Below are 288358 nucleotides of genomic sequence, written 5' to 3'. Positions count from 1 at the left end.
AGGCAGCAGATTATTTTTTCCTGTTTGTTAATTTGTTCCCTCTCCAAAGCTGGGAGAATGGTTCAGGGCACGCAGTGGATCCTACTTCCGGCCCAGGGAGTGCAGCAATCTCTGAAGCTGGACCAGGACCCAGAGAAGAGCAGCAAGGGAGCAGGTAAATGGGAGAGAGGTATCTCCCAAAAGAAGGATTTTTTTTTTTCACTGTAGGTTAGACGCTCATACTTATCTTTCACTCATCAAATGCTATTTCTCACTGGTTCTGGAGGTTTGAGCTGACTCTCTGCCACTTAGTCTCTCTCAATATGGAAAACGTGTCCCAAGTGTCACTGCTTGCCTCACTGCTCATGCCAGCTGATCCAGGCTGCAGGGTGCTGGTACCAGTCAGGTCAGGACTGGCAACTCCTCACTGCTTCTGAACCATCTCTCCCTCCCCCTGCTGTTCAGTCCAATTCTTCAACTTTGTCTTTGATGTTCAGGGCTCCTAGTCTGTCATATATAATTGATCCACTTGTTTTTTCAGGTCTTTGTTGTAAGATGGACCACAGAAAGCTCCTGACTTCTCCGTCATCTTGGCCCCACCTCCCAAGTGTACACCTTTTCTGCATGTATATTATGATCAAATAAAAAGGTTATTATTTGGTAAAGAACATGTAGACACCCCCCCAAAAAAAGGAGAAAAAAAAGAAGAAATGGTACAAAATACTTTACCTTTTTGAAGTATATGTCTGATTAGTATTGAGCCCTCTGTGTTCACCCCTCTAAAAATTGAGAGTTCCAAATCTGCTCAAATATGTGAAAATCACTATGGCTGGGGAAAGAAAAGCAGGTGGTAAAAATATTTTTAACCACAGAAAAATATGACATGGCTAGGGAACTTCTTTTAACAATTCCATGTTCTCTAAATCCCACATCGCCACTTAACCCAAATAAACATAACACCTCTGAAGTAAAAATTGTATGATGATAAGAGAAAGTTTGCTTGCTTTTCTCCTAAATTATTAAATTTTTAGTTGTCTTTAAAAATACAGCAAACCAGGAGGCGGAGCCAACATGGCACTATAGACAGAAGCACCACGTCATCCCTCCATAGCAGAGACCTGGAAAACTAAGAAAAAGAGAGACAAACATCAATCCTGGAACCCTAAGCATCAAATGAAAAGATAAAGGACTCAGCCAAATGGAATAAGAAACTGGCAGAGAACACAGAGCAAGGGGAGATGTGCATGGAGGTCCCCATCAGCTAACGCAGCACAGATTTGCCATTTTGAACTGTCAGAGATAGGTGGACAGGGAGTACAGGAAAGCAGCTTCACAGAGCTCCCAGCAGGAGACAGAGCATCTGCTCCCTCAGCATTTTTTGTTTGTTTCTTTGTTTTGGCTCCTGTTTCTCTCTCCTCTCTTTTCTTTCCCATATCCATCTTAGTTCCACACATCACTATCTCCCCCCTCCCTCCTTCCTACGTACACCATGTGCTGAACATCACATCCTCAAGTAGCACAGGCACGGCCTACTGGAACCTGCCTTACACTGGCCTCCAGCCCACACTGTTGGCCCCTGTATGTGCCACAAACAACCCATGCCAGCCCCTCCCCTCTGGCTGAACTTGCCCTGCTACACCATAGCTGAGTGACTGGCTCTGCACATTGGACGAGGAGGTGAAAATTATCATGCCTATAGACGAGCAAACAACAAAGAACACACAGTGTGCCTGCTCAGACATACCCAAAAAACAAAAACAAAAACAAAAATGTAGGGTGAAACAAACAAATCTACAATCAATAAATGAAGAAAATAACTACTGAATGTCCCAAAGACAGCAGACAATATCAAAACATAAAAAAACAACAACAAAAAAAAAAAACAGGACAGGATTGTTCCAGTAGGTATCCAAAATAAAACACCAGATGACTTTCCAGAAGGAGAAAAGACACTAAAATAGGAAATTTAAATGTTTAATATTTGGAGCCATCTAAGAGTTGAAGCAAAAAGCAGACAAAAATGAAGAAAAAAAAGACAAATTCATGGGAAATACAGAAAAATTCAAGTAAAATACAGACAAAAAAATATGAGAACTCAGGAACAAAATGCCAAAATAAATTCATGGCTAGAAATCATACAAAAACAACAATTAGAAATCCAAAAGATAAACAAGATTTCAGAAATGGACAGTATCATAGAAGGTCTGAGGAGCAGGTTTGAAACAATAGAACACAGGCATAGCAAAATTGAAGACAAAAACTTGGATACCACTTTGTTTGAGGAAAAATCAGAAAAAAGAACAAGGAAAAATGAAGAAACCCTGAGAATTATGTGAGATACAATCAAAAGCAAAAATTTGCTAGCAATCAGAGCTCCAGAACTGGGGTGGGGGGGGGAATGAAAAATATAGAGAGGATCATTGAAGACTTTCTAATAGAAAACTTCCCTAGTATCATGAAAGATGAAAAGCTGCTCAGACCATCCAGGAAGCTCAACAAACCCCGTATAGGATAGATCCCAAAAGAAAATCACAAACACATATCATAATCACACTCACTAAAATCAAAGACAAAGAAAGAATCCTGAGAGCAGCTCAAATTGGTAATGAAGAAGTAAAACTGTCCCCATTTGTGGATGATATGATGCTATACATAGAAAACCCAAAAGACCCCATGAGAAAACTACCAAAACTAATAGAAAGATTCAGCAGGGTTGCAGGATACAAGATAAACATTAAAAAATCAGTTGGATTCCTATACACCAGTAAAGAGAACATTGAAAAGGAAATCAGGGAAACAGTACCACTTATAATAGCCACTAAAAACAAAAAAAACTTAGGAATAAATACAACCAGGGACGTAAAAGATCTATGCAAAGAAATCTACAAAATACTACTGCAAGAAACCAAAATGGATCTACATAAATGGAAAAACATTCCATGCTCTTGGATAGGTAAACTTTACACTTGACATTGTGAAAATGACAATCCTACACAAAGCATGTCAATCTGCGAAAAAGTGAAAAAGACCCACACCTCACACCATACACAAAACTAATTCAAAACGGATCAAAGACCTATACATAAACCCAAAAACTATGAAGATCATAAAAGAAAAATAGGGTCAACTCTAGGAAGCCTAATACACAGCATAACAGGATAGGAAGCATAACGAACAACACACAAACTCCAGAAGAGAAGCTAGATAACTGGAATCGTCTAAAAATTAAACACATAGGCTTATCAAAAGAGTACCTACAGACTGGAAAAAAAAATTGGCTAATACAAATCCAACAAAGGTCTAATCTCTAAAATCCACAGGAAAATTCAACACCTGTACAACAAAAAAAACAAAAAAATCCAATTAAAAAATGGGCAAAGGAAATGAACAGACACTTCACCAAAGAAGACATTCAAGCGGCTAATAGACATGTCAGGAAATGCTTGTGATCACTAGCCATTAGAGAAATGCAAATCAAAACCACATTGAGATACCATCTCACCCCGGCATTAATGGCATAAATCAAAAACACAGAAAATAACAAATGTTGAACAGGCTGCAGGGAGATTGGAACTCTTCTTTTAAATTGTACTTTAGATGAAGGTTTACAGAACGAACTAGCTTCTCATTAAACAGTTAGTACACATATTGTTTTATCACATTGGTTAACAACCCCACTACTTGTCAACACTCTCCGTTCTTAACCTTGGCTTCCCTATTACCAGCTTTCCTGTCCCCTCCTGTCTGAGATTGGAACTCTTGTGCACTGCTGGTGGGAATGCAAAATGATACAACCATTTTGGAAAATGATATGGTGCTTCTTTAGAAAGCTAGAAATAAAATTACCGTATGTTCTAGCAATCCCACTCCTAAGAATGTATCCTAGAGAAATAAGACATATGCATACCTCTGTTCATTGAAGCATTGTTCACAAAAGCAAAAAAATGGAAATAATCCAGATGCCCATCAACAGAGGAATGGATAACCAAACTATGGTACATACACACAATGGAGTACTATGCAATAATAAAGAACAATGATGAATCTGTAAAGTATTTCATAACGTGGATGAGTGAAATAAGTCAATCACAAAAAGGCAAATATTGTATGAGACCACTACTGTAAAAACTCATGAAAAGGTTTACACACACAAAGAAACAATCTTTGAAGGTTATGAGGAGGGGAGGAATGGGGATGGAAAAACACTAAATAGACAATAGATAAGTGGTAACATTGGTGAAGGGTAAGACAGTACACAACACTGGGGAAGCCAGCACAATCTGTACAAGGCAAGGCCATGGAAGCTCCATGTTGTTGTTGTTAGGTGCCGTCGAGTCGGTTCTGACTCATAGCAACCCTACGCACAACAGAACGAAATGCTGCCTGGTCCTTCGCCATCCTTAAAATCGTTGTTATGCTTGAGCTCATTGTTGCAGCCACTGTGTCAATCCACCTCGTTGAGGGTCTTCGTCTTTTCCGCTGACGCTGTACTTTGCCAAGCATGATGTCCTTCTCCAGGGACTCATCCCTCCTGACAACATGTCCAAAGGACGTAAGACGCAGTCTCACCATCCTTGCTTCTAAGGAGCATTCTGGTTGTACTTCTTCTAAGACAGATTTGTTCGTTCTTTTGGCAGTCCATAGTATAGTCAGTATTCTTCACCAACACCACAATTCAAAGGCATCAATTTTTCTTCAGTCTTCCTTATTCATTGCCCAGCTTTTACATGCATATGATGCAATTGAAAATACCATGGCTTGGGTCAGGCGCACCTTAGTCTTCAAGGTGACATCTTTTCTCTTCAACACTTTAAAGAGGTCCATTACAGCAGATTTACCCAATGCAGTGCATCTTTTGATTTCTTGACTCCTGCTTCCATGGCTGTTGATCATGGATCCAAGTAAAATGAAATCCTTGACAACTTCAATGTTTTCTCTGTTTATCATGATGTTGCTCATTGGTCCAGTTGTGAGGATTTTTGTTTCCTTTATGTTGAGGTGCAATCCATACTGAAGGCTGTGGTCTTTGATCTTCATTAGTAAGTGCTTCAAGTCCTCTTCACTTTCAGCAAGCAAGGTTGTGTCATCTGCATAATGCAGATTGTTAATGAGTCTTCTTCCAATCCTGATGCCCCATTCTTCTTCATATAGTCCAGCTTCTCATATTATTTGCTCAGCATACAGGCTGAATAGGTATGGTGAAAGAATACAACCCTGACGCACACCTTTCCTGACTTTAAACCAATCAGTATTCCCTTGTTCTGTCCAAACAGCTGCCTCTTGATATATGTAAAGGTTCCTCGTGAGCACAATTAAATGTTCTGGAATCCCCATTCTTCTCAGTGTTATCCATAATTTGTTATGATCCACACAGTCAAATGCCTTTTCATAGTCAGTAAAACACAGGTAAACATCCTCTGGTATACTCTGCTTTCAGGAAGCTCCATAGACACATCCAAACTCCCTGAGGGACCAAATTGCTGTGTGGGGACCACGGTCTTGGGGAACATCTATCTCAATTGGTATAACATAGTTTATAAAGAAAATGTTCCACATTCTACTTTGGTGAGTAGCGTCTGGGGTCTTAAAAGCCTGTGATCATCTAAAGATACTCCACTGGTCTCACCCCTTCAGGAGCAAGTGAGAATGAAGAAAACTAAAGATACAAGGAAAAGATTAGTCCAAAGAACTAATGGACCACAACTACCACGACATTCACCACTGACTGCTCTTACAGGGATCACAAGAGGGTCCCAGACAGAACTCACGAAAAATGTAGAACAAAATTCTAAATCAAAAAGAAAAACCAGACTTGCTGGCCTGACAGAAAGTGGAGAAACCCTGAGAGTACAGCCCCTGAACACTGTTTCAGCTCAATAACGAAGTCACTCCTGAGGTTCACACTTCAGCCAAAGATTAGACAGACCCATGAAATAAAATGAGACTAAAGGGGCACACCAGTTCAGGGGCAAGAACTAGAAGGCAGGAGGGGTCAGGAAAGCTGGTAACAGGGAACCCAAGGTTGAGAAGGGAGAGCACTGACATGCCATGGGGTTGTTAACTAATGTGTACTGTTCAACGAAAAGCTAGTTTGTCTGTAAAGCTTCATCTAAAGTACAATGAAAAAAAAAAAAAATACAGTAAACCAAAGCCTTGTCTTCAGCACCTCAGTTACAGGGTGCTTTTCCTACCTTCTGTGGTTGAGAAGTTCCAGGTGCCCAATAATAACAATGGTCTCAACTACCATTATATGTTGGCATTTTGGCGACCCCTAGCGTGAAATATTGTTTCAACACCTGTGCATATTGAAAAAGTCCTGTTAATATTTTAATACTTGCTTAGAGACAAAAATGGTATCTAAAATAATTTTCACCAAAGGAAATGTAACTTTAGTTCCTTTCAATTTTTTAGCTCATGTTCTTCCGTAATAATAATAAGATTTGAGTATAATTTTTGGATGCACAGACATTTGAAAATCATTAAGAATCATGATTAGAAACGGAGCCCTGGTTGTGCAGTGGTTAAGCGCTCTGCTACTTAACCAAAATGTTGGCATTTCTAACCCCACCAAACACTCCATGGGAGAAAGATGTGGCAGTCTGCTTTCCTAAAGATTACTGCCTTGGAAACCTTATGATGAAGTTCTCTGTACCATAGGGTCACTTTGAGTTGGAATCCACTCATCAACAGTTTTTTGTTTTTTTTTTTTAATGATTAGAAACTTGTAAGTTCATTAAGGGTGCTTCTAACAGTTGTTTTGTTGTTGTAAATAATTAATGCTTTAATCACACTTCTAGGAATTTACCCTACAAATATACTTATATATGCACAAAATTACCTACATACAAGACGAGTCATTGCAGCAAGGTTATGCATTGCAATATTGGAAAGAACATGAATGTCTGTCAATAAAAGGGTGGTTATTTAGAGTATCATACATACATCCATACAATAAAATACTATGCAAGTGTAAAACAAGGCAAAAAAGAAACACACACACACAGAAGGAAACTCTTTATGTACTTACACGGGATAACCTCCATGATCTAGCAAAGAAAATAAAACAAAAAACCAAGGTGGGACACTAAGGTGAGCGTTTTGCTACCATCTGAATTTTAAAAAGGGGTAAAATATCATATTTGCTTATAATCCATAAAAATGATCTCTGGAAGGATACACAAGAAACTAATACAACAATGGTTATTTATTGAAGATGGGGCTGAGAAATGGGCAAATATGGGATACTGCATTCCTTTGTATACTTTTATTTTTTAAGTAATGGCTTGCATATTCAAAAATATTAAATTACTTAAAAAAATGTTTTTAAGTCAGCAGTACAAGACCAAGAAGGACATTTCTGGATTTAAAAAATAAATTAGACAAAATATAATTTATATTCTAAGATTTTTTTTTCTTTTTCTTATGTATTTTAAATTCTGTACCATTTCCCAATGGCAGTTTGAATCCACCAGGCGCTCCTTGGAAACTCTATGGGGCAGTTCTACTCTGTCCTACAGGGTTGCTATGAGTCGGAATCGACTCCACGGCACTGGCTACCATTTCCCAATGGAGTCTTTTCTGGTGTATCTTTACTTACTCAAACACCAAATTATAAGACAGCATTTGATAGACAGATGAAAGCACCCTAACAGGCTGGATTGACTTGAAGTAATCTCACCGGGCAAGAAATGCTAATAGCTCTCCTGGCATACCTTGCCAACAAGGTCACTGATACCAGATCAAAATTTATTGGCAATGAGTGTTAAAAATTGTGCTATTCCCTCCTAGGTTTCTATTTAAGACTCATAAGGAACATTTTTAAGTGCACATAGCAGATACTCAGGAATAAATCTAGCAGATGTGAAAGCCCCTTATGAAGAAAAGTACACAGGTTTTATTTAAAGTAAAAATGAAAAAGACTTAATGGTAATTTATATACCATGTGTATAGATGAGAAAGCTCAACATAGTTAAGATGACTATTTTCCCCCAAATTAATCTACAAATTCGATGTAATTACAATAAAAATCCTGACAGTGTTTTCATGTTATTTGCAAGCTGGCCTTGTAAAATGTGAGGACTTTTTTTGCTGCCTCGAGGGTCATTTGGGAGAACGCAGAAAGCACCATTCAGAGAGTTATTTAGGTTGTACAGGTTAGTGCTCAATTTGTTAAAGTTTTAAATTGAAAACTGCCTTTTCCTTTAAGCTTTGAAGTTTAGTGAAAAATCCTAAGTCTAGAAAATTTTAGCAATCATGTCTAAGGAACCTTTGAATAAAATTTGGTTCCATTCCACATTTTAACTATTTTAAACTTAAAAAAAAAATTTTAATGACATTTATTAATGTAGTATATTTTATTTTTTGCAAGTATTGAAATTGACATAACAAATAAAATTCTTTTGAGTACCTAAATTCTTTTCAGAAATCTAATAAATTTACAAGTATAGAGAAACAAGTTCTCTTAAATATTCCGTATCACTGTGTATGTTTTGGAAAGATTTTCATGTAAATTTCTGGGTGTAAGCCAATTCTCCCATCATTTAAATAAGAACCACAAATTGACCTGCTACTGTGTTATGCCAGTTATCTTAAATATCACTTCATAATATATCAAATATGGTGTTATGACTCAACACAAAAACAGTAGTACTATAGCTTTGAATTCCTTAGTATATAATTCTGAATCTTCATGGAGTTAATATTTGCTTATCCACTGGGGAAACTATTGCATCAGGTTACATAGTGTTTGAGGTTACCTCTCCATGCAATTTTTTTGGTTGCCTCTGCAGCCAAGCAGAAATTTTGGCTGGGACAGGGAATGAATTCTTGTTGGCAATCCTGCTAAAACTCGATGAAGCCTGTTTGTGCTTGTTCTGTCTATGATTCCCTAACTTCAGGCAAAGAGTGGTTGTGTGGTGATGTCTTTTCAAATTTCCATTTCCAGAGTTTTGTAATGCCCAAATAATTCAGTTAGATTTATATTTCCATGACTCATAATTAATATATTTAAATGTTTTTTTTTCCATCTAGCTCTGAAGGCTTCTGAATTTGAGTTCTCCCATATTCTTAGATCACTCTTAATGATACAGAAATAATACAAGATTAATTTTCATGGCTTTGACTACTTGAACACAAATTCCAAGAGGATTCTACTGACCTTTCTAGATTTAGGCAGAAGAGTAAAAAGATCAAGAAAATGCAAGATATTTATGAAAGAAGAAAATGATGGGGGCTTTCGCCCTATCCGATGTTGAAACTTATTATAAATTTACAGTAATTAAGACCCTGTTTTACTGGTACAAGCGTAGACAAAGGGACTGATGGAACAAATAGCCCAGAAACAGATCTATGCTTATACAACAGGGGCCCTGGTGGTGCAGTGGTTAAGAGTTCGGCTGCTAACCAAAAGGTCAGCAGTTTGAATCCACCAGCAGCTTCTTGGAAATCCTACGGGGCAGCTCTATTCTGTCCTATAGGGTTGCTATAGTTCATAGTGGAATCAACTCAACAGCAGTGGGTAATGGGTAGGGAAAGGATGAATTATTTAATGAATTATTGGCTATCACTGGTAACTGGTTAGCCATATGGGAAAATATTAAAAATTAGATCCCTGAAACAAAAATTTCCAGATGGAGTAAACTCCAAAACGGGAAAAACCAAAATTTTAAAACTTTTAAAAGAAAATGAAAGGGACTATTTTTATGACCCCAGGGTAGGAAAGGATTTTCCTTCTAAACCAAATGAGAAACACTAAACACTTATTTATCTATAATTATGCTGAATGTAAATGGACTAAATGCACCAATAAAGAGACAGAGAGTCTCGGACTGGATAAAGAAACACGATCCGTCAATATGCTGCCTACAAGAGACACACCTTAGACTTAGAGACACAAACAAACTAAAACTCAAAGGATGGAAAAAAATATATCAAGCAAACAAGCAAAAAAGAAGAGGAGTAGCAATATTAATTTCTGACAAAATAGACTTTAGACTTAAATCCACCACAAAGGATAAAGAAGGACACTACATAATGATAAAAGGGACAATTGATCAGGAAGACATAACCATATTAAATATTTATGCACCCAATGACAGGGCTGCAAGATACATAAATCAATTTTAACAGAATTGAAAAGTCAGATAGATACCTCCACAATTATAGTAGGAGACTTCAACACACCACTTTCGGAGAAGGACAGGACATCCAGTAAGAAGCTCAACAGAGACACAGAAGACCTAATTACAACAATCAACCAACTTGACCTCATTGACTTATACAGAACTCTCCACCCAACTGCTGCAAAGTATACTTTTTTTTCTAGCGCACATGGAACATTCTCTAGGATAGACCACATATTAGGTCATAAAACAAACCTTTGCAGAGTCCAAAACATCGAAATATTACAAAGCATCTTCTCAGACCACAAGGCAATAAAACTAGAAATCAATAACAGAAAAACTAGGGAAAAGAAATCAAATAGTTGGAAACTGAACAATACCCTCCTGAAAAAAGACTGGGTTATAGAAGACATCAAGGAGGGAATAAGGAAATTCATAGAATGCAACGAGAATGAAAATACTTCCTATCAAAACCTCTGGGACACAGCAAAAGCAGTGTTCAGAGGCCAATTTATATCGATAAATGCACACATACAAAAAGAAGAAAGAGCCAAAAGCAGAGAACTGTCCCTACAACTTGAACAAATAGAAAGTGAGCAACAAAAGAAGCCATCAGGCACCAGAAGAAAACAAATAATAAACCAAATGAGAAAAGCATAAACCATAAAGAAAGACTCATAAATTGACTACTTTAAAATTTAAAAACTTCTGTACAACAAAAGATACCACAACAAAAGAGTAAAGATAAGTCACAGAGTGGGAGAAGATCCTTTCATTGCATATAACTGGCAAGACTAGTATCTTAATAAATAAAGATCTCCTAAAAATTAGTAAGAAAAAGACAAACATCCCAATAAGAAAATGAGCAAAGGATATGAATATGTAGTTCACAGAAGCAGAAACCCAATAGGCCAAAGAACAAGTTGGAAGATGTTCGACTGAGACAGATAGGGTTAACTGTGCTGGCAGAACAAAAGAGCTGTTAAAAGATTACCATCTACAAGTTGGGTAAACAGGAACCACACACTGTCAACATAAGGTTGAAACAACCTGTGAATTACTATCTCCTTCTTAGTGTTTTTCTAGTCCCTTCCTTTTTTTCCCCCCCTTTACAGGCTCCCGCATGCACATAACGAAGTGTGACCGCGATTTAACCTTTCTTAGCTCTCCAAACATGGTGATGTAGTGCCAAAGATCAGTGCACTTGTGCTATATGCCATAATGAGTGATGCCAAGGGCTGCCAAGAGGACTCCATCTTGAATATCAGTGGGTTCCATCTTGGATTCCAGATGCGCGCACTGAGAAGTACCGTGAAAGAAGCCCACTAAATATTCATTACTTTATTGCCTCCACCAAACCCATATAAGCCCTAGCCTTGCTTCCCTTTTCAAGTCAGCCTTGTGGAGGCTTAGTCCCCCAATGACTTCTTTTACTGGACTCAAGCAAAACAAAGCTTGCCGAAGATAAAGTTGGTCTTTCGCGTGTATTTTTACTCGGGAAAAGACAAGGACCCATTGTGTCAGATTGGCGATTGGTAACACAACTTTCCTAGTAATTAAAAAAAAAAAATTTAGGGATATGCAAATTAAAGCCACAGTGAAATGACAACCCACCATTCAGGTATACAAAATTTTTAAATGTCTGACAACACCAACTGTCTTAGTCATCTAGTGCTGCCATTACAAAAATACCACAAGTGGATGGCTTTAACAAAGAGAAATTTATTTTCTCACAGTCTAGTAGGTTACAAGTTCAAATGCAGGGCGTCGGCTCCAGGGGGAGGCTTTCTCTTTCTGTCAGCCTTCTCATCAATGTTCCCCTGGATGAGGAGCTTATTTACACAGGGACCCCTGGTCTAAAGGACACATTCTGCTCCTGGTGCTGCTTTCTTGGTGGTATGAGGTCCCCAACTCTCTGCTTGCTTCGCTTTCCTTTTATCTTTTGAGAGATAAATGGTGGTGCAGGCCACACCCCAGGGAAACTCCCTTCACCTTGGATCAGGGAGGTGACCTGAGTGAGGGGGATGTTACAATCCCACCCTAATGCTCTCAACATAAAATTACAATCATAAAATGGAGGACAACCACAATACTGGGAATCATGGCCTAACCAAGTTGATGCACACTTTTTGGGGGGAACATAATTCAATCCATGACACCAAGTATTGAAAAGAACGTGGAGCAAGAGGAATTCTCATTCTGCTGGTGGAGAGTCAATTGGTATAATTACTTTGGAGAGCATTTTGGCAGTGTCAAGCAAAGCTTGAAGACACTCATTTGTATGTCCTAGCGACTTTATTCCTGTGTATATGCCCTAAAGAAACTCCTTCAGCTGTTTAAGAATATACGTACAAGAATATTCATTGCAGTATTGTTTCTAATGGCAGTAATCTGGAAATAAACTAAGTCCATTAGTGAAAGAGTGGACATATTGTAGTATGTCCATTCAGTGGCAAACTACACAGCAGTAAACTTGAACTAAATTTAAATATATCAACATGGATACTGAAGTGTGAAAAAAGAAGCAACTTTTATAACAATACGCACACGCAAAAAGCTGTTGCTGTGGACTTGATTCCAACTCATGGCAACTGCATGTGTGTCAGAGTAGAACTGCGCTCCGTAGGGTTTTCAACTGCTGATTTTTTAGAAGTAGATCACCAGGGCCTTCTTCCAAGGTGCCTCTGGGAGGGCTGGAAATGCCAAACTCTGGGTTAGCAGCAAAGCATATTAACCGTTTGCACCAGCCAGAGGCTCCATAACAATACATACTCAGTTTCATTTAGGTAAAGCTTTTGTTTTCAGACCTCTAGGTTTCATTTGGCATGACACTGAGGCACGAGTTGGGCAAAAGTGAAGGAAGAAAATCTTTACCTGCTTGGCCAAGTGAAGGATCTCACCCTGGGTCTCCAAGACGCCTCTCTGATCTCCAGGCACAGGGGTTTATATATGGGGAGGAAACAAGAGGGGTGGGTTCTTCTTCAGGGCATGTTCATGGCAATGTTCAGGGGCGTGGTCCATCGGGATTGGTGGACAGCCCCTGTAATGATGTTGATATTATCCGTCAGTGCAGTGGTCAGTGCAGTGGTCAGTGCAGCGGCACTAGGGCCATGAAGAAGTGGAAATGCCAGCATAGCTTCTCCCAGCCACCATCCAGAGGTTTTCCCCCTTACTTTACAACATGTGTTACACTAACACCTATACAAAAACATTCAGCAATAGAAAAACAGGCTCAGGAATGATTAAATTCAGAATAGTGTTGAGTCCCTAGGAAATGCAAACAGTTAACATGCTTGGCTGCTAACCTGAAGTTTGGCGGGTGGGCCCAGAGGCGCCTGGGAAGAGAAGCCTGGATATCTACTTCAGAAAGATCACAGCCGTTGAAAACCCTACGGAATGCAGTTCTACTTTGACACACTTGGGGTCGCCATGAATCAACTAGAGGACAGCTGGTTTGGTTTTTGTCCTGACGTGTACAGATTAAGAACTCAGAAACTTGAAGTTTATTTGTATCGTTTTCTTTAAAACAAACAAAGGCAAAATAATAACAAAAATGGCAATGTTTGAAAATTCTGCTTGGTGAACTCAAAGGTATGCTTTATAATATTGTCTAAACATTATTGTCTACACTTTAGAAATGATATGTGATGACAAAGTTTAAACAGCAGAACAAAAATATTTTCGTTATCTCTCCCAATAAAGAGTTCCTTCTATTTTTTTTTTTCTATTTAGTTATACAGTTGTTTACCCTTTCATCAAATGTTTTTTTGAGACTACAATCTCTCCCAACTATTCTGCTAGGCTATGGGAATATCATAAAAGAACCATAGGATTCTTTTCTCAAGGAATTTCTATTCTCACGAGGAAACATTATTAAACCAAAAATCAAAGTATAAAGCGATAATAAAGAAGAGGTGTACGAGATATAAAAAGGAAGGAGTTTACATCTGTCTGGAGTAGCCAGAGCAGGCTTCAAAGAGATGCTTTTGAGCTGACTGAAAGGGAGAAGTGTTTGCCAAGAGAACAAAGGCATTCCAAATAGAACAGCTTGTACAAAGAACTGGAGACGCGAGCAGCACGTAACATTAAGTATAGGCTGGGGCCGTGTAGGATGGGGTGAGGAGTTGGAGGGAGGATCTCAAAATAAGAAGCTAGGGTGGAAGGAGGAGCTTGTGTGTGGAAGCCGGAACGTGTCAGAACTGGCACTGTACTTTGGTCATCAAGCAGGAAACGGCGGCCTGAAAATTGAAATAATTCCCTCAATCCGTACAATTTATTAAGAGGCAGAGTTGGGACCAGAATTCGCATCTCCTGACTTTAGGGTGATCGACCTCTGGCTGCAAAGGGGCTACCGTACCGCCACATGAACTCCGAAAGCATAATTATATCGAGTCCATTGTAGTGCTATCCAGTTTGCGTTCCCCATTTCCTCCAGCCCCAAGCCGCCCGTGGCCTCTTATAACCAAGAAGGGATCCCAAAAACCTGCATGCACGAACCCAGGGGGACTACAGTTCCAGCAAACAACGACCCCAGGTGAAACGGCGCGGCCAAAAGCCACTAAATGGACCATCATGCAACGCTCTACGAAGGGGGCGTGACTGTCCCTATAGGGGCGGGGCACTTGTTCTGTCGCCTAGGCAACCCCAATTAGGTAGCAGAATACGCTTCCGCTTCCCCGTCTGAGCACTACGGCCAAGAGTCAACGCGGCTTCGTCGCTCTGACGCCATCATCTTGCGACTGCGCGGGTCCGGAGATTTCCGTCTATCAGGCCTGACACCCCAGAGCAGCTACTTCTGTTTTGTGGCCTCCGACCCGGGATCAAAAGGGAACACGGCGAGATGACGGACCGCTACACCATCCACAGCCAGCTGGAGCATCTGCAGTCCAAGTACATTGGCACCGGCCACGCCGACACCACCAAGTGGGAGTGGTTGGTGAACCAGCACCGGGACTCGTACTGCTCCTACATGGGCCACTTCGACCTTCTCAACTACTTCGCCATTGCGGAGAATGAGAGCAAGGCACGAGTCCGCTTCAACTTGATGGAGAAGATGCTGCAGCCTTGCGGGCCGCCAGCGGACAAGCCCGAGGAGAACTGAGACGCCGCATTAACACCGCTGTGCGGGAACATCTCCCAGCGTTCCTCGTTTTTCCCGTCGTTCCAGCGCATTCCTGCCCCAAGAAGACCGATTTTCCATGACTCCGGCTGCTCGCGCTTTCCTCGAACAAACATGGTTACCCAGGGTCGTCCTGCCTGACCTGCCTTCCTGCTTACCCTTCGGAACACAGCGGTGGGAGACAATCAGGACTTCTGAGAACTGGGATCGTGGAAAGATCCTAGAGCCGGCAAGCGTTAGGGGAGGCGGTACTGGAGCGAGACGGGATTTGAAGGCTCGTTTTTTGGCTACTTGATTGCCGTTTTCGTTTTATCTATAAAGTTTAGAAATTGTTCACTCTCTTGGTGTGGACTACATGTGTTCGAGTGTGGAGGGACCCAGGGAGGGCTTTGGGGACTAAGGTTTCCTGGGAGGCCGAGCAGGAGATGACGGGCATTTCAAGGCCAGCATTTAGTGCCAGGCGCTTAAATCCGCCTTGCGCATATTTTATGATGTTCCCTCATCCCGAATTTTCTCAACGATTTTTTTCTACCGCCATAATACTGTCAGTATTGAGGTTTGTGATCAGTGTATCCCACCCTTTTCTCCCATTTTTGAAGTCTTAGCTGTCATTGTCTTTCTCTCTCTCTGTGTAAATTGCATCATCTTTTGGGACTTTTCGCTTTGTCGTCAGGACTGACAAGCTAGCAAATGAGCTCTTTCGTTCATTCAACATTCGGCAAATATTTGTTGAGCTCTTCGTGTCAGGCATTTTTCCAGGCTTTTGTGGTTTACATTATACAGGGAGCGGGGAAGAGCGGTAGGGAGGAGGCCAAACAAACCCAAAGCCTACCAAACAGAAAAAAACCGAACCATCATTCCTACTCCCAGCGACCGTATAGGACAAAGTAGAACTGCCCGGTAGAGTTTCCAAGGAGCGGCTGGTGGATTCTAACTCCCGACTTTTGGTTAGCATTCAAGCTTTTAACCGCTGCGCCTAGACAAACTATTTTAAAAAAAGGAAAAAAAAAGTTGCCGTCCAGTCAATTCCGATTCATGGCATAAGTAAATGTTAGAAGGCTTTCTGGGGGGAAAAGGAGGAAATTAAGGTGGAGAGGATAGGAATAGTGGCAGGGTTGTGCTTTTTGTAGGATGCTTGTGTTAGATTATTGAGATGGTGACATTTGAGCAAAAACTTTAAGGAAATAAGGGAAATAGCCAAGTAGAAAACTGGGGAACTGCTTTCCAGGTAGAGGAAACTGTCGGTCCCAGGATCCTATCGTTGGGAGTGTGTCTGGCTTATTGGAGGGAGTGCTCAAGGGGGAAAGTAGAGGGACAGGTAGGGGAGGGCAGATATGAGGTCAGACAGGCAATGGAGAGGAAGCTGATAAAATAGAGCCTTGTGGCTTGCCTTTTACCTTACGTTTTACCCACAGGGAGATGGGGAGCTGCTGGAAGGATTTAAACAGAAATGATATGACTGATATATTTTAGATCAGTGATTCTCAAACATTTTGGCCTTGAGATAGCATTCCACTCTTAAAAATTACTGAAGGTCTTTGTTTCTTGTGGGTTATGGTTATTGATATGCACCACATTAGAAATTAAAGCAGAAATTTTAAAATATTTAGTAATTCACTTAAAAATAATAGTACAAAAACATTTTCTATGAAAAATAACTATTTTCCAAAACAAGTAATTTAGTTAGAAGAATGGCGTTATTTTACAATTTTGCAGATGTCGTCAATGTCTGGCTTAATAGGAGACACCTGGATTCTAGAAGACAGAAGACCTGGCTTTTGCATTCATACTCTTGCACTATAAAGTTTTGATTGAAGTATGAAAAAAATCTAGCTTCAGATAGTTTCGTTGTAAAGGAGGAATATTTTAATAGCATTTTCAAATAACTGTTGATATTCTTTGATACCCTAACAAAACACAACCAGTAGTGGTTTCTTACAGGTTAGGTACAACGTGGAGTCTGAAACTGAGTTTTTCATTCTGTTACATTAAAATCCGTTCATCGGTCTTGCACTCTGAATGAATCTTTTACCTATACATGATTTTTAACATCATGAATTAGTTATTTGGAAGGTACTGGCTCACTGAGTTATGTAGATCTTCCAAATGTTAACAAATTTCATTACAAAGTTAAACCTGTGAGAGCCGGAACTCAATAGCACTACCTTGTTTTTCCAGGTCTTCCAAGTTTTCTGCCTTTGACAGGATGCGGGCTTATCATTTTTCGTTTTTCTCTGTTAGTAGAAAAATATTTGAGTTTTCTGTCTCTGACAGGTATCCGCTTTCCATAGTTACTGGCTTTTGCAGATTTTCCCTGTATGTATCACAAAATTTCATTAATATCACCACTGAGCTCATCAAAAAATTTTATTAAAGTATCAGGAGCTGAAGAGCTCACAGTGATGGATATACTTTCCAAGATTTTAAGTTTTTGTTTGATAGCTTGAATTTAATCATCGGTAGCACATACTGTCAGTTGTTTTCCTTGGAGTGATAGGCACACTTGGTTCAATTTTCAAGGAAATGTCTGTCAAATATCCAAGTCTAGATAAATATAATTTGTCTTCTTTCAAGTAGTAATGGTGTTTTTTGGAAAAAAAAAAAAAAAAGTTCAGTTTGCAACTTACATCATCACACATGCAAGTGTGTTTCCTTGAGAAAATCATCACACTTTGGTAGGCAGCTTTATGCATTACCACTATTGTCACCCAGAATATTAAGAAGATGTGTCTTCAAGAGTTAAGATTGAATAAAAGCAGTAATTTTTTTTTTTTTTTGTACTTTAGGGGAAGGTTTACAGAGCAAACCAGCTTCTCATTGAACGATTAATACACATATTGTTCTGTGATATTGGTTGCTAACCCCACGACATGTTAACATTTTTCCCTTCTCGACCTTAGGTTCCCCACTACCAGCTTTTCTGTCCCCTCCTGCCTTCCATCCTTGCCCCTGGACTAATGTGCCCATTTAGTCTTATTTTGTTTTATGGGCCTGTCTAATCTTTGGCTGAAGGGTGAACCTCAGAAGTGACTTCATTACTGAGCTACAAGGGTGTTCGAGAGCCATATTCTCCGTGTTTCTCCAGTCTGCTAGACCTGTAAGTCTAGTCTTTTTTTTTTTTTAGTTAGAATTTTGTTCTCTGTTTTTCTCCAACTCCATCCGGGACCCTCTGTTATGATCCCTGTCAGAGCAGTTGGTGGTGGTAGCCAGGCACCATTTCGTTGTGTCTGACTCGGTCTGGTGGAGGCTGTGGTAGTTGTGGTCCATTAGTCCTTTGGACTAATCTTTCACTTGTGTCTTTTCCTTGCTCCAGGAGGGGTGACACCAGTGGAGTATCTTAGGTGGCTGCTCACAAACTTTTAAGATACCAGATGCTACTCACCAAAGTAGAATGCAGAACACTTTCTTTGTAAACTGTTATGTCAATTGAGCTAGATGTTCCCCGAGACCATGGTCCCCACAGCCCTCAACCCAGTAATTTGGTCCCTCAGGGAGTTTGGATGTGTCTATGGGAGCTTCCACGACCTTGCCTTCATCAAGTTGTGCTGGCCTCCCCAGTATTGTGTACTGTGTTACCCTTCACCAGAGTTACCACTTAACTATTACCTATTTAGTGTTTTTCCCTTCCCACCCCCCCGCCATAATATTCAAAGTAAAATCGTTAACTTTATTTAAAATAATTTTTATTGTGCTTTAAGTGAAAGTTTAACAAATCAAGTCAGTCTCACACAAAAACCCATATACACCTTGCTACACACTCCCAATTACTCTCCCCTTAATGAGACAGCCTGCTCTCTCCCTCCACTCTCTCTTTTCGTGTCCTTTTCACTAGCTTCTAACCCCCTCCACCCTCTCATCTCCCCTCCAGGCAGGAGATGCCAACATAGTCTCAAGTGTCCACCTGACCCAAGAAGCTCACTCCTCACCAGCATCCCCCTCCAACTCATTGTCCAGTCCGATCCATGTCTGAAGAGTTGGCTTTGGGAATGGTTCCTGTCCTGGGGCAACAGAAGGTCTGGGGGCCATGACCACCAGGGTCCTTCCAGTCTCAGTCAGACCATTAAGTCTGGTCTTATGAGAATCTGGGGTCTGCATCCCACTGCTTTCCTGCTCCCTCAGGGGTTCTCTGTTGTGTTCCCTGTCTGGGCAGTCATTGGTTGTAGCCGAGCACCATCTAGTTCTTCTGGTCTCAGGATAATGTAGTCGCTGGTTCACGTGGCCCTTTCTGTCTCTTGGGCTCGTAATCACCTTGTGTCCTTGGTGTTCTTCATTCTCCTTTGATCCAGGTGGGTTGAGACCAATTGATGCATCTTTAAAATCGTTAACTTTCCCTGCTTCATCAAGGACATTTCTTAAGTGCAACTAAGTTTGGTTGTCTTGTTTTTGCTTTTCAGTTTTTTAAATTGAGAGTGTATGGCAGTGAAGAATACAGTGACAACTGGCAGTTTGGTGCCAGTGCCTTGATTCATACTAATGTCAGTAGTTTACTCACCAGTGTACCACCCATTCACTGTCAATGCGGTGAAAACAGGCAAATTCAGCATTGTGAAAATAGTTTTGACCTCATAGAATCCCTGAAATCCTGTCCGACCGTTATTTTTATTTTAAAGAATAACTGACCATAATAGATTAAACTGTAATTATTTAGACTTGGTGTCTTACTCATATAGTGCTGCTATAACAGAAATACCACAAGTGGATGGGTTTAACAAAGAGAAATTTATTTCCTCACAGTAAAAAGTAGGCTAAAAGTCCAAATTCAGGGCATCAGCTCCAGGGGGAGGCTCTCTGTCGGCTCTGGAGGAAGGTCCTTGTCCTCAATCATCCCCTTGTCGAGGAGCTTCTCAGGCACATGAATCACTGGTCCAAAAAACATGCTCTGCTCCTGGTTCTGCTTTCTTGCTGGTATGAGGTCCCCAACTCTCTGCTTGCTTCGCTTTCCTTTTATCTCCTGAGAGATAAAAGGTGGTGCAGGCCACACCCCAGGGAAACTCCCTTTACCATGGATTAGGGAGGTGACCTGAGAAAGGGTGGTGTTAGAATTCCATCCTAATCCTCTCAACATAAAATTACAATCACAAAATGGAGGACAGCCACACAATACTGGGAATCATGGCCTAACCAAACTGATACACATATTTTTGGGGGGGGATATAATTCAATCCATGACATTTGGGACTTTGGCAGACATTTTCTCAAAAATGAATGGCGTAAGCGGTCACTTCAAGGGAAGCAACTGCTGTTTCAGAGACTCTCTCTTGCTGCTGTGTTGAAAACGGACTGAGGTAATGTAAAAGAGAAAGGCAGTTGCTATTGAGTTGATTCTGATTGATGCCAATTTTATGTGTGATAGAGCAGAACTGCACAACATAGGGTTTTCAATGGCTGATTTTGGGGAAGTAGATCACCAGGCCTTTCTTCCAAGGCATTGCTAGGTGGTCTCAAACCTCCAGCTTTTCGGTTAGTAGCCAAGGGTGTTAACCAATTGTTTGCACCACCCAGGAACTCCACTGTAAAAGAGAATAGACTGTACTTGGCAGCACTTAAATAAAGGTATCTACACAAATGCTTTCCCCCCCTTACTTTAAAGAGCAGGAGAGTCAAGCTGTGACTCACCATCATTATAAAATGATAAAAGTATACAAAGTGGCATGAGTGAGCCCTTGTCCCTAGTTAGAGGCTGTAAAAATAGACCAAGAAAGAGATGACCACCTGCAATGCAGATGGAGATGGAGGTGAAGGGACTGGATATCTAGTATGGGGTAGCACAGGTATCAGATGAGTAATGTGGACTATAAGAACTGCAGGAATTTATGAGGAAGTTAGTAATTTAGGGAAGGACCTCCATGAATGGCTGGAATCTTTATTCTTAGACTTCTCAAGGGCAAAGATTTTGGTTTATTCATTGACCACTGATGCATTCGCTGATATGTCTCAAGTGTCTAGAACAGTGCTTGGCACCTCACTGGTGTTCAATAAATGTTGAGTGTTGAATATTGAAGATAGGACTTAATACAGACAACATGCTGGACCCATCCATGCTGATTCATTTTCTTAGGCAATCTTCAACTTCGCCAAGATAGGTAACACCAAAGAAAGCGCAATTTGAAAACATGCTTCTTATAATAATGATAGCTGACACATTGAGAGCTTTTAGGGTACCCTAAGTGTTTCTTATCTTATGGGTCTTTGGAAGATATTATCTCACTTTACAGGAGAAAAAGGTCCAAAAGAATAATTATGCCCAAGGTCACAAAGTAGTAAGTAGCTAAACCGGGATTTGAACCAGGTCTTTTCAAATCCAAAGTACAAAGTCTTTAATTAAGTCCTTAGACTTGCAGTTGCCCAAGCGAGTCTAGCATGTAAAAGCATATTAGGATGACATGAAATCAGTTACTGTCTCAGATTTTAAAAATTGTAAATATTGATAGCATGGTAGGTATACTGAATGTATATCAGACCAATATGAAAGTTCTCGTCTAAAATGCAAAGTAAAAATCTAAATATACTAAGGATAATTTTAGTAGGAAGAATAATCATTGCTGTGTGGGAAAAAATTCCTTTCAAGTATCTGAAAGTAAAGTGAAATCCAAATATATTTAATTGAGCCAGTTGTTCTTTTTTTGTGTTCCTGTATAAAACAATTGTATCAAACACAGCAGGGCAGCAGATAGTATTCTGACAGAAATTACTTTTGGGAAGAGCTTTAGACACGGAGAATCCTGTTAATTTAAGAGAAAAGTCAACTTTCTACGTGTATTCACAGAGTCATGTTGTAATTAGGAAACCACTTGGTGAACTATAAAGTGATGGACACGTTTGTCGTTTGCCAAATCTGCAGTGAATACTTCGGATCACTGTTATTATGCATCCAAAGATGGGACAAGAGGTGGACCCTGCCCTTGACGCTAGTTGGAGAAATAAATCTGTAGTAGAATGTGGTAAGTGCTAAACAAAGGTCTAGAGAAAGAGGCTGTAGGAGCTTACAGGAAGAAATTACGGCAAACTGCCAGTGAGGGGTGGGTGAAGACATTGTGAAGAAAGAGACTTGACCAGGACCTTGAATGATGAATAGGATTTCTAAGTGTTAAAACAAGGGAAAGGCATAATGAACCTCTGGGGTATTAGCAGCTGCCTGAGCAAGGGCAGGAGAATTCAAATCACCCTTTTCTGCTTAAAACCTTTCCATTCCAATTTGTTCTTATTATGATTTACAAGGTCTTCCACACTTTAACACCTGCTTTCTTCATGCGGCTGGAGAAACAAGGTTCAAATCCTAGAATGATAACAATGACCTAACTACTATTTACTAAGTGTTCACTATGTGCCAAAAATTTATATAAATTATCTCAGTCTTTACAACAAACCTGGAAAGGTTATAATCTATCCCATTTTACCACTGTGCAAAAAGACATGGGAAAAATTAAGTTGTTTGACTCATGTCCCTCAGCTAGTAAGTGATACAGCAGGGACTCAAACTTAGGTCTGATTCCAGCATCTAAGCTCTTCGTAGGGGAGGCCAGGATTATCCATACTATGTTCCACAGGATTCTAATTCTTGGAAAAGTTATAGGTTTGTTTGTTTGTTTTTAGGGATAAAGAGAAGGGCGGGAATATTCTGGTTAAATAAGTTTCAGAAATAGCCACACTCCTTGGAGATTCATGCTTCAGGTTATTATAGTTCTGCTGTGAGAAATTTTGTTGAACCCATCACTTCCTAAATGTGTTTGTTCTTAGAATTCCTTTATTCAAGAAATATTTACAAATTCTGAGAAACACCTGGGGTTATTGCTTTTGGTACTGAGCCACTGAAGAATTTTTGAGTAGAGAAATGATATCTTCATTCCTGGGCTTGAGGAAGGTGAATTTGGTGGCAGTTCGTAGGTTAGAACTCACAACCATTGATAACTTTTGTCTTCTCCTTAGATTGAAGATGAGTACCTTTGTGAGTGGAGAGCTGTTTGTTCTCATCGATGATTCTTTATGCCTCTTTGAGACTAGCAACTTAAAAATATTAGAAAGATAGAAGATGTTAATAATACTGCACAAATCAGTTACAAAGTGATCTCAGGTTCATTGTTTTCCAGAACAAAGGCAAGAAGAAACCAATGTTACCAAGGAATCTAGACATTTTTGTTCATTAATTGTGTTAGTGTCTAGAAGATATGTACTGACAAGACATCAGTGTGAATGAGCTGGCAGCCAACGGTCAGTCAACTTCTGAGAGATGACTGTTCTTAATTTAACTGTTTTGTTTGTGTTTTTAATCTCATATCCCTCCTTTCTTCCAGGCTTCCCATATCCTTTGTTTTCCTCACATGCAGTACAAACATACGTCCCATCGTGTCATATATATCTGTCCACTCAGTCACTTCACACCGAAATAGTGAAAACTGTAGAGGGGTGAAGAGTGCTGACAGGAAATCAAGACATAGAAGACTCCCATCTCATCTTTTACAGGACACAAATGGCTGCTACAAATGGTCCTTTGAAGCTCTATCTCTTTGATCTGTGTTACTTCAGAATCCTTCCTTTCCCCCACTTCCCTCATTTCCTATCTGCTGTTCTCAGCTGTTATCTTGTCCCTCAGCCTTCCCTCTTATCACTCTATCCTCCTGCTTCAATGACTTTATCCTTACTTCCTCCATGTCTCCTCACAAAAGTAGTAGCCTTCAAAACAGAAATGTCTTCATAACATCAGAAATGGGGGAAAAATAAAATAGGTTGTTTTAGGGGTTGTGGTACAGCATCAAAGAGTTCAGGGTGTTCACCTCCTCGGCCTCCTTTCTCCTCATCCCCGAGCCCTCAGCTAGCAGGTCAGAGCCCCAGTGTCTTGTCCGGCTCCACCACTTTTTCAGAATTGTGCTCTTAAAATCAGGATAGTATCACTGGTTCTATCACCTTTATCTATTCTGACTTGCTGATCGAATGACATTTACTTTTTAGAAAAATTTTTCTTTTTAAATTAAAAGGATACAGAAGTGTACAAAGAATAATTTAACATGGATATTCTTTCTACACAAAATTAACAACTTTATATTTTGTCAAATTTGCTTCCTTTTTTCTTAAATAATTTACAAATACTGTATGTGCAAATTATGAAAAATAAAAGGAAGCTTACAGATAAAACTGAAGTCTCCTTTGACCACTCCTAGCCCAGTTTTTCCTCTCTTCTCACCTCCATCCCCACCCCCATGACCAAGGTAATCACTTCTATGAGTGTATTCTTCCAGTACACCCATTATACTTTTACAAATATATCTGTATCCAGGAACAATATACAGAACTGTTTTTTTTGTCTTTTAAAAAATATGTAAATGATGTTATATTGTACATACAATTTTATGCTTTTTCACATATCATGTTTTTGAGATCTATCCAAGTCTGGAGCCCTGGTGGCACAGTGGTTAAGAGCTTGGCTGCTAACCAAAAAGGTCAGCAGTTCAAATCCACCAGCTGCTCTTTGGAAACCCTATGGGGCAGTTCTACACTGTACTATAGGGTTGCTATGAGTCGGAATCTACTCAATGACAATGCATTCTTGTTGTTATCCAAGTCTAGGAATTAGATACATACATAGTCATTCCTTTTTAATGCTACATCATGGGAATATACCACGATTTATATATCCATTCCCTAGATTAAGACACTTAGAATGTTCCCAGTGTTTTACAGTCAAAAGCAGTGTTCCAATGAACATCCTCATACCTACGTCCTTAGGTGCATGCATAGGTGTCCTTCTAAGGACACAGGTGTGTATATATATTCCGAAGGATTGAAAGCATTTTAAAATGTATGATCCTTATTTTCATAGTCTTTGCCATTCATTTACCAAGTGTTTATTGAACCTGCATGAGGCAAACATGGTCATGGCCTTTGTGGAACTTACAGTCTTGTGGGGAAGAAGACAAGTAAGTACTTGATTATAATAAGAGGTGTCAGACTCTGGAACACTTCAGTCTCTACAAGGCAGCTCCTTCCACTCTTTATTTTTCCATTGGACCCACCTCAACTTTTCACTCCTCCTTTCCTCCACTTGCCCCCTTCTCTTTCGGTTTCCATTTGTTATCCAAACACCCAGCCAGCCTTATAATCATCCCAATCTCTTTTTCAAGAGCTCCTTATCCTTACTTCCTCTGTGTTACCTTATGAAAAAGTATAAGCCTTAGAAGAGATTTGTCTAAACATGAGGTTAAAAGAAACAATAAGATGTATCTTTTTTCATGAAATTTAGAACTGTGAGCATCTCTTATTGTGTTTTCCTGCATGGTTAACTTGAACTTTAGATGATAAAGTGTTACTAAAGAACACTGATTTTAGTTTTTGTTGTTAGGTGCCGTTGAGTTGGCTCTGACTCACAGCAACCCTATATACAACAGAATCGAAAACTGCCCAATCCTGCGCCAGCCTCACAATCGTTGTTCTGGTTGAGCTCATTGTTGCAGCCAGCCACTGTGTCAACCCATCTCCTTGAGGGTCTTCCTGTTTTTCTCTGGCCCTCTACTTTACCAAGCATGATGTCCTTCTCCAGGGACTGATTCTTCCTGATAACATGTCCAAAGCATGTGAGACATAGTCTCACCATCCTTGCTTCTGAGGAGCATTCTGGCTGTACTTCTTCCAAGACAGATTTGTTCGTTGTTTTGACAGTCCATAGTATACTCAATATTCTTCACCAACACCATAATTCAAATGTGTCAATTATTCTTTGGTCTTCTTTATTCATTGCCCAGCTTTCACATGCATATGATGCGATTGAAAACGTCATGGCTTGGGTCAGGCGCACCTTAGTCTTGAAGGTGACATCTTTGCTTTTTAACACTTTAAAGAGGCTTTTTGCAGCAGATTTGCCCAATGTAATGTGTCATTTGATTGTTCGACTACTGCTTCCACAGGCATTGATTGTGGATCTAAGTAAAATGAAATCCTTGACAACTTCAGTCTTTTCTCCATTTATCATGATGTTGCTTATTGGTACAGTGAGAATTTTCGCTTTCCTTATGTTGAGGTGTAATCCATACTAAAGGCTGTGGTCTTTGATCTTCATCAGTAATTGCTTCAAATCCTCTTCACTTTCAGCAAGCAAGATTGTGTCATCTGCATAACACAGATTGTTAAGTCTTCCTCCAATCCTGATGCCCCATTCTTCTTCACATAGTCCAACTTCTCAGATTCTTTGCTCAACATATAGATTGAATAAGTATGGTGAAAGGATACAACCATGACACATGCCTTTCCTGACTTTAAACCATGCAGTATCCTCTTGTTCTGTTCGAACAACTGCCTCTTGTTCTATGTACAGGTTCCTCATAAGCACAATTAAGTGTTCTGGAATTCCCATTCTTCACAATGTGATCCATAATTTGTTATGATCCACACAGTTGAATGCCTTTGCATAGTCAATAAAACACAGATAAACATCTTTCTGATATTTTCTGCTTTCAGTCAGGATATCTGACATCAGAAATGATAACCCTGGTTCTGTGACCTCTTCTGAATCCGGCTTGAATTTCTGGCAGTTTCCTGTTGTTGATGTATCGCAGCAACAGCTTTTGAATGATCTTCAGCAAAATTTTACTTGCATGTGATATTAATGATATTGTTTGATAATTTCTGCATTTGGTTGGATCACCTTTCTTGGGAATAGGTGTAAATATGGATCTCTTCCAGTTTGTTGAAATTGGCTATAATGTAGCTTAGCACTGTTGTTGTTAGGTGCCGTCGAGTTGGTTCTGACTCATACCAGCCTTAGCATTAAACACTACAAAAAAGAAACCAAACCTGTTGCCGTCGAATGGATTCTGACTCATAATGACCCTATTAAACACTAGCAGTGCTTTAAAAATATTGTTGACCAAAAACAATAGTTGGTTTTATCATTAAAAAAAAAAAAATTTTTTTTTTTTTTATCATTAGGCCATGCAAAACACATTTGGAGGCACTAAGGAGATACAAAGATGATGAAGACAAGGTCCTGCACTCATATTTAATGAGGAAAACATAGTACCTCGTGGTATCTCCAGATCCTAGAAGAGGGCATGGCACAGGGTGGACCAACACTCAATAAGTTTTAGTTGAATGATGAATGAGTAAATGAGATAAAGAACAAATATATAAGAAACGCTAGGGAGTGGGTAAAACTGAGATGGGGCATAGAAAATGCTCAGCATAGATTGACTATGGATCTTTACACTCTTTAGGTTCAAAATGAAACTATGATGTTTTGCGACGTGTCAAAAACCTCGCCTGAGTGATTTTAGTCTTACCAAGTCTGACAAGCACCATTATTTTTTGTCGGTTTTTGGGTTTTTACCTCAACATCTTTGAAATGAACGCACACTTGTTCCTATCAATTGGAAAATGAATAAGCAATGCAAAAAATATCAAATGCCCAAATAATTTCACTGCAACTAATTTGACAATTTCACACAAAACCGAAAGCCTCAAGCTAAGTAAATCTCAAGATACAGTTTTATTGAATAAGCAATGCCACAATATCCTTTCCTATAGGATCATATAGGAGCTCTTGTTCTTAGTCTCAAGAAGAAAGAAATTTGTTAAATAATGAAGTATCTTCCGTACATAGAAGAAAACAGTCTTGAATTGTAGGAAATGAAAAGTGAGATAAATACATCTGAGCAAGGACCAGCTTTACGGGATGACGAAGATAATGTGGTTTCACAGGACTAAATATGCACCTCGTTTTCCAGTTAATTTAAATAGATGGGTAATTTTCAGAGTGAGAATTGTGGAAAGTCAGTACGCTTATACTCATTGAGATTAAAAATTGATTTGACATTCATTTCTTTCTCTATTTCTGTTCAATGTTCTTTGTGACTTTTGGCCTATTTCCCTCTCCATTTGTTTCCTCTTGGTTCTGGCTGTTCTGTGATAAGAAATTCAACAGGTCATTAGTATAGCAAAGTCACCGCATTGGTGACCATTCTCTCTCAGCCCTAGAACTTCTTTAGAATTCATACATTAAGACTTGTAGTGCTAACTACATTTTTCATGCTCTAAAGATTTGAGTCATAGAGATATAAATTCTTAAGGTGGTAAATAAGGCGTATTTGCCTGAAGAATTTCATAGTTCGATAGCAGAACTTTATTTTGATACGATAAGCATCATTTATGGAAAATAGAATACTAAATAATATTTACACACTTTTATGGTGGGGTATGATAAAAGATAAGGAGTCCTGGTGGTGCAGTGGTTAAGTGCCAGGCTGCTAACCCGGGATTCAAACCACCAGCCGCTGGGCAGGAGAAACACGTGGCAGTCGACTGCCATAAAGAATAAAAAAAAGAAAAAAAAAAGTTGCCATCGACTGGATTCTGACTCATACCTTATGGACAGTTCTACTCGGTCCTACAGGGTCGATATCAGTCGAAATCGATCCGAGGCAATGGATTTTTTGTTGGTTTGTTTGTTTTTTATGATAAAAGATTGTTGTTGTTATATGCTGTCCAGTCAGCTCCAATCCATAGCGACCCTATGTGTGCAGAGTAGAACTGCTCCGTAGGGTTTTCAAGGCTGTGCCCTGTTGGAAGCAGATCGCAAGGCTTTTCTTTCAAGGAGTCTCTGAGTGGGTGTGAACCAGCAACTTTTAGGCTAATAGTCAAGCACTTAACTGTTTATGCCACCAAACCAAAAAAAAAAAAAACTTTGCCGTTGAGTTAATTCTGACTTATAACGACCCTATAGGACAGAGTAGAAGTGCCCCGAAGGGTTTCCAAGGAGCGCCTGGTGGATTCCAGCTGCCGACATTTTGGTTAGCAGCCTTATCACTTAACCATTGGGCCAACGGGGTTTCCATTTATGCCATCAGGGATGTATTCATTTGTATCAGTAGCACCTGGGTATGCTTAATGTACTGATTATATTTGAGCTAGTTGTCCATGCGTCTTCTGTATCTACTCTCTGGGAAAAAATTTTAAGGGTAGTGAATTTATTTGATGAAAGTATTTTTTAGATGAGATCATGTTGTTGTTAGGTGCCATCGAATCTGTTCCGACTTTAAGCGACTCACGTGCAAAGAATAAAACACTGCCAGGTCCTGCTCCATTCTCAAAATTGTTGCTGTGCTGGAGCCCATTGTTGCAGTCACTGGGTCAGTCCGTCTCACTGAGGGCCTTCCTCTTTTCCATTGACCCTCTACCAAGCATGATGTCCTTCTTCAGTGACTGACCCCTCCAATAAAATTTCTAAAGTGTGTGAGACTAGTCTCCCCATCCTTGCTTCTAAGGAGCATTCCAGTTGTACTTCTTCCAAGACAGATTTGTTCCTTCTTTTGGCAGTCCCTGGTATTCAATATTCTTCACCAATACCACAATTCAAAAGTGTCAATTCTTCCTCGGTCTTCTTTATTCATTGCCCAGCTTTCATATACATATGAGCAATTTAAAGCACCAGGGCTTGGGGCAGGTGCACCTTAGTCCTCAAAGTGACATCTTTGCTTTTGAATATTTTAAAGAGCACCTTAGTCCTCAAAGTGACATCTTTGCTTTTGAATATTTTAAAGAGCACCTTAGTCCTTAAAGTGACATCTTTGCTTTTGAGTATTTTGAAGAGATCTCTTGCAGCCCATTTGCCCACTGCAATGCATCTTTTGATTTCTTGACTCCTGCTTCCATGGGTGTTGGTTATGGATCCAAGTAAAAGGAAATCCTTGACAAACTCAAATATCTTCTCCATTTGTCATGACGTTTTTTCCAGTGCCTTCAGTGCAGCTTGGACTTCTTCCTTCAGTACCATCGGTTCCTGATCATATGCTACCTCTTGAAATGGTTAAGCACCGACCAATTCTTTTTGATGTAGTGACACTGTGTATTCCTTCCATCTTCTTTTCATGCTTCCTATGTTGTTTAATATTTTCCCCATAGAATCCTTCAGCATTGCAACTTGAGGTTTGAAATTTTTCTTTGGTTCTTTCAGCTTGGGAAATGCCGAGTGTGTTCTTCCTTTTTGGTTTTCTATCTCCAGGTCTTTGCACATGTCATCACTTTACTTTGTCTTCTCAAGCTGTCCTTTGAAATCTTCTGTTCAGTTCTTTTACTTCATTATTTTTTTTTTCTTTTGCTTTAGCTCCTCAACATTCAAGAGCAATCTTCAGAGTCTCTTCTAACATCCATTTTGGTCTTTTCTTTCTCTCCTGTCTTTTTAATGACCTCTTGCTTTCTTCATGTATGATGTCCTTGATGTCATTCCACAACTCGTCAGGTCCTTGGTCATTAATGTTCACCATGTCGAATCTATTCTTGAGATGGTCTCTAAATTCAGGTGGGATATACTCAAGGTTGTACTTTGGCTGTGGTGGATTTGTTCTAATCTTCTTCAGTTTCAACTTGAACTTTCATATGAGTAATTGATGATCTGATCCACGGTTGGCCCCTGGCCTTCTTCTGACTGATGATATTGAGCTTTTCCTTCGTCTCTTTCCACAGATGTAATCAGCTTGATTCCTGTGTATTCTGTCTGGTGAGGTCCGTATGTACAGTCGTCGTTCATGTTGGTGAAAAAAGACATCTGCAATGAAGAACTCGTTGATCTTGCAAAATTCAATCATGCCATCTCCAGCATCGTTTTTATCACCAAGGCCATATTTTCCAACTACCAATCCTTCTTCTTTGTTTCCAACTTTCGCATTCCAATCACCGGTAATTATCAGTGCATCCTGATTGCACTTTCGAAAATCAATTTCAGACTGCAGAAGTTGGTAAAAATCTTCAATTTCTTCCACCATGGGGTAACTGTGTTGGTATTTGAATACTGGTGGCATAACTTCCAGCACCACTGCAATACATAAGCCCCTACAACATGACAAACTGACAGATATGTAGGGGAGATGGGATCATAGTCATGGGTTAATTCATTTTTAAACCACTTACCTTTGTTCACTACAAATTCTGTAATGAGGTATAAATTACAACCCTACTCAGGCCAAACCAAAAAAATCCAAATCCGTTGCCATTGAGTCAATTCTGACTCATAGCAACCCCCTAAGACAGAGTAGAACTGCCCCATAGGGTTTCCAAGAAGCAGTTGGTGGATTCCAACTGCTGACCTTTTGGTTGCCAGCCAAGCTCTTAACTACTGCACCACCAGGGCTCCAACTGTAGGTATAAAAAAAACAAAACCAAACCCTTGCCCTTCAGTCCTACCCACAGTGAACCAGAGACTCTGTAGGACTCTATAGGGTTTCCAAGGAGCGGTTGGTAGATTCTACCTGCCAACCTTTTGGTTACCAACTCGTAGCTCTTAACCGTTGCACCACCAGGACTCCCTACTCAGGCCAGGACTCTTGGAAATGTTTCTAGTGAAAGGCAGATGAAACTGCCTGGATGCTGTTCCCAGACAGCAAATCACAGAATATGTTTTTCTGATAGCTTAGGTACTCCTAATATTTTACTCTTTATTGAGTCAAAGTTTTGGGGATGATTGTTATTGTTTTTGTATTTCAGGAAGAATTATTTCAATTGTTAAAAAAAAAAAAAACCATAATATATACATAGGTATCATCCCACAGAAAGTTTCCTTGATATTCAAAGCTTGTAGGATTGCCTCATATTTGTTCTTTGTCAGATTAGGGCTGCCTCGTGTGTTCATGAAAATTATATTTGGATATATTCAATTTACCCTTTCCTTATAAACGAAGAGTTTGCCCTACACCTAGATGATTTTAGAAATCTATAGGGCTCCTTTCAATTCTAATGTATCACTTCTAATTTATACAAAAGTCTGCATTTGCCTCATACACAATATCTTAAGCAATTACCAGAGCAAAAACTGGCTCTCAATGTACGTGTACATTCATTTTCAAATTTCAAATAATAATCTAATACATGTATAGATTTCTACTGAAATTGTATGTTCCCACTTAATATTTGAATTTTTTATTGTGGTAAAAATATATGTAACAAAAAATTGCTATTTCAACATTTTTCATGTGTATAGCTCAGTGACACTAATTACATTCATCATGTTGTGCAACCATCACCACTCTTCATTTCCAAATTTTTTCATCACGCTTAACAGAAACACAGTGCCTCTTAAGCAATAACTCCCCATTTCCCCCTTCCACTCACCCCTGATAACCACTAATAAACTTAAATCTCTGTACATTTGCCTTTTCTAAATATTTCATATACCTGTAAGTGGAGTCATGCAATATTTATTATCCATAAGGTTTTTATTGGCTGATTTTTGGAAGGAGATTGCCAAGAGGCAGTCATTCAAACAGAGCAAGGGGATACTATGTAGTTCAAAATTGGAAAAGATGTGAAGCAGGGTTGTATCCTTTCACTTTACTTTCTCAATCTGTATGATGAACAAGTAATCTGAGAAGTTGAACTGTATGAAGAATGGGGCATCAAGATTGGAGGAAACTCATTAACAACCTGCTATGTGCAGATGACACAACCTTGATTGCTGAAAATGAAGAGGACTTGAACCAGTTAGAGATGAAGGTCAAAGGCTACAGCCTTCAGTATGGATTACACCTGAACATGAAGAAAACAAAAATCCTTACAGCTGGGCCAATAAACAACGTTGTGATAAATGGAGAAAAAATTTACTTTGTCAATGATTTCATTCTACTTGGATCAACGATCAATGTCCATGCAAGCAGCACATTAGGAAATGAAACAATATATTGCACTGGGCAAATCTGTGGCAAAAGACCTTTTTAAATTCTTAAAAAGTAAAGATGTCATTTTAAACTAAGGTGCACCTGACCCAAGCCATGGTGTTTTCAATCGCCTCATATGCATGCAAAAGCTGGACAATGAAAAAGGAAGACAGAAGAATTGATGCATTCGAGTGGTGGTGTTGGGGAAGAACATTGAATATACCGTGGATTGCCAAAAGAATGATCAAATCGATCTTAGAAGAGATACAACCAGAAAGCTCTTAGAATCAAGGATGGAGAGACTTCAGCTCGCTTACTTTGGACATGTGAAGAAAATGGAAACTTCACGCATTGTTGGTGGAATTGTAAAATGGTATAGCCACTGTGGAAAACAGTGGCAGTTTCTCAAAAAGTTAAACATAGAATTACCATATGATCCAGCAATTCCACTCCTAGGTATATACCTAAAAGATTTGAAAGCAGGAACAAAAACAGATACTTGTACATCTATGTTCATTGTAGCATTACTCATAATAACCAAAAGGTGGAAACCCAAATGTTCATCAATGGATGAATAGATAAACAAAATGTGGTATATACATAAAATGGAATATTACTCAGCCATAGAGAAATGAAGTTCTAATACATGCTATGTGTCATGGATTGAATTGTGTCCCCCACAAAAATGTGTCAACTTGGTTAGGCCATGATTCCCAGTACTGTGTGTGGTTGTCCTCCATTTTGTGATTGATGTAATTTTCCTGTGTGTTGTAAATCCTAATCTCTGCCTGTGGTTAACGAGGCAAGATTAGATTATGCTAAAGAGGATTAGGGTGGGATGTAACATCCCTACTCAGGTTACATCCCTGATCCAATGTAAAGGGAGTTTCCCTGGGTGTGGCCTTTGTCACCTTTTACCTTACAAGAGGTAAAAGGAAAGCAAGCAGAGAGCTGGGACCTCATACCCCCAAGAAAGCAGTGCTGGGAGCATAGGGAGTCCTTTGGACCTGGGGGTCCTTCGTGGAGAAGCTCCTAGACCAAGGGAAGATCCATGACAAGAACCTTCCTCCAGATCTGACAGAGAGAAAAAGTCTTCCTCTGGAGCTGGCACCCTCTTTACTTTGTTGATAAAGTCCTTTTCTGAACAAATGTTTTAAATTTTAGTAAAGTCCAGTTTATCTACTTTGTCTTTGGTCACTCAAGTTTTTGGTGTCATATCTAAGGATCCATTGTAAAAAACTGGGTCTCAAAGCCTTATCCCTATGTTTTGTTCTAAGAGTTTTATGTTTTAGTTCTTACACTTAGATTGTTGATTCATTTTGAGTTAATTTTAATACTTGATTTAAAAAATTCAATTAGTATTAATAATTATCTCTTATTTTTAAAGACTATGGGAATTATGAAATGCACATCATTAATCAATATCAGTTGGCTTATCTCTGCTGTGCTATGCATGGAAGCGACTATGGCATTTATTTGTACGGGAAGTGCTTATACCCCAGAATAGCACATCTTTTCTTTATTCTTCACTCTAATCTGCTGAATATTTTCTGTTCCAGATTTCCACCAAGGAACTGAATCTTGAATATCATGGCACATAACCCTAAAAAGAATTTAATTCAAACTGTTCTCTACTTTCTGTGTAGATATCTTTTGTGACAGCTTTGAAAAGCACTATTGGTTTTAAGAAACAATATTAAATCTATATTCTAAATTGATGTCATGTGTTAATGTTTTATGGTGAATTATCGTTTTGAAAAAGATAGTTTATCACAAATATGTGGTTAATAAAAGTCCAAATTTTATCTGTTCATATTATACTTATGGAAATTCTTCCTGACTAAGCTACTTAGGTGAAATTAGTATTTATTCTGTTCCGGAGGTACGAGAGAGTACATGGTAAAATGCCAGACTAACCTGCTCAAGGCTGGTAGACAATTCCCCATTCCTACCTAGGAGGAGCTTGAACAGAGAGATGCTTTTATTCATTTCTACAGCCCAGGCTTTAGCGCAGTGCAGGTACGTAGTAGGCAATCCAATAAATATTTGCTGAATCTGTCTCTATGCCTAGGGATTTCTCCTCTTTATTCTGATTCAGGATTATTTCAGTTGCAAAAGAAGGACATTGAGATCCATACTGACTGAAGCAAAAAAGGGAGCATAGGGGCTCGTGTCACTGACAAGTCCAAGGGTGGTTCCTGGTGCTTCACGATCCAGGCTTGAATATGTTACTAGAACTTCCTCTTTCTCTCTCTTAATTTCTTATTTCTGACTCAGTGCAGCCTCCGCTTCCAGCAGTTCAGTGGTTCTCTATATATAAACTCTAGGGGTTATGTACTTCCAGGTTCAAATCCATTGACAAAGTTCCCAGACTATCCCTGAACCAATAATTCTGATCAAGCTCACCAATAAACCGATTAATTTAGCCTTGGGCATGTGCTCTACCCCTAGATCACAGAAGTACCAGAGCCCAGTGTAGGCAAGGTGGTTGTGCGAAAAAACTCATTTGGTCTTTGTCTCCATTCCTGAAAGACAGCTCTTGGAGTTTCACAAGTGATCAAGGTATCTTTGTTCACTTGAGAATTTGTGCAAATGGATGGGTGCTACACAGTCCACACCTGGTGAGCTAACCTGAGGAAGGTAAGAGGGAAATGATTTCAATCATGTGTATTCAATGATTCAATCAAATGTGACTATGCAGTGAGGCCCCAATCATGACAATGCAATAAAGCCAATGAAAGGCCCTGAACAGAGAAGTAGCTTGGGCTTCCTGGATTGGGGAGAACATCTACTCTTGGGAGGTTGGTACGTCTGACACCCTCCCTGGGAACAACAGAAGCTCTGTGCTGGGACCCCTCCCAGACCTCAACCTATGTCTCTTCATTTGTATCCTTTTTGGTTATAATAAATTGGTAGCTTTAAGTATATGAACCCACAAGGGCAGCGAGAGTCAAGTAGACGCTGGCGTCATCCTATTTGGCAATCTGAAGGATTGTGTCCTTTTAACTTGTGTGTTCTGACCTAGCTTGGGGTTGCTAGGGCCAGAGAAAGGGCCAGCTTGTCTGAAGTGGAAGAAATCATACGGATTTCAGAGCTTATGGCCAATGCTCTCTGACCTGGCCCCAGGTCACTAGGGATGAGAGAGAGGGCCAGCTGATCCTAAGTAGAGGGAGTCATGTGGACTCCCAAACTTGCAGTGACCTAACCCCGGGTGTCTAGGGGTGAGAGAGTACAGCTTTGAGTGGCTGGTGATGAGGATGGAGAAGTGGGAAGTTGAGGACTGGATCCACTTCCAGGTAGGAACTGGATTCATGCTGATCTTTACCATGCAGTTAGTAATGAAGGTGGGATTTGCCCACTGTGCCCCTTGCTGAGTGTAGGTATCAACTTAGGAACAGAAAAAGAGGGAGAGTTATCAGGAGAAGACTGAATGGATGCTGGACAAAAATTGACCACAGTTGACCCCTACAGACATTTATACTAAGTCTGTTAAACATTCAATCAATTAGCTATATGCTACACACTTCTTTTAAGTCATATTTTTTTTTTCACATTTTATTATCTCTGAAATAGGATGCATCACGCAATGACTATTAACCAGTGGCAGTTGTGACAAGGTGCCATTGTTAGTGCATACCTAGATGTCAAAATCTCCAACATCAAGACCTGTCAGAATGGGTGTTAGCAGCTTGAAAAAAAAATCCTACAAATATTAAGGCACTTTCTTAGCCCTTAAAAAAAAGAACAAAAAACCAGTTGCCTGTAGCTGATTCCGACTCATAGTGACCCTATAGAACAGAGTAGAGCTGCCTCATAGGATTTCCAAGGAGCACCTGGTGGATTTGAACTGCTGACCTTTGGTTAGTAGCTGAATTCTTAACCACCACACCACCAGGGTTTCCCTCTTAGACCCAGAGCTGTAAAAATGATGTGACAGCAGCATCTGACCTCTTCTAACTTCACGAGGGGGAAGGAGAATCAAAAGCAACAGTCCAAGGCTGATCTTATGAGGCAGAGTTCAAACATGCCTCCTTTCTCCCCCATCTTTACTGGTTCTGACACCAACCATCCCTCCCATGGCACTCTACTTCTCTGCTGGGTTCAATAATTCATTGCAATGGCCACACAGAACTCACAGACAATACTCACAACTATGGAGTTTATTAGGGAAGTAACAGGTTACAGTTCAGGTTCAGGAACACTCAGAATACACTTCTTGAATCAGGACAGCCTCTTCTCAGCCATGGCAGGCCTCTCTCTGGCCGTCTGCCCTACTTGGGCAAGTATTACCAAGCTCTTTAGCTCTGCAGATAAGTGCTCAGAGGCATCCCACTCCTAGCACGCATCAGCCCAAAAGCACTTAGCTATAGCTCTGTGGGCATACAAACCTAGCTCCACCAAATGCCTGGAGGCAACCTACTTCAACAGCAAGGCTCCTGCCTGAAGGCATTCAGCTTTCTTGCTCCATGGGCCGGGAAGCCGAATGCGCTGTCTCCTGCTGGTCTCTTTAGAGTCTCCTGCCTCTGCTGCTGCCCTTTCTCTGCTACCACTTCTTGCCATCTTTGTTATTACAGCTCTTGTTCTTGGTCTCCTGGTTCCAGGAGCTTCTCAGCACAGCGGTCCCAGGTCCAAAGGACATGTACCACTCCTGGCTCTTCTTTCCTGGTGGTGGTGAGATCCTCCCTTTTTGCCTCTGGAATGGTTCATTTTAAGCCTAGCGGAATGGGAAAACTGATCAATCCCCTCATTAGGGGTCCATATACCTTATTTGTGTGGTCCCATCCTCACAAGGGTGCTGAGCACCTTGTTTACGTGATTAGCAAGCTATCCAATTCCCTTGGTGGGCCACAAGCACCTCATTTGCACAGCCCCACCCAGTCATTAGGTGGGAGTTACGAGACTATGGCTAGAAGGGCCATAGTAAGTAATTCACTGCAGTGCAGGAGCCAGTTGGTTATGGGAAAAGGGATGGGAGAAAGTGGTGACTCTGATGTGTTTAACACCATTTCTGAATCAGGAGTCAAAAACAAGTTATTATTGTGCTGGAAGTCTCAGCCAGAGCAATTAGGCTAGATAAGGAAATAAAGGGCATCCAGATTGGCAAGGAAGAAGTAAAAGTATCTCTGTTTGCAGATGACATGATCTTATACACAGAAAACCCTACAGAATCCTCCAGAAAACTACTGAAACTAATAGAAGAGTTTAGCAGAGTATCGGGATACAAGATAAACATGCAAAAATCAGTTGGATTCCTCTACACCAACAAAAAGAACATCGAAGAGGAAATCACCAAATCAATGCCATTTATAGTAGCCCCCAAGAAGATAAAATACTTAGGATTAAATCTTCCCAGAGATGTAAAAGACTTATACAAAGAAAACTACAGTACACTTCTGCAAGAAACCAAAAGAGACTTACATAAGTGGAAGAACATACCTTGCTCATGGATAGGAAGACTTAACATTATAAAAAATGTCTATTCTACCAGAAGCGATCTATACATTTAACGCAATTCTAATCCAGATCCCAAAGACACTCTTTAATGAGATGGAGAAACAAATCACCAATTTCATATGGAAGGGAAAAAGGCCCCGGATAAATAAGGCATTACTGAAAAAGAAGAACAAAGTGGGAGGCCTTACTTTACCTGATTTTAGAATCTATTATATCACCACAGTAGTAGCCTGGTACTGGTACAACAACAGATACATGGACCAATGGAACAGAATTGAGAATCCAGACATAAATCCATCCATATATGAGCAGTTGATATTTGACAAAGGCCCCAAAACAGTTAAATGGGGAAAAGACAGTCTTTTTAAACAAATGGTACTGGCATAACTGGATATCCACCTTTAAAAAAATGGAACAAGACCCATACCTCACTCCATGCACAAAAAATAACTCAAAATGGATCAAAGACCTAAATATAAAAACTAAAACGACAAAGATCATGGAAGAAAAAATAGGGACGACGTTAGGAGCCCTAATACATGGCATAAACACTATGCAAAACATTATAAAGAATGTAGAAGAAAAACTAGATAACTGGGAGCTCCTAAAAATCAAACACCTACGCTCATCCAAAGACTTCACCAAAAGAGTAAAAAGACTACTGACAGACTAGGAAAAACTTTTTAGCTATGACATTTCTGATCAGTGCCTGATCTCTAAAATCTATATGATACTGCAAAAACTCAACTGCAAAAAGACAAATAACCCAATTGAAAAATGGGCAAAAGATATGAATAGCCATTTCACTAAAGAAGATACTTAGGTAGCTAACAGATATGTGAGGAAATGTTCATGATCATTAGCCATTAGAGAAATGCTGATCAAAACTACAATGAGATTTCATCTCACTCCAACGAGGCTGGCATTAATCCAAAAAACACAAAAGAATAAATGTTGGAGAGGCTGTGGAGAGATTGGAACACTTATACACTGCTGGTGGGAATGTCAAATGGTACAACCACTTTGGAAATTGATTTGGCGCTTCCTTAAAAAGCTAGAAATAGAGCTTCCATACGATCCAGCAATCCCACTCCTTGGAATATATCCTAGAGAATTAAGAGCCTTTACACGAACAGATATATGTACACCCATGTTCACTGCAGCACTGTCTACAATAGCAAAAAGATGGAAGCAACCAAGGTGCCCATCAACAGATGAATGGATAAATAAATTATGGTATATTCCACTACCGTAAAACCCACTGCTGTCGAGTCGATTCTGACTGATAGCGACCCTATAGGACAGAGTAGAACTGCCCGACAGAGTTTCCAAGGAGCGCCTGGTGGATTCGAACTGCCTGCCGACCTCTTGGTTAGCAGCTATAGCACTTAACCACTACGCCACCAGGGTTTTCCAATGGAATACTATGCATCAATAAAGAACAATCAGGAATCTGTGAGACATTTCATAACATGGAGGAACCTGGAAGGCATTATGCTGAGTAAAATCAGTCAGTTGCAAAAGGACAAATATTGTATAAGACCACTGTTATAAGAACTTGAGAAATAGTTTAAACTGAGAAGAAAACATTCTTTCATGGTTACGAGGGGGGGGAGGGAGGGAGGGTGGGAGAGGCGTATTCACCAATTAGATAGTAGAGAAGAACTAATTTAGGTGAAGGGAAAGACAGCACACAATACAGGGGAGGTCAGCACAATTGGACTAAACCAAAGGCAAAGAAGTTTCCTGAATAAACTGAATGGTTCGAAGGCCAGCGTAGCAGGGGCAGGGGTCTGGGGACCATGATTTCAGGGAACATCTAAGTCAATTGGCATAATAAAATCTATTAAGAAAACATTCTGCATCCCACTTTGAAGAGTGGCGTCTGGGGTCTTAAACGCTAGCAAGCAGCCATCTAAGATGCATCAATTGGGCTCAACCCACCTGGATCAAAGGAGAATGAAGAACACCAAGGACACAAGGTGATTATGAGCCCAAGAGACAGAAAGGGCCACATGAACCAGCGACTACATCATCCTGAGACCAGAGGAACTAGATGGTGCCTGGCTACAACCAATGAGTGTCCTAACAGGGAACGCAACAGAGAACCCCTGAGGGAGCAGGAGAGCAGTGGAATAAAAAAAAAATAAAAGATTTAATGGTCTAACTGAGACTGGAAGGACCCTGGTGGTCATGGCCCCCAGACCATCTGTTGCCCCAGGACAGGAACCATTCCCGAAGCCAACTCTTCAGACATGGATTGGACTGGACAATGGGTTGGAGAGGGATGCTGGTGAGGAGTGAGCTTCTTGGATCAGGTGGACACTTGAGACTATGTTGGCATCTCCTGCCTGGAGGGGAGATGAGAGGGTAGAGGGGGTTAGAAGCTGGCAAAATGGACACGAAAAGAGAGAGTGGGAGGAGAGAGTGAGCTGTCTCATTAGGGGGAGAGTAATTGGGAATATGTAGCAAGGTGCATATGGGTTTTTATGTGAGAGACTGACTTGATTTGTAAACTTTCACTTAAAGCTCAATAAAAATTATTAAAAAAAAATAAAAACAAGTTATTGCTGTATACTGGCAAAGCCAGCTGAAGAGCTCAGCACCAATAGACTTTAGTTATTTGATGGCGTTTTTAAAGAACTACTACATCATCAATATTCTTTTTTAATTGTACTTTAGATGACGGTTTACAGAGCAAATTAGTTTCTCATTAAACAATTAATACACAGATTGTTTTGTGACATTGGTTGCCACCCCCACAACATGTCAACACTCTTCCCTTCTCAACTTTGGGTTCCCCATTACCAGCTTTCCTGTCTTCTCCTGCCTTCTCATCCTTGCCCCTGGGCTGGTGCGCCTATTTAGTCTCATTTTGTATTATAAGTGTGTCTAATCTTTGGCTGAAAGGTGAAACTCAGGAGTTACCTCAGTACTGAGTTAAATGGAAGTCTGAGGCTATACTCTCAGGGTTTCTACAGTCTCTGTTAAGACTAGTAATTCTGGTCTTTTTTTTCCTGTAAGTTAGAATTTTGTTCTACATTTTTCTCCAGCTCTGTTTGAGACACTCTGTTATGATCCCTGTCAGAGCAGTTGGTGGTGGTAGCTGGGTATCATCTAGTTGTGCTGGACTCAGCCTGGTGGAGGCTGTGATACTTGTGCATTACCAGTATTTTGATGACACAAAGAATAATATAAGAACACATGTGCCCTACATTAACAAAAACCCAGTGCCGTCGAGTCAATTCTGACTCATAGCGGCCCTATATTAAAAGGTAGCATTTTTCTTTTCTTACCAAAAACTGAACCTGTTGCCATAGAGTTGATTCCGACTCGTGGCAATCCCACATGTTACAGAGAAGAACTGCTATATGGGATTTTCTTGCATGTACTCTTTATGGAAGAAGGTTGCCAGGCCTTTCTTTCATAGCACCACTGGGTGAATTTGAACTGCTAACCTTTAGATTAGTAGTCCCATGCAAACCATTTGTGCTGCCATTGTGGTTCATCCTACATCTGGTAATATCTTAGGTTTGATGAAATATATTATCCGTTCTGCAACAGGATACAAAATGTGTCAGGAATACAAACAAAAAAAAAATGTGTAAGACATGACCCTTGCTCTTAAGGAGTTAATTCTTTAACTGGTAAGTGAAGGCATCTATTTTTTGTATTTATGTATATGTTAACAGTATAAGACAGTAGATGGCACAGGCCAAGTGAATGGTTTAGGATTTCCGAAGAGGCAGTGATAATGTGGGCTCACATAGAAATGAATCAGGGGCCCTCCTCTGAAAGAAAGGGGTCTTGAACTTGACATTTAAATAAAAGCGTGATACAGGTAAACAAAAAGAAGAAGGGAGAAACAATTCTAAAATGAATTGATTAGGTAGTAATGAAAAAAATGGAGATAGCAATATATATAATTTAAGGGAAAATCCAGTCAAGATTGAGGATGTGTGTGTGTGTGTGTGTGTGAAGGTACAATGAAGGTACAAACAGCAAAATATACCTCAATACAACAATTTCTACATATACTATTAAGTGATATTGGTTATATTCTTCACATTGTACTACCTTTCTTGATATCCTTTTGAATTATTTCATTATCATCAACACAAACTCACTGCCTCCTGAGCTTCACATCTAATCTTTTCAGTTACTGCGGTTAATTTGATCTTATATATGTAGTTCCTTAAAAGAACACAATGCTCAAGGCAGACATTCTTTTCTAATTAAGCTAAACTATTTTAAAGATGGTTAAAACATGGTTTAAAGATGACTTTAGGTGATAGTTTTGGTTTCAGTTTAAGGTTTAAAGATTTTCTCAGGGTAGTAGTTTCCAGGGAAGTTGGTCATCAAGTCTCAATGGTTCCAGAAAGTCTGGCTTCCATTAGAATTGAAAGTTCTGTTTCCACATTTTTCCTCCTTTTGATCAGGATTCTTCTATAAAATCCTTGATAAAATTGTTCAGTAATGGTAGCCAGGCACCATCCAGTTCTTCTGGTCTCATGCCAAAGGGGGCAGTTGTTCATGGATGTAGTTGGATACATATTCCAGTTTCTCCTCCAATTCCTGACCCTCTATCTTCCTCTGCTGCTCTAGGCAAATAGAGACAAATTGTTGTACCTCGGATGATCACTCGCAAGTTTTTAAGACCCTAGGCAATAAAGTCATATTAGGCCAATTGATTGGAATGTCTCACAAAACAATCTAGATTGTTGTTGTTGTTAGGTGCCCTTGAGTTAGTTCTGACTTATAGCAACCCTATGTACCACAGAAAGAAACACTGCCCGGTCCTACGCCATGCTCACAATCATTGTTATGCTTGAGCCCATTGTTGCGGCCGCTGTGTCAGTCCATCTTGCTGAAAGTCTTTTTCTTTTTTGCTGACCCTGTACTTTACCAAGCATGATGTCCTTCTCCATGGACTAATCCCTCCTGAAAGCATGTTCAAAGTATGTAAGACACAGTCTTGCCATCCTTTCTTCTAAGGAGGATTCTGGTTGTATTTCTTCCAAGGTAGATTTGTTTGTTCCTTTGACAGTCCATGTATATTCAATATTCTTGACCAACACCTCAATTCAAAGGCGTCAATTCTTCTTCAGCCTTCATTATTCATTGTCCAGCTTTCACATGCCTATGATGTGATTGAAAATACCATGGCTTGGGTCAGGTGCACTTAGTCATTAAGGTGACATCTTTGCTTTTCAACACTTTAAAGAGGTCCTTTGCAACAAATTTGCTCAATGCAATTGTCTTTTGATTTCTTGACTGCTACTTCCATGGATGTTGATTGTGGATCCAAGTAAAATGAAACCCTTGACAGTCTGTCAATTTGTCATACTGTGGGGACTTGCATGTTGCTGTGATGCTAGAAAATATGCCACTGGTATTCAGATACCAGCACGGTCAACCATGGTGGACAGATTTAAACTGAGCTTCCAGACTAAGACAGACAAGGAAAAAGGACTCGGCAGTCTACTTCTGAAAAGAATTAGCCAGTGAAAATCTTATGAATAGCAGCAGAACATCGTCTGCTATAGTGCCAGAAGATGAGCCTCCAGGTTGGAAGGCACTCAAACGATGATTGAGGAAGAGCTGCCTCCTCAAAGTAGAGTTGACCTTAATGAGAAGGATGGAGTCAAGTTTTCAGAACCTTCAGTTGCTAATGTGGCATGACTCAAAAAGAGAAGAAACAGCTGCAAACAGCCATTAATAATTGGAACCTGGAATGCACAAAGTATGAATCTAGGGAAATTGGAAATCATCAAAAATGAAACAGAAAACATAAACATGGATATCCTAAGCACTAGTAAGCTGAAATGTACTGGTATTGGCCATTTTGAATTGGAAAATCGTATGGTCTACTACTCCAGGAATGACAACTTGAAGAGGAACAGTGTTGCATTCATTATAAAACAGAACATTTCAAGATCTATCCTGAAGTACAACGTTGTCAATGATAGGATAATATCCATATGCGTACAAGGAAGACCAGCTAATAGAACTATCATTCAAATTTACCCACCAACCACTAAGGCCAAAGATAAAGAAATTGAAGATTTTTACCAGCTTTTGCAGTCTGAAATTGATCAAACATGCAATCAGGATGCACTGATAATTACAGGTGATTGGAATGCGAAAGTTGGAAACAAAGAAGAAGGATCGGTAGTTGGAAACTATGGCCAAAGTATGTAAGTTGCAGTCTCTCCATCCTTGTTTCCAAGGAGCATTCTGATTGTACTTCATCTAAAACAGATTTGCTTGTTCGGCAGTCCATGGGATAGTCAATATTCTTCGCCAACGCTGCAATCCAAAGGCATCACTTCTTCGGTCTTCGTTATTCATTGTCCAGCTTTCACATGCATATGATGCGCTTGAAAATACCATGGCTTGGGTCAGGTGCACCTTAGTCTCCAAGGTGACATCTTTGCTTTTCAACACTTTAAAGAGGTCCTTTGCAGCAGATTTGCCCAATGCAACGAGTCTTTTGATTTCTTGATTGGTGCTTCCATAGGTGCTGATTGTAGAGGCAAGTAAAATGAAATCCATGACAACTTCAATCTTTTCCCTGTTTATCATGATGTTGCTTATTGGTCCAGTTGTGAGGATTTTTGTTTTCTCTATGTTGAGGTGTAATTCATACTGAAGGCTGTGGTCTTTGATGTTCATCAGTAAGCGCTTCGAGTTCTCTTCACTTTCTACAAGCAAGGTTGTGTCATCTGCATATCAGAGGTTGTTAATGGGTCTTCCACCAATCCTGATGCCCCATTCTTCTTCATATAGTTCAGTTTCCTTCTTGTATTATTTGCTCAGCATACAGATTGAATAGGTATGGTAAAATGATACAACCCTGACGCACACCTTCCTGAATTTAAGACACGAAGTATCTCCTTGTTCTGTCCCAACAACTGCCTCTTGATGTATGTACAGGTTCCTCACGAGCAAAATTAAGTGCTCTGGAATTCCCATTCTTCCCAATGCTATCCATGATTTGTTATGACCCACACAGTCGAAGCCTTTGCATAGTCAATAAAACACAGATAGACATTTTTTTCTGGTATTCTCTGCTTGCAGCCAGGATCGATCTGACATCAGCAATAATATCCCTGGTTCCACGTCCTCTTCTGAATCTGGCCTGAATTTCTGGCAGTTCCCTGTTGATATACTGTTGGAGCCACTTTCAAATGATCTTCAGCAAAATTTTACTTGAGTGTGGTATTAATGATATTGTTCAATAATTTCCACATTTGGTTGGATCACCTTTCCTGGGAATAGGCATAAATATGGATCTCTTCCAGTCAGTTGGGCAGGAAGCTGTCTTCCGTATATTTACTTGTTGAAAATCATGCTATTAGAATTTAATCTGAAATCTGAAATCAACGTGCAGAAAGGATTGGATAAGAGAGGAACGGGCGAAGGAGGTGGAGGGGCAGTATCCAGAGTGGAGAAGGACAAGTCCTTTTATTGGATGAACAGGGCATGGATGAAAACAGCCAAGAAATCTGGCAAATAAATAGAAATAAAAATAATAGAAGGAAACAAAAAAGAAAAATGTTAGTTTGAACGGAAAATAACCGTAACAGTGTTTTTTGGTGGTATAGCATGGTTTCAGAATATTCTTCTGGGCACATAGAGGGATTTTTGCAACAACAACAAAAATACCCAACCAAATCAATTGTAACTTTACGGCAATGTCTTCTTAATCTGGTAAGTCTTTCCTTCCAGCAGTCTTTAAAGATCTAAAGTGAGCTATTCAGCATGAAGAATAAAAACACATGTATGATCAGCAACTTTTCACCTAAGTCATTTCCCTCAGATCTGGTCTTCACAATGCAAACGCTGCTCTCCTCAGCATTCTTGGAAGGCGTGGTGGATCTAGGCAATGTGGCCTTGTGCAGATTTGGCTTGGATTCCTCCAGGAGTACCTACATTCACTTCATTCTCGACCTTCTATTTCTGTAAATGAACATTGACTAGTTCTATCGGAAGACTCTTTGAAGTCTCTCAGTGGCAGGGAATTTCCATTGCTCTTCAGCAGCATTCTTAGGTTCATCCTACACCACTTTTTTTCGGTGGGGATTCCCTGAAGCCCCTCTGTAACTGGAGAAGTCCCCTGTAACCACGTTGTACAGGCTAAGAACTGATGAGTTGCTCCAACCTCGCTCCCTGCTTAAAAGTCAGTTGCTGTGGTGTCAATTAGAATCCCTGGTAGCACAGTGGTTAAGAACTCAGCTGCCAACCAAAATATCAATGGTTCAAATCCACCAGCTGTTCCTTGGAAACTCTATGGGGCAGTTCTACCCTGTCCTACAGGGTCACTCTGAGTCAGAATGGCAACAGGGTTTTTTTTTTAAAGGGCGGTGTTGATTTTGAGTCATGGTGGCTCCATGTGTATCAGAGTAGAACTGTATTTATGTGTGTGTTTTCAACAGCTGATTTTTCAGAATTAGATTGCCAGGCCGTTCTTCCACAGCGTCTTTGGGTGGGCTTGAATCTCTAAACTTGCAGGTAGCAATTGAGTTTGCTAACTCTTTATATCACCCAGGGACTCCCCTACCATGCTTATTGTTGTTGTTAGATGCCCTCAAGTCAGTTCTGACTCATAGCGAGTCTATGTACAACAGAACAGAATACTGTACTGTCCTGCACCCTCCTCACAGTCGTTGTTATGCTTGAGCCCACTCTTGTAGCCACTGAGTCAATCTATCTCATTGAGGGTCTTCCTCTTTTTCACTGACCCTCTACTTTACCAAGCATGATGTCCTCCTTCTCCAGGGATTGATCCCTCCTGATAATATGTCCCAAGTATGTGAGACATAGTATTCCCATTTTGCTTCCAAGGAGCATTCTGGGTGTACTTCTTCCAAGACAGATTTATTTGTTCTTTTGGCAGTCCATGGTATATTCCATATTCTTCGCCAACGCCACAATTCAAAGGCATCAATTCTTCTTCCGTCTTCTTTATTCTTCGTCCAGCTTTCACACGCATATGAGGTGATTGAAAATACCATGGCTTGGATCAGACGCACCTTAGTCTTCAAGGTGACATCTTTGCTTTTGAACATTTTAAAGAGGTCTTTTGCAGCAGATCTGCCCAATGAAATATGTCGTTTGATTTCTTGACTGCTGCTTCCATGGGTGTTAATTGTGGATTCAAGTAAAATGAAATCCTTGACAACATCAATGTTTTCTCCATTTATGATGGTGTTGCTTATTGGTCCAGTTGAGAGGATTTTTGTTTTCTTTATGTTGAGGTATAATCCATACTAAAGCTGTGATCTTTGATCTTTATCAGTAAGTGCTTCAAATCCTCTTCACTTTCAGCAAGCAAGGTTGTGTCATGTGCATAATGCATGTTGTTAATGAGTCTTCCTCCAATCTTGATGCCCCATTCTTCATATAGCCTGGCTTCTGGAATTATTTCCTGAGTATGCAGATTGAATAAGTACGGTAAAAGGTACAACCCTGGCACACACTTTTCCCCTTGTTCTCTTGGAATGACTGCCTCTTGATCTATGTACAGGTTCCTCATGAGCATAAGCAAGTGTTCTGGAATTTCCATTCTTTGCAATGGTATCCATAATTTGTCATGATCCACATGGTCAAATAGTTTTGCATAGTCGATAAAACACAGGTAAACATCTTTCTGGTATTCTCTGCTTTTAGCCAGACATTAGCTAAGATATCCCTGGTTCCACATCCTCTTCTGAATCCACCTTCAATTTCTGGCAGTTCCCTGTCGATATACAGCTGCAACTGCTTTTGAATGATCTTCAGCAAAATTTTCCTTATATGTGATATTAATGATATTGTTCTATAATTTCTGTATTTGGTTGGATCACTTGGGAATAGGCATAAATATGGATCTCTTCCCATCGGTTGGTCAGGTAGCTTTCTTCCAAATTTCTTGGCATAGATGAGTGAGCACTTCTAGTGCTGCACCCATTTGTTGTAACATTTCCATTGGTATTGCATCAATTCCTGGAGCCTTGTTTTTCACCAATGTCTTCATTGCAGCTTGGACCGCTTCCTTCAGTACATTTGGTTCCTGATCATATGCTACCTCCTGAAATGGTTGAATGCTGCCCTGCTTAAATCACTTTAACATGGGTTTCTCATAGTGTGGAGGTGAAGGGCTAAGGCTCAGGGGGCTAAGCTGCCTAAATTCAAACCTTGGTTCTACCACTCACTGGCTGTGAGAAAGACCTTGGGAAAACAGTTTAATGGGCTTGTGCACCTTTTTCCTTGTCCATTAAGTGGAACTAATTTTAGAAACTATTTCGTAGGGTTGTTATGAAGTCTAAATGGTTAGTTACACATAAAGAGTGTAAACTAATACCTGGCATGTTGTAAATACCCTATAAACGAAGGTATTTATAATACTTGTGCCATTCCTTTATGAAATTTCCGTAACACTGAAAAATTACCATCAAGTCTATAGAAAATATGTAGGAACTATATCCTTATGAAAAAGTTATATTAGTTATAACCATAATATCTGTATATACTTGGGAAGTTCAGTGCACCTCACTGAGCCCTGGTTTTTAACCTATAAAATACAAGATCCCCACAACCAAAAAACTGGTTGCTGTGAAGTCAGCTCCAACTCATGGTGACCCACGTATGTCAGAATAGAGCTGTGCTCCGTAGAGTTTTCAGTGACTAATTTTTCAGAAGTAAATTGCCAGGCTCTCTTCTGAGGTGCCTCTGGGTGGACTCTAACTACCAACCTTTTGGTTGGCAGCTGAGCATGTTAACCTTTGCACCACCCAGTGACTCCATATACACTACTAAGTATAGCATGTCTGCAAAGACATAAGCTAAATTCCTCCCGTTGTTTAAAAATAACTGCTTCTATGCATCTAAAAATGTCAAAACCCAGCCCTCATAATCAAGAGAGATAATTAATGCATGGGGATATTCTACTTCTTTTCAAATGAATACATTTTTAAGAAGAGAATGCTCTTAGAGTAGAATATACTGAATCAAAGAACATAGCTATATAAAACAGTGCTAATCCTTTACTGAATTTCTTCTGAAATAATTTTCTTTTATTTAACTCGTGATTATATGTTTTCAGATCCTATGATATATCACCAATCTACTTTTAGGGAAGCCACTAAAACATGACTAAATCACAACTGGTACCTATTGAAAGATCCAGAATCAACTGAGAAGAATGCGGAAAAAAGGGCATTGTTGAAATACATGTATTTTTATGACTGATCCATAAAGGTAAGAGGAGGAAAAATATGTGAAATGTAGAAAACAAAATGAGAGGCATAAGTTTACAGGAAATATGGGGACAGAAAACAAGTGGGGTAAACTGTACCACAAGGAAGGAAGTGAACAAACAAATGCAGCACATAGCACATTGGACATTATGGACCCAGTTTCTTCCACAAGTCAATGGCATGGATATTAAAGAGACTTAGGAGACATGACAGCCAAATGCAGTGGATAGAACTTGTGTGGCTTCTGATTAAAAAAAAAAACCAACAGGCAAACAGAAAAAAAACAATTGCAAAAACACATTTTTAGAAAACTGAGAAAGTTTGAATATGGGCTGGGTGCTACGTAATACCAAGTAGTTATTGTTCAGTTTGTTAGTGTGATAATGGCATTGATGTCGTGTAAGAGATATGTACTGAAGTAAGTAGCAGTAAATTAAGCTGTCTGAGGTTTGCTTGAAATATTTTAGTAAAGAAAACAAAAAAAGATACATGATACACATGTGATAAAGTCTTGACAATTATTCAACTTGAGGGATAATTGTATGGGGGTTCATTATACTATATTCTCTTTGTATGTTTATATTTTTCATAATAAAATTTAGTAGCTTTTTAAAAGCCATACATGTAATTTTAAAATGTTACTAGTTTCTTCTAGAAGGCAAAAAATATTATAGCTGCATGTAATTTTAGCTTGTTGAATTAAAAGCTCAGCTTGTTAAAATTAGAGGGTGAGCTTTGCGTCTTGCTCTTGCCATAATAACTACTACAGAATTAATAATAATGTCATTGATATTAATCTAAGTATCTAAATACTAGCATCTAAATTTCTTTTTACGTATTTTACGTACTTTCCTTAAAAACTGTCACATACTATGATTCAAGATAGTTATCGTAAGAATATATATGCCAAGCTTATTCTAAGTACGATTTAGATAGAATTTGGGAGATAGACACAGGGAGAAAAGGGACAGAGAAGAAGCACAGATGGCAGGAAGTTTTCCAATCCGAATGTCCAGGAGAATGACGGTGCGGTTAGAATTATGAAGACTAACATATGAAACTGGCTGTAGGCGTAAGTGCTGATTTTAGTTTTGGAATAGAGAATTCAAGGGGCTGGTGGGAAGCTCAGGGGAAGCTGTTCAGCAGTGAAAAAGAGGTGTTTGTGGCTCAGGATCTTTCAGGGCTAGGGACTTGGACTTCATATGCCTAAAAGTGATATATGATAAGCTTCCACGTGAGTGGAAGGGAGAATGGCAGAAGAGAGGAAAAGGTCTGAGACAGAACATTGGAGGACCACCTACCCTTAGGAAAGGGGAAGAGGAAAGCATAGAGATAAAAACATGTTTTAAGTATTCAGAAAACCAGGAAATATAAAGTGGCAGGAGTTAAGGGAGGAAGTGTTTTCTGCCAGGGCTGCCATTATTCCCTCAATTCAGATAATAGCTTTGAAAGGACAGATAATTTTACATAGGATTTCCTTCAGTTTCTTCATAATTGCCTTGCCCCTGCTAAGAGGTGTGAGATATTTCCTTGGGGCTATTTATAACCCACCAAATGTGTGATAGCAATACTGAGAGACTGTATTGGATTATTGCTGCATGATGTGGGATGCCCCGGAGTCTGGCTGTGGTTGGTTTTGAAGTATTTAGATTCCTGCCATTTCAAAGGTACCAAGACCTGTAAGTAAGGGTAATATCAGGTTGATGTCCCATGGCCCGTAAAATACAATTCCCTAAATTTCCTTCAAAAAAGAAAAAGCCATTGGAGAGAGAGTGGGAAGAAGAGGATCGGTTAGCCTATCCTCCTGAAGTAAAATGGTTCAGAAAAGTCGAGGATACTGAAGACTCAGCCCACCATGTTGGCAATTAGAATCATTGCTCATTGCTAAGAGAAGAGGTAGAGTGGTTGGCAAACTTAGATTCTAAGGTAGATTCCAAGGGGTTCTACAGTGAGTTGTGTTGTGTGCTGTCAAGTAGATTCCTACTCATAGTGACCCTGTAGTAAGAGTAGATCTGACCCATAGGGTTTCCTAGGCTGTAATCTTTACAGGAGCAGAATGCCAGGTCTTTTCTCCCATGAAGTCACTGGTAGGTTCCAACTGCCGACCTTTTGGTTAGCAGCCGAAGATTTAACAATTGCACACCAGGGCTCCTCCTCTGTAGCGAGTAAGGGTCAGAACCTGAAGCAAGAGAGTAGACACTCATCGGCAAAGTTTGGTGGTAAAGGAACACTGAATAACAAGGCAGAAGTTCAAAGTGATAGCAGGGCTGTTAGAAATTTTTATACTGATAGTAATAATTATTATTTAAAGAATAATGGAGACCTAAGCTCAGAGGCAGAGGCCCAAGAGCCAACAAAATGGGAGGCTTTGAAAACGCAAGTAAAAGGAGATAATTGATACCGTCCAGTCTTGGAAGAAGTGGAGGTTTTGAGTTTAAGGCACAAGGATTAGTTTTTGCAGGGAAGAATAGTTCCTCAGAAGAAAAAGGAAAGATAAATAACAGGAAGATGTAGAATTATTTGTGGAAGCTCAAGTGGGAAGCCCCCTGGCTTCTCTTGAAAAAAAAAAAAAAAAGGCAATTCCATCTGTTGAGAGTGAAGAGAGTGAAAGTGGAGTCTTGGATGATTTAGAACTGGAAGAGAGAGAATGCAACAGAGAGACGATGAAAAGGATGCTACAAAGCAGTGAAAAGCAGTAAGTGCTCTTCTGAGATTATACCAATTCACAGTGGATCCAATCAGCACGTTCCTCTGCCATTCCAGTAACATGCCACAAATTGAGAAAGTAATAAAGTGGATGAGGGAGATTACGGGCCAGAAACGGAGGGAGGTCAAAGGAATGAATGAAGAATCCATTGGTAGTAAGGAAAACAGGGGCATTAAAAACAAAACTGACCTACAGTAGGTAGGGAGATAAGAGAAGTAAGAATGGAGGTAATGGACTAAGAAAATAAGAAGGGGTTCCAGGAACTGAAGGTCACAAACAAAAAATGGGAAGCAAGGCAGGAGGTGGGGACAGGACTGGAGCCTGTGTGTGGTATGAGAAGGGAATTCCATACGCTTGGGGTAATTCATTCACTACAGCAGTCCCTTACATTGGTACCTAATAAGAAAAGTTCCTGAAAATGTGTTCAAAAGGCAAATGTATAAGGAAAAAAAAAAGACGTTATAAATAGTTCTCATTACTAGAAAACAGAAATGGCTACAAAATTCCTCATTATGATTGGGCAGCCAGGGGGTGTTATAGCCTCCCCAGGAAACCCGAGCAGAAAGATGGCTGCTGGGGTCAGGACACCTGTGTTCCAGGCACCTGGGGAGATTAAACCTGGCTTCCAGGGCCATGCCAGGCTGGGTAGTTGGAACAGGGGCCTGGGAAAGGATCTTTATTTTCTGCCCCTACAGAGGATCCAACTGTGCTATTTTACTACTAAGGGGTTGAGACTGGCTGCCAGAACTATCAAGAACCTTCACCCCCTCAGGTCCCCCAACAGGTGGAGTACGTTTTAGGCCCTGGGAGATGACCTCCACATCTCTGTTGTAAGTGCCATGTGTGGGGAGGCAGAGGTTGAAGAATGCATCCTTCAGTATGGAGTGTTAGGCATTGGGGTCCTCAAGCCCCACACAGCTTCCAGGTCCCTTAGCAGGAGCCTGACCTTGGTGAGCAGCTGACAGCACCGCCCGTCAGTCAGTAGCCTGTGCCATCTCTCAGCAGATGATGACCTAGAATGGAATTTGGCATATGAAAGGTAGCTGGAAGGGGTATGAATGCAGAGTGTATAGCCGTGCAGACTGTACACTACTAAAGATACTGTATTTGAAAGCTGGGGACTGCTGGATATGCCAGTGAAATTTGCAAATCAGAGTGCTCCTGATTAGGTATGGAAGAAAGGAAATGTGCACGCTCAATCTGGGATCCGGGAATGAGTTCCTTTTTAAGCTTCATGCTCAAGAGCCTCACATTCTCTGCAGATCATTTAAGAAGGCATCAGTGTTATGTTTCCCCCTCATGTGCTATTTTGCAGCCTGTCATATCTCGATCAGAGAGATGGTTTAACCTACTCTACTGCAAAGTGCTTAACAGCACGGACTAAAGAGTGTGGACTCTGGAGTCACCTCGCCTGGATAAACACTAAAGTGTTAGCTGTTACTCCTTTTATTACATCCACAATCTCACCCCCTCCTCTGAACTTCTGAAAAATCACCTATTCCTTGAAAGGTCTAGGCATTCCCCCCTCTCTCACTTCCTTTATTGAATTTGTTTTTGAAAGTCTTTGAAAGCTCACTTCCTGCATGAATGCTTCCCTGCTCAAGGGAGAGGTAGTGAACTTGCCTTCCTTATCTAAACATGCAACCTCCCATCCCCCACCCATCCCAAAGACATAGCAGGATGAAAATGTTGGGGGGCAGGGGGACACAGATGGCTGGGAAGCAGGTTTTATTTTCTATCTTAACAAAAAGATGCTGTGTTTATATTAACACGATTTTTAAAAAGTGTGGCTTAAGTTGCACAATTAGAGGATTTCATGCACCTTTGAAGTTTTTTCATGTTTCTGAGAGACAGATCTTTTCCCTCTTCATTACCCACCATGCCGTCCTTCTCAGTTCTTTCCTCCTTCATTCTCCTTTGGCTCCCTCTTAAAATTTGATTTGTCCGTTCTATTGGCCAGCAGCGACTCAAGAGCAGGATACAGGGAGAAAAATAGGAGAAAAAAAGCTCTTTGCTGTACTGTCATTTCACACGATTCATGTCTACTGCAAGGTTGTGTCTTAAGTAGCTACTGCCACCACCAAATACTATTCCACTAATTCTTTTATGAATTCTTTCATTCAACAAATATCCTATTATGTGCTTGGTACTGTACTAAGCATTCTCCCCCCCTCATCCTGGAAAACTAGGCTGTGGGTTTAAGCTTTATGTTTCGTTCTCCTGTTATAGAAACTTAAGAAAATAACCACTGGAATTCGGTATCTTCTTTCATCCATTTTGCAAGACATAAATGCCTTCATGTATTTTTAGCAGTTTCTTCTCTTTTCCCCAAGGTGAAAAGAGAGAGCGGAAGCCATGCTTTAGGATTCAGGCAAAACTGTGTTCAAATCCTAGCTATCTGTGCGACCTTGGAGAAGAATGTATTTTCCAGCTTTCATCAGTAGGGTAATAATTACTACAGCAAAGAAATGTGGAAATTCGGTGGGAAAAAGTATGCGAAGTGCCTTTGCGCAAGTGAGTTCCTTTCATTCTATTACTGTTTGTCTTCATTTATAAGCCCTTTGGGGATAGATGATAAAACCATTAATCTGAATTGCAGTAGTTTTAATAATCAATAGAAAAAGTAAACACATAGTGCTAACAGAGCCAGCGAGGGTTTAACCTGATCACATTCAAGAAAAGTCATTTATTGATTTTGCAAGCGGGTATTTCACATGCAGGGAGTGTGGTTTCAAGGGTAATCCATCATTTGCTATTCAACAGAACTGGGGAAATTCTTAGGTGGAAATTCAGAAATAAGCATTTCTGAGACACTTTGTTCTCTCATGGGGAATTTCTTCTTTTCTCTTCTTGCCCAAGCAACAAGTTATAGTAACATATTTACATATTCATATTTTTTTGTGAGATGGAATTGTGGAAAAATCCAGCACTCAGTCTGGCAGAACTGAGCCTTAATTGTTTTTAACCTGTAAAAGGGGCATAATACTTATGCACAAGTTTGTGTATGAATTAAATGCATTATGAATAAAAAACACCTGGCACATAATCGACAATGTTATTTCCGTCTCTCCAAAGTCCACCTGACCGGTTACAGGCAAATCACCAAAAACACCTGCTGAATGAGCCAGGCACTGTTCTAGGCGCTTTCCACCGTTCCCTTCTTTAACTCTCGCAACAATCTTTTGATTGTTCTACGGTGAAGCCAATCAGCTTAAGCTTCAGGCCCTCTCCCTTGTAAAGGTCCCTTCCAAAGCACTGATCTAATTTTGTATCTTCACCCTCACCCCCGAATGTTTAACTTTCAGCCCCCACAAATCTGGATTTGCCCTGGATAGGTACTATTATTTTTCCTCATTTTACAGACAGAAGGAAAGTAAGTACCTCACACTACTAATGAGTAGTGGAGCACCATTTGAACCTCATTAGCTTGACCCCTGAGCCCAAAGTCTTCACGGCTGCAGGTGATGACAATAGTTTCGCTCAGAGCAAGAACAAAGCGCACACGCCGGGGAGGGCAATAATAGCGCAGAAATCCCCCGCGCGGCTAACGTGCGCAGGCTGGAGTCGGAGGGAGATCTCGCGCCCAGGCTCCCCGCCCCTTCCTCCCCTTCTCCTTTTCCGCGCCGCCGACTCGGAGCCGCGCAGCACGCCCGGCGGCGGCCCACACGGGCTCGCTTCCTCGAGCTGTGGGCGCCGGACCGCCGGCGCGTCGGGTCCGGGCTCGGCAACTTTCCAAGTGGGAGAAACTTGGCAGCAAGGCGCAAGGGCGAGAAGGTGAGGCGCAGTGGGCTGGGATGCTGCGGGGGGCGGGGACGCGCGGGCCCGGGGCGCCGGAGCGGGCGCGGCGCTCAGGTGGGGCCGGCGGGCCGAGCCCCCGCCCAGTCCTCGCGCCGGGCGCCCGCGGGGCCGCAGGTGCGCGGGGCCGGGGGCGCGGCCGTCCGCTGCAGCCCGGGGCGGGGGGCGCGCCGGCGCTTTTTCCCCCGGCCTCGCGCGGCGCCCGGGGGCGGCGGGGCGGCGCACGGGACGCGGCGGCCGCCTTTGTGCGCTCGGGCGCGCTTCCCTCTCCGAGTCCCCGCTGCACGTTTGTGCGCCGCGCGGAGGCGGGGGCGGCGGCGGTTGAGGTAGGAAGCGGTCTCTCGGGCAAGGGGCGTGTTTGCCTTCTCCAAAGTTCTCTGTTCACGGGGCCGGGGGGCGGGGGATGTCTACCCTGACCGCAGGGTAATAATTTCTGAACTGCCCGAAACGTGAGAATATCAAGTTCCAGCGCAGCCCGTCCGGTGGTAGACTGACTGGATGGGAAGAGAATGACCTAGTGGCGGCGGGGAAGTCCCGACAGACTTCAGGAGAAAAGGCGGGAGGCCGGGTCGTCGCGTCTCCAGGACTGCAGGCGATGCACAGGGACGAATTAGGAAGAGGGGGTGCCCTTGTTCGGTGGCGAGTCGCATGCGCTGCGCGGTGGTGGTCGTGATGGCCTGGGCGGGTGCCCCACGGAATTGTTTTTATACCGGTGCAGAGGCGGGGGAAGCGCCGCCGAGGGAAAACGATCCCCTGGGTGCTAGTTTCGTCTACTGGGTGTGAAGAGGTCTAGTACTCATGAGCCGTGCGTTCCATTGAGAAAGAGAAGTGTAGTGAGAACTCTGGCAGTTAACTCCAGTGTCGTGGTATTTAGCGTCTGTTCGGCCACTTTTAGTCAAAGAAGGAAGAAATACAACGTGTAGAGGGAGTAAATGACAGGATAGTTTGTGTTGCCTGGTGTGGGGCTGACCAGAGGCGCCTCCCAGAAGCACCAGAAGAGCTTTTCAAAGTACACAGCTTGGGCCCACCCCAGACGTCTGGAATGAGGAGTTGGGGGCAGGGGCAGAGAGTGAAGCCCTGTCCCCTGCACTTTTTAAACCTTCTCCAAGGGATTTGCTGGGTACATCTATTAGGAATCAGGGAGTAAGTAAACTGGATTCTACAGTAGTGTGATATTGAACAAACTGTAAGCACAACATTTCCTCATCTGTAAAGTGGCACCTCAGAACTTGTTATAAAAGTAAAATAGTATATGATTGCAAAGAATGAGAATTCCAGAACACTTAATTATGCTCACATGGACTCTGTAAGTAGACCAAGAGATTGTTCTAACAGAACAAGGAGATACTGCATGGCTTCAAATCAGGAAAGGGGTGTGTCAAGGTTGTATCCTTTCACCATACTTAGTCTGTATGCTAAGCAAATAATCTGAGAAGCTGGACTATGTGAAGAAGATTGTGGCATCAGGATTGCAAGACTCATTAAGTACTTGCAGTATGCAGAAGACACAGCCTTGCTTGCTGAAAAGTGAAGAGGACTTAAAGCACTTACTGATGATGAGCAAAGACCACAGCTTTCAGTATGGATTACACCTCAACATAAAACAAAAATCCTCACAACTGGATCAGTAAGCAACATCATGATAAACAGAGAAAAGATTAAAGTTGTCAAGGATTTCATTTTACTTGGATCCACAATCAACACCCATGGAAGCAACAGTCAAGAAATCAAATGATGCATTGTATTGGGCCAGTCTGCTGCAAAAGACCTCTTGAAACTGTTAAAAAGCAAAGATGTCACCTTGAAGACTAAGATACACCTGACTCGAGCCATGGTGTTTTCAGTCACCTCACAAGCATGTGAAAGCTGGACAATGAATAAGGAAGACCCGAGAAGTGATGCCTTTGAATTTTAGTGTTGGCAAAGAATATTGAATATACCATGGACTGCCAGAAGAATGAACAAATCTGTTTTGGAAGGAGTATAGCCAGAATGCTCCTTAGGAGTAAGGCTGGCAAGACTTTGTTTCAATACTTCGGCTATGTTGTCAGGAGGGACCAGTCCCTGGAGAAGGACATCATGCTTGTTAAAGTAGAGGGTCAGCAAGGAAGAGAAGACCCTCAACGAGATGGATTGACACAGTGGCCGCCACAGTAGGCTTAAGCATAGCAACAATTGTGAGGATGCATACAATTGGGCAGTGTTTTGTTCTTTTGCACACAGGGTTGCTATGAGTCGGAACAAACTCAGTGGCTCCTGACAACAACAACAGTATATAATGTGTGGAAGTGTTGTGAGAAGGGAGAGATGGGCATGATGATACCAGATTGTAGTGCATTGGGAACAAAAGGATGCGTACATCACCTCTGTAAGTGATGTCTGGACCAAGTGAGAGGAGTGGAAGGATAACCTTTCCTAAGACAGGAGGGTTGGTTGTCGGAGGGTTAAATTACTGACAGTGTTGGTGTAAACTATTAACTTGGATGAGAAGTAAGCAAGCGCCAGCCTTCCGCCTCTCGGGAAGGTGGTTTGAAAAAATGCACCATTGTCTGTTTCCTTTTCTCAAGAACCAAATGCTTTAGATTATTTTCATTTAGGCAAATCAAGGGCCAGTAATCACCAAGATGTCCTTGTCCTGCTCTGTGGTAACCCTAAGTCCATCTGAAAGCTGCGTATTCTAAATGTGAATTTTTGCTCCATCATTCAACAAGCGTTCATTGAACATCTTTATGTACCAGGCATTCTTGAAATACAAAGAAGAATGGAATGCTGTTTTTTGCCCTACCCCTTTCTGTCCAGTGGGGGAGACTGAGGTCAAACAGGCCACAATATAACCTGGTTTTAAGGGTAATGAAGGTATTGGGTGAGCAAAGTACTGTGTGGCCCAGAGGAGAAGCAGCAGCTCAGTTGGTGTGGAGGAGGGAGGGGTGGAGTGTGCTTCACATAGGAGGTGACACCGGAACTGAGTAAGTAGCCGCCTCCTGTCAAAGCTCTGAGAATTGAGGATTCTACATGTACTCACGTCTATATTCCCCCCCCCTTTTTTTTTAAACGTCTGGTCGAATTCTAGTGTAATCACATGCTGAGTCTAGAATGGAAATGAATTTTGGTCTCATGATAGCTTTTTAAATAGGCATTCTGTCACTTCGTAAAATTCTCTCAGCTATGTCTAAAGTTAATTCAGGAAAAATTGTGAAAAAAAGCACGCTCAAGGAAAAATTCAAAATGTGTGCTGCATTCTTACTAAAATATTTAGTTCCATTGAGAAATAATATTCAAGTAGATGTTGTTAGGTGTTGTCGAGTCAGTTCCGACTCATAGTGACACTGTGTACTACAGAATGAAACATTGCCTGGTCCTGCACCATGCTTACAATCCCTGTTATGCTTGAGCCTATTCTTGTAGCCACTGTGTCAGTCCATCTCATTGAGGGTCTTCCTCTTTTCTGCTGACCCTGTACTTTACCAAGCATGATGTCCTTCTCTAGGGACTGATCCCTCCTGACAGCATGTCCAAAGTATGGGAGATACAGTCTCACTGTCTTTGCTTCTAAGGAGCATTCTAGTTGTACTTCTTCCAAGACAGATTTGTTTGTTCTTTTGGCAGTCCTCAGTGTACTCCATATTCTTCACCAACACCACAATTCAAAGGCGCCAGTTCCTCGGTTTCCTCATTCGCTGTCCAGCTTTTGCATGTACATGATGTGATTGAAAATACTGTGGCTTGGGTCAGGCGCACCTTAGTCTTCAAGGTGACACCTTTACTTTTCAACACTTGAAAGAGGTCCTTTGCAGCAGATTTGCCCAATGCAGTGCGTCATTTAAAAAAAAAAAATTTTTTTTTCATTTAGATAGTCTTAATTATGTGCACTTCCAAAAGTTGTGCTTTTATTTATTAATAGTTCTTGTCATGTTAATTATGAAAGCTTAAAATGGCAACAGAGAGGGTTCATGAGGAAAGCAGTGAAAGGAATTAAAAGGGAATAACTGGAAGAGGGAGAGCAGAAGGAGAAAGCGGTTTGATAAAATTGATGGTGGTCAGGGATGTCAGGCAGGGGGAAGAAGTAAACACTGGAAAGGCAGGGTGGAAAGGAAATGGATTAATCAACCTTCGCTCCCAGCTTCTTCCCCGTGGATTTACTGTCTTACACATTTTCATTAAACACTTGTTGGGTGTTGTAAAGCCAACACATAGTTACCCTACAGGACAGAGTAGAACTGCCTCATAGGGTTTCCTAGGCTGTCATCTTTATGGGAACCAATTGCCAGGTCTTTCTTCCTACAGAGCGGCTGGTGGGTTTGAACTGCTGACATTTTGGTTAGCAGCCAAGCGCTTAAACCATTGTACCAGCCAGGGTTCCTAAACATCTGTGTAGTCTTAGATTTCAAATATTTCAGAATGTAGAGGGAAGCAGTAAACTGTGGTGGATTAAAGCTTGGGCAAGGCCCTTAACTAGTCAAGCCTGCTCACCTGTAAAATGGGGCTATGTATACCATCTGCACAGGAGGATCCATAGCCAGTGCTGCTTAAGGCACCCGGCCATGGAATGGGCTCAGTTGGGAGTGCTGCTACTGCTGTCACCGTCTTATCTGATCCTGGTGGGGACGGGGTGGGCTGGGCGGATGGATGGGTCCTCCTTTCATGGTTGAAGAAATTGGAGTTAGGAGAGGTTGACTTGCTAAAGTCCTGTGCTAATGGTGAAAGAACTCCTATGAGAGGCTCTTTTCTTTTAGAATTTAGTGGTGTGTTGCTCCAGCACCACACTGTTGTTGATTCTGCTCTGGCTGTTAGCCTCCCTTGGAGTTTAAAGAAGCAAAGGCTGTCATCTTGGGTGTCAGTAATAACTCTTCACTCCCACCATCACCCAATGACTCTCACTTCTCATTGTTTTTTGAAAATTGCTTTTCTTTCTGAGGCCCATGGGTGCAGGGCAATTCGGCTTGGGGGAGGGAGTGGGAAAAGTATAAGGAAGTTATATATGGAAGTGCTTAAAAAGGGGGAACCCCTCTCCAACTTCCAGTAATGTGTTGTAACATTACTAGAAAAATAGCTTTATTGCTTAGCGACTTAACTGCTGTTTATCCGTAGCTGGGGGTTCTGGTGTCAGAAATCGTGTTTCCTTGTGTATCCCCTTTCACGTATGTCTGGTCTTTGGGGAGGAGGGATAGGGGATCTTGGGCCTATACAGAGAGCACATGGATGTGGGTCAGATTTTGATGAGAACGTTAATTGGTAATTTTGAGTGAAAAAAGTATGACCAAGAATCTCTGCATTGGAAAACACGGACACAGAAAATGGTAACGGAGTAATGTTTTTGAGAGAATTCCTAGTATTGGTTCGGTTTTCCTGAGGAGGGAGCATCTTTAATCTTCATCAACCACTTTTCTATTTTTAGATGCAGAGTGCTTCCAATTTCCTGTCTCTCAGGTCAGCATTTTTAACAAGCAGTCAAAATAGCTGTTGTAATACATATCAGGTGCCCAAGATTGTGTTGTGCTCTGTAGGTGATACCTGAAGATAGAAAGACAACACTTCACCCAGGGAGCAATGAAGAAACAAATTGGGTGAAATAAATATAAAGGCTACCTGGTGTGGCACAGTCTCCAGAACGAAAGGGACCAAAGGGCTTTCATAGGCTTTAAGACAGCTTTGTGGAGGAGGAGACGGGACACACTACAGGGTAAAAGTGGCCTTTCAAACCCTTGGTCACCTGGGGATGAGGGGACAGCAGGTGGTGTTAGAGTCATGCCAGTCTCCTAGAACCACCCCATGTACCCCAAAAGACTAAAGCAGGCTTACTGGCTGGGCAGCCTCAGGGATGGGAGGATGTTAGGTGCAAGGCAAAGCTTACCAAAAGCAATTGGCATTGAGTCGACTGTGACTCATGGTAACCCATGTGTGTCAGGATGGGACTATGTGCCATAGGGTTTTCAATGGTTGATTTTTCAGAAGTAGATTGCCAGACCTTTCTTCTGAGGTGCCTCTGGGTGCAACCAAGCATGTTAACTGTTAGCCCAAGGCAGAGACTCCAGACAAAGCTTACTCTGCCAGAACAAGTTTCTCACAAATTCACAAAGGGTGATAAATAGAAGAGTTGGTGAGTTGGTGGTAGTCATTTGTTGAATGTTGTTATTGTGTGCTGTCAAGTTGATTGTGATTTACAGTTACCCCTTGTGACAAGAGTTGAACTGTCCCATAGGGTTTTCTTGGCTGCAGTCTTTACAGAAGCAGATCACCAGGTCTTTTCTCCTGCTGAGCCTCTGAATGTGGTTGAACAGGCAAACTTTCAGTTAGCACCTGAATGCTTAACCGTCGTGCCACCAGGGCTCCTTAATTTGTTGAATGCATTTGCTAAATATATTGAAAATATTTGGGAAAGTTAGCACTTTTGGTGTGAATAGTACTAAAGTTTAAATGACTCTTTGCTTTTATTGAGAAAGGGGATTAGAGAACAGGAAGCCACGGGGTCTTCAGGAAAGGGAACTGGAGGGGAGGGGTCTAGAGAGGATTTCTATTGGGACCTCAAAGGCCCTTGAGTTCTATGCAGATGCCAGGCACACCTTACCAGGACCTGTGGGTCTGATTCACACTGAACAAACTGATTAGAAGTGAACACATCCCATTTTCAGATTAATTTATGTCCGAAAGACTAAAGAGCATAGCTGGCCCATATACATTCGATAGTGGCTTTAAGCATTTTCTTCATGGCTCTTCATGGTTCTAGAGACCAAATAAAGGCTGAGGGCTGCTTGCTGAGTAAAGAGAGCAAAGAGAGGTAACTGATCTTCAGTGATGGTGTCCTGAAGCTGAGGAAGCTGATGTGGCCTTTGTCTGTCTGTGATCAGGGACATTTTTGTTGGCACATGTGTTAGCCTGTCCTTGCATAGCGTTGGAGACGCAGTGACTGATTGAATGCTCACCTTCAGCTCAAGAAATAGCTTAAACAGAGAAGATAATTTCTGATGGTTACAAGGGGAGGGAGGGAGGGAGAGGGGTATTCACTAGATAGTACACAACTGTTTTAGGTGAAGGGAAAGACAACACAGAATACAGGAGAGGTCAGCACAACTGGACTAAACCAAAAGCAAAGAAGTTTCCTGAATAAACTGAACACTTCAAAGGCCAGTGTAGCCGGGCAGGGGTCTGGGGACCACGGTTTCAAGGGATATCTAGGTCGATTGGCATAATAAAATCTATTAAGAAAACACTCTGCATCACACTTTGGTGAGTGGCATCTGGGGTCTTAAATGCTAGCAAGTGGCCACCTGAGATGCATCAATTGGCCTCAACCCACCTGCAGCAAAGGAGAATGAAGAACACTAAAGACACAAGGTAATTATGAGCCCAAGAGACAGAAAGGGCTACATAAATCAGAGACTACATCAGCTTGAGACCAGAAGAACTAGATAGTGTCTGGATATAGCCGATGACTGCCCTGACAGAGAACACAACAGAGAATCCCTGAAGGACCAGGTGAACAGTGGGATGCGGGCCTCAAATTCTTGTAAAAAGACCAGACTTAATGGTCTGGCCGAGACTAGAAGGACCCCGGAGGTCATGGTCCCCAGACCTTCTGTTAGCCCAAGACAGGAACCATTCCCAAAGCCAACTCTTCAGACAGGGGTTGGACTGGACTATAAGATAGAAAATGATACTGGTGAGGAGTGAGCTTCTTGGCTCAATTAGACACATGAGAGGCTATGTGGGCAGCTCCTGTCTGGAGGGGAGATGAGAAAGTACAGGGGACAGAAGCTGGCTGAATGGACACAGGGAATACAGGGTGGACAGAAGGAGTGTGCCATCTCATTATAGGGAGAGCAACTAGGAGTACATAGCAAGGGGTATATAAATTTTTGTATGAGAGACTGACTTGATCTGTGAACTTCCATTTAAAGCACAATTAAAAAAAAAAAAAAACAACTCATCTTCAGTCTCCATTTCCCAGACTCCCAGATCACCACCAGCCTTCTGTCAACCACATGTCAGATTTTCATGATTTTTCTTTATTAAATTATGATAATCTCTCCCAAGTTGGAGGCCATTTCTCTTGGGAGAAATTCTAGTGCATGCAGATTCACTTAAGGGGACTGTCGTGACCGAGTCCCTGGGTGGTGCAAATGCTTAAGTGTTGGCCTACTAACTGAAAGGTTGGCTGTTCAAACCCACCCAGAAGTGCCTCGGAAGATAGCCCTGGCGATCTTCTTCTGAAAGGGCACAACCTTGAAAACCCTATGGAGCCATCCTACCCTGTACACTTGGGGATGCCATGAATCAGAATCAACTTGAAGAAACCAACAACAACAATAATTTCGGCAGCTATGAGACTTTTAGCTTACATACAGGTGTGTGAATTTGGAGTCACTCTGATAGAAGATCATAGGGCATTGGCTCAGCCTAAACCTGGATTCTGATTTGGCTAAAGGTACAACTACAATAATAATGGTAGGCTCCTTTGGGCATTTGTTTGCATGAGGACTTGTGGGCTGATGGGACAGAAGCAGCATCTAGAGAAAAGAGAAATGGAGGGGTGGTGTGGAGGAGACGGGATGGAATGACTATTGGTACCTCCTTTATCCCTTTTGGCCCCACCCATTTGCATAGCCTGGGCTACAGGCACCAAGCCACTTTTTGTGCATTTTGTGAGGGGAATCAAAGGGAATATAGTGTGTTCGAACACCTTGAGGGTTTGGAGTCTTAGGGGTGTACTGGGAGGTGGCACCCAGGGCTGGGAAGGGTCCATTCCCTGGAGGACCATGGGTAGTATTCCCAAGTGGCTCTGCTGCTGCCCCAGACGGAAGAGCCGTTGGTGGGGATGCAGGTGGCATGTCTCTGTGACCAAAAAAGAATGATTTTTAATATACATGTTATCTAATCCAGAGTAAGGTGTTTATAAATAACTTGTCAATGTTTGGGAGAAGTAAGAGCACAAAGATGTTATCACTCAGGAGATGAAAGAACCCTACCCATTATCAGTTTGCAGTGTGTAAAATGTCATTCACCCTGTCTTTATATCAGTCTGTTATTGTTTAATGGAAACCAGTGTGTCAGAATACAGAAGGAGTGGTTCTTGGACTGGTTCTCTGGAGCTTTAGGGTTTTTCAGAGGTGTTCAGAGGTGGCTGTGGGTTGTTGTTAGCTGCTGTCCAGTTGGCCCCTGACTCATGCACAAGGGAATGAAACGCTTCCGGGTCCTGTGGTGTTCCCATAATTGGTTATGGATCAGACTGTAGTGATCCATGAAGTTTTCACTGAATGACTTTCAGAAGTAGATTGCCAGGCCTTTCTTCCTGGTCTGTCTAGAATCTTCACTAAAACCTGTTCAGCATCATAGCATAACATAAACCTTCACTGATGGATGGGTTATGGCTACACATGAGGTGGAATTGAACCCAGGTTTCCTGCATGGATAGTGAGAATTCTACCACTGAGCCACCACTGCCCCCCCGGGTGTGGGCTAGGGGGAGGGGTAAGGTAGGTGTGAGAGGAAAATTAAATAACCTTTTTTTAAATTAATATACTCTTCTCAAAGCAGTGTTAGGTTTATAGAAAAATTGTATGGAAAGTACAGAAAGATCCCATATACCTTCTTCTCACTTCTGCATACAGTTTTTCCTCTTATTAACATCTTACATCAGTGTGGTATGTTTGTTATAATTGATGAGCTGGAGATGATATATTATTAGTTACTAAAGTCCATAGTTGGCACTAGGGTTCGCTCTTTGGACTGTACAGTTCTACGGATTTTGACAAATAGGTAATGTCACGTATCCACTATTACAGTATCAGTAAAAATTTCTCTGCTCTTAACGTGTGTGTGTCACTTATATATCTTCCTCCCTCCCCATTCCCCTGAACCCCTGGCAGCCACTGGTCTTTTTACTGTCTCTGTAGTTTTGCCTTTCCCAGAATGTCACAGAGTTGGGATTATATAGTATATAGCTTTTTCCAACGGACTTCCTTCATCTAGAGTGAATAATTCACTTAAAATGAATAGTCTTTTACTATGTTTTTTCTTCAGCTCGTCTGTTGTACTCTTACCTTTTTTATGTGTTGGGTTTCTGATACCATTACGTGTAGCTGCTTTCAAAAATAAGAGCGCCACTGTTGTATGAGCATTCGAAGGTTAAATTTTAGCTGAAACTCTAGGGTTGCCATGTATTTTGGACATGAATCTTCTGTATGGAATGTAGTACACAAATGGAGATATTGGCTGTGCAGTCATTTGTGGAGATCAGATTCTGTCTCCAGACCCTGTTATCACTACTTTCGTAAACGTACCTTCCACTTTCTTGAATGCATCTGTAGTTAGGGTTTCTCTCTCTGACAGCTGCGGCTACAGCTGCACGTTTCCCTTTATTGAACCTCAGGACTTTGCTGGGTGTCTATGTGGAGGCAGAGTGATCAATGAGCAGAGTGGGGAGGGACCAGCATGTGGGTCACCTACAAAAGGGCCTGGAGGGTGGAGAAAGGATCGCAGGCTCCAGGGTAGCTGGTTATCCTGGGATAGAAGCATCCAGGGTGCTCAGGAGTTAGATTTGGGGACCATTTAAGCAGTTTAGCATAGATGAAAACTTAGACTCAAACCATATAAAACCTTTGATCTGTGTAAACATTCCTAATGCTGAAGAATGCCAGGAGGCCGTGTGGTTTTACACAGCAAGCACAGCAAGAAATGGTGGTTGTGGTTCTGGGGCCGACTATGTTCTTGGCTCTGTGACCTTTTGAGTCTGTTTCCTTATATGTAAAATGAAAGTGTCAAACAGTGTTCAGTTGCACTTTCTTTTCTCTTGGACCCCATATGTTTCTGGGTAAGTATGTTTTCCAAGAATATCTATTGGATACATCGTTCTCAGTGCTGGTTGGATGTTTCTTATTCAATATACTTGGTACCACTAGATGCAAAGGATGTTTTTCAATGGAAAGTTCAGTTTTTTGAGCTTTAAAAAGTGATGGGGTAATGCATTTTTCTCCTGTTTCAGTTTGTAGATGACCAAACACTGACCTGTACTAGGAAAAATTGGCATTATGTTTTTCATTATCTTTCAGCTATTATTTAAACACTGCATTTAGTTAATAAAATTCGCTAGAAATAGTTTCATTAAGAAAGTTCCAATATAGCCCCCACATGAAGACACACACACATACATTTTTTTCCTTGTGTAAAGAAGCTTGGAAGGGCATACGCTGAAATTAACGATGGCTGTCTCTTTGGAAACTATGGTGACATAGTGGTTAAGAGCTATGGCTGCTAACCAAAAGATCGGCAGTTTAAATCCACCAGGCACTCCTTGGAAACCCTGTGGGGCAGTTCTGTCTGTCCTTTAGGGTTGTTGTGAGTCGAAATTGACTCAGCGGTGATGGGTTTTTTTTTTTTTTTTTAAATATCTGGGGAATGGATTATTAGAAGGGCTGATAAATTTCCAATTTTTACTTTATGTACTTTTGTATTTTTTTTTTTAACAGCGAGCATATATTTTACAATTTCATGCTCTTGAATAGTAACAGCAGGGGCCTTTAATGATTACAAAATACCTTACTTTATTGGATTAGATAAAATTACCATTTGACATGTGTTACTTTAAAGTCTAGAGTTGAATACTAGCATTTTGTTAGACCACATAGAAGAACGAAAACCCATCTTTGAGTAATTTTGCAGTTGAAGGTATTCTTTCTGGCATGTACTTGGTAGGTTTCGTATGATAATTAATGTAAACAAAGACTTCTCTCCAGCCACATTGACAAACATGGGCCCAGAGATGACAAATATATTTCTTCATATTTGCCATTGGACATGTTGAGGATTCTGAGGTCATATCTGTGTTCAGTGGGCAAAAATACCATGATCATGACCTTGCTTGACAGAGGTATTAGGGGATGAGGAGAATGGCTGACCGTTTTGCCATCCAGAAACCAAAAATTTTAGGTAACAATTTTTTTTTTAAATTGTGTTCTGGTGAAGGTTTACAGTTTAAGTTAGTTTTTCATTTAGAAATTTAAACACATACCGTTTGCGACATTAGTTGCAATCCCCAAAATGTGACAGCACACTCTTCCTTTCCACCTCAGGTTCCCTGTGTCTGTGCACACGGTTCTGTCCCTTCCTGCCTTCTCATCCTGCGATCGGACAGGATCAGCTCATTTGTTCTCGTGTATCTGCTTGAACTAAAAGCACACTCCTCATGTGTATTACTTTTTGTTTATAGTCCTGTCTGATCTTTGCCTGAAGAGTGGTCTTTGGAAATAGTTTCAGTTCTGGGTTAACAAAGTGTCTGGGGGCAGTAGTTTCTGGGGTTCCTCCAATCTCTGTCAGACCATTAAGCCTGGTCATTTTATGTGAATTTGAGTTCTGCTCCACACTTTTCTCTGGATCTGTCGGGGACTCTGTGTTGTGTTTCTTATCAGGGCAGTTATTGGTGGTAGCCAGGCACCGTCTAGTTCTTCTGGTCTCAGGCTGGGCGGATTCTCTAGTTTATGTGGTCCTTTAGTGTCTTGGGCTAAGGTTTTCTTTGTGTCTTTAGTTTTCTTCGTTCTCCTTGGCTGCAACTGAGATGGGACCAATTGATGCATCTTAGTTGGCCGCTTGCTAGCTTTTAAGATCTCAGATGCCACTCACCAAAGTGGGATGTAGATCATTTTTTTAATAAACTTTGTTATACCAATTGACCCCGATGTCCCCTGAAACCATGGTCCCCAGACCCCCGCGCCTGCTACTCTGTCCCTCGAAGTGTTTGGTTATATTCAGAAAACTTGTTAGTTTTTGATTTAATTCAGTTGTGCTGACTTCCCCTGTGTTGTGTGTTGTCCTTTTTTCCTTAAAATAATTCTTGTCTACTACCTAGTGAATGTCCCTCTCCCTCCCCCCACTTTGTAACCATCAAAGAATGTTTTCTTTTGTGTTTAAACCTTTTCTTGAGTTCTTATAATAGTGGTTTCATACAATATTTGTCCTTTTATGATTGACCAATTTTACTCAGCATGATGCCTTCCGGATTCCTCCATGTTATGCGATGTTTTGTGGATTCATCGTTATTCTCTGTCATGTAGTATTCCGTTGTGTGAATATACCATAATTTTTTTATCCATTTATCCGTGGTTGGGCACGTTCGTTGTTTCCATCTTTTTGCTATTGTGGACAGTGCTGCAGTGAACATGGGTGTGCATATGTCTATTCGTGTGATGGCTTTTATTCTCTAGGATATATTCCAGGGAATGGGATTGCTGGATCATATGGTAGCTTTTTAAAAAAAGGAAGCGCCAAATCGATTTTCACAGTGGTTGTCTATTTTACATTCCCACCAGCAGTGTATAAGTGTTCCGGTCTCTCCACAGCTTCTCAAACATTTATTATTTTGTGTTTTTTGGATTAATGTTTGTCTTGTTGGGGTGAGATGGTATCTCATTGTAGTTTTGATTTGCATTTCTCTAATGGCTAATGATCATGGGCATTTCCTCACGTATCTGTTAGCTGCCTGAACGTCTTCTTGGTGAAGTGCCTGTTCATATCCTTTGCCCATTTTTCAATTGGGTTGTTTGTCTTTTTGTTGTTGAGGTTTTGCAGTATCTTGTAGATTTTAGAGATTAGACCCTGATTGGTTATGTCACAGCCAAAAAATTTTTTCGCAGTCTGTAGTTCATCTTTTTACTCTTTTGGTGAGCATAAGTGTTTGATTTTTAGGAGCTCCCAGTTGTCTAGTTTCTCTCCTGGTGTTCTTGCATTATTAGTAATGTTTTGTATACTGTTTATGCCATGTGTTTGGGCTTCTGTCATTGTCCCTGTTTTTTCTTCCATGATCTTTATCCTTTTAGATTTTATATTTAGGTCTTTGATCCATTTTGAGTTAGTTTTTGTGCATGTTGTGAGGTATAGGTCTTGATTCATTTTTTTGCAGATTGATATCCAGTTATGCCAGCACCATTTGTGAAAAAGATAGTCTTTTCCCCAGTTAAAGGACTTTGGGCCTTTGTGAAACATCAGCTGCTCATAGGTGGATGATTTTACATCTGGACTCTCAATTCTGTTCCCTTGGTCTGTGTGTCTGTTGTTGTACCAGTACAAGACTGTTTTGACTACTGTGGCGGTATAATAGGTTCTAACAAAGATGTCACCCTGAAGACTAAGGTGCGCCTGACCGAAGCCATGGTATTTTCAATCACATCATATGCATGTGAAAGCTGGACAATGAATAAGGAAGACTGAAGAAGAGCTGACGTCTTTGAATTGTGGTGTTGGCGAAGAATATTGAATATACCGTGGGCTGCCAAAAGAACGAACAAATCTGTCTTAGAAGTACAGCCAGAATCCTCCTTAGAGGCAAGGATGGTGAGACTGCGTCTTACATACTTTGGACATGTTGCCAGGAGGAATCAGTCCCTGAAGAAGAGGACATCATGTTTGGCAGAGTACAGGGTCAGTGGAAAAGAGGAAGACCCTCAACGAGGTGGATTGACACAGTGGCTGCAACAATGAGCTCAAGCCTAACAACGGTTGTAAGGATGGCTCGGTGTGTCATTCTGTAGTGCATAGGGTCGCTATGAGTTGGAACCGACTTGACGGCACCTAACAACAACAACAACAACAGCAACATCAGCTAGTGTGAGGCCTCCCACTTTGTTGTTCGTCTTCAATAATGCTTTACTTATCTGGAGCCTCTTCCCTTTCCATATGAAGTTGGTGATTTGTTTCTCCATCTCATTAAAAAATGCCGTCGGAATGTGGATAGGGATTGCATTGTATCTACAGATTGCTTTGGGTAGAATAGCCATTTTTACAATGTTGAGTCTTCCTATCCATGAACAAGGTATGTTTTTCCACTTATGTAGGTCTCCTTTGGTTTCTTCCAGTAGTGTCTTGTAGTTTTCTTTGTATAGGTCTTTTATGTCTCTGGTTAGATTTACTTCCTAAGTATTTTATCTTCCTGGGGGCTATTGTAAATGATATTGATTTGGTGATTTTTCTCTTCCACGTTCTATTTGTTGGTATAGTGGAATCCAACTGATTTTTGTATGTTTATCTTGTATCCTGGTACTTTCTGAAATGTTCTATTAGTTCTAGTAGTTTTTCTTGTAGATTCTTTAGGGTTTTCTGTGTATGAGATATCATCTGCAAATAGAGATGTTTTTATTTTTCTCTTTACCAATTTGGATGCCCTTTATTTCTTTTTCTAGCCTAATCGCTCTGGCTAGCACCTCCAGCACAGTGTTGAATAAGAGTGGTGATAAAGAAGGTTCCCGTTCTCAAGGGGAATGCTTTCAGGCTGTTTGCTTTTAGGATGATGTCGGCTGTTGGCTTTGTATGAATGTCCTTTATTATATTGATGAATTTTCCTTCTCTTCCTATTTCACTGAGACTTTTTATCCTGAAGGGATGTTGGAGTTTGTCAGATGCCTTTTCTTCTTCAATTGATAAGATCATGTGGTTCTTGTCTTTTGTTTTATTTATGTGATTGGCTACATTGATTGTTTTTCTAATGTTGAACCATCTCTGCATACCTGGTGTGAATTCCACTTGGTCAGGGTGAATTATTTTTTTGACGTGTTGTTGAATTCTATAGGCTAGAATTTTGTTGAGAATTTTTGCATCTAACTTCATGAGGGATATAGGTCTGTAGTTTTCTTTTTTTGTGGTGTCTTTACCTGGTTTTGGTATCAGGGGTATGCTGGCTTCATAGAATGAGTTTGGGAGTATTCCACCCTTTTGTATGCTCTGAAATACCTTTAGTAGTAGTGGTGTTAACTCTTCTGTGAAAGTTTGGTAGAATTCTCCAGTGAATCTGTCAGGGCCAGGGCTTTTTTTTGGGGGGGGGGAGGGGGTTTAAATTACCTTTTCAATCTCTTCTTTTGGTATAAGTTTATTTAATTGTTGTACTTCTGTGTTAGTTTAGGTAGGTTGTTTGTTTCTAGAAATTTGTCCATTTCCTCTAGGTTTTCAAATTTATTGGAGTACAGTTTCCCATAGTATCCTGTTATGATTCTTTTCATTTCAGTTGGGTCTATTGTGGTATCATCCATCTCATTTCTTATTTGGGTTATTTGCTTCCTCTCCTGTTTTTCTTGTCAGTTCAGCCAGTGGTTTATTGATTTTGTTTATCTCGTCCAAGAACCATCTTTTGGTCTTGTTAACTCTTTCAGTTGTTTCATTTAGTTCTGCTTTAATTTTTATTATTTGCTTTCTTCTGGTGCCTGAGAGTTTCTTTTGATGGTCTTTCTATATGTTTGAGTTATGAGAGTAATACTTTGGTTTTGGCTGTTCCTTCTTTTTGGATGTGTGCATTTATTGCTGTAAATTGACCTCTGAACACTGCTTTCGATGCGTCCCAAAAGTTCTGGTAGGATGTATTTTCAGTTGCATTTGATTCTGTGAATTTCTTTATTCCGTCCTTAATTTCTTCGGTAGTGCAGCAGTTTTTGCGGAAGGTGTTGTTCGGTTTCCATGTGTTTGATTTTTTTTTTTTTTTTTTTGCCTTGCTTTTTCTGGTATCGATTTTTACTTTTATGGCTTTATGGACAGAAAAGATGCTTTGTAATATTTCGATGCTTTGGATTCTGTTAAGGCTTGGTTTGTGGACTAATATGTGGTCTGTTCTGGAGAATGTTCCATGTATGTCGCAATAGAGAGTATACTTGGCTGGTGTTGGGTGGAGTGTTCTGTGTAAGTCTATGAGGTCAAGTTGGTCGATTATGGCGTTTAGATCTTCTGTGTCTTTATTGAGCTTCTTTTTTGGTGTTCTCTCCTTCACTGAAAGTGGTGTGTTAAAGTCTCCTGCTGTTATCGTGGAGCTGTCTTTCTCTTTTCAGTGATGATTGTTTCATGTATTTTGGGGCCCTGTCCTTGGGTGTGTAAATATTTATTATGGTTATGTATTCCAGGTGTATTGACCCTTTAATCATTATATAGTGCCCTTCCTTATTGTTTGTGGTGGATTTTACTTCAAAGTCTATTTTGTCAGATTAATATTGCCACTACTGCTGTTTTTTGATTGTTGGGTTGATGTATTTTTTTCCATCCTTTGGGTTTCAGTTTGTTTGTGTCTCTTGTAGGCAGCATGTAGATGGATCGTGTTTTTTAATCCATTCTGCCACTCTCTTTGTCTTTATTGGTGCATTTAGTCCATTTACATTCAGTGTAATTATTGGTAGGGTATGAGTTTACTGCTGTCATTTTGATGTGTTTCTTGTGTGTTTTTGAGAGTTTCTTTGTTCCACTTGATTTTCTTTGAGTTGTTTTTCTTTACATATTTTCTCTTCATCTTTTTTGTAGTTGTTAATTTTGTATTGGCTGAGTCTTTGTTTTTCTTGCTTTTTATTTTGATGCGTAGGATTGTTAGTTTCCTTTGTGGTTGCCTTAATATCTACCCTATTTTTCTGAAGTTTAAACCAATCTTTTATTTCTTTATATCGCCTTGACTCCCTCTCTGTCTGAAAGATCTATGATTACATTTTTTAGTCCTTTTTTGTTTTTAATGTTGTCATCTTTTACATAATGACGCCTCTGTTTCCCTATTTTGAGTGTTTTAGCTTTGATTTATTTTTGTGACTTCCCTATCTGGGTTGATATCTGGCTGCTTTGTCCTGTGTTTTAGTCTTGGGTTGTTATCTGATGTTATTGATTTTCTAACTGGAGGATTTCCTTTAGTATTTCTTGTAATTTTGGTTTGGTTTTTGCAAATTCCCTAAACTTCTTTTTATCTGGAAATGCCCTAATTTTGCCATCATTTTTGAGAGACAGTTTTGTTGGATATATAGTTACTGGTTGGCAATTTTTTTCTTTCAAGGCTTTCTATATGTCACCCCATTGCCTTCTTGCATAGATGGTTTCTGCTGTGTACTCCAAGCCTAGTTTTATTGACTCTTCTTTGTAGATGACTTTTCATTTATCCCTAGCCTCTCTTAAAATTCTTTTTCTTTGGTTTTGGCAAATTGGATTATAATATGTCTTGGTAACTTTATCTTTTGGGATATAACTTGGGTGGGGTTTGGTGAGCATCTTGCATAGTTGTCTTCTCATCTTTCGTGATATTAAAGTTTTCTGCCAACAAATCTTAAACAATTCTCTCTGTATTTTCTGTTATCCCCCCTGTTCTGGTACTTGAATTGCTTGTAGGTTATTCATCTTGATGTATTCCCACATAATTCTTAGGGTTTCATTTTTTAAAATACTCTTATCTGATTTTTCCTCAAATATGTTGTCAAGTGCTTTATCTTCAATCTCACTAATTCTCACTTCCATTGCCTCAGTTCTGCTCCTGTGGCTTTGTATGGTGTTGTCTAATTCTGACATTTTATCTTCTGGATTTCTGTTTGCTGTCTATGGATTTTTGTAAACTGTTGACTTTGTCATTATGCTCTTCTCTAATCTTATTAAGGTCCTCTATTTCTTTGTCTATATGCTGGCTCATTCAGCATTTTGCCTAATCTCCTTCCCAATGTCTTTTAAGAGCTGTATATATTAATCTTTTTTATTCTGCCTCTGGTAATTCCAGGAAATTCTCTTCATCCAGAAGATTTCTTGAGTCTTTATTTAGGGAGCTTGCTGAAGCCATCATAGTCTGCCTCTTTATGTAATTTGATATTGACCGTTGTCTCCGAGTCATCAGTAAGTTATTGTATTTATTTTATGTTTGCTTACTGTGCCCTAGCCTCTTTTTGTTTTATTTTGATATGCCCAAATAGGCTGCTTGTGTGAGCCAGGTTGATTATTGGTGCCTTTGAAGCTCTAGCGTCCTGTCATCAGGTGGTTAGAGCTGTTACTAGGTATGTGAGCCCAGGAGTCTACTTTACTTGTATGGATTCAGCTCAGGTGTCCAGGTAGTTGGTCACCAAGTATGTGGTGTAGGCTCTCACCTACAGTCCTAGACAGTCAGAGTGTTTGGTGTAGGCACAGGTATCTGGCTGCATTAGGGGGTCACGTACTGAGCAAGGCAGGGGGCTAACAGCCACCCCTCAGTGCCTGTGAGGAAAGCGTGTCCCTGTTCCCTAGAGTGCATAGGTGTGTGGGTTTTGCAGCTGGACTGTGGGCACCCAGTGCTGTTGGTTATTAGAATTGGGACGCACGACTTATTCTTGGACCCCTGTCTTGGGTGGCTAGGTGGCATGGGTGGAGCCACCAGTCCCCAGGACCTTGACGTGAGAAGGTGAGGACCCTGCTTCATAGGCAGAGCAGTATCAAATGTCACGAACCTGCCTCTCCGCCATATAGCTAATACAGTTGAGGTTAGACTTAAGGTATATACCCAGGTGTACTGTGCTAATAAGTGCTTACACTTTTGTAATGGGCCCACCCCAGTCTATGCAGGAGTGAAAGCCATTCAGGGTCCACGGACCCCTTATGCCTTTGCTTAGGCAAGAGAGCTGTTTCTGCCCTGAGTTCGTGGCTTAGGTAAGCTGACAAATTATTTTTTCCTGTTTGTTAATTTGTTCCCTCTCCAAGGCTGGGAGTATGGTTCAGGGCATGTAAAGGATTCTACTTCCGGCCCAGGGGACTCAGCAATCTTGGAACCTGGCTCAGACCCGGTGCAGAGCAGGAAGGGGGCAGGTAAATCGGAGAGAGGTTTTTTCCAAAGGGGTGTTTTTTGATCCACGTGGTAGGTTAGACGCATGTACTCATCTTTTGCTGATTGAGCACTGCTTTTCACTGAATCTGGAGCCATGAGTGGACTCTCTGCCCCTCTCCTGAAGTGGAAAATGCCTCCCAAACACCACTGCTTGCCTCACCATTCTCCCGCCAGCAGATCCAGCCTGCAGGGTTCCGGTTCCTGCTGAGTCAGGTCTGGCAACTTTTCACTGCTTCTGAACCATCTCTCCTTCCCCTGCCACTCTGTCTGATTCCTCAACTTTGCCTTTGATGTTCAGGGCTCCTAGAGTGTCATATATAATTGATACACTTGTTCTTTTAAGTCTTTGTTGTAAGAAGGACCACAGGAAGTGCCTGACTACTCTGCCATCTTGGCCCTGCCTCCAGTAAATGATATTTTGTACAATTATTGAATAGTTTCATGAGAAATCATATTAAGATTACAAGGAATAGCATCTTTTGTATTCCCCATGGAAACTGGCATGATGCTATACCTGAAAGAACTACTCGAGAGATAATGATTAATTGAATTAATGACTGATTGATTTATTTTGGTAATATGAAGAACAGGTAATAAGAATAATCCAGTATGATTGAGTATGAGTTAAAATAAATAATATCAGCTTTGTTTATCGGAACATTTACCAGTATTGGTGCTAAGCTGAGAAATTGAGTACTATAACTCATTATTTTTTCCTGTGATCCCCTTTAGTTGTCTAAGTTCATGATAGCAAAGAAACAGTTAAATGGATTAAATGCATAAAGAAGGTCAATTTTTACATTCTTGGTCTAAGAGGGCACCAGCGATGTATGTATTCTGGGTGTGGAGAGAAGAGTGTACATGCTGTCTTTTTTTCTCTAAGGACTGTTGTCGTTAGCTGCGGTAGAGTTGACCCTGACAGATACATAAATCATGGTGACCCCATGCACAACTGAATGTAATGCTGCCAGGTCCTGTGCCATCCACACGATCAGTTGTAGATTGGACCATTGTGACCCATAGGCTTTTACACTGGCTGATTTTCAGACGTAGATCACCAGGTCCTAAGAACCGTTGTTAGGTGCTGGTGAGATGGCTCCGACTCATAGCAACCCTGTGTACAACAGACCAAAACACTGCCCGATTCTGTGCCATCCTCATGATTGTTGCTATGTTTGAGCCATTGTTGCAGCCACTGTGTCAGTCCATCTCGTTGAGGGTCTTCCTCTTTTTCACTTAATCCTCTACTTTACCAAGCATGATGTCCTTCTCCAGGTCCCTCCTGCTAACATGTCCAAAGTATATGAAATGAAGTCTCACCGTTCCCGCTTCTAAGGAGTGTTCTGGTTGTATTTCTTCCCGGACGGATTTGTTCATTCTTATAGCAGTCCATGGTATCTTCATTATTCTTCACCAACACTGTGATTCAAAGGCATCAGTTCTTCTTCACTCTTCCTAATTCATTGCCCAGCTTTCACGTGCATATGAGGCAATCAAAAGTATCATGGCTTGGGTCAGGTGTACCTTAGTCTTCAAAGTGACATCTTTGCTTTTTAACACTTTCAAGAGGTCTTTTGCAGCAATTTGCCCAGTGCAATATGTTTTTTGATTTCTTGACTGCTGCTTCCAGGGATGCTGATCCTGGATCCAAGTAAAATGAACTCCTTGATAACTTTAGTCTTTTTGCTGTTTATCATGCTGTTGCTTATTGGTCAAGTTTTGAGGAATTTTTTTCTTTATGTTGAACTATAATCCATACTGAAGGCTGCCTTTGATCTTCATCAGTGTTTCAAGTCCTCTTCACTTTCAGCAAGCGAGGTTGTATCATCTACATATCACAGATTGTTAATGCGTCGTCCTCCAATCCTGATGCCATACTGTTCATGTAGTCCAGCTTCTTGGCTTATTTACTCAGTGTATAGATTAAATAAGTGTAGATTAAATAAATATAGTGAAAGGCTACAACCCTGATGCATACCTTTCCTGATTGTAAGCTATGCAGTATCCCCTTGTTCTGTTCAATTGACTGTCTTGCAGCCTCATTCTTTACAGTGTTATCTGTAAATTGTTACGATCCACATAGTCGATTGCCTTTCCGTAGTCAATGCAACACAGGTGAATATCTTTTTTATATTCCCTGCTTTTAGCCAAGATCCATCTGACATCAGCAGTAAGGACTAGCTGTTCGAAAATGAAAAATACAGAAAAAAAGCTCTCCCCTGCATTTTTTGGTCTTGGAGTTGTGGAAAGAGGAAAGCATTTAGTCTTATCACAGAGTAGGGTCTTTAATTATTTGTCTGTCTCCAATTATTTCAGACTGAATTAAAAAACAATCATACATTTGTATGACATCCTGCTTGCACCTGTATGAACAGCATATTTATTCATCTACTCATTCATTTAACAATATTTATTGAGCACCTACTATATGCTAAGCACAGCTCTAGGCCCTGAAGTGGTGGACAAGAAACAGAGTCCCTGCCCCCATGTTATTCATTACACATGAGAAAATTAATTCTCAACTGCAATAGCGTCTTGCCAATAGTGGTAGAAATGAGACTTGAACAAAGAACCCAGATTTCAAATTCAGTGTTTTATCCACAACACCACACACCCAACCCAGTGCCGTTGAGTCGATTCCGACTCAGCCTCCCATAATTTAGGAGGACCCTAGCTGAGTATCAGGAAGACTGTTCTATCTGCCTTTTCTTTGACCTGCCCTTGGTGGTAGTTGTTACTTACCACTGCCGTTGAGTCAATTCTGACTTACAGTGACGTTATAGGACAAATTATAACTGTCCCATATGGTTTCAAAGGAGAAGCTGAGGGATTCGAACCACTGACCTTTTGGTTAGCAGCCGAATGCTTCACCACTGTGCCATCAGGGCTTCTTGGTGATTGTACACTGTTTTCCGTACTGGATGGAGTGGTATGGATGCATATGCATGTAGAAGAGAAGTATGCTGTCCATGGGGATCACTTACACCTTTTTCTGCTCCTTGGGCAATCATACTCATTTTCTGAGTATCAGCCTAGAATCATGTCATTAAAAATGTATGAATAAAGTAAAATATTTGGAGCAGTATTTTTCAGAACTCTTGAGCTTTGACCCGTTAGTGAGCCATGTCATTAATTTGATAGGATGAGACCAGCATTAAAAACAACCAAACAAAAAATTTTAGAGTGCATCACACTTAGTAAGATAGCTATTGTTATGTAAAAACTTATTTAATAAATGTAGATGTGTAATAGGTTGCAAAATGAAATTTTTCCCTTACTGTTATTTGTGGTCAAAAACGTTTGAAACGATTGATTTAAAGGGTGTCAGGAAAGATTCTTTGTTAAAAAAAAAGATAATCATCAGCTACCACTTGAATGAGAGAGAGAGTTTGGTGTTTACCTAAAGGGTTCATTGCAGCAAAGTAGACATACACGTGATGAAAGTATTAAGAGATGTTATATGGTATCTGAATGTGTGACTGAACAGATTTTTTCATTAAACACACACGCATACACACACACACACACGTTGCAGTTACCAGTTCCCTGTGTCCTATGCTCTTGCTTATTGTGGTTTCCTGTATTGAGTGGTTTCGTTATTTTTTGAAATTTATTTTGTAATTAATTGCATTTGGGGAAATAAATTACCTAATTGAGGCAATTTCCTATACATGTCTGATTATGGTAAGGTCTACAGCTGTTTAGACTTTAATATAAATAGTTAAATATTACTAATTATTTTAAAACTGATTTAAGATTTTATTTTCATTTATTTCCAAAATATTAGTGGATTGTTTTGAAGATACTATTTGTAATGAAAGAGTAACAGATGCAGTTCCAAAAATTGGAGTTTTAATAGACTGTAGGACAGTAATAAATTTGGAATTTGTGATAATTTGACAGGGATTGGACTGATACCTTGGAAAAATAACAGCCTTTTGCAAAAATGAAAAACAACAAACAACAAAACAAAACCATGTGAAGAGATTTTAAGAGTCTTTAACTGTGTAAGAATACATTTTGGAAACCCATACTATCTCATTTATTGAGATGGCCAGGACAAAGATGTACTCAAATATTGTGTGCTTATTATGGGTGAGATGTATTTCTTCCCTAGAATAAGTTTGTAATCTAATTATAAAGGCAAATGTAGAAGAAAGGCTAATCTTAACAGAGTGTAGAGATCTTTTTGTCTCTTCAGGCAGAAGACAACAACATAAAAAAATAAAATTTCCTGGAGAAGAGTTCTGAGCAGGAAAGATGAGCGTGCTCTGGTTGCTCTACCAAAGACCTCATAGTGGCTTTGTGTTATGGGCACCTTTAATTCACTTGAGTTAAATCAGTCAAGGTCCAGAGGAAGAAGAGAAGAACAAATACTTAGTACAGAAGGTTCTACCTGGCATTTCATTTAATGGGTGTTTGTCCTGGAATGAGTAACCAAAAAAACCCAAACCTATTTCCTTCGAGTTGATTCCAACTCATAAAGACCCTATAGGACAGAGCAGAACTGCCCTATAGGGTTTCCAAGGAACTGCTGGTGGATTTGAACTGCCTACCTTTTGGTTGCAGCTGAGCTCTTTAACCACTGTGCCACCAGGGCTCCCCTGGAATAAGTATGACCTGGCAAATATGAATCCCTTGTTTCTTTTGTTGGTCTTGGTTTCACTTGACTGTTCACCAGTTGTATAAATATTTTTCGTTCAACCTAATCCCTCACCCTCCTGCCCTCAGTATGCAACCTGATCGCCTACCTCAATGAAAAAAATTGAGACCATAACTTGTGAACTGCTTCCTTTCTGTTCATCCTCCACCCCCGTCACTATCCACATTGCTTCTTCATTCAACCCCTACCACCACCATTTACCACATTGCCCATCGTCTTTAGTCTCCAGGTATCTTTGTTAGCCAAGACCTGTATTTTCTCCCCTACAGGACGCTGCTCTTGCAGTTGTACCCTTTCCCACGTATGAAGAGCCTATAGTACAGAGGAAACACTCTGACTCTGGAGCTGCAGTCTGCCTGGCTGAAATGTAGCTCCCTCTGCTTTCTAAATATATGCCCACGGGCATCTTACTTAACCTCTCTGTGCCTTAGTTTTTCCATTCGTAAAATGGGGTTAATAATACGGCTACTCTGCGCCTTAGTTTTTCCATTCGTAAAATGGGGTTAATAATACGGCTATCTCTCAGTGTGAGAATGCTGTGAGTGAAGGTAGGTAAAGGGCTCAGAATGGTGTCTGGCCCAAGCTCTTAATAAATGCTAGCTTCTGCTATTCCCACTAATACTGCCAAGCCAACCAAAAAACCAAACCCATGGTTGTCGAGTCGATTCTGACTCATAGCGACCCTATAAAAGAAAAAATAGGACAGAGTAAAACTGCCCCATAGGGTTTCCAAGGAGCGGCTGGTGGATTCAAACTGCTGACTTTCTGGGGAACTGCGCTCTCAACCACTGTACCAATACTGCCATCAACCTGTTAATCTCTAAATCTCTGTTGATTCTCACCCCTTAGTCCATATGTTTGCTGAAGCATTTCCCATTCTGGACAAGATTAAAGCCAAAATATCTGTTGATCCCAGTCTCCTTCTAATGACTACATACTCTCTTTCCTTTTCCTAGTTAAGTGTTTTCCAGATTATTTGAGATTCACTATCTCTACTTCTCCTCCTCCTACTATAGCTTTTTTGTTTTTTAGAAGTCATTTTTGTAAGTTATTATAAGTTCTGATTCATAGCGACCTTATGTACAACAGGATGAAACACTACCTGGTCCTGCACCATCCTCACAATTGTTGTTATGCTTGAGTCAATAGTTGCAGCAACTGTGTCAGTCCATCTCCTTGAGGGTCGTCTTCTTTTTTGCTGACCCTCTACTTTACCAAGCATGATGTCCTTCTCCAGGGACTGATCCCTCCTGATAACATGTCCAAAGTATGTGAGACAAAGTCTTGCCATCCTTGCTTCCAAGGAGCCTTTCCGCTGTACTTCCTCCAAGACAGGAGTTTTTCGTTCTTCTGGCAGTCCATGGTTGTGGTGGATTAATTACTTTCATGTGTGGCCTTTATAGCCATAGTCTTGTAAGTCCCACCCAGGTGATTGTGTGAGAGGGTAATTGTGGCCTACCAAGGGATTGGTCAGTTTTTGCCTTAAAAGAGAGCCAATTCCAGAGCAAGGAGGAGAGCCTACCACCACCAAAGGAGAGACCTGCAGCAGAAACCAGCATCAGAGATCCATAGGCAACTGTACATTGGGCTTCACAGCTCACGGAGCAAGAAAGGCAAGCGTCTGTGGGCAGAAACTGAGGGCCAGAGAGAAGCCTGCAACTGACCCCTGAATTTGGGTCTTGCCACCAAAATCTCCTGAGCCATTTCCTTGATATGGTCCATGAGTTCTGTGAGACGTTGTAAGAAATTAGGGAAACAAAAGACAGGAGGGGAGGGTACTGAGGCAAGAGGGAGTAGTTGATGTTGGAGATGATGGAATGGTACAGCAGCTTGGAAGAGTTAGACATTTGGGACATCTTTAACCTCCGCCTCATAGTAACCAGCTTTGTGCTCATCCGTACAGAATAAATTATTCGTTTAATGGTATATTCAATATTCTTCACCAACATCATAATTCAAAGGCATCAATTCTTTTTTGGTCATCCTTATTCATTGTCTGGCTTTTGCATGCGTATGAGATGATTGAAAATATCATAGCTTGGGTCAGGTACACCTTAGCCCTCAAGGTGAAATCCTTGCTTTTTAACGCTTTAAAGATATCTTTTGCAGCAGATTTACCCAATGCAATGCATTGATTCATTTTCTGACTGCTGATTCCATGTGCATCGATTGTGGATCTAAGTAAATTGAAATTCTTGACAGCATCAATCTTTTCTCTATTAATCATGGTGTTGCTTACTGGTCCAGTTGTGAGGATTTTTGTTTTATTTGTTTAGGTGTAGTCCATACTGAAGTATGTAGTCTTTGACCTTCATCAGTAAGTGCTTCAAGTCCTCTTCGCTTTCAGCAAGCAAGATTGTGTCATCAGCTTATCACTGCTTGTTAATGAGTCTTCCACTGATCCTGATGACACATTCTTCTCATATAGTCCAGATTCTCAGATTATTTGTTCAGCATACAGATTGAATAAGTATGGTGAAAGGATACAGCCCTGAAGCAAACCTTCCTTGATTTTCAACCATGCAGTATCCCCTCACTCTGTTCAGACAACGGCCACTGGATCTGTGTACAGATTCCTCATGAACACAATTAAGGGTTCTGCAATTCCCATTCTTCTCAGTGTTATCCGTAACTTGTTATGATCCACAAAATCAAATGCCTTTGCATAGTCAGTAAAACACAGGTAAATATCTCTCTGGTGTTGTCTGTTTTCAGCCAAGATCCATCTGACATCAGCAGTGATCTCTTATTCGACATCCTCTTCTGATTCTGGCTTGAAATTGCTGGCAGTTCCCACTCAGTGTACTGCTATAGCTGCTTTTGAATGATCTTCAGCAAAATTTTGCTTGTGTTTGATATTAATGATGTTGTTGTTGTTAGTTGACATTGAGTTGGTTCCGACTCATAACGATCCTTTGTACAACTGAACGAAACTCTGCCCAGTCCTGCGCCATCCTAACAATTGTTATGGTTGTGCCTGTTGTCCCAGGCACTGCGTCAGTCCATCTCGTTGAGGGTCTTCCTCTTTTTTGCTAATCTTCTACTTTACCAAGCATGATGTCCTTCTCCAGGGACTGATCCCTCCTGACAACATGTCCAAAGTATGTAAGATGCAGTCTCGCCATCCTTGCTTCTAATGAGCATCCTGGTTGTACTTCTTCCAAGACAGATTTGTTTGTTCTTTTGGCAGTCCATGGTATATTCAGCATTCTTCGCCAGCACCACAATTCAAAGACATCAGTTCTTCTTTGGTCTTCCTCATTCATCATCCAGCTTTCACATGCATATGATGCGATTGAAAACACCATGCCTCGGTCAGGCGCACTTTAGTCTTCAAGGCGACGTTTTTGCTTCTCAACACTTCAAAGAGCTCTTTTGCAGCAGTTTTGCCCAGTGCAAAGCCTTGTTTGATTTCGTGACTGCTGCTTCCATGGGTGTTGATTGTGGTTCTAAGTTAAATGAAATCCTTGACAGCTTCAATATCAGTATTTTCTCCGTTTATCACGATGTTGCTTATTGGTCCAGTTGTGAAGATTTTTGTTTTCTTTATATTAAGGTGTAGACCATACTGAAGGCTGTCATCTTTAATCACCAGTAACGCTTCAAGTTCTCTTCACTTTCAGCAAGCAAGGTTGTGTCATCTGCATATTAACAGGTCATCAATGAGTCTTCCTCCAATCTTGATGCCCCGTTCTTAATCATATAGTCCAGCTTCTCAGATTATTTCCTGAGCATGTAGATTGAATAGGTATGGTGAAAGGAAACAACCCTGAAGCAAACCTTTTCTGACTTTAAACCACATAGTATACCCTTGTTCTCTTGGAAAGACTGCCTCTTAATCTATGTGCAGGTTCCTCATGAACACAATTAAGTGCTCTGGATCCATAATTTGTTATGATCCACACAGCTGAATGCCTTTGCATAGTCAGTAAAACACAGATAAACATCTTTCTGGTATTCTCTGCTTCCAGCCAGGATCCATCTGACATCAGCAATGATATCCCTGGTTCCATGTCTTCTTCTGAGCCCAGCCTGAATTTCTGGCAGTTCCCTGTTGATACACTGCTGCAGCCACTTTTGAATGAGCTTCAGCAAAATTTTACTTGTGTGCGATATTATTGATGTTGTGCATTAATTTCAGAATTTGACTGGATCACCTTTCTTTGGAATGGACACAAAATATGAATCACTTCCATTTGGTTGGCCGGGTAACTGTCTTCCAAATTTCTTGACTAGACAAGCGAGCGCTTCTGGTGGTGTATCCATTTGTTGAAACATCTCAATTGGTATTCCATTAACTCCTGGAGCCTTGTTTTTCCCCAGTGCCTTCAGTGCAGCTTGGACTTCTTTCTTCAGTACCATTGGTTCCTGATCATATGCTATCTCCTGAAATGGTTGAATGTTGACCAGTTCTTTTTGGTATAGTAGCTCTGTGTATTCCTTCCATCTTCTTTTGATGCTTCCTGCATTGTTTAATATTTTCCCAGTAGAGTCCTTCAAGGAGTCTTGAATTTTTTCTTCAGTGCTTTCAGCTTAAGAAATGCCAAGTTTGTTCTTCCCTTTTGGTTTTCTATCTCCAGGTCTTCGCATATGTCATTATAATACTTTGTCTTCTCCAGCTGCCCTTTTTACTTCATCATTTTTTCATTTTGCTTTAGCTACTCGACATTCAAGGGCAAGTTTCAGAGTCTATTCTGACATCCATTTTGGTCTTTTTCTTTACTGTCTTTTTAATGACCTCTTGCTTTCTTCATGTATGATATCCTTCCATAATTCATCTGATCTTTGGTCATTAGCGTTCATCGCGTCAAATCTGTTGAGATGGTCTCTAAATTCAGGTGGGATATACTCAAGGTCGTACTTTGGCTCTCATGTACTTGTTCTCATTTTCCTCAGTTTCAACTTGAATTTGCGTATAAGCAATTGATGGTCTGTTCTGCATTCAGCCTCTGGCCTTGTTCTGACTGATGATACTGAGCTTTTCAATCGTCCCTTTCCACAGATGTTGTCGATTTGATTCCTGCGTATTCCACCTGGCGAGGTCCACCTGTATAGTTGCCATTTATGTCGGTGACAAAAGATATTTGCGGTGAAGAAATTGTTGGTCTTGCAAAATTCTATCATGTGATCTCTGTCACCAAGGCCATATTTTCCAACTACCAGTCCTCCTCCTTTGTTTCCAACTTTTGCATTCCAATCACCAGTAATTATCAGTGCACCTTGATTACATGTTTGATGAATTTCAGACCGCAGAAGTTGGTAAAAATATTCAGTTTCCCCATCTTTGGCCTTAGTGGTTGGTGCATAAGTTTGGATGATAGTCGTATTAACCGGACTTCCTTGTAGGTGTATGGATATTATCTTATCACTGATTGTGTTGTACTTCAGGATAGGTCTTGAGATGTTCTTTTTGATGATGAATGCAATGCCATTCCTCTTCAATTTGTCATTCCTGGCATAGTAGACCATATCATTGTCCCATTCAAAATGGCCAATACCAGTCCTTTTCAGCTCACTAACGCCTAGGATTTCGATCTTTATGGGTCCCGTTTCATTTTTGGCAACATCCAATTTTCCTAGATTCATACTTTGTACACTCCGTGTTCTGATTATTAATGGTTATTTGCAGCTGTTTCTTGTCATTTTGCGTCGTGCCACACCAGCAAATGAAGGTTCTGAAAGCTTAACTCCATTTTGGTCATTAATGTCAACTCTAATTTGAGGCGGTAGCTCTTCCCCAGTCATCTTTTGAGCACTTTCCAATCTGAGGGGTCATCTTCCAGCACTGTATCAGACAGTGTTCCACTGCTGCTCATAAGGTCTTCACTGGCTAATTCTTTTCAGAAATAGACAGCCAGGCCCTTCTTCTGAGTATGTCTGGAAGAAACTGAAACCTGTCCACCATGGGTAGCCCTGCTGGTATTTGAAATATTGGTGGCGAAGCTTCCAGTTTCAAAGCAACTTGCAAGCCGCCGCAATACGACAGACTAAGAGCTGTGTGGTGGAAGTTATTGTTAGACACAAAAGTTAGAAAATATTTCATATGCTGAGTAAAAATCTATGTATCTACTGCTTACCATTAACTTTGAAGTGCCCTGTGAGCTCTTTTCTAAAAACCCTTCCCTTCCCATTTCCCTTTGTGTTATCACTGCAGATTTTTATATTTATCCATCCCTTACGTTCTTCAGTTTTTCTGAATATTTCTGTATACTTAGTTTTGCATGTCTTTGAACTTTTTAAGTGGAATTTGTATGATACATAGTTACCTGGAGGCTTGCTTTTTTTTTTTTAACTATAATTCACTCATTTTTATTGGCATAAATTTATTGTATGAATATTCCAAAGTTTATTACTTTCCTATTGATGGCCATTTGGGCCTTTTTCTATTATAAAGATGCTTGCTGTGAACATTCTTGTACATAAATCCTGGTGTACGTATGCCTGGTATTTCCTAAAATTCATATCTGGGAATGGAATTTCTAAGACATTTAGTATATAGCATTTTGCATTCATTGAATGTTATAAATTGTCATAGTGGTTATGCTATTTGATACTACCATCAGACGTGTAAATGTCCTTGTTAGACTTTTTGATTGTGGGGTGTGAAGTGGTATCTCATAATTTGGAATTATGTTATCTGGTAACTAATGAAGTCAGCCATCATTTCACTGGTTTTTTGGCCACTTGGGATTATTTTTCAGTGAAGTGCCTCTTCACGTGTTTTGTCCCTTTATCTTTTGGGTAGTTTATCTTCTTATAGTAAAAAAAAAAAAAAAAAAAAAACCCCAGTAGTTCTTCATAATTCTGGAATAATAAGCCTATCTCCATATTTGTAGCTTGTCTTTTTACTTTACTTCTCACCTCCCTGGACTGCTTTTGAATTTTTTTTTTCTTTATTATTCTTTTCCAGCAATTTGATTATGATGTGCCTTGGTACGGTTTCATTTTCTTTTCCATTCCCCTTCCTGTTCTTTATCTTTATTGTGACATAAATCATAGACCATAAAATTTAACCACTTAAACTGTACAACTCAATAGCTTTTAGCACATTCAGAGTTCTGCATCTGGCACCAGAATCAATTTTAAAACATCTTTATTACCCCCAAAAAGAAACCTCGCACCCTTCAGTCATCATTCCCTCCAAATTCCAACCATCTGCCCAGTCCTAGGCAACCACTAACCCACTTTCTGTCTGCATAGAGTTGCCTATTCTAGACATTTCATACAAATGGAATCATACACTACATGGTCTTTTGTGGCTGCTGCTTTCACTTAGCGTAGCGTTTTCAAGGCTCTTCCATGTTGTAGCATGCAACAGGGCTTCATTTCTTTTTGTGGCTAAATAATATTCCATTGTATAGGTGTATACTTTATTCATCCATTCATCAGTTCATGGACATTTGAGCTATTTCTGCTTTTTTGCTATTATGAATAATGCTGTTATGAACATGTACAAATTTTGTGTAGGTGTGTGTGTCGTTTTCTCGTGGGTGTATATCTAGAAGTGAATTTCTGGATGCCATGGTAACTCTGTTTAACCATTTGAGGAGCCACCAGACTGTTCTCCAAAGTTGCTGTACCCATTTTTTCACTAGCAATGTGTGAGGGTTCCAGTTTCTCCACATTATCACTAACACTTGATATTATCTGCCTTTTTTATTCTGGCCATCCTCGTGGGTATGAAGTGGTATGTCATTGCAGTTTTGATTTATATTTCCCTATGGCTAATGACCACCATGTGCCTGTCAGTTTGTCATACTGTGGGGGCTTGCATGTTGCTGTGATGCTAAGTGCTATGCCACTGGTATTCAAATAACAGGGTCATCCATGGTGGACAGGTTTCAGCTGAGCTTCTAGACTAAGACTAGGAAGAAGGACCTGGGAGTCTTCTTCTGAGAAAAGTTAGCCAGTGAAAACCTTATGAATAGCAGCGGAACGTTGTCTGATATAGTGCCAGAAGATGAGCCCCACAGGTTGGAAGGCACTCAAAAGATCACTGGGGGAGAGCTGCCTCTTCAAAGTAGAATATCAGGAGGGACCAGTCTGCAGAAGGACGTCGTGCTTGGCAAAGTACAGGGTCAGTGAAAGCGAGGAAGACCCTCAACGAGATGGATTGCAACAGTGGACTGAAACATAACAATTATGACAATGTCACAGGATTGGGCAGTGTTTTGTTCTGTTGTATGTAGAGTTGCTATGAGTTGGAAGTGACTTAACGGCACCTAACAAAAACACTTAGTTGGGCTCATGGGGAACCTGTACGTGGATCAGGAGGCAGTTGTTCGGACAAAACAAGGAGATACTGCATGGTTTAAAGTAAGGAAAGGTGTGTGTCAGGGTTGTATCCTTTCATCATACCTATTCAATGTGTGTGCTGGGTAAATAATCTGAGAAGGTGGAATATATGAAGAAAGCGGCATCAGGATTGGAGGAAGACTATTAACCTGTGTTACGAAGATGACACAATCTTGCTTGTTGAAAGAGAAGAGCACTTGAAGCATTTACTGATGATTAAAGATGATATGGACTACACGTCAACATAAAACAAAAACCGTCGCAACTGGACCAATAAGCAGCATCATGATAAATGGGGAAAAGATTGACGTTGTCAAGGATTTCATTTTACTTGAATTTGCGACCGTTGCCCATAGAAGCAGCAGTCAGGAAATCAAAAGATGCATTATAGTGAGCAAATCTGCTGTAAAAGCCCTCTTTTAAAGTGTTGAAAAGCAAAGATGCCATCTTGAAGACTAAGGTGCACCTGACCCAAACCATGGTATTTTCAATTGCATCATATGTATGGGGAAGCTAGACAATGAATAAGGAAGACCAAAGAATTGATGCCTTCGAATTGTGGTGTTAGCAAAGAATAGCAATATGGACTGCCAAAAGAATGAACAAATTTGTCTTGGAAGAAGTACAGCTGGAATGCCCTTTAGAAGCAAGAATGTTGAGACTGGATCTTACTTACTTTGGACATGTTGTCAGGAGGGATAAGTCCCTGGAGAAGGACAGCATTCTTGATAAAGTAGAGGGTCAGCGAAAAAGACCCTAAAGGAGATAGATTGACACAGTGGCTGGGACAAGTGGCTCAAGCTTAACGGTTGTGAGAATGGCACAGGACTGGACGGCGTTTTCGTTCTTTGATACTTAGGGTTGCTATGAGTTTGAACCAACTCGATGGCACCCGACAACGATGATGACGATGACGACAATGTAGCTAATGAGGAGCCCTGGTGGCGCAGTGATTAAGAGCTCAGCCACTAACCAAAAGATCGGTAGTTTGAATCCACCAGTCACTTCTTGGAAACCCTGTGGGGCAGTTCTGCGCTTCTGTAGGGTTGTTATGAGTCGGGATCGACTCAGTGGGAATGAGTTTGGGTTTGGTTTATCGCTAATGATGAAGAGCCCTGGTGGCACAGTGGTTAAATTAAACGCTCAGCTGCTAACCAAAAGGTCAGCAGCCGTTTGAACCCACCAGCTGCTCCACTGAAGAAAGACGCGGCGGTCTGCTTTGGTAAAGATGTACAGCTTTGAAATCCTTATGGGGTAGTTCTACTCTGTCCTATAGAACTGCTGAGTCGGAATCCACTCAAGGGCAACCGGTATGGCTAATGATGTTGACTGTCTTTTCATGTGCTTATTGGCCATTTGTATATCTTCTTTTGAGAAATATATATTCAGATCATTTTCCCAATTTTTATTGGATTGTTTTTTTATTCTTTAGTTGTAATGCTTAAATATTCTGGATAAAAGTTCCTTATCAGATATATGATCTGCCAATATGTTCTCCCATTCTGTATGTTGTCTTTTCATTTTCTTGATGATATCTTTTTTTTAATTGTGCTTCAAGTTTGCAAATCAAGTCAGTCTCCCATACAAAACTTTACGCCCGCCTTGCTGTATACTCCTAGTTGCTCTCCCCCTAGTGAGACAGCACATTCTTCTCTCTACCCTGTGTTTCCATGTCCATTCAGCCAGCTTCTGTCCCCCTTGGCCTTCACATCTCCCCTCCAGACAGGAGCTGCCCAGATAGTCTCATGTGTCTACTTGATCCAAGAAGCCCACTCCTCACCAGTATCATTTTCTGTCTTGTAGACCAATCCAATCCCTGTCTGAAGAGTTGGCCTGGAGAATGGTTCCTGTCTTGGGCTAACAGAAGGTCTGAGGACCATGACCTCTGGGGTCCCTCTGATCTCAGTCAGAACATTGTTTGGTCTTTTTTATTAGAATTTGGGGTCTGCATCCCGCTGCTCTCCTGCTCCTTCAGGGATTCTCTGTTGTGCTCCCTGTCATGGCAGTCATCAGTTATAACAGGGCTCCATCTAGTTCTTCTGGTCTCAGGCTGGTGTAGTCTTTCATTTACGTGGCCCATTCTGACTCGTGGGCTTATACTTACCTTGCGTGTTTGGTATTCTTCATTCTCCTTTGCTCCAGGTGGGTTAAGACCAATTGTTGCATTTTTAGATGGCTGCTTGATAGCGTTTAAGACCTCAGACACCACTCTCCAAAATGGGTTGCAGAATGTTTTCTTAATAGATGTTATTATGCCAGTTGACCTAGATGTCCCCTGAAACCATGGTTCTCAAACCCCCCCGCCCCTGCTACTCTGGACTGCGAAGTGTTCAGTTTATTCAGGAAACTTCTTTGCTTTTGGTATGGTCCAGTCTGCTGACTGACTTCTCATATATTGTGTGTTGTCCATCCCTTCACCTAAATTAGTTCTTGTCTGCTATCTAATTAGTGAATCCCCCTCTCCCTTTCTCTCTCCCTCCCCCCTCTCGTACCAAACCAAAAACCAAACCCACTGCTGTTGAGTCGATTCTGACTCATAGCGACCCTATAGGACAGAGTAGAACCGCCCGATAGAGTTTCCAAGGAGCGCCTGGTGGATTTGAACTACCGACCTCTTGGTTAGCAGTCATAGCAGTTAACCTCTACGCCACCAGGGTTTCCACCTCTCGTAACCATCAAAGAATATTTTCTTCTGTTTAAAATATTTCTTGAGTTCTTATAATAGTGGTCTCATACAATATTTGTCCTTTTGCAACTGACTAATTTCGCTTAGCATAATGCCTTCCAGTTTCTTCCACGTTATGAAATATTTCACAGATTCATCATTGTTCTTTATCGGTACATAGTATTCCATTGTGTGAATATACCATAATTTATTTATCCATTCATCTGTCGATGGGCACCTTGGTTGCATCCATCTTTTTGCTGTTGTAAACACTGCTGCAGTGAACGTGGGTGTGCGTATATATCTGTTCGTGTAAAGGCTCTTATTTCTCTAGGATATATTCCAAGGAGTGGGTTTGCTGGATCATATGGTAGTTCTATTTCTAGCTTTTTAAGGAAGCGCCAATTCGAATTCCAAAGTGGTTGTACCATTTTACATTCCCACCATTAGTATATAAGTGTTCCAGTCTCTCCACAACCTCTCCAACATTTATTATTCTGTGTTTTTTGGATTAATGTCAACCTGGTTGGTTGATGATATCTTCTGAAGCACAGACTTTTAAATTAGTATTTTATTAGTTTCCTATTGCTGCATTAACAAATTACCACAAGCTTGGGACCTTTTTTTTGTAAACACCGGCCTTGTTATCTCAGTCCTGTCGGTTGGAAGTCCAAGCTGGCCCTTCAGCAGCTCTTTAGTGTAACATCTCTTACCATTTCTTGTGTATTCTAGGCTCTTGGGAAACAGGCAGTGGTTCTTGTAGCCATCATGTCATTCACTTATCTGTGCGCTTCTTATGTTCTTCCTACTTTTTTATTGGCTGGTATTCTTACCTTTTAAAGACTGAATTATAGAATAATCTCTTCTGGAACCTTGGGTTTTACAGCTGAGTTGAGCTAAGTGTTCCACTCTGTGTTTTCATAGTTGAACATGTTCCTTCATCTTCACTTGCCATGTTGTTTTAGGATGGCCTGTCATGTGTCCGTTGCCCCAATAAACTGTGTCTCTCTTTCTTGTGCACTTCCCACCAAAACCCAGCGCTGTCCAGTGGAGTCGATTCTGCCTCATAGCCACCTTGTAGGACAAAGTAGAACTGCCCCGTAGGGTTTCCAAGGCTGTAAATCTTTATGGAAGCGGACTGCCACATCTTTTTCCTATGAAGCTGCTGGTGGGTTTGAACTGCTGACCTTTCAGTTAGCAGCTGAGCACTTAACCACTGCACCACCAGGGCCCCTTCTGTACTCTAGGGGCTTAGTAATTACATAGTAACATCCAAAAAAAAAAAAAAAAAAGATTGGAACTGAGCTAGATAGATGAAATTATGACTGTATTTGACTGCATATCCATCAAGATATGCGAATCAAAATAATACCACTTTTTCTAACCAAGTTATCAAATAAAAAGAGCGTATGTTGCCTTTAATGCCTGTGAGAGATACTCACATACTCCTACCAGACGTTCAATTGGGTAAATCCTTTGGGAAAGCAAACTCAGTTTCAAGAGTCTTACAATGTTTAGACACTGTGGGTAATTCTATGTTTAGGTATGTATCCTAAAAAAATACCTTAATTTTTATTTTTTAAAACTACCTTACCCTCTAATTCACTGATTCCTTCCTCTGCCTGATTAAATCTGTTGGTAAGTCCTTCTGTTGTGTTTCTCCTTTCAGTTACTGACCTTTTCAGATGCAATGTCTCTTTTTTTAGATCCTCATTTTGTTCTTGCATCTTTTCCTTCTTTCAGTTGTTGTCTGTTTTCCCTTAGTTCTTTAATTATTTTTAATGTAGTTGTATTATATTCTTTTTTTTCCATTATTTGGTCATGCATAGATGCGCTTTCACTCCCTTTGTCGTATTCTTTTGGATGGGCCTTCATTTCTCTGTTCCTTGTGTGTCTTGTGGCATTTGTTGGGGCATTGGAATTTTTGAGGGTGTTAACTTTCTGTTTTCCCTGTATTTGGTGTTTTTGCCCATATCGTTTTCTTTAAGAAACTCTAGGTGGGCAGAGCCTTTGGCCTTTGCTTACTGCTTGCTCTCCTCTCTATGATGCTCCTTCTCACTCTGGTTTAATTTGGATTCGAAAGTTCCAGATCTCATTTTTCAACTTTCACTCTGTCGCAGACACAGCAGAGAACACTCTGTGGTCAGTTTGTGCACTACTGGGCACCGTCACTGAGGTGAGATACTGTGTACTAATTCAAATGATAGAAGATTGATAAATTTTCACACATCCATACAATGGAATATCATACAACTGTTAAAATAAGCTCTTCGTGTACTGATATGTAGTAATCTCCAAGGTATTAGTAAGTAAAAAATCAAAATATAGACTAGCTTAGAGAGCACACCACCATTTGTGTAAAATTGGAGTAGAGAGATAACACACACACACGTTACGTATACACACACCACACGTGCACAGAGAGATGAATAATGAATGTAAAATAATACTTCTGAAAAGAAACATGTGAGAACTACTGTCTTAGTTATCTAGTGCTGCTATAGCAGAAATATCGCAAGTGGATAGCTTTGTTTCTTCTCGGTAAGGGAGGCTAGAAGTCCAAACTCAGGGTGTAAGCTCCAGGGCAAGGCTTTTTCTCTCTGTCGGCCTTCTCATCAGTCTTTCTCTAGACTAGGAGCTTCTCTGTGCAGGGACCCTGGGTCCAAAGGATGCAGTCTGCTCCTGGTACTGCTTTCTTGGTAGTGTGAGGTCCCTCTGTCTCTCTGCTCGCCTCTCTCATACCTCAAGAGATTGCCTGAAGACACAGTTGAGTCCTGTAGATTGAGTCCTGCCTCACTGACACAACTGCTGCCAGTCCTCCCTCATTAATATCACAGAGGCAGGATTTACAACATGTAGGAAAATCACACAATACCAGGAATCATGGCCCAGCCAAATTGATACATACATTTTTGGGGAGACATAATTCAATCCATGATAACTACCATAGGCGTCTGATTCTTAGCAGCAAATATTTTTATGGTCACCCTTTAGTGTCTTTTGAATTAAAAAAAACATATTAATGTATTCCAATTTGGAAAATGAAATTTAAATTTAATAATAAGAAGGGGCTCGCTGGGTGTGGGTTTCCCAGCTAAAAGTGTGATTGCAGAAACAGAAGGGAGTAATAACTAGAGGGGACTGCACCCCCTAGTGGACTGTTGCTGGATTAGTGGTATGTTAAATACTGCCTTATTGTCTATCCTTGTTCATATGTCATATTGTACATGTTAGTTCATCTACTGGATGTATTCTTAAAAGTGGAATTGCTAGATGGAAGGGTACATATATTGTTACTTTTGATAGATGGTGCCAGAAGGCCGTACCAATTTATACTTGCCCCAGTGATATATGAGAGAGTGCCTTTCTCCCAAACCTTGACAGCACAGTGTGTGTGAAGAGTTTTGAATCTTTGCTAATCTGGTAAGTGAAAAATCTCAGAGTAGTTTCAACTTACATTTCTCCTAGGATGAGGAGCATCTTTTAATAGACTTAAGAGCTATCTCTGTATCCTTCGCTAGATGAACTATGTCAATTCATATCTTTTGCCTGTTCTTCTGTTGAGTTGGTCTTTTCCTTACTGATCTGTAGATGATCTCTGTATATCGAGGAAATTATCCCTTTGTCGTGTGTCACGATTTCCGTCCCTCCCCTCAGCTTACCTTTTTTTGTTTGTTTTGGAAGGGGCATGCTTTACTGTCTTTTTTTTTTTAGTTGTGGTGAAAACATGCAGCAGCCTACCAGTTTCTACGTGTGCAAATCAGCGACATTGATTACGTTCAAGTTGTGTAACTGTTCTCACTTTTTCGGAATTATCCTAACACCGTTAACCTAAACTTAATGCTGCCCAAACAAAAACTCCCCCATTTCCCTCCTTCGCTGTAACCGTTAATAGTCTTTGGTTTCTATACATTTTCTTATCTAAGTGAGATCAGACTGTCGTAGTCCTTTTGCTACTGGCTTAACTTCGCTCACCTTATTTTCAGGGTTCATCCATGTGTGGTATACATCAGGACTTCATTCTTCTTTATTGCCGAGTAATATTTCACTGTGTGCATTTACCATATTTTGCTTACCCGTTCATCTGTTGATGGAGATTTTGGTTGTTTCCCCTTTTGGTCTGTTATGAATAGTGCTATAATGAATATTGGTGTATATGTGTCTCTTTGTGCCACTGCTTTCAGATCTTTTCAGTATATGCCTAAGAGTGGAATTCCTGGATCATATGGTAGTTCTATACTACCACTGGATTTTTTTTTTTTTAAAGGTAGTTCTATACTCAGCTTTTTCAGAAACTGCCAAACTGTATCCCACGATGGCTATGCCAGTTTATGCTCCCACCAGCAATGGATGAGGATCCTGTCCTTTTTCTCCACAACCTTGCTAACACCTAATGTTTTCTATTTTTTTTTATTATTGACATTCTAATGGGGGATGAGGTGGTATCCCTTAGTGGTTTTAATTTGTTGTTGTTGTTGTTGTTTAGGTGCTGTCAAGTCAGTTCCAATTCAGAGCAACCCTGTGTACGACAGAACAAAATACTGCCTGGTCTTGCACCATCCTCACAATGCTTGTCATGCTTGAGCCCATTGCTGCAGTCACTGTGTCCATCTGCCTCGTTGAGGGTTTTCTTTTCACTGACCCTCTATTTTACCAAGCATGATATCCTTCTCCAGGGACTGGTCCCTTCTAATCACATGTCCAAAGCACGTGAGACATAGTCTCCCTACCCTTCTAAGGAGCATTCTGGTTGTACTTCTTCTAAGATAGATTTATTCGTTCTTTTGGCAGTCCATGCTATACTCAGTATTCTTCGCCAGCACCACAATTCAAAGGCGATAGTTCATCTTTAGTCTTCCTTATCCATTGTCCAGCTTAGCACTTTAGTACTTAAAGTGACATCTTTGCTTTTTAACACTTTGAAGAGGTCTTTTGCAGCAGATTTGCCCAATGCAAATGCAGTGCAGCGTTTGGTTCTTGACTGCTGCTTCCATGTCTGTTAATTGTGGATCCAAGTAAAATGAGATCCTTGACAATTTCATTCTTTTCTCCATTGATCATGATGTTGCTTATTGGCCCAGTTGTGAGGATTTTTGTTCTCTTTTTTGTGTGTGTGTTGAAGTGTAATCCAAACTGAAGGCTGTGGTCTTTGATTTTCATCAGCAAGTACTTCAAGTCCTCTTCACTTTCAGCAAGCAAGGTTGTGTCATCTGCATAATGGAGGTTGCTAATGAGTCTTCTTCCATTCCTGATGCCCCGCTCTTCTTTATATAGTCCAGCTTCTTGGATTATTTGCTCAGCATACAGATGGAATACATGTATGGTGAAAAGATACAACCCTGACGCACACCTTTCCTGACTCTAAACCACGCAGTATCCCCTTGTTCTTCTCAAATGACTGCCTCTTGATCTATGTACAGGTTCCTCATAAGCACAATTAAGTGCTCTCGAATTCTCATTCTTTACAATGTTATCTATAATTTGTTTTGATCCACGTGCAGTTGAATGCCTTTGCATAGTCAATGAAATACAGGTAAACATCTTTTAGTATTCTCTGCTTTGAGCCAGGAACTGTCTGACATCAGCAGTGTTCCTGGTTCCATGTCTTCTTCTGAATCCAGCTTGAATTTCTGGCGGTTACCTGTTGATGTACTGCTGCAGCTGATTTTGAATGATCTTCAGCAAAATTTTACTTGTGTGTGATATTAATGATATTGTCCGATAATTTCCACATTTGCATCTCCCTAAAGGCTGATTACCTTGAGCATCAAGTCCTTTACCCATTTTTTTTTTTTTTTTGATTGGGTTGTTTGTGTTTTTCTTCAAAAAATGTTTTTATAAATTTTGGATATCTGGATTAGACTCTTTTCGGATATGTGGTTCCCAAAAACATTTCTCCCAATCTGTAAGCTTATCTTTTCACTTTTTAAATAAAGTCTTCTGGTACACGGAAGTACTTAATTTTTATGAGATCCTATTTATCTATTTCGTATTTTGCTGCCTGTGCTTGTGTTGTCATAGAGCCCACCATGGACACCTCGGTCCCACAGCTTCCATTGTTGTCTTTTGACTGTGCTTATGGTGTGTTTTGCCATCCAGAAAATTTGATTTTGTTATATGGTTAAATTTATCAATGGTTTCTTTTTTGGCTTTTGCAAATTGCAGTAGACTTGAGGAGGAAGGTCTTCCTTACCTCAGGAAATAATTTTAAATATGTTGAAAGCGTTATATGTAAAGATGTTTATTGCGTTATTTGTAAATTAAAAAAAATTGAGAACAATGTAGACATTCGATAATTGGAGAATGATTGTGATACCAAAAATCAAACCCATTGCCGTCGAGTTGATTCTGACTCACAGCGACCCTATAGGACAATGTTGAACCGCCCCATAGGGTTTCCAAGGAGTGGCTGGTGGATTTGAACTGCCGACCTCTTGGTTCTCAGCCAAAGCCTTAAACACTATACCACCAGCCTCTTTAATTGTGATGTAGCTACATAATGGATTATTATGCGACCATATAAATAGTATTTACAGAAAGTTCCTAATAGCCTATAGTAATAAATGTTTATAAATGTATGCCATGGGAAGATGTGTGTCTTCAGGTTAAGGCCAGAGTCAAAACTGTATCTCTTCAGGATCATTTCAATTATGTAGAAAATGGAGAGGAAAAAAATGGAAGGCATATTAATAGTTGTAATTGGTTGGTGAGTTTATTTTGTTATTTAAAATGCCATCCTGTTCTTCATAGACTTTTAAAACAAGCATGTCTTTTTATAATAAGGAAAAAATAAGTAAAACAAAAAGGACGGTATTATCATCCTACTATGTGTTATATACTATGTATTTGTATAGGATTCATTTGCCTTGAATATTTGACATTCTCCACACTCTCAGCAGCCCAGAAGTGGGGCAAAGAAAACCAGGGGTTGTTTACCCAGAATAGAGCTAGTTTATCCTGATTTTCTTCTTTTCTACTTCTGTAGTCAGGTATCAGGATCTCAGGGAATGTTCTTTTATGCATTTCACTTGTAGAGAAGTTGCCACTCAAATTACGATGGTAACCCTACAGTGAGCACATAATAGTGAATTTTTATTTCTCTTTTAAATTCTTCTTCCTAATAGAGATCTGGCTTTCTTTTAAAATTACATTTTTGTTTTTCTTTTCTGGGTTCTGGTTGCTATACATCCCCCGCACAATTAGGAGTCTTTTAAAAAGAAAAATTTATTGGGTTGTAATTTATAAACAATAAAACGAATTCAACTTAAATGTACAGTTTGAGTAGTGAAAGATGTGCTCCCTCTTGGAACCGTCACATTTAAGATAGAACAGTTCTATCAGGAGACTATGGAGATCTCACTTTTTAAAAATTTAATTTGAAAAGATACTGTGTTTTTTACTCATATACTCCAGAACACTTAGAAGAATAACAGTTAATTTTAGATAGAGTATTCAAAAGAGATGGAAATGTTTGAAAAGTTAGTGGCGTACTCAGTAACTGCATGATTCACTAAATAACTTCACAAAGGGGCCCTGCTTTGGTTATAGCATAGAAGTACAATAATTAAAAGTTATTAAAGAACCAAATAAACCATTAGTTGAATTCTTTGAGGTGCTGAGACTTTTAAGGCACAGTCATATGTATTTTTGGACTTTTGATTTCTTTACAGTTCCTGGTTCCCCCCCCCCCCCCACTTTTTTTTCCTTAAAGTGCTGCAAAGCACCTGTTTGTTCTCATATCAAAATTAATGATAACTCAATTGGGGAACATTCCTATATATCAGCAAAATCCTTTCTTTAGTACTTTATTCCATGTGAGCCTGTACACCTACTTGCAAGTCTGGGGAAGATGAGACTTTTAGAAAGGAGAACATGATAGTAAGTCTAGCAAACATGGTTAGGATGTCCCTGAGAACACAGTGTTTCCTAGTAAAAGGACTGTTTTAAATGTTTAACCTCATTTCAAAAGAATGCTTAAAGAAGCTTTCATCTGTCAGAGCAAGAGATTATGTTTGTGTAAATCAAACCAGTGTACAGTTTCTAGAATTTGAAAGTGGTACTTTTGTAGGTTCTTTTCAGTGTGGTGCGGTGGTCAGTGGGAGTGGGGATCTGCTTCATTTTGGCTGGGTTCGTTTTGCTCGCTCATTTTGAGTGGTTTGTGCATTGTCAGGAACTATTCCTCCCACTGACCGTTGTTGCTAGTTGCCATCTTTCCCTATTCTTTCCTACTCTTTGTTCTTTTTTCTCTTCCTCCCCAACTTCTTCTCTTGGGGTTGTGGAAAAAACAAAGATGACCTTTACTTGCGTTTTCACTTTTTATTCTGAATACTGACAGATTTAACTTCTTAATGACTTTGTACTTAAGATGAAATCACGTTAGTCATAAATTTTATTAATGTTTAATTTGCAGCTGAGAAACCTAAGTGAATTGATCCAAACTGGAAATCTTAAATTTTTGAAAAGGTAATTTTCCCATCTTTAGAAAGAATTTTCCCATCTGCTTTGCTAGTAGTTACAGTCGTTTACAGGGCATCCTAAGGATTAAATACTAATTGATTTGTGAGCATTGCTGAAAGGGATCCAGAGATTAGAAATATGTGTTTATTCTATTTAAATTAACAGTAAAAGAAATTTAGTCAACAAATCGGAGACATGGGATAATCTAATTATTGGAAAACTGTGTAAGTATGGCTTTCTACAAAAATAATACTTTCAGAAAGTTGTTAAGCTGTTTGTGGAGAAAATTTGCACACGTTTTCGCATCAGGTCTTTTTAAGTTTCATAGCCTGGGATGACAGCTAGAAAGCTGCCTTAAATTCCTTTTGAAGGCTTGATAGAATAAATTATAAGTAAATAATTATAAATATGGAGTGATAAACTTCTCAGGCTAACTTCTGTGAACCATTGTACTTTTTTTTTTGGAAGAATTATAGAAACAGTTTCATTATAGCTGAGGAAAAATCATTTTTCCAAGATGTACTTGTCTCTTCTGCTACTAAATTTAAGCTCTTTGCAGTCAGGGGCATAACGAATTTAAGCTCTTTGCAGTCAGGGGCATAATTTATTTTAGGTCAGCACCTTTTCCCCCCACTCCCTTCCGTGATGTTACATTATACATTTGTAATAGTTAGATTCTTTTGTCATAGTCTGCATTCCATCCTTCCATCCTGGGATTTCCTGACCTCCTAGTTGATTTTTCTTTTTTTAATTTGTGCACATCAAGGTTTATTTTTTGTGCTGTATAGTTCTGTGGGTTTTGATAAATACATAGTGTTACGTATCCACCACTACCTTACCATACAGAATAGCTTCACCGTCCTATAAAAAAATCCCCAGTGCTTGACCTAGTCAAACCCCCCTCTCACTCCACCAGCAAATCCTTGGGAATTTAATGTTTTTCATCTCTATAATACTGCCTTCCCCAAAATGTCATATAAAAAGAATCATACAGTATGTATGGTAGTCTTTTTAAACTGGCTTCTTTCACTTAAAAAAAGAGAAAAAGAAACAAAACCCATTGCCCTCAAGTTGATTCTGACTCATAGCGACCCTACAGAAGAGTAGAACTGCCTCATGGCGTTTCCAAGGCTGTAATCTTTACGGAAGCAGACTGCCACGTCTCCCCTCCCCCGCTTCTTTCACTCAGCAGTATGCATTTCAGTTTTCTCTGTGTTGTTGCTCATACGTCCCTAGGTGGCGCAAACGGTTTGCGCTTGACTATTAAGCTGAAGTTTGGTGGTTCGAACCTACGCGGTGCACCAGGGAAGAAAAGCTTGACGATCCGCTTCCACAAGGATTATACCTAAGAAAGCTCTGTGGAGCAGTTCTACTTTTTGTAACACATGGGGTTGCCATGAGTTTAAATTGACTCAGTGGCAATGAGTTTGCTTTTTTGGTTTATGTTGTTACATGGATTAATAGCTCATCCCCCTTTTTTTTTAATTGTACTTTAGATGAAGGTTTACAGAACAAACTAACTTCTTGTTAAACAATTAGTACACATATTGTTTTGTGACATTGGTTGCCAACCCCACGACATTTCAACATTCTTCCCTTCTCGACCTTGGGTTCCCTATTACCAACTTTCCTGTCCCTTCCTGCTTCCTCGTCCTTGCCCCTGGGTCGTTGTGCCCATTTAGTCTCATTTTGTTTTATGGACCTGTCTAATCTTTGGCTGGAGGGTGAACCTCAGGAGTGACTTCATTACTGACCTGAAAGGGTGTCCCGGAGGCCATACTCTCAGGGTTTCTCCAGTCTCTGTCAGGCCAGTAAGTCTATTTTTTTTTTTTTTTTTTTCTCTTTTTGTGAGTTAGGATTTTGTAGTACATTTTTCTCCATCTTTGTCCGGGACTGTCTATTGTGATCCCTGTCAAAGCAGTTGGTAGTGGTAACTGAGAACCATCTAGTTGTGCTGGACTTAGCCTGTTGGAGGCTCTGGTAGTTATGGTCCATTTGTCTTTTGGACTAATATTTCCCTTTGTGTTTTTGGTTTTCTTCATTCTCCCTTCATCCAAACAGGGTGAGACCAGGGGAGTATTTTAGATGGCCACTCAAAAGAATAGCTCGTTCCTTTTGATTGCTGATGAATAATATGCCATAGTATGGATGTATCTATTCATCTATTGAAGGACATCTTCGTTGCTTCTTACCTGTGAAAATATGTATAAAGTTGCTACAAACATTTATGTACAGGTTTTTGTGAAGACACGTTTTCAGATCAATTGGGTAAATATCCCGGAACGCAATTGCTGGAGGGTATGGTAAGCCTATGTTTCACTTTGTAAGAAACCGTGAAACTGTCAGTGCGGCTGTACCACTCACATTCCTACCTACCAGCAACGGATGAGAATTCCTGTCACGCCACATCCTTGTCAGCATTTGGTATTGTCTGATTTTTGGAGTTTAGCCATTTTAATAGGTATGCGGTGGTATCTCATTGTTTTAATTTGCGTTCCACCAGTGACAAATGATGTTGAACATCTTTTCATATGCTTACATTTATTCACATATCTGTTTTTGGTGAGCTGTCTGTTCAGATCTATTGCTCATTAAAAAATTTTTTTTGTGGTTTGATTTTAAGAGTTCTTTGTATACCATATTTTTACTCAAATAATATGCACCTTCTACATATGTTTGCCGACCACAGTCTCCCCCACACGAGAATTGGACGGGCTCTTTTGCAACTACCTTCCTCTCCACTTCTCCATTTCTTACTAGTCAGCCTCTCTGGGTCTTGATTGCCTCGCCTGTAAAATAGGAATATTAAGTTAACCTGCAAGCAAGCACGTATCTTTCCATTTTCCGTTCTACAATTCCATGACAACCTGACCTTTTGAAACTCTCCTGGAATGGTACCAACATACAGTCAGGTCTCCTTACTTTCTACCTGCTCTCATAAAGGAAAAGAATGACATGATCCACACCTTCAGAGTCTTTAATTTCTTTGTGGAATTTTATTACTCCTGCTGCCTAAAAGCTCAACTGTGATGATAGCATGCCAGAGTGAAATAAATCTGTCAGTAATTTTCCGATCGTAACAAGAACAATCTATAGGTCACGTCTCAGAGGTACTGCTCACAGAAATGACCTCCGTGTCTGCATGTATTACATACTTTGTACGTTTATTGGCAGATGAGAAAACAATTTGGCAGTTTAGAATTTCTCTGTATCCTTCCTCTGTGCAAATATTCCATCATTAACAAGCAGACTCCGTTTTCTATAAAAGTTGTTTTTTCCCTTCCTGCAGAAATGTCCTCTGAAGGGTGGGACAGGAAAACTGTCTCAAGGGTCATAAGGCATGACTGTACAGTATCTTGAAAACGATCTACAGATGGAATAATTTCAGAAATCAATAAAACCTTAGAACAACAGCACAGAAAAGTACCATACTAAAATTTCTTGACAAAATAGAATTTGTTGAGGCTCTAGCCCCATCCAGTGGTGTTGTGAAATAAAACCAGAGTGTGAAGGGTTTTTTTTTTTTTTTTTCAACTTCAATTGGTATATAGCATTCTGGACTCACTCAGGCCTTATAACTTTGAATGGCCTGTAACCCATTCAGTTTCCATTTCTCTCCCTCTACCATTAGCCCAGGTTTTCTCTTAATGCTTTTCTAGGAGCACAGCACTGGCTCTGGAGTCAGTTTGATTTTAGGGAGATAATACTGCTAGTAAACTAAATCCCTAAAGTTAGTCCCTTAATCTCCCTCAAGTTTGTTTCTTCACCTGTACCACATAGATAATAATAGCTTCTACTTAGGTTTCCTGTAGGTGTTGGAGAAACTAGTAGTACGCAAAGGTGCCTCACATGGGGGTAGTGCTTGGCATGTATTTGTTGCCATTGCTACGACTGCTGGTTTAAATGAGGACACCTGGGTGTTGTTTCAAGTGAGAAGACCAAAGGGCTAAAGACATTTCAGCAGCCTGTGTGAGAGTATGGTGTTCAAATCCCCTAGCAAAATAGACCTTGCAGAGACCCATACTCCTTCCCAGGAGGCTTAGAAAGAATTTTCAGAGTGGTAAGAGGAAAGCCCAGATAGAAGGGTGTCATCAAAACTGCGGAAGGGAGACATTCCAAGTAGGAAGGAGTGGTGAACGGCACCAGATGCTGCAGAGATCCCAGAAGATGCAGAATTTCCACTGGCTTTTGAAGTACAAAGGATATCCGTGGAGCCTTGAAGGCAGACTGCAAACTGGGGGGCCTAGGACTGAGGCACAAATGGATGCTGAAGTTTGAGGAGAGACAAGGGTGTTGATTGATGGAACATGTTTTTTGAAGAGCAGGGAGAGATGAGAATTCAAAGGGCACATGGAGGAATTAGCTCTGGACAAAAGGAAGGACAGGATGGGTGATAACAGATAAGCTTGTAGGTACTGGGAAGGGGAGGAAGTTGAAAGATTTTTCTTGATGACTTCAGCTTTCCAGGAAGTTGGAAGATGGTGAGGATGTTTGAAGTAGTTTGAGGAGAGGGATGAAGGTTTAGAAGAGCTACCCAGCACAGGGGAGGGGAGCTGACTAGGCGATAGTAGGGTTTCTGTGCAGCCTTGTACATAGTTCGGTTGGAAGCGATGCATGTTGACATTTTGTGGGAGTTTTTCTAGTGGTTCTCAACAGCCTGAATGTAAGGGCATTATAATCAGATGGTTGACTCTGACCTGCAGTTTTGTTTTGTTTACTTTTTTGTAGTTTTATTAAACTTTTTAAAAATAAAATATTAGAGGAATATTACTGTGAGCTCCCCAGTACCCTGCAGTTAGATTCACCAGTTGTTAACATTTTGCCATATTTGTGTTATCACTTTTCTTTAGAACACCTATTTATTTTGCTGAGCCATTTGAGAGTGAGTTAGACTTCATGATCATTTAGCCCCTAAGTAATTCAGTGCTTTATTTCCTAAGGACAATGACATTCTCCTATGTAACCATTTTCCTAGGTCATCTGAGTGTAAATTATTACACTCAGGGAATTTAACATTAAATTAACATTTACTATTAAAAAAAAAATTTACTATTAGCGGATGAATAATCCGTACTTCAGTTTCTCCAGTTGTCTCAATGTCTTTATAATGTTTTTTTTTTTTTAATCTAGGATTCATTTTAGGATCTGGTATTGCATCTGTTTAGGCTTTTTAATCTCATTTAATCTGGAACAGTTTCTTAGCCCTTTTTTATTGTGAAAATATACATAACAAAACATATACTATCTCAACCATTTCTACCTGATCATGCGTTCTGTATCTTTTATAACATTGTGTTTTTGAGGTGTACAGGTTAGTAATTTTTTTAAATGTCCCTCATTTTTAGTTTGTCTAATTCTGTCTTGGTTATCCAGTGCTACTGTAACAGAAATATCACAAATGGGAGTGGGTAGCTTTAACAAATTTTATTTTCTCACAGTTTAGGAGGCTACCCATTACCATTACTGTTGAGTCGATTCCAACTCATAGCGACCCCATTGGACAGAGTAGAACTACCCTATAGAGTTTCCAAGGAATGCCTGGTGGATTCAAACTGCCAACCTTTTAGTTAGCAGCTGTAGCTCTTAACCACTCCACCACCAGGGTTCCCAGGAGGCTAGAAGTCTAAATTCAGGGTGCCGGCTCTGGAGAAAGGTCCTTATTTCTTTTGAGTTTCTGTTCCTGGGTGTCTTCCTGTGGGTTGGCATCTCTCTTCCCCTATCTCTGCTTCTCTTGCTTGCTTGTTCAATCTCTCTTGTATCTCAAAAGAGATTGACTCAAGGTATAACCTACACTCATCTTGTCTCATTAACATAACAAAGACAACCTATTCCCAAGTTATAACCACAGGCAGAGGCTAGGATTTACAGCACGTATTTTGGGGGGGACACAATTCAATCCATAACAAATAGTTTCCTCATTTTAAAATTTAGGTTATGTGTTTTGGGCAGGAATATTACACAAGTGATGCGTCCTTATCAGTGTGTCACATCAGAAGGCACATGGCAGTTTGTCCTGTTATTGGTGATGCTAACTTAAAAATTTTTTTTTAATTTTCATTACAGTAAAATATACATAAGAACACGTTTTAACCATTTCTACAACTCAGCGACATCAGATACAGTCACCACATTGTTGTTGTTAAGGTGCCATCGAGTCGGTTCCAATGCACAGCGACCTGTTGTACAATGGAATGAAACACTGCCTGGTCCTGTGCCATGCTCACAATTGTTATCCTGGAGTCCATTGTTGCAGCCACTGTGTCGGTCCATCATGTTGTAGCATGTATCAGAACATGGCTGAGAAATATTCTACTATATGTATATACCACATTTTATTTAGGTGATACTAACTTTGATAACTTGGTTAAGGTCGTATCTACTAGGTTTCTTCAGTGTAAAGTGACTGTTTTCACATTTGTAATTAATAATTTTAGGGGGATAGATATTTTGAGACTATGTAGACTATGTAAATAACTATTCCTGTTCAGTTTTTATTCAGTAGTTTTAGCATCCATGATGATTCCTGCACGTTTCAATTATTACTGTGATAGTTACAAAATGGCATCTTTTCTAAATTATTCCTTCTAAGCTTATTCATTGACTGGGCTGGAGCTTTGGGGTTTGGTTCAGTGCAAAGATGTGTCAAGATGTGAAGACAGGTAATCTACAGATTCAACAAAATCCTTATCAAAATTTCAATAGCCTTCTTTACAGAAATAGAAAAAACAATCCTCAACTTTATATAGAATGACAAGAGGCCCTAATAGCTAAAACAGTGTCGAAAGAGAAGAACAAAGTAGGAGGATTCATACTTCCTGATTTTAAAACATACTGTGCAGTTACAGTAATCAAAACAGCCTGGTACTGGTATAACAGTGGACACATAGACCGATGGAATAGAGTTGAGAGCCCAGAAAACCCTCACATCTCTGGTCAACTGATTTTTCACAAGGGTGCTAAGTCTACTTGATGGGGCAAGAAGAATCTCTTCAATAAATGGTTCTGGGAAAATTGGATTTCCACATGCAGAGAAATGAAACAGGATCATGCCTCAGACCATAAGCAAAAACAAATTCAAAGTGGATTAAGGACCTAACTGTGTAAACTAAAACCATAACATTCTTAGAATAACAAGCAAGGGCAATGCTGTCAGGCCTAGCTTTCAGCAATGAATTATCTAATATAATAACCAAAGCACAAACAGCAAAAGACTAAATAAATGGAACCTCACAAAAATGAAAAACTTCTGTTTACCAAAAGACTTTACCCAAAAAAGTGAAAAGACAACATACCGACAGGGGGAATATTTTCGGAAGCCATACATCCTACAGGAATCTAATAATCAGTATATATATAAATATAATACTTCTATAACTTAACAAAGACAAATAACCCAATCATAAGATGGGCAAAGGACTTGAATAGACATTTCATCAACAAGGACATTCAGATGGCCACTGAACACACACAAGATGTTCAGTGTCATTAGCCATCAGAGAGATGTAAATCAAAACTGTAGTGGGATACCATTTTACTTTCATTAGGATGGCTAAGATTGAAAAAAAAAAAGAATAACAAATATTAACAAGGATGTGGGGAAATTGAAACCCTTATCCATTGCTGGTGGGAATGCAAAATGATAACACCTGGTGTGGAAAACAGTGTGGTCGTTCCTCAAAAAACTAAAAATAGAACTACCATACCAAAAACCCAACCTGTTGCCGTCAAGTTGATTCTGACTCATACCGACCTATAGGACAGAGTAGAATTGCCCTGTAGGGTTTCCGAGGAGCAGCTGGTAGATTTCAACTACTGACCTTTTGTTTAGCAGTAGCGCTCTTAACCACTGAACTACCAGGGTTCCAGAACTACCATATGACCCAGCAATTTCACTACTAGGTATATACCCAAAAGACGTGAAAGCAGAGACTCAAAGAGAGACTTTATATCAATGTTCATTGCAGCACTGTTCATAACAGCCAAAAGTGGAAACAACCTAAATGCCCATCAGTAGATAAATGGATAAGCAAAATGTGGTACATTCATGCAATGGAATACTACTCAGCCAGTAGGAGAAATAAAGCCTTGACGTATCTACAATATGGATGAAGCTTGAAGGCATTATGCTGAGCGAGATAAGCCAATCACAAAAGGACAAATGTTGTATGACCTCACTTATATAAAAAGATAAGAAAAGGTAAATGTGTATAGAGACCAAAGTTAATTAAAAAAATTTTTTTTTTTTTTTTTTTAGGGAGAGGAGTGAGAGGGAAAAGGATGGTTAATGATGATGGAAAAATTGCATTGATTAAGGGTATGGCTGTACAGCCAAACTATTCTAATTACTGATGATGAGTTGTACATCTGTAAAAAGTTGAATTGGCAAAAGTTATGAGATAGATATATTTATAACAATGACCGAAAAAAAAAAAGAGGAGCTGCTGAGGCTGCTTACGTTCAACCAAACACCTCATGGGATTTGGTTCCTTGGTTTTGAGGTTTAGGGTCTTGGGTTCGTGGGACATACCAGTTAATTGGCCTAATAAAGTGTTAGTGCTTCTGTGATACCTCCTAGTTTGTTGCATGGTGCCTGCGGTCTTAAAGCCTTGAAAGGCACAAAAACTGGTTTCTATTCACCTGGAGTGACAGAGGAAGGAGAGTCAGGAATAGGAGGAGGATATGGAATGTAGCTAATTGCCTCCAAGAACAACTGCATTGTTTGCCATGGGACCAGAAGAACTGAATGGTGCCAAAGATTCCATAGAAGAATTCTGATCAAAAGGGAGAATATGCAGAATGGAATTTCAAATTTTCATGGATTCTAGACTTTCTGGAGTCATGGAGGGTGGATGAACCCCTAAAACTATTTCCCTGAGATAATTTTTAAACCTTAAACCAAAAAAATTCTCTGAAGTCATCTTAAAACTGAACAATAGCGTAGCTTAACTAGTTAGAAAGGTCTGCCTTGAGAATTATGCTCTTTTATGAGCTATCTATATGGGATCAGATTCACAACAGCAGCTCAAAAGATTAGACCAGGGACCTTAGGGGGCAGTGAGTTTATGTTAATAAGGGAGGAACAACTCAGAAAAGGAGGGTGAGAATGGCTGCATAACTAGAGGAATGTAATCAGTGTCACTAAATTGCACATGTAGAAACTGTCGAATTGGTGTATATTCTGTTATGTATATTCTCAACAGCAAGAAAATAAAAGGAAAAAAAAGAACTGAGGAAATAAAAAAAAGATGTGAGGACCATGGTGAGATAATGATTAGAGTGATGAGTTGTGTAGGCTAGGAAGGAACTGAAACTAGAGGGAGTACAGGGAAGCAGACAGAATGGAACGTTCAGGGGACTGGGTGTCGCTGCAGTCAGAGTGAATATCCTGGGAGTAAGAGAGTGAGAAACCTGGAAGGTATGGCCAGAGGTAGGGATTTTGGAGTTTAGGATTTCCAGTGTGTTGCAGATCCGGCTGTTGGAGTCCAGGGTGTTGCCATGGATTCAGAGGATTGTTGGAGTGGTGAGAATGTCTTCAGTTAGGAGCAAGTGGAGGAATTCTAGGACTAGGGTATTGAATAAATCGTACATGTAACTATGGAATTGGCCCAGAATGATGGGGCACCTAGAGGAGAAATTTTACAAACTGCCTGCCGAAGTCCTCTAGTACACAGGGTCTGTATTGAGTCCATGATGACGTTGCCTAGGAGGGGTTTGGAAGGAGAAGGGAGCAGCCAGAAGTCATGGGCCCAAATGGAAGTGTTTTATATGACAGTGAAGGAGCAATGATTTGTAAATGAGGAGAGGAAGTAAAAACAGTCCTGTCTTTCTAATTTCTCCCAGTGTTGGATGGGAGTTCCTGGGTGGTAGAAATGGTTAATGTTGCTTACTGACTGAAAGGCATCCAGGGGCACCTTGGAAGATAGGTCTGACAATCCACTTCTGAAAAATCAGCTATTAAAAACCCGTGGAGCACAGTTGTACTTGAACCCACATGGGGTTGCTCTGAGTTGAAATTGACTTTGTGTATGGCATCTGATTTCATGTTGAATGGGTGTTGGACAATTGTACCTTCTCTGCTTGAGAGGCCCTCAAAAGTGGGTGTCTTCTGAGGAGAGCCAGAGGGGCAGGAAGACAAGCAGCAGGGCAGGTTGCTTTAGGAATAGAGATTAAGAGGAGCTGGAGATGCTAAGAGTAGTCCTGGGATGAGAATACATGCCCAGGACGGGAAGAAACAAGAGACAAGATGGTTTGAGCTGGTGTCAGGACTATGCCTGGACTTCAGGCTATCAGACTTTTTCTGCAAAGGGCCAGATGGTCTCTCTCACATACTCAGCTCTGCCATTGTAGTGTGAAAGCAACCATAGACAATATGTAAACGAATGAGTGTGACTGTGTTCCAATAAAGCTTTATTTATGGTCACTAAATATTGAATTTTATATAATTTTCACATGTCACCAAATACTCTTGTTTTGATTTTTTTTTTTTTTTTTTGACCGTCTAAAAATATAAAACCCATTCTTAACTCACAGACCGTACAGAAGACGACTTTGGACTAGATTTGACCCCTGAGCTGTAGCTTCCTGACACCTGCTCTAGGGTAAAGATGTAGAGGTCCGTGTTAAGGCAGAGTTCATGAGTCACTGGGGACATCTTGGGATAGGAAGTAAAGTATATCTTCTGATGATCATGAGGAATTTTGTTAAAGTCAGAGAATCAAGAGTTCAGGCTATCCGACTAGTAACTCTGAAAAAGGAAAGGAAAGCTGTCAATAAGATGAACAGTAAAAAATATGGTAAAGCAGTTAGGTATTTAGTGTAAGGTGATTTTTACTGATGAAAAAAAGTTATTGTGATAAAATACATGAAACAAAACATTTCAACTATTTTTATGTGTAGAATCCAGTGACATTAATTGCATTCTCCATGTTGTCCAACAGTCACCACTATCTGTTTTCCAATTTTTTCATCATCCTTAACACAAACTCTGGACCCCTTAAATGATACCTCCCTCCCTCCCCCTGCCTCTGGTAACCACTAACTTTGGTCTCTATACATTTGCCTATTCTGGGATCATGTAATATTTATCCTTTTGCAACTGACTTTTTTCACTCAACATAATGTTTTCAAGTCTCACCTATATTGTAGCATGAATTGGGACTTTATTTCTTTTTATGACTGAGTAATATTCCACTGTTACGTATATACCACCTTTTGTTTATCCATTCATCTGTCGATGGACACTTAGGTTGTTTCCACTTTTGGCTACTGTGAATATGCTGTCCTAAACCTTGGTGTACTCGTGTCTGTCTGAGGTCCTTCTTTCAAGTCTCTTGGGTTTATACCGAAGAGTGAAACTGCTGGGTCATAAGGTAGTTAGTTCTCTGTGTAACTTTTTGAGATACAGCCAAACCATTTTCCACAGGAGCCGCACTGTTTTTACAACCCCACCCGCAATAGATGAGGGTTCCAGTTACTCCACATCCTCAGCAACACTCGTTACTTTCTGTTTTTGTGGTAACAGCCATTCTGGCGGGTGCGAAGAACTATCTCGTTTTGGTTTTGATTTGTATTTCCCTAATGGACTCTTTGCTATTTTAATTTTTTAAATGTCTTTTAAAATTTTTAGTGAAAAGTGCATTATAGATTTACAGCCAAATTGATCTCCAGCTCAGTTTTTGGACATTCAGTAATCCTCTGGTTTTGAGCCATTCTTTTTATGGGTCTCTTTGAGTATGGATCTTTCTCAATTTGCTTTATTTAGTTAATAAATCTCTGGTTTCCTCTGGGGTGGAGGAGGCATGGTTGCCTGACTACCTGGGATGCTGGAACACACCTGGTCACCCAGTTACACTCTTTGTAACGTGAAGACTTTCAACAGACTCTTTTGACAGCCCTACACCTTGACGTCTTGTTCCCTGGCACCGTTATATGCAGAGCGCCTTGGTAGGCACTTCTCCACTCTTTAAGTCTGGTGCCATTCCTCCACCTGCTTTTGTCTTTCAGAATTCATTGAATTTTCTCAATCACTGCTTGTGTCTCTCCTCTGATGACCTTGTTTTAGCAGCTTTGAGAGGGAGCAGAGATAAACGGGTATAGTCAGTCTGCCATGCCCTTTTATTTTAAAGTGAGTTGCTGGTGCTCTGAAATTATGAAAAGCCTTTACCACCTCTCCCTTTTTTATCTTCTTTCCTCTTGCTGTTGAATTTGTGATGAAATTTTAATTATAGTAGATAGGAAAATAGAATAAATATAAATATTTGATATATGTAAATTACATTTATTTCTTCTTTCCAAAGGCCAGCATTAGACCAGTCAGCTTGCTTTTTTTCCATGCCATATGGAACAGGAATGAAGATCAGTGCCATTGATTGTATTTTAAATCACTTCTCACTGGTTTTGGTTGTTTATTAATAAAAAAAAAGTTTTTACTATCCATTTTGATGTGATATTTTAGTTACAAACTAGACACTGAATTCCATTTAAAAATTTTGAAATATGTATTTGCACCTTGTAGAATTTGAATCATGTCAGTAAATTTTATTGTAAAATCAGAAAGCACATAGCTGCCCAAGTCAGTCAGCCATCTTCATTGACTACTTTGGTGTGAGTGACACGCTACTCTGTTCCTCTGTCTTACCTTCTATCTTAATCCTTAATATGGATAGGTAGCATGATCATTATTGCATGTTCCAGCATGCATGTAACATAGCAACAGTTTGCTACATGATATCAAAAAATTCAGTAGAGGAACTACATGGACCACGCATCAGCTTCTGAGCTGACCGTGTTCCCCAAATGTCTCAGTTGAAGATAGGAGTTGACACTAGCCAGTTTTGCTTCGGGAAAAATAGAAAAAAAAATGTTGTCAGGGAAGGCCTGTTTGAGGAAGTGATACCTAGATGGAGAAGTCATTGCATGTAGTGACAACAGTAGGGAGGGAAGGAGGAATCCTGTGAGCCAAGAACTACAGTCTCTAAAAAAGGAGAAGGGACGTGGAGGTTGAGAGAGGCCAGCGCCAAGGACAGTGAGAGGTGGTTTGGCCAGAAGCCATGAGCTTCAAAAGAGCTATATGTTTACATAGTCTTTTTTTAAATTTTATTTTTGCTGAAAATATACACAGTAGATCATACCCCTGTTCAACAATGTCTACATGTATAGTTCAAGGACACGGGCTACATTCTTGACCTGTGTCACCGTGCTTGCTGTCTCACCCCATGTTATTTCACCGTCCTTGACGTAAACTTACTGCCCCATAAACTACTCATCTGTGCTCTAGAGTTCTGTTGTCAGTTTGATCTGATGTAGATAATTGTTTAAAAGAGCAAATGCTCAAGGTGAACATTCTTTACTAACTTAGCTAAACTGTAGTTTAGTTTGAAAATGACTTCAAACTTTAAGGAAACCCTGGTGGCATAGTTGTTAAGTGCTACAGCTAGCTGTTAACCAAACGGTTGTCAGTTTGAATTCACCAGGTTCTCCTTGGAAACTATGGGGCAGTTCTACCCTGTCCTATAGCATCGCTATGGGTCAGAATCGACTCGACGGCAATGGGTAGATAGGTTTTAAAGTGTTAACTTACATTTTTATTAGAGAAAATTAAACCTGAACTTAGGATAAAGCATTAGTCTTCCACTGTCAAGTATGATGTTAACTATAGGTTTTTCACAGATGCCCATTGTAATGTGTTGAATGGTGGCCCCTTGAAAGATATGTCTATGTCCAAGTTCCTGTAACCTCTGAATATTACCTTAGTTGGAAAAAGGGTCTTGGGAAGAGGAGATCATCCTGGATTATTTGGTGGGCCCTAAATCCAATGATAAATATCCTTATGAGATTGAAACGCAGAGAAGACAGTGACGTGCAGATGGAGACAGAGATTGGAGTAATGTGGCCAGAAGCCAAGGAATGCTGACAGCACCGGAAACTGTAAGAGGCAGGAAAGGGGTATGGGTTTCCTAGGGCTGCTGTGACAAAGTACCATAATCTGGATGGCTTAAAACAGCAGATATTTATTCTCTCACATTTCTGGAGACAGGAAGTCTGAAATCAAGGCATCGGCAGGGCCATGCTTAAGTGTTCTCTTAAGGCTCTAGAGGAGAATTTCTTCCATGCTTCTGTTTTAGCTTCTGGTGGTGGCCAGCAATGCTTAGCAACCCTTGGCTTTGCTAAGATTGGCAGATGCATCACCCCAATCTCTATCTTCGTCTTCACGTGGTGGTCTATCTCGTCTTATAAGGACACCAGTTACATGGATTAGAAGGAGCCCTGGTTACACAGTGGTTAAGCACTCGAGTGCTAAACGAAAGGTCGGCGGTTTGACCACTAAGAGAACCCACCAGCCCCTCTGCAGGAGAAAGATAATGGTAGTATGCTTCTTTAAAGGTTACTGCCTTGGAAACCCTATAGGGGCAGTTCTCCCCTGTCTTATAGGGTTGCTATGTGTCGGAATTGACCTGACAGCACACCACAAAATATTGGTTAAGGCTTCCCCCCGCCCCCGCATATGACCTCATCTTAACTAAGTATATCTGTAAAGACTCTATTCCCAAATAAAGTCACATTCTGAGGTTCTAGGATGTTATGGATTGAACCGTGTCCCCCAAAAATGTATGTCAACTTGGTTAGGCCATGATTCCCAGTATTGTGTGATTGTCCACCATTTTGTGATCTGATGTGATTTTCCTGTGGTGTAAATCCTACCTCTCTGATGTTAATGAGGCAGTAGGAGAGGCAGTTTATGTTAATGAGGCAGGTCTTTATAAGATTAGGTTGTGCTTTAAGTCAATGTCTTTTGAAATAGAAAGAAGTGAGCAGAGAGACCTGGGGATCTCATACCACCAAGAAATAAGAGCCAGGAGAATAGCATGTCCTTTGGACCTGGGTTTCCTGTGCTGAGAAGCTCCCTGACCTGGGGAGATTGATGACAAGGACCTTCCTCCAGAACCGACAGAGACAGAAAGCCTTCCCCTGGAGCTGAATTCAGACTTCTAGCCTCCTAGACTGTGAGAGAATAGATTTCCCTTTGTTAAAGCCATCCACTTGTGGTATTTCTGTTATAGCAGCACTAGAGAACTAAGACACAGGAAGAACATGAATTTTGGGAGGCTGCTCTTCAACCCAGTAGAGCAGGATCTTTTAGAGCCTCCAAGGGGATTGCAACCCTGCTGACACCGTGATTTCAGACTTCTGGCCTTCGGGACTGTGAGAATAAATTTCGCTCTTTTAAGCCGCCCAATTTGTGTTCATTTAGTGTAGAAGCTGCAGGAAACTAATATACCCATTATTAGGTTAAGGAAGTTTCATTAATTGATTTTTTTAAGATTGGATGTTGAATTTTGTCAAATGCCTTTTCTGTATCAATTGAAATGATACCTTTTCCCATTATTTTGGTCTGCGTACACGGTATTAATTTTAGCCAGATCATAGCTGTTACCCCCAGTAACCTATTCATGAAAGCATTGGGGTCCTGACATTTTGTATCAAATTGTAAATATGTCAAAACAAATCTTCTTGCTGTATATTTGCTAAAGAAATACAGAGCAAGAAGAGCCTGTAGAACAAAACTATCTCAAAATACTTCGAAGGTGAAACAGTGATTACAGAATATATGAGTGGTTTGCTCTAGAACATGGGTCACAGACTTGTAATCCTGGGCTTCAGTTTGGCCGTGAGAGATACTTCATTTGTACTCTGCAGTGTTTTCAAAATTAGGAAATTTTATATGGAAACACTTGGTATCTTTTTTCTCTTGAAAATTAAGCAGATTTGGCAGCACTGCCCTGAATGTTCCAACATGGCAGCCATTACCCTGAGCTGTACAGTTGCACCTCCTTGTTGTTTTAAATTTTGTAGAGACTTGAGTTTGTAGCCTTTACTCTAAAACCTTTGTTTGGTACTTTGTAGTGCCAAGCCTTGTGACATTAAAGGGAGGCTTAACAGAAAGGAGGGTGTCACAGCTACTAGGTCAACATATTCATGTTCAAAGAAAACTTTGTAGAAATAACTGAAGGGCAAAAAAAAAAATCCAAGGATTTTCATATAATTCATTATGAGAGAAGAAAAGAGACAGACAACGCACAGAGTCACTTGTGAAGAAAGAAGCAATTAACAATTAAAAACCCTAATTGCTATGAGTCAGAATCAACTCTATGGCAATGAGTTTTTTTTTTTTAGTTTAAACCACCTGGAAGAAATGAAGTAGTAAAAAACAAAACAAAAACAACTCACCTGTTGCAACCAAAGAAAGAAAAAGGTATAATCTTATAACATAAACTTTGTGAAGTGATGACAAAGATATCTAAGATTCTGTTGAAGTGTGATGTCTCCAGATGTGTTTGAATACTCCAACCCTCCACCTACCCCCACAAGACATACCCAGGAAAATGATGGTCAGATCAAATCCTGAGAATTCTCACAAATGTCCTCGGATTTGGAAAGAAGTGTCACCCCTGTGAAAACAAGGAAGCATTACACACCGCTGTTGGATCTTGCCAGAGACAGGAAGTTTGCCCCCTCTGAGGTACTGTGCTAAATTGGGCAAATGAACTGAAGCTCACAGGCAGAGGATATGTGTTCTTGGCTTGAAGATGGGCTAGTGTAGGAAGTAAAGGACTCTCAGAAGGGAGATTTCCCCGCTAGCTCTGTACTCAGTCTAAGCTGAGCTTTCCCCTTCCTCTGTCTCCAGATTCCCCCGGATATAGAAGAAGTAGATAGAAATGACACTGAGCCCTAAAACTGAAGCTCCATATGGAGAAGACAGGTAGGTCCCAGGTAAAGAAGAAAGTGTGCCAGGAATTTATCCACAGTGTGTTAGTGCAAATAGAAGGTCTGTTGTTAACTTTTATGGATAAGCAAGAAGAAAATATTTGACATAGCTGTTACACAAACATGCTATAATATGGGAGACAGGAGTGGGAGTTATGAAAAATAGCATGTGGAAAATAGATGAAGAACTAAGTCTGGAAGAAAACCAAGGAACAAAAATTTATATTCCTTGTATGTGCTTTACAGAAAAATTAAGAATATGAATTTCACAAAACAGCTCAATATTGCTAAGAATGTGATAGAAAGGGGAATTGCCCAGTTAAAAAACCAAGTGAGTGTCAAAAGAACATCTTAAAATCTAATAAGCTAGAAAAACTATTGAACAGACTATTTTGAAATAATCAGAAAAAACCCATTGTCATTGAGTTGATTGCAACTCAGAGGGACCCTAAGGGACAGAGTAGAACTGCCCCATAGGGTTTCCAGGGAGCACCTGGTGGATTCAAACTGCCGGCCTTTTGGTTAGCAGCTGTAGCTCTTAACCATTACACCACCAGGGTTTCCAAGATAATCAGAGTGGATGCGGATCAAAAGAAGCTGAATATCGAATATAGATCAGATAAAAGGGTATTGATAACTCTGAAGTAGAAAATCCAGCCAAGGACAAACTTCTCCAGATATATGAATGGAATATTATAATAAAAGAAGCCTGGAATCCATAAATTGAAAGATCATACTATGTACTGGGAAGAACTGATACAGGATAGTCAGCACTGGAGACATAGCTCAGATAAGGATATTAACTGGGTACTTTAAAGATAAAGAATTCTTCAGGCAATCTAGCAGAAAAATCGGATCACCTCCATAGGGCAAATTATGTAGGTTTCAGATCTCTCCACAGAAATCTTTGATGTCAAGAGCCAGTGACTCAATTGCCTTCTTATTCTATTAGATTTGGAAGGAAGTTCTTAATCCAAAATATTTACTGAGTTCCATTTTTATTTATGTATAAAAATAAAAAGTAGATCTTTTCATACACAAGGTATCTATAAGCCCTTCTTTAAAAAAAAAAAAAAAAAGACTTGAAAAGTAAAGCCATCCATCAAGAAGTAAATGAAAATAAAGACTTTAGGAGTGGAGACGTTGGGATGAGTGCTGAAGCCCTTTAAATATAGAGGTAAGGCTAAACATCTGGAAGAATTAAGACCTTAGAGCAATTGCAAATGTTCGAATTGCTAGTGAGCCAAAGGTAATGTAAGCAAGGGAAATCGGCAGGTTGGAGGTGAAGGTGGATAGGAGTGTAAGATGCTAACAACCTCATCTTTCAGAGCTATGAGACTGTCTGAAAGAAACATGTCCTGAATTACTTGTACCTTTCTTAGTCTTTTTACGTAATATTTATAGGCATCTTTCAAAAATATGTATCTCGTAAGGAAGAAAAAGGTCTCGAGATTCATTTCAGCTTACTCTTGAATTCAGGTAACATTACGATAAAAAAAAAAAAAGTTAAGGCATAAAAGTACAATTCCATAACTGTAAAATTACTTCTGTCTAGTCTTTCTGTGCCTCAGCTTCTTCATCTCTCAGACCGGAATACTCGTATTTCTCACAGGGTTGCGGTAAAGATCTTATTTATTTACTTGTAAAGTACTTAGAACACTGCCCGGCTCCCAGTTAGTGGTCAAACGTAGGCTGCCACTATCGTTTTAAGGCTGCACGAATAGGAGGTAAGTTTGGCCTATTGCGAGTGTCCTCCTAGCATCTGTCGGTTTCTAATTTATGGTTTGGCTCAGGGCGGTTCATCCTGCTGGTGACTTAAGCGAACAGTCTCTGATACGGGGCTTCGGGCTGGTTTGGGTCTACCTGCGCCAGCTCCGCACCTGGATGATCTTGGGTTTGCCGCCACTTATGACTCAGTTGGTCGGCAGTCCAGGCGCCTGTCCTTTTCCTCCGCCGCCGCCTCTGCAGCCGACCCCCTGGCTCCCCAGCGGGGCCTCCTGCTGCCACGTGACGCCCCCGCCAGGGGCCCCAGCGCCCTCCTCTCGGACGCGCCGTTCTGGCTCCCGGGCTCCGCCTGTGCGCGGCCTCCTCAGCGCAGCCATCCTCGCGCTGCTGCTGGCGGCAAAGCCCACGGCATCTGCTGTTTGTCATTCAGCCCATCGGGAACGCCCTACGCCCTGATTTAGACACGTCTGGGCTGTATTCTCGCTTGGCTCTCCTGGTGGACGGACGCGCGGACGGACGGGGCGGCTCTCCCAAAGCCCGCGGACCGCGGGCCTGGGCGCGCGGGGCGCTTCCCCGGGTCGCCGTCATGGCCGCGGAGGTGGCGCGCCCGAGCGGCCCTGCCTGAGTTCCGGGGGGCTGCTGACCCCGCAGGGTAGGTGGTGGGGTCACCCCGGCCAAGCGGCTGGGCGGAGGGTGCGTGGCGGGCCTGGGGACAGCGGGCGGCGGTTTGCCGCGGTGCGCGGTCCGGTCCTCGGCTCCGAGCTGCTCCGGGAGGGTGTGCCGGAGCCGACGTGCCGCGTACGTGACGGTCCCGGGCTCGCTCGGGACCAAGTGTGAAACTCCGACAAATTGTCACCGGGCAAGCCACGAAGGCTTTCCAGTTTTTTTTCGACTAGTAGTTTTTAATGCCACTTATTGAATGAAGCATTCATCTAATTTTGGTAAACAGTAAATAGACTCGATTTTTAAAACGTGGTACTCTGATTTCTCCACAAGGGGAAAAAAAGTCTTAAAAGTAACAGTGTGACTAAACAAGAAATGTTTGCATTTACGTCCATTATGGAAAATTATTATATGCTTTAGTTTTCTGGGCTGTATTATTAGATACACTCTTTAAAATCTTTAAATATTAAAAAATTTCCTAGATCAGGGTAGTTTGTATGCAGCCATGGATTAACCTTAGCATCAAACTTTAAGGGTGGTAGTGGGGATTTTGACTTCTTAAAAAATACACTCTTGTAATTTTGAATTTTTTTTTTCAACAAACGTGTAACTTTTTATGTTTTAGGAAACCAGTAAAAATTAAAAATAGAAACACTCAGCTTAGGTCCTCCTTCTTCCAGGAATCCTTCTTTGGCCCCTCCCTCCGCAGTCGGGATCGGAGGCCCCTCCTGTGAGCATTCTGGGGCCTCACTGAGGTCCTGGTCCCTTATGTCCTCCCCACTCCCCCACCCCAGTGTATTAACCCATCAGTCTCCTTCGGGATCCAGTGGTTACTTAGCACATGGTAAGTGTTTAATACTCTTTAATAACCGAATGAAAAGATAGAAAATAGTCTGACTTTCCACATTTTCAGCGCAAAAATTATATTGCGATCAATTCATATATACTTAGATAAGAACATCTGTTTGAGTTAAGAATCTAGAAAAGTTGACAGTGTGTGCGTTCCATGGTCTAACAGCCCATTCCTAGGTATTCATCCTCTAGGGCGATGTCTAACCAAGTTTGAACCCCATTTTAGTGGGTGGTGAAATCAATTAAGTGGACAATGATCAGCATTTTGTAAACACGGACTATACTAGGGAACAGAATGTGTGGCAGGTCGTAGGTTATTTGTTTCATATGAAGAAACTTTTTATATACACAGATCTGTGTGTCATGATGTAAAATGTCATTTCTTACTATGAGTCATGGTCAAAAAAGTTTGAAAGCCACTGCCCTAGAAAAATATACATATACACAGACAAGTACAAGAAAGTTTACTGCGGAGTTGTTTGTGACACCAGAAAGCTGGAAGCAACCTTCGTGGCCATCGGAAGGAAAAAGGTAAATTATCCTCTAGTCATATAATGGACCACAATACAGAAGGAGATGAAATAGTTTTGTGTTTCAAGACAAATGGATCTCAGTATTGTTTGGGGGGGGGGGGAGTTGCAGAAGAATACTGTATGATGTCATTTATGTAAAATTCGGGACCTGGCAAAACAAAGCTATTGTTTAGGGATGGATACATAGATGGTGAAAGTAGCAGAGAAACAACATAAAGACATTAAAGCCATAAAAGCAAAGTCAGTGGTCATCTCAAGAGAAGAAAGGGGTCTTGAATGTGAAGGAATACACAGGGGGAGGGCTTTTGGGAAGCTGGAAATTCTTTATTTCCTGACCTGAAAGATAGTTACATGGATGTTTGCTTTATAACTCTGTTAAATGATACACATATGTTTGTATGCTGACTTTCTAAATAAAGTATATTAAAGTATGGATGTCATAAAATGAAGATGCCTGAAGCCAGGGTTCTAGTCTTATTACTCATATGTCCTGGCTTCTCTTTGAAATCATGATCAGAGAGAGAAGTATTTAGGGAACTTCAACAATATTTGTACGTTTTATTTCCTAGATTGTGTGGGTAGACAAATCAGTGTCTATTGAATTATTCTTTTTACCTTAAATAATCTGTAATATTTTTAAAGTATTTAGAGGAAAAATAAAAAATTTAAAGATAACATTATGGACATTTTGGTGTTTGCTTTCTTATGCAAAGACACTTGTGTGTATATATATATATATTTTTTTTATAAAATTGGATTTATATTTTCTATAATGAAACAAAATTCTTTTATGAAAAAATTACTGAGAAGTATATAAAAATAAAACAAACCCTCATGGGACCTTCACTCAGAGTTTTAAAAAATGCTAACATTTTGTCATATTTACTTCAACAATTTCAGTTCCTCAGTTGCTCTAGCCACATTTCAGGGGCTCAATAGCCACATGTGACTAGTGGCTATTATATTTTATATTATAGAACAGAACATTTCAATCATTGCAGAAATATCTCTTGGAAAGCATTTTTGTAGCTACAGATCCCTTGTTGGTTATGTAAACTGCAGACATTACTAATCTTTTCTTTGTGTTTTTTTGTCTTAAGACGTTTTTCTCTACTGTTACAGAAATGTGTTCTGAAATTTTTTTTTTTTCCTGTAAGTTTTTATTTTCCCCCACATTTAGTACTTTAATTTAACTGGGACATATATATATCTTGTTTTTGTTGCCAGATCAAAATTAATTGATTTTCTTTTTCCAGTTTGGAAGGGTAATTGCGCCCATACCAGTGATTTGCAGTGCCACAACTCTCATCGTACACATCTTCCTACATATGCTTGGGCTTAAGGCCAGGTTCCTGATTCTAGTGGAATAGACTCTGGTCATTTGTCTTTCTGCACATACTATAGAATTTTAACTACTGTAGCTTTATGTGTAATACATTGTTAAGTTCTAAGAATTTAAAATGTTTTTCATTGTGATTTTTTTCTTTGCATATTAGATTTTTAGAAGTACTTTCTAGTTTCAAATGTGTACATTTTTGTGAGCTATCTTCTTGTTATTGATTTCTAACTTGCACTGTAGTCAGCAAACGAGTTCTATATGATACCGATTCTTTGAAATTTGAGAATTGCTTTATGGCCTCATGGTTAGTTTTTCAACCGCTCCTCATATGACTGAGAAAACATGTATTCACAGACATTTGAGGCAAGGTCCTATATCTGTATGTCCCTTATATCAAGGCTAAGAATTATGGTGTTCAAAGCTTTTTTAGTGTTAATAATTTTTTGGCTTGTTGGATCCATCAGTTTTTAAGATGTGTATCTTAAAAATCTCACAGTACAGTGATGGACTTTCTCCATTTCTTGTAATTCTGTGAAACTTTTACTTCATAAAATTTGAAAGTATATGCAAGTTTGGAATTGCCTTGTGTTCTCTGTAAATTGGAACTTCTGTCATTGTATAGCGATGGCATACGCTTCCTTTTCCAAATACCTTTTGCCTTAAAATCTATTTTATAATACTATTGTCATGCTTTTACCTTGGTTAATATTTGCTTAAAAAATCTCTTTCTTTCAAATTTTCTCCTTATGTTTGAGATTTGTCACTTGTAAATAGGCTATAGCTGATTTGTTTTTTTTCTAATCCACTCTGACAATCTTTGTTCTTTAACTGGAGTTCTCAGTCCAATTAGGTTTAATGCGGTTACTGATATAGTTAGGATTAACATTAACATTTTATTTTTTTATATTTTAACCCTGTCTCCTCTGTGCATGTGTGTGTGTGTTTTTCCTGCTTGCTACTTTTTAGATTGTTTCTTACTCCATTTTTTTACCTCTTGATAAGTGTGAAAATATGTTTTATCTCTTTTAGTAATTTCCTTTAAGTTTTTAATGTCCAAACTTAACAATCTAAGTTGATTAATTATTCTGTTTTTCTTCCAACGAATTCAAGAACCCTAAATTGCTTTGGCTCCAGTTAATCTCCTGGCTTATATGTTGTTGTCACTTGGTGTTTCAGTTCCATCTTAATTTTTTTTCTGCTGTAAAACTTGATATTATTTTTCTTTTTCTGCGGATCCTTTGCATTGTCATTCCTTCTTGCATCTGACGCCTCTGTTTTGCTTTTCTTCCTAAAGTATGTACTCTCGAAGCTTGTTTATTAAGCAACTGTTGATGGTAAGAAAAGGTCTTTATTTTTGTTTTTCTCGAATGATGGTTTTGTAGGGTATACAGTTCCAGACGGACGGTTCTTTTCTCTCAGCTCTTTGGAGGTATCATTCCATTCTACTTTCCAATGTGAGTTTAAATAACTGTTAATTGTTGGTCCTCTGTCTTTTCTTTGCTTTTAAAATCTCTTTTCTCTGGTGTTCTGCAGTGTTGTGACAGGGTGTGTCTAGGTATTGGCATTTCGTTTAGCCTGCTTTAGATTTGTTGTGCTTTCTGTCTCTAAGGTTTTTCATCAATTATTGGAAGTTTTATCCTTTATTGCTTTCAGTGTTTCCTCCCTCCTTCCTTACATTTTTTCTATTCTTTTCCTTCAAGAACTCTGATTAGACTTCCGTTAGACGTTTTCATTCTGTCATTCATATCTTTTAATCTAGCATTCGTATGTTTCACATATTTTTTGTTGATGTTGAATTCTAGGTAGTTTCTTCAGATCGTATCTTTGTCTAATTTGCCTTTTCCCCAAAATTGAGCTATAATTTATGTACAACAAAGACATAAAAATAAAATGTATACCTTCATGAAATTTACATGTGTATGCACCTGTGTAAACACCATCCAGATCGAGATAAAACATTTTCATCCCTGCAAAAGTTTCCTCCTGCCCTTTGCTATCAGTAGAGCTACCTCCCTTCCCCAGGCAACTACTACTCCTGAGTTTTCTCACCGTGGATTATTTTTAAGTGTTCTTTAATGTCATATAAGTGGAACAATTCAGTTTATTATTTGTGTTGGTTTTCTTTTGCTTACATGAGGTAAGTAGTTCTTTTTCCTGTATAGCAAGGATTGACAAACTGTGGACCATTCCAGTTTTCAATGGTATTGTATTGTGTGGATATACCACAATTTATTTATTCTTTCTCTCGTTGATGAACATTTGAATTGTTTTCAGTTTCTGGTTATTATAAATAAATTTCTACAAATGTTCTTTTTTTAAACATTTTTTTGTGCTTTAGGTGAACGTTTACAGAGCAGATTAGTTCCCCATTTAATAATTTATGCACAAATTGTTTCGTGACATTGATTGCTATCTCCACAATGTGTCAGCACTCTCCCCCTTTCCACCCTGGGTTCCTCATTTCCATTTATCTAGTCTTCTTGCCCATTCCTGCCTTTTTAATCTTTGCTTCTGGGCAGGTGTTGCCCATTTGGTCTTTAATGCTTGATTATTCTAAGAAGCACGTTCCTCATGGGTATTGTTTTATACACCTGTCCAGTATTTGGCTGAAAGGTGAACTTCGGGAGTGGCTTCAGCTCTCAGTTAGAAAGGGTGTCTAGGGGTTATAGTCTTGGAGATTTCTTCAGTTTCTGTCAGACCAGTAAGTCTGGTCTTTTTTGTGAATTTGGATTTTGCTCTACATTTTTCTCCCACTTTTCCAGGACCCTCTATAGTGATCCTGGTCAGAGCTCTTGGTGTTGGTAGCCAGGCACCATCTGGTTCTTCTGGACGCAGCCTAGTGGAGGCTGAGTTCATATGATCCATTAGTCCTTTGGATTAATTGCTTCCTTGTGTCTTTGGTTTTCCTCATTCTCCTTTGCTCCAGACTAGATGAGACCAATAATTGAATGTTAAATGGCTGATTGTAAGCTTTTAAGACCCCAGACCTACTCACTGAAGTAGGATGTAGAATATTTTCCTTATGGACTCTGTTATGCCAGTTGACCTACTTGTCCCCTGAGACCATGGTCCCTAGCCCGCAGCCCCAGCAACTTGGTCCCGTGAGGTGTTTGGTTGTGTCTAGGAAGCTTTTATGATTGTGCCCCCTGTGTGCTTTAATATACATATGAATATATATGCTGCACATACAAAAAAATAAAAAACAAACCAGTTGACTTCGAGTTAATTCCGACTCATAGTGACCCTATACTAATATGTATGTAAAAACATCCACAGCCAAACCCATGCGTGTACGTGGATGTACTCCTATACTCCCTCCTACCCCAAGTCAGTGTACATATCTACCTGTGTCTCTGCTTGTAACCTATTGTTTGTTTTTTACTGTTGTTGTAGGATTGTATGTTATAGTATTTACTGTGGTTGTCTTTTTTTTTTTTTTTGCGTTCCTCACAGCGTCGTCTTTTGCCTTGGCCAAGTTGAGCTGACTTCCCCTGTATTGTGTGTATTGCCTTTCCCTTCACCAAAGTTAATACTTGTCTACTGTCTAGTTAGTGATATTTCCTCTACCCTCTTCCTCTCCCTGGTAACCATCAAAAATTATTTCTTTCTGTGTGTAAACCTTTTCTTGATTTTTGCTATAATTGTTCTTGAGACTGCCATTGGTGGGCATATGCTTATGTCTCTTGGATATGAGCTGAATTGGTAATCTTGGGGTAGGTTGGTTGCATTTCCATGAATATTAATAATGTTGAATATTTTGTTTCTTGGCCATTTATATTTATTTTGTGAAGTGTCTTAAAATCTTTTGACTGTTTTTTATTAGGTGGTTTATCTTTTATTAACGATTTTTACTTCCTTTTATTTTCTGGGTGCAGCCCTGTTGGCATAGTGGTTAAGAGCTACGGTTGCGATCCAAAAAGTCAGTAGTTCAAATCCACCAGCAACTCCTTGCAAACCCTATGGGGCAGTTCTGCTCTGTCCTCTAGGGTCGCTATGAGTCAGAATCGACTTGATGGTAATAGGTTTAGTTTGATTTTTTATATTCTGGGTAGAAAACCTTTGTCAGGTACATGTTTGCGAATATTTTCTGCTTGTCTGAAGTTTGCCTGTTTATGCTCTTAAGAGTGCCATTTTGTACACAGAATTAAAAAAAATTATCTCAAGTTATCAATTTTTGGGGGAGTGATCTAGTGCTGTATTTTTAAAAAATTTTTTATTGTGCTTTAAGTGAAAGTTTACAAATCAAGTCAGCCTCTCATATAATAGCTTACATATACCTCACTATATACTCCTAGTTGCTCTCCCCAGAGACCACACGTTCTGCTATCTGCTCTCTATTTTCGAGTTCACGTGGGCAACCTCTGATCCCCTCTGCCCTCTCATCTTCCCTCCAGACAGGAGCTGTCCAGATAAGCTCGTGTGTATACCTGATCCAAGAAGCTTAGTCCTCACCAGCAGCATTTTCTATCCCGTAGTCCAGTCCGATCCCTGTCTGAAGAGTTGGCTTTGGGGATGGTTCCTGTCTTGGGCTAACAGAAGGTCTGGGGACCATGACCCCTTGGATCCTTCCAGTCTCAGTCAGACAATTTAGTCTTTATAGGAGAATTTGAGGACTGCATCCCGCTGCTCTCCTGCTCCCTCAGGGGTTGTCTGTTGTGTTTCCTGTCAGGGTAGTCATCAGTTCTAGCCGGGCACCATCTAGTTCTGGTCTGAGGCTGATGGTAGTCTCTGGTTTATGTAGCCCTTTCTGTCTCCTGGGCTCATAATTACTTGTGTCTTTGGTGTTCTTTATTCTTTGCTCCAGGTGGGTTGAGACCAATTAATGCATCTTAGATGGGCACTTGCTAGCATTTAAGACCCCAGACACCACTCTCCAAAATGGGATCCAGAATGTTTTCTTAATAGATTTTATTATGCTAATTGACTTAGTTGTCCCCTGAAGCCATGGTCCTGAAACCCCCGTCCCTGCTACACTGGCCTTCGAGGCGTTCAGTTTATTCAGGAAACCTCTTTGCTTTTGATTTAGTCCAGTTGCGCTGACCTCTCCTGTATTGTGTGTTGTCTCTCCCTTCACCTAAAATAGTTCTTGTCTGCTAATTAGTGAATACACCTCTCCCTCCCTCTCGTAACCATCAAAGAATACTTTCTTCTCTGTTTAAACTGTTTCTGGAGTTCTTATAATAGTGATCTCATACAATATTTGTCCTTTTGCAACTGACTAATTTCACTCAGCATAATGCTTTCCAGATTCCTCCATGTTACGAAATGTTTCACGGATTCATCATTGTTCTTTATTGATGCATAGTATTCCATTGTGTGAATATACCATAATTTATTCATCCATTCATCCGTTGATGGACACCTTGGTTGCTTCCATCTTTTTGCTATTGTAAACAGTGCTGCAGTGAACATGGGTGTGCACATATCTGTTCATGTGAAGGCTCTTATTTCTCTAGGATATAGTCCAAGGAGTGAGATTGCTGAATCGTATGGTAGTTCTATTTCTAGCTTTTTAAGGAAGTGCCAAATTGATTTTCAAAGTGGTTGTACCATTTTACATTCCCACCAGCAGTGTGTAAGTAAGTGTCCTGGTCTCTCCACATCCTTTCCAACATTTATTATTTTGTGTTTTTTAGATTAATGGCAGCCTTGTGGGAGTGAGATGGAATCTCATTGTAGTTTTGATTTGCATTTCTCTAATGGCAATGATCATAAGCATTTTCTCATGTATCTGTTAGCTACATGAATGTCTTCTTGAGCGAAGTGCGTGTTCATATCCTTTGCCCATTTTTTAATGGAGTTATTTGTCTTTTTGTAGTTAAGCTTTTACAGTGTCATGTAGATTTTAGAAATCAGACACTGATCGGAAATGTCATCGCTAAAAACTTTTTTGCAGTCTGTAGGTAATCTTTTTACTCTTTTGGTGAAGTCTTTGGATGAGCATAGGTGTTTGATTTTTAGGAGCTCCCAGTTATCTAGTTTCTCTTCTAGCGTTTATGCATTGTTAGTAATGTTTTACATACTGTTTATGCCATGTTTTAGGGTTCCTAATGTTGTCTCTATTTTTTCTTCCATAAACTTTATCGTTTTAGATTTTATGTTTAGGTCTTTGACCCATTTTGAGTGATTTTTTGTGCATGGTGTGGGGTATGGGTCTTGTTTCATTTTTTTTGCAGATGGATATCCAATTGTGCCAACACCATTGTTAAACAGACTGTCTTTTCCCCATTTAACTGACTTTGGACCTTTGTCAAATATCAGTGGGTCAGACGTGTATGGATTTATGTCTGGTTTCTCAATTCTGTTCCATTGGTCTGTGTATCTATTGTTGTACCAGTACCAGGCTGCTTTGACTACTGTGGTGATATAATAGATTGTAAAATCAGGTAAAGTAAGGCCTCCCACTTTGTTTTTCTTTTTCAGTGATGCTTTACTTATCCGGGGTCTCTTTCCCTTCCATGTGAAGTTGGTGATTTGTTTCTCCATCTCATTAAAAAATGTGGGAATTTGGATTGGAATCATATTGTATCTGTAGATCACTTTTGGTAAAATAGACATTTTTACAATGTTAAGTCTTCCTATCCATGAGCAAGGTATGTTTTTGCACTAATGTAGGTCTCTTTTGGTTTCTTGCAGTAGTGTCTTGTACTTTTCTATGTATAGGTCTTTTACCTCTCTGGGAAGATTTATTCCTAGGTATTTTATCATCTTGGGGGCTACTGTAAATGGTATGGATTTGGTGATTTCCTCTTCGATGTTCTTTTTGTTGGAGTAGAGGAATCCAACTGATTTTTGTATGTTTATCTTGTATCCTGATACTCTGCTGAACTCTTTTATTAGTTTCAGTAGTTTTCTTGAGGATTCTTTAGGGTTTTCTGTGTTTGAGCTCATGTTGTCTTTTTTTTTTTTTTTTTTGCATTCTTTCCACAGAATTTTCTCTCACCCTCATTTTTGACCATCTTCAAGGTTTTGAAGACATTTACCTCTGGTTTCCTTCAGATGCCTATAGCTTTAGTCCTCACAGTTAGATCTGTGATTTATTTCCAGTTGATTTTTGTGTATGGGGTGAGGTACGGGTCAAGATCTAGTTTCTATATTGACATCCAGCAGCTCTACACAATTTATTGAAATTTTTTTTCTTTTCTCATTGAATTGCAGTGGTATCTGAATGATTGTATGTATATGTTTGGGTCTATTTCTGGACTCTGTTGTGTTCCACCGGTCTATTTGTTGATTCTTGCATCATTTCACACTTTTTAAATTACTGTATAAGTCTTCACATATGGTGGTGTAAACTTTCTAGTTTTATTCTTCTTAAAGATTGCTTTGGCTATTTAAGTGCTTTGCATTTTCGTATAGGCTTTAGAATCAGCTTGTCAACTTCAGTTTTAAAAGTCTGTCAGATTTTTGATTGAGAGTCATTGACTCTGCAGATAAGTTTTGGATTAATAGACCTCTTAGCAATATTGAATCTTCCAGTTTATGAACGTGGTATATCTCTCCATTGAATAAGTTCTTCATTTACTTTCAACATTGTTTTGTAATTTTCATTGTACAGGATTTACACAAAATTTGTTAAATTCGTTTCTAGGTGTTAAATTTTTTTTGATGCTACTGTAATTTTTTTTCCAGTTTTACTTTCCAACTGTCTTTATAGTTTATAGAAATAAAATTGGTTTTTGTGTACTGAGCTTGTGTTTTGTGATTGTCTTAGTTTCCTAACACTGAAAGGTTTCCTAACACCAAAAGTATACCTTAAAGAACAGGTATTTATCCTATTCCACAGGAATAAGAGTTAGTATTCTAACACATATTTTGGGGAGACACAATTCAGTCCATAACAGTGATCTTGCTAAGTGTGCTTATTGCATTTTTTTTTTTTTTTTTTAGATTTTCTAAATGTACAATCATGTCATTTGCAAGCGAAAATTCACTTAAATCTTCCTTTCCAATTTCTGTGCTTTTTTTTTTTTTCTTGCCTTATTGTACTGGCTAGACCTCCAGAACAATATTGAATAAAAAGTAGTAAGACTAGATATCCTTGCTTTGTTCTTGATCTTGAGAGAATAGTTCGGTACCTCACTATTAAGGATGATATTTACTGCACATTTTTTTGTAGATGCTCTTTACCAGATTGAGGCAGTTTTTTCTATTCCTAGTTTACTGATACTTGCTTTCATGACATTTTATTCTGGAATAATCTTAGATTTACAGAAGAGTTGCAGAGATAATACAGAGCATTCCTAATACCATTCATCCAGCTTCTCTAGTATTAACACCTTACATAACCATGGTATATTTACCAAAATTAAGAAATTAATATTGGCACAATACTATAAACTACAGACTTTATTCAGATTTCCCAGTTATTCATTAATGTTCTTCTGTTCCAGGGTACATATATACCACATTGCATTTAGTTGTCATGTGTCCCTAGTCTGCTCCAAACTGTGAGTTTCTCAGTCTTTCCTTGTTTTTCACGACCTTAACACTTTTGAAGAGTACTGGTCATGTGTTTTGTAGACCATCTCTCAGTTTGGGTTGTTGATGATTTGATACAGTTAGACTAAGTATATGTATTTGGGGAAAGAATATCACAGGGGTATTGTGTCCTTCTCATTGCATCGTATTAGGCACACAGGATATCAACATCAGCTGATCATATTAACCTTGATCACAGAGTTAAGATGATGTCTGCTAAGTTTCTCCCTTATAGTGTTACTATTACTTTCTATACTCTGGGAGCCTTGGTGGTGTAGTGGTTAAAAGCTGGCTATTAACCAAAAGGTCGCCAGTTCAACTCCACCAGCAGCTCCTTGGAAACCCTATGGGGCAGTTCTCCTCTGTCCTGTAGGGTCACTGTGAGTTGAAACTGACTCAGCAGCACCTAACAACAACAGCAATGTACTCTACTTGTTAGAAACAAGTCCGCACTCAAGGGAAGGGGAAGTAAGATCATCAGATAATTTTGGACATACATTAAAATCACCACAGTAATTAATATTTTGAAGGTAGTATTATGAAGCTATACAAATATCCTATTTCTCCTTAAAGTTTGCCCACTAATTTTAGTACTTATCAGTGGGTCTTATCTAAATCAACCGTTACTGTGGTATTGTAATAGTAATTTTCTATTGCCTTCATTTTTTGTACATCTATTAACTGGAATTCTTTTTTAAGCAAGATTTGTCTGTTTTCCCTCATTTATTTATATCAGTATGTTTTCGTGAATATTTATTTTAGTCTTTGGCTTATAATCTAATACTATTTTTACGTTGCTTAAATTGTTCCAGCTGTAGCATTGGGAACTTTTTCAGGTTGGTCCTTTTAAAATGCCCCCATTAAAAAAAAAAAAAAAAAATTCCTTACGGCCTGTTTCCACAAGACGCTTCAAGCTGATTTCATATTTCCCCTGCCCCAACCGTAGAACCAGCCATTTCTTTGAGAAGTACTGGTTCTTTTCAATGAAGAATGGTATTTAGAAACCAATATCTGCGTGCTAGGTGTCCTTGTTATAATTGGATTGCCACTGCTTCTAGTCCCTCTCAGTGGGCAAAGCTAGAAAATAATAGGTATGTATACTTGATGGTGATTTTTATCAAATGCTTTTTTTGTATGTATTGAAATTATCACATGGGATTTCATAGTCTAGTAATTGGTGAACTATAAATATTTGACATTTTAAAGGATGTTTATGTAGTAGTTCTAGGTGCTTCGTTTTGAGGGGGTTTTCAGAATATCTAGCTCTCCATATTGCCTGAACAAATCTTAAGATAGCTCTGTCATACGTTCTGATACGTCTTCAGGACAAATTTTTTTTTTTTCTTTCTCCTGAATTGTGTTGTTTATGTTTGGACCTTTCCCATTCCTTGTGAATTTTATGAAGTTTCGTGAAGATTCTTGTTGGGATTATGGTAGAAATGGCTTTGAATTTATAAATTAGTATGGAAAGAATGGACATATTTAAAATAGCCAGTCATTCTCTTCACCTGGTATGTGGCTTTTTGGTCCTTCAATGGTATTTTATAAAGAAAGACTTGTACACATTTTGCTAAATTTATTCCCAGGTCCTGGTGATTTTTCTTGCTGCTACAAATAGTTTGTTTCCCATTATATTTCCTAATTGGATAGTTACTACTTTGCAAATAATTTTAGATTTCTACTTATGAAGGCATAATTTGCAAGAAATGGCAGGTTTTCCTTTCTCATCTTCATACCTCTTACTCTTTTGTGTTTGTGTTATTTCACTGGCTAGGACCCCAAGTGTAGTGAAAAATGTTGGTAATGCCAGTGGGTGTTATTGTCTTGTTCCTGACTTAAACAGGGATGCTTCTGTGGCACCGCAGCTTAGTATGTCATTTGCTGGATATTTAAAGGTCTCCTCTGCTCCTAGCTCTCTAAGAGTTTTAAATCGTGAAAGGTGTTTAATTTTATGAAGTATATTTTCTCAATCCGTTAGACTCTGAAACCAGACTGCCTGGGTTCAGAATTGTAGTTCTGCCCCTTCTTCACCGTGTACTCTTAGGCAGTTACTTAACCTCTCTGTATCTCAGTTTTTTCATCTGTAAAATGTAGGTGGTGAATGAACCTTACAAGGTTTCAGGGAGGATTAAATGAGTTAATACATAGAGAGGGCTAACAATCGTGCTTAGCCCCTAGGAATACTCATTTGTGCTCCTTTTCTTTATCCTAATGTAGTCGGTTATTTTAATTTTAATTATTTAATAATTATTGAATTATCTTGTTTTCTTAGGTAAACCTTACATACCTATACTTATATAATCTGCATTTAATTTACAGTTTTATTTAAGTTTTTCTTTTTCATGTAATATTTCATAAGTTATGAAGTGTCTGTTCTTTTGCTACAGCAAAGGGCATAATGGATGAGAGATTATACTAAAAAAGTATTACACAAGAGCTTAGCAACTGATGTGGCAATATTCCCAATTTTCTGAGGTGATTTATGTGTGAATCTTTTGGGTAGATATAGAGATATAGATCTCTCTTGCATGAGCAAATTAGAGACTTGGCATATATTGTGAAAAATAGCCACTTAACTGGAAGAATGATTTTAGCTTTTCTACATGTTTTACCCTGAATGTTTTAGTATTAAGTTTTATATGTGGAGATTTTAATATGTGGAATATTTGAAAAGATTTCATTCACCAGCAGTAAAGTGTGCTAGTTTGGGATACTTCGCTTGAGCTTTTGCACCAGTCAGGATCATTTTGAACATTGAAGGCAAGACTACTTGTATCATTCAGGGAAATTGAATGTCTGTTCATTTTTTTTTTTTTTTTAAACGGATAAACTTAAATGTTCTACTGTCTTCCCTAAGTATCCCTGGTAACACAATGGTTAAACACTCGGCTGCTAACCAAAAAGTCGGTGGTTCAAACTCACCAGCCAGCCCGTGAGAGAAAAGACCTGGAGATCTGCTCCCATAAAGATTTCAGCCTAGGAAACCCCACAGGGCAGCTCTACTCTGTCTTGTAGGGATGCTGAGTCGAAGTCGACTCAGCAGCACAAAACAACGTCTTATCTGTTTCTTTCACTCTTTTTGGTACCTTGATTTAGGCCCTTATTCTGTGCTCATTCTCTTTGTGTTGAGGTTTTCCTTCCTTTCCTGTCACATGTAATGACTACTGAGGCCAGTTCCCTCATCAGGATCCTTCAGTGACATCTTCAGGACTTGAGAAAAGAGATCTTTGACTTCTTAGTCTAATGATGGCCCTTCCCTGTCTGGTCTCAGTTTGCTTTTGTTGTTGTAAGCTGCCATCATGTCGGCCCCTGACTCGTGGCAGCCCATGCACCATGAATGAAACGCTGCCTGATCCTGCACTATCCCCATTATCGGTTGCAAACTGAATCATCGTGGCCCATGGGGTTTTAGTGCTTGGTCTTGCGCCATCCCCATGATTGGTTGTGAATTGGGCCATTGTGATCCATAGGATTTTCAGTGGCAGATTTTCAGAAGTAGATTGCCAGGCCTTTCTTCCTAAAAGTTCACTGGCCAGGAGTCAAGCCCTTCTGTGCATCTCTAGCACTGAACTACCACTGCCCCTTCCCTCCCCTCTACCTTAGCTTGCCTTACTGGCCCATATTCTGTTACTTGGCAGAATTAGTCCAGTGGTACAGCTAGTCTTAACCACTCATCAGTCCCTGAAGATTCACTGCACTGTTTTTGTGGTCATTCTTTTATTCGTGCCATTCCCTCTGCCCTAAACCTATTTTATCCAATTTATTTTCAATAAAAAATTTCCAGCCCCTATTTAGAGGATGCCCTATTCAATGATCCTACTAGCTAGATAACCAAACCCAAAACCAAACCCAGTGCCATCGAGTCAATTCTGACTCATAGCGACCCTATAGGACGGAGTAAAACTGCCCCATAGAGTTTCCAAGGAGCGCCTGGTGGATTTGAACTGCTGACCCTTTGGATAGCAGCCGTAGCATTTAACCACTACGCCACCAGGGTTTCCACTAGCTAGATAAAAAAAAGGACCCTATAATTTGTAATCTATAGGTCTCGTTAAATTCTTACCTTTCATCACCAATCTTTATTATCGAAATGCCATTTCCTAGAGTTAAGGTTCAAGTGCCTCGTATGATACTTTGGATATAAGGAGGCATTGCTAAATAACTATGATTATAAGTACTTATTATAGCTGTACAACAATTTTGCAAAGTAGGTATGATAATATCTGTTTAAATTGTGAAGAAACTGAGTATCAAAGAGTTTAAGAAACTTGCCCAACACCATATAGCTAGTAGGTGGCAAAACTGGTTTGTCTGATTCAAAAGCTCTTGCTGTTTCTTCTTTGCCATACTGCTTTGGTACTAAAAATAATAGTCAAAAAAATAAAATCATCCAACAGATGCATTTATGGTAAAACACACCACTGACATTGTGCTTTGCCGTCATTGCCAGCGTGCTACTTGGAGTCCTGTTGAGATGGCCATGGTAGTTGCCGTGGTCTAACTGGTTGGTGTGTTCCTTCTCTGGATTTTCCTCCTTGATACCAGCGGATAAAGTTTGAATATTCTCATTTTGGCTTATTGGTTTTAGGTCAATGAAACCTAATCATGGTTTGCTTGACCTTTGTTTTCTTTTTAAGTAAGAACATTCCCATTTGCCTAATAACATTTGTCTAAGCAACTGATACGGTAAAAATAGTGTGCTTATCTTTTACAAAGAATTTTTTTCCCTTCTACTGAGGTATAAAATACATGCAAAAAAAGTGTATAAAGTGCACTACACCTGTGAAACCACTACCTAGATCAAGAAAGACATTATTACATCCATTAAGAAACAAATGGGCCAGTACTTCCCCAAGAGGTAACACTCTTCTGATTTCCACCACTGTAGATTAGTTTCGTCTATTTTTGAATTTAGATTAAGTATACTCAATCAGACTCTTTTGTGTGTGGCTCCTTCCATTCAGCATAATTTCTTGAGATTCATCCATGTTGGTATATGTATTGATAGTTCTTCCCCCCCCCCCTTGGGTAATATTTCATTGTATCATTGTGCCACATTTTGCTTATCTGTTCTCCTGTTGATAGGTATTTAAGTTTTGACTATTGTGCATAAGGTTTTGACTATTATTAAAATTTCAGTTTTGACTATTAATGAATAAAGCTACTATGAATAAACAGATCTTTTGGTGGATATTTGCAGCATTTCATTTGGGAGCTGTCAAGGTTATCTAGCGCTGCTGTAACAAAAAATATTGGAAGTAGTTGGCATTAAAGAACAGGAATTTATTTCCTCACAGTTTTGGAGGCTAGCAGCCTAAATCAGGGCATCAGCTCCAGGGGAGGCTCTTTCCTTGTCAGCAGCCCTGGACGTCCGTTGACATTCTTGAATGTAGATGTATCTTCCTGTGGCATCTGTCTTACCTGTGTGTGTGTGTGTGTGTTTCTGTGTTTATCACACAGAAGCGATTAGGTTCAGGACCCTCTACTTTGGCATGAACTCATTAATGTAACAACAGAAAACCCCTATTTTCAAATAGGGTGGTATTTACATGTAAAGGGAATAGGACTTCCACATATCTTTTTGGGAGACACAATTCAAACCATAACGCTCCACCCTACAGCTCCTCCAAATCATGTCTTTCCCACGTGGAAAATACACTCACCCTATCGCATCATCCCCCAAAATCTTAACCTATTGCAGTGTCAACTCTGAATCTGAGATCTAATCTTCTGAATTATCTAAATCAGTGGGTGAGACTATGGGTGTGTTCCATCCTGGGGTGAAATTCCTTTCCTTTTGTGGACTTGTGAAACTAGGATACAAATTATCTGGTTCCAAAGTACAATGGTGCAAGAGGTATAAAGTATATATTCCCATTCCAAAAGGGAGAGAAGGTGTCAGGAGTACCAAGCAAGTCCAAAACCCAGTAGAGTAAATCTCATTAGCTCTCAGGGCTTGAAAATAATCCTTTGTTCTCCAGGACCATCTGGGCATCTCATCCCTGCCCTCCGGACTTTTTGAGTGGTAACCCTGCTTTCCAGGCCCACTGGGGTGGCAAACCTTGCTCCCTTGGCTTAGGGCATTCCCGTTTTTTTGGTACACTAGAGCAGTGACCCTACCCCCTCAGCCCTGAGCAGCCCTGTTCTCCCTGCCCACTAGTATGACAGCTTCACCCCCTTCATGTGGGCTGTGGTTCCATTCTTGCTGCCCTACCCTCTGGAACAGAGGTGGTGTCCCCACCTTTTGAAACCTAGGTGGTAGCTCTACCCTGTGAAACCAAGGAACTGGTACTCCTCTCCCCCCGTGCTCTTTCTGATAATCCTGCTGGTCTCTGAACTGTTCCCAAGATTGTGTTTTCCTTTTCCTGGCACCAAGTACTGCCATTGGCCCATTTCCTGCCTATAGAATCCCAGTAGGCAGACAGCTTTTTTTCATTTCTTCCTGTCTCTGTCTATTTCCGTCTAAGCTGACAGGGTTTCTGCTGAGGTCGTTGAACAGATTCATTGGTCACGAGCCTCATCTTTTTAGCAGATGGTTGTGTAGCCATCCCCCAAGGCATGCTGTCTTAGTTTTTACGATAGAATTTTCCAAATCTTGAAGCTGTGCTTTTTTTTTTTTTTAATACAGTTCGTTTCTCAATCTCTCTCTTTTCTCCTGCCTTTTACTATAAGCAACAAGGAGAAACCACACCACCCCTTTAAGATCTTGCTTAAATACCTCCTTAGCCAAATATCCAGGTTCATCATTTACAAGTTCTACCTTCCACAAAACATTTGAACATAATTCATACAAGTTCTTTGCTATGTTATAGCAAGGATGGACTTTTTCCAGTGTCCAATAATATATTCATTATTTCTTTTTAGAGCCTTACCAGAAACACATCTAAGCAATTCTAGCAGCATTCTGTTCATGGTGGCAGATTTCTATATGGGATCCCTTATTTCTTCCTGACCCCTCATCAGACCTGACCTTGATGTTCATAGTTTTGCCAACACTCTCTTCAAGGCAAGCTAGGCTGTTAATACTAAGCACATCACATTATCTCCAGCCTCTACCTATTACCCAGTTTCAAAACCACTTTCACATTTTGGGTATTTGTTAAAGCAGCTCTCTCATTCTCTGATACTAAATTCTGTCTACTGCTGCCATAACAAAAAATACCACAAATGGGTGGCTTTAAAGAACTGGAATTTATTGTCTCACAGTTTTAGAGGCTAGAAGTCCAACTCAGAGCATTGGCTCTGTGGGAGGGTATGTCCTTGTCGCTAGCCCTAGTTATTCTTTGGCATTCCTTGGCTGCCTGTAGATGTATTTTCACATGGCATCTGTCTTCCCCTGTATGTGTCTGTGTCTAGTCTTGTCTTTCTCTAACACACCATTCAGAAGTGATTAGGTTTAGGACTCATCTTACTCTGATACAGCCTCATTAACATAACAAAAGAAACCCCCTACTTCCAAACGGGGTCACATTTACAGGTAGAGGGGTTTGGACTTCCGCGTTTCTTTCTGGGGACAAAATTCAATCCATAACCAGAACATACTTAAGAGTAGAATTGTTGGGTCATAGAGTAGGCATATATTTAGTTTTAGTAAATTCTGTCAGTTTACCAGAAGTGAATGAAACAATTTATGCACCCATTAGAATGAGAATTGTAGTTGTTCCGCATTCTCACCAACACTTCGTGTTGCTGTTCTTTTTCATTTTAGGCCTTCTGGTGAGTGTGATATGGTATCTCATTATGGTTTTCATTCGCATTTCCCTGATGATTAGTAATATTATTGAACACCTTTTTATATACTTCTTAGACAATCTGGATATCTTTTTGTACAGTACTTGATCAAGTGTTTTGCACATTTTTATTGGGTTGTCTGCCTTTTTTTTGATTTGTAGGAGTTCTTTATATATTCAGGATAAGAATCCTTTTTTGAATAAAAAAGTATATTGCAAATATCTTCTCAGTTCGTGTGTGACTTTCCTATGTACTCTCTTAATGCGTCTTTTGATGAACAAAAATTCTTAAATAATTAGATCAAATTAATTTTTTATAGCTAGTGATTTTTGTGTCCTGTTCAAGAAATCTTTGCCTATTCCACAGTGATGTGAAAGAAAGATCTTTTTCTTTCACAGTTTGGTTTGTGATCTATGATCTATCTCAGATACTTTTTGTGTATGACATAAAGGTCAAGGTTATTTTTGTCCTCAATCGTACATATTTTATTGCGTTACAGTCAGCATACACAAACAAATCGTAAATGGAAAAGAAAAGGTATTGGTAACTCTGTCAACATTTGACGATGATACAGTTGTATACCTGGAAGGCTCAAGAGAATCAACTAAAAAACTACTACAAAAAATAGAAGAATATTAGAAGACATTTTCAAAATTTATATACATTAATTAATAGATGTCATATATAGTATAAGAAATCTCATTTAAAATAGCAACCAGAACAGATGATATTTCTAGGAGTGTGCACAAGGTGAAATGTGCAAGGCTTATACGAAGCAAACTTTTAAACAATCATGGTTAATTTTTTTTTTTAGTACAGCAATTATATTGCTCTGGAATCATTTTTTGAAAAGATTTTTCTTTCCCACTCAATTGCAGTAGTACCCTTCTTGGAATATCAAGTGTCCATATTTATTATGGGTCTGTTTCTGAACTCTGTTTTGCACCATTGTTCTATTTGTCTCATGGTCGAAGTTGGCTAATCAAGCTTAAGCTATCATGACATTATCCCAGTCAGCAGTCACACGGAAGAAATAAAAGAGTACACTCCTTCAAGAATTATTCCCAGAATTTGCACGTAACGGTTCTGCCTATATCTCATCAGTCAGTAACATGACAACTTTTATCTTCCAGGAAACTGTGGAATGTCTTGTGTGCACACTTAAATTTGAGAGATGTTATCATGAAGGAAGAAGGGAAGAATGAGTATCAGGGAAAACTGACAATCTTTGCCATACCTTCTCTTTGTAAGCACTTCGTAGGTGCTTCCCATATTTTTACTCAAATAACGCATGCCTCTTTTTTGCCAACCACTCCCTCCCCCTCGTAAGACATTTTCGAAAGTACACTATGCTAATTTTTTTTTTCTTTACAGCAGAATGTAAAAACAAAAAAATTGGCATAGGAATGCTTACAAAAATATGGAAAAGAAAAAAAACTGGCATAGCAGCACTTACAAAAATACCTTGTGGAGGGAGGGAGCATTGCTGTAAAAAAAAAAAAATTGGCATAGTGGTACTTAAGAAAATAATTTGCATGGGAGGGAGCAGTTGGCATGTAGAAGGTGCGTGTTATTTGTGTATAAACACGGTAATAACATTTTCATTTAATTAACTCTCAGATAGTTCTCATTGCAGCCTTTTTGGTTGGTAATCGTATATGCAGATATTACAGCTTCGTGATAGAAGACTCTCCCAGATCCACTTAACAAGAAGTGTCCCAAGTAGTAGGTCAGCTGTTTTCAAGTGAGAAATATCCAGACCTAGTTTCTTGCATCAGTACATTAATACATAAAATACTTTAATGATTATTGTGGTATTTTTGCCATTATGTTAAAAAGTAAGGATAGTTACAGCAATTCTCACCAGCATTCCCTTATCTTTCAACTTATTTGAAGCTATGTAATTGCAAGTCTTATGTTATTTGCTGTCCAGAAACATCAAGTAAAAAAGGAGGCTTCCTTGAAGATTTTTTTCTTTTTGGGTTGTACAAATCACCTGCAGAATCCTAGACTATAAGGCAGTAAGTGACACAGTTGCTATCTATGAGGTTAGGATAACTTGTGGGTGAAAGTGACTGGGCTCTTAAGAATTAGCTGTCACCCTGGGCCCCTCAAATGACCTGTTAGAATCAGTTAGCTGTGTATACAAACTCTAGACATAATGCATTTTTAAAAGGACTTCAGAAGCATTAAAAATGTTAAGAGTCTATTTATTTTGGGTCTGTTTTATTATAGGAGATGTTTTTTAAAATGTTGTTAGGTGCCATCGAGTTGGTTCTGACTCATAGCGACCCTGTGCACAATAGAACAAAACACTGTCAGGTCCTGTGCCATCCTTACAATTGTTGCTATGCTTGAGCGCATTGTTGCAGCCACTGTATCAGTCCACCTCGTTGAGGGTCTTCCTCTTTTCCGCTGACCCTGTACTTTACCAAGCATGTTGTCCTTCTCCAGGGACTGATCCCTCCTGACAATGTGTCCAAAATATGTAAGACGCAGTCTCGCCATCCTTGTTTCTGAGGAGCGTTCTGGTTGTACTTCTTCCAGGACAGATTTGTTCGTTCTTTTGGCAGTCCATGGTATATTTAGTATTCTCTGCCAACACCACAATTTAAAGGCATTGGTTCTTCCGTCTTCCTTATTCATTGTCCAACTTTCACATGCATATGATGCGATTGAAAATACCATGGCTTGGGACAGGCGCACCTTAGTCTTCAAGGTGGCATCTTTGCTTTTCAGCACTTTAAAGAGGTCCTTAGCAGCACATTTGCCCAATGCAGTGCGTCTTTTCACTTCTTGACTTTAAAATGGGGGGTTATTTTTTAAAAAACATTTTTTTGTTGAGAATATACACAGAAAACACACCAATTCAACAATTTCTATATGTACAATCCAGTGACATTGTTTGCATTCTTCAAGTTGTACAAGCATTCTCACCCTTCTTGTCTGAATTGGTCCTCCCTCATTAATATAAACTCGCTGTCCCCTAAGTGTCCTATCTGATCTTTCAAGTTGCTGTTGTAAATTTGATCCTATATAGATAGTTCTTAAAAGACCACACTATTCAAGGCAGACAAGTCTTTATTAGTTAAACTGAACTAAATTATAATTGTATACTGTTCAATGTATTATTTGCACTCACTTTGATAAGCATTTAATGATAATTTTACCCTTGGAGATAACATAGAAATTTGTGGTGGTTATTTCATTTTTTTTTTAATGGCATTGTTGCTCATAACAATAATTTATTTGATTCTGAATCTTTGGTTAGGAATTCAGCCCTCTAGTATTGCATCGTTCCTAAGGAAAGTTTGTGGAAGCTTTTCTAGAAACACATGCGTCAGTGAAATGTTGGGACTGGATATAAGCTAATGTAGTTCGTGGTGTTGTCTCTTATTCCCTGTCATATCTTTTATAAGGATAATATTATTAGTACTTACAATGTTTTCAGTTTAGCTTCTGCTGGAGACAGTGAGCACTTCGGTGAAGTAGAGTGTTGTTGTTAGGTGCCCTGGAGTCGGTTCTGACTGATAGCCACCCTATGTACAACAGAATGAAACCCTGCCCGGTCCTGTACCATCCTCACAATCGTTGTTATGCTTGAGCCCATTGTTGCAGTCGCTGTGTCAGTCCATCTTGTTGAGATTTTCCTCTTTTACGCTCACCCGCTACCTTACCAAGCATGATGTCCTTCTCCAGGGACTGGTCCCTCCTGATAACATGTCCAGAGTATGTGAGATGAAGTCTCGCCATCCTTGGTTCTAAGGAGATTGTGAGCGCTTGGGTAGAGTAATTAGGTTAAATCTGCACTTCTGTGAAGCGTAAGGTCACTGTCATGCTTTAATGGTAATTCCTTGTCACACTTAAAAGGATGTTTAAAATTGCAGCCTATAAAATTACGTTTAAACAGTTGGTGAAAAATGTTCATATTCTTCAGAGGACATGATGTAGAACACGTGGACATGTCATTCACTGTGAATTTAACATCCGTTAATGTTTTAAAATCTGTAATGTATAGGAACATTGATGTTTCTGACACTTCTCAGGGTTGGGGACTATTAAAGTAACACAGATTCATAGTCTTTGGAATACCATGGATCAAAAATTTCACTTAAAAGAACCAAACCAAACCCGTTGCCATCGAGTAGATTCTGATTCATAGTGACCCTATAGGACAGAGTACTACTGTCCCGTAGGGTTTCCAAGGAGCTGCTGGTAGATTTGAACTGCCAACCTTTCTGGTTAGCCATAGCTCTTAACCAATGTACCACCAGGGCCCCAAATTTCACTTAGTGTACTTTAATTAGGGATTTTGTTTTATTTTTTGTAATGACTTGCCTATTTTCTGGCAATCTCAGTTCTTTCCCACAATGTTGGGAGTATACCATATTTTTACCCAAATAATGCACACTTTCTAAGTTCGTTTGCCAACTGCACCCTCCTCCTCAAGGTATTTTTGTAAGTGCGAAGTGCTAATTTTTTTTACAGCAACATGTAAAAAAAAATTGGCATGGCAGCACTTATGAAAATACCTCACAGTGGGGGAGGGCATGGTTGGCAAACAAATGTAGAAGGCGCATGTAACTTGTGTAAAAATATGGTGGATGATGGAAAATACTCTGGTTTTAAAGCCTAAACTTGTTACTCAGTAATTCAGATTTTTAAAAACTGGGGTAGATGTCATCTCTCTGTCTCCCTGTTAATGTGTGTGTGTGTCTGTGTTAGGATAACTAAAACCAGAAAGGAATATTAAATTTTTTCTATTAGGTTAACAACTCAAAATAATCTTGAAATTACCAAATATTACTGAATTTCCCAGCCCCTTGTTATGCTGACTTGGATAACAGGAGGAGAGAAGAAGAAACGGCTGGTGCGTGAGAAGAGGATTGGTCAGAAATTGTGTATATTGAAGACCATGTTTACTTCATGAATCTTCTTTTAGAGGGCCTTAGCTGTTTAGAAACTGGCATTCCTATTCCTGTCATTGTTTTGAGTGAGTGGAGGGGTATAGTCTTTTCCATCTGGGTGTTTGGTCTCGAGTTACCTGTATATGTTATACATGTTATTTTTAAGGGAAATATCAGACTTCATTGGGCAAGTAGGATGCAAGGCTACATAAAGTGTTTTTTTTTTGTGTGGGGGATGGGGAGCGAGGGCTCAGGAAGAGCTAATGTAGAGCTAATTAAAGTAAGAGTGGCATCTGACCTCCCTCTTTGATTCATAACAGTTCCTCCTGAACTGTTGCTTCCTGATCCCCATTTGGAAAGAGGAAAAATTAAATGAAGTCAGTGGAAAGGAGATAATAAATCTGTCAGAAGCAGGTGGCTGCAGTAAAAACACAAATACAGACAGTGCACAGTGGCAATTGTGAGGTGCCCTAGAACTAGTTAGAAGATCAATCTTATAACGGGAGAAATTCAGTATAAGCAGAAAGCTCAAAGAATAGTCTCTCTTTAGGTAAAAAAGACGACCAGGATTTGACAACTACGGCTTGATAATTGTTATTTCCATAATTAAAGAAAGAATGCATCAACTGAGAGGGTTTTATCAGTAAGGAACTTGGTGTCATTTTTAATATGTCCAGGGGAGAAAGCAATCTGATGAGCAGAGAAGACTGTTCAGTCCCCAGTAGTGTTACTGCTGTGCGGGGGGTGTGGTGGAGATGGACATTCCAGGCTATCAATCAACAAGTGATAGAACTGCCCGTTAAGATCGTTTAACTAACTTACCTTGTTTGGATTCTACTCTAAGAAACTTTGTGTATCAGTCAGAAGATGCTAAATTATGCTGTAGTAACAGACAATCCCAAAAGTGCCAGTGGTTTAACACAATAAAAATTATTCGTTTGTTTTTTGCCCGTGCTACATGTCCAGAGTAGATTGGTGAGATCCCTGTTTTACACAGTTATTCAGAAATCTTCATGTATTGTAGATAGACCACCTGAAACATGAGAGGGGGACAGTGGTTTCCTCAGCACAGGTAGGTAGTACTGGAGGGCTTTATGCTGTTGATTAAATGCTTTGTTCTGGAATACATGTTGTTTCTGCTCACATCTCTGGCTAAAATGAATGATATAGCCCTATCAGAGTAGAGAAATGGACTTATCCCATGTGCCTAGAAGGAGAAAAGGACTGTATATCAGTGGAGCACTGAAAGTCTCAATCACAGTCAGCCCTTTTGGTCACTAAACATTCCATTCATTTTCTTCCCAAACACAGAATATACTAATTCCTCCCCAAGAGTTGTCAGTTAACTTTCCATCCAGTTACTGCGTCCCAATCAGTACCTAGGATTTCTGGGTCATGTGCAATCATTTTTACATTAGACCTTGGTATGATTTCTCTTGATTAGGAGATTTATGAAATGCATGTTATCTGCACACACTTACATACACCCCACTCACCACTGTATACGCCACACACCCGTTGCCATCCATCAATTCCAACTCATAGTGACCCTATAGGACAAGGTAGAACTGCCCCATAGAGTTTCCAAGGAGTGCCTGGTGGATTTGAACCGCCGACCTTTTGGTTAGCAGCTGCAGCTCTTAACCACTATGCCACCAGACTTTCTGACTGTATATACCTTAATAAATAATGAGAATAGTGACAGGCTAACCACAGTAAACTCTCCCATCTGGAAAAGAAAAACATGGAAGACACATAGGAGTCACTGGTTCATAGCAATTTTGAAATCCCTCAAAACAGTTATTGGGACACCCTGGGGTAGGGAAGTGTTTCTCGATTAGGCCCTGATTCTGTCGTTTTCTTTTTCATTTTTCTCAAAGCTCTGGCTCTGCCCTGTGGGAGGGTCTTTCTTTTTTATTATTCTCTTGAGCCACATATGAAGTGGAGGTTAGGGAATATGCCCTGCTTGGGAACTGAGCAATGTTTTCTGCCTACTTTCTGCATGTATAAGATTGGGGGCCAAAAAGCCATTTTAAAACTTCAACTAGTAGACTGGTTCTCTTTGGCAGTACAGTTCCCTCCAAAATTTAGAAGGTTTCTTAGCTATTTGTTTCTAGTCGTTTCTTTTTGCTAGTAAACACACCTATAGTTTTTTGTTTTGTTTTGAGACCTAGTTCTCAGTTCTGACACATGGATTTGCGTTCTCCTGTAGCTCTCTCTGGACCTAAAGAAAGTTATCATGGGACCGTCTGGCTTCTATTTGAAAGCTTTACATTAACCTGGTGTACTCCTTCAGTCATTTTATCTAAGTGAAAAGATTTAAGGGATACCTTATCTATCCTTGCCCTGGGGCAATATAATAATTAAAAAAAGTTTTTCCTGGGCTTATGACTCTCAAAATCTAATTTTTAGTTGTTAGGGTGGGGGTTAAAAAGTAGTTAGTTCTGGTAAGGTTGCGGTCTGAGATGTCTGGAATCACTTCTCTTCACTTCTTGAGAACTGAATACTTCTTTTCTGAGATCGTCTCTTTCTTGAGGCACTTTCCAATGCAGCCAGTAATAACCAGTGCACACTATGAACATTTTGTTTTCTGACCTTTCTTCTAGAACTACAAAGTTGATGAGACAGGCAATCTGCCTGCTGAGGTATCAGAAGCGAATGTTCTACCAGATATTTTGCCACCGTATAAAAATGTATCACCATCATTCCAGCCTTCAGTACCAGTTTTCTCACCATAAACCAAAGCCACACATTAGGCTTTTACTAAAGCAGCATCCTACCTCTGGTACCAATTTCTGTACTACTCATATGGCAACCCCATGTGTACTGGAATAGAACTGTGCTCCATGGGGTTTCCAGTGGCTGATTTTTTAGAAGTAGATCGCCAGGCCTTTATTTGGAGGTGCCTCTGGGTAGACTCAAACCTCCAATCTTTTGGCTAGCAGCTGAGCATGTAACCATTTGTACCACCAAGGGATGCCCCAGGTAGAGCTAGGGAAGAAAAATGTCCTGATTGGTATCTTGACAATTATTGTTCTCATTTTTTTTTTTTAATTAATAAAGGCCTATTAACCAAACCCAGTACTGTCAAGTTGATTGTGACTCACAGCGACCCTATAGAACAGAGTAGAACTGCCCTGTAGGGTTTCCTAGGAGCAGCTGGTGGATTTGAAGTGCTGATCTTTTGGTTAGCAGCTCAACACTTAACCACTGCACCACCAGGGCTCCAATTGTCACATATAAATCAGTTTCTTATGTAATTGCTTACAGCAAATTTGAATCAGTTCTATGTCTTCTGACATCATGGAGGTATTGAGACTATGTCATGACTCTGTGAGTGATGCCCTTGCCTTGTTAACATCTAATGGGAAGAACCAAAAAACAAGATGTAATCGCCAGAAGAGCAGGCAGCCTGGTGGATGGAATCCATGTGATCTGAGTCAGATGTCAGATGCTAGCTCTGTCACTCATTAACTGTCCGATCTTGGGAAATGTTTTGTTCTTTTGTTCTCTCAGCCAAAATTTTCTTATTTGTGCAGAGGTGATAAAACCACTGACTCTCTGGTTATTATGACAAAGAAAATCATGAATACCAAGTGGTCAACATAGAAAACAATCTTGGGTCAAACAGGTTCCTTTTTCCCAGTTAAAAATAATGAAAAGCAATGAGACGTTCTAAGAAGTAAGTTTTGAGATTTAATACAGGGAGGATGACATAAGGGAGGATGGAGGAAGGGATCTTGGAAGATAAAGTCCTTAGTCTCATGTCCTGAAAGGAGTGCTTTAGGGCAGCCCTGGGCCCTTGCATATCACCAAGGGAGGAGGCACACACAGTTTTTACTGTCTCAACCTAGCAGTCTCCTTTGAGCCTCAGCGCCCTGGTTTGATCGTTTTGATGACCTTGATAAAGATCCTTTGATAGAGTAGTGGGAATAAGAGCCAAGGCAATGGGTTAGAAAGTGAATAGAGGGTAAGGAAGTGGGGATTGTTTAAGTGTTCAATTCTTTCTGGAAGTTTGCCTGAGAAAGGTGGGAATATAGAGTGGGAGGTAGAAGACAAAGTGAGGTCAGTGAACGCAGAGCATGGTTATGTGTGTGTGTAGGGGGCGTTATCTAGCAGAGAGAGGGAGGAGGAGGATCTGGAGGAGATTTTGAGTGGAGCGGTGGGGTTGACCTCTGATATTAGGAAGGGCATTTCCTCCTGCAGGGGAGCATGTAGATTTAGAGTTGGAAAGATGAGTTGCTCTGTCCAATGGCTTCTCTTTTTCTCAGTGAAGCATGCAGTGGGGTTGCTAGCAGAGAGATGTACGTACAAGAGTAGAGTGTAAGGAGGACAATTGGAAGAGGCAGTACGAAACAACTAGAGAGTGGGGAGACAGCCTAAGTCCAGAACAGCTAGATGATGTCCACCTGCCACCACTGACTGCTATGACAGGATTCACAATAGAGGGTTCTGGACAGAGTGGGAGAAAAATGTAGAACAAAATTCAAATTCACACACACACACACACACACACGAAAAGACAGACTTACTGGCCTGGCAGAGACTGGAGGGACCCCCGAGACTATGGCCCCTGGAGAGCCTGCGAACTCAAAACAAGCCACTCCCGAAGTCCACCTTTCAGGCAAAGATTAGACAGGCCTAGAAAACAAACAGTAACACACGCAAGGAATGTGTTTCTTAGATCAATCAAGTGTAGGAGACCTAATGGGCAACAACTGCCCAAAAGCAAAGATGAGAAGGCAGGAAGGGACAGGAAACCAGGACGAATGGACACAAGGAACCCGGGATATAAAGGGAAAGAGGGAGAGTGCTGACACATTGCAGAGGTTGCAACATGTCACAAATACAATTTGTATATAAATTTTTGAATGAGAAGCTAATTTGCACTGTAAACTTTCACTTAAAACACAAAAGAGTGGGGAGGTGTGGAGTTGTTGGGCAGTGTCTAGAGCTCAGTTGAGTCTGAGCTGACAGAGCTAGAATGAAGTCACTTTTCCTGGCTGTGAGAAGCCACTGCTAAGCACTCCCTCTCCCTTCTGCTGCATCAGCCTTTCTCGTCTATTGTTTATGCATATTTAATATCCCTCGAGGCACTCTTTAGTCTCACTGAGCGCCTACCTGGGCTTCCAAGTTACTGCAAAAAAAAACAAAAAACATTGCCATGGAATCATTCAGACTCATAGTTATCCCCCCTGCCCCCCCCCAAAAAAAAACCCCAAACTGGATGAAATTGAGTTGATTCCAACTGATGGCAACCCTACAGGATAGAGTAAAATTGCCCCATAGTGTTTCCAAGGAGGCGCTGGTAGATTCAAACTCCTCACCTTTTGGTTGGCAGCCACAGCCCTCATGCACTAAGCCACCTGGGCTTCAGTTATCTCCCAGGTACCCATTATTTGGTTAACTCTCTTGATTACTAAATTGCATAGGTTTTCAGTGGTCTGTCTTGCCTTTTTCCCCATAAAAGCAGCACTTGCTGTGGGGTCAACTCTGATTTCGTGGTGAACCCATGTGTGTCAGAGTAGACCTGTGCTCCGTAGGGTTTTTAGTGGCGAATTTTTTAGAAGTAGGTTGTCAGACCTTTTTCCTGAAGTGCCACTAGGTGGACTGGAACCTCCAGCCTGTCGATTAGCCATTCACACCACCATTACAGCCTTGGGGCACCATATTAATGGCTTATTGAATAGACACTTGGTAAGTATTATTGAGTGATTGGCATAACTGTGTATGTGGTTTTACAGAAATGTCTGCTAATCTTCATTAGTGCTGCATTATTAAGCTAATAAAGCTTGTCAGAATAATAAATTATTACAATCCAAGATTACTTTTAGAGTTTTAGAGCTTGGCTGCTAACCAAAAGGTCACAGTTCAGATCCACCAGCTGCTCCTTGGAAACCCTATGGGTCATTTCTACTCTGTCCTACAGGGTCTCTCTGAATCGAAATTGACTCGACAGAAATAGGTTTATGGGTTTTATTGACTAGAGAACCTAATTTTGAAGATTTTATCTCTGACCAAAAATTTCACGCTTCTTGTCATCTTTTCCCACTTGAGTATTTTGAGAGTAATTATGGCTACGTATAAATCTCTGCCTGGTATCCCCAACATACATTAAAGAGAAGCTGTTCAGAACAGGCAGTCACTTTGTTGTCTTAGTATAAATTTTTTCCTGTCCTTTGTTCTGGCAATTTCCCATCACTTACTGTTTGAATAAAGCACTACTTCCATTTTACAAATTATTGTTTTGGTCATTTCCTTATTTTCTCTATATTAAAATGGGGTCCCTGGTGGCACAGTGGTTAAGAGCTCAGCTGCTAACCAAAAAGTCAGCAGTTCAAATCCACCAGCCACTTCTTGGACACCCTATGGGGCAGTTCTGTTCTGTCCTAGGGTTGCTGTGAGTTGAAATTGACTCAACAGCAATGGGTTTGGTTTTTTTTTTTTAATATTAAAATGAATTTTACCAATAATCAAGTGATTTACTTGTCATAGAAATTGCTGATGACACAGAATGAATAGATTTCATCATCACAGATTTTTTTTCTGAGTGACAGTATAGCCCAAGTCCAAGGAGCCCTGGTGGCCCAATGGTTAAGCGCTCAGCTACTAACCAAAAGATAGGCAGTTCAAACCCACTGTCTGCTCTGTGGGAGAAAAGATCTGGCAGTCTGCTCCTGTAATGATTACAGCCTTAGAAACCCTATAGGGCAGTTCTACACTGTCATATAGGGCCACTGTAAGTTGGAATCAACTCTACGGTAACCAACAACAGCATAGCCCAAGCAGTAAGAACCTGGACCTACATGCCGGGTTTGAATCGCGTGTCTGCCACCTGCTAGTTGTGAGTTATAAGATAATAGATATGAAATACTTAGACTGGCCCATGGTAAGCACACTAAGGTTTCTCGTTATTAGAAAATTATTGAGAATATCAAATTCATACAGCACTTTTAGTGATCCTTTTCACCTTTTCATTTTTGAAGGGAGTAGTCTAGGCTCTGGTAACAACGAGAAGAAACTTTTCCCTAGAAAATTTGTTCCTTAAACTAAAATCTATCGTTCTTTAATGCAGAAAAATGGAATCCTTTATTCATGCCTTGGCATATAACTAGTCTCTTAGGCACAATGAATAAAATCCTTAATGTTTTCAAACAGATATTGTTTAGTGTTAATGGTTGTGCAAGGGTCTGGGGACAGGAGAAGGAGCATGGGGAAGGAGGTGTAGGTGCGGTTATCAAATGGCAAAAAGAAGGATCCTTCTGGTGATGGAACTGGTCCGTGTGCTGACCGTGGTAGTGGATACATTAACCTACATGGGATGAAATTGTATAGAACTGTATTTACATACATGTACAAATGAATGCAAGTAAAATTGATAAATCTGAGTAAGATCAGTGAATTGCATCAATGTTAATGTCCTGGTTATGATATTGTACTATAGTTTTGAAAATTGATACCTTTGGGGGAGACTAGGTAAAGGGTACACAGGTTCTGTTTGTATTATTTCATAAAACTTCTTATGAATCTGCAATTGTCTTAATAAAAATATCAATGTGTAGCAATTATGTAACAGTAATAAATATTTTTATTTGTTTTTAGGTTGTTCCTGCCTGATTTCATAAACTGTCATTGGCCTTTGTAAGTTGATATTTTAATTATTATTTTTTTGTCCTCCACCCAGACACCTTGTATTCTCTAATAACATTAGAGTGATTTTCTAGTACTTATCATGAAGGTGGCACAGACTGGGGAATATTGTGTTCTGTTATACATAAGGTCACAACGAGTCAGAGCTGACTTGATGGCAGCTAGCAACAACTGTTCTAGAAAACCGGGAGCAAAAATTGCAGTAAAGCCTTATTATTTGTTTCATTTTAAAGTCTGTTGCACTTTTTTCTATGCTGTTAGGCAACAGATATTCTGAGGACGTTTGAATTAAACATCTATACATCTTGGGACAGGGACATCTGCTTCTTTGGAGTGATTTCCTGCCGGGGTTGTGATGAGGGCAAGCAGAATGCCATCTGCAGAGCTGAGGTTGCACATCCATCCTGATGGACATCACAGTCTGTACCCAAAACGTTTCTGCAGCAGGTGGCAAAAGCAACAGCACCACCCTGGGGGAAAGCCACTAGGCTGAGTGGTGGTTTAATTAGCAAGATAAAATGAATTCTGGTTTCATTTAGCTCAAAAATTCACAGGTAAATGAAAGACCCCAGACTGAAAGAATTTTAGCTTCATTTCCATTTTATCCTTTGGATTAGCCATATTTCTGTTTCATAACTTTTTGTTTGTATTATATTGAACAAAATTAAAACTCCCATTATTAGTGATGGATAGTCGTTTTCTTAAGCCAGAAGGTCTAACCATTTGAAATAGAATTTGAAAAAACATTTTTAACCTGAGAGAATGAGTTATTCCATGTACCACTGAAAATATTTACAATATTAAGGAGGTTTTACTTGGCCTGTTAGAATAGAGATTGCATTGCCAGTGTGGAAAAATAAGTTTATAAACTGTAAGATGAAGCCAGTGTTTTTAAATTTATATTTATGGTATCATTTTGGTGGAGAAGAATTGAAATATGCTAAACTAATTTTAAAGACATCTCTGAGAAAGATCATTGTCTGAAGATGGTTTCATTCATTATTATTTTAGCAGCTGAGGAGAATGCTCTTACAAAGTAACGTAATGGTATTTTCCTTCTCTGAGAGTATCTAAATCAATATCTTGTATCTTGTTCTAGCAGTTTTTGTTTCACCTATTTTGAGACCACCAGGAAGACAAATACCCCCAATACAGCTTTCCCCAAAATATATTCCTTAGAATAATGTCTAGGTAGGGATGTTAACTGATGTTATATGGAAAATGGAGTCTATGGTCAGGTAAATTAGGGGAGAAACAGTTAAAATTGTGACCTCGTTGTGTGCCATCAAGCCAATTCTGACTCATAGCGACCCTATATGAGAGAGTAGAACTGCCCCCGTAGGGTTTCCTATGCTGTAATCTTTACCGGAGCGGACCTCTAGGTCTTTTTCCCTGTGGAGTCACTGGGTAGATTTGAACCATTGACCTTTCAGTCAGCAGCTGAGTGCTTAACCATTGCACTACCAAACCATTGCACCACCAGGGCTCCTTAAAATTAAGTTAGACTTGTTTATTTCTAACAAGGAACCCTGGATGCCCAGTGGTTAAGAGCTACAGCTGCTAACCAGGAGGTCAACAGTTTGAATCTACCAGCTGATCCTTGGAAACCCCTCTGGGGCAGTTCTGCTCTGGCCTATAGGGTTACTATGAGTTGGAATAGAGTTCATGGCAATGGGTTTCCCCCCCCCCCCCCCCAACAAGACTGATTATCTAAGAGAGGCTGGGGTCTGTGTTTCTCAAACTTAATTTCACCTTGGAACCCTTAGGTCATCAAATACAACATAGGTCTGGTGCTCCATGGAAATTTTGGGGGAAATGTTGCTTTAAAATTTAGGAAATCGTATAGATGACAGGCTCTGTTCCACATTTTCCACAATGGTAGCAAAAGAAAATAAGGACACTGAGCTAGAATGGAGGAAGTTGCAGCATAAAAGGACTGTTAAACAAACTTAAAACAGTTGACGTAGAGATAAGTCTAAATAATTACATAAATATGACGATAAATACACATTTTTGAAACCCTACAAGTAAGATTATGTGACGTATCTGTCCTTATTTTAGTCATCTACGAACTCCCACATCAGTGTTTCTCATTCCTTGAAGATTTAGCTCTTGGCTCATTGTCATCTCCAAGACTACTCCTGTCCTAGTTCCTGGTGATTTTAAGGCCACATAAAGAGCCTTCCAATACCCTGGGTTTTCAGGGTTCTTGACTTCTTTTCTTTCAATGACTTTGTCCTTCAGACTACTTCAGCCACTTCCTCCCATGGTCATATGGTAGATCTAGTCATTAACAACAACTACGTTCCCTACGTGATCTTGATTTCAAGCCTACCATTCTCCTATCTACTACCTCCTATCTTTCCAGCTCAGTTTTTCCAACCCACCTTTCCACTCTCAGCAAATTTTTTACCCCATCTAGACATAGGACTTTTTCCGCTGTACCACATTCCCCTCATATCCTCACCTCCTTCCTTACTCAATGCAAGTACCCTACTGCATCATTGAAACCACCCATACAGATGGAAAATACAGCAATGGGTGGATATTAGTGATGATTACACAGCATGATGTAATTATTTTCATTGACTTGCATAAGAGACAAATGCTGAATTGGCAGATCTATAAACTACTTCTTACAGCAATAAAAAAATGGAGGAAAAAAACCCACCCATACACCCTCATCTCCCTCACCCGTCTCTCTTGGTTTATTGCACTTAGCTGTCTAAATCCCAGTGCCTTGGTCTGCCTACTCCATGCTTGAAGCTGTCCAGCTGAGCAGAGCTGGAGAAGATACCCAGCCATGCTCATTGGTGTTAATTTAGCTATTAGATTACTATCCTCAAGTGGGCACTTAATGTTTTCTTGCAGTTTGGTCCGTTAACCCCCCAGAAGATATTTAAAACATCTTTTTCCTTAAACTTCCAGTTTCTTTTCCCTATTCCCCCTCTCAAATGATGACTTTCTTTCATTTTTCACTGAGAAAATAGAAACGCCCCAGAAGAACACTTCCATAAGCTCCCATCACTGCATTTACCAGTTCACCTGCACCTGTACCAATATATTCTTTTTCTTCTTCCTTTTTGGATTAACTGCTCAAATCCAGCCTGAAGTTTGTTTTGTACTTGTGTTCTTAGATTCCATCCCCTCTCATCTACTCAGCCATTGTCCCTTCTCTCCTTTGCATTATGTATCTCCCCGCCTTTACTTAAAAAAATAAAATATCTCCCATTCCCCTCTAGTTACCACACTATTTCTGTTCCCTGCTGCTGTTCACGCAACTTCCCAGCCCTTACTTTCTCACAGTTCCATTTTGATCACATTTCAGTCAGACTTCGGCCTCCGCCATTCCACCAAAACTCTCTTGAATGTCATCAGTGACCTCCATGTTGCAAATCCAGCAGTTAGTTCTCAGTTCTCATCTGACTTAGCAGCAGCATTGATCCATTTGACCATGCTCCTCCATGAAACACTTTCCCCTCTTTCTTCCAAGTGTCCACACTTTCTCAGTTGAACTTCCTTTTTTCCATGGCTAGTCCTTATCAATCTTACTTGCAGATGCCTCTTCATTGTCCTGACCTCCAAAGGCACAGCCCTCGGACTTTTTCTCTGTCTACATGCACTCTCTTGCCTCATTCAGTTTCATGGCTTTAAATATTTATATTTTCTGTCAACTACTGAATTTATATCTCCAGTGTGAACCGCTCTCCTGAACGCGAGACTCAGTGTCCAACTACAAAATATCTGATAGGCATATCAAACCAAACCTATCTAAACTGAGCTCCCTAGCTCACCCCTACTCCCAACCAAACTTTCTTTTTCCTCAGTCTTCCTTATCTTAGTAAGTGGCAACTCTTCTTTCTGTTGCCCAGGCCAGAAGCCGTGTTCGTTTCTTCTTTCTCTCACCCTCCACACATCCAGCTGTCAGGAAATGCTGTCATCTCTACCTTAAGTACACCCAGAAGATGAACACTTTTCACCACCTCTACTGCTACCACACTGGCCCAAGTCTTCATCATCTTTATATTGTAGTAGTCTTCTAACTGGTCTCCCCACGTTTCTCCTTTCTCCCCTATAATCTATCCTCCAAACAACAGCCGATAAATTATTTAAAACTGTAAGTGTGATCATGTTGCTTTCTTGCTCTAGTGTCTCCAGTGCTTCCCTATCTCACTTACAGAGGCTTATCAGCCTCTGCATGATACAGGCCGCCTGTTACCCCTGACTAATCTCTTATTGCTCTCTCACTCACTGTAGTAACCACTCCAGTTTTCTTGTTCTTACATCTGAGTTTTGCAATTGTCCTTCCTACAAATAGCCACATGACTTGCTTCCTTACCTCCTTTAGGTCTTTGCTGCATTGTCATTTTCTCATGGCCTTCTCTGACCAACCTGTTTTAAATTGCCACTGTTTTCCCCTGCCTCACCCTGCCAGCACTTCCTATCACTTCATTCCTTTATTTTTCTGATCATCATCTGATACATATTTTACTTATTTGTCTGCCCTTTGTTCCAAGATAAAGCTGCACAAGGAAGGGAATGGTTGTATGTTTTGTTCACACTCATGTATCCTCAGCACCTAGAACAGTGCCAGAAAACAACTGCTCAGTAAACACTTGTTGAATGAAAAATGAATGTTCAAAAAAAAACTCCGTTGTAATTTGGGTTGCATACCCCAATATATATTTAAAAAGATGGGAAGTGGGATGGGGGAAAGACAGTGTAGTAGTTACTGACTTTACCTAATACACCCTTCCCTTGTTCCCTCCTAACCAGAGAGATGGGTAGATGACTCAAGTTGGGGCTATTTTTGTATTCTGTCCTTGTGGTGCCCTGGTCCTGGGATGGCCATGTGATCCAAGCCAGACCAACTTGGAGGGCTTCCCCTGGGGTTTTGATATTTCTCACTGGAGCTGGAATAAAGAAATATTTCAAATCTTGTCATGGATCCTCTTAGCCATTAACGAACCAATAGACTAAAGATAAACAGCCGTATACTATAGTAACATAAAGAAAGACTGAGTAGCCCAGGTACACACTATAATAACATAAAGAATAAGAGTCTTGTTGTGTGCCATTGAGTTGATTGCAACTCATAGTGACCCTGTATGACAGAGTAGAAATTCCCCATAGTATTTTCTTGGCTCTAATCTTATGAGAGCAGATTGCCAGGTCTTTATCCTGTGGAGTGGCTGGGTGGGTTTGAACTGCCAGACTTTTGGTTAGCAGCTGAGTGCTTAACTATTGCTTATTGGAATAAGACTAAATATCAGTATTAGAACTCTGTATTCTCCAAACAGATAATATACCAAGTTATTAATGCCTTTGAAACATTTAGAAAAATTAACCATGTACTAGCTCATAAAAAATTAATAATACAAAAAGAGATATTTGAGCAGATACAAAGGAGATTCAGAAAATTTCAAGTAGACTCTATATAAAGTTCTACATAAATAAACTAAAACTTGCAGTGTACGAGACACTACTCTCTCAGGTACCTAGTGCTGCTATAACAGAAGTACTACAAATGACTGGATTTAACAAGCGGGGATTTATTTTCTCACAGTTTAGGAGGTTAAAAGTCAGAATTCAGGGTGCCAATTCTAACAGAAGGCCTTCTGCCTCTGTCAGCTCTGGAGGAAGGTCCTCGTCTCTTCTGAGCTTCTACTTCTGGGTAGTCTTCATATGGCTTGGGATCTCTCTTCCCCTGTCTCTGCTCTGCTCACTTGTTTAATCTATTTTATATGTCAAAAGAGATTGACTCAAGATACACCTACACTAATCTTGCCTCCTTAACATAACAAAGACAGCCTGTTTCGTAATGGCGATTATAACCACAGGCATAGAGGTTGGGATTTACAACACATATTTTTGGGGGGCACAACTCAACCCTTAACAACCAAAGAAGGCTATCTTGACCTGGTGGGCCTGTTTGCTTTCCTGATAAATTCTTTGTAACATTCATAAAACCAAAAAACCAAACCCATTGCTGTCAAGTCGATTCCGACTCATAGTGACCCTATAGGACAGAGTAGAACTGTCCCATACAGTTTCCAAGAAGTGCCTGTGCATTCGAACCGCTGACCTTTTGGTTAGCAGCCGTAGCTCTTAACCACTATGCTACCAGGGTTTCCTGTAATGTTCATAGAACAATTAATTTCATGCTACATAACTTCCAAGGCTCAGAAGAGATAAATATGTGTACACACACACACGCATATATGCTTTAAGAGGCTTATGTAACGCTCGTTAAAAGTTAACAGCCAACAATATTTTTAAAATATTCACTGTCAGTAAAAATCCACAAATAAGATTAAAAAAAAAAAAATTATCTACTGTGACCAAATAGGGCTTAAAGAAGGCAAAGATGATTGGGGATTTTTTTTGCATAAACTATTTCTCATCAGTAATTAAAAAAAAAAAATTTGAACTCAGAGTCCAGTGGGACATTTAATAACATTCAGCACCCATTTTTGGTAATCTTTTAGGAATATTACTTTGTTATTATGGTACTAAATATTTGTTTTCAGCCACTAACCCATTGTATATTAACAGCAAAAGCCCACAAATATTTCCCCCAAAATCAGGAGTAGTGTTATGATGCCCATTAATATAGTTGTATGAATTGTAGCCAATGCAATAAGACAGGAAATATAAGTAACAAGTATAGTTATTAAACAAAGAGATAACATTAAATTTTTATAGGCAATATGATAATAGAACTATGAAAATACAAACTAGAAAATCAGTTATAAAACTCTTAGAATTAAGAGAATTCCACGAAGTAGTTGGATAAATTATATACAGTCAATAGCAATACTGGAAGCTTAAATGAGACAATTGGTTCCATTTCTAGTAGATACAAAGAAGCCAACGTGCCAGGATTGACTCAAAGAAAGAACGTGTATTTACTAAATTTTCTGCAGTAAGTGTATATAGTTTTATTATCAGAAAATAAGTAATAAACTTCTTAAGGAAGCAAGATACAAGATTTTAATACTTAGAGGTAAGAAAAATCTAGAGCTAGACCCCAGGTTCTGCTGAATTTTGTCCGTGATAGGCTTTCCAAGATGACTCAGTAAGAAAATTCGAATGGCTTTGAGGACTTTAGTGTAAGGACAATTAAAAGTAAAATGAAATTTCAATCATTTATATGAAATCTCAGTCATTTCAAACTATGTTTGAAATTTCTTCTGGAATATACTTGAGTTTTCTTTTGCAGGGTTTGATTATAAGTTCTTAGGTAAAAAATAGATCTTGATATTTTTAATAAATGATTTCAGGGCCCATTTTGTTACTGAGGACCTGGAGGACTCTATCAGAATTCATTTCTAGGCTCTCCTTTTAAAGCAATAAATTAGGCAGCAGACAACATGGTAGAGAGCATCCTTGAATTTTGGCTGTAATGCCAATAAGTATATGGTCAACCATGAACAAGTTAATGAACTTTTCTTAGCCACAGTTTTGTCTTTGATAAAATTTAAATAAAAATACCTATTAGGCTTATGAGTATTAATTGCAGTGATAGCCCGTTAAAGAAGGAATCTTCAAATTTCTACTGTAAAGGGCCAGATGGTAAATATTTTAGGCATTGCAAGCCAAATGGTCTCTGTTGCAACTACTCAACTCTGCTATTGTAGTGTGAACGCAGCCGTAGATAATATGAAATTGAATGGGAGTGGCTGTGTTCCAATAAAACCTTATTTACAAATAAAAAAAATAAGCAGTAAACCAGATTTGGCTTGTGGGACCATAGTTTGCAGACTTCTTGCTTTAAAGGATCAAATTGTTCTGGTAGCTTAACTGTGTCCCAGAACAAAGCTTAACTGTGTCCCAGAGCAAAGCTCTTTATGTTTAAAGAAATGCAAAATATTCATTAACCAACAAGGTAAAAGTGCACAATGTCTAGCGTTTAATTAAAATTTACCAGGCATTCAAAGTAGTGTAAAAATTAAATAGCGAAGAGAAAAATCAATACAGGCAGACTTAGAAATGACACAGATGGTAGAATTAATAAACAAAGATACTGAAATAGTTATTATTACTGTGTTCCATATATTCAAGATGATAGAGGAAGCATAAGCTTGTTATGGAGAGACATGGGAGTTATAAAAAGACTCAAATTGAACTTCTAGAGGAGACAAACATCTAAGATGAAAGCTACACTGGGTGGAATTAATGGCAGACTGGACACCACAGAAGAAAAGATTCAGGGAACTTGAAGACATAGCAGTAGAAAAGGGGGGAAAAAAAAACTTAACAGAGCATTATTGCACTGTGGGACAACTTCAGGTGGCCAAATATATGTGTAATTGGAGTACTCAAAGGAGGGGTGGGTATAGTGATATTTGAAGAAATAATAGCTGAAAATTTTCCAATTTGGGTGAGAACAATAATCCCACAAATCTAAGAAGCTCAACAAATTGACACTTATAGAACACTCTACCCAACAACAGAAGGATACACATTCTTAAGTACACCCAGAACATTTATCAAGATAAACCATATTCTGGGCTATAAAACAAGTTTCAGTTTAAAAGGATTCAAATTACATAAAGAATATTCACAGACCATATTGGAATTAAACTAGAAATCAATAACAAATAAGTATCTGGGAAAATAGTTTGTAGCTTTTCCAAATAACCCAGGGGCACATTTTGGACCAAAAAATACACATTTTAACAAATTTCAAAGAACACAACTCATACAAAGTACACTTTCAAACCACAACAGAATTAAACTAGAAATCAATGACAGAAAGATAGCTGGAAAATTCCCAAATGTTCTGAAATTAAACAACATACTTCTGAGTAATTTATGAGTCAAAGAAGAAGTCTCAAGAAAAGTTAAAAAAATATTTTGAACTAAATGAAAATAAAAGTCTAGTTTAGCAAAACGTAGATTGCAGCTAAAACGCTGTATAGATGGAAAGTTAATAGCAATAAATGCAACTAAAAAAAATAAATAAAGATCTTTTAAGTTTCTACCTTAGGAAACTAGAGAAAGAAGAGCAAGTTAAACCTAAAGCAAGCAGAAGAAAGTAGTAAAGAGCAGACGTCAACAAAATTGAAAACAGTCAACAAAATGGGGAAAATCAATGAAACCAAAAGCTGGGTTTTTGAAAAGATCACTGAAATGATAAGTCTCTAGCCATGCTGACCAAAAATAAAAAAGAGAAGACCAAGGCATAGATTACCCATATCAGGAATGAAAGAAGGGCCATTATTACTTACCCTATTGACTGTACAGGACTATTAAGGGAATGCTACAAACAGCTCTGTGTCCACGAATTTGATATCCTAGATGAAATGGACCAATTTCCTGAAAGATACATACAAATTACCAAAACCTACTTGAGAGATAGCTAGCCTGAATAGACCTACATCAAAGGAAGTTGAATTCGTTAAGTTAAAAACCTTCCAGAAAAGAAAACACCAGTACCAAAAGGTTTCACTGGTGAGTTCTACCACACAACCCATGGGTCAAAAAAGAAACCAGAAGAAATGAAAATGAAAACATAATATTTCCAAATGACCCGGATACAGCTATAACAGTGCTTAGAGGGAAATTTTCCCTGCTGCATGCCTATGTTAATCCACCAGGCGCTCCTTGGAAACCCTATGGGGCAGTTCTGCTCTGTCCTATAGGGTCACTATGAGTAGGAACGGACTTGATGGCACCTAACACCACCTGGCTGTATTAGAAAAGTATGGTCTCAGTGACTTGGTGCAGGGGATTGTCATAATTGTCTTCACCTACTTAAATGTCTTTCATTAAAAAGTTGGTTTTATGCCATTGGAGAAGACAGACTTAGGGGTGGTTACAAAAAGGTGGCTTAGCTCTTTGTGGGAAGGAGACATTCATCAGAATTCCCCAGCTATGGGCTGAGTTTCTTTAGCAAGACATGTTCCTTTACATATATTCTTAAGGGTTCGTCACAGCCCTTAATTTCTCAGGTAAATGGTAGGGAAGAAAAAAATAATTCTCAATAGATAAAAACATATTTAAAATGGTATGTTATATAACAGGTAGCACAACATAAGAAAGAACAGTAATCTTTAAAATCACAAAATTGTAGAGTGAGACGGTACCCTAAATGCTATTTAGTCAAACAGTGGCCTTCAATAGTCATCAGGATCTTGGATGAAATTTAAAAAAGGAACCATTTACGTTTACAAATGAACAAGCCCAGTGAAGGATAACTAAATCATTAAATGACATACTCAGGATTCAGAGAAAATCTCATCAAGCTCAAGGCCAACCAGAAATATTATGCGATGTCTTCTGTACTAGATAAAAAGTTAAATTAAATGTCATTTCCTCTCTAAATCATCTCCTGGCTGTCCCAGCATTAGTGGCCTCTGTCTCTGTCTTTTCAGCTCTGTACTTTTACAGGAAACCCTGGTGGTGTGGTTAAGAGCTACGGGTGCTAACCAAAAAGACTGGCAGTTTGAATCTACCAGGCACTCCTTGGAAACCCTATGGGGCATTTTTCTCTGTCCTTTAGGGTAGCTATGAGTCGGAATCGACTCGAAAGCAACGGGGTTTTTTTTTTTTTGGTACTTTTACTGTACTACCTACAACAGTACCACCCATGGATAGGATGTTTGTGGAAAATGAGACAAGGAGTAAAAAATAAGATGTGCTGTTTACCACTGGCAGTCTTTTCTTGTGCTAGAAAATTATCTGTTTTTCTTAGTTGTATGAGGGTCAAATGAAGTAAGATAAGTAAAGCACTGTCTATGTACACCAAATAATATCCCTATATGTATTCTTTGGAAACCCTGGTGGCGTAGTGGTTAAGTGCTACGGCTGCTAACCAAAGGGTCAGCAGTTCGAATCCGCCAGGCACTCCTTGGAAACTCTATGGGGCAGTTCTACTCTGTCCTGTAGGGTCGCTATGAGTCGGAATCGACTCAACGGCACTGGGTTTCGTTTGGTTTTTATGTATTCTTCTCTTCATGTGGCAGCAGTCTTGTGACATTCTTCCTAGCATACTAACACATTTCTACTTAAATGGCTAAATGGCAAGAAGTAAAGCAGAAATGCACAGAAAAACCATATTGCTGCTTTATAGCAAATAAGGGTTTGCCTCGGTTAGCTTTTTAAAAGATCGTGTTTCTGTTCTGTACGGTAGATTCTCTTTTATGACAGTTTGATCTTGGTTCATTAGTTGGCCCCCATAAATGTTGACTCGAGTGCTAAAAATGTTAGCCCTAGAGTGGGATCATGTAATCCAGAGTCTGAAAGTTAAATTTTATGACTTTTTATTGGGAAGAAAGTGTTTTTTCTCCTCCTAACAAATTTTACATTGATTTTCATCATCAATGATAATAGCTACCATTTATTGAACATTTATTATATGCCAACACTGGTCTAGGTACTTGATATATTATCTAATATGATCTTCCACAAACCCTATGAGAAGAGGTATTATTATTACTCCTGTTTTACATATGAGGAAATGGAGGTTCTGAAAACATTAATTGCTTCATGTTACTAATGACTAAAAGACGACACCAGAATTTGAACATGGATCTGGCTCCAGTGTTTATGCTGTCAAACACTGCCTCTCATTGAATGAAAGTGATACAACGCATTGGGCTTAAAATTTGATGTTGATAACCCTGGTGGCATAGTGGCTAAGTGCTACAGTTGCTAACCAAAACGGTCAGCAGTTCGAATCCACCAGGTGCTCCTTGGAAACTTTATGAGGCAGCTCTCCTCTGTCTTGTAGGGTTGCTAGGAGTCGGAATCGGCTCGACAGCACTGGGTTTGGTTTTTGGTTTGGTTTAATACAGTGCATTGGGCTTAGAAATTGATGTTGATTACTTGTTTAATCAGCACAATTATTTATGCATCTACTTGTAGTAAGAGAACTTCAGTGAATAATTATAGCCATAGCACATAGCAGCTAGGTATAATGGAAACAGCATGACACTGGGAGACAGAATATTTGAATTTAAAGTTTTGACTCTGCTACTTATTAGTTCTGTGACTTTGGCAAGTCAGTTTACCTCTCTTGTGCCTATTTTGGTCATTCAAAAATAGAAATTAATAAAACCACCTGTCCCGGTCGTGGCGAAGATCAAATTGATATATCTATTAAGTCCTTCGCAAATACTTTTGAAAGATTTGTAAGTGAACTAATGAGTACATTTGACTATTTGCCATACACTTTCTTTAAGTAGTAAATTTTCTGAGTGCTTTTTAAAAAATTACTTGATATATACAAACTTTAGTTTCCAGAGAACCACTGTTGACTTGCAGAGTGATCTCATATAGAAAGGGGCTCTGTTTATAAGACAAGCTTTTTTCCATGAGATGGCATGGTTTTTGAGGGATGATTACTTCACAGTACCTTGTGATACAATTCTTGATAGACATTTCCATCTCTGTTCCGGAAGAGTCAGAAAACAGGTTAAATGTGTCACCTAGACCCAAAGTAAGTCAGTGCCAGAATCAGATGTAGAATTCTTAATTTAACCCCCATTCCTGTGTACTAACTAGCTACCTGTGCAGTTTAGAGCTCCGTATTTTCTAAGTTTATTTCTGGTCCAACCTGAACATAAGTAGAAGCCTTTCATCCTTGAAGGCTGGTCAGCCCACTGTCCATAATGTCGTCTTTGACATCAGATGAACACTCAGTTAGACGGATGACTCTGATGTGGGCGGTGTGGGAAGGTTGTATTCCTGCCACTTAGCTGTGCTCCTCTATATCAAGGAATGAGCGTTCCATACCTTTCATTCCAGTATTGTTTATTTTCCTTTGGGTTTAGGAATTTTGAAACTTAACCCACCTATTCCAATGTTGGCTCAGGATTAGTGACAGAAATGGGTTGGAGCACAATAATTTTTGTGTGTTTTGTTACAGGTGTTCAACAAAGGTTGTTAAAGAAGCAGCTCAGAGTTCAGTGGATATCTTGAAAACCTTTTAATTATATTTATCACTGTAGGTAACCAATCAGGATAGTTCATTTTCTTTCATATCCCTGCTTGCTGTCCCCCTCCCTCTTTCCCTCTTGCTCCTACAGAAACACACAGGACTCATTCACACACAGACTGTCATTTAGGAGCTTGGATTACCCAGTTTGAGTGGTTACCTAGGTCAGACCAAAAAGCTGATTGTCATATCTCCTGTTCACGTTCTTGTTTTGCAAACAGAATTTATGCAAACTGACTCTCTCTTTAGGCTGTGTGGCCATCACCTCAGCTCAGCTCTTAGTTCATCGTATAGTGGTCGCTCACTGGTGTAAGCCATTAGCATTAGCTCAGTAGTGAACTAATGAGTGCTGCACATATAGCAATACTCCTGTGACTGTTAGAACTATTCGGTGGAGAGTAAAGTTTCCAAATAGTTTGAGTACCGTGACATGGAAGAAATTGCAAATTGTGACGTGAGACCATCACTGGTGGGACCGTAGGATGTAGAAAGAAAGGGAGAGTGAGGGGGAGAAGTTTATTTATGGAATGTCAGGGAGCCATTGAGGCTCAGCAGGCCCTCGAAGCAGAGGACTTCCCTCCGTGCTTGTTTTCTCCCTCTGACCTTGGATGAACTAGCGCGCAGTATATTATGCCGGGTGATTGTGCTGGTTTGTCATGGTTAGCATTCTGGACTGTCACTGGAATGTAGGAAACGGATGAATTTGAATTGAACCATGAGGTGGTCTGCCGGGCCCTCTCCTTGTCTCGAGGAAACCTGTCGCTGTTTGTCTGGGCCGGGCCTAATGAAAGCGATGGAGGGAAAAGAGAGGTGGGCCTTTGATCTCTTTGTTGCAGCTGCTCCCTGGGAACTCGCTGAAATCAATGCCCTGTTTTCCTGAAGGAATGAATGGCTCTGCCTAACTAGCTTTGTGAAGCCGTGGGGGAATTCACTGCCTCTGTTTATTGACAGCTGAAAGGGAGCACATGGGGTGGAATGGACCTTCTTGTGAAAACCAGGCACAGGGAAAATTAGACCTCAATTTAACACAGAGGAATTTGGAAATTCACCCCAAAGGAGATGGTGGTTTCTCAGGCTTACATTAGAATTACTGAAGTTTGGGGCTGGTGTGTGACGAACAATGGCGGTTTTGTCACAACTATGTTATAAAAAAAAATGTTATAAGTAGGAATAAGGTATGCATAATAAATGATGCTAAGTCGAAGTTGATTCAACACCCCCTTCTTTTTTTAAACACAGAAGTAGAAAAAGACAAGTATCAACCATGATATAATCAGGTGATTCTTTTTTTTTTAGACGGGAAAAAAAAAAAAGAATGGCTAAAAAGTAAGTGCTGCTTCAAATAAGCATTATTGATATCCCCATTCTATAAAATGTGTCTGTCATTCATCTGTGTTTCAGACCATCTTTGAACTTTGGATCTAAGTTCATGCAATAGCTGTTCATGCCTTTCTTGATTGTGTGTGTTGCATGGGAACATTATACTGCTAGATTTATTTTAAAAAAAGAACAACTAATATTCTTGGGATATTGTAATTGGAAGCCTCTGTCAAACATAAATGAAGCTGGCTAATAGGCCAAGACGGCCCCTGAAGTTAGAATAGCTCATGAGTCTTAAAGTTAGCACCTTAAACTTTTTAGAACGCATAAAGGAAAAGGCTTAAGTTTATCACAAGGAAACATGACCATACCTTCTTTTACATCTCCCCCCCACTTGCTTGGTTTCCCAGGGAGAATTTATGGCCTCTTCCTTTGGCCCCTCAGCCCTTTGTACACACCTCCATTATAGCACTTAACACATTGCCCTGTAGCTCTTTGTTAGGTGTATTCTTTTAGCTGGAAGTGGAGCAGCTGTGTCGTATTTTTTTTTTTTTTTTAATCTTCAAGCCCAGCAAATCTCTTGGCTCAGTAAATGTGTGTTGAATGAATGGGGAATGATAGCTCCCTGTACGTTACTTTGAATGTAATTACTTATCTAGGCTTCAACTCCAAATACTAATCAGAGAAAAACCTGATTGGTGCCGCTGCTTTTTAAGATCTTCCCTTTATGGGGAGTTACTAAACACTTTTTTTGATTTGGCAAGCCCCTGAGGAGGAGGCATAAGAAAATGTATGTCATTGTTCTTTTCAGACCTAAGCTCTCTAATGTTCCTTCCTATAAATAAATCTTACGATAATAATTAAGTTTTTCAGTAAGAAGAAAAGCTTTTAGAGTTTCATAGACTTTCACTTGACCAGGTTTAGTGATTGAGATGGATAAAGCTTCCATTTTACATGATTTAATACTATGATGTAATGTTAAATAATGCAAAACAAAACATCCTTTGACAATTTCTTTAACCAGATTTACTACCCCTGGATGTTAGGAATTCCTTATCCAAGGAAGCAAACAAACACCGTCACTTCACATTGGAAAGTGTAAAGGAAACGTCAATTCCAGAAGACTACAGGATCTTAGGACAAACTCAATTTCTGAGCTCTTCTGAAGTTACAACCTATTTCTTTTTTAAACCAGAGCTTTAAATGGGGAATGGTTGTCAACACTCTTTGGGAAAATAACATCATAAAATCATGACAGAAAATTTTAGAAAGTGTGAAAAAGAAAAAAAAAGGTAAACACACAAGTACAGAAACTGGCTAGTAGTTTACTCAGTTATTTTTCGTTTTTACTACTGGAATTATTTTTAAAGAAATTAATTTGGATTTCTGTTATGATTAAGGGTAGGGATAAAGTTTAAAAGCAGGTTTACAAATTTGTGAGTTGGGGTCAAGATCATGTGGAGGTCCAGGCCGTTGTATAGGTTGTAAAAATGTAGCCGATTCAGCAGGTTGTGATTCTGCTGGGATTTCAGATTTGTTGTGAAACAGGAAAATTACCAAGGTTTCATCATTGGCCAACTATCCCCTCACCCCCATAAGTATTAACTTGTAGATAAGAAAGCATTAAGCATAGCACTTAAGTTTTATAACTTGGCTGCTCTGTCCTCCCAGTTTCTGGAATTCATTTTGCGTGATATCATACCAAAGTAGGGAAGGGCAGAAGGGTAGATGGGAAAAAGAGGAAATCGCAATCAAACTGCATTTTTCCATTTGATGTTTTAGCTTTCAGGGTTGAGACATGTCTTCATCTTCATTGATAAAAAGAGCTACATACAGGCCAAGGACGTGACTGCAGTTAAAAATTGTGTCCTTGCTGTGCTTGTAGACGTCAGATAACTTCAGATATGTAGTTGTCTATTGAAAAAGCCTTTTTCTCAGGACTGGAGACTGCTCTCATATCCAAAAAGAAGGATTTCAAGTAATTTAAGAGTCAAACCCTGAAAATAAGTTTGGGGATCCACGCATTGTATATCTGTGTGTGTGTGTATGTATGGGTGCTTATTTATATAAGCAAACTTTCTAGTGGAAAGATACCAGATACTTTCCTCTGCCACAGCTTGCTGCCCATCCAGACTGACTAAATGAAGCAGCCCACCCAACAACAGTAATAAACGAAGGGAGACGACCTCCTTACCCACTAGATTTAATTGCAAGAAAGACTATTCTGAAATTACGTAGAATTCAGTTACATTCAAGAACATGTAAGACCAGATGTTAACTTATTATAAAGATCTTCTAGATAGCTAATCATTTGTAATTAATCATTAGTCTACTAATGAAGCTGTTAAAATACTATGTTCAGTAGTTGCAACATTACTGTCACCTTTCGTGAGATATTTTTCAGCAAGCTAAGACAACAGCTTATACCTAAATTATTATACCTCGGACATTAGTAGGATTCAAATAAATATTGTTTTGCTATTAAAAAAAAAAAAGCCTCCATGGTCAGTACATAAATATGGACCCCCTGTGAGGATAGACTGCCCAAAGAAAGGGTTTGCTTATGGTTGGTGCTCAAATACCAATTGGGTTGCTGGTCCTCAATGTTACCTGTGAAGGTGAGGGTTGGTAGGATTGAGTTGTTAATAATCCATTTTCTGTCTTCATTCTTTTCATGGAAAAGTATAAGTCATTTTCAGTCTTTGTACATTCCTCTACCACCTTCCCTTCAATTGCTCTCCAGTCTGTGTTCTTACCTCCGCTGCCCCCAGTCCTGCTCAGGTACTTATTTCCTTTTCTCAAAGGATAGTGTTCTTAGTTAATTAGTTGACAGGTTCTGATTATCGTTCAGTCTCTGCTAAGGGCTTTGAAGTTGTGAGGTATTTTCACTTGAGCTGGGGTTTCTGGGACATATTGCAAGTGCTCACTGCTCACGAGGCACAGTGTTAAGCATTTTACTTAAACCTCAGAAGGGTCTTAAGAGGTAGGTACCATTATCTCCATTTTACAGGTAAGGAAAGGGAGTTGGAGATTAAACAATTTGCATGAGGTTTCTAAGTGGCTCCTGGTGGCACTAAGTGGCCAGCTGTAAGTGGCACCAAGATTTGAATGGAAGCATTCTGGCCCCAAAGCACATGCTCTTCGCCGTGTCACAGTATTGCCTCTAAAGACTAAATATCCTTGAAAGATTTAAAGGCATGCCTTTAGAATGTTGGGATCAGGCTCTATGGCATGTAGATGGAGAGAAGAGTTTCTCACCCTGGCATCTTTGAGCTACTTAACACACTGCCAATGTGGTCTTTTCTCAGTGTCTTTTTTTCCCCCTCTAGGATTACTCTCACGTCTGCCGTGGCCTCTGTTTTGTGTGACACCTTAAACTCACCGGGGCTTCAAACTCAGAAGGGTAAGTAACGGCTTCTGCTAAACTCTCTGATGCCGGCCCAGCCTGTGCCCCGTGGTCAGTCCTGACTCTGCATTCTCATGCTTTCCCTACTTTAGAACACACACCAAAGTGGAAATCCCTTCCATGTATAACGAGGTGTTCTGGAAAAGAACGGCTATCAGAGAATTTGCATTTGAGGAACTTTAAGCCTTGAGGGAAAAGTAGGGTTTAGAGATGCAGGTTGAGAATAAACTTAGAAAAACCTATTTTTCACTCTTTAGAAAAATGAAGAGAACGTGCTAAGGACTATTGTTGATATTTATTTGTGTTAAATTAGAAATAATGGATATTGTAGGATGGATTGCCATTTGTTACAATTTGCCTACTAGAAACTTTGTGATTTCTCTCCCTGTGTTTTAAAAAGACGCTTTTAAATTATTATATCTAAAATAAAAGCACATAAGCATGACGAAGAACGTTTGGGGTGTTATCTGCATTTTGAGTCAGATATTTAGTATATTACATATAGTTCAAAGTCTCTTAAGACCTGCTCTTAAAATCATAGCATGAGATGATTCTCGATTTGACTATGTTCTTTCCAGATTTCCTAAAGTTACGAAATAGGTATGTCACTAAATCCAGTGTTTATTTGATGGAATTTAGGGTTGGCAAGGGTCACCATATGTATCAGAAGTTTTTACTTCTTACTATTCTCTACCATGCCTGTGGAGATTACAGTTTGTTTAAACCACCTATTTCAACATAACGATCCCTGATTCCAGCCTTAAATTTCATATCTAACATTTTTGTTGTGTTTTCCCCATTTGCCTTCTTCACACAAGAGCAGCCCTCCACTTGTTTTGCAACTTCAGTGCTAGCAGTTTTGCTTAACCATGACTCTTGGCCCCTTGCCACACATTTTTTGTAAAATGTCCTTCAATGTAATATGCCATAATTTTTATCCAGTCTCCTTTGTAAGTTTCTTATCTTACACTTGATTTATTTTCTCTAAACCTCTAGATAAACTATAGTTTATCTACGAGTTTAAATAGTTTTATCTAAAAAAACTTTGCCTAAACTAGGTCAACCACTTCCCAATGTATTTAATGCTATTGAGGCTGACTTCTAGAAAGGCTGGGCACAGCTGCCCTAGGTAGATGGTTAAAGTGAGGAGAATCTTAGATGTGCGTGTTTAAATTCCTCTTATCCAAGTGATTCTGATTGTAACTAGTCTACTTCCCCACCAACACATTAAAAGGAAAAATTTAGCAAGATACAAAAATGCCAGAATCACTACTGTATATCACTCGGGTGACTTTATGATACCTGTTTGCCCAATTCACGCCAAGCCCATCTGTAATGGTTTTCTCTAGTTAAACGTGATATTGTCACTAAAAGCATAGCAAATAATGTTACACTAAAGAATTAGGAATCTTTCAAATATATGATACACGAAACTTTGAAGCATGCAGGTAATGAATGATAGGAATTACTTTTACAGGCACATGTTAGAAAATGGAATTGTGTCGTGATTATCCAAACTAAAGAAAGATTATTGAAGCGAATCAATCATTTATACTCTTTCTGTTAACTATATTGTATTCTGAAACAAGTTATTAACGTTTCCTAATTGTGAGTTTATCCTGTGCATAAAATCATTCTTGATACTTAGATTAACAGGCCACGTCTACTTTGTACACCTACTTTGTGCTCTCTACCAGTCATCGTGCCTCTATATGTACATATATAATATATACAGCTTTGAAAGAGTGATGATGATGTTAGCTGCCATCAAGTTGGCCCCCAACTCATGGCAACCCCACGCACAATGGAATGAAATGCTGCCTGATCCTGTGCCATCCCCATGATTGGTTGTGGGTTGGACCATTGTGATCCATAGCATTTTCACTGACTGATTTTTAGAAGTAGATATATCCCTATTTTATGGATGAGGAGACTGAGACTTAGAGAGGTTAGGGATTTGTGCCTAAGGGTATACACCCAGCAAGCAGCAAAGCCAGTGTTCAAACCTAGAGCCATCTGATTTGAAGCCAGTGCTCTTTTTCCTATACCACACTGCCTTTCTTAGGTTGTGTATAGGGCAATATTATCACTTGGTTAGCTTTTTTAACTACCTGAAGGAATACAACCTGGTAATAAGTATGCTTCTCACATAGTGGAATAAGGTCGTGTAAAACCTGTAACTTGTACCACTCGTAAGTAAGAAAAGTTATTATCTAAGAAATATTGTTAAAATTTCTGTACTGAACATATCTTCTCCCCAAACAAATGAAACAAACCAAAAAAGTTAAAATGGAGGTAATTGAGGGATTAAAGGAGCTGAAGAGACATGATATAGAAGAGTGTTAATATTATTGTTAAAATTAGTAAATGAGGCACATTTCTCTACCAGTGTATTTAAAATAACACTAGAAGTTAATGCGTGTTTATATTATACGATAACAAAATATACTTTATTCGGGGAATAACTTAATTGATTCATTATGTGGCATCTACCAAGGTAATTTTTTCCTCTTTTTGAGCAACAAGAGTAAAAAGTGATTCATCACACACACAATCACCATGTAAATTAGAAACACATTAAGATCATAGTTACTTCATGTTGTTTCCCTGAAATGGTTCTCATTTGCCCCATATTCAACTCAAGTACACAAGAGTGTTGTTTGTTAGCTCCAATTCAGGGAAAATTTGGAACTCTCTGTGAAAAATTGTTTTTATAGAGAAGCTTCAGTGTTCAGATACAGCCCTTGTTCATTTCGTGCACAGGTATTTTGCTGTGGGAATTACCACTTGGCCATTTTATTGTGTATAAGGGATAAAGCCAGAAGCATGATCTGTGGGTCCACTGTCTGAGGTCTCTTCCTACAAAACCCATTGCCTTCAAGTCGATTCCAACTCACAGCAACCCTACAGGATAAAGCCCCATGGGGGTTTCCAAGGCTATGAATCTTTATGGAAACAGACTGCCACATCTTTCCCCTGAGGAGCAGCTGGTGGGTTCGAACCACCAACCTGTTGGTTAGTAGCCCAGTCCTTAAACACTGTGCCACCAGGGCTCCTGTTCCGTAACACAGGTTGGGACCTACACGGCTCTTCTGATGAAAAAAAAAAAAAAGCTCCCAGTGCCTCCGCTTAGCCAGGACTCTTGGTTGCAATTGACAGAAACTGATGGAATCATAGAAGAATTCTAAACAGGAGACTGACAGGAGCAGATTTGCATGTTAGGAGGATCACTCTAATAGCAGCATTGTGGCTAGAAGGAAGGGGACCCAGCCGGAACAGAGACTAAAGGAGTCAGCGTGAATCTCGGTTCATACACTCCGCTCATGTGTAGAAACGTCCCTTCACATGGACTTCACTGTGCCTCCAAGCTCTTTACTCACCCCGCCGATGAGTTTAAAGGAAGCCATGTGAAGACAGGCCAATAAAGCAGGCTGTTCCTCCACTCACTAGCATACCTTGCTCTCACCCAGATTTTTGGGCACTGCAGATTGGAAGGTAGTCTCCTCTACATGGGTGCCTGCTTTAGGTGGTGGGAGCTGAGGATGGACATGTAGGTGTCCACTAACTGCCCTTCCAGGGTGTCGCCTGTCTGGTATGAGAAGGAGCGAGTGCCAGTGGAGGAGTTAAACCCTTGTGAGACTAGAGTGGCCCCGCTCTCTGGTTGCTCTGGCTCTCCAAGTTATTCCTGCAGCTTGCCCAACACATGCTAACTTCCATGTTCCCAGTCTGTGAGTTCTCTTCTTGGGTACAATATAACATGAAATGGCCATCTTCTTTATAATCAAAGTAGAGGAGAAAGAGGGCTTTATGTTTCAGAATCTAGGGGACCATCTTGGCCTAATTCTGCCTCAGAGACAGGGCACTTGTTCCCCAGACAGCTCTTTGTCTCCCAGGTCATCTTCCTCTGGATGTGCCCCATGCCTCACATGCCTGTTAGACTTAAGGCTGTGCCTGTTTGGCAGGAAAAATGGGGTCCCTGCCTGCTGATTCTTGTGAATCTGAAGTTCTTTTGACCATTGCTTTCTGTGCAAAAAGTTTCAATCTCTGTGTAATGGCTGACATATCTTGGCTTATTTGGACGACTCTTCAGTTTTGTTTTTTTTTTTTTTTTTAGCACCTTTAGACCTTCTGAAGGTCTCACATGTTCAGCCACAGAACGGAAGTGGAGTTTCCTTTGAGGACATGATTGACCTCAAAATCAACTCCTGTAGACATTTCATTTGGTGCCACAAGTTCCTACCCTTACTGCAGCATCTTTGAATCAACGGATTTGTCACATGAAGGATTTATATTCCTTCTCCTAGGGAGGGAATCTCCCCTTCTCTAAAGCACCTTAGTTTCTAGCACACCGTCATTTCCATCTTATGGAAATCAACAGTCTCACTCCCTATACCAGCATTCTGCTCTGGGAGGCATGTCTAGGCTTGGAAACAAGTACCTCAAAACCAAAGGCCCTGGTTTCTCTCTTTCCTTTTCGCTGAAACCCTGGTGGCATAGTGGTTAAGTGCTACGGCTGCTAACCAAAAGGTCTGCAGTTCAAATCTGCCAGGGACTCCTTGGAAACTCTATGGGGCAGCTCTACCCTGTCCTATGGTGTCGCTATGAGGCAGAATCGACTCGAAGGCAGTGGGTTTGGTTTGTTTTTTTGGGGGTGGGGGAGAGGTTAGCAATTCAAAGTTTAAGATAAAGGCTTAAAGATAACTTCTGTGTGCCTCTCCCTTTCTGAGTACATGCCTGGGAATCAGAGGGGTTAATCTTGTGAGTAAATAACATCTGCTCTTGCTTCCTTCCTTCTCTATCTGCCGGAGGGTTTTAAAGCACAGGGCTACCCTCAGGCCAGCCTTTGCAGAGTCTACTCTCATCTGCAACAGGGTTCTGTGTTTTATTTTCTGAAAAATAATTGGCTCCCAGTTCCAGCAGTTGTAGCTAATCTATAGCACAGCTATGGACTAGTCTAAAGATCTTTTTGAGGCCCCCCACAAGTCTGAGTCTCACTTTATAACTTTAAATATGGAAGAATTATTCCTTTTTTTTTCACTTCATATAACTACCTTAATTCAGACTTCAGCCTGGTTCTGTCAGTCTAGAAGGAAATTTCATCTCAGTCATTTTTAGGTGCTTCCTACTCCCATTAGGAGTACCTGGGTGGCACACACAGTTATGCACTTGGCTACTAACCAAAGGGCTGATGGTTAGAATCTACCCAGAGGCACGTTGGGAGAAAGGTTGGTGATCTACTTCTGAAAAACCAGCCATTGAAAACTCTATGGAGCACAGTTCTACTCTGAAATGGATGGGTCACCATGAGTCAGAATCAACTGGATGGCAGCTGGCTTAGTTGGGTTTTGGTACTTCCCATTGGCATGGGTCCTAGAACCTGGAGATTTCCCTGGTACCTGGGAAGTGAGGGACCAGTCTTCCTCAGTGTATCAGGGTAGTGGTGCCTTGAAGCATTGCAGCTCTCTCCCCGTGGGTGGGAGTGTGGAGGCTGGAAACCTCTTGCCTAAGGCTTGGCCTCCCTGAGCACACTGCCCGAGGGTGTCCTTGCAAGGGTTCTGCCCACTGGCTTGGGAAACAGAGCACTACAAGGGCTCCCCTTGCTGGGGTGTGGGGGGATGGGTAACAGACCTCTTCCTCTTTTTCAGGCCTGGGGCCTTTTTCTCACCCTCTCCTTCCCTCCCTGAAGTCCAAAAGAATCTCCTCTTGGAGGTTAGATGTTAACAAAGACAGACTTCTTCAGGCTGCCTCTGCCTGCAGCTAGGCCAAAATATGAGGAATTACAAGGGATGCTACCTGTTTCAAATGAGATTGAAAGGAAAACTGTCGGGGAACAGACACAAAATTCCAAAGTTGTCCTCCCACACTGATTTGGAGGCCAATAATAAAGGCAGAAGTCACCCGAACAGTAGGTAACTCTGGGAATTCAGAGAACAAAACCGATTTGAGAGAGTAAACTCATAGAAGAAGGAGCCCTAGTGGCGCAGTGGTTAACACTAGGCTCTTAACTGAAAGGTCGATGGTTTGAACCCACCAGCCGCTCTGCGGGAAAAAGATCTTGGCAGTCTGCTTCTGTAAAGATGTATAGCCTTGGAAACCCTATGGGGCATTTCTGCAGAGTTCTGCTCTGTCCTATAGGGTTGCTGTGAGCCAGAATTGACTCAACAGCAAGGGGGTTTGGTTTGGTTTGGTTTGGTTTAAGCTTATAGAATCTGTACAGTTTAGTCAGTGAGAAAAATCTAGTTTCACTCCAAGTTTCTGACCTTGGAGAGACTGGAAAGCAACGTGGAGAAGTGGTTGATTTATTAACAACATGAACTTTCAGATCACACACTCTGGATTCAACTCTCAGCCCAGCTGCTCCCTTTTTGTGTGGCCATAGGCAAGTTAGCACCACTACTAAGCCTCGTGTTTCCCCACAAGTAAAATGGGACTAATACTACCTACTCTTAACCATTGTTGAGAGCAATAAGTGCCTAGAACAGTGGTTGTCACCTGATGCGTATTCAAATTTAAGTATTAGGTATTACTATATAGTGGTGCCGTTAGCTAAAACAGGCAGTGCTGGAGGAGGAGCACATTTTGCAAGATCAGATATGAAGGCTACGCTTTAGGACAGGGTACCCTTGAGGAGCAGGCACTGTGGAGATGTGCAGGCTGATAGGTGCAGGACTGTAGTTGGTCTGTAATTTGAAAGATCAAGATTGAAGCTAAGAGGTTTGGGAGCCTCTGACGTCAAGAAGTAGTTGGAACCTTGGGTTTCAAGGTGTATAATGTCTCTTGTAAAGATTTTTAGGTGCCGTTGAGTTGGTTTCGACTTTCTTTTACTGATGTTGTTAGGTGCCATCAAGTCAGTTCTGATTCATAGTGACCCTGTGTACAACAGAGCAAAACGCTGCCTGGTCCTGTGCCATCATAATCTTTGCTATGTTTGAGCCCATTGTTGCAGCCACTGTGTCAGTCCATCTTGTTGAAGGCCTTCCTCTTTTTTACTGACCCTTCCTCTTTTTTACCTTACCAAGCATGATGTCCTTCTCCAGGGTCTGGTACCTCCTGATAACATGTCCAGAGTATGTGAGACGAAGTCACCATCCTTGCTTCCAAGGAGCACTCTGGCTGTACTTCTTCAAAGACAGCTCTGTTCTTTTCTTTTGACAGTCCATGGTATATTCAGTATGCTTCGCCAACACAGTCTAAAGGCATCAGTTCTTCGTTGGTCTTCCTTATTCATTGTCTAGATTTGCATGCATATGAGGCAATTGAAAATACCACAAGGCAGTTCTACTCTGTCTTAAATAGTGTCACTATGAGTCGGAATTGACTCAACAGCTCACAGCAACAACAATACGAGAAGTAGAAGTCCAGGTGCCAGGCCCACGAATCTGCTCAAACTTTAAGTGACCCTTTTGCAACATGTCCTTCTGTGTCATCTTTAAAATGACACCGTTGTCTTACGGTAGATAAGAAAACGGTGGATATGAATATCTCAGTTGGGGTGCCACCTCAAAAGTATAACCTCATTGTTCACCATGATCCACCTCCCTGAAATAAGATTTAGTTGTCAGGAATCTACCAAATTAGATGTGTTCCTTTTCATCTGAAATTAGTCTTTAGAAAATAAAGTTTAGAAGCTTGTTTGAGAGGCTTTTCAAAAACAAACCATGCACATCTCCAACCTAGAGGAGTCTTCCCTGCAAACCAAGATAGAGACTCCTCCATGTTTGGGGATTACCTCCTTCTTTCCCATTCACATCATTAGAAATAAAAAAGTCTGTTTTGTAGAATCTGCTCAAGTAAGATCAGAAGTAGCGAGAAGTGGAGGAGGAGAAGCTAGAGGGAAACCCCTCTGTCTAGTGGGTTTCTGTGAAAGCCCAGCAGATGCTGGCTAGCCTAGTTCATTAACAGAAAAAAGCACGTTCTTCCATGCTGTTCTCGCAAGCAAATGACTAGAAAAACATATCGTGAGAGCAGAAATGCATTCTGGAAATCATATGCTCTAGATTCACGAGACTTGTTTCTGTTGTCAATGAATAAATCCTTTCTGGAAAAATATTTTCCCATTCATTTAAGATAGCTTTAGATAATGTGTTCAGAATGTGGCAATCCCCTTTCCTAGAAAATGTGATTTTTCTTACTACCCTGGAACTGGTAAACATCTATATTTAGCAATGTTCAATTTTAGAGAGTTATTTTTTTTTAAGCAGGCACATTTTTCTCATTGCTGTATTTAAACCCTTTTTTCTGATTTCGAAATCTAAATTCCGACCTGCAAAGAAAGCAGCGTGCAAGTAGCACCCTATCAAACTTAGATGTGTTCTTGTCCCTAAGTGTCTCTTCTCTCTTTTATTAAATTGTCGTCTGACGCACGTGACTTTCTCCCTAGGCCATGCTTGATTTGGGGCTCTCTGCTGCACTGTTAACTGTTTAAGCCTGAGCCTGGTGCTGAGCTGGCAGGTGGGAAGGGTGGAGGGACTTCATCTCCTCCTGCCAGAGTTCTCCCTTTTCACGAGAGCGGCGCACATTGAACAGCTTAAGAATAAGCTCCTGTGTGAGCCCTCGGAGGCCGAGGAGTATTGTTGAATTCAGAAAGGAGTCGTTTTTCTTTTGGTGATAATTTGAATATTTTGACAATGAAGCTAAGCTACTCCACTGCCTGGTTTGCGTACCTCAAGTTAGTGCATCCTTTCCTAGGAAGCAGAAGAGCCCCCCCCCCCACCCGCCTGAATACATAAGTCTGTTTGTGAGAAGGATAGGAGCAAAGGAAGACTTTTTACTCTCTTAAATGTTTTTTAAAAGCTCTTTAAGAAATAAATGCAGACCTTCAGAGACCACTCAATTAAACTATCACAACAATTGCTGAGCATTTTAAGAAGAGAGATGGACCATGAAGATAATTTGTGAAGTGTTTATACACGCAAAACAGAGAAAAAATGTAAAGCAAATTATCTGAATGATTCAGGCAAATAACCTCCCCACCTTAAGCTTTTACCTGAATTGTAAAGAATTATTTTTAAAACTTAGTTGTCTAGAAATGGCCTCGATTTTTCAGTTTTTAACTTGATGTTCTCAGATAAAATAAATGGACATAGGCTTTTTGATCAAATTAAAAGAAGAAAACAGGCAGCCAAAGGAATAGATCATTTAGGCGAGATATAATTGGCTTTGTTTCATAGTAGATTTACCTCCGTACTGGTTAAGAAAATCCTGAAAAGCAGTCGTCCTAAGAGGATCGATTTGTTGGAATAGTCTTAGTTGAAAGAAGACAAGTTTTATAATTAATTGGTGAACAGAGATCCTGGTTTCCAAACACACATCAAGGTTCAGTGGTGCAAAGCTAGCTACAGACTCGTCCCCCCCCCAAAAAAAAAGGGTTAAAAACGTTAAGTTCTCAGGGCTCTGAGTTGCGGGTTTCTGTTAATCTGTACTGGAGCCTAGGAATCTGTATTTTAAAAAGCTTTCTCTGGTGATTCTAAAGCACAGCCAGGTTTGGTAACCCCTAAATTGCATATTCCACCTAGAGACTTCAACCATATCACGCTGAAAATTTGGTAAATCTATAGGGTCACTAGGAGTCGGCTTCAACTCGACGGCAACGGGTTTGGTTTTCTGGTTTTTATACATGTATTGAAGTTTTTCTTGAAAATTAGTGTGCCCACTGGTTATTTCTGACTTTCTTTTAATTCATAATTTGTTTCAGCTTCTGTTGTTGTATAGATTTGCATACCTTTTTATGGTATTTTAACACTGTTGGCTTAAAAGACTATACTCTTTCCTCTGAGTGCTGTTTTGAATATTTTATGTAAGCAATTTCATACGTTCTTTTTTCTACTCACGGAAAGCAGTGAAAAACTTCAGTTTTTCTAATCCAGTTTCAGGACAAAAGTCATGTATAAATGCTTCAGGATCTTCAGTGAGCAAGGTTGTACGAGATACTGAAAATCTTTTAAGTTACCACTTGGAAACTTTATTCCACTTTTAAAATATTATCAGATGATCTAAATATTTAAGACTTTGACCATCTGGCATACCTGAGACATTTTAAAATTCAAGAGTGGCAGGCCAGTTGAGATAATACTACAGGATTTTAAAGTTAAAAGTAATCATTGTCATCTATTAAAATGCATGAAACAGAACTGTTTGCTCACCTCATGCTGGCCCTTTACAATTACACCCACTTCATCACACCTGCCGCCTACCCCCTTCCTAAACCCTGGCCACCACCAGTCTCTTCTCCAGTTTTATAATTTAGTTATTTCAAGAATGAAACCCTGGTGGCATAGTGGTTAAGAGCTATAGCTGCTAACCAAAAGGTCAGCAGTTCGAATCTACCAGGCACTCCTTGGAAACCCTGTGGGGCAGTTCTACTCTGTCCTATAGGGTCGCTATGAGTCGGAATCGACTCGATGGCAGAGGGTTTAGTTTTGGTTTGGTTATACAAATGGAAATGTAGTATGTAGTATGGAATTGATTTTTTTTCATTTAGTGTAATTTCCTTGGGATCCATCCAAGTTGTTGCATATATCAACTGTTCATTCCTTTTTATTGCTAAGTAGTATTCCAGAGGTTAGATGTACCATGGTCTGTTTAACCATTTACCCACTGAAGAAAATTTGGGTTGTTTCCTTTTTTTTTTTTTTTTACAATTACAGATAAAGCTGCTGTGAGTATTGATGTATAAAAAATGCATGAAAACCTTTGTAAAACATACCCTAGTGCTCTCCGCATCATCGGATGTGTGAGCACTCTTGAAGTGGAGCTCGGGTTACGACGCAATGAGGGGAACATTTTTCTAGCTGCCTTCACTGAAGATGTGGAAAAGCTCTCCTTAGAGGTCTGAATCCTCAAACAAAATCCTGAGAGGACTCTGTGGCCACCTCAAAGCTGATGATTCCTGTTACCGAGTAGGTGTGCAATCAGTGGTAGCTCATTAAAATAATTTCTAGCTGGGCATGTTTATTAATAATTACCTAGTAAAATTAGGGAAGGACATGTGGTTCTAGGTAATCCAAAAAGGCTCCCCTGGAGAATCAATACATTTCCCCTTCCAGCGGCCAAGTACCTTAAACAAAATACCTTTTAGCCTTTTCTTTTCTAAAAAGCATCAGTACACTATTTGAAAATCTTTCTTCTGGAAGAAAAGGCACCTGGTTAGTCCTGCATGAAAACTGTACATTTCAAGGAATCAGGTGATACAAGTAGCAGTTTTTCATGCCCTCTGCTGTCCCCATCCACAAATGCAATAATACCTGCAGATACGTGGAACTTTCTGTTGGCAGCCCGGTTAGCGAGAAAGCTTTAAAGCTGCACTCTAAACTCGTGTATGTAAGAAGATGAGTAGAAGGCTCCCGTTCCCTCTGTGGAATATGCTGATTAATAAGCCCAGGAAGATGGCCGGCCACATACCAGCTGCTCTGAGGAATCCAGCTAGTCTGGGTGTATTTGGATGTACTGCTGTCAGAGCTACTGCTGAAGTTCACTGCCCATGCAGGTGTTGGCTAGGAGCATGGCGTGGTATAAGTGGGAAGAGCACTTGGCTTACTTACCTCAGAACACCTGGATTCAGCCTCTGTTCATCATTGTCGTCAATAATGATGTTGACGGAAGCTAACGTCTTTGGGGCGTTCACTAAGTGCTAGACATTTTGTTGAGAAGAGTGTATTAGTTGTAGTATCTCATTACCTGGTGTCTATGGGTTTTTTTTTTTTTTATGGGCAAAGTTAAGTCCTCTGAGTTTCCTATTCTGTTAGATGGACATAATGATGCCTTTCTACCTCTCTGAGAGTTGTGGAAGATAAATTATTAGATAAAATAGCATCAGAGGGCTTTATGAGCTCAACTGAGGTAGAATATTGTTTGACTGAATATGATTTTGATTTGTATTGGAATATCATATTGTTATTAAATATTATTTTGATTTATTGAACAAGAAGTTGAAAGTCATCCCAGCAGGGCCAGCATATCTACCAGGAATTAAAAAAGGCACTAGTAGTTCTAGTTAGGTTTGGAAGGTGGGGGCAGGGGAATATTGCCATTGTATCTTCCATGGACAGTATGATTGACATTAGAAGATCCTGGAATGTGTCTACCCAGTGGTGAGTCTGTGGGCTGAAGACAGGTAGGGGGTGGCTAACGCACCAGGCGGTGTCTGTCTCAGGAGCTGAACAGGACAAGCCCAAGCAGGACAGGCAGTGGAGTTGCTGGGCAGACAGGGAGACATTGCTATAGGCTACTGGGAAGGAGCAGCAAGCATGCAGCACGGGAAATGGGGGCTCATTGTGAGGAAGGTGCCAGCCTCCAGAAAGATGGGGAGCACAGAGGAGCACATTGAAGCCGCCTGCAATGGCCTGTGTCGCAGACCACACATGTGGACTGCAAGGACAGCTACTTAGAGAGAGCACATTCCTCCCCATTGAGCTGGGTATGATTGCAATGGTTTGTTAAACAAACAAAGGACCGAAAGCTGTGAATGGGGGAGAGAAAAGACTGAAGGTGAAAAGGAGAGGAGGCCCTGCTCACCAGTGTGTCCCTCTGTTTAAGCCCCCACCCCCGTTTCCTCACCGCTCCTTTCCCCCTTTCAGAGAAGCCAGTGGAGTAACTTGGGAAAGTTGTTTTGTCTCTTTGGTGCCATTTTTCTTTAAAGACGGAAACCTGATTAAATGTTTATTAGTTTTAGGGGGAAAAAATTAAAAGCCAGGATAATCTTAAAGGAGCAGTGACAAATGTTTTTATGTTTCAGATTATTTCTGAGTGAACGATTTGCTTTGCATCATTTGAACTTGTTGGAAGTGAGGTGGAAAGCCAAAGAGAACATTCCCAGGCTTTGTGCGATAGCTATGATAAAATAAGGCATGTTGGCCTCAGGTGGGCAGGTGTGCTTCGGGGGGAAGAGAAATGAGCTTTAGAACAAGCGCAGAACTTCATTTTTCTTGCATAGCCATGTTGTACACGGTTTACTGTAAATTCTGGACACTCACCATTGAAAAAGCTGGGAAGAGATAGTGTCATTTAACAGTTTAAGACTGCCAATCACATTTGTGTCCAGGGTAATCAGATTTGGCCCCAGACTCATGGTGTGTAAAAAGAAACATAAGAGCTTCAGAACAGTACTTTTAAATTTGCTGTACCCTCAGGACAACTAAGTTATCCATGGGCAGGCGAGGGATAAATGATTACTTGTAACTTTTTTCTCTTTTTTAAAGAAACCTGTTGATGAAATGTCCTCGCTTTCATTGGCTCCCAGCTCCCTATAGGTTGAACCCAGATTGCCTTGCCTGGTGCAGGAGATCCTTTGTGTCTGGTACTGCCTCCTCTGCAGCTCCCCTTCTCTTTCTCCTGTCCAGGTCTGCACACCTGCCTGCCTAAGCCACGTGCTCCACAGCGCCCTCTGCTGTTCATGCCTGTGTGCCTTTTGGTGTTTTCCTCTCTGCCTGAAATAGACCTGCTCACTTTTGTCCACAATCTACTCCCAGATTCAGCCTAAGTCATCATTATCCACATTTAGAAAGTACAGATATTCAAAAAGGAAAGGCAAAAGTCACCTATAATTTCACTACCCTGAGATACCCTGCTGACATACTGTAATCTATATTTTCAGTCCTTTCTTCTATTTATTTAGAGAGATTGCTGTTTTAGGATCAAACTCTCTACCCAAGTCTTGAGCATCCTTAGATCTCATGTAGCCTTCAAGGCTCCACCAAGTGAACTTAACTCAGGAATCCTGCCTCACACCATCCCTGAGACTAGATGCTTATTTCTTTTCTCCGTCTGAGCTTCACCCTCACCCACTTTGTATGGGGGGAACCAGGCTTTTCTTATTTCTTTTCTCCGTCTGAGGCTTCACCCTCACCCACTTTGTATGGAGGAACCAGGCTTTTCTTCTGGAATGGTAACCTTCTGGGGACAATAGGCCCTGCTGCTAATTAGTTAAATTCTGGTTCCTACATGCTCTGTATTTGAGTCACAGGATGAGAGCTCAGTGCCGTCAGCTACAGAAGTGTATCCTAAAAGGGCCTAACTGCAAACAACTTGAGGATTTGTTGGGAGGGAGGAGGGGAATGTATTGTCAACTGTCTGACAAAAGAATAGCCTCCATGACTGACTTTAATGATGAGAAAATCTTACTGAGGGCTCTTGTCTGGGCTTCAGGGACTGCTCTCCACCCGTCTTCCCCACGAGGCTACCTAGAGTCTACAGTACAACCATTTGGTGTCAAACCAGCTCTAACTCATGGTGACCCCATGTGTGTCAGAGTAGAGCTGTGCTCCATAGGGTTTTCAATGGTTGATTTTCTGTAAGTAGACTGCCAGGCCTTTCTTCCAAGATGTTTCTGGGTGGTCTCAAACCTCTAACTTTTAGGTCAGCAGCTAAGCATGTTAACCCTTTGCACCACTCAGGGGCTCCTCTTCATTAACAAGCTTCTTAAAACAAAGTCCATTCCATTTCAGCTTGAGAACCCATCCAGGACTTAACACTTGCCTCTCCGGATGCACGTACACATTTTGCTTACTTGCAGACTTTGCCTTTTTTTTTTTTTTCTCTTCCTAAATGTGTATATTTAAAAACAGTTTGTGTTGTGGAGAGAGGAGGGGTGTGGAAAATTCAAGAGAAAGATGTTTCCTTCCCTCCTTTCTCCCATATGGATGTTATGCTGAGTCACACATCTTGTAGAAGTACTTTGGCCACATCTGGTGAATCCGTCACTGTACAAGCCCCTTCTTCTTCTACTTTGCACGGATGTGAGGGGGAGGGGTGGTGGGTGTGATTACAGAAGAGGCACTTCTGCAGTGAGGGATCCTGGCTCCCTGGTCATCAGGGTCTGGCTGTCCTTTCCCCTTGGCGGTTGGTGTCTCTCAGTTTTTCGTGGCTCTTTGAGGCTCAGATTCCTGGGCTTATAACTGTTTTGTTTCTTACCAGGTCTTCCTCCCATTCCTGTTGAAACTCTTTTGTTGGCATTCTCTACCTACTTCTGCCTTTTCCCTCCCACCTCCCTCATCCCAGCTCCACATAGACCCAGAGTTAGTGATTAGTCTTGTCCAAGTAGGTTAGATATTACCTTTAAACTCCTAAATAAATTACAACAAAGAAAGGTTCCCATCTGTGAAAAGCCTACCTTCCCCTAGGAAGTATTGTTTAGCGATTAGGAGAATTACTTGTGAGGGAAGATGGGAACCAAGCCATGATGGTTGGGTTTGCTTAGGTAGACACACAGGTAGCCCACCTGTTCTATCAGGAGGGGAGGCAGAAAACAGGGACACAGATGCAGGTAAGAGGGTAGAGGTGACGGTGGAAGCACATGGAAATTTGCTTCCAAGTGAAATTATTTTTCTCAGTGAAATAGGAAGGTCCTCACCCGAGCGTGAGGATGGGTGAGGAAGTGTTGATGATTTAAGGAAGAAGGAAAACCTGTGAAATAATCATCTAGAGGGTGAGAAAGTAAATGAAGTAAGACATCACAGTAGGACTTGTTAGGATTAGGGTTGCTTCGAGCACTGTTAAATATGGATTCCTCTCGGGTTTGCCTGGAAACAACTGAGAACAATCAGAACAAGTAGGGTTGTAATGTATAATTTTGCACTTTTGAAGGGATGTCTTGATTGTAGTTTTTGAAGAATCCATCCAAGAAGGTTCATATGTGGCTTCACTGTCCGTAAATTGGGCCTGAAGTAGCTATAGACAAGGTACTGGATTATCTTCCCTGGGAGTGTGCAACTTCTGGGAGTTTAATACTTTATTACATTAAAAAAAAATTTTTTTTTTTCCATTTAGGAAAAATTTTTTTCTGTTTATTACATTCCCATTTCAGAAATAACTTCCATTGTAGGCAAGATAGCGTGAGGATTAGGAGCCAGACTGCCTGGGCTGAAACCCGACTGCTGACCACGCACACAGCAGGCATGTGACTGTGAAGCTACCCAGTCTTTCTGTGCCTCAGCCGCCACATCTTCATAGATCTTAGGAATTTATGCCTAGTCAATTGTGAGGATCTTGGTGAGGACTAAACTAGGGATTAAATGGAAAAAACTTAGAACAGTATAAATACTTAGTGAGTATTTATATTTCTTCTTTAGCATCCATCATCATCAGTGCACTTCTACCATAACCACTGGATTATCAGTACAATCCAAGAAAAAATTTAATGTTTTTTTCTCTCTAAACTTGTTTTTGGCTATAGTTTTCATAATAAACTTTCTTCTTAATACGTGATTCTGAGAAGCATGTAAACTTGAATCCAGATGGGTCTTACAAGTTCCAGTATCCAAATAATATACCTAAAAGAATTATTTTGGTTCACTTTTCTAGAGCCCATTTATATAATTTCTTCCTGTTTGTATTCATGAGCTTTTTTAAATTTTAATTGTTGTTGAGAATATATACACAGTGAAACATACACCAATTCAACAGTTTCTACATGTACCATTTAGTGACACTGATTATTCCTAGAGTTGCGTAACAATCCCACCCTCCTTTTCTGAGTTGTCGCTCCCCATCAACGTAATGTACTGGCCCCTGAGTTCCTATCTAACCTTTCAAGTTGTTATTGTGTCAATTTGATGCTACATAGATAGTTCTGAAAAGAGCATAATGCTCAAGGCAGACATCTTTTACTAGTTAAGATAAACTATCGCTTGGTTTTAAGAGGACTTCAGGGAATTTTTTGGTTTAAGTTTTAAAGATTATCTCAGGGCAGTAGTTTCAGGGGTTCGTCCAACGTTCATGGCTCCAGGAAGTCTGGAGTCCAGTTTGTGCTCTTTTAACAAGAAAATAGACCAGAAAAAATTGAGCACATTCAAAATCTAAGTTTACTTTGAATAATACCTACAAACATTATACAAAAAGGGGTTTTGTATTTTATTTGCACTGTTTTGAATTTAACTTTTATTTTTATTGAAGTCGTACCAGCACACCATTTAATGTCAAATAGTAGCTATTTCAAAAGAAGTAGCTACTCCTCCCCCCTCACACCCTCTCCTCAGATCATTGTTCTTGTGTGTCATTGTGTCAATTCTGACTTATAGCAACCCTATAGCCCTGGTGCAGCCCTGGTGGCGCAATGGTTACACGCTTGGCTGCTAATCGAAAGGTTGGCAGTTCTAGCTGCTCCACAGGAGAAAAGACCTGGTGATCTCCTCCCATAAAGATTACAGCCTGGGAAATCCTATGGGGCAGTTCTACTCTGACCTATAGGGTTGCTATGAGTCTCCCCAAATAGACAGCCTAGTTTAACTCTTCTGTTGTATACCTCCACATTGCTAAATGGCAGGTTTAACTACTTACTGACATTAAGTTTTAGGTTTTACTTGTTGACTTCCCATCTGGAAATGAAAATTTAGATTTCTTACTCTTCTGTGTATATGCACACATACGCGCTTGTCAACAAGGGCTTCGTTGTAGGGCAGTGCAGGTGAATCCTTGGGGAACCCCCATTTGTCCCTGCTTCTAGAGCTGGCCAGCTTCCCCAGGGAAGACAACTCTAGTCTCTTGCCGTGGAGGGTATAGTCCTGGTTACCAGTGTTCTGAGAGCCAAATAGGGTACATGTGTAAACTTTTATTTAATTTGCCCTGTTTGAGTATGATACCCCCACCCAGGCCCTCTACAGAGAGGAAGCATCCAGACTTGTACTGGCATGGGGTGGGGGTGGGGGGGCGGTTAGTAATTGCTGTCCTGCAAAGAGTCGGGGAGGGGTCAGGAGAGCTGACTGCTTCAGGCTTTTAACTGTTCTTCCTGGTTTATACCCACTTTCATCCCCACTTCGACAGGAACCTAGTGCCACAGTTTTCTGAGACTTTTGGGGGCCCTGCAGGGTAATTAGGTTTCTTCATAGCTTTTCTCATTATTGGCCTAGAATTCAACTTTCTTGGAACTGCTGTCAGTTACTGCTTGTTTACCTGCTTTCCCGCTTCCAAAATTTTGGTGCAATTTTCTCCTTTTTTTGTCATCTTAGTCTGTGTTTTCGCAAATCTCATTAATACCGTTTTAGTAGAGTTTCAGGAAAGTCTGGGGCTACCTGCTCTTCAATTTGGCATCTTTAACCAGATATTACTCGCTGTTTGTAAACAGAAGGTTAGCACCCAGTTCTTTCTCGATTTTTCTAAGTCTAATGTGTAAGTTCGATGTTCTAAAAATGTGGTATAATCAACAGGGATAGCTTTCTTTTTAATATTCTCTCTCAATAGTTGATAATGAGTTCACTTTGGGCTTTCTTGCTTATTTTTGGCCTTGTTTCTAAGAATGTAAGAGCTTAGGCCCTGGGTTAACACAATCAAGCTTCTCGAGATGACAGTTTAAAAGGACCCGTAGGCAACAAACCTGGAGCAGGCGCTGTGGGAAGGCCCTCCCTGCAGCAGCACGGAGAGCAGGACTAGTCAGTACTTCCCCAAAGGAGCAAAAACTGGTTAACTTGTTTGAGACGCACTAAAGTGGAGATGTCTCGTTGACGGTGTGAATAAACAGTTTTGGAGGGAACACAGAAGAGTCTTTGTTGGAAGTAGGTTCTCACCAGACACATTTTTCTATTTCCTAATTTAGCTATGATTTTTAGTTATCTACTTTTATCTCGGAGACCCTGGTGGCATAGTGGTTAAGTGCTACAGCTGCTAACCGAAGGGTCAGCAGTTCGAATCCGCCAGACGCTCCTTGGAAACTCTATGGGGCAGTTCTGCTCTGTCCTATAGGGTCGCTATGAGTCAGAATCAACTCACAGCACTGGGTTTGGTTTGTTTTTTTTTTTACTTATATCTCTGCCCCACCCCCTTAGCCAAAGGCTCTGGTGTCTCTCACCTGCGCTAATGTAATCCTTTCTTCAGTGGTCTACCAGACTCACCACCTCTCCACAGAGGAGAGGAGCTCGTTCCTCTGTCTGGAAGTGACAGAAAAAAGTAGGGTTTTACCAGGTGGACAAGGGGTCGAAGGACATTCCAGGAAGTGAACCATAGAAACATGAGAGACCGTGGCACATTAAGGAAATAACAAGTGAATTGACTGGCGGCATTGGTTGCCTTTGGGCCACAGTGGGAGAGAAGTCTGCAAGTGACAAGCCTTGTGGCCCTCGCTAAAGAGTTCATCTCAGGTGTTAGTGGATTTTACTGATAATGGCGTGGTAGTTTATTCTGTATATACATGTTTTAATTTTAATAGAGGAGTTTTAAAGACCTCAGATTGTGAGGACAGCCAGCTCTCTAGTTATAGGTAAGCGTTTCTTACATAACCTAAAAACAAAACCTAATACCTGAGCTGATCTATCACGTGGAAGATGGTGCCTACCTGAGATGAACTCGTATATGAGGGCTACGAGGCTTATCTTTCTTACCTAACAGGAGTTTTTAAATTACCTTTAGTACCAGTATTTGTTGGAACCCCTGGTGGTATAGTGGGTTAAGAGTTTGGGTGCTAGCCAAAAGGTTGGCAGTTCAAATTCAGCAGGCATTCCTTGGAAACCCTATGGGACGTTTCTCCTCTGTAGGGTTGCTATAAGTTGGAATCGACTCAGTGGCAACAGGTTTGGTTTGGTTACCAATATTTGAAATGAAATTTGTTGTTTACTGCTTGAATTTCAGAAGGTCATGATTATAGAGCCTTTGTATTTTACTTTTAACCTGATAAAATGTAGTAATTGAGGCAAAAAATATATGGCCCATGGATTAGAAAGTATCATTGACTTTGTGAAGTATCAAACTGACTTGATAGCATCAAGAGGGATCCTTCTCTCATTTTTTACCTAAGTCAGTGTCCTTTAACCTGTCTGAATTTTGGATGCCTTAAAACATCTGAAGAAAGCTATGGTCCCTCTCCCCAAAAGAGCTCCCATACACATGTACCATAATTTTGCACAGAATTTCAGAGAATTCACAGGGGCCCTGAAGCCCAGCCATGGGCCCTGAAGCCCAACCATGGGCCCTACCTATGAGCCCCGGCTCTTAAGTTATAAAACTGCTAACCCACTCACAGCCATCTGGTAAAGGACTTATCAGAGTCTCCCATCTGTAATTCTCAACCAAGTTATTCCAGCCCCATGAGCATCGTTTTCTCTCATTAAACGTATGATGGGAGCCAATTCTCTTGTAACATTTTACTCACTTATGCACCTAACATTTTATAACATGTCGTCAGACACTCCTTGGAAACTTTATGGGGCAGTTCTACTCTGTCCTATAGAGTCACTATGAGTCAGAAACGACTCGACGGCAGTGGGTGGGTGCGTAAGAAACAGTAACAACAAACTGGAGGGTCTGGGCACCTTATTTCTCCTGCTGACATTTCTGAATAGTTTAATTAGATGAGACTTCAGCTACCAAGGTCCTTCAGAGAACTGTTACTGAGAACAAACACCCTCTCTGAGAGCTTCTTAGAGCCAAATAAGCAATGAATTTCCAACCAGCCTGTTCCACGATTGGCTAGTTCTTATTTTGTGAGTATGAGAAGAAACAGAACCTTGCTAGAGGCTCTTTTAAAATTGGCCTTAACATATTTATATAAAAGCAATCTCAGGTTTTGGAGTATGTAGGAGAGATGTTCAGAGTAGAACCTTCTTATCCCACAATGGTGAGTGTGGAAAATGATGAATGGAGTCAAAAAAAAAAAAAGATCTAGAGTACCCATATTGGAAGACTAAAAATGGAAATTCAGTTTCCTCTCAGAAAGTGGCCTTGCATTGTGTCACTGGGGACAATGGAAATAGAAGCCAGAAGTCATAGTTTATTTCGGGAATGTCGTAAAACATTTGTCCCCCATTAGATGATTATGTTACATGGCATTGGGGAAGTCCTGGAGCTACACTTGTGCTCTGACCTCTCCCTCCACCATCGTACACCAACAGCCCCCAGGGAGCACAGCCCTTCCTGGCTGTTACCATATATGTGCGCCATATATATATGTTCATATTCCGATCTGATCCTCTCTCATCCCCAGAATAATCAGCATGAACAGAATGAAGCAGATGGCACAAGCCTTCCTTGGCACACTGGCAGATCTATATCACTCACTCAGTATTTTTAGAATCAGAGGGATTGAAAATTATGTCCTGAGATGTTTTGGGGAAAGACTTACTATCTTTCCAGTGTGACAGGTGTTGAACTATTACCATGTTTAAGACTCAGATGCAAACTGTTACGTCAAGTCACAGAACAGACCAGCATCAGGACCATCCCTCTGTTGGCTTTCTGTTAGGGTTGTTGGTGGATTGCCAGGTGATATCGATAAAGTAATCATAAGTCTGTTTTAAGGATGTGGGCAAGAAAGTGCATCAGGTTTCCAACAAAGATTGGAATCGTCAGCAGCCAGCCAGCACCAGTCATACACATGGTGATGTGAGTTGTATGTATCCATGGTTTATTTTTTAAAGATAGTTAAGCTTTGATCCTTGGCCACAAAGAATTTGCAGTCTGTTGGGAAAGACAGTGTTATTTTTCTTCAACTATGTGATTATATCATGAAAATCATGCAAAAATTTGTCTCTAAGGTCCATGTTTGCAAAAGACAACTATAGTGATCGAAAATAACTGTTTGTGACTTTGAGTTCATTAAAAAAAACTTACTGAAGAAATTAAAGAATATTCACTATCATTTAAGTTCAACATTTGAGTACCAACTTTGCACTTAATGTCAGACTAAGTGTATTTAACACACAGACCCAAAACACAAGATGAAGTCTTAGGAAATGACATTCACTAAATAAGTAAAATAAGTATAAAAATATTTGAGAGACTCCACCTTTTTTTTTTTGGTCTTTGGAAGTTAGATGGGGGACAAGGAGTTGAAGTTGAAAGAGATGGGTCTTACCTTTAAACATACCTAAGAAACCAAACCAAACCCTTTGGCCTTGAGTCGATTTTGACCCATAGTGACCCTATGGGACAGCGTAGAACTGCCCCATAGGGTTTCCAAGGAGTGGCTGGTGGATTCAACTGCTGACATATTGGTTAGCAGCCGAGCTCTTAAACATTGTACCACCAACCAAACCAGACCAAATCTGTCACTGTTGAGTCAATTCTGACTCATAGTGACCCTATATATAGGACAGAGTAGAGCTGCTCCATAGAGTTTCCAGGTAGCGGCTGGTAGATTCGAACTGCTGACCTTTTTGATTATCAATCTAGCTCTTAATCACCGTGCCACCAGGGCTCCTTAAACATAACTGGCCATGCCTGAAACTTTGATTATACCTACCGTTTTTGAAGGCTGGAGAAAGATGTAGGTGTGATGATACCCATGACTCTTGGACCTTCGAATCTAGGGAAGCAGCAGCTGGGAAGGCAGATCCAGGAAAGCTTTATTCAGTGCCAAGGGGCAATCTCTTTTTGAAGAAATCTTATTTTTCCTTTGTTTGCTGGTGTGTTGGTAACCACACCGTTGAATGCAGGCTTCTTTCTTGCAGCTTTCATGTCATCTTCTGCATGTGTGAGCATGTGTATTATTCACATTACTAGTTGCTTCCAGTATGATTAATTGATGGCATAGTATACATAGGGAGAGACCGTGTGCCTTTTTTCCATTACACCCATAGATAAATTGGTTAGAAGCATGGGCTAATGTACAGCTAATGGTTTCTACTTTTAATCCCCATGATTAAAATATTTGCATGCTGGGGTTTTGTGTGTGTGTGTGTGTGTGTGTTTACAACATGCTTTCAGATCCATTTTGTTTCAGCTGATTGTCACCAACAACCCTTTTACGTAGATCAGGTGGATATCACAAATGAGGAAACTGAAACTCAGGACATAGCTAACAAATGGGTAAGCTGGAATTTGAACTGGGGAATGTTTCCACTGTCGTGAACTCTGTCCAGACACCAAAAACATCTGAAGCAGGAGATGAGAAACACTAGAAGTTTCCTGCAAATTTTTGCCCTTCAGAAAAGGCATGTATGTTTGTTTAGATACATGTGCTATGTACTGGTGTATTTAAAGATGCTTGAGATGGTACAATGAAACTTCATCTAGCTAGAAGCTGAGCTTTCTGGAATAGGGCTGATCTGAAAGTAACTGTGAAAAGGCAAGTCAAAACGAATGTTAAAAATAAAGAGCAACTCTAAAGACAGCAATACATGAATGGCTGCAGAGAACAGAAGCCTTAAAATTTTGCTGTGACAGGTTAATTTACCATGAATGTCCTGATTACTTGACACAGTGTTCAGCGAAGGCTGGCCTGTGTACAAAAGCTACCCACACGTGTTTCACGTAAGCATATAGTACTTTTTTTTTATATATATAAATTCATAGTATGTGGACAGTTAGCACCAACCCACCTGAAAAATTGCACTAAAATAGCACATTTCCACTGAATTGTAGGTCATTAGGGTTTTATTGTATTACTTCTGATGCTGCCCCAGACACCTAAGGCTCCTTAAATGATGGCCCTTTGGTAAAAAAGAGCCTGGTTTTTGGAGAATACTGGCTGGGTTGGAAGGGTGAGAAAGATTTGGGTTTCAGTCAGGTTGAGTTTGAGGAGACAGCAGGCCCAACTCTGTCTACAGGTAGCTGGATTGGCGCTCCAGGGCAGGACTGGGGTTAAGGAAGAGAAAAGGGAGAGAGATTTGGAGAACACTAGAGGATGGCACCTGCAAAACTAAATGTGGCCTGAGCTTTCACCTGGGCCACAGTTTAGTTTCTGTGGAAATATACTGTCTCTTTTCTAAAGGTGTTATGTTAGTGCAACTAGGCTGGCTCTACTCCCCTTCAGTTTATATCAGCTTTTCAGTGTAGTAATCTTAAACAAATTAACTTTGATGTATACAAATAAATTCTTTCCAACTGCTGGAAGTTTAAACAGGTGTGATAACTTAAGTTATGCTAACAGTGAGTGAAGAGGAACAGCCCATGGTTTGAATAAAAAATCAGTGGCTGCCGGGTCCATTCCAACCCACAGTGACCCCACGTGTGTCAGAGTAGAACTCCTCCATCGGGTTTCCAGTGGCTGATTTTTTTTGGAAGTAGATTGCCAGGTTTTTCTTCTGAGGTACCTCTGGATGGATTCGAATCTCCAGCCTCTTGGTTAGCAGCAAGCACTTAACCGTTTGAACCACCCAGGGGCTCCCCTGGTTTGAATAAGCGGGGGTGGGGGGAGGGAGGAGTTTGGTTTGTATACCAGTAAACCACTCAGACACACTAGGGAAGTTTTTTTCCTCCTCTGAATCAGTCAGGTGAGCCTCACCCTGACCTGAAATCGTGGTTTGAAGTAGATAATACAGAGTATACAGAAATAGCCGTCTTTATCACAAAAGAAAGTGTGCTCACCCAGCATCAGAACGCTGTGTGCTTGGCTGCTCGCCACTTAGGAGAAGCCCGGGCAGGTGGACTGATACCTGCAGAAGGCCCTCTTACGGGACCCAGGGAGGGTGGAGAATTGTGCGGTTAGAGCCACTGTTGATTCTGAAAAGCACTGTTTTCAAATGGCTAATGCAAGAAAACTGTTCCTCTTCTCTCCACAGACAGCCTGGTGATCCTGGATATGCCCCAGCTCTAGTGATGCAGGTTACCTTTCTGCTCCTGGGATTTCATCTGTGCCTCAGACTTTTCCCCCAGCTTGAGACTGCTTATAAACTGGCATGTGGAAACCCAGGAAGCACAGCTAGTGGCCACTGAGAGGGCCACGTCTGGGTAGAGCCAGGCCCGGACCACGATGCTGCCTCTGCCCTGTTCTGGCGTTGAGCTGCAGTGGCTCGGCTGATGCGTCCAGCACCAGGCCCTCGTTTGTGCTTAGATGGCACATCTGAAAAGAAAGGTGTGAGCAGCAAAGCCCATGGCCACCTACCCCTGCCGATTATGTGGCAAGACATTCCTCACCCTGGAGAAGTATACCATTCATACTTATTCCCACTCCAGGGAGCGGCCTTACAAGTGCTTGCAGCCTGACTGTGGCAAAGCCTTCGTTTCCAGATATAAGTTAATGAGGTGAGAGGCTTCAGAAAAGGTATGAGCTCTTAAACACACGCCTTTAAATGGCTTTGCTAACCCTCAAACCAAGCCCTGCAAGGGGAAGGGGAGTGGGCTGTGGATCCATCCTTAGCTGTACCCCTAGGTGTTGCTGTGGTTCTGTAGCCACTAGGTGTGTGACGGTTTTGCTGTGCGGTGGCAGTTTATTCTTTCAACAAATATTGTGTACCTAGAATATGCCAGGCCCAAGGACAAAGATAGAAAGACCCAGGATGGGAGAAACACATGCAAGCCCAATGAAAATGCAACCCAAGTGCCAGGACACACAGCTAGGCAGGTGAAGCACAGTGTGTTTTGAGTGCTCACTGAGAGCTGGGAAGGCTTTTCAGAAAGGGACAATCTTAAGCTGTGACATAAAGAAAAGGGGGCAGAGCAGGAGGTGTGGGACAAAGAACTAAGTTTGGCCATTTGTACCTGGTTTCTGAAAGTGGCCTGAACAATTAAGGTGCTCTTCGTCTTCCTATAGTCAGGCAAGTAGGGGCTACCAGGAGGGGCAGATGCAGTCATGCATATTCATTGATTGGATCGATCCTAACTATGCCTCAAGGCTTCGGTCATGCATGTTCATTGAGGTCCCAATGACTAGGGGACGCTGGATCTTGGAGCTTCCGCTTTTGGGCTTCTTGGAGTGGCGAGAACATCCATACTTGGTGGAGGGGGACGTGTCCCTGGGGACAATGGAAGCCTCATGCCGGACCTCTCTCAGACCTTGCCTGTTGCATCTTTATGCTTACGTCCTTTCTGGTTATAATATAACTGTAAGCATAGGTAAGAGTTTCCGTGAGTTCTGTAAGCCATTCTAGCGAATTATTAAACCCACCAGGGGCAGTGAGAGCTAGCAGAGGCTGGCATTTGCCTATTTGGCAGGAGCTGGAAGGACAGAGTCCTAGCTTGTGGAGACCCAGCTCTGGCTGGTTAAGGTCAGAGAAAGTGCCACATGGGTGGCTTGTGTGAGAATGATGGAGGTGGGAAGGTGTGCATAGGAGTTCTCGTCACATTCTGAAAAGTAGCCTTATGTTAGCTGTTACTCACACAGGAGGTTCAGGGCAAGCCGTAAGCTCTGCTCTTAAAGAGGACATGCGCAGAGGTTAGTATCCGGAGAGGGCTCTATGTGAGGAGCAGGGGTGAAGCTGACAATGTAGGTAAAGAAGTGGCTCATTAACAGGTCTATTATCCCCTGACCTGAAGAGCGTGTTTTTATTCCAATGTGTCTAAGTAGAGAAGTAACATGATTTGATTGGAATGTTAGAAAGGTGGCTGTGGCAGAATTGGAGAAGAGAGAGGAGACAAGTAGACCAATTTGAAATCTGTTCTAATAGTCTAGCCCTAACAGTGAGGACAGAGGAGAGGACACCTCTAAGTGTAAACTTTCCGAGCACAGTTTCTCAACTGGGGTCTAAAAGCCACCTTTACAGATGGAGTTCAGTGGGGTAGGCAGATGGTCGGTGTGTGCGTTTCGTCAGATTTCAAAGGCATACAGGATGCCCCAGTGGACAAAACCCACTGTTTTAGCAGACGTGTCCTTTAATAGTACACTTAGGCTAAATTATTTCTTGAATGCCTGTTAGGTACTTAAGTCCACGAGGGAAATGAATATGAGAGATGTAGCCTCTGCCTTCAGAGGATTTTTCTATCATAGAACAAATATAGACGTGAGATAGAGGCGTGGCCTAATGGCATGACGGACAGTGATACTGTGTGGTGCCCTCAGAGCCACACAGAACTCTCACTAATACATGCTTCCTTTGCCGTCTGCTTAAGGAAAATAATCTATTTGTCTCTAGTCTTCATGAAATGAACTTTAAGACTCCAACTTTCAGACCACTTAACATATGGATCCATAGGCGAGAGTCAAAACTTAGAATTTCCATCTGTGGTATTAACTTGGGGCAATTATTATTAAATCTTTGAGTGTTTCTGGAGGAAGGCCTGTAAGAATACAATGTCATAGATAATAGGTACTAAAATTCGCGTGTGTTCTGTACATAGGCCAATCTCTAGACGCCATAAATACAAGTACTGTGTGCCCACTGTGTGCACCAATTTTGTTGCAGATGCCTCCTGTTTAGCTTCAAGCTTATGTGTATAGGGTAATACCGAAAGCAGCGTTTGTTGCATTTAAGCCATAATGAGGATATTATAACTGGATAAAGATGAAATGCATACATGAGAGAAGTATTTAAAGACAGTGGAACTAACAGATGTTGGGAATGACTAGCCTTAGGTGGGATGACTGTAGTAAACAGCACCGAAGGAGATGTCTGAAGCAATCTGTAGGAGGTAGTAGTTCCAAGCAGGGGAAATACTCACTTAAGGGTGTGAAGTAGGGCAAAAAAGGGAAGCAGTGTACTTTATGCAAGAACTGCCTTCACTGCTACCAATGTTTCTTGCCTCTCTGACCTGAAGCAGTACCTGATAAATGAATGGAAGGAGTGGCAAGATGGCAGATGCTTCAGGTTTTGCTTTAAAGGAAAAAAAAAAAAGATAGGATGCGTTTCCATCACATCAGTTGCAACATAAGCTCCATTATCTAGTTCAGAGGTAGAAGGAGAACATAACTGACTTGCTTAATGAGAAAAGAGAACATGGCTTCCCATGCAACAACCCATGAAACCACTTAGGTACAGACAGTCTGGCAAGGCAGACTGAATGTGTGTTTGGCAGTTTTAATGTGAGCAGTGGCCCTTGAAGCTTCTGAGATCATGGATATGATCCAGGTGATTCCCAAAGATGGTGGTACTTGGTGTTGGCACAGTGGCTGCAACAATGGGTTCAAGCATAACAATGATGGTGAGGATGGTGCAGGACCAGGCAGCATTTGGTTGTCGTACATAGGGTGGCTGTGGGTCAGAACTGACTTGACAGCACCTAACAACAACAATAGGACTGATATTGGTGGTTTTCGGTAAGGAGAGAAATTGAGGAAAGAAAACAAACTGTTGAAATAATTTCAGACAAAATGATCATGTTGTTTTATATGATTTACTTAATTATTAAAATGAGCCTTTTTAAAGTTTTAGGATGACACTCGGTTTCCTTTTAACATATCATTAAGTTCTTTCAAAAAATAGACATGAAGTTCACATTTTAGGAATTCAGTGAAACTGGAACAGAGATGGCATCATGGTGGCTTTCCAAAACTAATTTGTGGTTTACAGATATAAAAGAGCTACTTTGAAATTCTGTCCGTTTGTCACACTGTGGGGCTTGCATGATTCTGGAAGCTACCCACAGCTATTCAAACGTAACCAGGGTCACCCATGGCAGACAGGTTCCAGCTAAGCTTCCAGACTAAGACAGAGTGGGAGGAAGAACTTGACGGTCTACTTCTGAAAAAAATTAACCAGTGAAAACCTTACGGATGACAGCAGAACATTGTCTGATAAAGTGCCTGAGGATAAGCCTATTCAGGTTGGAAGGCACCCAAAATATGACTGGGGAAGAGTTGACCTTAATGACGTGGAGAGAGTCAAACTTTTGGGACCTTCATTTGCTGATGTAGCACAGCTCAAAACGAGAAGGAAAAGCTGCAAACCTCTGTTAATAATCGAAGTGTGGATTGTACAAAGTATGAATCTAGGAAAATTAGAAATTGTCAAAAATGAAATGGAACACATAAACATCGATACCCTAGGCATTAGTGAGCTGAAATGGACTGGCATTGGCCACTTTGAATCGGAAAATCATATGGTCTACTATGCCGGGAATGAAATTTGAAGAGGAATGGCATTGCATTCATCATCAAAAAGAACATTTCAAGATCCATCCTGAAGTACGATGTTATCAGTGATAATACCCATATAAGAAAGGCCAGTTAATACAGCTGTTAGTCAGATTTACACACCAGCCAAAGATGAAGAAATTGAAGATTTTTATAAACATCTGCTTTCTGAAATTGATCAAACATGCAATCAAGATGCATTGGTAATTACCAGTGATTGGAATGCAACAGTATGAAACAAAGGAGGAGAATAGGTAGTTGGAAAATATGGCCTTGGTGATGAAAACGATGCCAGAGATTACATAACAGAATTTTGCAAGACCAACTATTACTTCATTGCAGATACCTTATTTTCACCAACATAAATGGTGACTGTACACGTGGACCTCACCAGATAGAATACACAGGAATCAAATTGACTACATCTATGGAAAAAGACAGTGGAAAAGCTCAATTTCATCAGTCAGAACAAGGCCAGGGGCTGACTTTTGAACAGACGATCAATTGCTCATATGCAAGTTCAAGTTGAAGCTAAAGAAAATTAGAACAAGTCCATGAGAGTCAAAGTACAACCTTGAATATATCCTTCCTGGATTTAGAGACCATCTCAAGAATAGATTTGACACATTGAATACTAATGATCGAAGACCATACGAGTTGTGGAATGACATCAAGGACGTGATCCATGAAGAAAGCAAGAGGTCATTAAAAAGACAGGAAAAAAAGGAAAGTCCAAAATGGTTGTCAGAAAAGACTCTGAAACTTGGTCTTGAATGTAGAGCAGCTAAAGCAAATGAAAGAAATAAAAAGGAAAAGAGCCGAACAGAAGATTTCAAAGTACAGTTCCAGAAGACAAAGCAAAGTATTATAATGACATGTGCAAAGAGCTGGAGTTAGAAAACGAAAAGGGAAGAACACGCTCAGCATTTCTCAAGCTGAAAGAACTGAAGAAAAAATTCAAGTCTCAAATTGCAATATTGAAGGATTCTGTGGGCAAAATACCGAATGACACAGGAAGCATCAAAAGAAGATAGAAGGAATACGCAGAGTCACTGTACCAAAAAGAATTGGTTGACATTCAACCCTTTCATGAGGTGACATATAATTAAGAACCAATGATACTGAAGGAAGAAGTCCAAAAAATAAGGCTCCAGGAATTGATGGAATACCAATGGAGATGCTTCAACAAATGAAGTGCTCACTTGTCTATGCCAAGAAATTTGGAAGACTGCTACCTGGCCAGCTGACTGGAAGAAATCCATATTTGTGCCCATTCCAAAGAAAGGTGATCCAACAGAATGCAGAAATTATCAAACAATGCCATTAATACCACACACAAGTAAAATTGTGCTAAAGATCATTCAAACATGGTTGCTGTAGTAAATCAACAGGGAACTGCCAGAAATTCAAGCCAGATTCAGCAGAGTAAGTGCTGATGTCAGATGGATCATGGTTGGAAGCAGAGACTATCAGAAAGATGTTTACCTATGTTTCATTGACTGTGCAAAGGCATTTGACTGTGTGGATCATAATAAATTATGGATAACATTGCAAAGAATGGGAATTTCAGAATGCTTAATTGTGCTCATGAGGAACCTGTGCATAGACCAAGAGTCATTCGAACAGAACGAGGGGATACTGAGTGGTTTAAAATCAGGAAAGGTGTGCATCAGGGTTGTATCATTTCACCATACTTATTCAATCCCTATGCTGAGCAAATAATCTGAGAAGCTGGACTATGGGAAGAAGAATCGGGCATCAGGACTGGAGAAAGACTCATTAACATCCTGTCTTATGCAGATGACGCAACCTTGTTTGCTGAAAGGGAAGAGGACTTGAAGCACTTACTGATGAAGATCAAGGACTACAGTCTTCAGTCTGGATTACACCTCAACATCAAGAGAACAAAAATCCTCACAACTGGACCAACAAGGGACAATTACGATAAAGGGAGAAAAGATTGAAGTCGTCAAAGATTTCATTTTACTTGGATCCACAATCAGCGCCCATAGAAACAGTAGTCCAGAAATCAGATGACATAATTAAATATATATATATATTTATTGCATTGGGAAAAGCTGCTGCAAAAGACCTTGTAAAGTGTTAAAAAGTGAAGGTATCACTTTAAGGATTAAGGTGTGCCTGACCCAAGCTGTGGTGTTTTCAGTGGCCTCATATGCTTGTAAAAGCTGGACTGTGAGTAAGGGAAGACTGAAGAAGAATTGACACCTTTGAATTATGGTGTTGGTGAGGAATATTGAATATACCAGGGACCGCCAAAAGAGTGAACAAATCTGTCTTCGAAGAAGTACAGCAAGAATGCTTCTTAGAGGTGAGATGGCTAGACTGTCTCACGTATATTGGACATGTTATCAGGAGGGACCAGTCCCTGGAGAAAGCACATCATGCGTGGTAAAGTAGAGGGCTAGCGAAAGAGAGGAAGACCCTCAACAAGATGGATTAACTCAGTGACTGCAACAGTAGGCTCAGGCATAACAACGATCGTGAGGGTGGCGCAGGACTGGGCAGTGCTTCATTCTGTTGTACATAATAGGGTTGCTGAGTCGGAACCGATTCGACAGTACCAGATTGACTAGGATGGTTATGGCTCCTCCCTGAAGCCAAAGTTGAAGAAACAGGTATACGTGTTAGGGCTAGCAGCTTTGTCCTTCTAGCAAAAGCCCTTTTGAATTTTGTCGATGAAATTGTGAACAACCTCCAGCAAGTGTATAAAGATGGAAGTTCGTTGAAGGTGTGTCTAAGGAAACTTGGAGAAATCAACAGGCTGCACACACCCGAGGTGATAGCTGATGGTGGGAAAGTACTAAATGGAGGAAAGCAAAACTTCAAGTGCAAGATCTCATGGGAGGCAGGAAGGTAAGGCTCAGCCCAGACGTGGTGGGGTTGGCGTTCTGGGTCCAACTAAAACACTTTCTCTGAGATGAAGGATAGATTTTAAAAGGCTCCTCAGAGTGTCACGTCTATGGCCTGAACTTTTGTCTCGATTAATAGAGTCTAAGCAGGAATTGTATTAGGAATAGTAACCTCAAACTGGGTTTGTGAGGTTCTTATAGAAGGCAGATTGGCTAACCTTTAGAAATCCTTGAATTTGACTACTCTTAAAAAAAAAAAAATTTTTTTTTTTTTACCTACCAGATTCCAGATTGCCGTCAAGTTGATTCCAACTCCTAAAGGGTATATTTAATACCTCCGCAAAAAATACTTGTAATACATGTATTTGTTTAGAAACCTTTTTATACACATTAGGAAAATGTATATTCCTAATGTAGATTTTTATACCTGTAAAGATTTGTGTCTTTAGTAGTGTTTTAATTACAGAGAATTAAAAAAAAAGTTAAAATCACCTCTTGTACCACCACTCAGAGAAAACTATTAACGTTTTAATAGAATTTCTTCAGCTTAAAGTAACTGAGTTCTCTATTGTGAACTTTTTCCTTCTGCTCCTAGGCACATGGCTACCCATTCGCCCCAGAAATCTCATCAGTGTGCTCACTGTGAGAAGACATTCAACCGGAAAGACCATCTGAAAAACCACCTCCAGACTCATGACCCCAACAAAATGGCCTTTGGGTGTGAGGAGTGTGGGAAGAAGTATAATACCATGTTGGGCTACAAGAGGCACCTAGCCCTCCATGCGGCCAGCAGTGGGGACCTCACTTGTGGGGTCTGTGCCTTAGAGCTAGGGAGCACAGAGGTGCTGCTAGACCACCTCAAAGCCCATGCAGAAGAAAAACCCTCTACTGGAACCAAGGAAAAGAAGCACCAGTGCGACCACTGCGAGCGATGCTTCTACACCCGGAAGGATGTGCGGCGCCACCTGGTGGTCCATACAGGTTGCAAGGACTTCCTGTGCCAGTTTTGTGCCCAGAGATTTGGGCGCAAAGACCACCTCACACGGCATACCAAGAAGACACACTCACAGGAGCTGATGAAAGAGAGTCTGCAGAATGGAGACCTCCTGGGCACCTTCCACTCCATCTCGCCTCCATTTCAACTGAAGGCTGCTCCTCTGTCTCCTTTCCCTATAGGAGCACCTGTGCAGAATGGGCTTGCAGGTAGCTTATCAGCTGAGGTACACAGCCACCCCCACTGTCCCTCAGAACAAATCTCCCAGCCTGTGCAGGTCCTGCCAGAGCCCCTCCCCTCCCTCCACCCCTCAGCATCTCCTAGCTCTCCTCCTCCAGCCCTCCCGAATCATAAGTACAACACCACTTCTACCTCATACTCCCCGCTTGCAAATCTGCCCATCAAAACAGATACTAAAGGATTTTGCAATATCAATCTGCTCGAGGACTTGCCTCTGCAAGAGCCTCAGTCACCTCACAAGCTCAACCCAGGTTTTGATCTGGCCAAGGGAAGTGCTGGTAAAGTAAACCTGCCCAAGGAGCTGTCTGCAGATGCTGTGAACCTAACCATACCTGCCTCTTTGGACATTTCCCCCCTTTTGGGCTTCTGGCAGCTGCCCCCTCCTGCTACCCAAAATGCCTTTGGGAATAGCACTCTCAGCCTGGGGCCAGGGGAACCTCTGCCCCATAGATTAAGCTGCCTAGGGCAACAGCAACAGGAACCCCCACTAGCCATGAGCACTATGAGCCTGGGTCAGCTCTCCCTGCCCGCTATCCCCCATGTGTTCCCTGCTGCCACTGGTCCTGCTATCCTGCCTCATTTCCACCATGCATTCAGATGACTGGCTTTTCAAGTATCCTTATCCTGGAGAATGTTTTAAGAAGCATCTTAAACATCAGTTGTAATACAAGGAAGATTAGAAAGCAGGACTGGGAATATAGGGCTTATTCAGTAATGGCTGGCTAGAAATGAGTTCTCATACTGCATGTATTGTGCCAATCTGTGCTGTGTGTTATGCTTCGTACCAAATGTAACGCGCGCGTGTTCTTTAATGAAATATCGTCATAACAGACATCCAAAACAAGGGCTGCTATCTATAAATAGGTGTTTGTCATATTGAATTTAACCGTAAGCCATGATCATAATAATGTTAACTACATATATAACTTTATGTGGCATTGCCTAGTAAATGAACTATGGAAAGGTTTGGCTTTCTTCAAGTCAGGAGAACTTTTAAAATAAGAAAATAGCCTTTATATGGTATATTATAACTAGGCTGTGTATTTCTTTTCAGGGATTTTTCTACCTTCAGGGTTGGATGTAGTTTAGTTACTATTGCCATAGCCAACCTGTAGTCTTAACAAAAACAATTTCTTGTGGAACAATAGATTTCTACATTTAAAAAAGCATTTTAAGTTTAGTTTGTATATTTTCCACAAGATGCTACTATGTGAGTTATCACTGACTTCATTTATCTTAAAGACTAAACTGTATGTCAGTCATGTCTGACAGAAAAAAATAAAAAAAAAAATCACTGTGTAACCAGGTTAAGGGTAAAATAATCTAGGCGTCAGCCAAGAAAGACATTTTTGCTGACTTTAATATTGATTATATTTTTAACAGGAATTTATAAAAATATTACTGGAATTTTAAATATTTTAAGACTTTCTTTGCTGTATCTGGCTTAAACTACTACTCTGCTTAAATATTGTTTTTAATCACAAATAAAAGCATCTTTAATTCATTAATTCACTCTTAGTTTTTATTTAAAAAAAGACTACATTTTACAATGTAACTATAGTCTATCCCTGAGTTTTGGTTATCTAGCGATTTCAAAAGCTGCTTTATCTTTTTGTTTTTAGAGGCTTGTTTTTCCATGCAGATGTATATTTTACATGTAGCAAAGTCTACAAATCTTGTATACAGTGTGATTTTTACATATACCTACACCAGTGTAACCACCCAGATGGAGATATGAAACATTTCCAGCCCCTTCCTGGTCATTACTTCCAGAAAGTAACTACTATTCAGACCTCTACTCAGCATATATTATAAACTTTACCTTTTTTTTTTTTTTTTTTTTGAGTAAGATAAGTATGACTTAATGTAGAAGCTTATATGCTTCAGTTAAACTCACAGCTCGAAGAACACATTTATAAAAATTACTGTATAGGAATTCTGAATCCTTCCATAATGTTGTGTAATTTATTTCCAACATCTAGACTTGACGGCACTAGCTGTAAAAGTTAGTCTACCCTGGGCTTCCATGACCCAATTTTACCATGGTATTTGCCATTAATTTCTAGTACAAATTAAAATTTTCCTTATTGGGTTCCATCAGAAAGTTTTATCTCCCTTAAACTTGACAAGGCATTTTTTGTTTTACTTTTAAGCAGGGTAGGGGTGGGTAGAGAAAGGGAAGTCTTGATGTTGTTTGCCCACCAGAGAAGCCTGTTGACCAAACACGAGGAACCCTGGCTCACAGTTCTTAATGATAACGGCGACCCAAAAGGGCAACAGGTCTTTGTAGACAGCTTACCCAGGGTTGGGTTATAGCACGTGGAACTGACATAGTGAAGCTTAAAATGTGGGGTCCGGCTCTCAGATGTCCGAGTTCCTTAAGCCACGGTCTAACTTTAAGGGAAGAAATGAGACAATACAGGTTACTTTATTCAGACCAGGCATCCACTGCTCGGGGGTGACTAAGTCGGTCCCCTATCCCCTCTTACCTTGTCAAAGGAAGGCAATCTCCCAGAGAGAGGGTGGGCACCTCAGCTAACACCTCCCAAGGTCCATTTATAGAAGCTTCCAAAATACTTTTACGTGGCTCATTGCTGTCTTCAGTCAGTTCCAGAACACACACCTGTTATACTCAAGCATAAAACATACCATTTGGTCCTCAAAATATGTATCAGAAGAGTTTCAGATGTTGTTTACTGCACTTCAAGTGGGAGTAACTTGAGAGTCAAGTTTAGACAGGAAAAATGGCTTAATATTTCTAATTAAAATTTCCTTGAGTTTAAGAAAAAGTTCTTGGATGGAAAACTATAAGTATAAAAGAGTCTTTATATAAAGAGTTTATCAACCCCTAAAAAGAAAAACCTGTTGCCATTGAGTCATTCGACCCTTAAGACCACAAAAAGAAGGACTAGTTGAAACACCTTGGCCACCAAACAGGTGACTTCTGATTTGCAATAAGAACTAAGTGGCATTTAAAACATCTTCCTAACAAAGTGGGAGATGTTTGTAACCTGTTCGGCTCCCAAAACACTGGTGTATATGAGAAATTTCTACATGGTATGTCGATGAACATTTAAAATTGGAATAATTACTAAATATAGTTTAACGTTTATTAGAAAAAAATCAAAGCTGGGATTTCACAGCTATTATGTAGACTAAAACTAGGTAAAAACAGTTTTCCTACTAAATGAATAATGCTGACCCTTTGAATAAAGGTTCCAAGATGAACATTTCTTTAAAATCCTGTTGAATGTCCATTTAAAAGAGAGTCAAGTGAATCTTTAAATCAAGCATTATTATACAGATTGATGTGCTGTTTAATGACTTTGATTTTGAAAAATTTCAAGGGAGTAAATAAGAAAATTTGAAACCAGGTTTTACTTGTTTTAAGTGATGTCTCAGGAGGACGCCACAGGCGTGGAAACAGACATCTACTGCTCCTTCCCCTACGGTGGTATTCCTGGGTCGCAGCTGTCCAGGCTGAGCAATGTCTGCGAGCCAGTCTGAGAGCAGAAAGGAAAAGCACTTCCTTTAGAACCTCACCGTTTCCACATTCACAATGTTAAATATTCTTTAAAATTTTAATTATTCTACACAACAGCTCACAGTATCAAAAAAAAGTACCAACTTCATAGTAATCCCATTCCGTGTCACTCTCGGGGAACTGTCTTTTTGGGGAGGAATGACTTGGGGAAAAAAGGAACAGGCAGTAGCCTCCCAGATCAAAAATGAGGACTCAGTCCCTTTTCCTTTTAAGTCAGAATAGAAAACTGAATATCCTTTTCAAACTGTATGTTTAACAGTAAATTTCAAGAGCATACATTTTGTTCACCCAGCTCAGGGTTTGCTCAAATTTCTCTTTGGTTTGTCCACTGTGGATTTATTCTCTTAAAGGATCCCTAACTAAATCTTGAACACCCGGATTAGAGGTTTTTTTTGTTTTTGTTTTTTCTTACCTGGCCTCTAGGAGTTAATCTTTTTTAGGAGATTTAGTAAATCCTTGTCTGAGTTTTGCTCCAACAGCAGGATCTGCTGCCAATCCTTTGTAAACATAAACAGATTTGTTATTATGTCAAAGCAAAACATTAGCAAGGGAGTGGGAGGGGGGAAGGAATGATTGTGAAATTCCCACATTGGATTAAAAAAAATTTTTTTTTTTTTTGATAGACAAGTAGTCTCTGGTCTGGGCCAAATAGTAGGGAAGACTCGGACTGTCTCAAGGGCTTTCTCTTCTCTGCCCCTAGTCCTTCATTTGCCCATGAATGGGCCCTTCTTTGGACAACACCTCAGGTGACCCACCATTTATATTGGAAGACTCTCAGCAACCCTCTCCAGCTGCCCCAGCTTTCAAAACTTACCCTAGTGTTTGCTGCTTCACACTTCTTAGCCAGCTCTCATACTGGAAAGGGTTTGCTAAGTTTACGGAAGGCTTCAATGCCTTCCCTTCCATGATTATTTTCTATCAATTCACTGCACCATCCTTTGTGCCCAATAGCACTGTTGGGCATGGGGATGGAGGATTTTATGGAGTAGGGGCATACCAGCATGCTACAGTACAATCTGGTTTTGGCCACAGGGTATGGGACCAAATTCTTGTAGAAAATTTTTTTTTATAAAAAGGAATTAGTCCTTTTTGTCCTAGAGGCCTCCTTTCTAACTAGTGTGTTATGAAGGGAGCGTAACCAAACCACACAAGTGAATTTTGAATCAAACTGTCAAAGGACATAGGAACAGAAAGAGCTTTCAGTCCCCAGACATACATGGTTTACTTCTGCTAAAGCAGCAGCACCTGACCCTTGGATACCCATTGCCTTTGCTATACAAATTAGGTAAGGAGAGGGGCTGCTAGTGCAAGTTAAGATGCTTAACTTGTTAAAACCCACAAGCTTCAGAAATAAAAGCAGAGCCCATGCCAACAAAGCTGTACACACTACCAAAAAAACAAACTAACAGTTGCTGTCAAGTCAGTTGCAACTCATGGTGACCCCATTTGTGTCAAAGTAGAACTGTGCTCCCTTTATGCTACAATTCACTGCATGTATGAACCAAAATGGGTTTAGATCCCAAGACTACATTTTTGTAGTGAACATCTCTCTCAGTCTCAAGGTACTGAGGAAGCTGTTTCTCAATGTTACCTTCCCACCCTCTAAACCACAAGCCTCAAGAAAATGCCGCCATTATATATTTGCTGACTGGGTACAAACTTATTTTCCATCTGAACATTAGAATCTGTGAGGGTATAAGAGCTACATCTCTTTCTAAAATAACTTCCAAATATCTATAGGCTTAATGTTTGTTTTTTTTTAATGTTTATATTTTTTGACCCAGTTTTCCCAAAGTAGACAAAGATTTGCTCGGCTCTGTCACCTCCTGTTGTTACCTGGGCAGGTTGCTGAACCTCTCTCTGCCTGCTTCCTCACCTGGAAAATGGGGATGGTCATAGTATCTTTACTCCATGTTGTAAAAAATGAGAAGCACTTAAAAGAGTGTATAATGTAAGGGTAGGCAGTTGTCCATGAACAAAGGAATTACTTAGTACCCCAAAAAGTTGAAACAGTCCACGTGTTCAACAACAGCAAAAGAGCTAAGTTAAATAGTGTAATTCTGTGATACGATACTATGTTTTCACAGAAATTCTTCTGCCACAGGGGAATGTTCAAAATGTGTTAGGTGGAAAAATCAGGATGTGTAACTGGATGTGGACTCTGACCCTAAGGCTGATGAAAGGAAAAAAAGAGGACTGTGAATAGAAGAAGGAATTGGAAAAAAATATCAGTGTTAACAGTGACCATGTTAGTGTGGTGGGATTATGGGTAACTTTTATTTTCTTTACACTCTTTCTCCATTTTCTTAAAAATTTCTACAGTAAGAATGAATTCTTATATGAAAAAACTTCTAAATGCCATTTTAAAAAAAAAAAATGTTAGGCCAACTTAAAGGGCCTGGAAACAAAGCTCCTGGGCCCTCATGATTGCCTAACTTGCACTGACACAAATGTCAGAAAATGTGACACCGGTGTCTGAGGGTGTTAATCACAGAAAGTTGGACACCAACGCCTGGCACTTAGGGCCCTCCTTGCTGTAGCGCCAGCCTTCTGCTCTAACTCAAATTCTTCTTCACATCCCAATTGTTTTCTGTGCTTTGGCCAAACGGGCCATTTGTTTCCAGAGTATGTCCTCTGTATTATTGTTTTTATGTCTTTGTTCATTACTTTAGCTTTTCCCCACTAGTCAAAATCCAGCTCCTCCTGAAAGCTCATCCCAAGTGCCTCCACCTCCATGAAGCTTCCCCTCTCTCAAACCATCACCTCCACCATAAAGCCCCCAGGCAATGGCGATCTCTCTCTTGTACTCCCTGAGGACTTTTTTATCTTACTGTTAAATGTTAAACATAATTATTGTACTGTCAATCCCCCCTAGACTTTTAAGAATCCACGGACCTGGGAAGCAACCATGCAGAGTAATTGCAAGTTGAATGAAGGAACCCTCTTGAGCACCCATGGCAGTTGTTATCAACTTCTTATAAGATCACATGCTCTCGTATTAGAGGTTTTCCTGTGCATGCCCGATTTTCTCACAAGACTCTGGCTTGGATGAGGATTGTGTCCAACACATGTACTTCCCCTGTGACTTTAGAATCATGTGGTATACGTGCTAATGCTAATTTTACTATTAAACATGCTAATGCTTATTTTACTCAAGAGTTGAAGAATGAAAGCCGAGTTTTAGAGGGTTGACTACCAGCTAGATGAAAGGCTATAATAGGATTTATGTGGAAGGAGAGTGACACCAAGTGGCCTAAAAACTGCTGATTGTGAACCTAGAAATAGCAAAGCCCAATACTACCACCAGTAAAAAGATAGCCGCCTATCAAAAATAGATTAAAGCCAACCAGAAAAAAAGTAATGGACACTAGATGCAATGTTGATTCACACGTGGGCCTGTTTTACATTTACGACAGGCACTCAGTGCTCTTCTTCAAGCCGTAAACACTTCAGGGAAGTCAGCTTCCCTCAATATGCTAGTGCTTCCTCCCCAAAATAGATGGGAATTAAATATGACTAATTTAAAAGGCACTAACACCGGAAACCCTGGTGGCATAGTGGTTAAGAGCCACAGCTGCTAACGAAAAGGTCCACAGTTTGAATCCACCAGGCACTCCTTGGAAACCCTTTGGGGCAGTTCTGCTGTCTTATAGGGTTGCTATGAGTCAGAATCAACTTGACAGCAATGGGTTTTTAACACTGGCAAGGAGATCCTGGGTAACGCAAATGGTTAAGCGCCAAAAGGTTGGCTGTTCGAACCTACCCAGAGGCACCTTAAAAGACAAGCCCATCGATTTGCTTCCAAAAGTCACAGCCTTGAAAACCCAGAGCAATTCTACTCCGACACACGTGGGGTCACCATGAGTCAGAATCAACTCGGTGGCAAACAACCCTGGCAATTTTATTTTTAAATGTACACAGGCGAGGCTACAGGAAAGAAATTAGATTTTAAACAGTCTTAAACCTGAAATAAGACAAAAAGCCTGCGGAAGTTAATGAACATGACAACTGTATTCATATGCCAGTAATTTAAATAAGAAATTACAGAATCAAGATATCCACTTTTTTCTATTTCATTCATTTTGACTAGTGGGGAAAAGCTGAAGTAATGAACAAAGACATAAAAACAATAATGCAGAGGACATACTCTGGAGACAAATGGTCCATTTGGCCAAAGCATAGAAAACAATTGGGATGTGAAAAAAATTTGAGTTAGAGCAGAAGGCTGGTGCTACAGCAAGGAGGGCCCTACGTGCCAGGCGTTGGTGTCCAACGAGGAACTCATATGTGCCATGAACAGTTCTAAAAGGTAGGAATATAGTGGTAAATGAAAAATAGACAAATCTCTACCTCTTTGAAATTTACGTTCTTACATTTTTGGGGAGAAAAAAAGACAAACAAAATGAGCTAAATATATATATACTGAATATTCACCCACCCATTACTGTCAAGTTGATTCCAACTCACAGCGACCTTATTGGACAGAGTAGAACTGCCCCCATAGGGTTTCCAAGGCTGTAAATCTTTACAGAAACAGACTGCCAATGTTTTTCCCATGGAGAGGCTGGAGGGTTTGAACTGCCGACCTTTCAGTTAGCAGCCAAGCATTTAACCACTGCACCACCAGGCTTCGTCTGTTGAATGTTAAAAACCAAACCAAACCCATTTCTGTCAAGTTAGTTCTGACTCATAGTGATCCTATAGGGTTTCCAAGGAGCAGCTGGTGGATTTGAACTGCTGACCCTTTGGTTAGCAGCCAAGCTCTTAACCACTGCGCCACCAGGGCTCCTTTATTGAATATTAGATGGTGATAAATTGGGGGGGGGGCCAGGGGGAGCTAAAAAGGGAATTAGGAAGAGCTTGGTTAATTTTAAATACAGTCTCTGGAAGATGATAAAACGAAGATGATACATTAGCAAAAAACTGAAAGAAGTGAGTGAGCACAGCACAGATTACCAGGAAAGTGTTTCTAGCAGCAGGAGCAACCAGTGCAAAGGCCCTGAGGTGGGAATGTTCATGCCCCTAATGTTGAAGGACAACACCAAAATCACTAGCTGGGGCAGGATTGGGAGAAACAGCAGAAGGTGGGGTCAGATGGATCAGAGCCTAGTATAGGCCATTTGAAGCACTTTGCCTTTTACAGCATCACAGTGGTTATGAACCACCATTAACTAGTTAAGAGCAAACATGATACCATTTCGTTTAGATCTACTAGCCTACTTATCTATTTTCTAATAGGTCAGAATGATGTCTTCAAAATGTTCATAACATTACACACGGGGCCACAGGCCTTCTGAGTCCTAAGTTAGAACTCTTCCATTTATGCCTTGCTGCAACTTTGAAGTTACTGTATTGAGACCTAGGAAGGAAACACTTCTCTGTTTTCAGCATAACACTGACTTGTTGTCTTCTCCCATCTTCAGTCTCATTCCAGAGAGCAGTGGTTCTAAACCCCTGTTGCTATTGGCTGATTTGACTTTGCACATCGCCGAAGTTATCTAATCCTGTAAATTAAGAAATTTTCATTCTTGGCAAATAAGCTTGAACCTTAAACCTAAAGGGGTGCTTTTCACTTGAAGGGAACCATAATATTTTTGAGGAAATTAAGAAACTATTGTATAAAGAAATAGTCTTTCTTGAAGGACACCAATCATTACACTTTAGAAAAGAGTTTGTTAGTAAAACTTTTACCAAAGAAAGACACCTATAGTTTGGGATTATTTTTTTCTCAGTGAAAACTAAAATCTACCTCATTGTTAGTGGAACCCTGGTGGCATAATGGTTAAGAACTACAGCTGCTAACCAAAACGTTGGCAGTTCAAATCCATCACCCACTCCTTGGAAACCCTGTAGGGTATTTCTACTCTGTTCATTGTTAAGTTTTCACCGAACAGGAAAAACTTAAAGACTTTGGTTTACAAAGTTATGAGGGAATTTTTAAAATATCAGTCCAATTTCTAGCTCATGATAAAAAGCAAATCACAAAGAATTAAAACAATACTGATAAAGCTTTTTGGTGCTGTTACTTTATGAACTGTGAGACTGGCAGTTCTTACTTCTGGTTCTGATAAACCAATATACCAAACCTGTTGCCATCAAGTCAATTCCGACTCATGGAGATTCTGTGCAACAGAGTAGAACTGCCCCACAAGGTTTTCTTGGCTGTCATCTTTATGGAAGCAGATCAACAACCCTTCCATCCGTGGCATACTGCATGGGCTCAAAACACCAATCTTTCGGTTAGTAGCGAAGCACAAACCGTTTGTGCCACCCAGGGACCGAGTTCCGATAATACCTTCCAAATATGACTCCTGATCAGAGGTGACAATATGGTTATGAGTTAATTCATGCTACAGCCTGCCATAGGAAGTGGGATAGCTCAGTAGATATCTAATCCAGCTCTGCTGTGTGTCTTGGACAACTTATTCTCTCTGAGCCTCTGTTCCCCTTTCTATAAAATGCAGATATTTGGAGGGATAAAGATCAGGGAAGAAAAACTAGGTACAACGCTAGGGACCCTAATAAATACATGGCATAAATAAAAATACAAATCATAACTAACAATGTACAAATGCCAGAAGAGGAATAAGATAACTGGGAGCTCCTAAAAATTAAACACTTATGCTCATAAGATTTCACCAAAACAGTAAAAAGAGAACCTGCAGACTGAGTAAAAATTTTTTGGCTATGACATATCCGACAAGGGTCTAATCTCTAAAATCTACAAAATATTTCAACATCTAAACAACAAAAAGGCAAATAATCCAATTAAAAATGGGCAAAAGAGGTGACCAGACACTTCACCATTAGGACATTCAGGTGGCTAGCAGACTCAGGAAGAAATGCTCGTGATAACTAGCCATTAAAAAAAAAAAGCCATTAGAGAAACGCAAATCAAATCTACAATGAGATACCATCTCCTTCTGACAATACTGGCACTAATCAAAAAAACACAAAATAATAAATGTTGGACAGGTTGCAAGTAGAGAGATTGAATCTCCTATGCACTGCTGGTAGGAATGTGAAATGGTACAATTACTATGGAAAACAATGTGGCGCCTCCTTAAAAAGCTAAAAATAGAAATACCATTCGATCCAGTAATCCTACTTCTAGGAATATATCCTAGAGAACTAAGAGCCGTCACACGAATATATATATATGCACACCTATTTTTTTTTTTATGTTCATTGCAGCATTATTCACAATAGCAAAAAGATGGAAACAACCCAATTGCCAATCAACAGATGACTAGATAATCAAATTATGGTATATACACACAACGGAATACTACATAACAATAAAGAACAATGATGAAATCTGGGAAATATCTCACAGCTTGGATGAATCTGGAGAGCATTATGTTGTGAAATAAGTCAATCACAAAAGGACAAATATTATATGAGACCACAATTATAAAAACTCAAGAAAAGGTTTACACGCAGGAAAAAAAAAAAAATCTTTGATGGTTATGAGGGTGGGGAAGGATGGGGAGGGAAAATCACTAGATAGAAAACAAGTGTCAACTTTGGTGAAGAGAAAGACAACACACGATATAGGGGAACCCAGCACAACTTGACTAAGGCAAAGTCATAGAAGTTTCCTAGATACATCTAAACACCTTGAGGGACCAAGTTGCTGGGGCTGAGAGCTGGAGACCATAGCCTCAGGGAACATCTAGGTCAACTGGCATAACATAGTTCATAAAGAAAATATTCTGCATCCTACTTTGGTGAGTAGTGTCTGGAATCTTAAAAGCTTGTGAACAGCCATCAAAGATACATCTATTGATCCCATCCTGTCTGGAGCAAAGGAGAGTGAAGAAAACCAAAGATACGAGGAAAATATTAGCCTAAAGTACTAATGGATCACATGAGCCACAGCCTCCACCATCCTGAGCCCAGAACTAGTTGGTGCCTGGCTACCACCAGCAACCGCTGGGGATCACAATAGGGAGTCCTGAACAGAGCAGGAGAAAAAATGTAGAACAAAATTCAAATTCCCAAAAACACCAGACTTATTGGTCTAACAGAAACTGTAGGAACCCCTGAGAATATGGTCCCCAGACACCCTGCTAAGTCAGAACTAAAGCTACTCCCGAAGCCCACTTTTCACACAAAGATTAGACAGGCCTGTAAAACAAACGATGACACACTTGTGAGGAACGTGCTTCTTAGTTCAATCAAATATATGAGACCAAGCAGGCAACTCCTGCTCAAAAGCAAGATGAGACGGCAGGAAGGGACAGAAAAACTGGACAAATGGACACAGGGAACCCTGGGTGGAAACAGGGAGAGTGCTGTCACGTTGCGGGGATAGCAACTGATGCCACAAAACAATATGTGTATACGTTTTTGAATGAGAAACTAACTTGAGTTGTAAACTTCCACCTAGAGCACAATAACATTTAATTGAATAAAACATTTGGAGGGTTATGGTGGGGATTAAATGAAATAGATTTGGTGCACAATGAATACTATAATGGTGGTTATCATAACGCAAAATATCTTTCTATACAAAAGCAACACTGAAAGTCATTACACCTTTGGCCAACTAATGATGAACCCCAAGGGCAATCACGGTCCCTCGGACACCCCTCATTGACTCACTCACTCTGACTCACCTGACTGGTTTGGAACCACGCTGGTGGCCTGCAAGGCCCTGTTCTGTAGCAATGCTCCCACGGCACTTGTTACAGTTGGTTCTTTTGGGGGGCTCATCTGAGCCCGACCCTACAGAGGGTGAGAGAAGGACAGAGACAGCAGTTCTGTAATCTCAGGTATCACACAGGAGGTACAACAGTTGCCACTTTGATCAGCAGCAGACTGGAGTCATTTCAGGGGGTCCCTGTACCCAGGGGAAGGGGGAACACATGCCCTCCACCCCAGTAAGCGTGGTTCCTGTCCTCCTTGCTGGTGCTTAAAGCCATATCTGGGTTTGTGGGCTCTCACCCCATAATTAAGCCTTTGGGGGAGTGGTAGTACATAAATCCTATCAAACTAGCTGTACGGAGACATAAGAAGTAATTTCATGTCAACAAGGGTAGTTATGGAACGGTTTACTTTTTCATTACAGTTGAAGATGATTTTGTTTTTTAACACACAGACAGAGAAGAAAAACAGAGATTGGCAGGCAGCAAATGTTTGTAACATGGAATCCCAACATCCCCACCGGCTCTCCCGGCAGATCTGCAGCTGATGAGTCTGGGAGCAGACCAGCAGCAGCAGCATAGTTACACAAAAACAAAACAAGCACCAAAAGGCTTCTGAAGAGCTCCTTTCTACCTCCTTATGGTCCGACCTCTATTTCCATGGAAACTACCTTTCAAAGATAACCTGTAACTCAGAGTGAGAATTCCCACTTGGGCTAGGGTGGCGTTGAGATGACAGCAGGCAGCTTGTTCCCCATCCAAACAAAGCTATTTTTAGAGGCCCAGATTGGGCTTTTTTTGGGTAAGGGTATGACCCATTTTTTAAAGTTGATTATGTTTAAAATAGAAACACATTTCTGCCCGTGCTGCGAACAGCCCTTGAAAGAGAAAACGACGCCTCCCTTTTTGTTCCACTTCTGAATAAGCTGTGCTATTAGGCAAGGCCCCGAGTTGAAGCCGGCAGAGGGGAAACAAATAATGCTGTTCAGATATACTCTAGGGTGAGTGAAGGAATTCAGAAAGCAAGCATTTTTTCTTCTGTGTTCCCAATCACCACTTAGCTCTGGAAAACAAGGAGAGGAAGGAGGCCAAGTCACTGGTTATACTCAGGGATGTCCAGATGGCCTTCCTCAGGAACAAAAAGCGCTGACGTCTGCTGCTCGTTCTGCTCTCGGGTCCCACGGGAGAGACCGAGCTGCGTGGCCTGGTTAGAGGAACCATCCCCACAAATGTATCTCTCCCTCCACTGCTTTAGAAAGTGTAGGTAGAGTTAGAAACCTTTCCGAAATTAAGTTGAATTAAAGCCCAAAGTAGTCATATCCCTCCAAAACTGTGGTGCTTATCCAATAAACAGGAAACAACTTCCGGGGTGGGGGGAATTGCTGTCTAGTTGACCCCAACTCCTGGAGACCCCGTGTGTGGTGGGATAGAACTGCGCTTCATAGGGTCTTCCCATAGCTGATTTTTTTCAAAAGCAGATCATCAAGTCTTTTTTTCCGAGGCACCTCTGAGGGGACTCAAACTTCTAACCTTTGGGTTAGCAGCCAAGAGTGTTAATTGTTTGCACCACCCAGGGACTTCAGAGAGGGAAGAAAATGGGCCAACGTGCTTATAGGAAGGGCAGAGGAACTGACATATTTTGAAGAACTATGTGCAAGGCAGTGAGCAAGGCATTTTACTGATGTTACTTATAATCCCCCCAACAACTCTGAAAGATACGTACTATCGACACCATTTTGCAGATGAAAGTGAATCTCAAAGAATTTTAGTAACTCACCCAAGTTAACCTATAGCTAATCAATTGTAGAACTGAAATTCAAACCTGACCGTGGATTCCAGAGTCCTGGCTCTTTCTACATTGTACTGCTTCCCATGCTATCATATGTATAAAGACTGAATCTCAAAAACTATATCTATCATAACCATCTCCCTCCCCTCCGCCCCGCCACCCACCCAACACATCTATTTTCTCCCTCCTGCGTTCCTTTCTATAGATTTATAGTATTATATCTGTCCAGGCTCTGGAGCTAAAAATGTAATCGTCAGCCTTGACCTCCCCCTCTTTACCCCATATCCGGTCAGTTTCACAGCCCCATAAATTATTTCTCAAATTATCTCTCACACACACACCCCCCAGTCCTCTCATTCCAGGCTCATTCTTTCCCTATGGCTGAGGCTGCTAACTAGTCTCCTGTCCAATGCATCTTAGACACCAGTTGCCAAGGCAATCTTTCTAAAATAGCCCATTCTATGCCATTGCAGTCTACAAGTGGACAGAAAAGCTGCGAAGGCCAGTGTGAAGAGACAGAAGAAAGCGAGAGCATAGCAGGAAGGAGAGCAGATGGAAGGAAGGACTGTCTGGGTTCCCGTGGCTTTCCACTTCCTGGTTCCAGGCCCTCAAGCCTGGCTGTCCTCCAATTTTAGGGCACCTCTCCAACCAATTCCTTTCTCTCCTCTCTGAACTAGTTCAGTCAAGGCCCTTCAGGATGTGGGCTGCCCCCTCATCATCCCATCCCCGGCCACTCTTCCACATGCTGGACATTTGGTGTGCCATGTCATCCCCACTCCAGCTCTAAGCTGGTGAGCCCATTTTTATTTTTAAGGGAAAAATGTTGCAGCCTTCCATGAATCACAGAGGCTTCCCTCCACAGCACTCTTATCTACGCCAACCACCACACTTTCTTATGGGTATTGCTTCCAAGGTAGCCTTCTTCTTTGGATTGCATATCCTTGATCACCCAGTTCCTACAGAGGAGATAGTTCATAACTATTTAAGGTGTGTGGGGAAAGAACTCAGAGTCTATCTTCTGTGGGGTCTACCCCCATTAGATACTGGCTTCAACAGAAATCTCAATGTGTTTGTTACACAAAGTATTCAGGAGAATTAAATCTTTTCTTAAAGTCTGAGCCATCCGTATGTTTTTATGCTGGGCTGTAAGTTATGTCCCTGGGGTTGGACCTTTGATGTGCATGAAGTTGTTTGCTGCCTCAAGTTCCAGCTATGTTTATAGACTCATGGTCTCCCTGTCGGGTTGTCATTTTACCTGTTTTTGTACCATTTCTAACAGCTGCTTCCATTCATCCATGTACCCCTTTAACTTGTTGATTCTGTGGCTTTAAGTCAAAGGCTGAAAACCCCTCCTCTACAGAGTGTATCACAGGAGCTGTAGGACAATGCCTTTGTGACACTTTTCCCCTCTTGGTCCACTGTCACTTCAGGGTCACCACTCTTTTCTGGTGGTTAAGGCTGATAATCACCTTTGGATAAACAGAGTTGCCCCTAATACTGTAGATACACTATGTATGTAGTCAAGTCTTCATGCTAAGATGCTTTAAGTGTGTTAGAAATATCTTTTTCTATAACACCCAAAGGTGCTGTTGGCTGGAAACCATCCTGCAAAAGCAGCAGATCCCCACCGGAGCCAGTTACTGTTGTGAGGTCTCTGACACAATTCTTAGGATGGGCAATCGTGTTTTGCTGGCAAATCCTACCTGCTTGCTCCAGGCATGCAAGGGCACAAGAGCCACCACTAAGGGAGAGAGATTTACCTGGGCTCTGGATACCAATTTGGCTGCTGTCTGGGCTGGATCAAAGACTCGGCGAGAAGACTGATCCTTGCAGAAATTAATATGTCGGTTGGCTGCTGTTTCATTAAATCTCCTCATACAATATGGACATTGAATATAATCTGAATGTGAAGGTAACAATAAAAGGAAATTAATGCTTTAAAAAACAACTACGAAATGGAGGATATGAAAAAAATAGACGATGAACTCTGCTCGAGCCTGAAATAACAAGGTCCCAAGGTTTGGTCTGAGACAGCCTATTTCAGAGAGGGAGGCATGCAAGGGCTCAAATACGGGACATGGTGGGGAGAAAAATTTATCCCCCTACTCATTCAATTCAGTTCATGTGTCCTTCAAATGTTTACAGGGCATATCTTTTAGAAAACAGATTTAATTGTATTTAGGAAACTTACCAATTTAAATGAATTATTTAGTGAGTCCTCGTGTAAAAAAGCAGTCCCTGGGAGGTGCAAATGGTGAACGCTCTTGGCTGCTAACCAAAAGGTTAGAGGTTCAAGTCCACCCAAAGGCCTGGAGCTCAACTTCTGAAAAATAAGGCACCGAAAACCCTGTGGAGCACCATTCTTCTCTGACACACATGGGGTCGCCTTGAGTTGGAACTGACACTACAGAACTATGGCAACTAGTTGGTCGGCTGTTGCTTATGTAAAGAAAGTAGTCCTGGAATCTCAGAATGTGAGCATTGCAAGTTCAGAAGGCCATAGAAGATTCAAAAGCCCAGGTTGTGATGCTGAGTGGGACAGAAGGTCACACAGGAGTTACAGAGCTACACAGGGAGATAAGTTGTTTCACAATGTGAGCTTAGAGGATGAGGTTTGAAGCCAATGTCACTGGCAAAGACACACTGCTTCAGCAGCAGCTGGATGTTTTCACATAACTTCTCAGTGAGGAGACAAATAATACGTGCAGGAAGGGGGTTAGTAAAAGGAAAGAAGGTGGAGGTCAAAAGAGAAACGGAGAAAGGGGGAAGAAGGGGTGATAGGAAAGTGGTTCCAGAAACAGCCTCGGCGTCCAGTGATCCCGATGTCCCAGGTGGCTCCCGTTGGCCCTAGGACTTCTGTGGTTCTGCGTAATATCCACTTTCCTCAAGTTGTCTTTCATTTGCAATTACCAGACATAATTGAATTGGCCAGTGAGAGGACTGGGAAGTGAGAACAAGCCAAGGTCTTCTTAGAACCTGGAGCTGCTCACAGCAAAGCCAGGTTGGAGCCTGTGCCTCTAAAGCAAGATGGGTTTTCTTTCTTTCTTTTTGGCTTTTTTTTCTTTTGTCTTATCAGTACCAGCTTCTGTGGAGTTGACTCCAACTCATGGCAACGCCATGTCTGTCAGAGTAGAACTGTGCTCCGAAGAGCTTTCCGTGGCTGATGTTTCGGAAGTAGATTGCCAGGCCTTTCTTTCAAGGAACCCCTAGGTGGACTCAAATCTCCAACCTTTCAGCTAGCAGTCCAGTGTATAAACCACTTGTACTACCCAGGGACTCCTCTTTTGTCTTAGGCAACTTTAATGTGAATATGTGCCACACAAAAGCATAACTCTCTCCCCAGGATGGGTCTGAGACAGCACCAGCCTAAAACTCTGTACGGAAGTTTGGATTAATATATAGTCAAAATGTCTACAAGTGTGGGTGGATACATAACGCAGCGATGTCTTCATAGTCAAGAGCTTTTTGCAAGTCATCTTTTTAAGCAATTAGGAAGAGTGTTCTTTTTGAATAAACCATTTAATTAAAATGAATACACATAAAATATAAAAATGTTAGCACTTAGAAATTATCTAGCTAGCCTAACTCTTGATTTTAGTCTCTGTTAAGCAGTATCTAACCATTAATTCAATAGTTATTGAACATCTGCTATGTGCCCAGCACTGTTTTATACCTGGAATTATCTTCTCAGTCAAGGAGTAAGCATTCTAATACAGACACATATAAGTTTACATTTTCACATGATACTAAATGCCCTGAAAAAAAACCCAAAGAGGCCAGCATTGGGAAGGGATGAAGGCTCTGCAGTTGGTCTGACTGGTTTTGATTCCTAGCTCTTCATTTGCTATGTATACGAACTTAGCCAAGCTCCTCAGCCTACTGAACCTCCATTTCCTCAGTACTTAAACAGTAAACCAGCTTCCATCGAGCTGATTCTGACTCATGGTGACCCCATGTGTTTCAGACTAGCACTGTATTCCATAGGGCTTTCAATGCCTGATTTTTCTGAAGTAGATTACCAGGCCTTTCTCCTGAGGCACCCCGGGTAGATGTGAACCACCCAACCTTTCAGTTAGTAGTTGAGCACTTAACCATTTGTACCACCTACAAATCACCTATGATTTCATAGGTTGCTGTTAAGATTACTTGCTCAGCATACACCTGAATATTGACCAATTCTTTTTGGTATAGTGACTCTGTGTATTCCTTCCACCTTCTTTTGATGCTTCCTGCATTGCTTAATATTTTTCCCATAGAATCCTTCAATATTGCAACTTGAAGCTTGAATTTTTTTTCACTTCTTTCAGCTTGAGAAATGCAGAGCATGTTTTTCCCTTTTGGTTTTCTAACTCCAGGTCTTTTCACATTTCGTTATAATACTTTACTTTGTCTTCTTAAGCCGCCCTTTGAAATCTTCTGTTCAGCTCTTTCACCTCATCATTTCTTCCTTTTCTTTTTGCTACCTTACATTCAACAGCAGCTCCACGCATCTGTCATTTTGTCATTCTGTGGTGGATTGTGTGTTGCTACGATGCTGGAAGCTATGTTACTGGGTATTTCAAATACCCGCAGGGTCACCCATGGTGGACAGGTTTCAGCAGAGCTTCCAGACTAAGACAGACTAGGAAGAAGGACCTGGCAGTCTACTTCTGAAAAAATTGGCCAGTGAAAACCTTACAAACAGCAGTGGAACACTGTGTGATATAGTGTTGGAAGATGAGCCCCTCAGGTTGGAAGGCACTCAAAAGATGACTGGTGGAGAGCTGCTTACTCGAAGTAGTCAAACTTACGGATGTGGAGAGAGTCAAGCTTTCTTTGTTGATGTAGCACAACTCAAAATGAGAGGAAACAGCTGCAAACATCCATTAATGATTGGAACATGGAATGTACTAAGTCCAAATCTAGGAGAATTGAAAGTCGTCAAAAATGAAATGGATCACATAAACTTCGGTATCCCAGGCGTTAGTGAGCTGAAATGGACTGGTATTGGGCATTTTGAATCAGACAATCATGTGGTGTATTATGCTGGGAATGACAAACTGAAGAGGAATGGCGTCGCGTTCATCATCTAAAAGAACATTTCAAGATCAATCCTGAAGTACAATCCTGTCAGTCATAGGATAATATCTACATGCCTGTAAGGAAGACCAGCTAATAGTAGTATTATTCAAATTTACGCACCAACCACTAATCCTAAAGATGAGGAAACTGAATATTTTTTTTACCAACTTCTATAGTCTGAAATTGACCAAACATGCAATCAAGATGCACTGATAATTACTGGCAATGGAATGCAAAAGTTGGAAACAAAGAAGAAGGATTGGTAGTTAGAAAACATGGCCTTGGTGATAGAAATGATGTTGGAGATCACATGATAGAATTTTTGTAAGACCAAGAACCTCTTCATTGCAAATACCTTTTATAACAGCACAAACAGTGACTATACACATGGACCTCACCAGACAGAATACACAGAAATCAAATTTACTATATCTGTGGAAAGACATGATGGAAAGGCTTGATATCATCAGTCAGAACAAGGCCAGGGCTGACTTCAGAACTGACCATCAATTGCTCATATGCAAGTTCAAGTTGAAGCTGAAGAAAATTTGAACAAGTCCATGAGAGCCAAAATATGAACTTCAGTATATCCCACCTGAATTTAGAGACCATCTCAAGAACAGTTTTGATGCATTGAACGCTAATGACCCAAGATCAGATGAGTTGTGGAATGTCATCAAGGACATCATATGTGAAGAAAGCAAAAGGTCATTAAAGAGACAGGAAAGCAAAGATCAAAATGGATGTCAGAACAGACTCAATATACCTACAAGGCTAAAAACTCTATGCTAATGTACTTTTTGAAACTTCTAATGTGCTCCTGAGCCATGGCAGATGCAAATTGATGTGGCACAATGGCTAAGAGCTCAGCTGCTAGCCAGAAGTTCAGCAGTTCAAATCCACCAGTCGTTCCTTGGAAACCCTATGTGGCAATTTTAGTCTGTCCAACAGGGTGGCTATGAGTTGGAATCAACTTGATGGCAACAGGTTTGTTTTTTGGGTTTTAATGTGCTCCAGTCAGAGCTGTTATTATTAGCCAATTACAATGATGCCTCGAATCACATGGTTTCGTCTGCGTGGCATCTGCATGCATCGTTGTTTTTATAACCACTGATTTTGTCAAGTTTTGTGGTGTTTAGCTACAATATTGTGGTAACTAGTATTTGCGAACCAGTAACTTTTTTTGAGAATGAAGTAGTAAGTAAAGGGAAAGAAAGAGTGATATACAGAAATTACGATTTACGAGTAACATTAGTACAAAAAACATTACTAAGGATTCTGTATGGTCTGGTACGGGAGAAGGACCATTGGGTGGGGGGGGGGGGGTGACACCATGAATTACCCCACTGGGTGACAACAACCCTAGTGATGCCACTTAGTGAAACGGCTTAGAAAAAGTAAAATAGAAAGTGCCATTATCATTCAAAATTCATTTAGGACAGTGCAGAAAATCATCTAGAACTTGGCTCTTGGCTTGGTGGTTATTTCTTCATTTTTACCAGCAGGAAAGTCAAGTTTTACATCAGAAATGCTGCTCCCATAAACCCTACTCACATAAGGCAAAGACAATGATTATGGCATTAACTGAGTTGCTTTCTTGACCCTACTTGTTCATATATTCATTGTTACCTTACTACTTTCTTGGCACTATATGCCACCAAGGAGAAAACAAATCTGAAGTGTGGTGGAAGGCAGAGCCAAGATGGCAAAGTAGTCAGATGCTTCCTGTGGTCCCTCTTACAACAAAGACCTGAAAAAATAAGTGAATCAATTATATATGACAATCTAGGAATGTTGAACATTAAAAGCAAAGTTGAAGAATTAGACTGAGTAGCAGGGGGAGAGAGAGATGGTTCAGAAACTGTAAGAAGTTGCCAGACTTGACCTGGTGGAAACTGGCACCACGCAGGCAGGATTGGCTACTGTGCACGGTAAGGCAGGCAGTGTTGCTTGGGACATGCTTTCCACAGCAGGAGAGACCAAACAGTGGAGACTCTGCTCAACCCTCCAGAACCAGTGAGAAGTGGTGCTCAATCAACAACAGATAAGTAAATGCATCTAACCTACCGGTTGGAGCAAAAAAAGTCCCCTTTAGAAAGAAACTCTCCCCCATTTACCTGAACCCTCCCAGTGATTGCTGAGTTCCCTGGGCTGGAAGCAGGACCCATGGAGCGTACTGAGCCATTCTCCTGGCTTTGGAGAGGGAACAAATTAACAAACAGGAAAAAAATAATCTGCCAGCTCCCCTAAGCTGGGAATTCAGGAAGGGCACAGCCCCTTTTCCTAGGTACAGGCATAAGTAGTCCACAGACTTTGAATGCCTTTCCCCACATAGACCTGTGTGGGCCCATTTCAACAGTGTAGGCCCTCATTAGCACAGTGCAACAGGGTATATACCTGAAGCCTATTTTCAACTATATCAGCTATAAGGGGGAGTGGCAGATTCGTGACATTGGATACCGCTCTGCTCATTAAGCAGGGTCCTCACCTACCCATATCAAGGGCTGGAGGACTGGTGGCTCCACCCATGCTACCTAGCCACTGGTGACAGGAGTCCAAGAATAAGTGCTCCCTCCCAATCCTTACAGCCAACAGCATTGGACCCCAGAGTCTGGCTGCAAAACCCACCCACCTACATATTCTAGGGAACAAGGATGAGCTTCCCTCCCAGACACCCAGGGGCAGCCATCAGCCCCCTGCATTGCTCATCGCATGACTCCTTGTTGCAGCCAGATACCTGTGCCTATGCCAATCACCTGTGCCTGTCTAGGACCTGCACCACACACTTGGTGACTGACTATCTGGACACCTGAGCTGAATCCATACAAGAAAAGTAAACAGACTCCTAGGCTCACATACCTAGTAATGGCTCTAATCACCTGATGACAGGACGTGAGAGCTTCAAAGATACCAATAACCAAACTACCTCACATTACCAGCCTATTTGGGCATATCGAAACAAAACAAGAAGCTAGGACACAGTAAGCAAACATAAAATAAATAAATATAATAACTTATTTCTGGCTCGGAGACAACAGTCAATATCAGATCACATATAGAGACAGATCATGATGGCTTCAGCAAGTGCCCAAAACAAAGAATTAAGAAACTTTCCAGACGAAGAGAATTTTTTGGAAATACCAGAGGTAGAATTCAAAAGATTAACATAGAGAGCTGTTCAAGAGATCAGGAAGGAAATCAGGCAAAACACAGAACAAGCCAAAAAACACACAGATGAAACAATAGAGGAACTTAAGAAAGTTATACAAGAGCATAATGATAAATTTAATAGGCTGCAAGAATCCATAAAGAGACAGCAAACAGAAATCCAAAAGATTAACAATAAAATCTCAGAATTACACACTCAATAGAATGTCATAGGAGCAGAATTGAGGTAATGGAAGTCAGAATTAGTGAGACTGAAGATAAAGCACTTGACACCAATATATTTGAGGAAAAATCAGACAAAAGAATTTTTAAAAATGAAGAAACCGTAAGAATTATGTGGGACTCTATCAAGAGGAATAACCTTCGACTGATTGGAACACCAGAACAGGGGGATAACAGAAAATACAGAGAATTGTTAAAGATCTATTGGCAGAAAACTTCCTTGATATCATGAGAGAGGAGAAGATACCTATCCAAGAAGCTCATTGAACCCTACACAAGGTAGATCCCAAAAGAAAGTCACCAAGACATGTTATAATCAAACTTGCTGTCATGGATTGAATCTTGCCCCGCCCCCAAAATATGTGTCAGCTTGGTTAGGCCATGATTCCCAGTATTGTGTGGCTGTCCTCCGTTTTGTGATTGTAATTTTATGTTGAGAGGATTAGAGTGGGATTGTAACACCACCCTTACTCAGGTCACCTCCCCGATCCAAGGTAAAGGGAGTTTCCCAGGGGTGTGGCCTGCACCACCTTTTATCTCTCAAGAGATAAAAAGAAAGGGAAGCAATCAGAGAGTTGGGGACTTCATACCACCAAGAAAGCAGCACCAGGAGCAGAGAACATCCTTTGAACACGGGCTCCCCGTGCCTGAGAAGATCCTCGACCAGGGGAAGCTTGAGGACAGGGATCTTCCTCCAGAGCTGACAGAGAAAGAAAGCTTTCCCCTGGAGCCGACGTTCTGAATTTGGACCTGTAACCTACTAGACTGTGAGAAAATAAATTTTCCTTTGTTAAAGCCATCCACTTGTGGTATTTCTGCTATGGCAGCACTAGATAACTAAGACACTTGCCAAATCCAAAGATAAAGAGAAAATTTTAAGAGCGGCTAGGGATAAACGAAAAGTCATCTACAAAGGAGAGTGAGTAAGACTAAGCTTACTACTCAGCAGAAACCACGCAGGCAAGAAGGCAACAGGATGACATATATAAAGCCTTGAAGGAAAAGAACTGCCAGCCAGAAGCATATATCCAGCAAAGCTATCGCTCAAATACAATTGCGAAATTAGGACATTTCCAGAGAAACAGAAATTAAGGGAGTTTCTAAAACCCAAACCAAAATTATAAGAAATATTAAAGGGAGTCCTTCAGTTAGAAAATCAATAACGTCAGATAACAACCCAAGACTAGAACACAGGACAAAACAACCACATATCAACCCAGACAGGGAAGTCACAAAAATACATCAAAGCTAAAACACTGAAAAGAGGGTAACAGAGACATCAATATGTAAGAGATGACAACATTAAAAAAAAAAAAGAGGGACTAAATGATGTAGTTTTAGATCTTTCATATGGAGAGGAAGTCAAGGCAATATAAAGAAATAAAAGATTGGCTTAAATTTAGAAAAATATATGTAAATATTGAGATAACCACAAAGGAAACTAACAATCCTACAAATCAAAATTAAAAACAAGAAAAACATAAAGACTCAGAGAATACAAAATCAACAACAAAAAGGTGAAAAGAAAATACATAAAAATGACTCAGCACAGAAAATTAAATGCAACAAAGAAACAGTCAATGACACACACAAAAAGACATCAAAATGACAGCACTGAACTCATACCTATCAATAATTACACTGAATCTAACGGACTAAATGTACCAATAAAGAGACAGAGTGGTGGAATGGATAAAAAAAAAAAACAGGACCTGTCTATACGCTGCCTACAAGAGACACACCTTAAAGACACAAACAAACTAAAACTCAAAGGATGGAAGAAAATATATCAAGCAAATAACAATCAAAAAACAGCAGAAGTGGCAATATTAATCTCTGACAAAATAGACCTTAAAGCAAAATCCACCACAAAGGATAAGGAAGGACACTATATAATAATTAAAGGGTCAATAGACCAGGAAGATATAACCATAATAAATAGTTATGCACCTAATGACAGGTCTCCAAAATAACATAAAACAAACTTTAATAGCATTGAAAAGAGAAATAGCGCCATAATAATAGTAGGAGACTTCAACACACCACTTTCGGTGAAGGACAGAACATCCAGAAAGAAGCTCAATAAAGACACAGAAGATCTAAACACCACAGTCAACCAACTTGATTTCATAGACATATATAGAACACTCCACCCAACAGCAGCCAACTACCCTTTCTTTTTCAAAGCACATTAAACATTCTCCAGAATAGACCACATATTAGTCCACAAAGCAAGCCTTAACAGAATCGAAAGCATCAAAATATTACAAAGCATCTTTTCTGACCATAAAGCCATAAAAGTAAAAATCAATAACAGAAAAAGCAGGGGAAAAAGACCCAAACACATGGAAATTGAACAACACCTTGCTCAAAAAAACTACTGGGTTATTTCTTGTTGTTGTTAGGTGCCGTCGAGTTGGTTCCGACTTATAGCCACCCTATGCACAACAGAACGAAACACTGCCCGGTCCTGCTCCATCCTTAAAATCGTTGTTATGCTTGAACTCATTGTTGCAGCCACTGTGTCAATCCACCTCGTTGAGGGTCTTGCTCTTTTCCGCTGACCCTGTACTCTGCCAAGCATGATGTCCTTCTCAGGGACTGATCCCTCCTGACAACATGTCCAAAGTATGTAAGACGCAGTCTCGCCATCCTTACTTCTAAGGAGCATTCTGGTTGTACTTCTTCTAAGACAGATTTGTTTGTTCTTTTGGCAGTCCATGGTATATTCAATATTCTTTGCCAACACCACAATTCAAAGGTGTCAACTCTTTTTCCATTTTCCTTATTCATTGTCCAGCTTTCACATGCATATGATGCGATTGAAAATACCATGGCTTGGGTCAGGTGCACCTTAGTCTTCAAGGTGACATCTTTGCTCTTCAACACTTTGAAGAGGTCCTTTGCAGCAGATTTGCCCAATGCAATGCATCTTTTGATTTCTTGACTGCTGCTTCCATGGCTATTGATTGTAGATCCAAGTAAAATGACATCTTTGACAACTTCAATCTTTTCTCCGTTTATCATGATGTTGCTCATTGGTCCGGTTGTGAGGATTTTTGTTTTCTTTATGTTGAGGTGTAATCCATACTGAAGGCTGTGGTTTTTGATCTTCATTAGTAAGTACTTCAAGCCCTCTTCACTTCCAGCAAGCAATGTTGTGTCATCTGCATAACGCAGGTTCTTAATGAGCCTTCCTCCAATCTTGATGCCCCGTTCTTCTTCATGTAGTCCAGCTTCTCAGATTATTTGTTCAGCATACAGATTAAATAGGTATGGTGAAAAAATACAACCCTGACGCACACCTTTCCTGGCTTTAAACCAAGCAGTATCCCCTTGTTCTGTCCAAACAACTGCCTCTTCATCTATGTAAAGGTTCCTCATGAGCACAATTAAGTGTTCTGAAATTCCCATTCTTCGCGGTGTTATCCATAGTTTCTTATGATCCACAAAGTCAAATGCCTTTGCATAATCAATAAAACACAGGTAAAAATCCTTCGGGTATTCTCTGCTTTCAGCCAGGATCCACCTGACATCAGCAATGATATCCCTGGTTCCACATCCTCTTCTGAAACTGGCCTGAATTTCTGGCAGTTCCCTGTTGATATACTGCTGCAGCCATTTTTGAATGATCTTCAGCAAAATTTTGCTTGCGTGTGATATTAATGATATTGTTCAATAATTTCCACATTCGGTTGGATCACCTTTCTTGGGAATAGGCATAAATATGGATCTCTTCCAGTCAGTTGGCCAGGAAGCTGTCTTCCATATTTCTTGGCATAGACGAGTGAGCACCTCCAGTGCTGCATCTGTTTGTTGAAACATCTCAATTGATATTCCATCAATTCCTGGAGCCTTATTTTTCACCAATGCCTTCAGAGCAGCTTGGAGTTTTTCCTTCAGTACCATGGAGGACAGGTTTCAGCTGAGCTTCCAGACTAAGACGGAATAGGAAGAAGGACCCGGCAGTTTACTTCTGAAAAGTGAAAACCTTATGAATAGCAGCAGAATATTGTCTGATATAGTGCTGAAAGATGAGCCCCCCAGTTTGGAAGGCACTCAAAAGATGAATGGGGAAGAGCTGCATCCTCAAAATAGCATTGACCTCAATGACGTGGATGGAGTAAAGCTTTTGGAACCTTCATTTGCTGATGTGGCATGACTCAAAATGAGAAGAAACAGCTGCAAACATCCATTAATAATCGAACCTGGAATGTACAAAGTATGAATCTAGGAAAATTGGAAATCGTCAAAAATGAAATGGAACACATAAACATCGATATCCTAGGCATTAGTGAGCTGAAATGGACTGGTATTGGCCATTTTGAATTGGACAATCATATAGTCTACTATGCTGGGAATTACAACTCGAAGAGGAATGGTGTTGCATTCATCATCAAAAGGAACATTTCAAGATCTATCCTGAAGTACAACGCTGTCAGTGATAGGATAATATCCATACGCCTACAAGGAAGACCAGTTAATATGACTATTATTCAAATTTACGCACCAACCACTAGGGCCAAAGATGAAGAAATAGAAGATTTTTATCAGCTGCTGCAGTCTGAAATTGATCAAACATGCAATCAAGATGCATTGATAATTACTGGTGATTGGAATGCGGAAGTTGGAAACAAAGAAGAAGGATCATTAGTTAGAAAATATGGCCTTGATGATAGAAACAATGCCAGAGATCGAATGATAGAATTTTGCAAGACCAACGACTTTTTCATTGCAAATACCTTCTTTCACCAACATAAACGGCGGCTATACACATGGACCTCGCCAGATGGAACACACAGAAATCAAATGGACTACATCTGTGGAAAGAGACAATGGAAAAGCTCAATATCATCAGTCAGAACAAGGCCAGGGGCCGACTGTGGAACAGACCATCAATTGCTCATATGCAAGTTCAAGCTGAAATTGAAGAAAATCAGAGCAAGTCCATGAGAGCCAAAATATGACCTTGAGTATATCCCACCTGAATTTAGAGACCATCTCAAGAATAGATTTGACACATTGAACACTAGTGACCGAAGACCAGACGAGTTGTGGAATGACATCATCCATGAAGAAAGCAAGAGGCCACTGAAAAGACAGGAGAGAAAGAAAAGACCAAGATGGATGTCAGAGGAGACTCTGAAACTTCCTCTTGAGCATCGAGCAGCTGAAGCAAAAGGAAGAATTGATGAAGTAAAAGAACTGAACAGAAGATTTCAAAGTGCCTCTCCGGAAGACAAAGTAAAGTATTATAATGACATGTGCAGAGAGCTGGAGATGGAAAACCAAAAGGGAAGAACACGCTCGGCGTTTCTCAAGCTGAGAGAACTGAAGAAAAAATTCAAGCCTCGAGTTGCAATAGTGAAGGATTCCATGGGGAAAATATTAAATGATGCAGGAAGCATCAAAAGAAGATGGAAAGAATACACAGAGTTATTATACCAAAAAGAAGTAGTCAATATTCAACCATTTCAAGAGGTGGCATATGATCAGGAACTGATGGTACTGGGTTATAGAAAAAAATAAGAACGGAAAAAAGAAATTCACAGAATGAAAACGCATCCTACCAGAACCTTTGGGACACAGCAAAAGCATGTTCAATTCATAGCTCAGAGGTCAATTTAAAAATAAATACACACATCCAAAAAGAAGAAAGACTAAAATCAAAACATTAACCCTACAACTCGAACAAATAAAAAGAGAGCATCAAAAGAAGCCCTCGGAGACCAAAAGAAAACAAGTAATAAAATTAGAGCCAAATTAAATGAAATAGAGAATAGAAAAACAATTGAAAGAGCTAAGAAGACCAAAACTTTTTCTTTGAAAACCTCAACAAAATCGATAAACCATTGGCCAAACTGACAAAAGAAAAACAGGAGAGGAAGCAACCCGAGTAAGAAATGAGATGGGTGATATCACAACAGACCCAACTAAAATTAGAAGAATCATAACAATACTATGAAAAATTGTACTCCAAGAAATTTGAAAACCCAAAGGAAATGGACAAATTTCTAGAAACACACTACCTACCTAAACTAACACAAACAGTGGTAGAACAACTAAATAAACCTACAACAAAAGAAGAGACTGAAAAGGCAGTTTAAAAACTCCAACAACAACAACAACAAAAAAAAGCCCTGGCCCTGACAAATTCAGTGGAGAATTCTACCAAACTTTCAGAGAAGAGTTAACACCACTACTACTAAAGGTATTTGAGAGCATAGAAAAGGACAGATTACTCGGAAACTCATTCTATGAACCCAGCATAACCCTGATACCAAAACCAGGTAAAGACACCACAAAAAAAGAAAACTACAGACTAAAATCCCTCATGAACATAGATGCAAAACTCAACAAAATTCTAGCCAATAGAACTCAACAATGTATCAAAAAAATAATTCACCCTGACCAAGTAGGATTCATAGCAGGTATGGATGGAGGGTTCAACATTAGAAAAACAATTAATATAATCCATCATATAAATAAAACATAAGATAAGAACAACATGATCTTATCAATTGATGTAGAAAAGGCATTTGACAAAGTCCAACACATATTCATGGTAAAAACTCTCAGCAAAATAGGAATAGAAGGGAAATTCCTCAACATAATAAAGACCATTTATACAAAGCCAACAGCCAACATCATCCTAAATGGAGAGAGTCTGAAAGCATTGCCTTTGAGAACGAGAACCAGACAAGGATGCCCTTTATCACCACTCTTACTGGACATTGTGCTGGAGGTCCTAGCTAGAGGAATTAAGCTAGAAAAAGAAGTAAAGGGCATCTAGATTGGTTACGAAGAAGTAAAAGTATCCCAATTTGCAGATGATATGATCTTATACACAGAAAACCCCGAAGAATCCACAAGAAAACTACTGGAATAGAAGATTTCAGCAAATTATCAGGATACAAGATAAACATACAAAAATCAGATGGATTCCTCTACACCAACAAAGAGAACTTCAAAGAGTAAATCATCAAGTCAATACCATTTTACAATAGCCCCCAAGAAGATAAAACACTTAGACATAAATCCAACCAGAGGAGTAAAAGACCTATACAAAGAAAACTACAAGACATTACTGCAATAAACTAAAAGACACCTATGTAAGTGGAAAAACATATCTTGTTCATTGTCATGGATTGAATTATGTTCCCCTAAAAATGTGTGTATCAATTTATCTGGGCCATGATTCCCAGTATTGTGTGGTTGTCTTCTATTTTGTGATTGTAATTTTATGTTAAAGAGGATTAGGGTGGGATTGTAACACCCTTATTAATGTCACATCTCTAATCCAACGTAAAGGGAGTTTCCCTAGGATGTGGCCTGCACCACCTTTTATCTTACAAGAGATAAAAGGAAAGGGAAGTGCCCAGAGAGTTGGGGACCTCATACCACCAAAAAAGAAGCACCAGGAGCAGAGCGCATCCTTTGCACCCAGGGCCTGCACAGAGAAGCTCCTAGTCCAAGGGAAGAATGACTAGAAGGACCTTCCTGCAGAGCCAATAGACAGAGAAAGCCTTCCGCTGGAGCTGATGCCCTGAATTTGGACTTCTAGCCTACTAAAAAAAAAAATAGACTGTGAGAAAATAAATTTCTCTTTGTTAAAGCCATCCACTTGTGGTATTTCTGTTATAGCAGCCCTAGATGACTAAGAGACTCATAGACAGGAAGACTCAACATTGTGAAAATGTCAATTCTACCCAAAGCAATCTACAAATACAGTGCAGTCCTGATCCAAATTCCAACGACATTTTTTTTTAATTAATTTTTATTAAGCTTCAAGTGAACATTTACCATTCCAATCAGTCTGTCACATGTAAGTTTACACACATCTACTCCCTTCTCCCACTTGCTCTCCCCCTATTGAGTCAGCCCTTACAGTCTCTCGTTTCATGCCAATTTTGCCATCTTCCCTCTCTCTCTATCTTCCCATCCCCCCTCCAGTCAAGAGTTGCCAACACACTCTCCAGTGTCCACCTGATTTAATTAGCTCTCTCTTCATCGGCATCTCTCTCCCCCCCACTGACCAGTCCTTTTCATGCCTGATGATTTGTCTTCGGGGATGGTTCCTGTCCTGTGTCATCAGACGTTCTGGGGAGCATTGTCTCTGGGATTCCTCTAGTCTCAATCATACCATTAGGTATGTTCTTTTCATGAGAATTTGGGGTCTGTATCCCATTGGTCTCCTGCTCCCTCAGGAGTTGTCTGTTGTGTTCCTGACAGGGCAGACATCGATTGTGGCCGGGCACCAACTAGTTCTTCTGGTCTCAGGATAAGGTAGGTCTCTGGTTCATGTGGCCCTTTCTGTCTCTTGGGTTCTTAGTTGTCCAACGACATTTTTTAACGAGATGGAGAAACAAATCACCAACTCCATTTGGAAAGGGAAGATGCTCCAGATAAGTAAAGCATTTCTGAAGAAAAAGAACAAAGTGGGAGGCCTCACACTACCTGATTTTAGAACCTATTATGCCAACACAGCAGTCAAAACAGCCTGGTACTGGTACAACAACAGATACACAGACCAATGGAACAGAATTGAGAATCTAGATGTAAATTCATCCACCTATGAGCAGCTGATATTTGACAAAGGCCCAAAGTCTGTTAAATGGGGAAAAGACAGTCTGTTTAACAAATGGTGCTGGCATAACTGGATATTCATCTGCAAAAAAATGAAACAAGACCCATACCTCACACCATGCACAAAAACTAACTCAAAATGGATTAAAGACCTAAAAAAAAAATCTAAAAGGATAAAGATCATGGAAGAAAAAGTGGGGACAGCACTAGGAGCCCTAATACATGATATAAATGGGATACAAAACATTACTAACAATGCGCAAACACCAGAAGAGAAACTAGATAACTGGGGTCTCCTAAAAATCAAACACTTATGTTCATCCAAAGACTTCACCGAAAGAGTAAAAAGACAACCTACAAAAAAAACTGGGAAAAACTTTTGGCTAAGACATATCCAATCAGAGTCTAATCTCTAAAATCTACAAAATATTGCAAAATCTCAACAACAAAAGGACAAATAACCCAATTAAAAAAATGGGCAAAGGATATGAACAGGCACTTCACCAAAGAAGACAGGCTGCTAACAGATACATGAAGAAATACGATCATTAGCCATTAGAGAAATGCAAATCAAAACTACAATGAGATATCATCTCACCACAACAAGGCTGTCATTAATCCAAAAAACACAAAATAATAAATGTTGGAGAGACTCGAACACTTATACACTGCTGGTGGGAATGTAGAATAGTATAACTACTTTGGAAATCGATTTGACGCTTCCTTAAGAGGCAAGAAATAGAACAATCATACGATCCAGTAATCCCACTCCTTGGAATATATCCTAGAAAAATAAGAGCTGTCACACTATTAAATACATGCATACCCACATTCATTGTACCACTGTTCACAACAGCAAAAATATGGAAACAACCTAGGTGCCCATCAACAAATGAATGGATAAACAAATTATGGTATATCCACACAATGAAATACTACTCAAACATAAAGAGCAACGATGACTCCAAGAAACATCTCATAACATGAAGGAATCTGGAAGACATTATGCTGAGTGAAATTAGTCATAAAAGTACAAATATTGTATGAGATCACCATTATAAGAACTCAAGAAAAGGTTTAAACATAGAAGAAAACATTCTTTGATGGTTATGAGGGTGGGGAGGCAGGGAGAGAGGTATTCACTAATTAGATAGTAGACAAGAATTATCTTAGGTGAAGGGAAGGACAACACACAATGCAGGGGAAGTCAGCACAATTGGACTAAACCAAAAGCTAAGATATTTCCCGAATACAACTTCAAGGGACAGACTAGCAGGAGCTGGAGTCTGGGGACCATGGTTTCAGGCAACATCTACGTCAATTGGCATAACAAAATTTATTAAGAAAACGTTCTGCCTTCCACTTTGGTGAGTGGCGTCTGGGGTCTTAAAAGCTAGAGAGCGGCCATGTGAAATGTATCAATTGGTCCCAATCCACCTGGAGGAAAGGATAATGAAGAACACGAAAGACACAAGGAAAATATTAGCCCAAGAATCAAAAGGTCCACATAAACCAGAGACTCCATCAGCCTGAGACCAGAAGAACTAGATGATGCCTGGCTACCACCAAGACCGCCCTGATAGGGAACACAACAGAGAGTCCCTGAAGGAGCAGGAAAAACTGTGGTGTAGAATTCAAATTATAGTGAAGAAACCAGACTTCACAGTCTGACTGAGACTGGAGGAACCCCAGAAGACATGGCCCCTGGACTCTCTGTTAACCCAGAACTAAAACCATTCCCAAAGCCAACTCTTCAGACAAAGATTTGACTGGACTATAAGATATAAAGATAGTCGTGGAGAGTGTGCTTCTCAGTTCAAATAGATACAGGAGACGAAATGGGCAGCTCCTGTCTAGAGGTGAGATGAAAGGGTAGAAAGGGATAGAAGCTGGTTGAATGGACATGGGAAATTCAGGGTGGAAAGGAGTTGTTGTGTGCTGACATGTTGTACAGATAGGAACTAGGGTCACATAACAATGTGTGTATAAATTTCTGTATGAGAAACCAACTTGAGCTGTAATCTTTCAGTTAAAGCACAATAAAAAAAAAACCTAAAAATCTGAAGTGCGTTCCCTTGCCAACAAAAATCTCAGAGATGACTAGAGAACTAACAAAAACCTCAGAGGTGGCTAGAGGACTAGACAAATAAACAATCAGACCTCCATAGGATAAGTTGTGAGAAGTACGGGGACCTCTGGGAGCCCATGGGAGGGGCCTGCAGCCTAGCCGTAGGGAGGCCGGTGAGAGGTCCTGCAGCTGAGCACTCAGGAGTACTGGTTATATTTATTTTGAACTCCAAATACTCTGAAAATGGAAAAAGTATTTTTCTACCACAAAAATCTGAACATAGCCTGACTGAGCTACATGTTCCACCTTTATTTCAATGGTTTCCTCTGCCAATTGATGTAATAAAACCTCCACGTACTACTTATTTTAACAAATAATGATTTTTTAAAAGTCTATCTACAAATGGATCCTACAGAACATGGGGAAGGTGGCAAGATCCTACAGAAAATTAAAGTAGAAAACAAGCATCATTTTAAAAGGCAAGCATTTCATTGAGTACCTATGACTAGGTAGCCCTATGAGATGGTGACAGAATGAGGCTTCACAGAATAATCCCTATTGTAAATATTGTTCTGCAATCAACGCCCATGGAAGCACCAGTTGAGAAATCAAAACACACCTTGCGTTGGGCAAATCTGCTGCAAAGGACCTCTTTAAAGTGTTGAAAAGCAAAGATGTCACTTTGAAGACTAAGGTGTACCTGACCCAAGCCATGGTATTTTCAACCGCCTCATATGTATCTGAAAGCCGGACAACGAATGAGGAAGACCAGAGAAGAATTGACGCCTTTGAATTGTGGTGTTGGCAGAGAATATTGAATATACCATGGATTGCCAAAAGAACAAACAAATCTGTCTTGGAAGAAATACAACCAGGATGCTCCTTAGAAGCAAGGATGGTGAGCTTGCATATTACATACTTTGGACACGTTGTCAGGAGGGATCAGTCCCTGGAGAAGGACATCATGCTTGGTAAAGTAGAGGGTCAACAAAAAGAGGAAGACCCTCAGCAAGATGGACTGACACAGTGGCTGCAACAATGGGCTCAGGCTTAACAACGGCTCTGAGGATGGTGCAAGACCAGGCAATATTTTGTTCTGTGGTACATTGGGTCGCTATGAGTCAGACCCAGCTGGACGACACCAAACAACATCATATATATTCTATATCACTGTCCCCATAAACTGTCACAACATCCTGGAAATCTGAATCATTGGCAGATTTATATCAGGAAGAATTAGAATAAACATAAATCATGCTGGGGAAAAAATACAAATTATTTGCAAACTCATGCACAGTGGAAAAAAAAATGTATTAATTATAACTGCTGTATGTGTTAAATTTTCTAGTGCTTAAACTTGAGAATACGAGACTAATATAAAATGGTTGCACAATCGGAAGAATTTAATAGTGATGAAAATGTGCTATTTCATATGGTAACCTTTGTTTGGTGCATAAATTTATAATAAGGGCACAGAAAGGAATTTAATTATAAAATTATATTTTAGCATAAAAATGTAAAGGGCGGACAGATAAATAGTACATTTGATGAGGCCTTGCAAAAGGAATGATTTTTTTTTAAAAAAGAAACAATAATCCCCACATTTTGGACCCAACAGAGTAATGAGAAAAATGCACAGAGCAGGACATCTGACATGGTCGCACTTATTCACCTAAAGAAGCATAAGGTAGCCATCAACTCTGAGGCTTCTGCTATTGAAATGAAGATAGTTCTCACGAAAGACGTTTTTGCTATTATGAAGCTTACTACCAAAGCACAGTTCTTATCTATTTACTGCATGTCTTATGACAACACATTATTTTAAACTATATTTTCGTTTAATGCACTGCCATTCAGTTGATTCCGATTCATAGTGACCCTATAGGACAGAGTAGAACTGCCCCATAGGGTTTCCAAGGAGAAGCTGGTAGATTTAAACTGCTGATCTTTTGGTTAGCAGCCAAACACTTAACGAGCACACCACTAAAAAAAAAAAAAATTTTTTTTTTTTTTACAGTGGGGCTCCTATTTTCATTTCATACCCAACAATAAAAAAGTGAGGCAATTATTAAGATTTTCTGCTATAGAAGTTCAGATACTTTTTTCCAGATGACTTTCATAGTATGATTGTAGTGTTTTATTTTTTAAAATGAATTTTTTCAGGGATAATTTACATGAAATAAAATGTACCTATTCCAAGTGTGCACTTTTTCTATTCTAAATGTCTTAGATTTTTACCCATAGAATCCTTCAGTACTGCAACTTGAAGCTTGGGTTTTCATTTCTTTCAGCTTGAAAAATGCTGATGGTGTTTTGGTTTTCTAACTCTAGGTCTTTGCAAATTTCATCATAATATTTTATTTATTTTCTTGAGCTGCCCTTTGAAATCTTCTGTTCACCATTTTTACTTTTTCTGTTCACTTTAACTACTCTGCACTTAAAAGCAAATTTCTGAGTCTTTTCTGACATCTATTTTGGTCTTTTTCTTCTTTCCTATCTTTTTATTGACTTTTTACTTTTTTCATGTATGATGTCTTTGATTTTTTCCCACAACTCTTCTGATCTTTGGTTATTAGTCTTCTTGAGAAGGTCTCTAAATTCAGGCAGGATGTATTCAAGGTAGTACTTTGGCTCTCTTAGACTTGCTCTGATTTTCTTCAGCTTCAACTTGAACTTGTACACAAGCAATTGATGATGTGTTCCACAGTCAGCCCCGGCTTTGTCTTGACTGATGATATTGAGTTTCTCCATTGTCTCTTTCCATGAATGTAAGTAGTCCCTGACTCATGACAGGGGTTCTGTTCCAATGACCTCATTGTAAGTCAGTTCTGATGTAAGTCGAATACCTCATTTAAAAAATTTTTTTCATTATTATTGCCTTTATTATCATTATCTTTATAAATCCAATCTTTGTCTTTGGGGGTTGGGAATATTACGTATAAATTTAGATATATTTTAATACATACATACATAAAAAATGCACAAATCATAAAAATTTACTCTGTCAATGGAGAACAGTTGGATGGCACAGGCATTTTGTCAGTTGTGGTAATAATTCCACTTGTGGAAGGTTCTGGATCCCCTGAATTATCCCTGAGAATGGGGATGGTGTTTCTAATCAGAAATTTAGTGAGAGTTGTCTGTATAACGCCATTATTTTCTTTTTTAAACTTTATTTTTCTTTTGGTGGAAGTTTACAGAGAAAATTAGTTTCTTGTTCAATAAATTCTTTTTTTTTCCTTTATGTATTTCACAGGAACGTCTCACTGCTTCTCGAATCTCCCTATGGATTTTAGCAATCAGTGTTTGGGTCCACATTTTCAAGCAACTGAAGCTCTTTATTTAGTTTAGAAAAAACTTCAGCTAATCCTTTCACTGTAAAATTTTTTGACAACTTCTCTCCTTCTTCCTCATCATTTCTTTCCCCTTTAGCATTTCTTTTCTCTTCAAAATCCATTAAGTCTTGATCTGTTAGTTCCCCTTCTTTGTGATCTATGAGCTGTTTCACATTGGCAATATCAAGTTATAAATTCAGTGTTCTTGCCATAAGGACAATTTTCCCACCAATATCTTGTATCATATTATCCTGATCAAATGCTTACAGCATGTTCACATAACTCAGCAATTTTTTCCATATCCCCTGCATGCTTTTTGCCATCACTTCCTCCCAAGAAAATGTGCTAACAATAAGACATTCAAAATAAACAAAAAGACAAATATTGTATGAGACCACTATTATAGAAACTCATGAAAAGGTTTACACACAGAAAGAAATAATCTTTGAAGGTTACGAGGGAGGAGAAGGGTGGGGACGGAAAAACACTAAATAGACAATAGATAAGTGGTAACTTTGGTAAAGGGTAAGACAGCACACAATGCTGGGGAAGCCAGAGCAATTTGTTCAAGGGAAGGTCATGGAAGCTCCATAGACACATCCAAACTCCCTGAGAGATGAAATTACCGGGTTAAGGGCTGTGGGGACCATGGTCTCAGGAACATCTAGCTCAATTGGCATAACATAGTTTATAAAGAAAATATTCTACATTCTACTTTGGTGAGTAGTGTCTGGGGTCTTGTGAGTGGCCATCTAAGATACTCCACTGGTGTCACCCCGTCTGGGGCAAGAGAGAATGAAGAAAACCAAAGATACAAGGGAAAGATCAGTCCAAAGGACTAATGGACCACAACTACCACAGCCTCCATCAGACTGAGTCTAGCACAACTAGATGGTGCTTGGCTACCAACACTGACTGCTCTGACAGGGATCACAATAGAGGGTCCTGTACAGAGCTCAAGAAAAATGTAGAACAAAATTCTAACTCACCAAAAGCAAACAAACAAAAACAAACCAGACTTACTGGTCTGACAGAGACTGGAGAAACCCTGAGAGTATGGCCCCCTGACACCCTTATAGCTCAATAATGAAGTCACTCCTGAGGTTCACCCTTCAGCTAAAGATTAGACAGGCCCATAAAACAAAATGAGGCTCTAACAGCATACCAGCTCACTAGGATGAGAAGGCAAGAGGGGACAGGAAAGCTGGTAATGGAGAACCCAAGGTTGAGAAGGGGAGAGTGTTGACATGTCATGGGATTGGCAACCAATGTCACAAAACAGTATGCATATTAATTGTTTAATGAAAAACTAGTTTGCCCTATAAATCTTCATCTAAAGTACAAAAAAAAATTTTTTTTAATAATAAAAATTAAAAAAAAAAAAAAGGAGAGTTTTAAGTACGGTTTGTTGTAACTTGAATATGTTGTAAGGTGGGGACTTTCTGTAGTCTATTTGATTCCTGTGTAATCTGTCTTATGAGTTCCATGTGTATAGTTGACAATTGTGTTGTTACAAAAAAGTATTTCCAGTTAGCAAGTTGTTGGTCTTGCAGAATTAATTCATGCGATCTTTGGTGTAGTCTCTATCATCAAGGCTGTATTTTCCAATTACTAATCATTCTCCTTTGTGTTTAGCTTTTGCATTCCAATCAACATAATCATCAATGTTTCTTGATTGCACATTCGATCAATTTTAGACTACAGTAGGTCATAAAGATCTTCAGTTTCTTCATCTTTGGCATTCATGACTGATGCATAAATTCGAAGAGTCGTATTAACTGGTCTTCCTTACAGGTGTATGGATATTAACCTAACACTGATCATGTTATACTTCAGGATAGATCTTGAATGCTCTTTTTAACAATAAATGCAACACCATTCCTCTTCAATTTGGTGTTCCCACATGGTAGACCTTATGATTGTCATATTCCAAATGGCCAATACCAGTCCATTTTAGCTCACTAACATGCAGGATATTGATCTTCAAGTGTTCCATTTCATATTTGACGACTTCCAGTTTTCCTTGGTTTGTACTTCGTACATTGCACGATCTGATTACTAGTGGGTATCTGCAGTTGCTACTTCTCACTTTGAGTTGTGCCACATCAGCAAATGAAGGTTTTATTCCATCAGTGTCATTAAGGTCAACTCTACTTTGAGGAGGCAGCTGTTCCCTGGGCTGGAGTGCCTTCCAACCTGAGAGGCTCAAGTTCCAGTATGACGTTGGACAATGTTCTTTTGCTCTCTTTAAGGTTTTCATTAGCTAATTTGCAGAAGTAGATTGCCAGGCTTTTCTTCCTAGTCTGTCTTAGTCTGGAAGCTCTGCTGAAAACTCTCCACCATGGGTGATCCTGCATATTTGAAATATCAGTGGTATACCCTCTAGTATTACAGCAACATGAAAGCCACCACAGTATGACAAACTGACAGATGGGTCATGGCATTTCTCAAACTGAGAAAATTCAAGCCTTGATTGCAATCATGAAGGATTCTATGGGTAAAAATTTGAAGAATGCAGGAAGAGATAGACATAATCACTATACCAAAAATAACTGATCAACATTCAACCATCTCAGGATATATATAGTACGTGATCAAGAACTGCTGGTACTGAAGGAGGAAGTCCAAACTGCACTGACGGCGTTTGCAAAAAAAATGAAGCTACAGGAGTTGATGGGCTACCAGTTGAGATACTTCAACAAATGGATGCAATGCTGGAAGCACTTACTTGTCTATGTCAAGAAATTTGAAAGATAGCTACCTGGACAGCTGACTATAAGAGATCCATACTCGTACCCATTCCAAAGAAAAGCAATCAAACAGAATGCAGAAATTATACAGGAATATCATTAATATCACATGCTGGCAAAATTCTGCCAAAGATAAAAAATGATTGCAGCTGTACATAGACAGGAAACCGCCAGAAGTTCAAGCCAAATTGAGACAAGGAGGTGGAAAGAGGGCTGATGTCAGATGGATCTTGGTCAAAAGCAGAATACCAGAAAGATGTTTACCTGTGTTTTATCAACTATGCAAAGGCTTTTTACTATGTGGATCATAACAAATTATGAATAACATTGCAAAGAATGGGAATTCCAGAACACTTAATTGTGTTCATGTGGCATCTTCACACGGATCAAACAGAACAAAGGGGATACTGTGTGGTTCAGAATTGGAAAAGGTTTATGTGACAGTGTTGTATCCTTTCGCCTTACTTATTCAATCTATATGCTCAGCAAATAATCCAAGAAGCTGGACTATATGAGAAGAATGCAGCATCAGAATTGGAAGAAGACTCATTAACAATCTGCTACATGCAGATGACATAACCTTGCTTGCCAAAAATGAAGACGATCTGAAGAACTTACAGAATAAGGTCAAAGACTACAGCTTTCATTCAGTATGAATTATGCGTGAACATAAAGAAAACAAAAATCCTCACAACTGGACCAATAAACAACATCGAGATAAAGGTGGAAGAAACCAAAGTTGTCATTCTACTTGGATCAACAACCAACATCCACAGAAGCAACAGACAAGAAATCAAACAAAGTATTGCATTGGGAAAATCTGCTGTGAAAGACCTCATTAACATTCTAAAAAGCAAAGATGTTACTGTGAGGACTAAGGTGAGCCTGATCCAAGCCATGATCTTTTCAATCACCTCATATGCATGCAAAAGCTGGACAATGAAAAAGGAAAGCAAAGAAAAATTGATGTGTTTGTACTGTGGTATTGGTGAAGAATATTGAACATACCATGGACTGTCAGAAGAATGAAAAAATCGGTCTTGTAAGAAGTACAGCCAGAATGTTCCTTAGAAATGAGGATGGAGAAACGTCATCTCACTTACTTTGCACGTGTTATTAGGCAAGTCCAGTTGTTTAAAAAGGACATCATGGTTGGTAGAGTATTATGGATTGAATAGTGTCCCACAAAAATATGTATTATAAATCCTAGCCCTTATACTTGTGGATAAGGAACCCTAGTGGCACAACGGTTGAGTGCTCAGCTGCTAATAAAATGTTGGCTGTTAGAATCTACCCATGATCTTCTCCCATGAAGATTACAGTCTAGGAAACCCAGTGTTTCTAAAGTTCTACTCTGTCCGAAACAGTCTCTATGGTCAGAATCCACTTGACTACACACAACAATAACGTATGTGTGGATGTAATCCCATTTAGGAATAGGGTTTGCTCTGTTATATTAATGAGACCATATCAGTAAAAGGTGTATTTTAAGCAAATCAGTTTAATTTTTTTTATTTTTGAAAATATTTACAGCAAAACATATACCAATTTAGCAATTTCTACATGTACAATTCAGTGACATTGATTACATTCTTCAAGTTGTGCAACTATTCTCACCATCCTTTTTCAAATTATTCCCCCCTTTAAAAAAAAAAAGTTTTTTTTTTTTGTTAACATAAACTCACTACCCTCCCCAAGCTTCCTATCTAATCTTTCAAGTTGTTTCATATAGATGATTCTTTAAAAGAGCACAATACTCAAAGAAGAGATCCCTTACTAATTAAGCTAAACTACTGTTTGGTTTAAAGAAGACTTCGAGGGATATTTTTCATTTAAGGTTTAAAGATTATCTCAGGGCAATAGTTTCAGGGGTTCATCCAACCTCCATGGCTCCACAAATTCCTCAAGAATTTGAAACTGTTCCACATATCCCCTCTCCCCTCTTTGATCATTCTTTTATAGAATCATTGGTCAAAATTATTCAGTAATGGTAGCCAAGCACCATCCAGTTCTTCTGATCTTACGGTGGAGGATGCAGTTGTTTATGGAGGCAATTATCTACACATTCCATTTTCTCCTCCAACTCCTGACTCTCCTTCCTCTGTTGCTCAAGGTAAATTGAGACCAATTGTACATTAAATGGCCACTTGCAAGCTTTTAAGACTCCAAACACTATGCCATGAACTAGCACTGAAAACATTAGGCCAGTTTACCAGGATGTCCCTAGAAACCATGAGCCTAACCTCCAAACCAAGAAACCATATCCCATGAAGTCTTTGGTTGAGCATAAGCAGCTTCAGCAACTACTCTTCTTTGCTGTTGTTAAAACTTGTATTGCACAACATTTGCCAATTCAACTTTTTATAGGTGTACAACTTAGTGTCATCGATTACACCTATCAGCTCCGCAACCATTACCCTTAATCAATGAGACTTTTTCATCACCATAAACAAAACCTCAATACTAAAAAGGCAATAACTCCTCCTTTACCCCTACTGCCCACCCCTAGTAGCCACTAAGAAACTTTGGTCCCTATACATTTACCTGTTCTTCTCTTTTTTATAAGTGAGGTTGTATGTTTGTCTTTTTGTGACTGACTTACTCCACTCAGCATAATATATTCAAACTCTGTCTACATTGTAGCATGCATCAGGACTTCATTTTTCTTTCCGGCAGAGTACTAGTTCATCGTATGTATGTATCATATTTTATTTATCCATTTATCCATTGATAGGGGTCTTTGCATTCTCTTAATGATGTCTCTCAAAAATTGAAGCTTTTAATTTTCATAAAGCCCTATGTCTTAGTCATCTAGTACTGCTATAACAGAGATACCACAAGTGGATGGCTTTAATAAAGAGAAATTAATTTTCCCACAGTCTAGTAGGCTAGATCAAGAGGCAGTTGTTTGGACAGAATGAGGGGACACTGAGTGGTGTAAAGGCAGGAAAGGTGTGCATCAGGGTTGTATCCTTTCACCATACCTGTATTCAATCTGTACGCTGAGCAAATAATACAAAAAGCTGGACTCTATGAAGAAGAACGGGGCATCAGGATTGGAGGAAAGCTCATTAACAACCCGCGTTATACAGATGACACAACCTTGCTTCCTGAAAGTGAAGAGGACTTGAAGTACTTACTGATGAAGATCAAAGAGCACAGCCTTCAGTATGGATTACACCTCATAAAGAACACAAAAATCTTCACAACTGGACCAATAAGCCACATCATGATAAATGGAGAAAAGATTGAAGTTGTCAAGGATTTCATTTTACTTGCATCCACAATCAACACCCACGGAAGCAGCAGTTAAGAAATCAAAAGACGTGTTGCATTGGGCAAATCTGCTGCAAAGGACCTCTTTAAAGTGTTGAAAAGCAAAGATGTCACCTTGAAGACTAAGGTGTGCCTGACCCAAGCCATGGTATTTTCAATCGTATCATATGCATGTGAAATCTGGACAATGAATAAGGAAGACCAAAGAAGAATTGACACCTTTGAATTGCGGTGTTGGCAGAGAATATTGAATATACCATGGACTTCCAAAAGAAAGAACAAATCCATCTCAGTAGAAGTACAGCCAGAATGCTCCTTAGAAGCAAGGATAGTGAGACTGCGTCTTATATACTTTGGACATGTTGTCGGGAGGGATCAGTCCCTGGAGAAGGATATCATGCTTGGTAAAGTACAGGGTCAGAGGAAAAGAGGAAGACCCTCAACAGGATGAATTGACACAGTGGCTGCAACAATGAGCTCAAGCATAACGACTCTAAGGATGGCACGGGACTGGGCAGTGTTTCCTTCTGTTGTTCACAGAGTGGGTATGAGTTAGAATCGACTCAACAACACCTAACAACAACAACAGTAGGCTAGAAGTCCAAATTTAGGGCATCAGCTCCAGGGAAAAGCTTTCTCTTTCTGTCGGTTCTGGAGGAAGAGCCTTCTCATCAATCTTTCCCTGGACAAGGAGCTTCTCCACGGAGGAACCCCTGAGCCAAAGGATGCGCTCTGCTCCCAGTGCTTCTTTCTTGGTTGTATGAGGTCCCCACCTCTTTCCTTGCTTCTCTTTCCTTTCATCTCTTGTAAGGTAAAAGGTGGTGCAGGCCACACTTCAGGGAAACTCCCTTTATGTTGGATCAGGGAGGGATGTAACCTTAGGAAGGGTTTTACAACCCACCCTAATTCTCTGTAACATAAAATGACAATCACAAAATGGAGGACAACCACACGATACTGGGAGTCATGGCCTAACCAAGTTGACATATATTTTGAGGGGACACAATTCAGTCCATGACACCATATTTATCAAAGTCATTTTTAAATTATTAGTATATTTTATGACCTGCCTAAGAAATCTTTGCTGACCCTGAGAGCAAAGTTTTTTTTTTTTTTTTCCAGAATTTTAATAATTATAGCACTTCTGTTTGGGTCAGTCATCCTTTTCAAATTAATTTTTGTGTATAGTATAAGGTAAAAAAATCAAGGTTCATTTTTCCCATAAGAATATTCAATTGTTCCAGCATCACTTGTTGAGACTATCTTTTTCCCCATTAAAATACCTTGTCATCCAACATTAGGAGCCCTAATACAAGGCATAAACAGAATATAAAACATTATCAAAAATGACGAAGAGAAACCAGGTAACTGGGAGGTCCTAAAAATCAAACACCTATGCTCATCTGAAGACTTCACCAAAAGAGTGAAAAGACCACCTACAGATTGGGAAAGAATTTTCAGCTATGACATCTCCGACCAGCACCTGATCTCTAAAATCTATATGATTCTGTTAAAACTCAACCACAAAAAGACAAACAACCCAATCAAAAAGTGGGCAAAGGATATGAACACTCACTTCACTAAACAAGATATTCCGGCAGCTAACAGATACATGAGAAAATGCTCTCAATCATTAGCCATTAGAGAAATGCAAATTAAAACTACGATGAGATTCCATCTCACTCCAACAAGGCTGGCATTAATCCAAAAAACACAAAATAATAAATGTTGGAGGGGCTGCGGAGAGATTGGAACTCTTATACACTGCTGGTGGGAATGTAAAATGGTACAACCACTTTGGAAATCTATCTGGTGTTATCTTAAACAGTTAGAAATAGAACTATCATACAACCCAGAAATCCCACTCCTCGGAATATACCCTAGAGAAACGAGAGCCTTTACACGAACAGATATATGCACACCCATGTTCATTGCAGCTCTGTTTACAATAGCAAAAAGCTGGAAGCAACCAAGGTGTCCGTCAATGGATGAATGGTTAAATAAATTATGGTACATTCACACAATGGAATATCACGCATTGATAAAGAACAGTGACGAATCTGTGAAACATTTCATAACATGGAGGAACCTGGAAGGCATTATGCGGAGTGAAATTAGTCAGAGGCAAAAAGACAAATATTGTATAAGACCACTATTATAAGATCTTGAGAAACAGTATAAACTGAGAAGAACACATATTCTTGTGGTTACGGGGGGGGGGGGGGAGGGAGGGTGGGAGAGGGTTATTTACTGATTAGTTAGTAGATAAGAACTACTTTAGGTAAAGGGAAGGACAATACCCAATACACGGAAGGTCAGCTCAACTGGAATGGACCAAAAGCAAAGAAGATTCTGGGATAAACTGAATGCTTCAAAGGTCAGCAGAGCAAGGGCGGGGGTTTGGAGACTATGGCTTAAGGGGACTTCTAAGTCAATTGGCAAAATAATTCTATTATGAAAACATTCTGCATTCCACTTTGAAATGTGGCGTCTGGGGTCTTAAATGCTAACAGGCGGCCATCTAAGATGCATCAATTGGTCTCAATCCACCTGGATCAAAGGAGAATGAAGAACACCAAGGTCACATGATAACTATGAGCCCAAGAGACAGAAAGGGCCACATGAACCAGAGACTTACATCATCCTGAGACCAGAAGAACTAGATGGTGCCCAGCCACAACCAATGACTGCCCTGACAGGCAGCACAACAGAGAACCCCTGAGGGAGCAGGTGAGAAGTGGGATACAGACCCCAAATTCTCATAAAAAGACCAGTCTTAATGGTCTGACTGAGACTAGAAGAATCCCAGTGGTCATGGTCCCCAAACCTTCTGTTGGCCCAGGACAGGAACCATTCCCAAAGACAACTTATCAGGCATGGAAGGGACTGGACGATGGGTTGGAGAGAGATGCTGATGAAGAGTGACCTACTTGTATCAGGTGGACACTTGAGACTGTGTTGGTATCTCCTGTCTGGAGGGGAGATAGGAGGGTAGAGAGGGTTAGAAACTGGCAAAATTGTCACGAAAGGAGAGACTGGATGGAGGGAGCAGGCTGACTCATTAGGGGGAGAGTAAGTGGGAGTATGGAGTAAGGTGTATATAAGCTTATATGTGACAGACTGACTTGATTTGTAAACATTCACTTAAAGCACAATAAAAATTATTAAAAAAAAAACGAACCTTGTCATCTTTATAAAAAATCAATTGCCCGTAGATGGTTGTGGCGAGGTTGTATTTCTAGACTGTCTTCTGGTGAATTAATATATCTATTTTTATACTAATACCACATTGTCATGATTACTATAACATTATAGTTTTGATATCTGGTGGAGTCCATGAGTGATACAGACAACTGTTTCCACTTGGGGCTGCTAACCAAAAGGTTGAACGTTCGAGTCCATCCAGAAGTGCCTCAGAAGAAAGCTCTGGAAATGTAATTCCAAAAAATCAGCTATTGAAAACTCTGTGGGACACAATTCTACTCTGACATACATGGGGTCGCCATGAGTTGGAATCAACTCGATGGCAACTGGTTTCTTGACATTAGGTAATGTAAGTCCTCTGTTTATGTTCTTTTTTCAAAATCATCTTGGCTATTTCAGATTTTTTTATTTCATTATAAAATTTAGAATCAACTGGTCGATTCATACTTAACAAAGAAAACTTGCTAAGGCAGGCTTCTGCCTGTATGTAAGGATCTTAGAAATCATCATTCCCATTTTCACATCAAAACAAAAGCTAAAAAACTGAAAATCACTCACTCTTCTTAGATCCATCTGAGAGAAGTTAAACTGCTGCCCCAAAACTGAACAGACAGGCTGATATAGAGAACCACTGCTTACCAGGGGCAGACACTGCCACCATTGGACCCAGTATCAGGTAGAAATACTTAGAGGGTATTGACTAATTGCCGGAGATGGACTAGCTTGAGAGATAAAAACTCCTAGTGGTCCTGCTTTGGAGGGAGGCTATCCCTTCATGAATTTTACCTTCAGGAGCCCAGACCAGGTACTCACTGTGAAACTCAAAGAAAAATCTCCCTGTGCTACTGGTAAAGGGGCGGGGGGTGGGGGGGAACTAATCATTTTGAAACAGTGCCCTGTTCTCCTTAACAACGGTCTGATACCCAGGAAAACTACTTTACCAAAGTTGAGCCAATGTGAGTTTTAACAGAGTGTAACTGTGAAAGAAGAAAAATACCCTGCTCTAGCCCTCTCCAGCTTTCCACATGGGGGAAAGAAATTATCTATCCCCAGTCCTCTTCTAGTCTTTGACAAGGAGGGAGGGAAATACTCAACTACAGCCCCTTTTAGCCTTCCTGGTTCACCTAAGCAGTGAAAACAAAACAAAAAGCTGAAAACCATTTGTGAAGGTCACAACCCAAAGACACAGGCTCACTAAAAGTCTGAGACCTAATATACAGATTATAGAATGCTTCCCCTCCCCCCACATTTTACCACCACATCAACATCTACAAAGCTTTACAGGGGATTACAGCTGAAAAGAACCTCAGATCTCTTTATCTGATAGATCATGTCTGGCTTTCAACAAAAAATTACAAGGCATACTAAAAGGCAAAAATAATAATAATAACAACAACAGTCTACAGAGACAGGGCAAGGATCAGAACCAGACTCAGAAAGGGCAGAAATTTTGGAACTATCAGACCAGAAATTTAAAGTAACTATGATACGCTAAGGGCTCTGATGGAAAAACCGAACAACAAGGAAAAACAGATGGGTACTGTAAGCAGAGAGATGAAAACTCTAAGAATTAAAAGGAAATGTGAGAAATAAACACATTGTAACAAATAAAAAATGCCTGTGATGCGCTCATCAGTAGACTGGAGATGGCTGAGGAAAGAATCAGTGAACTCGAAGGTATATCAAAAGAAACCAAACTGAAACGCAAAGAGAAAAAAGATTGGACAGAAGAAACAGAATATCCAAGAACTGTGGGAAAATTACAAAAGGTATAATATATGTGTAATACCAGAAGGAGAAAAAAGGGAGAAAGCAATCAAAGAAGTATTTCAAGTAATGGCTGAGAATTCTTCAGAATTGACACTAAACCACAGTTCCAGGAAGTTCAGAAAACATCAAGGACAGACACCAAAAAATCTACACCTAGGCGTATCATATTTGAACTGAAGAAAATCAAACTCAAAGAGAAAGTCTTGAGCCAGAAGAAAAAATATTTCACCAACAGAAGAACATGGAAAAGAATTATATTAGATTTCTCTTCATAAAACCATGCAAGGAAGAAGAGTGGAGTAAAATATTCAAGTATTGAAAGAAAAAGAATTCACCAGCCTAGAATTCTGTACTCAGCAAAATTATCCTTCAAAATTGAAGAAATAAAGAAATTCTAAGACAAATAAAAATCAAGGCAATTTGTCACCATTAGACCTGTCTGGTTCTTTGTATAGAAATGCCCAATATAATAAGCCTCAGAATATAAGATGATACTTTACTGTCCAATTGAGAAGAGCCAAAAAATATTTCAATCAACTGAGGTATGTAAACTGTTAGGGACAAAGGTTGTTGTTGTGTGCCCTCAAGTCAATCTGACTCATACCTATGCTATCGTACTCCCTAATGACAAATGAAAGCACCCTGGTGGCACAATGGTTAAGCTCTCAGCTGCTAATCAAAAGGTGGGTGGTTTAAACCCACCCAGCGTCTCTGTGGGAGAAAGACCTGGTGACCTGTTTTCATAAAGATTACAGTGAAGAAAACCCTCTGGGGCAGTTCTGTCACATGAGGTCACTATGAGTCAGAATTGACCCAAGAGCACCCAACGACAACAATGAATGATGTTGAGCATCTTCTCATGAATTCATTGGCCATTTGCATACCTTCTTTGGAGAAATGTTTATTCAAGTCCTTTGCCCATATTTTAATTAGGTTGTCTTTTTGTTGTTGTTGAGTTACAGCTATAAATTCTTTACATATGCTGGATATTAAACCCCTATCACGTGTATGATTTCCAAATATTTTGTCCCATTCTGTGGGCTCTTTTCACTTTCTTGCTAATGTCCTTTGATGCACAAAAGTTTTTAATTTTGATGAAGTCCAATTGATCTATTTTTTTCTTTTGTTGTTTGTGCTTTTGCTGTCATATATAAGAATTCATTGCCAAATATAAGGTCCTAAAGATTTACCCCTATGTTTTCTTCTATGTGTTTTATACTTTTAACTCTTATATTTTTAGTTCATTGCTCTATTTTGAGTTCATTTTCATATATGGTGTGAGGTAGGGGTCCAACTTCATTCTTCTGCAGGTGAAATCCCACCACTGTTTGTTGAAGAGTCTATTCTTTCCTCACTGGTGGACTTGGCATCCTTGTCTAAAATCAATTGGCCATAGATTTATGGGCTTTTTTCCAGGACTCTTATTTCCTTCTTTTCACTAGTTTTGGATTTAGTTTGCTCTTCTTTTTCTAGTTCAAGTTGTTAAGATAGGTTATTGATTTGAGATCTTTTTTATTATTGAACTTTAGATGAAGGTTTACAGAACAAATATGTTTCTCATCAAATAGTACACACATTGTTGTATGACATTGGTTAATAACCCCATGACATGTCAACACTCTCCTTTCTCAACCATGGGTTCCCTATTACCAGCTTTCCTGTTCCTTCCTACCTTCCAGTCCCTGCCTCAGGGCTGGTGTACCCCTTTAGGCTTGTTTTGGGCATGTTCAATCTTTGGCTGAAGGGTGAACCTCAGGAGTGGCCTCATTACTGAGCTGAAAGGGTGTCCAGGGTCTATCAGGGTTTCTCCAGTCTCTGTCAGGCCAGCAAGTCTGGTCTTTCTTTTTGAGTTAGAATTTTATCCTACATTTTTCTCCAGCTCTGTCTGGTACCCTCTATTGTGATCCCTGTCAGAGCAGTTAGTGGTGGTAGCCAGGCACCATCTAGTTGTAGTGGACTCAGCCTGGTGGAGGCCATGGTAGATGTGGTCCATTAGTCATTTGGGCTAATCTTTCACTTATGTCTTTAGTTTTCTTCATTCTTCTTTGCTCCCAAAGGGGTGAGACCAGTGGAGTATCCTAGATGGCCACTCACAGGCTTTTAAAACCCCAGACGTTACTCACCAAAGTAGAATGTAGAACATTTTCTTTGTAAACTCTGTTATGCCAATTGACTTAGATGTTTCCTGAGACCATGGTCCCATAGCCCTCAGCCCAGCAATTTGGCCCCTCAGGGAGTTTAGATGTGTCTATGGAGCTACCATGGGCTTGTCTTGTACAGGTTGTGCTGGCTTCCCCGATATTATGTACTGTCTTACCTTTCACCAAAGTTACTGCTTATCTTATTGCCTATTAGGTGTTCTTCCATCCCCACCCTTCCCTCCCTTGTAACCATCAAATATTGTATCTTTTTGTATGTAAACCTTTTCATGAGTTTTTACAGTAGTGGTCTCATACGATATTTGTCCTTTTGTGACTGACTTATTTCGCTCAGCATAATGTCCTCCAGATGCATCCATGTTATGAGATGCTTCACAGATTTGTCATTGTTCTTTATCGTTGCGTAATGCTCCATTGTGTGTATATACCACAGTTTGTTTATCCATTCATCTGTTGATGGGCATAGGTCTTTCTTCTTCTTTAATGGAGGCATTTATAGCTATAAAATTCTCTCTGAGCACTGCCGTTTTGGTATGTTTTGTTTTTATATTCATTCTTCTCTAAGTATTTTCTAACTTCTCTTGTGATTTCTTCTTTGACCCGTTGGTTATTTACTAGCATACTGATTTCACTTATTTGTGAATTTTCCACTTTTTCTTCTGTTACTGAGTTCTAGTTTTATTCCACTGTGGTTGGAGAGTATACTTTGTATGATTTCAGTCTTCACTGAGACTTATTTTGTGACCTAATGTATGTTCTATCCCAAAGAATGACTCATGTGCATTGGAGACGATTGTGCATTCTGCTGTTGTTGGGTGGAGTGTTCTATATATGTTTAAAAGTCATTCTTAACTGAGAAAATATGAATATGGACCAATATATTAAGTATGATAATATTGTGGTTTACAGGAAAATGTACTTACGCTTAAGATACACATACTGAAACAATTAGGGGTAAAATGTGATGATGCTTACAACTTACTTTTAAAGTGGTTCTTCCAAAAATAGAGAGAGAGAAAAAAAAAAGCATAAAAAATATAGCAACAATGTCAGCAATTCTTGAATTTCAATGGAAAGCATATGAGTGTTCATTGTACTACTGCTCTCGTTCTGTAGCCTTGAAATTTTTCTTAATAAAAAATTCGGGGTAAAAAAGGCTATTGAGTTGATATTGTAAAATATTTAAATGTTGAATTTTATGTTATGTAACCTTTACTTAAAAAAAAAAAAAATAGCTGCGGGTATCTGACCCTACAGAGCTACTATAGAATTGCTTAGAAAGCTCCATCTCCATAAAAATATAACGTGAATGGCATCCCTCCCTTCGAGTTATGCAATGCACAGCACTTGGTACAGTAGTGTTCTCTGAGGTCCACAGTCTCATTTTGAGGCAGAGTTCAAAGAAAACAGAATCCTTATGCAGAATTAAAAGAAGTTAGAATCAGATAAATTTTATGATAAAATTGCTCTTATACAATTGTTGTTGTAGATTTTAGGGTGCATAACAGGAAAGTAGGCATGATGATTTTGCCAAAAGTCAAGCATAGCCTCAATTGGTTATGGGTAAAGTGTCAAAAGCAAAGCAAAATGTCCACACACCTGGGTTGATGGATGGTGGGGGTGGAGGTGGGAGAGGCCGACCTTCTTTAATGGCTAATGTACACTGCTTTGCTGATCGAATGGCATTGATGAAGTCTTCATGTTGTTGTCTCCAGTTAGATTTCCTCACAGGTTGGGACTGTAAAAAAAAAAAAAAACCAACAAACAATACTAATCTAGACTGTACACCTCCATTCTTTTTTTTTTTTTTTTAAGATTGGATTTGAATTTACAGGAAATAGGCCTGTGAAATTTGGAGAGGAGGGAAAATTTGTTTTTCAAAAGAAATACTTTAAGAGTTTTGGAAAATACAGTGATAAAAAACTTGAAAGTCACAGTAGTGAGGGAAAAATAAAATAAAAATCAGAAAAACAAAGAGAATCACAAAATTGCAAAGGAAGACTTAAATATAAGATGAAAAATGACCTTCTTCCAAGTTAATTGCTAGATTTAATGACACTCATATATGGAGCCCTGGTGGCACAGTGCTTAAGCTCTTGCCTTCTAACCAAAAGGTTGGCAGTTCGAATCCACCAGCTACTCTTTGGAAACCGTACAGGACAGTTCTACCCTGTCCTGTAGGGTTGCTCTGAGTCAGAATTGACTCAGCGGCAATGGGTTTGGTTTTTGGTTTAATGACAATATAAACAAGATTCTTTTTTGACAAGTCTAAAAAGTATGTGAATCCATTTGGAAATTTAAGTGTGCAAGATGATAAAGAAAACAGTAAAGGTGGATTATGCTTGCATGATGTTACACTTCACTACCAAACAACAATGATACCAAACAGAGAGCCCAGAAACAGGCTTTAATGTACTTAAAACTTGACAGAGAACAAGAAAGATACAAATAGTACCTTGGATTGAGGAACCTTCCTCACAGTAGGAATGTCAGTGCCCTGTAATCTTTGCTTCAATGAATTGAAAGGTTTACGCTTTTTGTTGAAGAGTTTTCTACATATGGGTCCGTGCCTTTCCTAGAAAAGGTAAGTAGAGGTTGGTGCTTTAAAAATGCACAATCACAAGGTTTGTAATGTACAGGTCTACTTACACGGTCCCCACTGCCCAGTGGCAGGGCTGCACCGACAGAGCCTTGTGCATTCTGTAACTCTGAAGTCCCAGCAGAGCAAATCCATCTGGCTTTCCTCATCCATGTTCCATATCACTTAATTTTGTGTTTGGGCAAGGGCAATGAAAGGCCTCTACAGTAAAGAGTTTTACTTAAAATTTGTCTTCATATATTTAACTCTACCACTTGGGCAGTGCTCTCTTTATTCCAATCAGTAGTCCTTTAAGTACATGGCATTTCTAATACAAAAACTGGGGAACCAACACATAGTTTTTACCTGTATCCCTTTCTAAAGTCTGCTAGTGTGCCAGTATGGGATTATACCAGTATTTCTGCCTTTCAATCTGGGTACTTTTCCTTGCTATCATTTATACAGTTACTTTGTCCCAACCCAATAAAACACAGGCTCTATAAAAATCACTGCACCTGGCTAATAACAAACCCTACCATTTTAAACTAAAGGACAGAGAGATATCAGATCACTTGATCAAACACTCTCTTGGCTAGAAACAGGCCTACAAAGTGGAACTCAAGAGTATATGAGACACACTTGACATTTAGTGGTTCCTCTTTTTTTTTTTTTTCTTCAGATGGTACCTTCTAGGTCTCAAACCCATTCTCGAGGGGTGCAGCCCCAGGGCTGGCAAAAGCAAAGGCAGCTTACTGAAGGCAGCACATTGGTGGATACCAGGACACAAAAAGCCTGTGAACTCCTCCTCTAGCTTCAAGAAGCCCTAACCTCAGTTAATTCCCCAGGGAAATAAAAACCTACAACCTCATTTTGCAGCCTTTGCCCCAATTATAGTAAGGCTGTTGCTGTTGTGGTTAGGTGCCATCAGGTTGGTTCCAACTCATAGAGGCCCTATATACAACAAAAGGAAACACTGCCCGGTCCTACACCATCCTCACAATTATTGTTATGCTTGAGCCCATTTTTGCAGCCACTGTGTCAGTCCATCTCACTGGGAGTCTTCCTCTTTTTCACTGACACTCTGCTTTACCAAGCATGATGTCCTTCTCCAGGGACTGGTCCCTCCTGATAACATGTCCAAAGTATGTGAGATGAAGTCTCACCATCCTTGCTTCTAATGAGCATTCTGGCTGTCCTTCTTCCAGGATTTGTTCCAGGACAGATTTGTTCAATATTCTTTGCCAACACCATAATTCAAAGGCATCAATTCTTTGATTTTCCTTATTCATTGTACAGCTTTCCCATGCATATGAGGCAATTGAAGACACCCTGGCTTGCGTCAGGCACACCTTACTCCTGAAAGTGACATCTTTGCTTTTTAACACTTTAAAAAGATCTTTAGTAGCAGATTTGCCCAATGCAATGCATCATTTGATTTCTTTCTTTCCTCTTTTTTTTTTTTTTTTTTTACTGTGCTTTAGGTGAAAGTTTACAGCTCAAGTTAATTTCTCATACAAAAATTCACACATATATTGTTATGTGACATGAGTTGCAATCCCAATAATGTGACAGCACACTCTCCCTTTCCATCCCAGGTTTCCCATGTCCATCCAACCAGCTCTTGTCCTTTCCTGCCCTCCCATCCTGCCTCTGGATAGGAGCCACCCTTTTGGTCTTATATATCTGCTTGAACTAGGAAGCACACTCTTCACAAATATTATTTTATGTTCTATATTTCAGTCTAATCTTTGTTTGAAGAATGGGCTTCAGGAATGGTTTTAGTTCTAGGTTAACAGAACATCTTCGAAGAGTGGGCTTCGGGGGTTCCTCCAGCCTCAGTCAGACCATTAAGTCTAGTCTTTTTGCGTGAATTCAAGTTCTGCTCCGTACTTTTCTCCAATCTGTCAGGGACTCCTCTGTTGTGTTCCCTGTCAGTGTGGCACCATCTAGTTTTTCTGGTCTCAGGCTGATGGAATCTCTGGTTTATATGGCCCTTCTGTCTCTTGGGCTAATATTTCCCTTACGTCTTCAGTGTTCTTCATTCTCCTTTGCTCCAAGTGCATTGGGACTAATTGATGTGTCTTAGATGGCCATTTCCAAGCTTTTAAGACCCCAGACACCACTCACCCAAGTGTGATGCAGAACATTTTGCAATGCATCATTTGATTTCTTGACTGCTGCTTCCATGGGCATTGATTGTGGATCCAAGTAAAATGAAATCCTTCACAACTTCAATATTTTTTCCATTTATCATGATGTTGCTTATCGGTCAAGCCGTGAGGATTTTTGTTTCTTTATGTTGTGGTGTAATCCATACTGAAGGCTGTGGTCTTTCATGTTCATCAGTAAGTGCTTCAAGTCCTCTTCACTTTCAGCAAGCAAGCTTGTGTCATCTGCATAACCAAGGTTGTCAATGAGTCTTCCTCCAATCCTGATGCCATGTCCTTCTTCGTATAGTCCAGCTTCTCAAATTATTTGCTCAGCATACAGACTGAATAAGTATGGTGAAAGGATACAACACTGACACATACCTTTCTTGACTTTAAACCAGAAAGTGTCCCCTTGTTCTGTTGGAACAACTACTTCTTGGTCTAAGTATATGTTCTGCATGAGCACAATTAAGTGTTCTGGAATTCCTATTCTTCAAAATGTTATCCATAATTTGTTATGATTCACACAGTCGAATGCTTTTGCATAGTTAATAAAACACAGGTAAACATCTTTCTGGTATTCTCTGCTCTCAGCCAGGATACATCTCACATCAGCAGTGATATCCTTTGTTCTACATCCTCTTCTGAATCTGGCTTAAATTTCTGGCAGTTCCCTGTCGATTTACTGCTGCAACAGCTTTTGAATGATCTTCAGCAAAATTTTACTTGTGTGTAATATTAAAGATGCTGTTTGATAATTTTTGCATTCTGCTAGGTCACCTTTCTTTGGAATGGGAACAAATATGGATCTCTTCCAGTCAGTTGGCATAGACAAGTGAATGTTTCTAGTGCTGCATCTGTTTGTTGTAACATCTCAGTTGGTATTCTGTCAGTTCCTGAAACCTTGTTTTTCCCCGATGCCTTTAATACAGCTTAGACTCCTTCCTTCAGTACCATTGGTTCTTGATCATATCCTGCTTCCCGAAATGGTTGAACATTGACCAATTCTTTTTGGAACAGTGATTCTGTATATTCCTTCCATCTTCTTTTGATGCTTCCTATGTTTAATATTTTCCCCATAAATCCTTCAATATTGCAACTTGAGGCTGGAATTTTTCGTCAGTTCTTTCAGCTTCAGAAATGCCAAGCATGCTCTTCCCTTTTGTTTTTCTAACTCCAGATCTTTGAACATTTCGTTATAATACTTCACTTTGTCTTCTTGAGCTGCCCTTTAAAATCTTCTGTTCAGTTCTTTTTCTTCATTTCTTTCCTTCACTTTAGCTACTCTACGTTCAAGAGCAAGTTTCAGAGTCTCTTCTGACATCCATTTTGGTCTTTTCTTTCTTTCCTGTCTTTTTAATGATCTCTTGCTTTCTTCATGTGTGATGTCCTTGATGTCATTCCACAACTCCTCTGGTCTTCAGCCATTAGTATTCAATACATTAAATCTATTCTTGAGATGGTGCGATGTACTCAAGGTTGTACTTTGGCTCTCACAGAGTTGTTCTAATTTTCTTCAACTTCAACTTGAGCTTGTATATGAGCAATTGATGGTCTGTCCCACAGTTGTTTCCTGGCCTTCTTCTGACTAACGATACTGAGCTTTTCCATCATCTCTTTCCACAGATGTAGTCGATTTGATTCCTGCATATTCCATCTGGTACAGTCCATGTGTATAGTTGCTATTTATGTTTTTGAAAAAGGTATTTGTAATGAAGAAATCGTTGGTCTTGCAAAATTCCATCATGCGATCTCTGGTGTCATTTCTATGGCCAAGCCCGTATTTTCTAACTACCAATCCGTCTTCATTTCCGTATTTTGCATTTCAGTCACCAGTAATTATCAATGCATCTTGATTGTGTGTTTGATAATTTCAGACTGCAGAAGTTGGTAAAAATCTTCAATTTCTTCATCTTTGTCCTTAATGGTTGGTGTTTAAATTTAAATAGTCATATTAACTGGTCTTCCTTGTAGCTGTATGGATATTATCCTATCACTGACAGTGTAGTATTTCAGGATAGATCTTGAAATGTTCTTTTTGACCATGAATGAGACATCATTCTTCTTCAATTTGTCATTCCCAACATAGTAGACCATAAGATTGTTTGATTCAAAATGGCCAATACAAGTCCATTTCAGCTCACTAATGCCTAGGATATTGATGTTTATGCATTCCATTTCATTTCTGGCAATTTCCAGTTTTCCTAGATCCATACGTCATATATTCTATATTGCAATTATTAATGTACGTTTGCAGCTATTTTTTTTTTCTGTGCCACCTCAGCAAATGAAGGTCCCAAAAGCTTGACTCCATCCACGTCATTAAGGTGGACTCTACTTTGAGGAGGCAGCTTTTCCCCAGTCATCTTGTGAGTGCCTTCCAACCTGAGAGGCTCATCTTCCAGCACTATATCAGACAATGTTCCAAGGTAAGGCTAATAATCCAAATTCTTTAAGGTAAGTCTTCTTGATCTAAAATATCTCAACTAACAATAGATTATCATCTTAGATTTTATCATCTTTCTTGGGAATCTCTTTATAATGTTGGAGCCTAACACATGTTTTATTCTGTAATATTGAAATAAATCAAACTTTTACTTCCACATTATAGTCATCTATCAGGGGACTTGACATGCAGCAATGCAGCGAGCTTGAATCTGGATAATAATTAGACCTCAGAACAGGTCCTACATTCATGTATTGTTTTGTTCAAATTGTATCAAAACCCTGAAATTGGAGGGTTCTGTCTTTATATATGGCAGAGCAGAAAACAGGGGGAGGCTAAAGGACTTTCGAGAATTAGTGACAAAGTTGCAACTAAAAGCCAAGTTTCCAGATACCCAAAATCCAATGCTCATCTCTCTTGACTCATTAATTTCCCTGTGCTTTGGCCGTGACATTGGTCACTATGAGTCAGAATGCTTATAGGAAAGGCCAGAAAGAGCCAAAACCTCTCAAGGGATTATCAGCTGTGCCAAGACACTACCAGCTGACATCTTTTTAGTAAAAGAACAGTGTTTAATCCGTACTCTTTTGAATGAGGCAGCATCAATCTGCCTCCGTGTCCACTGGGCCTGCCAGCCATAGGTTATGCACTTCTCCCCTTCCCTTGCTTTCCCTCCACATCTGTCTTTAATCTCTGCTGCTGCTGCCTCCTTACTGACTTTCCAGTTCATTTAACGCCAATGAAACACGTCCACAAAATGTCTATGTTTACCAGAACATCTGCTGCAAAGCGTCTTCCACAGACTTCACAGGGAAATAGTTTCTGATTGCCATCTGCAGAAGATTCAAGAGCACATTATGTTAGTATCACAGGATTGCCTGGCAGCTCAGAAGTGACTGACTGGAAGAGACCTCTATAGCTTGATATCCTCACTCCCCCTTTTTCCCTCCCTGCCAACAACTTCCTCCTCTTAGAAAGACCCTCCGTAAACTCACCTGTGTTTTCCTTTCCTAATATAAACATCACACTTCACTAAAAAAGTGAATTCCATATTCTTCAGGCAAACAGAGTATAATTATTTAATACTATATTTTTAAACTAAGTGCCTGGTAGCTTTGCTTTAGACTTAACTACAAAGTTAATACCTTAGTATAACCTTAGTATAAAGTCACAAATAACCTAATGGTAACATCTTTGGGATTCCCGGTACAATGTAGAGGCTGAGACTGTGTCTCCTATATCCCCTCAAACTGCCTGGCCCATGGTAAGGTGCTCAATAAATACTTGCTGAATGTGTAGGCCAAACAAGAGTTGAGTTTCTACTACAGGTCCCATCATTCCTTCAATAAATAAGTATCTGCTATATGCATGACCACAGAAATATTGAGAGAAACCACACTTGGGTCCAGCATACCAAAAGAGAAGAAGCATGTACATAAATAACTTTAAGGTAGGAAAGTGTCATGAGAAAAATAAAACATTATGGAATTCTGAAAAAAAGAGTTTCATCTCATATTACTTCCTTCTGGTTTATCTAGAGTTGAGCATGTACAGATTAGAACAGCAATTTGAGGACAAATCACAGAGAACATTTTATATTCATTTAATGACCTGGGCTTATTCTATAAGCAAGAGACAATGAAGGACACAAGTGGGAAGAACATGAACAGAGCTATGGCTTAGGAAGATTAACGTGACAGAGGAGAGGAAGGGTGAATGCAGGAAGGTGAGATGGGTAGGGAGAGTTTAGTTAAGAAGCTAATGTAGGCCTGAAATGGAGAGAGGAAACGGGAGACACTGTGGTGAAAGAACAGACAACAGGACAAGATTTGTGGGAAAGAGGCCTTGAGGGAACAAGGAGAGAAAAAAACCCAAGGACTGAGCTCAGTTTTATCAGCCAAAGGACTGAGATGATGGTAGGCTGTGAATAGAAACAGGGAACTCAAAAGCGGGGCCGTCTTCTAAAGAAAAATGACCTCAGCTTTGAACTTTGAGGTTGAGTTTTATCAGTTAGCAGGGCCAAGGAAACAGATTTAGGCTTTGAAGATTTAAGGCATTTTACTTCAAAAGTTAGTACCAACAAACATCTAGCTCAACTGGTATAACACAGTTTATATAAAAAAATGTTCTACATTCTACTTTGGTGAGTAGCGTCTGGAGTCTTAAAAGTCTGTGAGCAGCCATCTAAGATACAACACTGGTCTCACTCCTTCAGGAGCAAGGGAGAATGAAGAAAACTAAAGATACAAGGGAAAGATTAGTCCAAAGGACTAACAGACCACATCTACCATGGCCTCTACCAGACTGAGTCCAGTACAACTAGATGGTGCCTGGCTACCACTACCAAATGCTCTGACAGGGATCACAATAAAGGGTCTCAGACAGAGATGGAAGAAAATGTAGAACAAAATTCTAACTCAAAAAAAAAAAAAAAGACTGGACTTACTGGTATGACAGAGACTGGAGGAACCCCCAGAGTATGGCTCCCAGACACCCTTTTAGCTCAGTAATGAAGTCACTCCTGAGGTTCACCCTTTAGCCATAGATTAGATAGGCCCATAAAACAAAACAAGACTAAAAGGGTACACCAGCCCAGGGGCAAGGACTAAATGGCAGGAGGGAAAAGGAAAGCTTGTAAAAGAGAACCCATATCGTGGGTTTGTTAACCAATGTCATAAAACAATATGTATACTGTTTAATGGGAAACTAGTTTGTTCTGTAAACCTTCATCAAAAGTACAATAAAAAAGAAGAAAAAAAAAAGTTACTATCAACAAAGAGGTCTTGGAAAGAGAAGTACAGGCGAGATCCTTAGAGAACTTTATATTTAAGGGCCAAGAAGATGACGATAAGCTGGACAGAGAAGCTAATATGGTATTTTGCAATGCCAATCACAACATCAATCATAGGTGCCAACCAGTCACAGAACACAGAAATGCCAGTCTCTCTCCCTGTTCTTTTGGCCTTCTGACTCTGTAAAGCAAGGATATCCCAGCCTCCCACTTGTTAATAAAATCTACTCATCCTAATTATAAAACAGTTGCCTCTTTTTCTCAAGTAACAGATTATTTTTATGAATATTACAGTGATCTTAGTACAGTACTTTCCCGTTTTCCAAACACTTTCCCTTTGTAATCTCATTTGCTGTGAGATGGGATCAGCATTATTATTTTGCAGATGAAGCAGAGGCTCAAGGTTAGGTAAATTCTCTGAAACTACAGGTAGTAGGCAGAACCCATTGCCATGGAGTTGATTCCACTCATAGTGACTCTATAGGACAGAGGAGAACTGCCCCATAGGGTTTCCAAGGCTGTGATCTTTACAGAAGCAGATTGTAGCATCTTTCTCCTGCAGAGTGGCTGGTGTATTTGAACCTCTGACATTTCAGTTAGCAGCCGAGCAATTAACCACTGTGAGTCCAGGGCTTCTTAGTAAGCATAACACTGAGACTCAAACCTGGGTCTCTGTAAGTATTAAGACTATTAATTCAACCATCATTAAAAAATACAGATTTAGATAAATATACCAAAAACCAAATGAATCCCATTGCCACCCCATCGATTCTGACTTACAGCGACCCTATGGGACACAGTAGAACTGCCTCATAGGGTTTCCAAGGCTGTAATCTTTATGGAAGCAGACTGCCATATCTTTCTTCTGCAGAGCTTCTGGTGGGTTTGAACTGCTGACTTTTTGATTAGCAGCTGAGTGTGTTTAATCACTGTGCCACCAGGGCTCCTTTACATAAATGTAGATATAAATAAATACCAATCCTAACCTGCAAAGCAACTGGAGGCCTGTGGAGGATTGATGACCTTTGGTTTCAATCAGTGAGTTTTGATGAATTCAATGAGTTTAAAATAATGGTAGACAGATACAATATGATTCAATTGAAGACCAGGAAACAGATGTTCCCCTTATCACATTCTGAACCAGCAGTATATTTCAAATTGACATGGAAGCTTGACTATGAGAGAGGACTATAAGAGAGGTTTAATCTTCCTAAACCACAGCTTTGTTTATGTTCTTCCCACTTGTATCCTTCATTGCTCTGTTTGCTTGTAGAGTAAGTCTAGGTTATTAGTCTGACATAAAATGTTCTCTGTGATCTATCTTCAAACTGCTGTTCTAATCTGTACAGGCTCAGCTCTAGACAAATAAAGAGCAAGAAACATGAAATGAAACTCTTTTTTTCAGAATTCCAATTCAGCAGAATCAAACATGGAGACAGTGAGGTCATCTCTACAGTGTTTGTTACCATATGCTCTGTCACATGGAATATGTTGATTCCTCAAACTTTAAAAGAACCCCTTTGAAACAAACAAAATGCCCTTCAATAAGCAAAATACTTCCCAGCATAAAAAGGAGCAAACTACTGATTCATGAAATAACCTGGATCGATCTCAAGGGCACTGTGCTGAGTAAAGAAAGCTGCTCTCCAAAGGTCACATATTGTATGATTTTATTTGTATAACATTCTCAAAATGACAAAATTATAAGGATGGAAAACAAATTAGTGATTGCAAAGGGTTAGAGATGGCGGAGAGAGGAAGGTTTTGGTGACTGGACAGGGGTAGAATGAGGAGATCTTTGAGTGATGGAAGAGTTGTGTCTTGATTGCGGGGGTGGTTACACGTTGTAAAATGTTACAGAACTATAAATACACATTGTACCAATGTCAATTCTCTTATTTTTAACATTGTACTATTGTGATGTAGGAGCCCTAGCGGCACAGTGGTTAAGAGCTCAGCTGCTAACCAGAAGGCCTGCAGTTTGAATTCACCAGTTACTTCTTAGAAAGCCCATGGGGCAGTTCTGCTCTGTCCTATAGGGTCACTATGAGTTTGAATTGACTCAACAGCAATTTTTTTTTATTATAAGATGTTGATGGGATGCCTTTGTACTATTTTTGCAACTTTCTGTGAAACTACAATCTCAAAGAGCTTAAAAAAACAAAAACAAAAACAAACAAAAAACTAGGAGTCAGCATTCTACGGCCAGTAGGCTAAATTTGGGGCTGCTTATTTTTGTAAATACAGCTATGTGAGAACATAGCCATGCTCATTTGTAGTATCATCTATTGCTGCTTTCATACACAGTTGAGTAGTCCTGACAGAGACCTTATGGCCTTCTAGGCCAAAAATTTTACTATTTGGTCTTTTATAGAAAAAAGTTGCTGATCCCTGCACAAGAATATAGTATTAAAAATGATTTGTGGGAGAATAACACAGAAAATGTTACTGATGCCTTTTTATTCACGTATTTACAAGTACATAAATGTACCACTGTATATAATATATGGAATATATATATATATATAAACCTGTTGCCATCCTGTCAATTCTGACTAATAGTGACCCTGTAGGACACAGTAGAACTGCCCCGTAGGGTTTCCACGAAGCAGCTAGTAGATTCAAACTGCTGACATTTTGGTTAACAGCTGAGCTCTCAACTATTATGCTACCAGGGCTCCATAATCTTTTACAAAACATTTGAAAAGATTAGAAGGATATATACAGAGAAAGATATGTTAAGTGATTATTAAGAATAATCTCTGAGTGGTAAGAATAAAGGTGATTGTTTTTTCTTCAATTTCCTGCATTTTCAAATTTTTAAAAATCAGAAAAAAAAAGTAGCTTTCAAAAAAAATAAAAAGAATGCCTTTGATAGAGAATATCTAAAATAATGACTATCGACTCAGCTATCTCTATCTTTACCCTCTCTTCTTGGGGTCATATTTCATAGACTATTATTATGGTAATTATTTTTAAACATTAGTTTATAATGTTAGACAATTTTAAGACTGAGGAAAAGAGCAGTAGTGGTAAACAGTTTTGCTAAGCATGGCAACAATGAAAAATAAGCACTGCAATGGTCTGAGTTCGAAAGTTTTCTAAGAGGCATAAAGATGCATAGGGGTTGAATAAAACTGAAAAAATTCTATTAACTACTTCTGATCAGATTTTCTCTTTCTGAGCTGGAAGTTAAGAATGCTTTGTAGAAACACTACCTAAAAAAAAACCCACATTTCCTAACAAAGGCAAAGGCATGGTAGAGAAGGGAAAAAGGAAGATGTTTTCTCATTCAGTTGCAGCAAGTCAAAGAACTCCAAAATTCTTTGCAGTCCAGGAAACAGAATATTAGCAATTATCAAAACCTCCTATGGCCCTATACGGCAGAGGCAGGGGTGGGGCACTAGGGGTGGTTGTGAGATGTGGTGGAAGGTCACACCAGCCTCAACTTATGAGTCATGAAACACAAAAAGGCATTAAGACTAATGACTTAGGATGGCAAATGGAACACCCCATCTAATTTTGCTTTGCCCTGAAAACCCAGTACACTATACTGGAGGTATTTTCTTTTTCAAAGACAAAAAGAACCACAAGGAGAGGAACAAAAGGAGACAATGATAAAACTGTGGAAAGCTGACCGACCATGGTAAGGGACTTGGAGGACTTAAAACTATATCAAAAGGCACTTCCAAAAACAGAAGGGAGAGCTCAGAACCATTCAGATTTACAATGCAGATCCCTCAAAAGGCACAGAAACCCCTGGAACTGGGGCAGCGTAGGGGTGGTGAAAGAATGTTGATGTTGTTAGGTGCTGTCAAGTTGGTTCTGACTTATAGGGACCCTATGTACAACAGAACGAAACAATGCCTCATCCGGTGCCATCGTCACAATCGTTATGCTTGGGCCCATCGTTGCAGCTACTGTGTCAGTCCATCTTATTGAAGGTCTACCTCTCTTTCCTTGACCCTCTACTTTACCAAGCATGATGTCCTTTACCAGGGACTGGTCCCACCTGATAACATGTCCAAAGTACGTGAGACCAAGTCTCACCATCCTTACTTCTAAGGAACATTCTGGCTGTACTTCTTCCAAGGCTGATTCGTTCATTCTTTTGGCAGTCCGTGATATAGTCAATATTCTTTGCCAACACCATAATTCAAAGGTCCTCCTAATTTCTTCGGTCCTCTGTATTTATTGTCCAGCTTTTGCATGCGTATGAGGCAAATAAAAATACCATGGCCTGGGTCAGGCACACTTTAGTCCTCAAAGTGACATCTTTGCTTTGTGTAACACTTTAAGAGGCCTTTTGCAACAGATTTGCCCAATGCAATATGTAGTTTGATTTCTTGACTGCTGCTTCCATGGGCATTGATTATGGATCCAAGTAAAATGAAATCCTTGACAACTTCAGTATTTTTCCATTTATCATGATGTTGCTTATTGGTCCAACGGTCAGGATTTTTGTTTATGTTGAGGTATAATCCATACTGAAGGCCATGGTCTTAGATATTCATCAGTAAGCGCTTCAAGTCCTCTTCCCTTTCAGCAAGCAAGGTTGTACTATCTGCATATTGCAGCTTGTTAATGAGTCTTTCTCTAATCCTGATACCACTTCCTTCTTAATATAGTCCAGCTTCTTGGATTACTTGCTCAGCATACAGATTGAATAAACATGCTGAAAGGATACAACCCTGACACACACCTTACCTGACTTTAAACCATGCAGTATCCCCTTGTTCTGTTAGAACAACTATCTCTTGGTCTCTTTACAGGTTCTGCATGAGCACAATTAAGTGTTCTGGAATTCCCATTCTTCGTAATATTATCCATAATTTGTTATGATCTGTACAGTTGAATGCCTTTGCATAGACGATAAAACACAGGTAAACATCTTTCTGATATTCTCTGCTTTCAGCCAAGATCCATCTGATGTCAGTAATGGTATCCCTTGTTCCATGTCCACTTCTCTGACTTGAAATTTGTGGCAGTTCTGTTGATGTACTTCTGTGACCATTTTTGAATTTTCTTTAGCAAAACTTTACTTACATGTGATATTAATAGTATTGTTCAATAATTTCTGCATTCTGTTGGATCATCTTTCTTTGGAATGGGCACAAATATGGATCTCTTCTAGTTGGTTGGCCAGGTAGCTATCTTCCAAATTTCTTGGCATAGATGAATGAGTACCTCCAGTGCTTCATCTGATTATTGAAACATCTCAATTGGTATTCTGTCAATTCTCAGAGCCTTGTTTTTTGCCAATGCCTTCAGTACAAACCTGACTTCTTCTTTCAAAACCATCATCTGTTAGTTTGTCGTAACGTTGTGGTTTGTTGCTGTGATGTTGGAAGCTACGCCACTGGTATTTCAAATACCAGCAGGGTCACCCACAGTAGACAGGTTTTAGCAGAGCTTTTAGACTAAGACCAGGAAGAAGGACCTGATGGTCTACTTTTGAGAAAATTGGCCAGTGAAAACCTTATGAATAGCAGTGGGACACTGTCTGATATTGTGGCGGAAGATGAACCCCTCAGGTTGGAAGGCACTCAAAATATGGCTGGGGAAGAATTGCATCCTCAGAATACAGTCAACCTAATGACACGGATGGAGTAAAGCTTTCGGTATCTTCATTTGCAGATATGGCATGACTCAAAATGACCAGAAATAGCTGCAACATCCACTAATAATAGGAACATGGAATGTACAAATATGAATCTAGGAAAACTGGAAGTCATCAAAAATGAAATGGAATGCATAAAGATGGATATCCTAGGCATTAATGAACTGGTATTGGCGATCTTGAATCAGACAATCATATGGTTTACCATGCTGGAAATGACAAATTGAAGAGGAATGGCATTGCATTCATTGTGAAAAAGAACATTTCAAGATCTATCCTGAAGTACAGCACTGTCAGTGACAGAATATCCATTCGCCTACAAGGAAGACCAGTTATTACGACTACTATTCAAATTTATAAGCCAAACACTAATGCCAAAGATGAAGAAATTGAAGATTTTTACCAACTTCTGCAGTGTGAAATTGATCAAATATGCAATTAAAATGTATTGATAATTATTGGTGATTGAAATGCCAAAGTTGGAAATGAAGGATTGGCAGTTGGAAAACAGCCTGGTGATGGAAAGGACACCAGAGGTGGCATGATAGAATTTTGCAAGTCCAAGTACTTATTCATTTCAAATCTCTTTTTTCAACAACATAAACAGCAACTATAAATGTAGACCTCGCCAGATGGAATATACAGGAATCAAATCAATTACATCTGTGGAAAGAGACGATGGAGAAGCTTATTACCATCAGTCAGAACAAGGCCAGGGCCAACTACAGAGTAGACCATCAATTGCTCATATTCAAGTTCAAGTTGAAACTGAAGAAAAAACAAGTCCACAAGAGCCAAAGTACAACCTGGAGCATATCCCACCTGAATTTAGAGACCATCTCAAGAATCAATTTGATGGACTGAACTCTAATGACTGCAAGACCAGATGAGTTTTAAGATGACACCAAGGACATTATATATGAAGCAAGCATAAAGTCATTAAAAAGACAGGAAATGAAGACCAAAATGGATATCAAAAGGAATGCTAAAACTTGTTCTTGAATGTAGGGCAAATAAAGTGAATGGAAGAAACAACGAAGAGCTGAGCAAAAGATTTCAAGGGGTGGCTTGAGAAGCCAAAGTATTATAATGAAATGTGCAAAGACCTGGAGTTAGAAAATCATGAAGAACATGCTTGGCATTTCTCAGGCTGAAAGAACTGGGGTATAACTCAAGCCTTGAGTGGCATATTGAAGGAAATCTATGGGCAAAATATTGAATAACACAGGAAACATCAAAAGAAGATGGAAGCAATATATAGTCACTACACCAAAAAAGGATTGGTCAATGTTCAAGATGCTAAAATATGGAGAACCAGAGTAAAATTTGTTTGAAAAGAAGGTAAGATTCCTAGACCCCCTTTCCTGCTCCATGATACTGGTGACTGCCTTTCCCCCAATGTAGCAGAAGTCCACTCTCTGGAAAGGATTAAAAGGGGAAGTCTATGTACTGGTTAACACCAAGCACGGCTAAAGGCATGCATACTACATAAAAAAACAGGGAGTTTAATCTGATTAATCTCCTGCATAGTCATGCTGAAAGCAAAGGACACCTCCCCTCCCCTGCCCAATCCACCTTCCCTCACTTGGCTCACAGAATTCTGCCAGACCCTTGCTCTCAAGGCAGAATGAAAACTTACCCAGGACTCTAACTAGTCCATGCGAAAATACCTAAACATATTGACAATGGGAGATTCCCCCAACAAACAACCCACTCAGACCACCCGACAGTAAAGCTCCAAGTCATGAAATGCCAGTTACCTATTCAGAGTTTTCAGTGTTTTCTTCCTCCAATCTTAATCATGGTAAACAGGTGAGAATTTCAAAAGATCTGAGGAAAGTCTCTAACATGTAAGCCTAAAACAAAAAAGCAACTTACAGAAAAATTAAAGTTCTTGGAAATTAAAAGCCATATAGGCAAAACAAAAAGCTCAATAGGAGGTTGGAAGATAAAATGAAGGAAATCTTCCAAAAAGTAGAATAAAATAACATTAAAAATTGGAGCAAAACATAAGCAAATTAGAGTGCCAGTCCAGAAGGCCCTATTCCACATTAACAGTTCAAGAGAGAAAAAGTAGAAAACACAAGAAGGAAATAAATTTTAAAATGTTGCCTGGAAGTAAATGACATGAGCTTCCTGGTTGAAAGGGCCCAGCACAATGGATGAAAATTGACCTACAACAAGGAATAACATTGTGAAATACACTGGAGACATATACTACAGACTTAGAGGAAGAACTAGTTACATGCAAAGTATCAGGAATCAGAATTTTTGACTTTAGATTCCGAAAGAGCAAAAAACAGAAATGAATGCAGCAAAGCCTTTAAAATTCTGAGGGAAAATAGTCTACAATCTAGGGTTTCATACCTAGCCAAGCTATCCATCAAGTATGAGCAGAATAAGAGGTTTTCAGACATGCAAGCTCTCAACTGTATCTCAAGAATTACTAAAGAATGTGCCCCCCCCCCCGATACAGGAAATAGAGAATTCAGCACAGAAAGAAGTATATTCCCAAGATGAAAACTAAGCACCAGGACTAGAGGGCAACCAGTCCAGACTGGAGGTGTATGTGACTCAAGGCAGACATGTTGAAGGATATCATGGCCATGATATCTACTTCCTTTGTAATCTAATAGCATGCCCAAGTTCTGTGCTTGGCTTGACTGTGTCCCAGTGAAGTTCCTGCTCTCCCCTTCATATCCTGATGTCTAGATTAGCTGAGGACACTCAATTTGCCCCACAAGAAAGTTCTACATTTATATCTTGAGAGATGGAGGTAAACCATGGCGAGTTTAAGAGCAGAAAATATAAAACAAGCACACAACCTCCGGAATACATTTCTGCAGGACACCCAGGATGCCCCAACCATGGTGACTTGTTTCCCAGGATTTGCTCATCACCTAGCTCACTGACATCTCCACGTAGAGCTCTTGTACTCTAGAAGTGCAAGACACGCTATGACCCAGACCGTTCAGCCTATCTTCTCCTGGACACCTTCATCTAGTGGTAGCAAATGTTGCCCTATACAGCTAGGTTTGTACTTGTTTCTCAGTTGTTCAAAACTAGATAAGATACTGTGTTTAAGTAACGAGGTAGTAAAAAAAATAGTAAGGAAATTACTAATAGTCTGAATAGTACAAAAGAGCTACCTGAGTCAGATGAAATTGGGGATTGGAACCACAAGTGGCTTCTATGTTCTATTTCTTAACTTGAATAATGGGCAGATATTTGTTTTATTACACATTCTAAGTTTCAAAATTGAAATGTAAGGCCATTACAATTTTTTTTTACCTCCTTCTGACCTATATCTGGAACCAACAGGCTTAATAAAGCACACCTACCTGTGTCAACCTACATGAAGAAGCAACATATTAAGTATTAAAAATCTAACAGTAAATCTATGAGATGGCTAGAGCTCTGTCCTTCACCTGAGAAGGTGATCTGATGACATCACAATGGAGGTGTGGATACAATGCAGCACAGCAGCATAGGTAATATGCCCAAATGGTAATTAATTTGACTTGCAAAGTAATAGTACTAAAATACCTGAAAAATGGTTTTAAACCAATCATGGACAGTGCTTAAACAAAATCAGTTTTACCAGCATTTCCTCCTTAAGATTACAGCATACAAATTGTTCATGATTTTGCCCCCTACCTGGGATCCCTCAGGTCTTCCCCCTTGCTAAATGAGCCTAGATCCTATTGTTCCTTCCAAGTAATTCTTTCCTGAATCATCTTTCCCATCTATCCAGTCTTTCATATATTACTTAGTGACTGTATGCCATAAACCTGGGGATAAAGTAGTGAACAAAAAAATTCCCTGTCCTCACAAAGTTTACATTCTAGTGAGAGGAGACTGAAAAGCAAGCTTTATCTCAGATGGCAATTGGTGTTATAGAGAATATAAAGCAGGCATGGAGGATAAAGGATGCAAGGGAGGGATGTGTGCTATTAAACAGTCAGAAAAAATCCTACAAGGAAGGTGCCAATTGAGCAGCAACCGTGAAGGTTTCTCTGCAGTAAAGGTACTTCGGCAGGGGAAGAGCAAGTAGCAAGATCCCCAGCATGAGTGGTACTTGGCACTGCTAGTTATATTTTGCTGCACACACCCTACCTCTTCAGACTATGAAGTCCTCAAGGCAAAAACCCTCTTCTCTCTTTGGACTTCCAACAATTACCATGGCCCTTTTATTCTCAAACCACGGCTCTCAACCATTGTTATAGGTGACTAAAATATCAGTCAGATCACTCAACACATTATGAAAGCATTTTGTCCTCCAGAATAAAGTTACAATCTTTATGTCTGCAGGATAATCCACCTAAATCACAATATGCTTGTGGCTTAAAGACACATTCCCTTAACTGCAAAATATATAATGTGCTGACTGAAATCACTCAGGTCAGGTGCAGTAAAATTGGAAGCCCATAAGATGAAAATTGAATAGCACCAAGACCAAGTCTTTGATCCACAGCCTTCAGTATGGGTGACACCTTAATATAAAGAAAACAAAAATGGACCACAATTGGACCAACAAGCAACATCATGATGAACGGAGGAAAAAGGGTTTTCCTTTACTTGGATCCACCATCAATGCACATGGAAGCAATGGTCAAGAAATAAAACAATAAATTACATTGGGCAAATCTGCTGCAAAAGATCTCTTTAAAGTGTTATAAAGCAAAGATGTCACTTTCAGGACTGGTGTGCCTGACCCAAGCCATGGTTTTTTCAATCCCCTCATAGCACGCAAAAGCTAGACAATAAGTAAGGCTGAAGTAGAATTAATGCCTTTTAATTATGGTGTTGGTAAAGAATATTGAATAAAGCATAGACTGCCAAAAGTAGGAACAAATCTATCTTGGAAGAAGTACTGCCAAAATACTCCTTAATAGCAAGGATGGTTTGAGACTCTGTCTCACATACTTCAGACATGTTATCAGAAGGGATCAGTCCCCGGAGAGAAGAACATCATGCTTCGTAAATTCCCTGTCCTCACAAAGTTTACAGCAAAAAAGAAGATGACCCTCAACAAAATGGACTGACACAGTGGCTCCAACAATGGGCTCAAGCTAATAGTCATGAGGATGGCGCAGGACCGGGCAGTGTTTCTTTCTGTTGGACATAAGGTTGCTATGAGTTGGAACTCAAGAGCACCTAACAACAAGACAAAATAATATCTGCATCTGTAAGACTCTCGTTGGTCTTGTTTGGTAGTTATTTCAAATGAGATTAACTACCAAACAAATGGCCAATCCTTTTAAGATTTAGTACAACCCAAATCTAAACCATCATCTGACCTATGCTTCTGCAGGTTGGCATTTAAATATACACTCTCCATTTTTCTACTCCTGTTAATGACAAACTCTTCAACCGAGGCTTTTTTTTTTTTTAAATCAATGTTGGTAGAGTACCTAATGCTACTGGTTTTCACAACACACTTTAAAAAATTCTACAATAACTTAGGTTTAGAACTGATAACACAGTTAATAAAAGAAAACACCTACCAGCTGTGGGAATGCTGCAATTACAGATGAAGACACTTTCTAATAATTTAGATAACGCACGCAGCTCACCTGCTAAACATGGTTCCACCCCGGCCATTCAGCTCCTAACCTCAACCAACAGACAGCAGGTAGTGTTCACAGATTCTTATACAACAGTCTAGGTAACAACACATTAGTCACAAAGACATGAACATGGGTCACTAACAACTTATCTGTTGCAAAGAAGTCACAGTTTACCAAATAATTAACAACTGTGATGCCATCACTGCCTGAAACTTGAAAAAGTTAAAAGAAACTCACCAAAAACAAAGGCAACATTTTCAACAAGGTATTGCCATCAAATATAAATACCTCCAAGCATTAAATACTGTTTAAAAGACAAACTTTCTAGTTTAAGCTGAAGTATCTGACTCTGAGCTAGGTACTCACTGAAGCCAATGAACTTCTCTTTAATTTTTTCTTCTACTATTGTTCCCTGTTTTCACTGCTCTGAAACTCAAAAGCAAATCATCTAGTAATATAATGGAAATCTGAGTCCCAACAACGTTAATATTCAGTTTTAGCATCCCTGTGAAATAGCTCTTTGTGTACCCAAATCAAACCCACTGCCGTAGTTGATTCCGACTCATAGCAACCCTATAGGACAGAGTAGAACTGCCCCTAGAGCTTCCAAGAAGCACCTGGCAGATTTGAACTGCCGACCTTTTGGTTAGCAGCTGTAGCACTTAACCACTACTCCACCAGGGTTTCCTCTCTATGTACCCAAAAACCCATTGCTGTCGATTCCAACTCATAGCGACCCTATAGGACAGAGTAGAACTGCCCCATACAGTTTCCAAGGAGCAGCAAGGGAAAACAGCTTTCTGCTGGGGGAACCTTCTCAGGAAAACTCTTCTTACCACTCAGCATTTCAAAACTGAGTTTCACTGGGCCTCTCTCCTAGATACAGCTAGCAAACCCACTTAATTCCTGAAAAGGGGTGAAGAAGTTTCCAAGAAACATTTGAGAATATCTGCACAAAACAACTGACACAAGCATCTAAATAAATGAAGAACACACCAATTCTATTCAAGTCATTTATTCAAAGCAAATCTAAGCTTATATTAAATTAAAAAATAAGACTATTTACAAGATGGTTGACAAACTTATTGGTATAAAAATAATTCAAATATTTTACTGTTATCTTTTCAATAGTTGCCAGTAAAAACGGCAAAGTTTTGTCTCTTTGAAGATCCTAGTTTATCAATGAACATAAAGAGGAGCCCCTAATGGAAAATGTCTTATTCTAAATGTTCCGTTGTCATAGCTTTAGACCCTCCACATTCTTCTTCAAGTTCAGCAGCTCCTTTTCCTGCCTTCTCTTCTCCAGTTTGAAGGCTAATTTGTTAGCTTTCTTCTCCACTCGCCGTTCCTGTACAAGAGCACACTCATGTTATTCAAATCTTCACACAGATGTAATTTTACAAAAGAAACTCAATTCCCACAATTTCCTCCCACCAGCTCTTCCTAAATCACACATCCAAGGAATATATTCACCTTGCGCTCTTCTTTTATAGCTTGCTTTCTGGCTCTTTTATCTTCTTTGGTTTCATTTTTAGAACGAGGTTGGGTTGATGCCTTAGGCAGATCACTGGCATTTATCATCTGCATTCGTTCGACCTGCTTTGCTGTGAGTCCTTTCTTAGGTAAGACATTGAGAGGTATTCCTGTTTTAGAAGATATTCGGATTTGTTTGGGCTGAAATAAAGATAAAATGACACGAGTTATTTTTCACTCCTATAAACAAAAATAGCATACTAATGACACATTGTTGTTGCTTTTCCTAATGGTGTCACCAGCCACAAAGGGATAAAGTTACTGCGAGAAAACACTCCGTACACTCTGTTTCCTGCAGTGCATTTGTTCAGATAGTTCAGGACATTAGGACTTACCCTTGGTTGATCCTTGATAAGCTGCGGATGGTTGTACAAATTTGAATAGGTACCTAAAGAATCCAAAACCATTATGTATAAGCATCATATAAGTACACTTTCAGTTCAGCAAAACCTTACTGAGTTTCTACTATATTCATTCCTCGGGCCCCTCAGGCCCAGAATGATGAAGCAGTGTGGCCCCCGCCACTGAAAGACTTACCATCTACAAGGAGACAATGCTTATGCTGGAACTACTGTTAGGCACTGATATAGGAGGGAAAACTAACTTTTAAAAAAAACTTTCAAATTCAATTCATTTATGCTCAAAATACAAAATCTGGTGTTTTCATAGTTCAAAATAATAGTGGAGTCCCTCTAATAAAAGCCTTTAAATATTTACAACTCAGTAAGAAGAATATTACTCTTCAAACTACTCTTCCACATCATTTTCAAAGATTTCCTAAAGGCTTAACTTGTATTAAAATACATGTATTTTTAAGAAAATTGATGTACTTAATACTTCAAAATTTCTATCATTCATCCACACTTACTGGATCCACTGAGGCTGAAGGAACCCCTGAATCTACTGCTCTGAGATAATTTTTAAACCATAAACCAAAACTAGCCTCTGAAGTCATCTTTAAACCAAACGACTGTTAGCTCAATTAGTAAAAAATGCTTGCCTTGAGCACTGCACTCTTTTAAAGAATTATCTGTACTAGATCAAACTAACAACAGTTAACTCTAAAGCATAGATAAAAAGTTTAGGGGGCAGTGAATATAAGTTAAGGGTACTGAGATAACCTGGGTAAAGACAGCGAGAATGATGACACAATGTGAACAATGCAACCAGTGTTACTGAATTGTATATGAAGAAATTTTTGAGTTGTTTTGCTGTGTATGTGTTTTTACTGAAAAACTTACTATTACAGTTTTAATAGTAAATGGACACTAAGATACTTACTACAAATGGATTCACAATCCCACTTCTCTTTGGCTTCTTCAAGAACTACGGTAACAATTTCTTCCTCCTCAGACTCATTGAGCTCATTCATTAGCAGGTCCTGGTCTTCAAAGGGTTCAAGAGTATTCAATTTTACACAACTTTTGGTTGAGTTTTTAAAAATCAATAGACGGAGGTGAGGAAAAAAAAAACCACACCCATTATTATACTGACTTTAATTAAAACTGCACTTTAACAGCTACGGAGACAACAGCATTATTAAAAACCCACATATTTATGTGTCCTTGTCTCTCACTTCCTGTTACACTTAGTTCTACCCAGACCTGCCTCTCCCCTCCAGTGGCTTTGGGCATTCATTCTGCTGACAGGTAGGAAAAATCTATCTGCATCTTTGCAAGGGTATAATACATCAAACAAGATGGTGGCTTGCCTAAGAAAACATAATGTTTTTTAAAGCCTTGAAAAGCATGAGCCCACCCATCTCTCCAAGTATCCAATAGTTCACTCCAACTATGTAGCTCCTTGCCCTGCTGTGGGACTTACATATTACAGCGATCACGTGACATCAGATCTTTATGACAGGTTTAAACATTTCATTAGTTTCCCTCAGGAGTCACCTTGATGTGGATGCTGATTTGCCAAGTAATTGGCTGGTCAGTTCTGCTAATCTACTGGGGAGACAAACTTTTATCTTTCTATAAGCCACACGTATCTACTTCTCAGAACACCTGGTATTTCAGGAAGAAAATAAGAACATATATACTTAGAAGTTGAAACAATTCTTGAGCCAATCAGCATTACTGAAGTGTAAGGGTAGCTCCAGGCTACAAATCAGATAGGGATGGAGTTAAGGCTGACAACTAGAAGCACCACCTTATCTTCCAACTGGAATTATGTCCTCATATTTGCCACCATGACTCTTCTCAGGTCAAAGTTATAAAGAAAGTGGTTCTCAGTATGTTCCCACCCACTGTCATATTCAGCCTCAGAATTCTCAACACTAAAATGTGGGCAAAAGAAACAAGCCACATGAGTCAAGTTTATGAAAAAGGTACCATTTTCTAAATACGGATTTAGCTGTACGACTACAGACTTTATGTGGAAACGAAATAAACCACCTAAACAAGGAAAAGAATTCACTGTACTTCTCTGCCTTCTCTTTATAGTAGTCATTCAAAACTTCCTGTAACCGACTGCTGTCTACTTGAATAGAACCTTCCAATTCAGCATTATCCAGGGCTCCAATCTCATCATCATCATATTGCTCATAGAACTGAATATAAATAGAGAAAAGATACCATGAAAAATATACGCACTCGTTAAGAACACAGCAATTAAATGTTATTTTTACATTAGTTTTACCCCTATGTAAGATTTAAGCACTGTTGTAAGATCAGATTTCCGGGTGGCACAAATACTTTGTCCTCAACTAACTGCAGCACCCAAGAAAAAAGGCCTGGAGATCTACTTCCATTAAGATACAAGATTTCAGCCACTGAAAACCCTATGGCGCGCAGCTCAAATCTGAAATATGGGGTTGCAATGAGTCTGAATTGACTTGACAGCAACAGCTTTAAGGGTTAGCATAAGATCACAGCTATCTTAAAACATTAGCAGGGATTTAACACTAACAATATGTGGATAAAATTTTGTCCAGCACTGTAAGATGTACATTTAGACTGAAAATGGGATTTCATTTAACATGCAAATGAAAGGCAGTTACTCTATTCAGCTTGGAGAATAAAATGTTAGGCAGAGATCTTTACCTTGGTAGAACATTTTTGCATAACCAAATCCTTTGGTTATGAAAACGAAAAGATAATCTAATTGAACAGCCTCCTGCTGTTAACATACAAGTTTAATTCTTGCTTAGATGATGTTTACTGTATAATTCAAATACTGCTAATAGTAATGGGCTTATAAAAGAGTAAAACAAGGAGTGATGCATATCTTCCAGAGAGTGAGGTTGTTTGTAGTAATAGTTTACCTATCTCTATGAGAGAAAAAGAAAACTAATATTTAGTGAAAAGATTGCAGAGTTAGAATTTTTACCTTGGACTCACCATGAAGGAAACCATTGATTCGTTCATCACTTATTGGACAGTTTAACTCCTACTATGTGCCAGGTAACATTTTAGGGTTTGAGATTTATCAGTGAGCAAAACACACAAAAATCCCTGCATGAGGGAAGCTTACATTCTAATCAGAAACAAGCCTATATACAACATGCATAACAAATCAGCAGTAGATACTGTTAGAAAATGTTAAAAGCTATTAAAGTAGGGTAAAAAGGCTTAGGGGCCAGGAGAACCTGTATAAACAGAAAGGCTATAGAATGGAATGTGGCCTGCTACCCCTGAACCAAGCCCAAGCACACTACAATTCAGCCGTTCTTAAGCACCTTGAACTCGGTTTCTGTTCTCCAGTTCTGAGGAACTGAGAGGAATGCAATTTTGTTTATGCTCCGGCCAGTGCTTTCGGAGAAATGTATAATCCTGAGGACTGTGGTCAGAAGAGGTTCAGAATCAAAATGTCAGAACTCTAAGCCAGGAAGTCTGGGTAGCCAACTCTTTTGACCCATACACGTCCCTTCCAGAATTAAAATTAGGGAGGTTTTAAAGAGACAGACTGTTCTAATAACTGGAAATTTTAGCTTTTGGTCCCCAACACACATACAATCTTACTAGGAGCCAGTATCAAAAGATCACTGTTTTGGGACCTACCTTCTCAAACCTCTCATCATGTAGGGTCAGCTGTTCATTTCTCCTCATGACTGAGGAAGTCATGGAATACTCCGTGAAGCGACTTTTTGTTTCCTCTTCCCAGAACACGCGATTTTCCATAGCTCCATGAGGTTTGCCTGGGGCAGACATACCATCTTCATCTGATAGTGGGCCTTCAGGGTCATAGTCATCGCCGTCACTACCACTTTCCTTCTCATCATCCACATCTTCCCACTCACTGTCATCTTCAGCCTCAGATTTGCTAAAGGTATGAAGAAGGGTAATAGTTAAAACAATCCAAACACCACCACAAAACAAACAGCAGATACACATTATACAGGTAAAACTGGAAGGTACCGCACAGGGTTGTTCAGGCAGGGCTAGCAATGCTGTTAGCCCATCTAGTGTGGTAGGAAAAGCAATGTACAAGCAATCGGAGATGGGACTTTAGTCCTACCTCTCAGTGGCTTATAAAGAAGGCCTTGAGTCTCACATTTTCTACTATAAAATGCAGAAGTCAGATGAAATGTTTTTGAAGATCTCTTCCAGCTCTAAAATTCTACAATTAATAGCCCAGAAAAGGAGCAACAACAACGGCAGCAAAAAAACCCAAACTCACTGCCACTGAGTCGATTCCGACTCATAGTGACCCTGTAAGAGACAGATTATCCCCGCTTCTGAACAAATCAGACATACTGTATATCCATTCCCTCTTCCTCTCCCGCTGGCTTATTGGCCTGAAGGATAAAATCATCTTCAAGCAGATTATCTGGATTGTCAAAGTCAAAATCATCATCGAGGGCTGCAATAATGTCAGGATCAAAATCCAGTCTAGGGCCTAGAAAACAAACAAAAATTGAGCAATTAATTCTCAAGAGAGCATGATTCATTTACTCAACTATTATATCTGAGTACCTATTATATGGCAGGAAACCCTGGTGGTGTAGTGATTAAGTACTATGGCTGCTAACCAAGTGGTTGGCGGTTCGAATCTGCCAGGCGCTCCTTGGAAACTCTATGGGGCAGCTCTATTCTGTCCTGTAGGGTCGCTATGAGTCAGAATTGACTCAACGGCACTGGGTTTGGTTTTTTGGGTTTATTATATAGCAGATTCTATCTATGTATTGGGAAAAAAAGAATGATTAAGAACTTCAAGTTTAGTGGAGGAACAGAGATGGATAAATCTAAGGCAAATAAGAAAAATACTTCCGTTTTCAATATCCACGGATAAAACACTACAGATCTACAATACTGTACTTTGTCTATTTCACCAAATGTTGAAGCTTTCAAGTGCAGGAAGAAACTGGGCTTTAAATTCACCTGTTAGAAGTAACCTGAAATACCTGCAGACTGTTAAACTTCCAGTCTTATTTTGAACTGAGATTTTAATAAATCCCAGCTATGTTATTCCACATAAAAATACTACAGAGCCCAAGAAAACCTCTCTCTCAAGTTCAAACTCATAACCGGACGTGAACCCTGAGGCCCCTCACAACACGGACACTACTTAACTCTCTAGCCTCATTTCTTATGAATCCTCCCCCTCCCTTTAGGCATGCTAAAATGTGTATAATTTCCTATACACATGTCCTTTTGCTTTTGCAGTTTCCTCTCTGGAATATCCTTTCCTCCCCACACCACCCTCTTTCCACCTGCCTAACTTCTGCTTAAGAGATCAACATAGACACCACTACCTCTAGGAAGCCTTGCCCGACTCCCCTGCGATGGGTTGGTACCCGTGCAGGACCAGTATTTATCCATCTTATTGTCACTGTAATTTCCCATTTATTGTCTACCGTCCTCAACTGAGGGCAAATTCCTTGAGGTCAGAGACTATACTTCATTCTTCTTTAACCCAAGACCCCACCACACAGTGGCAGCTCAAAGCCCTGTAGAACAAATGCTATGTGACAAGTATTAGGCAGTAATTAGGGCAATTTAGGAGAAAATATCAAACGTCACTTTTGTGAACTTCTGTGTTTGTTCTAAATTACCATGTTGACATCGCTAAAAAAAAATAAACATGATAATTTTTCAGTGCACCTGGAGTAGATGGTAAAACAGACTTCTATAGAACACTTCTGCACTCTTAAGAGGAATTCTGAAAGCCAACAAATGAAGTATTTTCAAGATTGCTCTCTGTATGTATATAAAGTTAGTTCAATATCATCATTTGTGAGGAGGTTAGGCAAAGGTTAAAATTCCAACAGATCACGAAAAATAATTTTCCATTTTCTTTTCCAAACAGAAACTCTCAAGACTAAAAATTTGAAAAAAACAATACAAAAAGACAACCATCACACTTTATTAGGGAACCAAAGTCCTACAACCGTTACTATATGCTTCTTTTTGCAAAACACAGCTCTATCTATTTGGAAAGCTAAAGAATTAAACACACCTGAAACAGGAGCTGCTTTATTTAACAATCCAACATCTTCCTCAAACTCTGATGCAAACACTGATGAAGGCAACTTAATTCCAGTGCTCTTGAAAAAGAAATCACATAGTAGTTAGAATAGAAATATTTCTGAATTACTGTACTAGGTTAAATAGTGTCCTCTCCCAAATTTATGTCCACCTGGAACCTCAGAATGTGACCTTATTTGGAAACAGTCTTTGCAGATGTAATTAGTTACGATGTGATCACACTGATGTAGGGTTGGTCCCTAGTCCAATGACTGGTGTCCTTGTAAGAAGGCCATGAGGGAGAGAGTGCGATGTGAACACGGAGGCAGAGACTGAAGTGATGCATCTACAAGCCAAGAACGCCAAGGATTGCCACAAATTGCCAGGAGCTAGGAGAGAGGCATGTAACAGATTCTCCCTCTCAGCAGTGAGAATGAACCAACCCCGCTGACACCCTGATTTTGGACTTCTGGCCTCCAGAGCTGAGAGAGAATAAGTTTGCTGTTTTAAGCCATCTCGTTTGTGGTAATCTGTTATGGCAGACCTAGGAAACTAATACAACTTCATTCTGTGTTTTTCTTCACCTGAGCTCTAGTTACATACTTCAAACAAGTACGTCCCATCTTCACCTCAAAAGCAACCTCCCTCATTACCTCACAAAGTTTTCTCCAGTACATTACTCCATTTAATCCTTATAACCCTGTGAGAGTAACATACTTCAATGCCAGAACAAAAGCTAATTAAGGTTAAACGGTTTGCTGGCCTGAAAATGGCCATCAAGTGAGGTTCCAGGATTCAAATCCAGGTCTTGTGACTCCACTATCCTCAAGCTGAAGTTTCAAAACAAAATTAATCTTTTTCCTCTTAATCCAATGTCCTCATGTTCTTGACGGCTGTAACAATAGCACAACTTGGGTGGTTTTAAGAATGGAAATTCATTGTATCAGAGTTCCAGAGGCTGAAGTCCAAGATCGAAGTGTCCACTGTACTGATTTCTCCTGAGGCTTTGAGGGGGAATCTGTTACATGTCTCCTAGCTTCTGGAAGCTCCAGACATTACGTAGATTGCAGCTGCAGCATCACATGGCATCCTTCCTCTGTCTCCCTGTATCTTGTTTCTGAGGACACCAGTCATACAGAGTTAGGGCCCATCCTACTCCAGGATGACCTCATGTTAACTGGCATCACCTTCAAAGACCCTATTCCTAACAGGGTCACATTCAAAGGTACCTGTAAACCCTTTGCTGTCAAGCCGATTCCAACTCTTAGCCACCATGTAGGAGTGTTCAACGTATCTTTTTGGGAGACACAATTCAATCCATAACAATGACACAGCCTTTTTGTGAATCAGTTATCTCAAATCCTAGAGTGGACATAAATCATTTCTCTCCATTCCTTATGTCCATTTGAACTGTCTCGTATACAATGATTTCACTCCATTCCCTTGGGCACCATCATAGGCATGGATAACCAAGACAGGGACTACTGCAACAGCTGCCTAGCTAGTCTACATCATTTAACCCAACCTGCATATCACTGCCAGATTAAACTTCTTTCATGTTTTTATCATGTGACTTTCCCATACTTAAAACAGTCCTTGATATTTTACCCCACATTTAAACTCCTGATTTTCAAGGCCCTGTATAACCAACGTCCACTCTACATATCCAAAGTTCTTGCTGTTACTCAACATAGGACCTCCATGCAAATCAACTCCAGTTCCTCACTGTCATGTAATAATGCTAAATAATTTACTGATAGTTTATGCACCAGGCACTGGGATCCACAATTCTACCTCCACAGCCCTCTTCCTTTGACTGATATGTTCCTTCTTCCCTGTTAGTACTCACCCATTAGTGGCCAGCGCACTTCTTCCCTCCTGCATGAAGCCATTCATGACCGCTGTCCTAGAACTTCCTTTTATACGAAATCCTCTCATTCTTCACACCATACAATCTACTTAAAGATGTGCTGGCTTGTATTCTCTGATAAATCCTTATGCTTTAGTTTCATCTCCTCAACTAAATGGTTAACAATGTGAGGGTAACAACCACGGGTTCTTGGTTTCTGCGTACCTCACCACCCAGTCCCTCCTCAGTGCAGTAACAGGCACAAAGCTGGGATGTAAGCTCTCACCAGTTCCAGGGTTTTGAAGCATTTCTCCCATGTTCCCAACTAATAATTTGCACTTCTAACAAATGCCCAGGAAGTTATACATAAAAATCACCTGGGGATCTTGTTAAAATGTAGATTCTGATTCAGTATATCTGGGCTGGAAAAGCAAATTCTCAGTAGGGGCTGGAACTGGAAGGAAGAGTTTGAAGACCCGCTGGTAATGAGTAATGGCTATGTATTACTGTGCATACATACCAAGCTGCCATGGCTTCCAAAATTAGCTTGTTGGCAGCATAAACATGGGCAAAGATTTGTTTTTCTGCTGTAGAGCCCATTTTTTTAAAAGGTTCTCTGTGATTATCTAACGTTGGAATTTGGGGCTAAAAAAGGGGTTTAGTGTTTGTGTTTAGTGAATTTACCTTTCCAAGTATTTTTCAAACTTTGAAAAATAGCCAAAGAAACATGTACCTGATTAGAGTTTAGATAATGATTACTTTAATCCAAAATGAATTAAGAATTAAAAGCTAGTCTTGTACTAGTCAATACAATCAAGCCAGAAAAATCTTCGGACTTTAATAAAACTTTTCTCCCTAAATAAGATAAAGAAACTGAACTATCACAAGACCTCTCCTACACTCCCTTCAAGAGGTCTTAGAAGCAAGTGAGCCAATAAAAGGTAAGTACCCCACAACAGATGTCATGGCCCTAGGGAAGGTGAGAAGTTGGTTCTATGACAACAGGGAAGCAGTAGGAGGGCTGAGACCTAGCGAGTAAGTGGAATGGCTGAGGCTGTTATTAGGTCCTTCTTTTGGATGACACCCCAAGACCTGACCTTAAGCAATACTTAACCTTAATCCTGAGACTGTCCTTAAACTTTGGACTGGAGAAACTATTACCACATCTTCTCAAAGAAAAGAATATCTAGACCCTACCAGGACTGCAGCATGAGAAGAGCCCAGGGGGATTTGCTGCCCTTTTTATCTCTTCCCTTCTGTGTACACATCTGGTGAATTTTTTTTATTTAAGTGCCAGCTGATATGGAAGTTTAATTCCACACAACCATGTGCCTAGTTGCAGAGAATGCTAATAAAACAACAATAAAAAAAAAACACTTTTGCCGTAGAGTTGATTCCAACTCATAGCAACCCTATAGGACAGAGTAGAACTGCTCCCCCAGGGTTTCCAAGGAGTGCCTGGTGGATTCGAACTGCCGACCTTTTGGTTAGCAGCTGTAGCTCCTAACCACTATGCCACCAGGGTTTCTGAGAATTCTAATAGGCTATCTTTAAGTAAATAAAGTACAGAAGCCATTCTGCATCAATTATTGTGTGTAATATAAATTTCCCACAAGGAAACCTACACTGAACAAAAAATGAGATAACTAATGCATGCAACATGGGCATGGTTAATATAAACAGAGACAAACAAATTAGTAGCACTAATTTCATATATATATGAGCTCTTATTTGTACTTAAAAGAATTAAAATGGACTTTTTTTCAAAGCAACAGGTGCTTCATTACAATTCATTTCACCTGCTCTCCCTCCTGATTAACCTGCAGCTTTTACACAGATGTTAAAGGTTTGAATAGAACATTCTGCAAAGATTAAGTTCTACTTTTACAAGTTTAAATGAATTATAATGAACGGCTTAAATGTTTTCACCTGCGTCTCTTCTCGTGAAACGGGCTACCTAATATAACCGCATCTATTAATCTAATGTTCTAAACCTGTCAAAAAGGCTTTTATTTTTGACACCTGACACCAGAGAACAGATGGCCTACTCTCTCCTGATGGCACATGCACACACATACATTTTAAGGGGAGCCATGACCTAGCTTTATATGTTCTTCATGCTGTCACCATTTCTTGCCCCAATTAAAAAAAAAAAAAAAAAAAACAACACACACACACGCACACAAAACCCAGTTATCTTGACTTAAAAATGGTGACTTTTTCATTCACCGCTCCCCCAATATACTATCACACTTAAATTGCTGAAATGCCTTACTGGAATTACTAAAGCTTCTTCTTTCTCATCTCTCCTGTTGTGTGCACTGAAGCTGCTTGGGATAAGCTCTGAAGACCCAGACGGTTCTTTCAGGTGCTGCAGGTAGTCGTAGTCATCATCAAAGAACACACCATACTTCCTCTGTTCTGCTCGCCTTTCTTCATCGTTTACCTTGGACAAAAAGCAAGATGGAACGGGTGGCCCTTCCAAGGATAAGGTACAGAACCTTACAATGAGAGCAGCTTTCTGAATAGGAGGCAGATGGCATATAAAGACATTAGTTAACAGCAATGAGAAAAAGAATTCTCGACAAACATAGGAAATACAAAGCTTCTAAACCAGAAGTGACCCAACTGAAGTCAGTGAAGTGCTACATAACATTACAATGGAATGAAAACAATTCTTTCTATAAAATTCTGTTGTGCAATGATTCAAGCCAAGAAAAACGTGCATGCACACACACATTTCATTTTATCATGTATTTGGTGGGTTAGAAGAAAGGATTAGGGAGCCTTGAAGGATAAGCACAATTTCTTGTATTTACACACAAAGAAACTTAGCAAGAATGACACAAATTGACTTTACAGAAAACCATCCAACGCATCCCCCAACACTCTCTTTCACTTTACACTTAACAAGAATGCTCTGTGATTAACAATAATCAAACCAACCTTAAAAATAAGGCTTCCGGCATTTTCAAAAGCTAACCCATGAGTTCGGGTATTCTCCATTTCATGAGATAAATGACCAGGTGGCAAAAATGCAGTTTGTGATTATGAAATGGTAGGATATTAGAATAAACAGACATTGAGAATATGATTATTCCCTAAATAACACGACATCACGCATCTCTGTAACTGTGATTTAGTAACTATTTAACATTACTTTAAGGAGCTCTGATGGTACAGTGGCTAACTGACAGGTTGGCAGTTCAAACCCACCAGCTGCTCCATGGCAGAAAGATGTGGCAGTATGCTTTCATAAAGATTACAGCCTTGGAAACCCTATGGGGCAGTTCTAACCTGTCCTATAGGGTCGCCACAAGTCAGAACTGACTTGACAGCAGAGGGTCACCATTACTTTACAAGATCTGTTCATTTAAACTAGTCAAATAAAGATGCTTTATCCTCCCAAACAAAATAAACATGTCTGATGCAAAAGTCAGTTTACTGACTAAAAATTATGCCATGTTTTGTTTCCCCAAAGACCACAGTTACATAAGAACAGTGGCTGACTAACGACAGTTTATTAAGAACTGCTGAGAGTCCTCTTCTGCTTCAAAAGCACTGGCTAATGAAAGGACCTACTTTCTGTGTAGGCAACAGAACCCTCTGAGGTGCAGTCTCATCTGCTGCTAAAGGATCTCTTTGGCTCCGATGGACCAGGTGAAAAGACACAGCTTTCTTCTTCTCTATAAAGGGCTTTTTCTTCCTGTGAGGCTTCAAAGGAACAGAATTAGAACAAGTCGTTAAAGTAAAATGACAAAAAAAGTGAAAAGTCTCATAGTCCACAAAGGCATCTTCAATGAGCTATGTGAAAGATCAGCAGATTTTTAAAACCTACACAAGTTGCATCACTTATATCCTATAAAATTTCTATTTCTCTTCCACAAATATTTACTGAATACCTACTCTTTGCAAACCTTGTCATGAGTGCTGGGAATACAACTGTAAGCAACTCAAAGTCTCTGTTTTTAGAGACAACAGAAAGCAAATAAGACAATGGTTTCAGATAAATAAAAGAAAATATACAGAAGTGGTGTATGAATGACTCGAGTTACTTTAGAATGGGTGCTCAGGGAAGGTCCCTGACAGGTGAAACTAGAGTAACAAGAAGACTGCCACAAGAAAACTGGGAGAGACAGTTTCCAGCAGGGTGAACACTTCACGTAGGAACTACTAAACAAAATCATAAACAGCAAACGCTGAACGAGATTCATCATCTCCGTTCTTACTTCGCTATTCGACCTTGACTTTCTAAACGGAGAAGCCACCGTCCCAGTTGAGTAAGGGGCCTTACTTTAGGCCCATCCCCGGACCCTCCCACAAGTTGCCTTTTCCCAGGGCAGACAGACAGGTAGACATATGCCCTCCAACGCCTGGAGAGACCAGCAACTTTCTGCCCGGGCTCCATGAAGCACAAGGTGGCACGTTTGTGTGCTGTGTGTCCGGTGTTGTCAACCTAAGGCACGCAGTGCTGCAGGCCCCACAGGGACAAGGGGAGGACATTCGCCTCAATCCATTCCCCAGGGAGACTCGGCCGTGGGAGACCCAAATTAAACTGCAAACTATGACCAGGGTGGTGAGAGTGACCCACACCAGGGCACCCTGCCGCAGCGCGGCCTCCGCGGGGGTAGGAGCCCTCCCAGTCCCAGGCCGCACCCGCGCTAGCGGGGCCAGCCTGGCCTCTGCAGGCCCAGAGCAGCCCGCCGCCGAGACAACGAAGGCTAATTTACCATGCTGTGGCCCCGCGGAGCTCACCCCAACAAATGCGGCGAAGACGCTCTCGACGTTCTGAGCACCGACAAGGCCCGGCTCGCGGCAGAATTCTTAGGCCCAGTTGCACGTGAAACCCCAAGTTGCTGACAATAGCGTTACGCCCCAGGCTGTGGAAATGGACCAATCACTGAAGAGCTGATGGACGGCGACCGGAAGTTACGCACAGCTCGTTCGGGCGCTATGATCGCGAGAAGCTGTTGGGAGGCGGGGCTGGCCTGGTTCCCGCCCCCGGGTGGGCGGGACTCTTCACGGTTAGAATTAACCCTCAAGGGGAAGGGAGTCGCCCACGGCTAGCAGCGTTGAGACGCAAAACCGGGTCACTGCGACGGCACTGGGTGGGCTCTTGGGAGCACTTGCTTCTGTAGCGCCCTCTACCGAAAACAGAGACGATGCATTTAGTATCTCCATTGACATTCTGTGCCCATTCCCAACTATAACAAAATAAAACCGTGTGCTGGAAGGAAGGTGGCTACCCTCCCCGGTCGCCGAGGTTTCAGGTTCCCTAAAGTCTGGGCGGGCGCGGAGTCAGTTGCCTTAGCGAGGGAGGGTCCCGGGGCCCTGATACTCCAGGCTGCGCCAGACTTAATCAGCTCTTTATTTTCCACTCTGGAATGGACTGCGTTCAAAAGTTCAGTTAACAAAACCTGCAAGATGGCCTTTAGAGGCATTGGAACTAGTAAAATATATTCAGAGTCTCGTAGGTATTTGCATACTTTAATTTATGAGGTGGAAACTATTATTTATTCTTTTCCAAGTCATTCCTCAAATGTTTTAAAGTGGTTTAAGCAAATAGTCTATAAGCACACCTCCTCAGGAATGTCTCAGGCAGGCCTTCACAAACTTAAACGACTGTTTGCGCAAAAGAGGGTCGTGAATGCATTCAAAGTTTTATCAGCAGGCCTATTCTCAAATTTGTGCTTTCCCTTTGCAATTTCTGGCGTTTTCTCAATGTCTGCAATTTCCTGGCTTGTGGCTTTATGTCTTACATTATCACCACTATAGATATTTATGAAAATTTATTCTTTTATTACAATAAAACTTATAGAAACAATTTAGGTTAAGACCACAGGACTTGTCTTGAGGTATTGCTTTGTAATGCAGAGACAATGAGTAACACAACACTCCTATATGCCAGACATTCATTAGTGCTGTTTGTTATCTAGAATTAAGCTCCATGAGGGCAAATTTTGTTTTGTTTTTTACTTTAATCTGTTGTATTTACTGCTGTATCTATCCTCAGGGCCTAAGATAGTTGTAGGGTAATGCTATGCATCTATATGCATCCCCTCTCTAATAGAATCAGTCAGCTGTGCTCTTCCCTGAAACATGCTGGGGATGAATTCAGGATGGACTCGGGCTAAGGTACAAGGCCGGGAGTGGCATGACTCGGCCAATGGCCAAGGCCGAGGAATGCCTTACCAACAAGAAGGAAAACATCTGGGCCTGGACGTGGAGTCCCTGGGAACACTGACTGCCCAAGGACATGGGAGAAAGCAATGAGCCTCGGTCACAACTGGAATGGTATATAAGCTTGGATCCCTTGCTGGGTGGTTGGAGAAAATACTCCAGCTGGCCGCCACTGGAGAGCAGCTGCTTGCCCGTATCAGTAAGTTTCCCTGAACGCATGAGTCTGGAAGGGGCTATGTGTCAGTTCTTTGGATTATCTGCCAGGATGCACGGTGAGGGTCTTTCCTTGCGAGGCTGTCCCCTGACACGTGGCGTAGTCGGCAGGATTCCAGGCAGCACACCAGGCCTTCCCAGATGGGTGGGGAAAAGCGGGGTCCGCTGGGGGAAATCCCAGGGTGTCCAGGGGTGCATGCCCTGGGACCACTAACCCAGGCTGTTGATGCCTGGGGACCTGTGCGGGAGTACAGCGATCCCCCGAAAATGCCACAGGGATTGTTGCAGTTACTAGAGCCTTTGCATGTTGAGAAAAAAAAGGATGTTCGTGTTTTGGTTGCAGGAGTTACGTGGCCGCTGTTGTGGGCATGACGATATTCATGGGAGACCCCAAAGCGAAAGCCAGACTGCTGTGTTGAGGCAGCTTGTGTGGGGTGGCTTCTACTGGCAGCATTGAGAGGAGCGTCCGACGCGGAGCCAGCTGCTAGGGCCCTAATTAGGCAGCTGGAAGCAGAACTGCAACTGGAGGATTCGCATACAGCATATTCCTCCTCCACTGAAACATTAGAGCCCCGTTTGCAGAAGCAAGAGGCATCTTCAGGGGAAATCCCGGGGTGGCCAGCGATGTCTGTGTGGGGAGGTCTGGCCTGTATGCTTTTCTGTGGGAGAAATCCCAGGGTGGCCAGCAAAGCTGGGCTAGC

At 40.2% G+C, this 288358-nt stretch overlaps 4 protein-coding genes across 17 annotated transcripts; 2 read left to right on the top strand and 2 right to left on the bottom strand.

The window, feature by feature from the left end:
• Positions 1 to 14811: 14811 nt before the first annotated feature.
• SF3B5 (splicing factor 3b subunit 5) lies at positions 14812 to 15558 on the top strand. Its single transcript, XM_049902780.1, has one exon. It carries the CDS (start codon positions 14941 to 14943, stop codon positions 15199 to 15201), a length of 261 nt encoding a protein of 86 aa, XP_049758737.1. The 5' UTR covers positions 14812 to 14940; the 3' UTR covers positions 15202 to 15558.
• A 40339-nt stretch (positions 15559 to 55897) lies between these two features.
• On the top strand, positions 55898 to 202245 carry PLAGL1 (PLAG1 like zinc finger 1). 13 transcript variants are annotated; one of them, XM_049902736.1, is made up of 6 exons: positions 118506 to 118812; positions 150269 to 150307; positions 167909 to 167982; positions 190660 to 190710; positions 192405 to 192867; positions 200099 to 202245. In XM_049902736.1, exons 5-6 carry the CDS (start codon positions 192716 to 192718, stop codon positions 201336 to 201338), a joined length of 1392 nt encoding a protein of 463 aa, XP_049758693.1. In that variant the 5' UTR covers positions 118506 to 118812; positions 150269 to 150307; positions 167909 to 167982; positions 190660 to 190710; positions 192405 to 192715; the 3' UTR covers positions 201339 to 202245. The 13 variants fall into 13 exon arrangements, with proteins under 13 accessions (XP_049758664.1, XP_049758677.1, XP_049758693.1 ...); XM_049902728.1 differs by having other exon boundaries at positions 190625 to 190710; XM_049902710.1 differs by lacking the exon at positions 190660 to 190710 and adding an exon at positions 164556 to 164585.
• A 390-nt stretch (positions 202246 to 202635) lies between these two features.
• On the bottom strand, positions 202636 to 264164 carry ZC2HC1B (zinc finger C2HC-type containing 1B). Its single transcript, XM_049874318.1, has 11 exons — positions 264132 to 264164; positions 261269 to 261305; positions 258263 to 258324; positions 252773 to 252892; positions 251917 to 252055; positions 216479 to 216618; positions 212903 to 213011; positions 204694 to 204778; positions 204119 to 204240; positions 203227 to 203360; positions 202636 to 203131 (listed from the first exon to the last, which is right to left on the bottom strand). The coding sequence occupies exons 1-8, from the start codon at positions 264162 to 264164 to the stop codon at positions 204708 to 204710; spliced, it is 711 nt and encodes a 236-aa protein (XP_049730275.1). The 3' UTR covers positions 202636 to 203131; positions 203227 to 203360; positions 204119 to 204240; positions 204694 to 204707.
• An 8308-nt stretch (positions 264165 to 272472) lies between these two features.
• LTV1 (LTV1 ribosome biogenesis factor) lies at positions 272473 to 286155 on the bottom strand. 2 transcript variants are annotated; one of them, XM_049902640.1, is made up of 11 exons: positions 285995 to 286155; positions 284847 to 284978; positions 283540 to 283710; positions 279408 to 279495; positions 277706 to 277847; positions 277010 to 277271; positions 275405 to 275559; positions 274287 to 274426; positions 273341 to 273393; positions 272946 to 273146; positions 272473 to 272820 (listed from the first exon to the last, which is right to left on the bottom strand). In XM_049902640.1, exons 1-11 carry the CDS (start codon positions 285995 to 285997, stop codon positions 272710 to 272712), a joined length of 1458 nt encoding a protein of 485 aa, XP_049758597.1. In that variant the 5' UTR covers positions 285998 to 286155; the 3' UTR covers positions 272473 to 272709. The 2 variants fall into 2 exon arrangements, with proteins under 2 accessions (XP_049758597.1, XP_049758606.1); XM_049902649.1 differs by having other exon boundaries at positions 272474 to 272820; positions 275432 to 275559; positions 285995 to 286154.
• Between the last annotated feature and the right edge of the window lie 2203 nt (positions 286156 to 288358).

The sequence above is a fragment of the Elephas maximus genome, chromosome 1, assembly GCF_024166365.1.
Source record: "Elephas maximus indicus isolate mEleMax1 chromosome 1, mEleMax1 primary haplotype, whole genome shotgun sequence".
Lineage (NCBI taxonomy): Eukaryota > Metazoa > Chordata > Mammalia > Proboscidea > Elephantidae > Elephas > Elephas maximus.
The sequence above is the reverse complement of the archived record's forward strand: the minus strand, read 5'-3'. Positions and strand labels throughout refer to the sequence as shown.

What these genes read in the sequence shown, in the direction of transcription:
- SF3B5 (XM_049902780.1), top strand. Translation starts at nt 14,941, where the DNA reads ATGACGGACCGCTACACCATCCACAGCCAGCTGGAGCATCTGCAGTCC.
- PLAGL1 (XM_049902707.1), top strand. Translation starts at nt 192,716, where the DNA reads ATGGCCACCTACCCCTGCCGATTATGTGGCAAGACATTCCTCACCCTG. An exon ending in TCCAGATATAAGTTAATGAG is followed by an intron (nt 192,868 to 200,098) that starts GTGAGAGGCTTC and finishes TTCTGCTCCTAG; the next exon opens with GCACATGGCTACCCATTCGC.
- ZC2HC1B (XM_049874318.1), bottom strand. Translation starts at nt 264,164, where the DNA reads ATGGCACCGGATGAGGCATTGTTTCGTTCTGTT. An exon ending in GGCCTCCAGTTGCTTTGCAG is followed by an intron (nt 258,325 to 261,268) that starts GTTAGGATTGGT and finishes AATCTTCTGCAG; the next exon opens with ATGGCAATCAGAAACTATTT. An exon ending in GCTTTGCAGCAGATGTTCTG is followed by an intron (nt 252,893 to 258,262) that starts GTAAACATAGAC and finishes TACCTTTTCTAG; the next exon opens with GAAAGGCACGGACCCATATG.
- LTV1 (XM_049902640.1), bottom strand. An exon ending in TAAAGCAGCTCCTGTTTCAG is followed by an intron (nt 277,848 to 279,407) that starts GTGTGTTTAATT and finishes TTTGTTTTCTAG; the next exon opens with GCCCTAGACTGGATTTTGAT. An exon ending in CTATAAAAGAAGAGCGCAAG is followed by an intron (nt 272,821 to 272,945) that starts GTGAATATATTC and finishes GCTCTTGTACAG; the next exon opens with GAACGGCGAGTGGAGAAGAA.